A 266,752-nucleotide genomic window follows, 5' to 3' on the forward strand; every position below is an offset into this window, starting at 1 on the left:
AGACCTAAACAGACATTTCTCCAAAGAAGATATACAGATTGCCAACAAACACATGAGAGTATGCTCAACATCACTAATCATTAGAGAAATGCAAATCAAAACTACAATGAGGTAGCACCTCACACCAGTCAGAATGGCCATCATCAAAAAATCTACAAACAATAAATGCTGGAGAGGGTGTGGAGGAAAGGGAACCCTCTTGCACTGTTGGTGGGAATGTCAATTGATACAGCCACTATGGAGAACAGTATGGAGGTTCCTTTAAAAACTAAAAATAGAACTACTATACGACCCAGCAATCCCACTACTGGGCATATACCTTGAGATAACCATGATTCAAAAAGAATCATGTACCACAATGTTCACTGCAGCTCTATTTACAAAAGCCAGGACATGGAAGCAACCTAAGTGTCCATCAACAGATGAATGGATAAAGAAGATGTGGCACATATATACAATGGAATATTACTGAGCCATAAAAAGAAACGAAATTGAGTTATTTGTAGTGAGGTGGATGGACCTAGAGTCTGTCATACAGAGCGAAGTAAGTCAGAAAGAGAAAAATACTGTATGCTAACACATATATATGGAATCTAAAAAAGAAAAGAAAAGAAAATGGTTCTGAAGAACCTAGGGCCAGGACAGGAATAAAGATTCAGACATAGAGAATGGACTTGAGGACACAGGGAGGGGGAAGTGTAAGCTGGGACAAAGTGAGAGAGTGGGATGGACATATATACATTACCAAATGTAAAATAGATAGCTAGTGGGAAGCAGCCGCACAGCACAGGGAGATCAGCTCAGTGCTTTGTGACCACCTAGAGGGGTGGTATAAGGAGGATGGGACAGAGACACAAGAGGGAGGAGATATCATGATATATGTATATGTATAGCTGATTCACTTTGTTATACAACAGAAACTAACACACCACTGTAAATCAATTATACCCCAATAAAGATGTTAAAAATAAAATAAAATAAAGTAAAAATTTAATTAAATTTAAAAAAAGTAACCCAGGTTGTCTCTGAAGGGAGCAACATAAGATTTAGCAAGGATCTTCCATGATAAATACAAAAATGTATGTTCAGTGCTATACTCCCTTTTTATTTTTTGAATGTTTTTATTTTGTTATTGAAGTATAGTTGATTAACAATGTTTCACACGTACAGAAAAGTGAATCAGATATATATATATACACACACATATATATACACATATATACATATACATTTATATATATTCTTTTCCAGATTATTTTCCATTATAGGTTATTACAAGATATTGAATGTAGTTCCCTGTGCTATACAATAGGTGTAGGTCCTTATTGTTTATCTATTTCATATGTAGTAGTGTGTATCTGTTAATCCTAAATTCCCAAATTATCATCCCCCACCTTTCCTCTTTGGTAACCATAAGTTTGTTTTCTGTGTCTGTGAGTCTATTTCTGTTTTGTAAATAAGTTCATTTGTATCATTTTTTTAGATTCTACATATAAGTGGTACCATATGATATTTATCTTTCTCTGACTTACTTCAGTTAGTATGATAATCTCTAGGTCCATCCATGTAGCTACAAATGGCAATAGTTCATTCTTTTTTATGGCTGAGTAATATTCCATTGTATATATATATCACATATTCTTTATCCACTTGTAGGTCAACAGACATTTAGGTTGCTTCTGTGTCTTGGCTACTGTAAATAGTGCTGCTGTGAACCTTGGGGTAATGCTACACTCTCTTTACAATTCTATAAAAATTATCCTTAATTCCAGACTAAATCTTCAAACACTAGAAGAAAAGATAAATCTCAACTTTTCATTGCTTTTAGGAGCTGGTCTCTTATCTGACCACAGTTATCAGCTTTATCTCCATAACAGCTAACAGCAGTTTTGGGGTGTTGTTATTAAGATGGCATGGCTGTTTAGAAGAACTATTTCTTTGTTTTCAACTCCTTATCTTCTGGGCCAGAGCAACCATTGCTCTCACTTTTCTTATGCTGTCACTCACAGTGGCTAAGGCCGGTGGTTCCAGTTTTTATTTGACCTTCCTTCTCATTTTCAGGGAAGTCTCTTACCTATTTAAAGATGATTTGCTGAAACCAAATGAGCAGTCACAGAAATGTAAGAACCCACAGAACGTCCTCTGTCATTTGTAAAATCTGCATTCAAAGACAGAGGCTTTTAAAGAGAGGCTGTTATTTAAGTAAAGCAAATACATCTGTTTGTTTTCCAAGTAATATAAATCTCTCACTGGCCTATCATAATTGCAATGGATCTTCAAAATGCTAGGCAAAGGAAGAAATGGATGTCAGCAATAACCATTTGTATTAACATGTCATATTTCTTTCGATAAGTATATTAAAAACACAAAGATTAAGGGTATGGAGAAGTGGGGGAAAGTTTCATGTTAACTCTTTCCTGTGACTTCATAAAAAGAATTTTCACTTCAACAGATGTTTCTATAATCAGAGCTGAGATCTAATTTATTTTTGGAAAACAGAGAAAATGAAACTGTTATGAATAGTCTTATTTCAGGCAATCAAAGAGAGTGGAACAAGAAATCTAGTATTTGATTTGTTTTTCACAAGCATGGTTCAAAGAACATCTGTGCTTATGCCTCAAATCCTTCTGTATAGGACTCTCCCTTAGAAGTTTTAGTAAGAGCTGAGTTCATTGATCTGCAATTTGGTAAACTTGAGGTTTTTGAAGGGCAGCCAAAGTTTCACTTAGGTTTGAGAGAGTTGTTGAGAAATTGAGAACATCTATCTTGTTCCTGGAGAACTTAAGATACATTTTTATACTCCAGACATCATTGTGACTTGCAGACAAAAGCCAGGCAGTCTTATTGAGACACTGAGTTCTTTTTAAAGAAAAATTTCATTTAGTTTCTTAATGAGCATGTCTGTCTTTAGTGAAAGAAATAGGCCTAAAAATACAAGTGTTACTTCCCATGGGAATGTCTAAGTTTTAAATCTAGCTAAGGTTCAGGTCTTAGACATTCATTCATACAAGATTCACTCAAGATTTTAAAAAAATAGCTTTACAAATCCACCCAGCAATTAATCAACTGGAAAAATTAATCAACTGGAAAAATTCAGATATAATCTTGGTTATTTCAGAGTAGTTTCCAAATGTTAGAGCTTCCCATACATTTCAGATTAAATCATGATATTTTTCATAAAAGGTACATTAAATATCACATAAATGAAAGAATAGGGATAAATTAATTAGTACAAAGCCTGGCACAAAGGGCTCAATAAACACAGCTAGCAATTCAGTAGGGCAGTAGTGGTAGCAATAGCAGTAGTCATCTACCCTCTCCTCACCGAGCAGTTCATTTTACAGATGAGGCCCAGAAAAATTAAATTATTTGCCCAAGGTTACAAAGCTGGCTAGTGGCAGAGCTGAAATTGGAATGCAGGCCCCTTTACAAGTCTAATATTGTTTCCCCAAAACCTTGGGGGGAATAATTTTTTCAATTATAATGAGCTCTTTTGTCATATAAAAGATCCTTAGAGAGAAAGGCTAAACTTCATTTCTATCTTCCGGTGGCAAGCCTTCTCAGTTTCTATCCTGATTAACTTGTAATTTCAGAATGTGATGGGATTTTTCTCAGTCCTCACCTTCTTTTAACCTCTGCTATTTTTCACACCATCACTACACTGTCCTTTAGCCTGAGCCGACACCACAGTAAACCAACTCCTATCTCTCTATTTACTCCTTCTGGGTTTACTTTCTCCCTCCTTCCTCATGTACCCAAAGCATGGGAATCTCTAGAGCTGAACCCTTGAATCTGTTCTTTCTCCTTCAGAGATCACATGTATTCCCAAGGACTCTCTCTATGCAGCTAACTCTAAAACGTCTTCAGCCCTCATGTCTTCCTTGAAATCTAGCAGCAAATTTCCAGTTTCCTACTGGATGTTACTACCTAAATGTTCCAATATTATCTCAAAATTACTATGTCTGGAATCAAAATTATCATCTTCCCCCTTAAAGAAGCTCAAAATCTCCATCTTCAAAGTTTGTTAACAGTTCCATAATTCTTCCAGTCTTGAAATCATGAAGACATCGTTGAGTCTCCTCACCCTTCGGACATGATCGATCACAAATTCTATTATATCTTTTCTTTTTTCCTTCCTTTCCTTTCCCACTAATATCACATTAGTTTAGTTCCTCACCAGCAAGGCCAGAACTACTCTGAGAGCCTATTAACTGATGGCTCCGCCTTTACTCCTCACCATCTTACAAACTCCCTGAGGGTAATTTATCTTCCTGAGTCACATTCTATCATATTATTCCTCAGATCAAACCTGTCCAACCACTTCACTGCACCTACAAGATAGGATCTAAATGCTTTGGCTTTGCCATCAGAACTCTCTACCATCTTGCCCTGTTATCCACTATGTTCATTCAATTTCTCAGCAAAATACAAAGTTACATACCAAGTTTGTATGTTTAATGTTTCTCTTTGACATTACTCAGGCAATGAGAAAAGGTGTACAGTGTTCAGAATTAATGTGATGGTTTTTCTTTCTTATGAACAAAAATTAAATTTAAACAACCTAATACTTTTTTAGAATTGACGTCACTCACTATTAACATTTTCCAAATGAAGTTTACCTTCTAGAAAGGTTTTATTATCATTGTCTTCCACAGGCAATTCAGGCTAAAATACAGTCTCAATAATAGTACTAAACAAAAGCAGGAAGTCTGTTTCATTTTTCTCCAACAAAATGTTAAGGAGGTCTGTCCAAAACTTACCGCTTAGGGAACCCAGAATTTAACATTTTGCCAGCTGGGCTGTTTTTTTTTTAATTGGTGGTTACTTAAGCTTACTACAGTCAGTCTCTCTCTTTCTTCCATATTATTAACAAACATTATCTGCATTCTGACTTCTCAGGATGTTCAGGGACTAGTATCATGAATGCTCTTTTGGGAAGGCTATTAGCTAAATCCCTCTGCAAAGAAATACACCTACAATAACAATTCTTTGATTTTTCTCATATTTTGTTTCTTTTTCTTTTATGTATCCCTCGTTCTTTAAAAAAAATTATCTAAGGCAAACTGAAGCTACACTGAAACATCACTTCTTAACTAACAAATTGACACAAATCAAAAAATCTGACAACATGTTCTTTTGGCAATTTGGTAGAACAATGTGCACTTTATACAATGCTGTGTTAACAGAAAATGGTAAAACCCTAAGGAGGGAAATTTGGCAAAATTACATGTGATTTTAGCCTATAAGCCATCAATTTCACTTCTAAGAATCTATCCCAAAGTAATACTGACAACACACAAAAGCCCATTTTTGTAGCACTATTTAATAATAGCAAAGGAATGGAAATAACTTATAAATGAATTAAACAGACTCTATTTTCTCTTTTTCAACCTTTGCTTCCTTTTCTTTTTTTCCTCTTCTCTTCTTCCCTTTCCCCTTTGTTTGCTACCTCCCCTTCACCTCCACCCCTGGACCTTAACAAACTACAAGGATTCCAAAATACCTCCTTAAGAACTGCTCTGACAATTGCCAGGAGGAGATTTACACCCATGATCCCAAACATGAGGCATGAAGAACCAAAACAACCTTCAACTGTCCCAACCACAAGTTCCCCAACAGTTAAGGTGAAGAAGCAAAATGGCCAAACCACCAAGACTACTCCTCACTTCTCACACTGTGACATTCCAGGCCCAATACCACTCGAGGAATTATTTGGGTTTCAGGTACTTCCCAGTGAACATCAGCTAACTAAAGCTCATAATCTCTACCTGAATCATTTTAGCTATTATTTTCTTTGACAAACCCCAATGTCCATCTTTAGGAACTGACCAAATAAACTATATTACATCCACCAAATGAACACTATGCAAGTGTAAAAAGGGCTTAGGAATCTTTATATACTACAATGGAATGATTTCCAGAAATACTAAGTGAAAAAAAAATCAGTGGAGTACAATATGCTGCCATTTACCTAAGGGTTTAGTATATAAATATATACATGCATTTAATTATTTTTAAAAATACGTAAGAACCAAACATTTTTTAACAGTTACTTATATAGAGGGAGGGAGGGAAGTGGTTGAAGGGGACAGGGATAGAAACTAGATTTCTCTGAATATGCCTTGTGTGTTAGATACAAATATTTTACTTTTAAATTTTCAAAAGCAAGCTCTGAAAGCTAAAAGAAATATGAAACCAGTGAATCTATGTAGCATAAGCACAGAGAGAAACTATTAACTAACATTAGATGTTTTCAGTACTCATTCCTTGGTGATAGAGTTGGTATTGTCCTCCTGAGACTGCTGTGTGTATGCTGTCTGATGAAACAAATGAACAATTATATTGTTGTCATTGGTAAAAAGGCTTTCCACCATGGGATAAGACATAAAATCAAAGAAATTAAGTGAAAACTCTATAGTCCTAAACTTTAATTGGAGGTATTATGAATTTATAATAAAACATCATAAAAGTTAATATCTCCTAGTTCTGTACACCAGAAAGGCTTTGAAACAACACTCAACCCAATAGCAATGGGCAAGCCTAGTTCCCAGATCGTAGTTCTAAGTGCCATTTCCTAACAAAAAGAAGCAGGGCTTCTTGAGAAAATAGTTTATTCCAGGTTTGGAGAAGGAAAAGTATAAGACAAAGTTGAGACATCTTGTCACACTAAAAATAGGGTTGTTCAAAAACCTCATGAGAAAACTTGAAAAGGTTCTTACTGACCAAAGATAGGGCAATTTGAGCATTAATAAGTATAATATCTGCAATAGAATGAAACATATTAAATATAAGTTCATAATTATAATTTTTAAAAAGCTCAAGTCACCTTTGAAAGATGCTAAAAATATAACAATTATTTGAAAATTTGTAAATTAAAAAAAAAATCACACTTTTATCCTGCCTTTTCTACATATACCTCTGTGTGAGCAAATAGTTGAGGAGAAATTTCTCTTTATAGAAGTAGTATAGCCAATAAATTTAAAAGGAATAATTAAATTAGTAAATCACTACTTTGTAACCCTTCATAAATTAATAGATCTAGGCACTGAGCATCAGTGATATTAACATCAAGAAAGAGCGACAACCAGATATTATGTAGGTGTACAACACCATGTGTGAAGTATTCTTGCCCAAAAAATATAAATTGAATATGACCATGCTTCTAGTTTGAATTACCAACTTACCAAAAATATAGGGAACAAATAAATGGGTTAAAAACATAGCAAGGATTCAACTGGCAAATCCAGACTATAGGAAATATACTGGACAAATGACCTGATTTCTTCCACTGATAAATTACAAGGAAGAAGAATAAAAGAGATGGAGAGGGAATGCAGGTTTAAAAATATGTGAGGCATCAATCATGAATGGATGGATTGCTTTGGATCCCAATTCAAACAAACTCTATGTATATCCTGATCCAAGATATCTGTTTATATTCTTTTAAGATCCTGATCTTAGAAGTTCCCATCGCAAGAAATTCCAACACTGACTGCTGGATATTTGGTAATATTTAGGAATTAATGTTAAATTTTTAGGTGTGATGATATCATTGTGATTAATTTTTGGACATATAACACTATTAGTTAATGTGTATATCACAGTGATTTGATATATGTATATATTGTGAAATGATCACCACAATAAGATAATATCCATCATCTCACGTAGTTACATATTCTTTTTTCTTGTGATGAGAGCACTTAAGATTTACTCTCTTAGCAGCTTTCAATATACAATGCAGTCAGCATGCTATACATTACATCCCCAGAACTTACTTACCTTATAACTAGAAGTTTATACCTTTTGACTCCCTTCACCCATTTCCCCCACTCCCTCCCTCTGGCAACCACCAATCTGTTCTCTGTTTCTATACATTTGTTTTTGTTTTTGTTTTTTTTTCAAATACAAGTGAAATCATACTGCATCTGTCTTTCTCTGTCTGACTTATTTCATTTAGCATAATGCCCTTGAGGTCCATCCATGTTGTCACCAATGGCAAAATTTCATTCTTTTTTTATGGCTAAAGAATATTCCATTGTATAAATATACCACATTTTCTTTATCCATTTATCCATCAATAGACCCTTAGGTTGTTGCCATGGCTATTACAAATAATGATGCAATGAGCATGGGGTGCAGATATCTCTTTGAGATAGTGATTTCGGTTTCTTTGGATATATATCCAGAAATGGAATTGCTGGATCATATGGTAGCTCTATTCTTATTTTTTTGAGAAACCTCCATATGGTTTTCATAGTGGCTGTACCAATTTACATTCCCACCAATAGTGTACAAAGGTTCCCTTTTCTCCACATCCTTACCAACACTTATTTCTTCTCTTTCTAATGATACCCAATCTGATAATGAGGTAGTATCTCATTGAGGTTTTGACTGCATTTCTCCAATAATTAGTGATGTTGAGAACCTTTTCCTGTACCTGTTGATCACTTGTATGTCTTCTTTGGAAAAATGTCTATCCAGTTCTTCACCCATTATTTAATTGGATTGTTTGGTTTTTTACTATTGAATTGTAGGAGTTATTTATACACATACACATATATGTATATGTATGCATACATATTTATATATTTAAATACATACATTTATATGTGTATATACACATATTACATATATACATTTATATACAGCATATAATGTCTTATATACAGTATAGAACGTCTTGCATACTATAATACAATGATGAAACATTAAGGAAGACACAAATAAATGGAAAGACACTCTATGCTCATGGATCGGAAGAATTAATATTGTTTAAATGTCCATACTACCCAAAGAGGTCTACAGATTTAATGCAATCCCTATCAAAATTCCAATGGCGTTTTTCACAGAAATAGAACACACAATGCTAAAATTTGTATGGAACCACAAAAGACCCGAAGAACCAAAGCAACCTGGAGAAAGAAGAACAAAGATGGAGTCATCATGTGTCTTGATTTCAAACTATATTACAAAGCTACAGTAATCAAAACAGTTTGGTATTGACATAAAAACAGACACATAGATCAATAGAATAGAATAGAAAGCCCAGAAATATATCCATACATATACAGTCAATTAATTTATGACAAAAGAGCCAAGAATATGCAGTGAGGAAATAAATGGTGTTGGGAAAACTGGACAGCCATATACAAAAGAATGAAACTGGACCACTATCTTACACCAGACACAAAATCAACTCAAAATGAATTAAAGACCTGAACATAGGACCTGAAGCCATAAAACTTCTAGAAGAAAACACAGTGGGTAAGCTTACTGACTTCAGTCTCGACAATGAATTTTTGGGTTTGACAATTAAAGCAAAAATAAACTAGTGGCACTACATTAAATTAAAAAGCTTCTGTTTAGTTTTTTGAAAAAATAAAAAGGCAACCCATGGAACAGGAGAAAATATTTGCAAATCATATATCTGATAAAGGGTTAATATTCAAAATATATAAAAAAATTTTAATTCATTATCTTTTAGAGAAATACTGAAATATTTTCAGAAGAAATGATAGCTATCTTGGACATTCTAATCCAGGGTAGAGGAATGAATGGAGGTATAGATGAACAAAAACAGCCATAAATTGGTTTTTGTGGAAGCTGGGTGATTTGGCCAATATCATACACCTAGTAAGCAACATAACTCTTATCTTAGTTGTATGATGCCAAAGTCTGTGATCTATCTGGTCACTGAGATTCTCTCAAATGCACCACACAGATGCCTGCACATGACCATTTGTAAATTGATGACTACCTACATTACCTAGCTTTTCAGGGTTCTCCATGACTTAATTATGCATTTAGTGAGAGTTTTATAAGTGTGTACCTATTATAACAAAAAGTGAGGCCAACTAGAAGAGTGGTAAATTAGACTTAGAAAAAAAGCACAACAGATGTTTTAAACTAAGTAACAGGTCTTTTTAATTAGTGTTTTTGTTAATATATTCTATTCATAACTGATAGCACCTAAATAATAGAAATGAGTCTGAGATGCATAACAGAAACGAGTTTACAGTATAAGCACAAATCTAAAAATTCAATTAAGATTCTAAGAGAATTCCCTTATTGTATAGCTTCCAAGTTCTTTACAAGCAGCATAACTGTCTTGCTTGTCTTTTTGTGCCAGTGATTTATGAAAGGTAGAAGAGAATATTGCAGTCCCAAGGACCCTAAGGCAAGACTTAATAGCACCCTTGAGCCTAAAATAATTGATACCCTTTTTTTAAATGCCAAACAAAGGAAACTATATGTCAAAGAACAGTGTTATCATCATCATAATAGTAAGTAAAGGTACTTTTAAAGCCAAGTAAATCAGATAATAGGTCACAGCATCACACTGGGTGAGTACTTTAGACAAATCTCTTTGAGGAAAGAAATCTCCTAGTGATATAGCGAGTACAAAGATGCACCTTCTCTTGAAATGTTGCCAAAACATGAAAGAAATACTAGTTTTGAAATTTGTCCAACTTGTACATCAAGTCAGCCAGGTTCCTGAGATAGATAACTCTGCTTTTATGTTCTTCAATTTCCACATTTGCTCTACCAGAATAATGTACTTGTTTATTACTTCTGTAGTATTTACTCAATAGGGACCACCAAGAGCTATAAACCCCAACTGCAATATGGGCTTTATCAGATAGCAGACTAGTTTGGCTATTGGCCTATTGTTACAGCCCTACCCATCAACATTTTGTATCCACAATTTTTAAAAGTATGTTTATTCTTACTTTTATATTCAGGTTGCTATAGATTGATTCTTGATTGACCTCTATTTTGAAAACAATAAGTAGTTTGCATCCTAGCAACATTATATTATTCACTTTGCTATGACCCATCACACTTAAGGTATCACATGATCTCTCTGATTACACACTGTATTATTGCTGTTATGATTATTTTAGTATTAATTACTGTTATTATTGCTTTATTATTAACCATCACCTTGTTACTGATAACTGATTTGTGCAGATGAGCTATACAGTATTTGAAAAGAGAACATAAGTAAGCAAATCCTTAATACACAATTCTTCAGCTCTGCTTTGCTAAAATTTTACATTACAGAACAATTCCAGATTCTGAAATATAGTCCCTGAACTTTGATGGTATTGAAAGAAAACTACAGCTGTGACTAGAACAAAGTTTGAATGATAAGAAGAAACTTCTGCTGCATGACATTCCGTTTATAATAAATCATTGGGAACAGACACTCCCCAAAACAAGAATTTCACCAGAGGCTTCAAAGGACCTCTTTTATTCCCTTTTGGTGTGCTGCATACTGATAATACTGAGAAAGTAAGAATAAATACATTTCGGGGCTTCCCTGGTGGCGCAGTGGTTAAGAATCTGCCTGCCAATGCAGGGGACATGGGTTCAAGCCCTGATCCAGGAAAATCCCACATGCCACGGAGCAACTAAGCCCGTGCGCCACAACTACTGAGCCTGCACTCTAGAGTCCGTGAACCACAACTACTGAGCCCATGTGCCACAACTACTAAAGCCCGCGTGCCTACAGCCCGTGCTCTGCAAGAAGAGAAGCCTCCGCAATGAGAAGCCTGCAAACCACAATGAAGAGTAGCCCCCGCTCGCCCCAACTAGAGAAAGCCCATGCACAGCAACCAAGACCCAATGCAGCCAAAAATAAATAAAATTTATTTTTAAGAATAAATATATTTAATCTATTATTATATTAAGAAACTGGCTACAGATCCACACCTATTATTTTTAAAAATTCATGGAGGATTAGGAGGATAGAGTATAACTATATTGTCTCTCATATATATATATTTTTTAAACGTTACTGGAAACCTATCAGAGCAAATCATCATAAAATCTTTATCAAAAAGAAAAACAGCATAGATCATGTAGTAAGGCCATTCTTTAAAAAAGAAAACATTTCAGGGTTTCCCTGTCTGTCCAATGGTTAAGACTCCGTGCTTCCACTGCAGGGGCATGGGTTCAATCCCTCGTTAGGGACATAGGATCCTGCATGCCACATGGTATGGCCAAAAAAAAAAAAGAAAAGAAAGAAAACATTTCAGACAAATTTAACATTTTTATTTAACAAAATTATAAGTTTAGGAGATAAAAAACAAGGATGCTTTCCTTCCTTCCTCCCTCTCTCCCTTCCTTCTCCAGCAAACATTTATTAAGGGACAACAAAATGCCAGGAAATAAGCAAAGGACAGCCCCTGCCTTCAAGAATCACATAATCTAGTGTTTAAGGCAAACAAATAATTTCATCAAAATAAGGTGGAGGCATTAAGGGATGGAAATCAAAGTTGTGAGTGCTTAAAAGAGGGCCCCAATAGTTCCATCTAAATAGAAGACTCTCTTGACATGACTTCAGTGATATATTCATCAGTATACCAAAAAGTATTTCCAAGATCATGTAACTACAAGAATTCAGCAAGAAAAATGAAGCATTACAGGAATTAATCTTGGATCCAGAGTGGTTTAAATGGTTTTCCACAGCCTCCATAATGGCCCAGACAGCACGCTTCATAACACTGTGAGCAGCTATGTCAAAAGCTCTTTCAAGGCAAGGGCTGACTTCTCCCTCTTTTACTGCATATAATACTCAGAAAAAACACAGAGTAGGTGCTTAATACATATTAATTTCACACTCAAAGCTAGATGAACATGCACAGTGTTTTCATATATAAAGATGAAATTAAAATGTCAGTGACCTTGGTTAATTGAAAATAATCAACAGAAAACAAATAAAGGCTAGAGCAAGGCTTTGCCTTTGAATTCAAATAATCTGGGTCCAAATTTGAGTTCAGTCACCTAATAAGCTTAGTGGCCTTCAGCAGGGCTACTCTTTAATCTCTTTGACAATCAACTATTTAGCCATAAAATGAGGATGAGGATATCGATACTAATCCCTGGGGCCCTTAGGTCATTCTGAGGAATAAATAAACTAACATATATAAAGGTCCCTAACTCAGGGCATCGCCCAATGTAAAGTACTCAATAAATGTTAGTCTCATGTCTTCGCTACATACATGGAAAAAGTGAGGTTTCCTAACTAGAAAAGACCTTAAAGGGTCTCTTCCTCAATTTCCCTTTAAGACATTCTGAACTTAGTGAAAAAGGTGATTCCACAACCGTCCTTATCAAATGGTTTAATCTCCTTTAGGAGCAGAAGAAACTGGTCTCAGTATCAAGCATAAACTTCATCCATTCATTTATTTGACTATTATTAAGTACCTACCACACGCAATGGACTTCGTTCCAGACCAGTATTTTCTAAACCTGTGTCTGAGTTTCTGATCTAGATAACCTGGTGAATGATAAGTGTCCATAACCTCCACTATTGGAAATTCACCACTTTCTGAGACAACTTTAAGTCTTTACTCAGATTTAAATATTTGGTGACAAAGGAAAACATAGAAGAGTTTTGAGAGAGTATAGAATGAGTTCAATCGGAGACATCCAGATGGAGAGGCCTAGTATACACTGGATTTTCAGACTGAAAAATTCTTGCTATGAACCTCAGATTTGGAAATCATGAACACATTGGCACTAGTTAAGTGATCAGAGTAAATAAGATCACCATGGAAATGTAAATACATAGATGTGCCAAGGACAGAATACTAGGGAACATCATATTTCAAGGAAATACTGAGGAAGAGGAGCCAGCAAAAGAGGTTCTAAAGAATGATCATGGGACTACGACCTTCAGGATGGCGGAAGAGTAAGACGTGGAGATCACCTTCCTCCCCACAAACACATCAGAAATACATCTACATGAGGAACAACTCCTACAGAACATCCACTGAACGCTGGCAGAAGACCTCACACTTCCCAAAAGGCAAGAAACCCCCCATGTACCTGGGTGGGGCAAAAGAAAAAAGGAAAAACAGAGACAAAAGGATAGGGATGGGACCTGCACCAGTGGGAGGGAGCTGTGAAGGAGGAAAGGTTTCCACACACTAGGAAGCCCCTTCGCAGGTGGAGACGGGGGTGGGGGTAACAGGGGGAAGCTTTGGAGCCACGGAGGAGAGCGCAGCCACAGGGGTGCACAGAGGATCAGTGCCGACCAGCACTCACCAGCCCAAGAGGCTTGTCTGCTCACCCACTGGGGCGGGCGGGGCTGGGAGCTGAGGCTCGGGCTTCCGTCGGATACCAGGGAGAGGGCTGGCGGTGTGAACACAGCCTGAACCCCCGGGGGCTAGTGCGCCACAGCTAGCCGGGAGGAGTCCGGGAAAAGGTCTGGAGCTGCCGAAGAGGCAAGAGACCATTGTTTTGGGGTGTGCGAGGAGAGAGGATTCAGGGCACCGCCTAAACGAGCTCCAGAGATGGGCACGAGCCACGGCTATCAGCGCAGACCCCAGAGACGGGCATGAGATGCTAAGGCTGCTGCTGCCGCCACCAAGAAAGCTGTGTGCAAGCACAGGTCACTATCCCCACCTCCCCTCCCGGGAGCCTGTGCAGCCCGCCACTGCCAGGGTCCCATGATCCAGAGACAACCTCCCCAGGAGAACGCACGGCGCGCCTCAGGCCGGTGCAATGTCACGCCGGCCTCTGCCACCGCAGGCTCGCCCCACACTCTGTACCCCTCCCTCCCCCGGCCTGAGTGAGCCAGAGCCCCCTAATCAGCTGCTTCTTTAACCCCGTCCCGTCTGAGGTACGAACAGACACCCTAAGGCGACCTACACGCAGAGGCGGGGCCAAATCCAAAGCTGAACCCCAGGAGCTGTGCGAACAAAGAGACAGGGAAATTCCTCCCAGCAGCCTCAGGAGCAGCAGATTAAATCTCCACAATCAACTTGATGAACCCTGCACCTGCAGAATACCTGAAAAGACAATGGACCATTCCAAATTGAGCCCGTGACACTGGGAACAACGATGTATTTTTTTTTCCTTTTTCTCTTTTTGTGAGTGTGTATGTGTACGCTTCTTGGTGTGATTTGCCTGTATAGCTTTGCTTTTACCATGTCCTAGGGACAGACAGGGTTCTGTCTGTCCATTTTTTGTGTTTCTTTTTAGTATAGTTTTTAGCACTTCTTATCATTGGTGGATTTGTTTTTTAGTTTGGTTGCTCTCTTCTTTCTAACTTTTTTCTTCTTTTTTTTATTGCTTTTTATTTTTTTACCTTTAATAATTACCTTTTATTTTAATAACTTTATATTATTATATTTTATTTTATTTTTTCTTTCTTTCTCCTTTCTTCCTTTTTTTCTCCCTTTCCTTCTGAGCCGTGTGGCTGACCAGGTCTTGGTGCTCCGGCTGGGTGTTGGACCTGTGCCTCTGAGGTGGGAGAGCCAAGTTCAGGACATTGGTCCATGAGAACCTCCCAGCTCCATGAAATAGCAGACAGCAAAAGCTCTCCCACAGATCTCCACCTCAGCACTAAGACCCAGCTCCACTCAACAACCAGCAAGCTACAGAGCTGGACACCCTAAGCCAAACAACTAGCAAGACAGGAACACAACCCCACCCATTAGCAGAGAGGCTGCCAAAAATCATAATAAGGTCACAGACACCTCAAAACACACCACCAGACACAGTTCTGCCCACCAGAAAGACAAGATCCAGCCTCATCCACCAGAACACAGCTACCAGTCCCCTCCACCAGGAAGCCTACACAACCCACTGAACCTACCTTACCCACCGGGGGCAGACACCAAAAACAATGGGAACTATGAACCTGCAGCCAGCAAAAAGGAGACCCCAAATACAGTAAGTTAAGCAAAATGAGAAGACAGAGAAACACACAGCAGATGAAGAAGCAAGGGAAAAAACCCACCAGACCAAACAAATGAAGAGGAAATAGGCAGTCTACCTGGAAAAGAATTCAGAGTAATGAGAGTAAAGATGATCCAAAATCTTGTAAACAGAATGGAGAAAATACAAGAAATGTTTAACAAGGATATAGAAGAACTAAAGATCAAACAAACAATGATGAACAACACAATAAATGAAATTAAAGCTTCTCTAGAAGGAATCAATAGCACAATAACTAAGGCAGAAGAATGGATAAGTGACCTGGAAGATAAAATAGTGGAAATAACTACCACAGACCAGAATAAAGAAAAAAGAATGAAAAGAATTGAGGACAGTCTCAGAGACCTCTGGGACAACATTAAATGCACCAATATTTGAATTATAGGGGTCCCAGAAGAAGAGAAAAAGAAAAGGACTGAGAAAATATTTGAAGAGATTATGGTTGAAAACTTCCCTAATATGGGAAAGGAAATAGTTAATCAAGTGCAGGAAGCACAGAGAGTCCCATACAGGATAAATCCAAGGAGAAACACGCCAAGACACATATTAATCAAACTGTCAAAAATTAAGTACAAAGAAAAAATATTAAAAGCAGCAAGGGAAAAACAACAAATAACACACAAGAAAATCCCCATAAGCTTAACAGCTGATCTTTCAGCAGAAACTCTGTAAGCCAGAAGAAAGGAACACTCCCAAACTCATTCTACAAGGCCACCACCCTGATACCAAAACCAGACAAAGGTGTCACAAAGAAAGAAAACAACAGGCCAATATCACTGACGAACATAGATGCAAAAATACTCAGCAAAATACTAGCAAACAGAATCCAACAGCACATTAAAAGGATCATACACCTTGATCAAGTGGAGTTTATTCCAGGAACGCAAGGATTCTTCAATATATGCCAACTGATCAATGCAACACACCATATTAACAAATTGAAGGAGAAAACCCATATGATCATCTTAATAGATGCAGAGAAAGCTTTTGACAAAATTCAACACCCAGTTATGATAAAAACCCTCCAGAAAGTAGGCATAGACGGAACTTGCGTCAACATAATAAAGGCCATATATGACAAACCCACAGCAAACATCATTCTCAATGGTGAAAAACTGAAAGCATTTCATCTAAGATCAGGAACAAGACAAGGATTTCCACTCTCACCACTATTATTCAACATAGTTTTGGAATTTTTAGTTACAGCAATCAGAGAAGAAAAAGAAAGAAAACGAATCCAAATCGGAAAAGAAGTAGAGCTGTCACTGTTTGCAGATGACATGAGGCTATACATAGAGAAGCCTAAAGATGCTATCAGAAAACTACTAGAGCTAATCAGTGAATGTGGCAAAGTTGCAGGATACAAAATTAACGCACAGAAATCTCTTGCATTCCTATACACTAATGATGAAAAATCTGAAAGAGAAATTAAGGAAACACTCCCATTTACCACTGCAACAAAAAGAATAAAATACCTAGGAATAAACCTACCTAAGGCAACAGAAGACTTGTATGCAGAAAACTATAAGACACTGATGAAAGAAATTAGAGATGATACAAACAGATGGAGAGATATACCATGTTCTTGGATTGGAAGAATCAACATTGTGAAAATGGCTATACTACCCAAAGCAATCTACAGATTCACTGCAATCCCTATCAAATTACCAATGGCATGTTTTACAGAACTAGAACAAAAAATCTTAAAATTTGTATGGAGACACAAAAGACCCCAAATAGTCAAAGCAGTCTTGAGGGAAAAAAACAGAGCTGGAGGAATCAGGCCCCCAGACTTCCTACTGTACTACAAAGCTACAGTCATCAAGACAGTACGGTACTGGCACAAAAACAGAAGTATAGGTCAATGCAACAGGATAGAAAGCCAAGAGATAAACCCACACACATATGGTCACCTTATTTTTGATAAAGGATGCAAGAATATACAATGGAGAAAAGATAGCCTCTTCAGTAAGTGGTGCTGGGAAAACTGGACAGCTACATGTAAAAGAATGAAATTATAACACTCCCTAAAACCATACACAAAAATAAACTCAAAATGGATTACAGACCTAAATGTAAGTCCAGAAAGTATAAAACTCTTAGAGGAAAACATAGGCAGAACACTCTATGACATAAATCACAGCAAGATCCTTTTTGACCACCTCCTAGAGAAATGGAAATAAAAACAAAAATAAACAAATGGGACCTAATGAAACTTAAAAGCTTTTGCACAGCAAAAGAAAACATAAACAAGATGAAAAGACAACCCTCAGAATGGGAGAAAATATTTGCAAATGAAGCAACTGACAAAGGATTAATCTCCAAAATTTATAAGCAGCTCATGCAGCTCAATATCAAAAAAACAAACAACCCAATCCAAAAATGGGCAGAAGACCTAAATAGACATTCCTCCAAAGAAGATATACAGATTGCCAATAAACACATGAAAGGATGCTCAACATCACTAATCATTAGAGAAATGCAAATCAAAACTACAATGAGGTATCACCTCACACCACTCAGAATGGCCATCATCAAAAAATCTACAAACAATAAATGCTGGAGAGGGTGTGGAGAAAAGGGAACCCTCTTGCACTTTTGATGGGAATGTATATTGACACAGCCACTATGGAGAACAGTATGGAGGTTCCTTAAAAAACTAAAAATAGAACTACCATACGACCCAGCAATCCCACTACTGGGCATATACCCTGAGAAAACCATAATTCAAAAAGAGTCATGTACCACAACGTTCACTGCAGCTCTATTTACAATAGCCAGGATATGGAACCAACCTAAGTGTCCATCAACAGATGAATGGATAAAGAAGATGTGACACATATTTACAATGGAATATTACTCAGCCATAAAAAGAAACAAAATTGAGCTATCTGTAGTGAGGTGGATGGACCTAGGGTCTGTCATACAGAGTGAAGTAAGTCAGATAAAAACAAATACCATATGCTAACACATATATATGGAATCTAAAAAAGAAAACAAAAAAAATGGTTCTAAAGAACCTAGGCGCAGGACAGGAATAAAAACGCAAAAGTAGAGAATGGACTTGAGGACACGGGGAGGGGGAAGGGTAAGCTGGGACGAAGTGAGAGAGTTGCAATGACCTTATATATACCACCAAATGTAAAATAGCTAGCTAGTGGGAAGCAGCTGCATAGCACAGGGAGATCAGCTCGGTGCTTTGTGATCACCTAGAGGGGTGGGATAGGGAGGGTGGGAGGTAGACACAAGAGGGAGGAGATATGGGGATATATGCATATGCATAGCTGATTCAGTTCGTTATACAGCAGAAAATAACACACCATTGTAAAGCAATTATACTCCAATAAAGATGTTAAAAAAAAAAAGAATGATCATAGAAGTAGGAAGAGAGCCACAAATATTGTTCAATCAGCCTGTGGTGGGTGGGAAGTTGAGTTGGAAAAGAAGGTAATGGTCATCTAAATCAAATGTCAGAGAAATCAAATAAAATGAATCCTAAATAAAATCCACTGGGTCAAAAATTGAATTTTCCCATAAAGAAGTTCAAAGAAAACTAACTTAATAAAAGGTCCATCTACCATTTCAATGCCTCCAAAATAATGCTGTCCTGGAATCTGTCCAGTTGCACTTTCATGAACACCCCAATGTTAGAAATTTGCTACTTTCTAAATCTCTTAATTTTTAGACAGCTCTAAATATTACAAATTTTTTCTCCTTTTGAATCAAAATCTTCCTCCTTATATGTCTTTCCACTGATACAACACTATTTTCTAAATATTTGAAGATACAGCCTTACCCAGAATGGCAAATATATTTGTGTGTATATGTATATATATACATAACATGTTTGTGTATTGGCTATCTCTCCTACTAGATTATAAACTCCAAGAAGTAAGGAAACTCTCTGCTTTACTAAGTATCTGCAGCACATAGCACAGTGCCTGACACATAGCAGTTTAATCACATAAACAATGATTAAATGAATACCTATATTGACAAATAGTGTATTAAACTCTAGAATAAATTACTGAATGAAATTTTAGCATTCTTTTCTCTGTAGATTTTTTTCCTTAATTGGATCAAGGTTATGTGATCAATGTTCACATAACTTTCTAAATCAGTGTAAGAGAGACAGATTAGGTGCCCTCTGAAATGCCCTTTCAGAATTTTGATTCTATAAAAGCTGACAAAGATTATCTGTAGTGGAAACATAGCATTGGGAAATCAGAAAAAAGAGGTTCCAGACCTGGGTCTGCCACTATTTCTGTGCTCTTCAGCAAATCTAGCTGCTTCTCTGGTCCTTGAGAACTCATTTATATAAAGTGAGGCTTTTGGATTCTACTATATATACTCCAAGGTTTTTTCCTGATTTAAAACTATAAGATTATGGCAGGGGGAGGGGTTGAATCAGGTGTAAATGTTATAATAAAATGAGAAAATATATAAAAATAGAAAAATACTTGAAATGCCTACTCATTGCTCTGATTATATCATTTCTTTAAACTTCACATTTTTCTTCCTTTCTAAAGTTATTGTGTATCTACAATAAACTCCTTTTATACCACATTTTTTAACTTTGCCATATCCCCAGTCATTTGAAATAAAACTGCCCTGTCATCTTCAACAAAGTGGCTCTTCAAATGAAAGTACATTGTTGTTTGTTATGATTTTAAATCTTATCTTTCATGAGAGGCCTTTCTCTTAGTATAACAAAACTTTCTAGCTGGGGCTTTTTATAGTTTTAGAGTGCAATCTATAATGATACTTAAATTATTGATAATTAAGATAAATTATCACCAACTACTAATCCATTCTAGAAGCAATAATTATATCAATAATTCAGACTAAGAAACTGAAGTAAACAAAGAGCATATAAAACATTATATATATATATTCTGAATATATATATACATATATATGCTTACTTTGCATGATACCTCTCATTTAAAAAATAAAAAAGATTCAATATGTTCCCATCCCTTTCCAACACTGAGTTTTAAAGACAGATTCAAAAGAAAATATAATGTAGCTATTGCATAATACAGTACTCCTCCTTTGATTTGGTCATCATATTAAACACATCCGTAACCTTCAAGAATAGGAACCTACTATTCATATGACCGTAGAATGTCTGCTGCCTGTATTATCATATTATTAGGAAAAAAGTCCATTTACAGATATATTTTCTGTTTTACTCAAAAAGGGATTATCTGAATTCTTCCAATACAATTAATGTTTTCATGAAGCTTTGTCATTAATCAGAAATTTAGAAGAATGCATTGTTCAATACTCACCAAGCATTTAACATCTAATTAGTCTCATACTGCTGTTCTACAGAGGCAACTGAGCTCTACATCCGGGACTGCTGCATAGGCTATTTCCACCCTACCCTTAAGAAACACATTTTCTTACATAGCAAAGAGCGAAGAGAGATTTTTCTAAGATAAATATAATAGAATGTTCCAGCCTGAATTTGAATTCCAGAAAAAGACACACTTTAGCTCACATTTGTTTAGAAGTTAGAGTTTTTGTCAATTCAAAGGTACAAATATAGGAGTATGTGAATGAATTTTTCAAATTTTCTTGAATGCTAGATCTTTATCTCATTACTTAATATAATTTCTTATCAAATGGAATTAGAGAATCATAGAAGGCTACATATGGGAAATCTGAGAGATATTCAAAGAATGCTATGGACGTTACAGTGTAATTTTAATGATACTATTCTAAACTTAGAGAGGTAGAACCTACTTAGGTCGTCTAGATAGAAATAATTTGAAACAAGACAATTCTTTAACCAGCAGTCTGTTAAGCAGAATGAGTCTACTATTCTAACAAGTATGACTGAGATGCAGTACTATATGGTTAAAAACTCAGCTCTGAAGCTAGGGTGTATGATTCAAGACTTGTCTGATTCTTAAAAGCTATACAGCCTTGGTCAAGTCACTTATTTATAAAATAGGGATAACAGTAGCACCTTCTTCTGGAATTACTGTGTATACTAGATGAGAGGATTCATGTAAAGTGTTTGGCACAGTGCCTGGAACATCGTGAATGCTCAACTTTTTAATTTTTCAAATGTCTACAGATCTCCACAAAGAGTAAAGACCACAGGGGAAAGTCTCTATCCCCTCACAGTGTGCTTGTCCATGACAGCTCTGCAGGGGCACAGCCTTAATACAATGATCTCCAGGGTTAGCAGAGGGGAAAATACAAATAAGAAACGCCAGGCATCCTCCCCACTTTCCTCCATTGCTCTCTCTTCCTGCTATCATCAGCTTCTCTACACAGCAGATCATTACAGGAAAGGTTTATGAGGCCAAGTTGCAGCGAGCTGAACAAAAGCCCGAAGAGAGAACAACAGAGAGAAAGGTGAGTCTTCTTTCTGATATTAGAAAGAGCTGAGATTCTTTTATATATGTTATTGCTCCCCAGGGCTCTCTCCTTGGTGTTTATACAACAGTCTTCCTGGAGATCTCCTCTAGTTAGGTTTCAACAGCAACATGTACACTGATGACTCCCAAATCTCTATGTCTAAACCGTAATTCTGTCCTGAACACCCAACCCAAATTTACCACTACTTATTTAGATTTCCTCTCGAGTATCCCAAGGGCACCTCAAACTCAGAATACGTAAGATTAAACCAACTATCTTCATCTAAATAGACTAGAGTAGCTTTGGGGATCTCACTGTATAAACAGCACCGGTCGCCCAAGCCAGGACCTATTCTTGACCCTTTCCCTCTTCGGCACATTCCGTCTCCAGGACCAATTGGTTCCATCTCCTACCTCTAAATTGTGCCTTTTCTTCCTCCCTTCTTCCAACATTTTTTGTCAAACTCTTGCCAATTCTCACTAGCTCTCTAGCTGGTCTCCCTGGCTTCCTATTCTGGACACCACGGAAACTCCCCTCTATAGTGCCATCAAAGGATCTTTCTAAATATCAGAGGAGGATGGGTCTGAAGAGGGTCCTCAGAACTAAAAGCCTGGCAGTGTGTATAATAGGTCATTAATTTTGTTACAATTCTTCTTAGAGAGGCTATGAAAGTGGACATAAACTACATAAAGAAAAGAGACTTTCTTTAATGTAACATAAAGATGTACTGTTAAGAACTACAAAGGGTCTGAGATTTTTTATGCTACTTGGAAGCCTGCCATATTTTATGGATGCTGGCAAAAGACACAAGACTCCTGCGTCAGAGGATTTGTTACATAGCAAGAAGCACGAACATCACTTTCGAGTCAGTTCCCTTTGTCCGCAAGTCCCACAGGTGTGATACAAAGCAGCCCATATGTATGTTGCACATGCCTTGGTTTGTGGAACCTTGAGATTAGGAAATCTTTTATGATGGGCTACAAGCAGACATGCCCTTTGCCTTGGAGGGAGACATTATTTTATTATGCTGGACAGCAAGTAAATCTGCCCTGTGATTCAGAGGCAGACATTATCATCCAAGACTGATCACTTTCTAAACATCCTTAAAAAGATATTATGGAACAAAAGCGTACTTAGTGTCTTGAGAGACCCAAGGAGAAGTTTCTCCCAACAGATAGGCTTTGAATTCAAGCCAACCTCTTGGCACTCACTAGTTGTATGATTTTTACCAGTCTCTATCAGTTTCCTCACCTGAAATTGAGGATAGCACTTATCCCTAACTCATAGCCATTTTAAACATCAAATGAAATCACATGCATTAAACTGTTTTATAAACAATACAGCAGCATACAAATGTTATTATTTATGCCTCTAGGACACACCATTGTTTATTATGAAGACAAAAAATATAGTAGAACAAAATTAAAGATCAATTAATAACACACTTAGTAACCGCCTGAATATTCTAGAGTAGGCTTAGGTAGTACAAGTTGAAGAATAAAACACATTTCTAGATCAAAAATTTCACAGTCTAGGAAGGAAGCAGACAGGGCAGTGTCTAAGATATGTTCAGGGGACAGAATAGAAGCACAGAAGGATGACCTCTGGTCATCACTGACTTACAGAGCTTAGAGAGATCTAAGTAATCATTAAATCCAATCATCTTATTTACCACTGAGAAAAACTGATGACAAAAATGTTCAGTAACTTTTTTCAGGGTTGACTACATGCAGGTGAGGTCAGAACTAGGATCCATTCTTTCTGACTTTTAGTTTGGTTTAAAAAAACGAAAAAAACAAAAAACAAAAAAACCTGACAGAAATTTCTTATTCCTGGACAGAGTTTTGACAAGATCAAGAGGGCAAAATTGGTTTGGCACCATACATCTTTCCCTCCTCTGTAACTTTACTTTAGCTTGTTGCCACTTTACCTCTTTGTTCCCCAAGGATTACAATGGATGTACTCTTTGTCTTTTTCCTTCTCTCAAAGGTCAATTATTTCCTCTTTTTGTTGTATAAAAATTCTAGCTAGAACGAACCTCCCTTCTGACCCTTTTTCTTCCCTTTCACTCCGTCTGACCTCCTATCTAATACCTTTCCCCCATCATATCCTACAAAATGCTAACCCTGCCACCTTTATAATCCCTGATTGCCAGTTATTCAGTCTGCTTTTTGCTTTCCTTTCACTCCGGTCTGCCATACCATCTACCCAGTAAACTTGAAGCAGATTTCACAAAATACAAAATGAAATATTAGCCACAAACCCTGAGGCCCATTTTAAAGACTAGAGGTAATCAGCGGCTAGGAAAAGATTCTAGTCAAGGAAGACCATAGCTCACACAGTCTTCCCAGAAATATAACAGAAACTTTGCTCCAAGGTAAAGTTTCACCAATATACAATACGCTTGATTTTAATCTACTTATGGATTTTGAAAATCTTTCAGTACTATACAGTACCTAAATTTTTCATTAATCTCATATTTGAGATTGGGCTGGGAAAGAAGTATAGATCTGTCTTTTTCAATAAGTTCCACAGTGTCCGTAGCTCAATAGCCTTAGATCTTAATTATAAAAGTATGAGTGTTTTTGGACAATACAGAGAAAAATCATATCCCTTCAATTTAAACTCTGTCCTTTGACTCATTAAAAAGTTCCAAAAATATACTTTATATTTTAAAGAGTGAAGACATTATATTTAAGGGTTTTGAGCAGCTTTTTAAGTATATAGGAATGCTAATATAACCAGTTTAATGCAATCTTTTAAAATAAAGACAATGCAATAATTCAACTTTAAGTTTTCAATGATATGATGAGTTGACTTTTTTTGGTTTTATAATACACGAGTTTGCTTCATATTCAAATACAGTCAAAGAATTTTAATTTTGTGAAATTATCTATGGTGCAAGCATTTAAAAACTTTGCTTAACCCCAAAGGACTAAAATAAAATCAATACTTGAATACATACTATCTGTACTAAATAGCATTTAAAATTATAACACCAGTAATTTTCAACATCATTGAAGCCAAGAACAATGATATCACAGTCAATAGTGTTCCTGAAGGTGAAATAAGTAAATCTGGTTCATGATAAATTATGAAAATGGTAATTATGTAGATAAGAATAAATGGCTTTAAATTCCCTAATGAATGATAAGTCACTGACAAGAGTAATCAAAATATATTCCATATGTGATTAACAACACTTAAATCTGACATTGACAAATATTATTTAATTCAAACAACAGTAGAATCACAAGCATATGTAGTCTCTAAACCTCCAGGTTACAATAAATTGTAGAAAGAATGGGAATATCGGTCAGCATGCTCATTTTGTTTTTGTCCTTGCTGTTTTGCCTAGAATGTATTTATTTTTTAATGCTAATATACCTTTCAGGTTAGAGATGGAAAGTGCAGGTCAAAATAAATGCTCTCTCTCTCACACACACACACACAACAAACACGCAATTAGAATAAATGACAGTTCTTCATAGAATACTTCCTCACACACTGAAGAAACAAACAAAAAGACATTCTATCAATATGAACTATTGATCATTTTCCCATTAAATTTATTAGGTGCCAGACACTGTGCAAAGCACCAGGAATCAATAGAAACACGTTAAACATGGTTCTGCCTCACAGAGCTTACAGTCTAATGGACTCAGTAAAATCAATTCATATCATTACTCAGCTATAAGCAAAGCTATTCAATATAACAGAAACGTCTATTAAAAGCACTTAAAAGAAACTGAGTACGATTTAATAGCATTACTATTACAAACTATATTAATCATACAACTTGCAAGAAAACAAATTGCTTCACTCTCTCAGACTGACATGTCTAAATCTAATCTCAGTTTATAATTAATATACCAGAATAAGAAAACATGTAAGAATTTCCAGGGCATTGATAAAACTGGCAACAAAATTTTTTGAACTGAGCTCGTGACATGAGACCCAGGTCTTTTCTCAATAGATTAGAGTCACACATCTGAGCTACGACACTTCTGGCATTAGTAAAACTGGTTTAGTGAAAATACTATTAATAAAATATGAAGAAGTTAAACTCCCTAAATGATAAGCTATTATGTTTTCAATACTAAATTGAACACTTATGAATTCTGTGCTCAGATTAAAGAGCCTTTGAGAAAAGTGTTTAGAGCCAGTGGCCAGGTTTATGCTGCTTACTACAAGGAGAAACTTGTCTGAGAAGTAAGAATTGGAGGCTTCCAACCTTTCTGTGTGCGTGAAATGAAACTCAGTGGTAAAGAAGCTCTCTAAAGCCTTGCGACTCAAGTACCACCCGCATTAGCTTCACCCAGGAGCTTGTTAGACATGCAGAATCTCCAGGCCCCACTGCAGAACCTGCATTTTAGCAAAATTCCCCCAGATGATTAGTGTGCGTGTCAAAGTTTAAGAAGCACCGATCTAAAGGGGTAGGTTTTACTTAACTATAGAGCCATTCCAACTATCTGGCATAAACTTAAACTTCTGTATTCCCAGCACATCTCCTAAACCCTCCAAGGTACCACCAGCTTCAAGGTGAGTTCAGCAACAATGAGTCAATCAGAAGAAAAATAAAAACAGCGGTGAGATTGAACCACTCATTATTATCATTCAGCATCTCCAGCTGAGCCTTTTACTGTCAACCACCCTGGCTCCAGATGCAACTGGGGTTGGAGGATTGTGCCTACAGAGGACAGAAGGGCAGGCATACACATATCTCCCTAGCTAGCTGTCTTCACACATCCCTCTGTCAACAGTGACACAGTCACGTTGCAGGCCCTTAGCCTGCATATGGCCCACAGATATGTCTGTTGGCCCACACAGTATTTCAATTTTGAATTTAATACCATCATTTATAAATCTGAAATTTTCACATTAAAAAATCTGCACATCTAAGTTCTCTTCTACAAATCATGGCAACACCAGACCCACATTCCAGCATGGCAACAAGTGGAGCCAAGGTTCGGCTATCCCACTCAGAATACCAGACTCTCCACTATTCCCTACGGTCTCCCCAACACTGTAGCTGAGGCTATGTGTCAGTGGCCATTTGTCATCTTCCATTTGGTCTGCTTCATTCATTCACATTCCCAGCCTGACTCCTATAGGCATTTGAATTTGCAACCCCTTTAAGAGGCTCTAGGAAGCATCATGTCACTGATCTCAAGTCATTCAGCCTATCTGAATTTCTTTCTTTCAGGTACGTAACTCAGGAAAAGGAGCTATTGTTTGTGTCACCCTTAGTTTGATCATTGATCTTGTGAGCTGGAATCAATCCACTGAACTACATTATTACCTCACCTTAAATACACACTGTGATATTTTTCTTCACAACTCATTCCAACTCAGACATTTTAACTATTTTAACTCTTTTCAGAACTGTACTTCACAGTTATAAATAAGAATTAATAGTAAGAGCAGATATAACACAAATACACTGTTGAACCATTCCTCCAGATTCATTTCAAAACCTCAAGTATTATACTAAAACAGTGAATTCTGTATCTTTGTCTTTTTTGTTTACTGCAATACTCCAAGCACCTAGAGAGTGTTCAATAAATATTTATTGAATAAATGAACTTTCCCAAGGATTATAAATTCTCTAAAGTTCATATGTAGATTTTGAATGAATGTGTTTAATTATCAACAGGTATATGAAGATTATTCATTTGCTAACTAGTTCTGTTTGGGTTAATCAACCAAACCATTTTATCTCAGTGACTATGAAAACCAGCAGTAGAGAAGAGACATGTAACCTCAACAAGCCTAAGACTCATGGCCTATCGCAACTTGTTTTGCAACAAAACAGCATCATGCAAACTAGGGAAAATGGATAAACAGAATAAGAGTTAGTCTGATTCAATTTTATATCCCTACATCTATAGTCTTTAGTTATCACCATAATCATCATTAACATCATCATCCCAATCAAATAAAGCTTAACTTTTACAAATTGCTTACTGAAAAGCATTTATGGAACTTTTACTGGTGCTCCAGGAACTTTTTGTGCTAGACGTCCCTTGACTTTCTGAATAAAGGTATGTCCTGGAATACTGTTATACTTCCCATACCATGATGTTTAGTACGTCAGAATACAGGAAAAAATTACATTTTTTAATTATCTTGAAAATTTGACTGAAGAAAATATACTGCTGAGAAACTGAGGCACAGAGAAATAAATTGATTTTCTTGTGGTTACATGTTTATTTATTGGTAGAGTTAGAAAAGCATCTACAGAGCTCTCATCACTGCACCACATTGGTTTTATAATAGTCATTTTCAAAATTTATCTGCTAAACAAAATGCAAGCCAATGAATTTTAACCACTCAACAAATGATGTGATGAGCAAATATATCTTCAAACAGCAAAGTCTAAATTTTGACCCAGTTCTGGTATATTTATAAACACACAATAATCAATCTAAAAGGAGTTTGCAATAATGCTAAATATGTATCTTAGGAAACTACTATGATACAACATTTCAAGAACTAAGCCTGAAAAAAAAAAATTAGGTTAGAATTTTCCTCGAACTTAAAGCTGCCCCAAATGGGGCCTCTGGTTTCTGGAGTATGAGATTTCAATGCCCTTTCACTCTCCCCTTGGGCTTTGGATTGTCTGACTTAAAGGTGGATCATCTATCTCCTTTCTCCTTTTATACCATAAAAGAGAGCTAAAGTTAGAGCTGTTTCGCTCAATTCAACTCAACTTTCTGAAGAAAATACAAACAAAAGCAGGACCACGTCACTGCTACTGATATGTCTGACGGCCATTCTAAGGAGGAATTTCCTGAACTCTTCAGCACCAACAAATTTGAGTATGCCATCCATCATACACCTACAACAAGGAAAACTAAACTGAGAAAGAAATGGTAACAATAGCTAGGTTTTCCCACCTTAAATGAATTTGGAACTGTCGTAAACTAATATAAATTAAAAATATAAGTACATATGTTGTTTTCCTCAAATGATCTGAACTGACCACTTCTGAATTCTTCTGATCTGAACAATCACAAATTTGCTACATCGCTCCATAAAGCTCTATTATTTGAGTAGACCCAAGTTTTAGGGCTGTCAAAGGCCTGCTCTCTTGAAGAACCCATTCTAACAAAGTCTCAGTGCTCTATTAATAGGTTGAGGTTTTGTTATTAAGATTCCTATGACCACATAACCCATTTTTAGTTGCCTGCCTTTGCTTACTCCAATCCATCAAGACAAAAAATATGAAGCCAGAAAAATGCAGACTAGGACAAATAACACACCTTGCGTTTCTTATATAGATGGTCTTTTTCATAATAGAGCAGAAGAGAGAAAGCACATTTACTTCCTCCAATATTTAAGTACAATTCTCACTGGAATCTCCAAGAAGGATGTTAAAAAAAAAGGAGGAGAACAACTCAGCCGAACCAAATAAAACCATGGCACAGTTTTTACATATAAATAATAATTTTCAGTGGTCAGTTTTTTTGCACCAGAAATAATCCATTTGTATATTCATAGCCCAGGCCATTCTGCTTGAAAACTTTCATTCCAAAGCACATATACACTTTTCCAAAAATCTTCTGTCATAGTGCCTGCTGTGGATACCTTCATGAATTCACTTATAAAGAGGGACATAATCTGCCATGATCTGTTCTGTATTATTAAACTCAACAGAAAGCTCTATATGCAGCAACAGGAGGCCACAGGCAATTAACACTGCAAACTGTAAGGTTTAGAATCTTTGCATGCACATGCATGCAATTATACAGTGACTAGTTCATAGCAGCAAAAAAAAAAAAAAAAAAACTCATAAAAATATTTAGTAAAACAAACCTTTGCACTCCCCGGGCTTTAGGTGAAGAGTTAGCTTTACGTAGCACAAGGATAAAAGAGCAAAGAAGACCTGTTTGGCAGATTGTCCCCATTTTGTCAAAGTACTAAATTTAGCCTACCACCAGAATTGCTAAGAAGGCAACATTATCACATTATCCAGTCTCTCTGTAAAGAGTTTCCAAAATCTACTGTGTAGAAGGAGCATTATAAATATAAATTTAATTGATAAGTATGTTTGTGCTATTGCTAGGGGAAAGGGAGATGTACCTTTGCTAACTGGCCATTCAGGGGAAATCATAAAATAATTACAGGTACTACGGAGTAATTTAGGAGACTGAAAGAAGTGATTAAAAGGACTTTATCTAATATAAACATATAAACTATGATTCCCTAGCTATATTTCATACCCTATAGGGATAATTGTGAATAAAATGGAATACTCTCCTTATAGCTTATAGAGTCATGTCTCATCTGAATCCCAAGTTACCTGAAAGTCTTATATTTTTCAATGGTAATAATAATCAATTGCCTAAATATGCTAGATTTTCACTGATTCCAGTGACTAGGTGGCCTAGTTACAGCACAGGATGAAGTCCAACAAAGACGTGGTATACACATTGGAAGTGGGTGCATTTAGGAAATTTAACAAGTTTGGAGTATAATATCAATATGTTTCTGGAAATTTTGTAGATACCATTTGAAACCAGAATAGTATGCTCTAATGCAACACACGGTTTCTGTTTTGACTGTGGAGGCACATATTTAATAAAGACAGAATACAGATATATTCACTGTTTAAAATGTGTTGAGATTTCTAGTCATAGTGTCAATAAACACATCCCAAAGCACCCCTACACAGAGAACAAAATTGATTTTTTTTTTTTGCACTTGTAGCCTAATGAATAAAAATATCTCCGAAAAACTGAAGAGAAAAAATACTGCCTGCAACAGTGGCTCAAAGAGTAAAACTCAATTATAAATGACGTTGTTAAACCATGGTTACCCAGTTGCACTGTAGGTCAGATCATGTAAAATAGTGAAAAACTAGGTACCTTAAAAACGTAGACATTTTTTAAAAAGTCATTCCCTCCCCCTTCAATACTAAACCAGTATTTTACATGGATCCCATTAAAAGCATATGTATGTATGTATGCATGAGAGTAGATTCATATTGCAGAGAAAAGTATGTAAATACCACTTTTCTTCACATTCCAATGAAGTCTAACCATTCCTCTTAAAATTTCTGTTAAGAATTAGCAGAAGATAAGAATTGTTAGCTATATTTCACTGACAGGGCACTGAATCACTGTGCCAAATGAATAGAATCAGATTTTCTAAAAATTACCCAGTAAGTCAGTGGTCAATGACAACTAAAAACCAAAACTAATTTCTAGGTCTCTGTTTGCTAGGCCCACCTTTCCACCTCCCCTGTTTCAGACTGCACTCCAAACCCAAAGTAAAACTGTTCTCTAAAAAGACTTACAGTAACTCATTGTGAGACTATTCCTCCTCTTCCAGTGATACAGTTCCATGTGCTCTAAGTAATTCAAACTAAACCAAAGAATTTTCCAACAAAATAGCAAAGTCACCATATTACACGGCACTAAAATCAATGATTCATAAGCAAGATACAGGATGTGAAATGCTGTGCAGGTATGTGGACCAGACATGAGGTTGATTCGGCTGGCTTGGCCTTCATATCTAGCAGCAATCTGTGTTAATGCGTTTCTTCTCTTTGTTTTGGTGGAGCCCTACTAATAACAAGTTGATGAACTGCATTTGTAAATGTCAGTTATAGATCAAAGGGGGCTATGTTAGATGCTTATTTTACTTCAACTTATGGTTTTTCACCTAGAAAACAAAACTGCATTGCACAGTAAAGTTCCTTATTTTTACTTGACTCTTCAATGAACAAAACAGCTGCAGAATAATGCGATTTAATGAGGCATTCCTAATAAAATACTGGAGAAGTAAAAGCAGGGGCACTGAACTGTTTCTGGTTGTTTCATCTTCTCAAATATATTAGAAATAACTGATGACACTTGGGAACATTCCTAGTTTGGGACATGCATTAAAGAGGCAAATGCCCATTAGTTTGCTGCCACAGCTGAACTTAGACAGAATCCGACAGTACCTTTTATTAGGGCCCATGATAAAAAAAAAAAAAAAAAGTCTGGAAAATGCTGGAGAGGCACATCTTACCCTACCTGTATAGGATAATCCATAACCTGCAATTAGTGATAAATCAAACTTAAAATGCACTTTCAACATTTACGTATTCAAAAACACATTGTGAAGGATCATCATTAAAATACTAAAGATACCGAATCCAGGATGACTAAACCTTTCTGATATTATAAAAAATAACTTCCATAAAATCTTCTATCACCCCCTGAATTTCATCACTTCATAAATTTTTAAAAAGGAAAAGTGGCCGTGTCTAAAAACAGATCTTTTTACAGCTGTTGTCATCACATTTTTATAACTCGGTGGTTAGTAAATACTGTAATGCAGTCTCCAAGCAATATGTACCTTTTTTGACATAGATCCATGGGATCTCAGTGAATCTTCACTCTCCGGTTTGTCACTTAAAATAGCTAATAGTTTTCAGATTCAAAATCACACATACTCAGAAAGCTTATGTTCCTTTTTAGCACAACTTGTAGCCTTACAGGTGTTTGCTTTCACGTCGAGGTTTTTTAGTTCTTCCGTAAGAGACATATATCATAGCACTATGTATAAATATGTAAATTCAAGCATCCTAAATTACAAAACTGTATTAAAGGCAAGAATCAAGATTTCAGTCTCAAAAAATGCCTGATTTGAATAAAGCAACACACTAAAACTGTGTTCTGCCTCTTAAAAGTACTGTGTCTAAGCAGTTGGCAGTGTGACACTGCTTTCATAGTATTATGTCTATAAATAATGCAATCTAATTATTTTCATTGAAAATTAAGAAAATGCAAATAAAATGAGCTCCAGTGTGGTTCGTAATGGCCTTTCAATAGCTACAGATGGTTTTAAAAATTAGGACTCTAAAAAGGTCAGTATGCAAACAACTAAACTGACCCAGGAAGAGATCCAGAACAAAGTAGGAAAAAGGGAAGATTAAATGTGTCTGATCATTTTTAAGGATCTCAGGTGCCAAATTTGAAACTGTAAAAGATTGACCAGTCTGAGAGTACATGTGCAAACATGGGAAGGCTGGAAACAATACAAATAATCTTAACGCCCTGGTTTTTAAAGGCTTTAGAAGTGTCTTCAGAATCCTTTGCTAGTTATTGCCATTTAAGACTTTACCCAGAAATCTTAATTACTCATTTGTCTTAACTTACATTGCCTAACAGAGCAGTTTTATAGTGTTAATTGATAATAGTCTGAATGTTGATGTCTCAAACAATCTAGTTGGGGAAGACAGGAACCAGATAATTATCATGCAGTCAATGGTCATTAAAATTCATCCTGTCATGAGTAAAAGACCCTTATACACCGACTGCTTTGCGGGTACTTTTCAGAGCAAAGGTTGCACACAGGTTTGTTTGGTTTTGTTTTTTTCAAGAATGATGCTTGCAAAATTCAAGAGGGTATTTAACACTCACAAAAAGAAGATATTTTCTTTTCTGTCTTATTGCCACAAGTCAAACTCACCCAGCACCAGGTGAAAATAGGCTAGCTATCCACTGTAGTGACTACACCTGTGATTCCACACACTTCAGGCAATCGTTTAACACTTGCTCAGGAGGTGGAATACTAACTAGAAAGCATCTCGTCTACCACGGGGCTCTGCAAGCACCTACAGTTCCTCCTTTTCAAGTGGGGACTAGATAGCTCAGCCTGCAGTTCTAGGAGAAATAGGGCAATGGATCTCAAACTTTCCTTTACAAAGGCAGTTTCTGGAAATAACACGTTCCCCACTGACAAGTGAAGATCAGTGGCTTAAAGAAAACACCTCGGTGGAACCTGGCCTTTTGGAATAGAAGGGGGAAGGGACAGGAAAGCGGTGGGGCAGAAAAACCGTGTACTATAAGCAAGATTCTAGAGCCATCTATGCGGAAATAAATGAAAAACCGTTAGTTTCTCGAAGCTGTTCTTTTTCTGAACGCTGTTCCTAAAATGACCCTTGTCCTAAAGCTCTCCTGTAGTATCCTTTACTGAAGCTTTATCTCATTCAGTAGTAAAGCGTCCGGTACCAAATCTAAATAAACCTTTACACAGATGAGGCTCCAGAACTTATCAAGAAGATTCTTTATGAAAATGATTAGAGGTGGAGAAATCGATAGCCACCCTCTACAGACAGGCCCGAGAATTAACTAATCAGAAGTGGACAGAAAGTGGAGCTTTCAGAAAGGCGACCTGACATCCCATTGATCCTCCCTTGAACGCGACCCCCAACTTCTTTTTAGGAGTCCAAAATGGTTACGAACCGAGATTGGTTTGGTTGAGGGATCGAATTAAAACCCACTTCAACCTCGGCCGGGTCGCCCGTTGTGTTAAGAGAAATGGGGCACAGAAGAGTGGGAGGGCAAGGCTCTCGGAACCGTCTTTCACTTGCTCAGATCCCCTCTCGGCGTTCCTCTACCCCCGCCCATACTCTGGACGCCCAACCAGCATCCGCTATCACCTCTCGCCTTCCCCGGGCGAGCTCCCTACAGCCCCCGACCCCCGGAGAAGGGAGGGCTTCCGGGCCCCGGGTCCTCCAGCTGCCGCCCGAGTCCCCAGCGCCGGCGGCAGGCGCGGCTGGCACCTACCTGCAGCCCGGCTTCCTGGTGGCGGCAACACCTAGCGATGCTCCTGCAGCTTCCGCGGGCCCGCGCCAGCCTTATCGCTCTTGCATCGCTTCCAAGATGCCAATCCACTGTCACCGTTCTGGGGCATAGGGAACCGAATTCTGGTGGTGTGTGCTCGTGGAGGGCGTGTGAGTGTGGCCCCAAGCGTGCGTGTGTGTGCGCGCGCGCGTGTGTTTCCTCCTCCGAGAGCAAAGAGGGTTCAGGAATCTCTAGACATCCAAACTGGAATCCCCTTAAAGTGGGTGGAAGGTGGCGTGCGGGAGCCTCGTTTCTTTCCTCCTCTCGTTTTTCACAAGTCAAAGTAATCAAAAGATTTGTTTACTGGGGAAACGCCGAAGTCCCGCAGCCCTCGCCAGCGCCCACGGTCGCCAGCGGTCCTCGCCGGATGCGCGCGGTGCGCTCAGCTCCTCACAATGCGAGAATCAAGGCGGTCTTGCAGCAGTTACCGCTCTTACTCCATCTCTGATTTGTTTGCTTTGAACGCCGAGTAAAGACTTTTCCTCCTGCCACACGTCGTCTCTGCCTCTCACACATACACACACTCACGCATACTCGGTTCTTTTTCCCCCTCCCTCCCTTTTTGCTCTCTGGGGAAAGGCAATTGGACGGAACAGTTCACCTTCAGAAAAGCAGCCTCCGCCACGTACTTCTCCAGTTTCCTGCCTCTCGTAGGTCCCGGGTCTCCGTTGTGCGCGAGGTGCTGGGGAGCTTCGGGGCAGGAAGGAGGAGAGGCTCTGAGCTCGGCAGTCTTCCGCCCGCGAGACGCTGGAGTTCCTCCGTCAGGCGCCCCTGTTCCCGCTTTTAGCAGATAGGTCCCAGCTGATGCCCTCTCGGAGACTTGGCGCCAAGTCCAATTAACAGCAACTCCTAACCAGCTGCAGACCCTCAATCCCGCCTCGAAGTGCTGCGGGCCGAGCCCCACGCAGCTCAACCGCTGCCCCTCTGGGCATCGTCGGCTGGGAGGAAGGGAAACCGCCGCTGTCCTCTTGTCCCCAGTACGCTGGGCACAGTCACCGCCGAGAAGGTGCGTGTTCCAACATCGAACACAAGCGAGCAGGGGCTGCCTGTGTCCGTTCGCTAAAGGAGGGGAGGGAGATGGGGCAGGGGAGGAGGCCGGGGAAACAAATCCGATCACCAGAACAAAAAGAATTAAGCGGTTTAGTAACCGAAGCCTCCTCTCCGCCGCCCACCCTAGGGCGCTGCACTGTCAAAAAACATTAGTGGTACCTTTTAGAAAGTCACCGTAGAGGGCAGAGCCCCCTGTTCCACCCAGACCCCTTATTCCACCCAGCCTGGACGTCCAGAGAGTCCGGAGTGACTGACTTCCCTGTATAGTACAAGGAGAACGCGGGGAGGAAACAGGTGCCAACACTCCAGGTTGAGTTAAGCAGGAAAATGCGAGGGCGGGACCAGGCGGCGTTGCCTCCCTCTGTCTCTCTCCCAACAGCCACCTCTGTTAGCAGCCGCAGCTGCTTCTGAGAGGAAACTGCGGTCTCGCAGAAAAAGAAAGAGGCAGTAAAAGATGAGAGGGCGGCAATTGGTATAAAAGCTGGACTATGTCTCCCTCTAGAGGGAGGCTCGGGTTAGAAAGCTTTACTGACTACGACTCCGATCTCTCCACAAAGAAAAAGAAAACAATATCGGTTCCAGGGAATTTTGTAGTTTTACAAATTCCAACCTCTAATGGAGGTTAGAGGATTTGCACTGCAGGCTTATGTAAGCAGAGTCCTTGCTAAAGGAACCTCTCCATATTTACAGAAATTTAATAGCAAGACGCTGGAAGGTCATGTCCTTACAGGTTTGGTCAATTTGGGTGTTGGTTTAAGCAGTATGCATACGAACTCAAGTGAAGAATCTTCTTAGACTCACTTTGATCAAGTCTGGCGATGAACAATACCTTAATCTAGTGATTAGAGGATTATGCAAAAATGAATAAGTAGTAATGATGAATTTAGAAAAAGAAAAGAAAATCTAAAGCAAAGAAATAGCATGCTGATCCAGGAAGTCTTACAAGCCCCTTACATCTAGGGATATCTCAAGGATCTTGCTTTGGAGCCAATATTCATACCTCTTATTTAACTAAACTAATCATTGTCAACTAAACTAACCAGACAAGGAGTTCAGGTTTTTTGAGCATCAGCTGCTGGCGTTCCTTGTCTGGTGCCTACAATAAACATTGCACTTTCTTTCACCAAAACCTGGTGTCAGTGGATTGGCTTTACGGCACCAGGGCAAGTGGACCCAAGTTTCGTTCAGTAACAATAGTGTCACAGATGTTATAATGTTTTGTTACTTCAGTCAAGTCCAAGCTAGGTTCCATCCATAACTTTAATATTTAGATTTTGTGAACTAACTATTTGAAAGTTTTCATTCAAAATATTTCTATATGAAACAACAAACTAGTGAATATAACAAAAAAGAAGCAGACTCACAGATATAGAGGATAAACTAATGGTTATCAGTGGCAGTGGAGGAGCAATGCAGGGCTGGGGGAAAGAGAGGTACAAACTACTGGGTATAAGATAGGCTCAAGGATGTATTGTATAACACTGGGAATACAGCCAATATTTTGTAATAACTGTAAATGAAGAGTAACCTTTAAAAATTGTACAAAAATTTTAAAAATAAACAATAAAAATAATAAAACAAAAAATTCTGTATGTTTAAAAATTATAAAAAGTGTATTCAAGTTTTTATTAAACTCCTTCCCATTCCCATTCACTCTGAATTTTTGAAGTAGTCATATTTTAACTTGATAATCTAATTTAGTACAGGCTTAAAGAAAGAAAAGAATTTATAAGAAATAGCTTAGACTGATTGAAGTCATTTAAAACAAGGAGCCAAAACTAAGTCATGTAGTTTTATTATTTGGCTAATTGTACTATAGTAGATTTGAATCAGTCGAGCACATGGCAGTGAGGTACCCTCACCTGGTCTCTTTCAAAAGATTCATGTCATATGGTCAAAGATTTTTATTTCATTCCTCTTACTGTTAATGAAAGTGGGGTCTGGCTGCTCACCACTCAAAAGCCAAAAAAGAGGCAACGTTGGTGGAAAGGAAAGTTTGCTTTATTTCGGATGTCAGCAACAAGGGGGGGAGAGCGGACTCCTGTCTAAAGACCAACTTGACCCAACCACTGACAATCAGTGGGCAAGAGCTCTTATGGACAGAGGGAGGGGGCTACATGTAGAAACAGCACAGTCAGCTCTGACAGTCATCTTGAAATTGGTCATGTGGTGGTCTGACCAAAGTTATCTTGATTGTTTTAAGTACAATTAATCTTCAGTTCCAGGGTCAATTTGTTCCCATTTTCTTGAGGCCAGTTCTTGGAATTGTGGCAGCTTATGTCATGGCTACAGTCTGGTCAGCATGTGGTTAACTTCTTCCACCTGGTGGCGGTTTCAGTATCTACAAGGCAGCTCACAAGATGTGGCTCAGAATATTATCTATAGCCCTTGGGGAGGAACCAAAGGTCCTTGACTATACTTAATGACAAAACTATTATTATTTGGACTCCTTTTACTGTTTTCCTTTGTTTCTGCATTTTCTCACTTCTCTGATTAAACTTATTCTTTGGCTAAAGTTTTTGCACAGGCAAAAGGCAGGCAGAGGGCATGGTGGGAGGTGCGAAGGACCATGGGGTCCTGCTCCGTTTCATTACCTAGCAACTTATTTCCCCAGGGAGCAAAGTTGACATTTTAAAACACCTGGCGCTCTTTCATTGCCAATCTTACAGTAATTCTCAGTCTGCTATGTTAAGTAGTAGGATGGAATCCAAGCAGGAATGACTGGAAATCTGGGCTCTGTGCTGGGAGGAATAGCCATTTACAAAATTACTTTAGAATATTGGCCTTCCTTTCTTATAAGAAATATAAAGTATACTTTATAACCCTTCTAGCTTCTAATTCAAGTAGCTCTCTGTGACTATAGGAAAATCTATCATTTTATCATATTGTTAAATTTTTATTGTTAAAATATATGACATTTCATCCTTATTTTCCTAATTAAACCCATCATGTTTTTACAAAAATGTAAAGAAAAAAAGTTCGTAAAGAGAATAAATGTGTAAATTAATTACAAAATATAATAGAATTTCTTATCCAAAGTCATATGATACTTAAATTCTGTAATAACCTTTGTACTTTTTGTACAGATCCAGATAATTTCTAATGATTTTTAGATCAAGGTATTCCTATTTCCAGCACCTCCTAGACTTTTAAGTCAAATATTTTGTTTTCCTTCCAAAACAAAATGGCAAATACCTCCTTAGTTTAATAGAAATCTTGAGATGATACTTCTTATCTTCTGTTTATTTAAACTGCCTTCCTCCTCCCATATAAACAGTAAAAAATAATTACTTGGAATGCAGAACTTCACTGACAGTAACCCGGAGCATAGCTCTTCATGTTCTGAGAGCTCACTGAAACATCACTTTGGGGCACTATAAGCTTGCTGGAGGCTTTCTATATTATCTCAAATTCTTATCTCAAGTCCTCACAACATGCCATAAAGTACCTGATATAACCCCATTTTACACATGAAAAAAATTTTACACATGAAAAACATTGAGACAATTTCACCGTGATTAAGTGCAAGAGCTGGGAATCAAGCCAGATGGCTCCACCTGAATCCAAAACCAGTTTTTGGTTTGGTTTTGGCTTTGATATTTTTTTTCTACCCTCCCCAGAACCACCACTAAAATAGGCTATCTTCTATATTACAGGGAAATAAAAATCATTTGGACCTGGATATAGAAAAAACTTAGCTAAAGAATGTGGGTCCATTAATAAGAATAGAAAGAAGTTATTCATGGGAAAGAGAGAAGAAAAATTAGCACCAGCTCCCCTCAGCACTCAGCCAGGGTCTAGGATATTAAAACAAATGAACAAAAAAATTCTGATTCCTAGTGTGTAAGTGAAGAGGAGTGCCGTTCATTCTTCCTCGTCTCCTCTTGTTATGTTTATTTGGTCCTAACCACCTCATTCTACTGATATCTTTTTCAGTAATGTCTCCCTCACTCACTTTTGTTTTCATGTAATTAGGTAAACAGAAGGAAGCACAGGATCCCTTTCACATAACCTAAGGTGGCATGTGTACGTTATTAACTTGTAGAATCCCCATCACCTAGCATAGTACCTAATACACAATAAATACTCTATAAATACATTATGGTCAGTAATCAGGAAACCAAATTGGTCAAGTGAGCAGACTGAAACCATGATGATAAACCAAGAGAATTACTCCACAGAGCCATAGGAGAAAGTAACTGAGGTAGGAAAACTGCCCTATATGGAGTAGTGAGGCAAATGCAACAAATCACTCCAAAACTTAGTGGTTTAAAGAACAAGCATTGATTTAGTTCACATTTCTGTGGGATTGGCAATTACGGGTTGAGCTCAGCTAGTCAGCTGGGCAGTTCCTCTGAACTCAGCTGAGCTTACTTGTGTCCCTGTGGTCAACTGGCACTATAGTGCCTCACTATAAGCTGACTGTAAGCTGGAGTATTTGAGAGTAACTAAGCTGCTAGTCCCTTATCATCTAACAGGGTACACTAGCTGTTTACATGGTGGCAATCACAGGCTTCCAAGAGTAGCAATAGGGGAAGCCTCAATACCCAAGCACTTTCCAAGTCTCTGCTCTCGTGATGTTTGCTACAGTCTCCTTGGCTAAGCAGTTCATCAGACCAGCCCAGATTCAAGGGGTGAAGAAAGACTCCATTTCTTAATCAGTAGAGCTACAAAAACCTGGTACATTAAAGAACCTGGTATGGGGGAAAAAGTATTTGCTTTCATTTTTGCAATCTAGCATGATAGCTATCCCAGGAAGCTAGCATCTTGCACAGTATCTTAACCCATCAAGCGTTTTATGGACTGACCTGTGCACAGCAGAGTATTCCCATTATAGATTAAAGGACACCTGTCTTGGGTAAGAACAAGTTGTTTGTTCAGATTATTGAGTCCCTGGACTGTTCCCATTATCAATTTAAAAGAAATAGTCCATCCAACACCTTTCACCAATACAATGCAACATGTTTTTGTAATTCTCTGTTTCACTAGAAAGCACAAATGTTCCAACATTTAACACACTTTCCACATTAGCCATTGCATTAATCTCAGGGCTTTAATTTACAATTCAGATTTATCAACAGTATTATAAAAGTTCCACTTGTTAAGCTAGAAATCACTAGCCGCTTTTACGTGACAGTGATTATATCATCTTTCGTACACAGACCTGATAGCATCTATTTCGGTTAGAGACTTTGTTTACTTCCTGATTTTTTTATCATACTCCAAAGAATTGAGATGAGTAAAACCTACTATAACGGCTTCCCAAATGGACTTGACTGAAACCCTGGGCACCACCTCACCACATCTGCAAACAATCTCTACTTGGTTAACTCCAACTCATTCATTAAGACTCAGGACAAGGGTAATCTTCTCTAAAAAATCATCCATAATTCCCTTAATCCACTATATTAACCATTTCTCCTCTGTGCTCCCAAACACCTGAGATCCCTCTATCTTAACACTTAACACATTGTGTTGTAATTGAGTCATTTTTAATAGATTATCCTACATTAGAGTATATCCCTCTTGAAGGTCCACAGTCATGTTCATCCTTGTTTCATCTACGAAAGCTACAGACATGAATGGATGAGCAACTAATATATCTCGATTCACAAGACTGTAGAGCAATGTATGGTCACATTTATTTTATTATCCAATAATGACTTTAGGCCTCCATCTTGCTGATCACAAGCATTACATGCATCTAGACACTAGAGTCCCAAGTGGCTACGGGCACTCTTGAAGAATGCTGACATGGTTTATAAAATTAGTCTTCTTCATTACTGCACCTGCACACACACCAGAGACAGGAGCTCAGATGCACTCCTTAAGGTCTATCTTGTCCTGCTGACCTCCAGAGCTCCACCTGCCTGTTTCTATTTCTTACATTCAGCTGCTTCTATGCACATTTTCGCACTAAGCCCCACTTCAGAATAGTAACTGAAGTTCAATTTGCTCCAACAGCTGAACTGCAGTGATTCCTTGAGTACAGGGAAAGTTTCACTTCTCCACAATGTTATAGTCAGTCCAAGACCAAAGAAAAATAGCCCTAGACCGTAGAAGACCCATCTCTTGGTGAGCAACTTAAGTTAAAAGCACATAGACATTTTCCCCAAGGTGTGCCCACACTGCCAGAGTAGCTAGGTAAGAAAGAGAGCTGGTATCAGCTTCGTGCTGCATCCAGTATAAGCCCTTCCCTGTGACAACTTAGATACTAGTGTTTAGCCCAGGTCTCTAGTGTCTAGACATCCTCATTCCTTGTGAACCTGAGGTCGACCATAGGGAGGGATGAGGTGAGTTGGGTAATCTTGGTCTCACTCCTTGGCCAGATGCTTGCTGAGTTGCAGAGACCAGGGTGAAAAAGAGCCCTTAGGAGAATCTAACATTTTTTTCCCAATAGTTTGGGGGAAAATGTGAAATTAGAGAAAAGTGCCTGCTCCTTGTGTGAAAAATCTAAAGGTAGGAGGCTAGCTGAAGTGACCAAGGACAGCAGTCCAAAAAAGAGGGTCATCTGATAGTGAAGAGGCAAATCTACCATTTCATGGGCCAAAGACATACTAGTTCCATGGACCAAGTTGGTATCACAAAAGGTAGTGGCCTGAGTCATCAAAGCAATGGAAGAAAAGTAAAACTATTTATTGATTGCACTTAATTTGTACCCATTCTGTTTATTTATGGGCTAACATGGGTTCTATGAATATTGGCTTTCGGGGCATGTTAGTTCTGTAGCATAAGGTAGTAAGAAACTATTTATAGATACTACCTGTTAGTAGAAAGAAGCTATTAATATCGTGGTAGGCTGAGACCTAATGATTTCTAGAACTAAATAGGAAGCAAGTAAGTAGCTATAAAATCATTATGAACAGCTAGCATGGGGTTAGGGTTAGGCAGAGACTGACACACTCCAGATCTCTGAGAAATTAATGATCCATGTAATGAATATACCAGTCTCAGCAGTATAGGTTAGAGGGCAGGATCATCAGGATTAAGAATGTGGTCTTGGGCTTCCCTGGTGATGCAGTGGTTGAGAGTCCGCCTGCCAATGCAGGGGACGCAGGTTCGTGCCCCGGTCCGGGAAGATCCCACATGCCACGGAGCGGCTGGGCCCGTGAGCCATGGCCGCTGAGCCTGCGCGTCCACAGCCTGTGCTCCGCAACGGGAGAGGCCACAGCAGTGAGAGGTCTGCGTACCGCAAAAAAAAAAAAAAAAAGAAAAAAGAATGTGGTCTTACTAAACTGCTCCCTTCCTCCATCAGAAATTAAAATTTCCAGTGGTTTGGGGTAGGAAGTCCAGGGTCTTTAACAACTTTACCTCATTTAAGTCATTGGCTGTCTTCATTCATAAGATTTTCATAAGTTACCAAGACCTAGTTGTACTTCAGTCTCTACCTGAGGTGTGATACACAGCCTCATGACAATACTACCGGCTCCAGATTTTCTCTCTTGATTTTATCACGCTTGTAGTAATCATGGGTAATCAATGTTTGTTCTAATCCTCATTCTTCCTGCCTGGTTTATTGGATTAACTAGATTGCTTTTGGCCTCTCATTCCCTTTTTGCCCTCTTTCCTCCCCCACTTCCCCATTGCAAGGTTGTGGAAGCAGACAGACTCTCACTTTATCAGGGAACCAAAGATTCCACACAACAAGGTACATTCTGAAGGTACAAACCAAGATGAAAGTCAGTTTTAGTACCATGCTTAAGAGCCTGGTCTTCCTAGTCTTTAGCTCAAAGTCCCATTTCCCTGTATTACTTGCCAACTAGATATTAATAATCCATAGTTTTCATCCACAGAATGTAGCTAAGAATAGGGGGAAGGAGAGCAAAATCCACTGAACAAATTGACCATGCATCAAAGGTTATTTTTCACTGAAGCTAAGTAGAGGATAAGGTTTACAAGTTTTTACTCAGAAATGGGAAAGAAAAGAAACTAACACATTTCTTTCTTCTCATAATAGTTCTATAAAACAAATATTATCTCATTTTATGACTTATACACTAAGGCTCAGAGATAAAGTAAATTGCCCAAAAATTCAGTTAAAAAGTGAGAGCAGCCAGAATTACAATTAGATCTGACCCAAAAGCATTAATAAGAACTTGTCTCCTAGTTATTAGTCCATTGTTCTTTTCACTTTACATATTGTTCTGATTCAATTATTTCCACAAAGCTCAAGCGCAAACCCTGAAATTCCTGCATTCAAACTCTCTTTGGATTTCTGTACAAAATTTTCTCCTATTTTTAGTATAATATAAAATGACTTCTGTCACCCAACATGATCAAAATATTGCCTGCAAAGGTTTAAGTGTTTCAAGAAACTTCACTATGTATTTCAGCCATCCAGTGTCAAAACAGAGCAACTGCAGGCAGGTGCTGATGTTTCTACAGACAGGCGTGATAGTACATACTGTCTGCTTTCCCGCAGCAAAAATAAATCATGACAGAGGTTCTGAAGTCTTTCCATGGTAAAGATTGTACATTTAGAAGATACTCCCACAACAGAAAGAAGCACATGAAAATGAGAAGCCAATATTTTTTAAATGAAGAATTTAAATAGTATATGTGAAGATATGCCTGTTCCAAAATCCTAGAAAAAACGGAATAAAAGGAAATGAGATAATAAAATTTAATCGTATGTAAAGAAGCAGTCAAAAATAAGAGGAGGTAAATTGTTTTTAACACATTTTTAACATACTTTAATGTACAGGTTAATTAGACAGTGTAATGAGCTACAAAAAGAATTAGTGGACTTGCCAATATTGGAGGTATTCAACGAAATCTCTAGCCTGACAACCGATGGGGAACATAGATATCAAGTTCCCTCCAGTCTTAATGACAAACACAAGGAAACAACATGCAGCAAGAGATCTATGAAGACTAATGTTAGAACATCATCATCATCTAAGTGGATTTACTACACACTTAATTGTACGTAGATAGCACCTGCCCTTTCAAGAAAGTCTAAAAGAGCAAAATGATAACATCACTACAAATGAAGCTAGTAGCTCATTAATCCAATTACATGAATGGCAAAGAGGAGTGAATTTTAGAGATGGCGTATAGTTTAAATTTTAAAACTAGAAAAATAGCCATAGAACTCTGAGTAAGAAAAGGAAAGAATTGTTAATGGTAATATGTCTTATTTCATAATTATTCAGGTTTTCTGCTTGGGCTCTCTGGGTCAACCTCGGCTGTGAAATCCTAGCTCTACTAGGGTGTTGGCCCCAACACAGTGCACAAATATACAATGTTGTAGATCGGACCAGTAGCTCTCAACATTTTAATTAGTTTCCATGTGTGGGATAGAAAGCATTCTTATAAATGTATCAGGACTATTCAAAATTCTTGGCTTCTTTACTGTAAGTCCTTTCTCTCCCACTGACAAAGCATAGCTAATACAAGTGAGTAAACAGGGCAATTATAAAGGACAATCATAGGGATAACTTTTCCAGTTTACACTGCAAAGTAAATACTTCCCAAAGCTTTGTGCTTTATTAAGTCACTTTATTATTAATGACTAACTTCGCAAAAAATCACCAAATTGTATGAAGCCAGTAGTCAAGCAATAAATATTGTTAACGACCATAATTCAATTAACCCCTGTGGCTCAAGCCACCATTAGATGTTTTGCAAGTTGACAAGGTGTCAAAGCTGAGCCTATCCAAGTTCGCTGACATACATGGAGGAAAAGTCACTCTACTCCTCTCTGCTTAATAACCATTCTCTAAACGTTGATTCTTTTCTCCTTGGCAGATAGAATTGCTTTCCTTTAAAACACCTGTTAGAATAATTGAGGTTGTAATATGCTCTACCACCAAAAAAATTTCTAATAAAAATGAAATATTTGAACAATCTTTCTTCCTTATTCATTTGGCATTCTAAATTATCAAAGTTGTAATCCAGTTCTCAAGAGAAGAAAATAAGTTGCACCTGTGCTGACGCAATAGGTTTCTCAACTATTGTGTTACTTTAAGGAGAATAAAAAACACACTTAACCAACTGAGTCCAAGAGATGTAAATTCCAAGGTAAAAAAAAATATGTACAAATGATTAAAACTTTAATATCAGAGCTCCTGAAGATGCCTGAAAATAAGCCCAAACAAATGATTGAAACGTGAAGTTTTTGCCTTATATTCTAGTTCTAAAAAAAAATGCAACTATGAAATTATATAAAAGGGAAGCCTCAAGTAACATATTTTGTTCTCTTTGGTGGAAATAATTATATTAAAGGCTGTGAAATAACTGTATAAGTATAATTTATACTGGCAACCTAGGAAGTTTTGAGGCCACAAATTTTATTTTAGCCCCTGTCTCTGAATCAATTTATACCCAGAAGCCACTATAAATGTCTGTCTTCTCTTCTAGATTTACACCAGGCAACTGCTAGTATACAACACATCCCTCAATCCCTCCTCACTAGGATAAGGAGCACAGTTGGAGAAGTAGTGGAGTGTGTTAGAGCCCAGGATAGGCTGCCCTCAAATGTGCCTCAATGGCATATTGATTATATTGAATTAAAGTTACTTAAGAGCCAATGCAAGAGGGACAGTTTGACTCTCCTTTCTGTCTCCCTAAAGCAGGAAATAAACCTCTCAAATGACAGGTGCACTCCTTGCATCTGGAAGTAGGACACGCTTATCACCAGAGATAGGGAATTTGGGGCCAAGAAGCCTGCGTAAACAAACCTTGTTACTTCTTTAATTTACTACCCTAAGCCCAAACTCTGTTTAGATTCTTCACTGATTAAGCACCCAAAGGCTACGTTTCTTTGTCCTGTCCACTCTTCACAAATGTATTGTTTCTTTGTCTAAAAAGTATAAAAGCTTCCTGCTTTGGCCACTTCTTAGGTCCTATATCTATGAGACCTCCAAACACATAAATTAAAATGTGTTTCTTTTTCTCCTGTTAACCTGTCTTGTGTCCATTTTATTATTAGTCTGACCACAAGAACTCATGAGGGGTAGAGGGGCAAATTTTTCCCTCCTGGACAGTAAGTAAGCCATCAGGAGGCTAGGTGGACTCCCCACTTCCCACCCTGAGACTTCTGCAGCTGAGAGAACATGAAACGTCTGACAAAAGTGGTAAAAGGTAAGATTTCTTACAGAATGCCTGCAAGGTCTGGTGGAAGCAAAGTGGTGAGAGTCCCTTTTCTCTCTCTCTCTAATTTTAGATGAGCAGGAGAAAATATTTGTAGAGCTAGTTGGTTGGACTTAGTGACTCCTGGGGATCCTTTTCCTCCCAGATACGGTCTCTGATTTTCTTTTGTTTTAATTGAAGTATAGTTTATTTACAATGTCATGTTAGTTTCAGGTGTACAGCAAAGTGATTGTTATATATTTTTTTTTCAGATTCTTTTCTATTATAGTTTATTATAAGATACTGAATATAGTTCCCTATGCTATACATTAGGACCTTATTGTTTATCTATTTCATATATAGTAGTGTGTACTTGTTAATCCCAAGCTCCTAATTTATCCCTCTTCCCCAGCCCTTTCCCCTTTGGTAACCATAAACTTGTTTTCTAAGTCTGTAAATCTGTTTCTGTTTTGTAAATAAGTTCATCTGCATCTTTGTTTAGGTACTACATATAAGTGATATCATATGATATTTGTCTTTCTCTGTCTGACTTCACTCAGTATGATAATCTCTAGGTTCACCCATGTTGCTACAAATGGCATTATTTCATTCTTTTTTATGGCTGAGTAATATACCATTGTATATATGCACCACATCTTTTTTATCTATTCCTCTGTTGATGGACATTTACATTGCTTCAATGTCCTGGCTATTGTAAACAGTGTTGCAGTGAACACTGGGATGCATGTAAGTTTTTGAATTATGGTTTTCTCCAGATATATGCCCAGGAGTGGGATTGCTGGATCATATGGTAGCTCCATTTTAGTTTTTTAAGAAACTTCTATACTGTTCTCCATAGTGGCTATACCAGTTTACATTCCCACCAACAGTGTAGGAAGGTTGCCTTTTCTCCACACCCTCTCCAGCATTTGCTGTTTGTACATTTTCTGACGATGTCCATTCTAACTGGTGTGAGGTGATACCTCATTGTAGTTTGGATTAGCACTTCTCTAATAATTAGTGATGTTGAGCATCTTCTCATGTGCTTTTTGGCCATCTGTATGTCTTCTTTGGAGAAATGTCTATTTCCATCTTCTGCCCATTTTTTGGTTGGGTTGGGTTTTTTTTTTTGATATTGAGCTGCATATTATAAACAGCTGTCATATTAGTACTTTCAGGAGGATCAAATTGAAAGGGAAAAAAAGTATAATGGCTAGCCTTCGGGAATCCCTTATTCCGAAAAAAACACAAATTAGATTTAAAGATCCAACATAAATTCCTCTTCTTAAAAAAGAAAAGAAAAGAAATAGATTATCTGGAAGCCAATATTCAAGGGCTATTATAAACAACTGTCTTTGTCTTGCAAATCTCTACAAAATCAGAAATGCAACTCTAGAAACAAGTCAAGGCCCTCTTATCTTTACCAATCCCAAAACTTCACCTATTCCTCTCAAAATGCTTGTTGATATTATAAAAGATCAGGATATTGGAGCAAAACTGTACCGTACTTTAAAAAAATTTTTATAATAATAACTACCTTAAGCTTATAATAGACAAATATATTCCAAAACTCCTAGGAGAAAGCTTGTATTTTCTTTCTCTGTCCCTTAAAGTCATAAATCTTATCACATCTTTGAAAAGTAAACACAGTCCACATTGCCTGAGACTAAGCCAGATTAGCTCAATTGGTAGAACCTGAAACAAACAAAACAAAACAAAAGGAAAGAGGCCTTTTTAAATACAAACTGTTAAAAGGATTCTCTTGCTCAAACTCTAATAAATCACAACCTCCTTATAACTGCTTGTTAAGGGCAAATATATATCTTAAGAGTATTCTCCACAAAGGGAACACTCCTACCCTGTTGGTGGGAATGTAAGTTGGTGCAGCCACTGTGGAAAACAGTATGGACGTGCCTCAGAAAAACTAAAAAGAGAATTACCATATGATCCAGCAATCCCACTCCCGGGCATATATCCAGATAAAACTATAATTCAAAAAGATACATGCACCCCTATCTTCATAGCAGCACTATTCACAATAGCCAAGACATGGAAACAACCTATCGTTGACAGATGAATGGATAAAGAAGATGTGGTACATATATCCAATGGAATACTACTCAGCCATAAAAAAGAATGAAATAATGCCATTTGCAGCAACATGGATACAACTAGAGATTATCATATTAAGGGAAGTAAGTCAGAAAGAGAAAGACAAATACCATATAATATCACTTATATGTGGAATCTAAAATATGACACAAATGAACCTATGTATGAAACAGAAACAAAATCAGAGACATAGAGAATAGACTGATGGTTTCCAAGGGGGTGGGGGGTGGGAGAGGCTAGGAGTGGGAGTTTGGGATTAGCAGATGCAAACTGGTATATATATAGAATGGATAAACAACGAAGTTCTACTGTATAGCACAGGGAACTATATTAAATATTCTGTGATAAACCATAATGGAAACAAATATGAAAAAGAATGTATATATATGTATAGCTGAGTCACTTTGCTGTATAACAGTAATTAACACAACATTGTAATTCAACTATACTTCAATAAAAAATAAATTAAAATAAAAGTATTCTCCACAAATAATAAAAGACTTAAGCCATCTGAGTAAGTGAACTTCATTTATTCCAACTGTTATTTATAAAATAGTGAGTTTTGTATTGTACCTGATTCATGGCTAAAGTTTTAAAATGAAAACTATGAGATCTCTGGTTGTGCCTGTCTACATGTCTATATGTGTACATTGTAGATATGGTATTTTTCTACCATCAGATGATTTGACAAAATTAATTTGTAAAAGAGCTCTATTTCTTTGACCTAAACAAACAAGTGCTTTTATTAAAATTCTCAAAAGTATAATAAAGACTAACACAAATATTTTTCGAGTTCACATGATCTAGAATAATCTTTGGTGAATAAAAGTTAACTTTAAGCTTGTTGGCTTAATTAATACAGGTATGTCTTCAGAGTTATCAACATTAAATACAATGCAGATAAACAACTTTTGTTCTACCTGGGTATACTAGTCAAATGGTGTCATGTAGTCTCTGTTACAGTTTGTCAACAACAACAACAAAACTTAAGGTAATGACTAATTGCTTCAGTGTCTCATAAAATTGTCATGAGTAATCTAAGTATGACCATTAAAAACAAATGACTTAAATAGATATAAATGAGATAAGAGTTTTTAGATAAAATTTTTAACAATAATTATTTTATGATATGTCTATTTAAATTGTTTCCTAAATCTCTTTGGTAATTTATACCCTTAGAGTTTTGCAAAGTTAAATTAAATGATGGGGATTCACTGAATGTCTAGATCATTTCCAAATAAGATAAAATACTGAAACATTTATTGCTAAACAAGTCTAAGTTTACCTACTTTTGACCTCTATTACAGAGACTAAATAAGTTTGGGTTTATTAGTAAATATATCTTATGCTTTATTGAAAGACTGTACTATGAAATAGCATATGTTTCTAGAAATTATAAAATATATTTATAAGTTTGCCAAGCCACAAAATGTTAATACAGTTCACAATTGTTTACTTCTTTATTTTCACTAAAAAAATTAAGATTTCAAAGATTAAGAATTCTAATTAACACATGTGGCTAAAGCTACCAGAAACAATAAGTGAGGTAAGATGTGTTTTGGGGTAAGAAAAGCTATAAGGTATGGAGATGTTTTTGTTAAGGAAAAAGAAAGTGATTTTGTCCTAAAGCTGCTTATTTCTAAATGGGAAAGAAAACAAGTGATAAATAAAATGGACATGGAAAATTGTAAAAGGTTTGTGGGAAAAAAAGGACTCTCTCTAAAGGAATTTTATCTGTGGTAAGGACTGGCTAAGACTGAAATGAATTTAAGTAAATAAATCTTAATATCGAAAGTAAGCTGGTACAAAATTAAAATTTGATTTTTCTGTCTGTGAAAAGGACAACGTTTTCTTAGATTATTAGTTTGGTTTTAATAAAATATTGTAGACAAAGGTTTTCTTTACCTTTAATATAATCTGTCTAGAAAAACAAAAATTCTATATTTTGTCTTTAACAGGTCTTTGATTATTTAGAAGAAAAGGAAAGAAACTGAATTTTTTCAATATTAAAGGAGCTAGGGGGCTTCCCTCGTGGCGCAGTGGTTGAGAGTCCGCCTGCCGATGCAGGGGACACGGGTTTCGTGCCCCGGTCCGGGAAGATCCCACATGCCGCGGAGTGGCTGGGCCCGTGAGCCATGGCCACTGAGCCTGCGCGTCCGGAGCCTGTGCTCCGCAATGGGAGAGGCCACAACGGTGAGAGGCCCGCGTACGGCAAAAAAAAAAAAAAAAAGAGCTAGGGCTTTTTATAACTATTTAACTTCTCTATTTGCCTGTGAAGTCTTTGTCACTTTGATTAAAAGTATAACTAAGTATTGCTTCATAGTGACCTCTGATCCTACTTAACCAAGTGTTTTTAAAACTTTTGATATTTTTGACAAATTTCCCAAAAATAAATTTTCCAAAAATAAAATTCTAAATGAAGACTTAAATGACCTGGAAGTAACTTTGGGGTTTTCTAAAGGTCCCTAGAATGCCTCAAAAGATTTATTTTCTTTTCTTATAAAAGGGAGATATTAAATTAATTAGGCTTATTTGTAAAATTTCATATTTATTAAATTACATAGGAAGCATTGTCAAATAGATGATGATAAGCCTTCTTAGGTTATATTGTATGAATAAATGTTATTAATATAAATGTTCTAGAAAATATATGAAATTTCTAAGATTTGGATATGCCCTAGTATAATGTTACCAGTCATAATTCTAGTTATTATCTTAAAATGTGTGTCACAGAGATAACTAAATTTCCTCTCAATTCCATTATAATGAATCAAATCTTTAATAATAGCTATTTTTAAGCTTTTTATCGTTTACAGACAGTTATTGTCTTACTCATTTTTACAAAAGTTTCCTGCAAATGTGTTTTATCTTCAAAGAACTGCATGGAAAGGAATCTAACAAGTACTCTAGAATACAAGTTTCTGATGTCTTTCAAATAAAACCACTGAACTGGGTAAGAATTTACAGAGCCCTAATGGAGAAACTGATGCCTTCATAAAATTTCTGACAAAAGATGAAGGAGAACAAGAATTAATTACATGGGACTAAATGAACTGAGGAAGATGATTATAATTTTTTATGATTTTTTTGCGACATCACTGATTTTTTAAATGTTTTACTTCTCCAGATTTGAGGAGCAATTTTGTAAATTATACCTTTATAAGCAAAATCAAAACATTTATCTGTTTTTCTCTATTTGATTCCTCCAGAATTCAGAAACTCTCAGTGAGTATTCTTATTTTCTTGACAATATAGTTATTTGCATATGTTCAATAAGAATCTGTTGTCCTTATAACAGGACACAACTGGAACCATTGATTATATTACCAAAGCTTTGACTGGAATGTCATATTTGAGAGATACATGCCTAGACTCAGATATGACCAGACAGCTTTAAGGAACTAAGGTTGACTTTATGGAGCCAATAAAGCCCCTTGGAAAAACAGCCTGGTGCTTTGTTTACAGGGTTCCCAGCAGTCTTTCCAGGTGAGTAAGAAATTTCACTTCCTGACAGGTACAGAATCCTCAAAACATTTGGGGGACCTTGAGAAGAGAGGAATTAACCCAAATCTATACATGTTGCAAACAACGTCTGATGGCAAATATTGATATTTGGCTTGGCTTCTTAGTTTTGAGAGGCTATTAAAAGTTCAATCTGAGATTCCTTCTAAAGTTCTGACAAAGCAGATTTTTAAAAGCCTATGTGGGGCTTCCCTGGTGGCGCAGTGGTTGGGAGTCCGCCTGCCATTGCAGGGGACGCGGGTTCGTGCCCCGGTCTGGGAGGATCCCATGTGCCGCGGAGTGGCTGGGCCCGTGAGCCATGGCCACTGAGCCTGCGCGTCCGGAGCCTGTGCTCTGCGACGGGAGAGGCCACAGCGGTGAGAGGCCCGCGTACCGCAAAAAAAAAAAAAAGCCTATATGGTCCAATCACTATTCTTGCTGTAATTATATGAATAACTAGGCCAAGTTTATTGAAACTAGAGTTATTTTGCAAATAAATTAATCTTAATTTGGCTATCTTTGGTAAAAATGGGGGTAATTGTAGAGAGAAAAAGGTATGTTTCAGCAGAAATTGTAATATATACTATAGATACCAGATTCTAGTTCTGTTAACTACTGTCTTTGAGGTTTTTGTTATTTACCTGTAAACTGAACTGGATCCCGAATTATTCTAGTTTCCTCTAACATCTGACTATGACTCTCCAAACTAACATTTCCAAATTTCTCCTAACCTTTCTTCATTTGAAATCATTGAGAATTAAAACTGCCCTTTTCCCTGAAGGCCTGCAAACTGAAGCTAGGTGACTTGATATAAACTTCGGAGAAATTGTCACAATCTTCATGCCTATTGCTGCAGGCCATTCAGAAAGTTTATTGATGACATCATCAGAGACATTTCAAACTGTAAAAGATGCTTCAACCCTAATATCTAGAAATCTTTTTGACTGACTGGACTCTGGGCTCAGAAACTGGTTTATAATCTGCTCCAATCATTAATCTCTGTTTTTCTTTTGTTTCCATTGACATACTTGTTAAATACACGATTGCTTGAACCATAGGTTTAACTTTTGGAACCCACCTACTCAAATGAGTCTAAGTGAACTGGCTTATTGTCAAGACTGAGAGACTGGTTCAATGAGATGGAAAAACATACCAGCTCAACTTTTAATATGTAAAACTTCCAGGGAAGTTTCAGAGCAGGGAACTCTTGGAGCCCAGAGAAGACTGCCCCAAAATGTGCCTCAATGGCATATTAATTATTTTGAATTAAAGTTACTTAAGAAAGAGCTGATACAAGAGGGACGATTTAACCCTCCTCTCTGTCTCCCCAAGCAGAAAATAAATCTCTCATGTGAAAGGTGCACTCCCTGCATCTGGAAGTAGAAGGACACTCTTATCACCAGAGAAGGGAATTCAGGACCAAGAAGCCTGTGTAAACAAACCTTGTTACTTCTTTAACTTTCTACCCCAAGCCCAAACTCGGTTTAGAATCTTCACTAATTAAGTACCCAAAGGCTACATTTCTTTGTCCTGTCCTGTTCTTTACAAATGTATTGTTTCTTTGTCTAAAAAGAATAAAAGCTTCCCGCTTTGTCCACTTCTTAGGTCCCATTTTTATGAGACCTCCCTACACACGAATTAAAATGTGTTTCTTTTTCTCCTGTTAATCTGTCTTGTGTTCATTTTATTATTAGTCCAGCCACAAGAACTCAAGAGAGGTAGAGGGCGATATTTCCCCCTTCCCAACAAGAGAAAGAATAAAAGAGTTCTAAGTCATACTTAGAATTCAGGGGAGAAATCCCTGGTTGTAATCTGTTTATAAACAGTCTGCATAGTTTTCAGTATGAATACTTGAACAATGTAAGTTCCATTTGTTTAATAATTATTAAAAGTAAAAGTTGCTATTAGGTACTCCTTTGTGTAGTACAGGGCTTTTTAAACATACATCGTCTGGTCTTTTAGAATTTATAATCCAAGCCAGAGAATAAAAATGCTATCAGTCTCTGAAATCCTTTAAAATCAGTTATTCTTTACCTCAACTCTAGGTAGCATCAACTTACAATGGGAAGTCTTTCAAGACTTTATATGTTATTTGAAATTCAGAATGTCCCCATCCCATGGAAACAATGATTAAAATGGAAATTAGGTTCCCAGACCTGTGTACCAAAATAAAAAGTTCAGGAAAAAAAACATTAAACAAAGAGATGCTGAATCAAGTTCCCAATTGATACCACTACCAGAATGTGAACACCCTTTGGACTCTTAACACTTAGGGGAATGAATAAGAACCTGATGAAAGAACATACTTCTAAAATTTAATGAACTGTTTCAAGGAGTCTGGTGATCCCCTGAACCACCCAGGAGCCCCCGGTTAAGAAGGGCTGACTTAGACATATGAGTGACATCAACAAGGTGGTGGAAAGAAAGTCTCACCTCTTGTCCCCCTGACAGAGACATCGATAAAACAATACTTGGGCCAAAATACCTTCATAAGGCTTTCAGAATCCAATTAAGAATTTGCAACACCCCAAAAGAACACAAAATCAAGAAAATAAAGTGGTTTCACTTTATTCATGTCAGCCCCTCCCTCAAGCCACCCAGTTCAGGGCTGAGATCACTCAGCCTGCAATTTCTTCCTCAGGGGAAAGAATGAGTGACATGCCCATCCAGCATCTGCAGCCTTCCAGGGAACTGCCCAAGAGATTTACTTCTGTCTCACTTCATTCATTCAGTGTGCTGAAGCAACTACCATAGTTAGAACACCTGGGGGCAGCTAAGAACAAAGAAAAGATGGCTTCACTAGTGAATTCTACCAAACATTAAAGAAGAATTAATACCAATTCTTCTCAAAATCTTCCCAAAAAATTGAAGAGGAGGGAACACTTTAAATTCATAAGAGGCCAGCATTACCCTGATACCAAAGCCAGAAAAAGACACTACAAGAAAAGAAATTACAGGTCAATCTCCCTGATAAATATAGATGCAAAAGTCCCCAACAACAAAAAAAAAAACAAGCAAACCAAATTCAACAGCATATTAAAAGGATCATAGACCATAATCAAGGTGGATTTATCCCCGAGATGCAAGGATGGCACAACATAAGCATATCAATGAATATGATGCATCGCATTAACAGAGTACAGGATAAAAATTATAAGATCATCTCAATAGAAGCAGAAAAAGCATTTGACAAAAGTCAGCATTCTTTCATGATAAAAACTCTCAAAAAATTAGGTATAAATGGAATGTACCTCAACATAATAAAGACCATATGTGACAAGCCCACAGACAGCATCATACTCAATGGTGAAAAGTTAAAAGCCTTTAAGATCAGGAACAAGACAAGAATGTTCACTCATACCCCTTCAGCAATGCTGAGACTCACTCTCCTGATTCAAGGCAAAAAGGGGGCATGTCTAGAAAAGGAAGGAAGTTGTGGAACACATCTAAGAGAGGTTACTAAAAAGCTAAATCATTTCTGCATAAGATACCTTTGTATATTCGCATAGGACACTGAAACTTTCTAAGTATTGATGCCTTTTTTTCATAAAGTATTTATTAATAGCATGCTGATATTCAGTCACCAAAACAATCACTGTTATACCATACCTAGGTCATTCAAGTTTTCACTTCTCAGTAGTTGCCCTAACAGTGGGAATATCCTGAAGTGGAAAAAGGTTAGGATTTTTTCATTTCATTTCATAGGATACAAGAATGACAAATTTACAAACACATACCACAACCTAGGGAAGTACTGACATTTTCACCTATTCTTTTGCCTTTCAGCTTTGCTTTTCAGATACAAAGAATTATCTGAATATAATCTTGCTCTGGGTAAATTTATTGGAGCCACAGCCTCTCCAGGATGGTATTTGGCTTAAGAAAAAGAACACTTTCACAAACAAAAAAGATATTGGTACAAACATAGGTTTTGCAACTTACTGTTTGTGAGATCTAAATTCCCTGAAACTTATCTGTTGAGACAGGACACCTATATAATATCAGCTATTTTAATTACAGGGATTGTGGTGAGCCTTAAATAAACATATAATTATGAAGACTGGCAAGTTTCACCCACTGAAAGAGCGAGTCCCAAGGACCTGTATCACCACGGCAAGTGAATAGGTTAACAATTTTCTCAACCATTCTTCCCCAAAGGGACCTGACCTAAGACCATTTAGTCAACAAAGAAAATACCCAAACATTTCAAGGGCTTTTAGACACAGGGTTTGAGTTGACACAGAAACATCATTATGTTCCCCCTGTTAGAGTACCAGAATATGGGGGTGAAGTAAAAAATCCAGTCTTGTCAAATTCCTCTGCTAACAGTGGGTCCACAGAGCGCTCCAGTGCCTATTTGTCCCCTCTCCTGTTCCTAAGGGTATAATTATTATGAACATATTTGGTAATTAGCAGAACCTCCATATTGGTTCCTTGGACTGTGGGATAAGACCTATGCAGCTTCAAACCACCTTCATCAAGATTATAGTTTTTTTAAGTATTTTATCCCTGGTTGGGAGTTGAGGGGAGTAGCAGAGACTAGTGCCACCATTAAAGACCTTCAGGATGCATGGTTGCTGGTTCTCATCATATCCCCATTTCATTAACCAGCCTGGACTTTATCAAAAAAAAAAAAAAGATGTATCTTGGAGAATGACAGGAAAGTAAGACAATCTCAATTAGAAAGCAACCTCAATTGCAGTTGCTATGCCAGATGTGACCTCTTTGCTAGAACAGATTACCATGGCCTTGGGTGCATGGTATACTATCATTGATCTGATGAACATGTCATTTCCCATCCCTACTGGAAAGATGAGAAATCGTTTGAATTCAATTGAAGCAAATGTGTGTATTTATTTACAGTCTTAACCAGAACTAGATTAATTCTTTTGCCCTCTGACATAATATAGTCATAAAGATCTGAACTGGTCATTTGGCAAGACATGGCACTGGTTCACTTTATTGATGATACCTTGCTAATCAGACTGGATGAGCAAGAAGTTGCATACAAAAAAAAAAATGTTGCACACATATAATAGGCCTTGGTATAACATATGTGTTCCAAAAAGTGGGAGTTATTATACTCCAATAAAGATGTTAAAAAAAATAAATAAATTGTTTTTAAAAGTGGGAGTTAAACTATATGAAAATTCAGGAAAATTCCATATAAGTAATATGTAGGAGTCCGGTGCTCTGGGACAAGTCATGACATTCTTTCTAAACTAAGGAACAAATTATTGCATCTTGTCTCTCCCTGCACAAAGAAGGAAGCATAATGCCCTGCATTTGTCTTTTGGTTCTGGAAGTAACATATTACACATTAGTAAATACTGCTCTGATGCACTTTACAGGTGCCATGAAAGTGTGAGTGAGACTCAAAGCGGGAAAGAGACTTGCAGCAGGTCCAGGTTGAGTGCTTGGACCATATGATTTGGCAGATCCTTCAGTATTCAAGGTATCAGGGATGGGAAAAGATATCATGTGGAGTTTATGACAAGCTCCCAAATGTACATCCTTAGGGTTCTGATCAAACTATGCCATCTGTAGTAGTGAGTTATACAGCATTTTAAAAAATTATAAAAGGTCTCTGGAATGCTACTGGACCTTGGTAGAGACAGAGGCCTGACCATGGGAGATCAAGTGACCAGTGGGCCAGAACTGCTCATTATAGGTGGGTTCTGCCAGACCTCTCCTAAGTCAGTTCAAGAGAGCTATCTGGCCAAGATCAAACCTCTTTCCTGGGTTCCACCTACCTCCAATGTCTAATCCAGATACAAGGGTATAAAAGCTCAGCACTTCCTTCAAAGTAGAACACCTCTGAAGGGCCATACTAGTTCCAGAGTTCCCCTTGAGATGGCTGAGGCCATTGTCACAACTGAATCACAGCTCAACTCCTCCCTCTTGCCATTCTTACTTCCTTTGATCCCCCATGGATATCAATCTCAAGGACATCCTTCAATAAATTTCTGGCAAACAAATGTGCATCTAAGAATCTTTTTCCCCAGGAAAACTTACCTAATATACACGTACCAAAATTCTACTCAGTTAGGTGAAAGTGGGGAAGGGGAATAAAGAAGCTTTACTTCTGGATTTTTCTAAATAAATCTGAATTGAATTGATTTCTAATTTATAAAGAAAAAGAGTGGGAGAAAGGAAGAGAGGGAGGTAAAGGAAAGGTAAAAGAGACTCCCCTCCTCATGTTTGATAAACACATCTTCCCCATTCCTTGAAAAGCTATGTAGTCAGTTGTGTAGCCTTTCACTTACCAGTTACTAAAGTGGAGGATATTATCCCAGAAAAACACTACCATTTGCTATTCAGCAAAGAAACCAAACATTTTAACCCAAACTGTACTTGATCTTACCTCCTGTGAAAATTCTGAATTTTACTCATTCACTTAATAAATATTTATTTAGCACCTATAATATGTCAAGCACTGATCTATTTCTAAAATATAGTAGTATTATCTTTATGTACACTCTTAAATCTATAAGCCAAATAGATATTTCAAGTATTATTAGATATAATGTTATTCCTAGCCACTTATTTTCCTTCTCTTTTACATTTTGTTGATACCTCATTGTAAGTCACAAAGTCAATAAAGCAATAATAATCAGGGTAGATAACATCTATTTACCAAAGATATCCTGAAGGACATTTTTTTTCAAGCAGTTACACATTTACATAGGACATTCAATAATATCATACTTGCAAAGTAGCTAGACATTTTGGCATTTGGGATTTGAAATGATGAGATTAAAATGTCAGTATATGAAAACTGTGATTTGGACTACATGAGAAAAGATGAGGACAAAATAATATTTTATTAATGAATATGTCAAGGTGAGTATAGCAAAAGAAAACATGTTTATGGAAAAATATTTTTGAAAAGACCCAATTTAAAAGTCCCTCTTATTAATATTATACCTCTGTAAATCGATGAATAAAAATACGCTCCAGCTCTAAAAACAAAAACTTGGTTGATTTATAGGAGTTCAAATATAGACCTAAAAGAAATTAATTTGGTTATTTGAAGTGTGAAATGAAGAAATTAGGTTTAGTTAAAATTTAAGTGAAACCTCAGGTCACAATTTTACTTGTATTTAATAGAAAACTTGAAGACGTTGCTAACACAAGTGCTTTGGCGAATGCAAAGCATTGGTAGATACAAGAGAGGACTAGAGAATATCTACAAACAGTAACCACAAAATAAACTAAATCTACACTTAGTCTAAACCAATATAAACCTGAATTTGTGTATACCAAGGACAGAGTTGTTCTAAAATATTCAGAAGTTAGTTCTAATAGTAAAATTTTTAGGACTGTTGACTTGAAACTTTGAAAAGACATATATTTTTTATAAGAGATTTATTTGCTAACAAAAATTTTTTTCACTTAAAGTTGTAAGCAATATTTGTCATAAGGGGTTGAATTTGTTCACTAAACTTACGACAATTAAATCACTAAATATAACCTTACTGCTCTTATTATAAATGACCCACCTACCCTGTACATAAAACTGTGCCTTCTTCTATTAAATTAGAATTGTATCAGTGAGTCTTCCTCCTTGAATAACTTGCTAAATTAAATTATTCTAACATATTAACTTTAAAACACAACACAAAATCTCATTCTGTCACAGGGTTTACTCAACAAGCTAACCTATGGATTTGGGAATTTTTTTTTAACCTAGTGATCAAAGAGAATGTGAGATGGAAACAGAAAATACCTGTTAAGTTTCAGAAAGTGAAAAAATCTAAAACAAAATTATGGAGTATTATTAAACAGCTAAATTACTGAAGTGTCATTTTAAAAAACTGTTGAGAATGCCTTTACTAAAGGCAGAACCTAATGAGAGACAGAAACAAACTACTGGAACGAAAAAAAAAGTACTAGAACAAAGTATAAGTCATGGGCTTCCCTGGTGGCGCAGTGGTTGAAAGTCCGCCTGCCGACGCAGGGGACACGGGTTCGCGCCCCGGTCCGGGAAGATCCCACATGCCGCGGAGCGGCTGGGCCCGTGAGCCATGGCCGCTGAGCCTGTGCGTCCGGAGCCTGTGCTCCACAACGGGAGAGGCCACAACAGTGAGAGGCCCGTATACTGCAAGAAACAAAAACAAAAACAAAACAAAGTATAAGTCATGTGAAAGTAAGCAGTGCAAATAAACTACGAGGAAAAATATAAATACAATAAAGAAAAACACTAATAATTATTTTGAAAAGAAATTACAAAATTAAGCCAATTAGTGAAAAGGAAGAAAATACAATTTAACAAGTTGAGAAACTAAACATAAGAACCAAAAGATTTTGAAAAATATCTGATTAAAACAGCAATGAGATACTGCTACACACTTAGTAGAATGACAGGTCCAAAACACTGACACCACCAAATGCCAATGAGGATGTGAAGCAACAGGAACTCTCATTCATTGCTGGTGGGAATACGAAATGGTACAACCACTTTGGAAGACAGTCTGGCCATTTCTTATAAAACTAAATATTCTCTTAGCATGTGATCCAGCAATCATGCTTCTTGATATTTACTCAAACGAGTTGAAAACATATGTCCACACAAAAACCTGCAGATGTTTATAGTAGCTTTATTCATAACTGCCGAAATTTGGAAGAAATGAAGATATTCTTCTGTAGGTGAAAGGATAAACTGTTGTCCATCCAGATAATGGAATATTATTCAGTGCTAAAAGGAAATGAGTTACCAAGCTGTGAAAATGCATGGAAGAAGCATATTAAATGCTTAAATGCATATTATTAAGTGAAAGAAGCCAATCTGAAAAGGCCAAATACTATACGATTCCAACTATATGATATTCTGGAAAAGGCAAAACTATATAGACTGTACAAAGATCCATGGTTGCCAAGGATTCTTGGGGGGAGGGATGAATAGACAAAGCACAAAGGATTTTTTTTTTTTTTTTTTTTGCGGTATGCGGGCCTCTCATGTTGTGGCCTCTCCCCCTGTGGAGCACAGGTTCCAGACACGCAGGCTCAGCGGCCATGGCTCACGGGCCCAGCCACTCCGCGGCACACGGGATCCTCCCGGACCAGGGCACGAACCCGTGTCTCCTGCATCGGCAGGCGGACTCTCAACCACTGCGCCACCAGGGAAGCCCCAGCACAAAGGATTTTTAGGCCAGTGCTACTAGTCTGTATGATACTATAATGGTGAATACATGTCATTATACATTTGTCAAAACCCATAGAATATGCAAAACCAAGAGTGGATCTTAATTTGAACTATGAACTTTGGATGATAATGATGTGTCAGTGAAGGTTGTAACAAATGTACCACTCTGGTAAGGAATGTTGATAGTGGGGGAAGCTATGTATGTGTAGGGGTAGGGAGTACATGGGAAATCTCTGTACCTTCCATTCAATCTTGCTGTAAACCTAACACTACTCTAAAAACTAAAGTCTATTTTTTAAAAAGAAAGAGAAAGAGAGATGCCTGGAAGAAATGAAACAAAATATTTTAAAAAGTAATCATCTCTGAGTAGTTAAAATATAGGTCATTTTTATTTTCTTTATTATACTTCTCTGTATTTTCCAATTTTCTATGATATACATGTATTGCTATTATATATTATAACCAGAAGTTACCTATGCTATCTTTAAAAAGATTTGGAAATTACTGAAAATATATATATATATATATATATATATATATTTTTTTTTTTTTTTTTTTTTGCGGTACGCGGGCCTCTCGCTGTTGTGGCCTCTCCCTTTGCGGAGCACAGGCTCCAGACGCGCAGGCTCAGCGGCCATGGCTCACGGGCCCAGCCGCTCCGCGGCACACGGGATCCTCCCGGACCAGGGCACGAACCCGTGTCGCCTGCATTGGCAGGCGGACTCTCAACCACTGCGCCACCAGGGAAGCCCATGAAAATATTTTTAATAGTATAGCAAGAGGAAAGAATATATTTTCAACACATAAGCAACAAAGAGCTATTATCCAAAATATATAAAAACTCTTACAAATCCCTAAGTTGGAGACTTCCAGAGTAAAGATTCCTAAACCATGTTAAACAAAGAGTTTAAGTCCAATAAAAAGATGCAGTGGGGCTAAATAAGGGTTAAAACAAGCAAGACATATTAGGAAGTGGTCTGTGTCTGTGACAGAAGGGTGAAGAGAGACATTGCATTGTGAAAACCTCTATTCCATTGGATATACATGCCTATCTCCATTGACTGGGGAGAAGTAAAGGCTTTAAAACACACACACGCGCACACACACACACAAATTCTAGATCATAAGGAAATTCCAGCTAGCCTCAACACAGCTCTGGCTCCTTCCCAACATGAGCCACCCACACATACCTCGTCCAGCAAAAACTTACCTCCTTCAAAATGAGTAATCAATAAAGAACCAGCACAAGATCTGTACAAAGATTCTACCAGAGTAAATAAATACGGAAAGCTTATGAAGAACATTCTCCAGAAAATATTGCTGAAGGATAAGTAAAAATTGTGACCCACGCATTTCACCATGAAATTAATATATATATTCATATTTTCTCCATGAACTGAAAACAGAGGAATTCATATACACATACTGTGATTGGTTTAAAAATATTAAGAAAGAAGCTCACTTATAACAATAAAAAAGGATAAAACAGCTAAGATTTTATTAAGTAAAAAAGTATGTGACATTTATATAAAGACTTTTAAAATAATATTAAAGGACACAAAAGAAGACTTAAACAAATGAAGAAGCATACCATATCCTTCGTTAGAAAGACTCAACATTATTAAGATATAAATTCTCCTTAAATTAATGTATAAATTCAGTACAATCCCAATAAGAATATTAACAGGACAGCTATACAGAAAAGATGGCTGACAGAGGTGGGGGATGGGGAGTGGGCAAAATGAGTGAAGGGAGTCAAAGATACAAACTTTCAATTATAAAATCAATTAAGTCACGGGATGTACTGTACAACATGGTGACTATAGTTAATAATATTGTATTGCAATTTGAAAGTTCCTGAGAGAGTTAATCTTAAAAGTTCTCACTACAAGGAAAAAAATTCTGTAACTACGTATGGTTGACAAATGTTGACTAGAATTATTGTGCTGATCATTTTGTAATATATACAAATATCAAACAATTATGTTGTACATCTGAAACTAAAATAATGTTGTATGTCAATTATACCTCAATTTAAAAAAATACTAACAGGATTCTTCCATTAGCAAGCTGATTCTAAATTTTATATATAAAACATAAACAAATAATATGTGATCAAATGCTTTTTGACAAGGGTACCAAGACCATAATCAGGAAAAGACAATCTTTTCAACAAGTGGTATTGGAAGAACTGGATATCCACACACAAAAAGTTGGACTCTCACCCTACACCACATACAAAAACTAACTCAAAATGGATTAAGAGCTAAAACTATAGAATCTTTAGAAGAAAACATAGGGGGAAACCTTCATGACGTTGGATTTGACAATGATTTCTTGGATATGACACCAAAAACACAGGTAACAAAAGAAAACAAAAAGATAAAGTGGACTTCATCAAAACTGTAAAATTTGTGGAGCAAAGGACACTATCAACAGAGTGAAAAGGGAATACAAAATGATGCAGCCACTGTCAAAAACAGTATAGTTTTTCATCAAAAAACAGTATAGTTGTTCCTCAAAAAGATGAAATAGAGTTACCATCCGATTTAGTAATTCCACTACTGGGTATATACCCAACAGAGATGAAAGTGGGGACTCAGACAGGTATTTGTACACCCATGCTCATGCAGCATTATTCACAATAGCCAAAAGGTAAAAGCAACCCAAGTGTTCATCAACAGATGAATGGTACAGAAAGATAATATATGACAATAATAATGTATCATTATATATTACTCAGCCTTTTAAAAGGAAGGAAATTCTGGCACATGCTACAAAATGTTTGAATCTTAAGGGCATTATGCTAAGTGAAATAAGCCAGAAACAAAAAGTCAAATATTATATGATTCCACCTACATGTGATACTTAGAGTAGTCAAATTATAGAGACAGAAAGTAGAATCATGGTTGCCAGCAACTGAGAGAAGGGAGGAATGGAGAGTTATTGTTTAATGAGTACAAAGTTTCAGTTTGGGAAGATTCCTGGAGGTGGATGGTGTTGATGTTTGCACAACAATGGAAATGTGCTTAGCTTCACTATATTATACACTTAAAAATGGTCAGAATAGTGATTTTTATGTTATGTACAGTTTACCACAATTTTTAAACAAAAATTTAAGTTTAAAAAATAAGTAATAGCCAATACATTTCTGAAAAAGAGTATTTAAAAAAGTAACCAACTAGTTAATTAAAACAGTGTGGTATAGCATAATAATAAACCAACAGATAGAAGAAATAGACTAGAGTGTCCAGAAACAGATAAAATAAAATGAGAATTTAAACGTTTTGAGTCATGAAGGGGAGTTCCCTGGTGGTCCAGTGGTTAGGATTCGGCTCTTTTACTGCCATGGCCCAGGTTCAGTCCCTGGTCAGGGAATGAGATCCCCACAAGCCACACAGAGTGGACAAAGAAAAAAAAGGTAGATGTTTTGAGTCATTAAGAGAAAGATGATTACTTAATAAATGCTATTGGAGTAGCCTTATGGAAAATAACAAAATTTGATTCATATTTCCCATTTTAAAATAAGAAAAATTCCAGATTGATCAAAGACTCAAATAGTAATGGATTATAAAAGAGCTAGAAGAAACCATGTGAAAAAAAATTTACAATCTTGAAATAAGGAAATTCTTTCTAAGTATGCTTCCAAATGAAAAGCCATAAATGAAAAAACTAATTTGACTACAATTAGTTTTTATAAAAATTACATGGGGCTTCCCTGGTGGCGCTGTGGTTGAGAGTCCGCCTGCCGATGCAGGGGACACGGGTTCGTGCCCCGGTCCGGGAAGATCCCACATGCCGCGGAGCGGCTGGGCCCGTGAGCCATGGCCGTTTGGCCTGCGCGTCGGGAGCCTGTGCTCCGCAACGGGAGAGGCTGCAACAGTGAGCGGCCCACGTACCGGAAAAAAAAAAAAAATTACATGGAAAACCCACTAAAGTTTTTTTAAAAAGAGCAAAGCTGGAAATAACCTGCAATTTATTCATTGACAAATGATTAATTTCCCTTATATAGTAAGAGTGTCTCCAAATCAGCATTATAGAGAAAAATATGGAAATTGTGGAAAAATCTAGAGACACTTCATGGGTTCTTGGTCATATGAAAAGATGTTCCAACTTTCTCACAGGAAGAGAAACATATATAAAGATACACTGAAATATCAATTTTCCCCTATAACTTTGGCAAAGATTCAAAAGTTTAATATCACACTCTTGACAAGAGCATAGAGAAGCGGGCATTTTTATACATTACTGGTTGGTGTGTAAATGAGTTTCAAATCTGTAGAAGACAAGTTGGCAATATTTAACAAAAATTCCAAGGTTCCTGCATTTTGACCCAGCAATCCCACTTCTAACAACTGATCCTACAGGCAGTCTCATCCAACCAACATACACCCTATTCCCAAACAACATATTTAGATTTTGTTCCCTAGGCTATGCTTATTGCCTTTGAGAAGTTTATTTTGCTGGCTCTAACATATTCTAAGATAATGGTGTGCTCTCTCTGCTTCCTCCTACAACTACTTTTGCTTAATTTTTAAAGCTTTCATCATCATTTCCACCTGTCTGGGGGATTGGGGTTTTAGCTGTCTCCTGGTTTGTGTTCTTTTATTTTCTCATTCTCCTTGCTGCTTTCAGATGATTTTTAGTAAGAGAAAAGGAAAATGCCAACTACATATGACACTATCTTCAAACCAGAAGTCCTCCTGGGTCCTTGAATTCTCTAATCCCTTGGCTTCTGAAATTTGACTCCCTCTTGCTTTTCCTTTTCCTGTCTGACCTATCCTCCTCATTCACCTTCACAAATTCTTCTTCCTATGACATCCCTTAAATGTTATTGAGTTTTAGAATGCCATTCTTGGTCCACATCTTTCTCTTGACATACTCTTCTGAAGCAATCCCATCTATTCTCTGGGCCTTAGCTACCATCAGTATATTACTGCCCCCTCCTCCAAATCTTTAGCATTGACCCCCATCTTCAGACTTTTACATCAATTTACCTTGTATTATTTAAGTCCTTCAAACAATGAATATCTAAAACGCACCAGGTAAAGGCTGACAGACTCAAGCAATTTGAATTTATAAGTACTGTTGCTTTGATATATTGCACTATAATTTCCTGTTTCCTATGTTGTGTAATTTTTTAGTCAGCAAATACTACTTAATTGGCTCTCTAATTATTGGGTCTAGAAATATACAATAATTAAGGTGGCTCTCTTTTCAGAGTTGTTTTCTGACAGAAAATTAGAAATTGTAAACTTAGGTAAAACTTTAAAGATGTGTATATTACTTATCTCTGTGTTAGAAACATTATAGCTAGCCAGACTTTTAGTCCTTTAAACCATACACTCAAACATGGAAGAAATACTCATTAATCCTGACCTGTCACTGAATATGCCCTTATTTTCACATCCCACAGACTTCTAATCTCAGTTTTCTCAGTTAAAAAAAATGCACCTCATCAAAGGTGAATTATTCAATATTACAAATGTTTATTGAGTAGCCACTTATATGAAAACCCCTGTGCTAGATGCTTTGAAAGATGTAAAAATGAAGAGGCTCAATCGTTCCAGAGATTTACAGTCCAGAGATGACAAAAACAAATAACAAGTGTCATTCCTCCATGTTCAAGAATATAATATATGCCAGAAGAAGTGTACAAATAAAGAGCTACAGAGGATCACTGGAGGAAGAACTAATATCTGGATAGGGGAATGGAGGGTGAGGAGGGTCAGGAAGAGTTTGAGGTGGACCTTGAGATGACCAGAAACAATGAGTAGAGTTTGGCTACAGAAAAGCCTGAGGGCAGAAGAGAAAAGGGGTGGTGAGGACATTCCAGACCAGTGGTTTTTAATCTTAACTGCATACTAGCTCACCAGGAGGAGATTTAATTCTCAACACCTCTCCTGACACACACACAAGCCAACGTTAAGCACCATTATTTTATGAGGAGAGAATAGCATGTGTCCTGCATAACAAGAAGATATGAAAGGTAGATATATTCTGGGAAACTGAAGGACCCATTTTTGTTTAAACATGAGGTACATGTAAGAAAGTGATAAAAGATAATCTTGTAAGGTTAGATTGGGGTCAGATCATGCAGCAAACCTGCCTCACATCGGTACTTCTCCTGTAAGCACTTAAGATGGTTCAGAGATACAAATGTCTCCTATTTTCATCAGAGATAAAGTCAGAGTTTCATTTTTCTCTTCTCTTTGTTTTGAAGGAATTTTCCAAAGGAGGACTCAGAAATATCTTTGCCACCTTGAAAAGGGGCTACCCTTTCCTTTCTTTTTTTACACTCAATTTAATTCTCTAACATTAAGTCCTTATCCTGGCTGATAGATAAGCTTTATCTAGCTCTTTCAGTTAATTTCAGTCTAATTTCCCAATCTCTCAGTGGCGTTCCTAACTTGGTTCCAGCAACGGCTGCCACAATAGTTACTGGGAATGTGGAAGTCTAACTTCTGTGTCCTCGGAGGAAGCAGTATATCATAGTAGAAGGAACAGAAGACGTTTCTGACTGCTTCCCCATTTGGAAATTATCTCAAACAACAAGAAAAAGAAACAGAAATACAACATTTTTGCCTATACTGGGAGAAGCAAAGATAAGCAAGCTGCCTTAGCCCTCAGAACCCTAGAATGGCTCAAGAGTTGGAGGCAGTGATGCAGAGAAGGGGCTGAAAACACAGAGATTGCTTGTAAGACTATACAGCTTGTAATGAAACTCCCAAGTTCTCATCCTCAAAGAAGCCAGGCAACTTCCCCAATCCCTGCAGGGAAACAAGTATTTGTTCTCTGGAAATACAGAGAGGTCCCAGTTGGAAGATGACCAGGCATAGATGAAAAGGTGGTGAAAAGAGTTCATACTGAGCAGTAGGACCCTTCTCCTCTTTCCTCCTTTTGGCTCCAGAAAGAAGATAGAAGGAAAGCAAACAAAATTCCAAAAATGGTGACGAAAGAAAGTTCCAAGATAACAGTGAACATCAAAGCTGAGAATGCAACCAATTCAGATTGTCAGGACATCAGATATGTCCAATGTTGATGTTTCCAGGGGGGAAATAGAACAAATAAGTTGTCCTGAAGTTTAGGCCTGATGAAAATTATATTGAGATATATTTTATGGCAGTTTTGGAACTATGGGAAAACTTTATTCAAATTTTCAAAGAAAAATAATGAAGGAAGATAAAAAATCAAGCAATTATCAACTTCAGAAAAAAAGATAGGAAATAAAAGTATAGTCTAATGCTTGGCCCAACAGTGATCAATATTTACGTAGTCAAAAGATGCTGACACAATTAGAGATTTAATAAGCAAAAACTGAGATACAAAATTATATAGAAAAACAGAAGGAAGGAATAAGAAGCTATGAATGAGCTAAAGTCTTTATGTTCCAAAGCAAGAAGACAACAGATGTTTACAATTAATAATCAAGCGATGGCTCTACGTGTGTATTGTATATAAATGGAGGTAAATATCAGAATAAACTTTTAAAACAGTTGGAAGTGGTGGCTTCCAGGGAGAAGAATGAGAGAAGGTAGAAAAGGGGACTACAATTTTTTATGCTATACTTTTATGCTATACTCTACTCTACAATTTTTATGCTATACTCTGAATTTTTAACTATTTAGGAATAATACTTTGGCAAAAAGTAAATAAAGGACATGGAGGTTAACATGAACATACCGTAAAACTCAACATTCCTACTTCTAGATACATACTCTAGAGAAACTCTCACACATTTATAAGAGGGTACATATGCAAAATATTGACCAAAACTGAAATGTCTATCGGAAGGAAAATAACTAAAATATGGTATGTTTAAATGATAGAATATCATACAGCAAGTAAAAGCAACCCACAAATTATATATATATATATATATATACACACACACATATATATACATAATTAGTGGATTATAAAAAACAATGCTGTCAGAAAAAAAAAGCAGTTGCAGTATAATTTATACAGAATGAATTCATTTAAGTAAAGTCTAAAACATAAAACAATACTCTAAATTTTATCTGAATATATTTTTACGTGTGTAAAGGCATAAAATTTGAATGAAAAGACACATCGAGCGCTTGCTTCAGCAGCACATATATTAAAGTTGGAACAATACAGAGAAGATTAGCCTGGCTAAGTTGCTAGAGCTGTTGAAGCCACCAAATTTTTTGTGATATACAAACAAGCAGGAAGTGGGCAGATGAATTCACCTACCTGCATCCTTACCTCATTTATATCCTTAGCACTGCTTATTAACTGCTTTTGTGGTACACCAATATAAAAGCGTTGAACCAAGTCCAAGTTGTGATTTTCACCTATCTTCAAACTAAAATTAAAGCTTTGTGTTCCAGTCTAAGATACAGAGAAATAAATATAGAGAGACATTTAAAACAAGAAAGAAAGAAAAGACACATTGAATTTATAGGGAAAGGGGAAGGAAATGGGACTAGATTGGGGGGACAAAGACTCCAACTTATCCTTAATGTTTTAGTCACTATATTATAAAAAGATAAAGCAATTATGACAAAATGTTAACTATTGAGGATTCTTTATGGTCATTTTCTACTGTATGTTTTATTACTTTGTGTAATTTCCTATATTTTTAAAATATTTCAAATTTTAAAATTTAATCGCACAAATTTTAATATTTAACATCACACGCACCTAGCCTAATACATGTATAAGATTAAAAAGCAAAGTCTTCTTAGTCCAAGGAAACACAGTACTTTGATTGGAGTAAAGTTCACATAGATTGAAATTCACATACCTTATGTGAACGTAATCTGTGATAACCAACCACCTTGTAAAACTCTAATCAAAAACCTATTATTTAAAAATAAGCACATTTCTTCCCCAAAGCTAGATTCACTTAAAAGTCTTTTTAAATGAGTCACTGACCTGAAAAGTAGATAATAAATATGTTTTACATAAAATTGTGTTGAAAACTACAGGCAAAATTATTGATTTTAAGCTGTTATTAAGATTTTTAAATATTAAGATACTCAAGATATTAAGAAAATGAAAACACCCTTAGTTATGAAAGATTTACATAGTAAGAGGATATTATATAGGATATATCCAGGATATCAATTTTCTATTACGTATTCTCATATAGAGACTACATTTGAATGCCAAGCTTCTCCACTTAGTAATAACGCTGATAAAGGAAGCCTGGCAGGAAAATGCTTTAGTACTTATGATGCTGGACCTGCAATGTAGCACTAGCAAATTTGGTTTTAAGAACTGCCTAATTATATATTTATAGGTGCATATCATGTACCTTTAGGCTGGAATCGAGCCCCATAGCCGTTTCAGTTTATCAAGTAAATGAAGTAATTTTTATAAAACATTATGCAGTCGATTAAACCAAGCAACAATATATACTCATGATTATTTGTAAAGGTTATCACTTATGGACTGATTTTTTGTTTTACTGTGTGGTTAAATGCCAGGGACTTGAACCAGCAAAAACTAACTACATGGTATAAACCCAGAAAACTAAGATGATGGATCAGTAGCAATCTTCTCTTAATGATTACAGCTATTAGTTAACATTCATTGCACACTGGCATCATTCTTCTCATTTTATAAAATATCCCTGTCTTTTCAAAGGACCAGATTTTGGCTTTTTTTGATCCTTCTTTTTGTTTGTATTTTCTATTTTGTTAATTTCTGTGACTTATTCTGTTGTACTTTTTCAATATTTTAAAATGAAATTTTAGCTCACTAGTTTTCTTTTTTTTCTTATTTATGCATTTAGACCTTACATGTCACTCTCAGTTCTGTTTTACCACCAGACTATTCTCACTGTTATTCCTTTATAAATGTTATATAATTTCCAATTTGATTTATTTTAGCCATGAACCATTTAGTTTTCAAACACATAGTATTTGGGGCCATCTTTTTCTTTAGATTTCTGATTTTGTTCAGAAAAGGAGCTCTTTATGACACGGATTGTTTGATATTTTTTGAAATCTTCTTTATGGCTTTGTACTGCTTGATTTTTGTAACCGTTTTACCCATGTTTGAAATAATCTGTATTCTCTAAATGTTGGCCAGAAGAGTCTATATATGATTATTAGATCAAGCGTATTGCTTATGTTGTCCTAATATTCTCTATCTTTATTGATTTTTGCTTGATCCATCAGCTTTTTAAAAAATATTTATTTTGACTGTGCTGGGTCTTAGTTGCGGCATTTGGGATCTTTTAAAAGAGTTTCTCAATTTCTACTTACAATTCTTTTTTTTTTTTTCTACTTACAATTCTTTAGACTTTCTGCTTTATATGTTTTGAGGTCATGCCTCTAGATACGAAAAGATTGAAGATGCTACATTTTCCTTATAAACTGTTATTTTTATCATTAAATAGTGACTTTTTTCTAATAAGTTATTTTCTTTTTTGCCTCATAGTCTATATTGATAGAAATTTGATTGATAATAGATGGTAAGACAACTCAAAATAGGTTTTGATCTACCAGCAAAACCAACTTTCTTTGGTATTCTCCTGGCATATTATTTTCGATCATTTCATGTTCACCATTTCTGTATGTCTTCATGTTTTTGGTACCTCATAAATTGCTTAAGGCTGTTTTATTTTTTAAATAGGTATAAAACCTCTGGTTTTTAACAAATCCAATCACTCATATTTACTGTGATTATATTTGGCCTTATTTCTACTATCATAAATATGCTATGCTTTCTATATGCTATGCCTTCCATTGCTGCTTCTTTTAGTTTTTCCCTATTTGCTATGTTGCTGCTGTCATTGCTGTTTCCCTTCTAGTGGCTTGGCTTAATTTACTGTCTTATTTTTATTTTCCTTTTTGTAACAGTTACCCTTAAATTTTTAACATACTTTCTTAAAACGGTCTAAAGTTAATTGATACTGCTACACTTAGACCATTTATTGTATTTGTTAAAATTATTTCCTTTCAACTTTTTGTTTTAATTTTTAATTATAAAATATGCAAAACAAAATTACTGTCACAACCATTTTTAAGTGTACAGTTCAGTAGTGTTATTATATTCACATTGTTATGCACCCAAGCTCCAGAACTCTTTTCACCTTGCAAAACTGAAATTTTATACCCATTAAACAACAGCCCCCCCCATTCCTCTCTTTCCCCAGCCCTTTATAACCACCGTTACATTTTCTGTCTCTATGAATTTGACTACTCCAGGGACCTTGTGTAAATGGAATACTATAGTATTTATTTTTTGTGACTGGCTTATTTCACTCAGCATTATGTCCTCAAAAGTCATTCATACAGGGATTCCCTGGTGGCGCAGTGGTTGAGAGTCCACCTGCCAATGCAGGGGACACGGGTTCATGCCCCGGTCTGGGAAGATCCCATATGCCACGGAGCGGCTGGGCCCGTGAGCCATGGTCGCTGAGCCTGCGTGTCTGAAGCCTGTGCTCCGCAACGGGAGAGGCCACAACAGTGAGAGGCCCACATACCGCAAAAAAAAAAAAAAAAAGTCATTCATACAACAGCTTTTTTTTTTAATATTTAATTTAATTTTACTTTTGGCTGCATTGGGTCTCGTTGAGGCGTGCGGGCTTTCTCTAGTTGCGGCGAGCAGGAGCTACTCTTCGTTGTGGTGCACAAGCTTCTCCTTGTGGTGGCTTCTCTTGTTGCAGATCACAGGCTCTAGGGGCACCGGCTTCAGTAGTTGTGGCATGTGGGCTCAGTAATTGTGTCTCATGGGCTCTAGAGCACAGGCTCAGTAGTTGTGGTGCATGGGCTTAGTTGCTCCGCGGCATGTGGGATCTTCCCGGACCAGAGACCAAACCTGTGTTCCCTGGATTGGCAGGAGGATTCTTATCCACTGTACCACCGGGGAAGTCCACACAACTACTTTTTAAAACACCCCTCCTTCAAAATCAGTCTAATCAATGGTTATGTGTATTTATTTTCTCATTCATAATGGCTTCTTACATTCATTTCTAAATTCAATTTTCATCTTCCTGAAGTACATTGTGTGAGAAGCTGTGAGAAGGTCAGTATGCTGTAAACTCAATCTTTTCCTAAAAATCTCTTTCCCTTCATCTTGAATAATTTAACTGCATACAGGATTTTAAGCTGATAGTAATTTTCCCCTCAGCACTTTGAAGATATTTTGCCAAAGTCTTCTTGCATACACTGTAGCTGATGAGAAGTTTTCTACCTAAATGGCATTTCTTTAATAGGGAACTGTCTTTTCTCTTAGTATTTAAGATTTTCTCTGAGATTCATATTTTTATGCTCATGAAAATGGGTCTAGGTATTTATAGGTATGAATGTATATGTATGGATTTATTTTTCTTTTTCTTATCAAACATTTTAATTTCTGTACATATAGGTATGTGTTTGTGTATCTTTAGAGAGAGAAAGAGTGTGTGTGTGTGTGTGTGTGTGTGTGTGTGTAGAGAAAGAGAGAGTATGTGTGTGTAGAGAAAGAGAGAGTTGTTTTTGTTTAGTTTTACTTGCATCAAGTTCATTTTAATTTTTGAATCTGAAGACTTTGTTTTTTATTCTGGAAAAAAATCATAGGCATTTTCTGTTTGAATATTGCTTATTTTTTATTCTGGAACTCCTATTAGACATATGTTGTATTTTATCCATTCTCCATTAAATTATTATTCTTTCATGTTTTCCATACTTTATCTCTCTATTCTGCATTCTGGTAATACAGTAGATAGAAGATTTTTCAGCAAATGATCACTCCCTTTCCCTTGCCCCACAGGAGGAATACACTTCTCTACTACTGATGTGGGGTTGCATAGTTGGGCTTGTTTCTTGGTCTCTTGCTTTTTGCATGAGAACAGGGCTAGCTTCTGGCTTGAGGAAGATGAGATATGTGTGAAGCAGACTTAGACCCAACTTGCAGCTTAGAGACCAGTTGAGTCCTGCCAAGATCAGCCATACTCCATCCAACCCACAAATGTATAAGAAATATACGTAGATTATTGCGTGATACTAGGATTTGGAGTGTTTTGAAAGGCAGAAAAATTTGACTGATACAGAATTTGGTATTTAAAGTGCTGCTGTAACAAAAACCTAAGTTGTGCAGCACTGGTCTTGGGAATGGGCAGCAGGCAATGATGTACTTGTCATAGGAGAGTGGAAAAATGGCAGCAGTGTTATGTAGTGGAAAAACGTTTGGGAAAATTGTCACCTGCAATAACATGGAAGGCAGAACATGTACTTAATAAACTTGTGAAGTTAGGTGAGATGATTTCAAAGCAGAATGTTAAAAAGTGGGTTGCTGCTAGCTGTACTTGAAAAGGCATAATAAAGAGATGAACTCAAAAAGACCTGCCTGAATTATAGTTGAGAAAAAATATACAGTCCGGAAATTCTGAAACTTGCAGGGTTAGAAATGAAACTGTTTATCACCAAATTCCAACTTCAGAGAAAAAGCAAGTCTAGGCTACTACCAGTAATACTTGACCTCAGGGTAAAGACAAAATCAAGGGTGTAACTGCAACACACTTTGTTAAAACCTCAGAAAAGATAAAGGTGGTATTGCAGGTCAAACTGCCATGAAAGTCAGCTCTGACATGGAGATTAGCCTGCCAAGAAGTGCTCTCAGGATCAAAACCTGTGGAAGAAAGGAAGCAAGCAAGATTGAGCAGAGAAAGAAATTGGGCTATAATGCATTTACAAAAAGACTTCAATCCACTGAAACTAAATGGCTCCTCTGAGTTGTTCCAAACTGAGGCATTGAGGCCACACCTTTAAAACCCCATATCAACTAGTCATTACACACTAGATGCCCCCTAGAATGGAGCATCTCCTAGGCATGGTGGCCCGTTGTTTGATATATTATAAAAGATCCTATGCCATGAGATCAAACCCTCTGTAAGCCCTTTGATGGTGGAGATGGTGGAGATACTGCTGGCAGGAAATGAAAATTCATGCATGTAATATCAATTGTAATCAAGATGAGTCATTGCCTTTTCCAGAATCAGGGTCCAAGGTACTTAACTTGCCACCATTTGTTTCTCCTCTAGGGATGATTCCATATTACAGGCTCAGCATTGGTCTCTGTTCCCAGCAAGTTGGACATTTGGCAGCAGTAACAGCTAGCTCAGTCTTGGTAAATAGGAACTATGCTGTGGGCCCCTTGTATAACCACCATCCCTGCCCCTGTGGCTATGACATTCATGTGCTCATTGTTCCACCTCTGGGGATAGAGGCTATTTGATGCCAACTGTGGTAATCATTCAGTCAATTTGTTCAATACTTCCTCTGTGTTGTATGCTTTATGGTTGGTGCTCACATGTAATACAAAACTCTTGACAGTTTTGCCCATCTCCTTAGGTCCATCCATATAACTTTTCCTCAGGCTTCCTGGCCCTCAGTCTAACAATAGTTCTCTTTGCAGGCCCCTGAACAAACTTGTCTTTCCATGCAAAGTCGATGACCAGGTGTACCACCCAAAGTTCTGATTATTGGGAGAATTTCTCTGCTTTCTTTTAAGCCCACCCAAGAAAGGATCTGTAGTGCAGACGTGATCCTTTTCTTGGCTTTGACCCACATACTGAGCTAAGTCATTCATAAATAAACCTCAACTTTTTCCTTTTATCATCAACTAACCATTAGGTATCAATCATGCAGCCACAGAGATGAGCTTAAGTAGACAGTGTCTACTACAGATGTTATCTACTAAATCTTTTCACCTGGATAAAAGGGATCTAAAGAAATAAAGGATATGGTCCCAGAAAACCTTGATGGTACCCAAAATATCTGTAATTAAGTCTATAAAGTAGGATGACCATACCTCAAAGAGAATTGTGGAGCATTTTGGTATGTAGCATTGACTGGAATCAATATAGAAAATCCATGACTGTTTTTGAAAGCTATTCTAGCCAAAGCACCACAGGCCTGAGCTAAAAGAAACTGAGACTTTTCAAATGTAAAAAGAACTTTGGGCTCCAACTTTCTATAGGCAGGGACCAGACCATGACATCATCTTAGCTACAAAGAAAAGCCCTCTTCAGAAGTGGCTAAGGAGGATGATAAAAAAAAATAAAGATCCTTCCTCGCCACAAGAGGACAGAGCAAAGAGCCATGAAGAAGCACAGATGGGACTAGGACTAGAGACAGAACTCTAGTTCCAAGAGACGGAACTAGGACTTCATCAAGGAACATCCCAGACCCCCAAGGTGGAGGTACTTGGAAATACTTGTCTAGCAAGATTTCAAAATTGGTATGAGCCAGTGACTCCTATCTGTATCTCATTCTTCTCCTTTTCAAATGTAAGTGTCTATTATAGTTATCCTGTCCTTGTTCCACCATCATATGTTGAATGTATGAGAGCAGATACCGTATCCTTTAGGTTTCTAGGTCTTTGAATCACAAAGAGATACTCTAAAACTTATATAAATCATGTGATCCTAAACTTTAAATCTGATGTCATGACTGAATGAGACTTTTGGGGTGTCTTGAAATGGAAGTGAGTGTATTTTACATAGGGTTGGTGAATAAAAATTTGTGACTGAAAAAGTAGACTGTAGTAGATTAGATTTAAAACATTGTTCAACAAATAGTCATTCTTTTCCTTCCTCCTCTGGAGAGGAGTATATTTTGCCCCTATTTAATTTGGGGCTTGGCCATTTAATGTCCTTTGGCCAATTGAATGTTAATGGACCTGACAGGACCAGAGGCTTGCAATGTGCTTATATGACTGAGCTTTCTCTCTTGCATTCCAGCTTTTCACATCAGAAGGATATGCCTCAGGTACACTGATCTTTATGATAACAGAAATGTAGGGCATACTTGGACCCAACTTGCAGCTTAGAGCCAAGGTCAGCTGAGTCTAAACTAGATTTGTCAAGCCTTAGTAACAATAGGTGTAAGAAATAAATGAAAGCTTATATTCCCTGCATGCTACCAAGTATATGGGTAGTTGGTTGCACAGCAAAAGCCAAGTAGTATAGGGAGATTTTCTCAGATCAAGAATTTAATTTATGTAGGGAAAAAAAATTATGTAGGGGTAGGGGATTAAGAGATACAAACTACTATGTATAAAATAAATAAGCAATAAGGATATATTGTACAGCACAGGGACATATAGCCATTATTTTGTAATAACTTTAAATGGAGCATAACCTATAAAAATAGTGAATCAATATGTTGTACACCTGAAACTAATATCATATCATAAATCAACTATACTTCAATAAAAAATAAAATAAATTTTAAAAGGATTCAATTTATGAATTGTTTCTTCATTTGCATCTTAGTTGTAATTTAACCTTTTGCTATGACCAGAATGTGGTGCCCAAGCCAAAGTCATATTTTGAAGTCCTAACCCCCAGCACCATGGAATTTGGAGGTAGGTCCTTTGGAGGGCAATTAGGATTACATTAGGTTATGAGGGTGGGGTCCTCATGATTGAATTAGTGCCCTTATAAGAAGAGGAGGAAACATGAGATGGCTCTCTCTCCCTGATTAACTGCTTGAATTGAATCATCAGTCTTCACCTGTCTTTGGACTGGGACTTGCACCATCTGCACCTTCTGCAGGTTCTTGGGTCTTCAGACTCAGACTGGAATTTATATCACTGGCATTCCTAGCCCTCCAGCTTCCAGATGACAGATCATAGGACTTCTCAACTTCTATAACTGCATAAGCCAATAAAGAAATAAATAAATTTATGTATATGTATATCCTATATATATGTATATGTATATCTTATATATGTGTGTGTATCCTATTGGTTCTGTTTCTCTGAAGAATCCTAACTAATAAAGAAATTGGTATTAAGAAGTAGGATGAGGGGCTTCCCTGGTGGTGCAGTGGTTGACAGTCCGCCTGCCGATGCAGGGGACACAGGTTTGTGCCCCAGTCCGGGAAGATCCCACATGCTGCGGAGCGGCTGGGCCCGTGAGACATGGCCGCTGAGCCTGCGCGTCCGGAGCCTGTGCTCCACAACGGGAGAGGCCACAACAGTGAGAAGCCTGTGTACCGCAAAAAAAAAAAAAAAAAAAGAAGTAGGATGCTGCTGTAACAAATATCTAAAAATGTGGAAGTACCTTTGGAATTGGGTAATGGGTAGAGGATGGAAGAATTTTGAAATACATGGTAGAAAAATCTCATACTGTCATGAAGAGACTGCTAAAGGTGATGCTGGTGAGAGCTCAGAAAGAAAAGAGGAAAACTAGAGAGAAAGCCTCCACCTTCTTAGAGAATACATAAATAATCATGAACAGAATGCTGGTAGAAATGTGGACGGTAAAAGGCCATTCTGATGAGGTCTCAGATGGAAATGAGGAACAGATTATTGGAAACTGGAGGAAAGGCTATCCTCATTATACAGTGGCAGAGAATTTGGCTAACTTGTGTTTGCATTCTAGTGTGTTGTGGAAGGTAGAACTTGCAAATGATAAAACTGGGTATTCAGCTGAGGAGATTTCCAAAAAAAATGTGAAGGAGTAGCTTGGTTCCTTCTGACTGCATATAGTGAAATATAAGAAAAGAGATTTGAATTGAATACAGAATTACTGAGCAAAAAGGAACTAGAACTTAAATATTTGGAAAATTCTCAGCCCGTCCATAAAAAAAATGAGCAAGTGTGTTCAGAAGAGAATGCTAAGGGTATGGCTGACTGACCATTCAATTAGGAGTTTAACATGGGTGTGAATCACAGATCTAATCAACCATCCCAGCAGCAGCACTGCCGGTTTGAACTGAAAGTAATGGAGAGGGGACAAAATGAAGGAAGGATGTCAGACTTCTTAGACCCTACAGGACCTCAACCATAGTGCTATTAGGCTGTGAACATGTGTTATTCTTCATGATAAGGGAAGAATGGCCCTGAGGGGAAGATCAGCTCAGTGCTTTGTGACCACCTAGAGGGGTGGGATAGGGAGGGAGGGAGGGAGGGAGATGCAAGAGGGAAGAGATATGGGGACATATGTATATGTATAACTGACTCACTTTGTTATAAAGCAGAAACTAACACACCATTGTAAAGCAATTATACTCCAATAAAGATGTAAAAAAAAAAAAAAAAAAAAAAAAAGAATGGCCCTGAGGGTGATTCAGAGATCTTCAGGGCCACCACCTCACTTTCAACAGTCCAGACAGCCACGGAGGGAAGCTATGGGGTAGGACTGCCTGGAGCTGTGGGGGCATGAGGCCCACTGGAAGAACTGTGGTGTAGACTGTGTGTTCCCACTGAGCCATGGGGATGGTATTGGCCACTCCAGGAGATTTGGAGGGCAGAGCATCCAACCAGGACTATTCTCTCACCTTAAGATCCAATGAACTCCAATAAAAATTAATTTTAAAAAAACTTAATTAAACTAAAACTTAAATAAACGCTTAATTAATTTTTACACTAAAAAAAAATCCATTGGGATTTGCCTTGCTAGAGTTTAACTTGCTTGGGACCCAGCATCCATTCCTTCTCTCCCATTTCTCCCATTTAGAATGGAAATGTCTATCCTATGCCTGTTTCACATTGAATTTCGGAAGTGCAGAACTGCTTGGTTTCACATGTTCACTCACAGCTGGAGAGGAATTTTTGCCTCAAGATGAATCATCGCTCGAGTCTCACCCATATGTAATTTAGATGGACTTTAGAATTGATGCTGGAAAGAGTCAAGAGTTTTGGTGTTATTCAGGTAGAGTGAATGTATTTTACCTGTGAGAAGGATATAAATTTGGGAAAGCCAGTGGCAGAATACTATGAACTGAAATGTTTTTGTGTATCATTGGCCCCCAAATTCACATATTGAAGCTCCAATCCCCAGTGTGATGGTATTTGAAAGTAGGACCTTTAGGAAGTGATTAAAGTTATATTAGGTCATAAAGGTGGGGCCTCATGTAGGGATTAAAGCCCTTATAAAAAGAGGAGACAGGACATCTACTCCAATTTATGGAAAAGGTGGTAACTCTAACTCCCACTAACATCTCCAATTTTCAGCCACCAGAAAGGAAGAACACAAACGGGGGAGTGATAAACATGATCCTTCCTTTTAAGAGCATGAATAAGAAGTTTCACATATCACTTCTGCTCACATTCTATTGACCACAACCTAGAACATGACCACATGTATTAGCAAGGGAGATTAATAGACCATGGTGTGACACCATGTTCATAAATTGAGAGACAATTGTTAAGATGACATTACTTCCCAAACTGATCTACAGACCCCAAGCAATCTTTATCAAAATCCCAGCTGACTTCTTTACAAAAATTGAGAAGCTAATTCTAATATTATTAAGGCATTTCAAGAATCTCAGAATAGCCAAAACAATCCTGAGAGAGAAGAACAAGGTTGGTGAATTCACACTTCTCGATTTCACAGCATATTGCAAAGCTAGATTAATCAATGCCTTGTGATACTGCCATAAGGATAAATAGAGAGATGAATAAAATGGAGAGTCTTCCTAGCTATCATTAGTTAATTTTCAAAGAGGGTGCCAAGACAATTAAATGGGGGAAGGAATAGTATTTTTAACTAATAGTGCTGGAATTTCCACATACAAAAGAAATAAATTGGACCCTTACCTCACACCACATACAAAAATTAACTCAAAATGGATCAAAGACTAAATGTAAGATCCAAAGCTGTAAGACTCTGAGAAGAAAATATAGGTATAAATCTTTAGGACCTCAGATTAAGCAATGTCTTAGAACACCAAAAGAACAAGCAAAAAAAGAATAAACAGATAAAATTGGACATGAAATTTAAAACCTTTTGCTTCAAAGGACACCAACAAAAAAGTGAAAAGATAACCCACACAATGGGAGAAAATTTTTGGACATCATCTATCTGATAAAGGTCTAGGATCTAAAATATTTACAGAACACATAACTCAGTAATTAAAAAATCCAATTATAAAATGGGCAAAGAATGTGGATAGACATTTATCCAAAGAAGATATACAAAGGGCCAATAAGCAAATGAAAAGATGCTCAATATCATTAGCCATCAGGAAAATGCAAATCAAAACCACAATGAGATATCACTTTACACACACTAGGATGCCTATAGTCAAAAAGACAGATAATAACAAGGATTGCTGAGGATGTGCAGAAATTGGGACCCTCATAGACTGCTGGTGGCAATGTAAAATGCTGCAGCCACTTTGGAAAACAGTCTGATAGTTCTTCAAATGATTAGACATAGAGTGACCATTTGACCCAGCAATCCCACTCCTAGGTACATACCCAAGAGAAGTGGAAATATCCACACAAACAATTGTACGTGATGTTCACAGCAACATTATTTATAGTAGTCCAAAAATGGAAACCTATCAAATGTCCATCAACTATGAGTGGATTAAATTAAGTGTGGTATATCCATACAATGGAATTATTATTATTATTATTCAATAAAAAGAAATGATATACTGATACATGCTACATAGATGAACCTTGAAAACATTATGCAAAATCAAAGAGGCCAGTCACAAGGGAGCATATATTGTATGATTCTACTTAAATGAAATGTCGAAATAGGCAAATCTATAGAGACAGAAAATAGATTCATGGTTGCTTGGGGCTGAAGGGCTGAAGGGATTGGGGTGACAGCTACGGGATATGGGGTTTGGGGAAGGTAATGACGATATGCTAATATTGGGGAGATGGATACACAATTCTGTGAATGTACTAAAAGACATTAGATTGCACACTTTAAAGGAGTCAAATGTACGGTATGTGAATTATATCTCAAAGTGGTTTTAAAAAAGAAAAAAACATCCAGAGTGTTTGGTTGTGTAGCCATGTGTTCAGCTGAAACTTCTATTGCCATGGAAGAAAAGGAGAGTATACATTTAGAGACAGTAAGCAGTCTCTGCCATAGGGAGTACTCTGACCTTTGGCACTATTAGTACAGTTTCCAATTTAGTAGCAAATCATGTTACATTAAGAATGCCCAATATCATTAATATAGTGACTTACTGAATTAATGTGACATTATAGCAAGAGCAACGAAGTAAGAGTAAGGTTATTTGGATGCTAGTCCTGACCCTACCCTTTTACTAGCTTTATGACCTTGGTAAGTTGCACTGTTTCTAAGTATTAAACTGCTCATCCAAAAGGTAAGGATTAAATGAGATGATTGCTACGTCCATTGAGTTCTAAGGACATTTGATTTCAACTCTACAAATGGATATTTTCAGACTGTTTCCTCCCTATTTGTCATTTCAAGAGTTAAGCACTTGCTTACAGTGTTCCCAGGAGCCCCCTTCATGTATAACGACTACTGTAAATATTGTTCAAATAATATTTACTTCTCATTCTCAAATAGTTCATCTTTGATTCTCCATTCAAGAGTTTGTATTTTACTATTTGAGGCACTGAAAGTGAATGAGAGCTTTTCTCCCTAATATTTATTATAGACTTAGGGCTAAATTAGATCAGGGTAACAAATCTAAAACCCTGACTTTATTTTTTAATTTTTTTTTCTTTTTTTTCATTATTTTTATTTTTTTTTTAATTTTTTTTTTGCGGTACGCGGGCCTCTCACTGTTGTGGCCTCTCCCGCTGCGGAGCACAGGCTCTGGACGCGCAAGCTCAGCGGCCATGGCTCACGGGCCCAGCCACTCCGCGGCATGTGGGATCTTCCCGGACCAGGGCACGAACCGGTGTCCCCTGCATCGGCAGGCGCAGTCTCAACCACTGCACCACCAGGGAAGCCCAGTACAACTTTTTTAACATAAAAATAAATTACTTTTACATTGCTTACTAAAGATAGTTATCATCAATTAGATACACAATTCTTAGTTTATTGTGCTTTAACTAAAATATGATTTATCTACTAAAAAAATGAAGCCAAATGGACTATAAATGGTTAATATAGAGATATCAAAAAGAAGAAATGATTGAATATAAAATCAATCCACTGATACAACCCAGCATTTTTATTAAAGAAATTGCCATAATTTTTAGGAAGGAAAAGAATCTTAGATGAAGTGATGCCAGTTACAGTATATGACAGTTATATTAGAGTTTGTTCATTTAATTTACTGAAACTAAATATTCTTAGAGGGCTGGGGATAGAAATTCTTCTATCAAGAACTGACAATCCAGCCTTACAGCTACAATATAACTGCACTCTTATCACAAGGTCATTGCCTGAATTTCGGCAAAATTAATTCAAGAAGCTAACCTATCTCTTTACACTAATGCTTCCCAAACTTTGGAGAGCATAACAACCACCTGTGAGATTGTTAATATGCAGCATTCTAAACCGTATCCCCTAAAGATTCTGATTCACTGTGTCTGGAGTTGGGCCTAATAATCTACATTTTAAAATGCACCTTAAGTGTTTGTGATACAGCTAATTTACAGACCAGACTTTTAGAAACACTGCCTGAGTTAGTTTAGAAACACCCATTTTCCTTTTAAACCCTCCAGCCATTAACAGTCCGTTGGATAAGTAATATACCTTCAGTGGTGAAAAGGAAGAATAAATTCCAAATGAGTTCTATCATCCCTTTCTGAAGTTCATATGAAGGACTGCATTCTCTTCTTAGATTCCTTGTTACCTAATTTAAGAGTTCCTTTTTAGAGGGGGAAGCCCTAGAATTTAATCTGAGGTACCCAAGTCTATTCTTAATCAGCAAATACTATTTCTATAGCTTTTAAAGAAACACCTAATTCCTGAGTTGATTTCATCACAAATGTTCTTCCATATCATGATAGCAAACATGTAATAAAATCATTGTCAGTAGGGACTTCCCTGGTAGCGCAGTGGTTAAGAATCTGCCTGCCAATTCAGGGGACACGGGTTCGAGCCCTGGTCTGGGAAGATCCCACATGCCGCGGAGCAACTAAGCCCATGCGCCACAACTACTGAGCCTGCACTCTGGAGCCCGCGAACCACAACTACTGAATCCTGCACACCTAGAGCCGGTGCTCCAAAACAAGAGAAGCCACCGCAGTGAGAAGCCTGCACACGACAACGAAGAGTAGCCCCCGCTCACTGCAACTAGGGAAAGTCTGCGCACAGCAACAAAGATCCAATGCAGGCAAAAATAAATTAATTAATTAATTTAATTTTTAAAAAAATCATTGTCAGTAAAAATTTCCTTCCCAGTGAATTACCATTTCCCTTAGATGAGTCTTTCTATATTTTAAAAAAACTTATTTACTCTCTTTAACATAGTTTTAAAGTTCTTTCAGACAAAAAAGTATTCACATCTTTATAAATTGTTATTATTTGTTTTCTGAATTAATTTTATGCAATATGAAAATAGAAAGCTTACAAATGCAAACCATGTTAACAGTAGAAGAATTTGAAGAAAAATTCCTCTATTTTGGAAGTCTGACAGTTCTGAACTGTCTTTTAATTTCCTAGTTTCTTTTACTTCCACTTCAAGAGAAACAAAATTGAAATTCATTTTTCTCTGAAAGGGCTAAAAGAAACTTGCTGTATAGCACCATTTACACGAACTATTCAAAAGCGGTTAGAGCATTATGGAGTCTAAAGGGCATTACTTAAAACCACTCAGCTCTTGCCTATTAAAGACAGGGTACTTTCCTCCTTACCTTGATCTACTTCTGTTTTCCATTAACCACTTTAAGTAGTCAGTAGACATGGGTTTTATCCTTAGTTTTAACTTGCCTGCAAAGCCATTTCATTCAGTAAGTATATACTTATCAAAGAACCATTGTCCACATAGACCTGTGTCAAATACCTTGGGAGATCAGAAGGAAGACAGGGAAGAAGGGAAGGAGGGCGAGAAGGAGGGCAGAAGGAAGGAAGGAAACAAAGTTTTGACCACGTGTACGGATTTGTAATCTATTTTGGCTAGCAGTTATATGTATTATCCAGCTCATATGTATTTACAGCTCTACTCCTCATAAGTCATCTTGACTCAGTTTCCTCTGATTGTAGTACATGAGGTTGGCTTAACTGCTGCTCTTGCTTCCCTGAACTGTTTCAGAGTCTCTATTAGTGAGTCTTTATAGCGTTTCTCTGCATAGTATGCCAATAATTATTCTACTACAACTGGTCCAGAAGCTGTTTGTATCTACAGTCATCTATCCATGGCTTATACCTGACCCAGTGGAAATGTAATCAGCATAATTTACAAACTCCATGTCATCATTCTTGATGAATATTTATTAAAATTTGATGTTAAGAATTAGGCAACATTGCCTAAAAAGTTAAAAAGTATCTCATAATCACTGAAGACTTTAGTATAGCTATTACTTTCTATATTGTGTCAGTTTTACAGTTCATTGCTAAAAATATCTTCCATACTTTTGTGAACCAGCAGTCCAGAGAATATATCTTATTGAGCCCAATTTCTTGTTATCCACGACATAACATATCTGTGTAGTGCTACAGTAGGTGGATACAGTGGTCAATTTTAGATTTGAAAATATTTTGCCTTGTCTTAATTTCCTCAAGATAGGCTGTTCTACTACCTATCTGCATTAGCTTTCTATTGCTACTGTAACAAGTAACCACAAACTTAGTGGCTTGAAACAACACACGTTTTATCTTACATTTCTATCGGTTAGAAGTGGAATACAGATTTCACTGAGCTAAAATCAAGGCAGCCTTCCTTTCTGGAGACTTCATTTCCTTGCCTTTTCCAGCTTCTAGAAGCCATCTACATTCCTTGGCTCATGGTCCCTTTATTCCATCTTCAAAGCTGCTCCTCCGTTGTCATATCTACCTCTGACCACAGCCAGGAAAGTTTCTGGCTGTGGTCAGCGGTAGATTTGTGTGACTAGATTGGACCCAACTGGATAATGCAAGATAATCTCCCCATCTCAGGGTCCTCAACTTTAATCAAATCAACAAAGTCCCTTTTGCCATGTTGCCACATAAGGTAACATATTCACAGGTTCCAGGATTAGGACTTGGACATCTTTGGGGAGCCACTACTCTGCCTTCTGTGCTGTCAGTCTCAGTCCACAGGTAAGATGACTATAACACATGTATTTGATCTATTATGTATCTATATTTATAATTAGAGGACATTCATAATCATATGAAAATATTTTTGTATCATATTCCACTATTGGCTTCCAAGTACATTGTTTTACCCTTAAAAACACCTTCACAGAAAAGACTGTGAGTAAAGCTGGACTTTTAATATTATCCTTCTCGGCCACTTTAATGATTGGGTGTCTTTGACATAGGATACTACTAATTTTAACAGAATTGTTTATATTACTGCATACAGCTTTGTGATCTTAATGAATTTGTTTAAACATTCAAATTTAGTATCTGCCCCAGTCTAAGAGGGACAGATATTTCATAAGTAATAATTGCTACTATATATTGAGCTCTATTATGAGTTTCACATTCATTACTTCATTCTCTTTTTGACTGAATGCTATAAAAGAAGTCTATTATTCCCATTTCACAGATGAGGAAACTAAAGTTTCTTGTATCACAGAACTAGTCAGTAGCAGAGTGGGGCATTCAAATATAGGTCTTTCTAAGATATATAATTTTCCACTATATTGTGTTAAATTTCCATAAACATTAAGTAAATCAAGTTATGTGTGGAGGTATATTGTTATTTCCTGCACATATCATGAATTCCTCATGCTAAACAAATCACATCCAATGTATTACATAGTGGTCTTGGGCCACAAATAATTTTAGAAATGCACAACTGACATAGTTCAAAGGGCCTAGACAGAAGCATACTGGCTAGCAACAAAAAGTGATAGTAAATATTTTTATAAAATCACTAGACTTGTTTTACCTTCATTGTTGATGTCTTCTAACTTGACTAAACTGTCCATGTGGTCTGTAGTGCCCCTATTGCTTAGAGATACCTGGAAGACAACATCATGAAAAATTCCTCATACAATGTTTATATCACTCCCAGAACACAGATGTATTCTTTAAGAACTGCTATTATATTGCTCTAAAACTCTGTGTAAGCAGTTTAAATCCTTTCACTACCCAAGCCAAAATGAAGAGAAGGATTGTTCAAACAGAAAATCTGAATAATTCAGTCCTCTCTTGGAAGGAAACAAAGTTAATCTCTCTGGACTCTATATAGTTGAAGAATCACTGGATCATTACACAAGTCTCTACCTCACTTTGGATGTGTAGATTTTGAAGACCCATGGGCATAAAAGAAAACATTTTTAAACTCGTGCACAAAACTTATGTAAGTATGATCAAGTATATAATGTTAAGATCAATATTTTGTTTAATTTAACCTGTCCTTTAAAACAAAAGATCAGCATGTTTGAAATGATTTAGATTTCTAAAGTCCATCTATTATTATGAAGCTTGGGAAAAGGACCCAGAAGCTACTTAGCATTTCTATTTTTTCATGAAGTGGTTCTTTAGCAACCTTGAAGTCTATATATAAATATAATAACATATTCAACCTTTAACCTGTCAATACATATAAGCAACAAATAAAGAAAAAATAAAACAGGCAGATTTCCCTCCTATCAACCTTGATTTAATCTATATTACTCTTGATTGGATAGGATAACCAGAGTCTTTTCTTGGAAAAGTTTCCCACCATACAGGTACATTTCATTTTGAAATATCTAGGACCCACAGACTATACTATGTCTTAAGAATTTTTTTGCTATAATTCTAGACGTATAAGACTATTCGACTTGTTTATTGATTCAATTCAATTTAGTTCTCTGATCATTTAGTATCTACTATAGATTGACATCAGCCTTCAGAGTAGTGTCAGCTTTCACAGCATTTTGTGTATCTTCCAAAATAGAGAATAAAAAGTAGCAGCTCAGATTAATTCATTAGCAGACTTCATGCCCATGTTAAAATTAAACTTTCTACATCCTTTAGGGTAGAAGGTATAATTTTGTTTGTTCTAATTTTTTTAATTTAAGTAACTTTAGTTAGGGCAGATCATTCATTAGAGTTCCCACAACTCCTTACTGTCTTAACAGTTTTTCTTCGCCCATTTACATTAGCTATATTGAACCCTTGCAAGCATTTGAGTTTCAGCCCCAGAAGAGTCTAATCACCTTATTTTTAATTAGAAAACAAATGTTCACAGAGATTAAATAACTTGGCCAAGGTGACCCAGCTAGTTAGTGGCACTGAGCCAGAGTCAAAATCCAAGTATACTGGCCTTTTTTCTAAGGCACTGTATTCATTTCACTACTTTTTCTTTCTCTTTATCAGCACCTAACACTTATCTGAAATAAGAAGCCTCTGTGGGTTTGTTTTTTTTAAGTTTTAAAAACTGCATCGTGGCACTTACAATTTTTATTCATATCTCAAGTTTAAAAATATCATTAACAGATTAAGCACATTACTACATGCTGTTTTGGTGTTTGCACTACTCCCCCGCCTTTCCACTGCCTTTTAGCTGTCCAGAGAGCTAGTAAAGCGAAAAGAGAGTTATAAAATTACAAAAGAGAAAAGAATGAAGGGTTTAGATAGTTGAACAGGCATGGGGGGAGTGGGGCGTTATCGGAGGGAATAACTGTAGAGGAAGGACAAGGAAGAAGGAAAAAATGAAACAGTGGTTCCTGAAGACCTGAGATAGGAAGTGTTGAGAAATAAAGACAGCTAGGTCATCAATCATTGTTCCTTTAGGGGATGTGCTGATTCTAGCTGATTTTTCCTTAGGCTCATGTAGCCAGCACCAAACAAAATTGTGAAGTATGCAAAGCTCCTCTTGGAATTCTTTGTACTTTCTTGCATTCAGCTCTATTTTTTTAAAAAATGCAGTGCTTTTTCTTCTTTCTCTGATCCATCTCAGGCTGAAAACCAGCTCTCATTTAACACCTTAGTTTTAAGACTTACTCTCTCCTGGACTGTTGACATTTGAAGTCCTATCTTTTAATTGCAGGATACAAGAACCTTTCTGAAAGGGATCATTTAAACATCGGTGAGCAGAGAGGAAATTATTTGAAGATGAAGGAATCCTGCCTTTATGTAAGGTGCACTTTATTCATATCAAGCCTAATTTCTAAAGTACCCAGCATACCCCCTTTCCCTATTCAAAGCCCTAGGTTAAATTTTTAATGGACAAGAAAGGTGCAGAGTCTGAGAAGGCAATGGCAATCACCAAGTAAATACTACATTTTTATAAAATTAACTAAGGGAAGCATCAATGAAGATACTTATTCCAAACAAGCTGATGTAACCCCTGGCTTATATTCAATTATCTGTGTGATTCATGGGAAAGTTACATTTCTCATCAATTATCTACTTAGTTATTCAGTAGAGAAAATATTCAGTAGTGGACCTTAACCAATTTAGTATTTATAAACAATATCTTATTTCTCTTCATAATTGAGAGTAGAATAAGCACAAGTAAAATAAGCAGAATTTCCATAGATTAGTAAACTGAAGTCACTAGAAAGTTGATTGCTGTAATCAAGATCATGAAGGTCAGTAGAAAAACAAAAGCTTACTCAAAACTTCTAGATTCTGGAGCTAGACTGTTTGGTTTCAAATTTGGGTTCTGCCACTTGCCTCAATACCTCATCTACAGAATGGTAATAATAATAATACCTGCCTCATGCAGTTGTTATGAGGATCAAGATAATACTTCCATCAAAGTGTTTAGAACCTGGTTTGGCGCTTTATAAGTGCTTGTTAAATAAAATACTATGACTATTATTTCTTTCTTGACTCTGAAGGCAACTAGTTAGGTCTACAAAATGACCTCATAAATCTGACATATAATTCAAATTGTCATTGAACTTACACATCTATATCCAATTAACTCATTGCCTTGAACATGGTGCAAATGAAGAAAAGGTTATTTCATTTTTTGCATAGCTACAGACTTCAACATATCAAAAATGCACTTTCTTTGAAAGGAAATTGGACAGCAGAGTGTGCATGAGGCATCATTTCTCAATTATGTTATGTTTATAAAATGATGGCGAGTATGTTTGCCTTCAAAGTCCGTAACTTTTTTCCAACAGCCTTATTGAGATATAATTTACACATTATTACAATTCATCCTGTCAATAGTGAACAACATTAGTGTTTATTGATTGGCTACTATGTCCCAAGTAATAAACACATTGTTTCATTTAATCTTTATAAAAATTCTTTAACATAGGTACTGTTATTCCCAATTTAATGACTAAACTATAAGTTAAACACTTTGCAGCTAGAGGTTGAGATGAGGTTTGAACTCATGTTCATATGACTCCACTATGTTTCCCATATCATGCTGCCTTTCTCTGGAAAACTACTTAGTTCTCTTTCAGAGGTTGGGTGGGAAAGGAGGGAAACGTAACCCTTTGATGGTATTCATAGTTAAACAAACTCTAATTTTTAACTTGTCAAGAGTCAAATGTATAAGAAATAGCAGTAATTGGAAGCTGTTTCCAGAATTTCAAATCAAGGATGATACGATAATACAAAATAGTATTATTTCAAAGAAAATAAGCAGTAATAATGCTGATACACACAAATTACAATGCCAATATACACTACTCTTGGAAGGATTTAGCACTTCTTAGTAGCATATTACACCCAGTTACTGCATTCTCACCAAATGAGTTAGGGTAGAGGTTGAAAATGAGTAAACAAGAGAGATCATGCAGGAATTCTTATCCATCGTTTAGTCTTTTCACATCACGTGTTATCTTAAAGTCAAATCTCCAGACATCTTCATGCTTGGAATTACTTAAGCAGTTTTGCCACAATTCATTTATGAAACACATATTTGGGTGGTTCTTATATGTTAGGCAGCATTGTGCTAGCCGCTAGTTGTACAAAGGTTTTGGGGGGGTTGTTTTATGACTCTAGTGCAGCTCAGTTTACATTTTAATATAGGCTTTCATACGGAGTGGTAATTAGAGTACTATAGTGTATAGATAGCCAGTGGGCTTTGGAAGCTGGATTGCCTCTCCACTTACTGTGTGACGTTGGCATTTGACTTTTGAGAAACTCGATTTTCCCATTTATAACACAACTAGCTTCAAATAATAGCTGGTATTATCTACTTTCAGGTGCACACACCATGCGAAGGTGCGCCTAAGAAAATGCTACTTCCTAACATCTAGGAGAATGGGTTTCTCGCCCGTTTTTTCCCCTTTAGTACCTGGCATTATTCGATACATATTTTACACTCTGTTCACCGAGGAACTGGAACATGTTTTTCACTGCAGCTTAGCTATCTGGGTGTGCCTGGGGAGGCGTCACAAAGAACCTGTAAAAGGTCTCCATCTACAGCAGGAGTAGAAGCGCAAGAAAGAGCCCAGGCAGATCACTGCGGCTAAGCGTTCGGTTTCGTATTGTTCTCTGTTTGGCCCAATATTCACCGAGTTTAGGTTCCGCGACTCGCAACGAAAAGACTCGAGTCACGGACCTGTTAAAAATTTTCTGCCATATTTTAGGCGTCCCCACGCCCCCCGCCCCACCCTCAAGCGTGAGTGAATGCGCAAATAAGGGTTTTCAGGCGTCTGTGGGAAAGAGGGAGGGGAAGGCAGAAGTCAAGGACGGACGGGGTGGTGGCACCACTGAAGCGCGAGAGGACCGAGGCCCCACAGACAAGAGTTAAAACCAGGCGATCGCGGGCCGGAGGAGGCCGAGGCGAGCTGCTGGACGGGCGGGAGCCGATGGGGGGCAGCAGACCACCGCGGCGCACTCACTCCGCCCGGGCCCAACGCTTCTCCGGAGGCGCACCCCCCCAACCTTACGTCTCTTTTGGTTTCGACCTGCCGACTGGGCGGGGCCGCGGGACGCCATTCCCACAATGCTCTGGGGCGTGCCGCCGTCCGTCGCTGCCGCCTCCGCTACCGCTAGTGGAAGAAGATGGCGGAAGGCGGAGCGGCGGATTTGGACATCCAGCGGTCTGACATCGCGACGCTGCTCAAAACCCCGCTCCGGAAAGGGGACACCTGGTGAGGGAAAGGGGTTGAGGTGGCTGTGGTTGCCCGAGGGTGGTGGAGAACTGGGCGGGAACTGCGGTCTGGTGTCTCGGTGGTGACAGGTGCGGGCAGGTCCGGCGGCGGCCGCCTCGGGCAGCAGGATTTTGGCCGCTCCCGAAAGGTTGGAGCAAAGATTGGACCCGAAAAGAGGGCCAGGGTTCGTGGCTCGTCGGGGCATGCTAAGAGGCTTGCGGGGAGCGGCGGCGGCGCCGGCGGCTCGTGCAGTTCTCTTCGTCCTTCTTCCTCTGGTAGTGCCGCTCCCACCCCAGGCCTTCCCGAACGATAGGTTACACTCGTTGGTGTGAGTCTCTTAATGTTTGACAGGTCCTGGTCCCGCAGCTGATCAGGATCTCACTCTCTACTTCTTTAGTCATTTCTTTTCCTGGCATTGTCGGCCTCCAAGTTCCCTATTCTGATTCTCATATTCTTCCGGGAGGCCGCCTGCAGGATGTTTGCGGTTCGTACTACACAGGTGGCATGTGTCAGGGCGCCACTTAAGAGAAAGGAACCTTAGTTCCTAGTTCCTTGTCAAAAGGAGGGAGGGGAGTACGGAACCTTAGGCTTCTGAGTGGTACCACGTGGTCTTGTGCCTTGGAGGCTTGATAGACGCCGGTAGCGTTTCTCTTAGAAGTGCAGTTCTTCCCTCCTGTTTGAAGGATAACGCAGGCCTGCAAAAAGTAGATAAGTCCACTTGAGGCTTAAGTCACTTGTTAACGTTCAAACTTATAAAATACGAAAGGATATACTTAAAATACTGAAGGAAGTATTTGGAGATTTTAATATTTGTGGGCCATATCAAGTGGTATTCAGAATAACTTCAGTATGTGAATATGTAACATAAAGTGCTCTGTTTTATTAGGAAGTATAATGCGCTTCTTTATTATAATAAAAGTTATTTTCATTTCTTATCATCACCATACAGTGGTATATAATTTACAGAGTGTTTTTTCATTTACTCGATATGGCGTAGTGGAAGGAACATAAGATTTAGACCCAAATTAGACCTTTTCACCACTTAGTTTGCAGTATGACTTTGAGAAAAGTTACTTTAAATCATTGCACCTCAGCACCTTCATCTATGAAATGAACAGAATAATTTCATTATAGGGGTTTATCCTGAGTCAATGAAATATTCTAAAAGATTATTTATGAGATAACATTAAATTTTAGTTACCTTCTTATCACCGCCATTTCTGATACAATGCTGTGGTATTAGAATCATTTTCAAGTAAACTAGTAGATGGCAGACTTGGGACTTGAATTTAAGTACTTTGATCTAAGTCTTGGTACTTTTTTCCTACTTTGTTAGGCTGCATACTATGTTTATGTGATAAAAATCCCTGAGGATGTAAACATAAACTTGTTGCATTACAGCAAAAAATATTTAATAATTATTGTTCATATGGCAGCGTTCCTAAGATGTTTATTACTGTGGGGAAATTAGACATTTCCTAGGACATTTATGTTTACCTTGGCCTGTGGATTGTTAAAGATGAAATGAATCCTTGATTCTTATTGTTTGTTAAAGAACACTTTAAAATTCTTAATTTACCTTGCCTATTACCACCTCATAAAAAGATAAATGTGGATTTCCACAAAATAGAAATCTATAATTTAATATATAGGTATTTTTATATGGGTATTCTCTTTAATGTTGTTGTGGTTTTGATATACTGAGTAATAATTGGTGGTGTTGATACTACAGGATGATGGGAGCAATATGAGTATTGTGAGCACTAAATGTTAAAGTTTAGCATTTTTATTTTTTGACAGAGTTACTGTAAATCATTTTAAAAGATCTATTTAAAAGAGTAAATACTGGAAGTCTATAAATGAGTCATTTCAGTGCTTCCATTTTAAAGAAAAGGAAACTGAGGCCCAGATATTTAGGTAACAGCAGAATGTGCAAATTTTTATCCTCACAATTGATTTCCCCTCTTATTTAAAGAAAAAAATGCAGGAAAAAGATGGTACTGGGATACTGCAGAAACTATATAGTTTGGTTTATATGCGAGCCAGTTTTCTTGGAATTAGCAGGTGAAACCTGTCAAAAAAGGAATTAACAAAAGTTTGATTCAGAGTTTTAAGGAGAATAATTTCGTAAGTACAAATTTGATAATGTACTCATGAGTAAAGAATTAGTAAAGATATTTAATAATTTAGTTGTACCTTGGGCTCATGTTTTTGGAACTCATTAAAACTTGTTAAAAAGTTATTTCTCTTTTTAAGGTCTTAAAAAATCGTTGGATTAGTCATTTATGGGTATTTGGGCAAGTCCTGTTTGTTATTTTATAGCTGAAATGGGCCATATGCAAATGGAACATTGTCTTGGTATATGTATATAACTATCTTGGAAAGACTGATAAGGACTATTGAGAAAAAATGGTAGGTTTACCATGAGTTTATTCTTGAAATTTTAATACTAATGTTTGATGTTACAATGAAATGTGTGCAGATGAATAAAGTTCATTAATTAGGTTGTGAGCACTTTGCAGATAAGGACTGCCTCTTAGTACTCTGGTAATTAATGCTAACACCTGGGCAAGGATAAAAATTTGCTTCTACATGAATTTCTGTTTATTTGTAAATGGTGAATGATTTTTATCTGGAAGCTAACCTTCTAGAAATGAAAATAAGTTACACATGTCTGAGATGAGGAGAAACAAACCTTATGATATGTTTGGTATTAGACTTCATAGTGACAGTAATGTCAAAATTGATGCAAGAGAGTTGTACCTCTTAAAAAGGTTGGGTATAAAAGTAACACAGATCTGCATTAGATGGAGTAAAGCAGTGGTCTTGTATGCTGTTTCTTGATCTGTGTTTAGCTCCAAGGAGAGATTCAGAAAACCAGGAACAAGACTGTTAGAATTTAGAAACTATAGAGGAAGAATAAAGGAACTAGAACTGTTTAGCTTAGGATGAATGAAAGATAATTTAATTTTCAGATACATGGTAGTTTCTCCTGCTAAGATAAAAGGAAAATTTGTTTAAAGTTCATTGCATGTAAGTATATTACGGATGGAGGAACCTATTGAAGGGGATAATAGTTAAATGAATAAATGTACAAAGGCATGTTGTGGGTTATGGAATACTCTCTTTGGAGATTTCTTTTAAAATAGATTTATTATGAGTAAATAAAGAGATGACTACAAATCACCAAAATCACTGCTTTATTTCCCCATTTTATTAAATGTTATTCATCTACCAATCATTTTCACTAATTTTTATGTTCAAGTATGTTCAAAGCTAACTTTATAAATTAAATTTTGCATGTCATTTTTATATAAACCCTAATAAAATAACTCTAGTAGGTTTAAGGTAACTTTGGAGAGTAGCTTTAATTTGCATTTAGAGTCATTTAAAATATGTATGATGTTTTTGTCTCAATAAACTGCCAAGGAATCACATCAGTCAGGTTTTTAGATAGGAGAGACACTAATTTCAATTTCAGAGCTTTCCTTCCATTCCTACTCTTTTACCTAGAAGTCTTTGAGGCTTTATTTTGTATGGTCCCTTATGTTTTTGTGACTTAGATTTACACTAACAGAAAATAATCTTAAGTCAAAAAATCAGTTAATAATGTAAATGGACACTATTAATCAATATGAACTCCAAATTGTTTAGTGTGTACTTGTTGAGAAGTTTTTACATTACTGTTACTGTTAACTTTAGTTGTACCAAAGTGTTTACCACTGAAATAGGGTATATATTACATCATTTGCAGGAAATGAAACCAGAAAGCAAAACTGTTTTTTAGTGTTGGTACATTGATGAAAATAAGGACAGAAATAGGGACATTAAAGTGTATTTTTCACATTTTAGTTGCTTAAAATCGAGAAAAGCAATTTTTCCTAATTTAATTGTTTTCATAAGTTTTAAAATCACTTGTAAGTGGTTAGTGAAGCCAAGATTAATGTACCCTAATTGGCCAAGAAGATCCAGAGCTTTAGTCAGTGTTTTCATTTATCTACTTAGTGACATTCAGGCTTTATTTTTTCCTAAATCATACCATTTTTTTTATTAGCACATACAAGGTATTAACTAGATGTTCTTTTTAGAAAATAGTTTTGTGACAGTTATTAATCTTGCTTGCATGAAAGTATAATAAGAAAAAAATTGTCAGGCTATGACCGATCATATTACATTTAAAAACACTGTGCTAGGTATTGTTGAAGTACTTACATATGTTAACTTATTTACTCATCACCACAATTCTAGGGTACTAGAATGTGAATGTGCTCTAATTCACATTTGCCAGAATAGGAATTCACCCGGATAGGCTCAAAGAGGTGTTCACACATTGATATATCTGAGATTCGAACCCAAGCAGTCTGGGGCTTTAATTCAGGTTTTAAAATTACTGTTCTACGCTGCCTTTTATTTTAAAGATGCATTTTAAAGTGTTCCACTTTTTTAAAAAATGGACATTCTTTTCTCTTTAAATGGAGTCTATTTTATATTTAGCAGCAGAATTCTTCCATTTTATCCCACACTTGTTTCTTGTGACTGTTCAGTTTAGATATGGTAGAAAATCTTAACATCTTGCTTTTGGAAATTAAAATATGTTTAAAGATTAATAGGTTATTTACTGAATATGTAGAATAAATATTAATTTGATGCAAAAGTACATTTAAACAAAAGAAACTGGGATCGTGTATTATTTAGATTTGGGGTTTTAATTGTTTATCAGTAATCATAAGTGATTTGTTAGAGGCCATATGGCCCCTTTTCATATAGTTTTACAGAAACAGCATATCAAGCAGATAGGAAGAACTTGTAGGATATTTTGTTTTAGTACTTTGCCCATATTTTTAAAAGTGTTTGGTTTACAATAAACCACAAATACATAAGACTTTTTTTCAACTAAGAATCCATAGGAACAGCCCAACACAGAAAATGCAAATGTGAAAGTTCGATATTTTATGTTCTATGTTTACCAACTTTCTGTGAATTTTCAAAGTCAAAGCACATTTGAATTAAGACAGTGGAAGGTACATAACCATATTGATACCTCTTTAACATCTTCCTGAAAACTGACAGTCCATGTAACATCACTGCTAATAAAATCAATTTTGCCATGTTAGTCATTAGATACATTTGTTTTATTACATGAGTTTAGAGTGATTTTTCTTTTCCTCACTTTGAGAATCACTTTACAAAAAAAGCATAATTATTATAAAAGTGAATTGAAACACCATCAGATATATTGGCAGGGAGATAAAGGGAAGGTTGAGAACTACTGGTGGAGGTGTTTGCATGCATTATCTGGTTGGATTTTCAAAATAAGGATCAAAGTATGTATTTATATTCCTTTCTTGTAGATGAGAAGTCTGAACTCAGAGGAATCATTTGGTTTGCATGTGGTTCACAGGTGATAATACCACCACTAGTGAACCTTTATTGAGTGCTTACTCTGTTCCAGCCACTATTCTAAATGCTTTATACATGTGCAGCATATAATAAGAGCAAGTACTCTTATTTACCTCATTTTACGGGTGTGTGATGATTTCAGAGCTGGTTTTTTAAATACCTGGCTTATAATGATTTAAAATACTAAATCCTACCAGTATCTCCTTAGTATTAAAAATGTTTTGTGCTGTCACTACTTACATGTAATTCAAACAGTATTTCATAAGGCAGTAAACTATTTCTTCTTAGTCTCCATATAGAATTTTTCAGCGATTACTAGTTTTTCCTTCCCTGCGTAATGTCAGCCTGGTTTGTGCCTCTTATTTTCATTTCCTTAGTTACTACTGTAATTCACACTCTGTATCTTATATTTATTCCTTTGAAGTCGTTTTTCCAGATTCTTTCACCATCTATTCTTTAAAACAAAGGGAATGTAGTTCCTTTCAACTTTATCATCCAGTTTACATAGAAGCCACTACTAAAGAAACCTAGAATAAGACTGATTGGTAGTAAGTGACCTCAGTTTTGGATACAGATTAAAATGATGTATCTGAGGGAACAATCAAGAATAGCTCCTCAAAAAGAAGCAGCTCGGATTCTAATAGAAGGCAGAAAACCTCTGTAGGATTAACCTATATTTGGTTATGCCTAGAATACTGCTTCTGTCGGTAAGATTCTGCATGGCTTCTTTATAGCTCTCCAAAAAGAAAAGGAGGGTAATGACTACTTTTTCCTCTTCATGAGGAGGAGAATTAAGAATACGGTCCCTTCCACTCTCCTTTTAGTTTTGAGAAGACCCACATATTAGTGTGATAATTCCTTGTGGTTCAGGAAAATGGTTTAGCAGAAGTAGCCATAGAAAAGACTTCCTCTGTGAAAGAAGTTAAAGGCTCTCACAAGTTAAGTCCAATGTGGCTCTGAGACCAGGCTATTCTGAGTTTCAGAGAGGCAGTTTTTGTTATTTTTTTAAATTGAAATATAGTTGATTTACAATGTTGTGTTAGTTTCAGGTGTACAGCAGAGTGATTCAGTTATACCTATACATATATCCATTCTTTTTTAGATTCTTTTCCATTATAGATATTACAAGATATTGAATATGGTTCCCTGTGCTATACAGTAGGTCCTTGTTGGTTATCTGTTTTATATATAGTGTTTTGTATATTTTAATCACAAACTCTCCTAATTTACCCCCCCACCTCACCCCCAAAAACACACATACACACTCACACACTTTCCCCTTTGGTAACCATAAGTTTGTTTTCTATGTCTGTGAGTCTGTTTCTGTTTTGTAAATAGGTTCATTTGTATCCGTGTTTTTAGATTCCACATGTAAGTGATATCATCTGATATTTGTCTTTCTTTGTCTTACCGACTTCACTTAGTATAGAGAGCCAGTTAAAACCTGGGAGCATTAGAGACAAAATTAAAAAGAGCATCAAGTTCCTGTAGTAAAAAAACAAAAAGATTGAGAATGGTAGGGTGATAATTATATTTATCATGTTGTACATTACGTCTCTAGTATGTATGTATTTTCTAACTGTTAAGTTTGTACCTTTTGACTGCCTTCATCCAATTCTTCTTCCCCCCACGCCTGCCTCTGGTAACCATACTCTTTTTATATGAGTTTGTTTGGTTGGTTGTTTTTGTAGTATAATTATCCTGTATCACTATGTTACTTCCTGTTGCAGAACATAGCGATTCGATATTTCTGTACATTTCAAAATTATCACCAAAATAAGTCTAGTTATGATCTATCACCATGCAAAGATATTACATAATTATTGACTGTATTTCCGGCACTGTACATTTCATACCGGTGACTCATTTATTTTGCAGCTTGAAGTTTGTACCTCTTAATCTCATTCACCTATTTCTCTCCTCCTCCCACCTTCCTTTCCTCTAGCAACCACCTGTTTGTTCTCTGTATCTGTGACTCTTCTGTTTTGTTACGTTTGTTCATTTTTTAGATTCCACATATATGTGAAATCATACGTATTTGTCCTGTCTGAGTTATTTCATTTAGCATAATACTCTCTACATCCATTCATGTTGTTGCAAATGGCAAAATTTCATTCTTTAAGGCTGAGTAGTATTCCATTGTAGTATAATTAACAGTGCTGTATGTTATATATGAAAGTTGTTAGAGTAAATCCTTAGCGTTCTCATCATAAGGAAAAAAGTTTTTTTCTATTTAATTTTGTATTATATGAGATAATGGATGTTCACTAAACTTATTGTGGTAATCATTTCATAGTGCATATAAGTGAAATCATTATGCTGTACACCTTAAACTCATATAGTGCTGTATGTCAATTATATCTCAATAAAACTGGAGGAAAGAAAAAAAGAATGATAAGGGTTAAATGATCATGGTTAAAGAGACCTGATAATTTGGGTTGCTTTATATTTTTTAGCAATATAACAGCTTGACAAATTTTAACAGTTTAATCAAGAAATTTTTCTTTGATATAGATGGAAAATGTATTTTCGTAACTTTGGATATCAAGCAGAAGAAACTTGATTCTCAGGAGAGATGTGGCTAAGTATATGTACTGTGTAGTTGTGGCTATGATTACAAATATTACCACTCTTTTATAAGGTTAAGAGCTTTTTGCATGTATGAAATAAGTGATAGTGTTGTCATTTTACAGATTCAGAAACTGAGGTACAGAGTTAAGTGCACGTGGTAATATACTCAGTCAGTGGTAGAGCAGAGATTCTGACTTAGGCAGTCAACTCTAACGCCTGCATTTTAAACTGTACTGCCTGCCTATGAGTGATAAGCCATAGCCATTTATGGAAGCATTTTTTTGAGGGATGAATACTTGAAAGTATTAGAATCAAGAAGTGACAGCTTTGTCATATTAGTAAAACACCATATTCATCTAGTTATCCATGTGAGGAACCTCTAGAATTTTCTAGGTCTTTCTGGTTTAGCCTTCTAGTCGTAGCAGTCTCATTTCTAACTAATATAGCTCTTTGATACAGATGGTGCTTCCCGTTTCCTGCAGTCTTTACATGCTCCTACCTTATAGGACTTTACACATCATTCATATTATTTCCAGTACATTTTACTAAGCCCTGACTTTCCGTTTCTTCAAAACCAATCTCTGTAAAATCATCCGTAATAATTCCATCCAGATCTATGGCCCTTTCACTCTCTTCTTTATTTTTTTTTAAATACAAGAGCTTTATAGTGATATAATTCCCATATCATACAATTTGCCCACTTGATGCGTACAGTTCACTGGATTTGGGTATGTCCACAAAGTTGTGCAACCATCATCACAATCAATTTTGGAATATTTTTATCATCCCTAAAAGAAACCTCATACCTATTAGCAGTCTCCCCTGCCCCCTTTTCTACCCAAATCTCCCTGTTTTTGGCAGCTACTAATCTTTCTTGTTCTATAATTTTGCCTTCTGGGTATTTCATGTAAATAGAATCATATAATATGTGTGATTTTTGTGCCTGGCTTCATTCACTTAACATGTTTTTTAGGTTCATCCGTTTTGTTGTGTGTATCAGTACTTCATTTCTTTTTATTTCCAAAAAATGTTCCATTGTATAGATACACCACATTGAATTATTCCTTCATCGGTTGATGGACATTTGGGTTGTTCACAATTTTTGACTGTTACAAATAATCCTGCTATGAACATTTGTGTGCAAGTTTTTGTCTAGACACAAGTTTTCATTTCTCTTGGGTGTATACCTAGGAATGGAATTGCCGAGTCTCTATGTTTGCTTTTTAAGAACTGATAGACTCTTTTCCAAACCAGTTGCACCATTTTCCATTTCCACCAGCAGTGTATGAGGGCTCCAGTTTCTCCACATCCTTGAAGTGCTTGTTGTTGCCTGTCTTTTTGATTATAGCCATCTTGGTGGATGTGAAGTGGTATCTCATTGGGGTTTTGATTTCAGTTTTCATAGTGGCTAATGATGTTGCACATCTTTTCATATATGCTTATTGACCCTTTGTATATCTTTGGGAAAATGTCTGTCTAGATCCTTTGCCTATTTTCCAATTTGGTTATTTGGTTCTTTATTATTGAATTTTAAGAGTTCTTTATTCTGGATACAAATTCTTTATCAGATAGATGATTTGCAGAATTTTCTCTGATTCTGTGGGTTTTCTTTTCACTTTCACAATCTTAACTTGGCCTCCTTCCTGAGTTCTTTATTTGTCTCTTAGTTTAGATGTAAAAAGAGGTCATAAAAATTAGTTCTTGCCAACTGATGAATTTAATGTGCAGAGCAGAAAATAGGTTGGAAACACTTCAGATCTAAAAATTAAGATATAAAGGGATGATTATTTGGTTTATTTGATGGTTTATTTGAAAGAACTTCATAGCTTTCTTTGGTTATGTTTTACTGATGAGTTTTAGTTTGTGGTACTTAAAAAAATTCAGTGAAATATCTAGTTTATAACGATTTAAAATACTACATACGGGACTTCCCTGCCGGTCCAGTGGTTAAGACTTCGCCTTCCAATGCAGGGGATGTGGGTTCATTCCCTGGTCAGGGAGCTAAGATCCCACATGCCTTGTGGCCGGGGTTTGTGCCCCGGTCCGGGAAGATCCCACATGCTGCGGAGCGGCTGGGCCCGTGAGCCATGGCCGCTGAGCCTGTGCGTCCGGAGCCTGTGCTCCGCAACGGGAGAGGCCACAACAGTGAGAGGCCCGCGTACCAAAAAAAAAAAAAAAGGTCCACATCAAAAAAATAAATAAAATACTAGATACTATTAATATCTCTTTTAGTATTAAAAAATGGTTTATGCTATTGCAACTCATGTAATTTAAACAGTATTTTATTAAATGAGAGGATTAGTCATAGAGTGAATATCCAAAATTGTTTATGCTGTTAATTCTACGCACAATAGTTACGCATGTTGTTCTCAGATTAAGTGTGCTACATTGGATTAGGCTGAAATTTTTATGTATCTTCTTAGTTGTAAAAGAGTGACAGTATTATGTCTACTTTGAGGAGAAAAAGGTAGGATTTTTTTGAAAAAATAAACGTCATATTTATGTCAGTATTAGGCAATTAAGAAGGAACTGCTTATCTGAAAGTTGTCAGCATAAACATGTACTAATCAAAAAAAAAAAAAAAACAACACACAACTATACATTCACCAGCTCTGTGGTTTTCTAAATCCAGCTTTTGGGATTTCCCCATTTCCCTGTACTGCTTTTAAATGTCTTTGTATTTAGGACTATTTCTAAGTCATTTATTGGTCCCTTTATATCTTTCTTAAATTTGCTTCTAGTGTGTGTAAAAACACTAAACAACTTTTGAGACTCTCCTATCTTTCCCCACTATCATCCCCCCAAAACAACCCAACAACAACAAAAAACCTACAACCTGGCTTTTTTAGTTCTTACTAAAATGCAGTAGCTTTTCTGCATTTGAGGATTGTCTTAAAATTGACTTAGATTTATTTTGGGTCCTAAAATTGACCCCGCTTCTCTGGAGCCATTGAAGATTATTCTCTCTAGACCACAGTACAAATTGTCTTTCTTGATGCCATTAGAATATTTAGCACCATACAACTGAAGTACCCATAACTTTATGTAAGTTTTTGATTTATTAAACATTTCATGAGTATTTGAACCTCCCACCAATCCTGTGAGATACTGCCAGTGGTCATCATGAAATGTAAATCAGATCATATCTCTTCTAAATATTTTTCATTGGCTTTCATTGCATTTAGGATAAAATCTTTAGTTACCTTAAAGGCTCTATGTAGTCTGGCCCCAGCCTACCTTACCTAGCATCTCTTCTCCCTTTGTCAACTGCATTTAGTCAGTTCCTCCAGCATACCTAACTCCCAAAGTTGTTCTGGCCCTAGCACGTGCTTTTCCTTCAGTCTAGATAGCTTTTTATCTTATTCTTTGTGAAATAACTCCTGTCCATATGCTAAAATATTATTTTTTCAAAAAGGCTTTCCTTTATTCTAAATAGGGACCCCTTTATTATGCTTTCACAGCTCCCTATGCGTCACAGCACTTACTACAGCATTTTACTACGTCTTAATTATTTACTGCCACTTTCCTTCACTAGACTCTGAATTCCATGAACATAGGGCTCTTGGCTATTTTGCTAACAACTAATGCATACGGAATAGCATATATGTAGTAGACCTCCAATAAATATTTTTTGAATGAATGTATTTCAATTTCTAAGATGAACAATCTAAAGGTTTAGCATTGAGTAACTTCTCTAAGACCTCACAGCAAGTAATGTCAGGAAGAGAACTTTGGTCTAGTACTTCTTCTACAGTAAATTTAGAATTCACATCTACTTAAGTCTCATTTCAGGAGGTAAGAAAATTTATAAGCAAAAATAATCATGAAAACAAATTGCTATTGGGTGTGCTTTTCTGCTAAGTTCCTGATAGGCAAAGATCTAACATTTACCAAAAGGTGCCCCCACTTTGAAAATACTTATTTTGTTCATGAGTGAAAAAGAACTTGAGGACTGGCCTCGGGATGCAAATTTTCAAATCATTGGTATGAGTTACAGTATCACTGAGAGTATTAACAGTGAGAGAAGAAGAAATTTGAGAGCAGCTCTGTGGAATACTAACATTTAAGCAGAGGAAGAGAATGCTGTTAAATTACATATATATAATTATATGTAATATATATTTACTGTTATCATATTAATACAATATTAATTATATTATCATACTATTATTAGATATAATATATAATATAATATATATATTCCACCCAGAAAGGTAGAATCACAGATTATTTTTAAAAGCATTGATATAGTAATAAAATTATGGATCCTTTGGATTTGTTAGGGTGGCCATTGGTAACTTAGTGAGAACCTTTTTGAGAGCCCATTGAGGTAGGAAGATCTGTTGTGCTAGGTTGAAGAGCAGGTGAGGGCTGAGGAGAGCTTGGCTGTGGGGACAAGTCAGAAAAATGGGGGTAGATAGAAGAGGAAATGAATATGTGAGTTGGGAGGTTATGTGGGGGGAATGGGGAAAAGAGTTGGCCCCTCTTATATGCTAAGTTAAAAAGAGAGAGAAAAGATACAGGGAGAAACAAGGGGAATAGGGGCTGTTAATGACGTAAGTCTCCAAGGAGGCAGAAGGAAATTAGATCCAAAGACTAGGAACAAAAATTATTAGCCTTGGATTTAAGGAGGGTTATATCCTCCACGATATATAAGGGAATCAGGTATGATAAAGGTGTGGAACAAAAGAGTAAGAAAGTTGGGGCTTTTACTTCCTTGAAAAGTAAGCAGCAAGGCTGCCTATTCAGCCTAATGGGCTAGAGACTTAATGAAACTGGCAAATTATTGGAAATAGAGAAGGCTAAATGGAGACATGCTGGAGGATTGTGGGTCATCTTTAAAGGACTTGAGATATTGATTGAAGACCATAGATCTTTAATCTCCATGAAATTTTCTTTAGTAATTTTTGAACTCAGATAATAACATGATCAAAATATTTTCATATTGATGTACTAGTGTTTGAGAATCATCAGTTGTGACCTAGTGTGAGGCATCGTCATAAAATCCCTTGTAATCCACTGAAATAGAGGGGAATGACAGTGATTAAGCCACAGCCAGAGGCCTCAGTCAAAAGTAAAATGATCTTGAGCATATTTTGGTACATTTGCTTCATAGCTTTTTATATGGGAACAGTCAGGTGGCTCAATATTATTCAGAAATATTTCACCTTTAGTTTCATCTATAAGGTATAGACTCCTTTGTGTAAGAAACTTAGTCTGTTTATCGTAAAGCGATTAATAACTACTCTGTACTTTGGGCTATCAAGATGTTTGCACATTAGTATTTACTTGAATTTTAGATGGTTGCAAGTCTATAGTTTAATGTAATATTTGATACTAAAGCTTGATCAGCTCAAAATCAGTATTTCTGTCAGTTTTAGGATTTTTTTTATTGATTTGCTTATATTATCTTCCCAGATATCAAGGGTAATAATCTCTACGTTCTGTACTTTGTGCTTTTCTTTTCTTATGAGATGTCAGCCAGTCATTTTTTACTTTTTTGGCTTACTTACTAGGCGTTAGTTACCAAAAGGAAATATTTCTTGAAAATGAATACATTACTATATATCAGAATCATAATTTGATCAATTTGGAAATAAATAAATCATGTTTTTCTAAAGAAAATTCTTCAAAGTTTATGTAAGCTTTTTGTTCAAATCTAATGCAAATTCATCTGTTGGATTTGGAAGAGGTAATATAAAATGTAAAAGATAAATATGAGGTAATAGAAAATTATAAATTTCTTTAAAAAATAAAACTAAAGCTATGCATTTTATACATTTTGCTGTACATATTTTTTATCCTATTTTTATGCTTGAAATTTTCATTTGCTGAATCTATCAGCTTTGTTGACTGCAGCATTATTCATAGTCTGTACATTTGACTCCATTTCATTTTGTGTATATATATGAAGATATATATAAACTATTATTCTATATTAAATAGAAAACATATTAGTCATAGTAAATATTTCAGAATACAAAGAAAAATATAACAAAACACCTGTGTACACCTTTCTTAGTTTAAAAAAATAAAACATTACAGATACAGTTGAATCTCCCTGTACATATTTCCCTAATCCTAGCCCATTCCCTCCCTTGCCAGAGGGAGCCACCATCCAGAAATTGATTTTTATTATTCTCTTTGCTTATATTTTTAATATATGCATGGATTTATGAATAATATTATTTGTGGCATGTTTAAAATTTTTATATAGTTGTACTGTGTGTGCATATCTATGTTATCTTAATATGTTTGTGTTATATTACATGTAGCCTTTTGCAGCTTGTATTTTTTAATTCAACATTGCAGTTTTGAGATTTATCCATGTTAGTACATGTAGTATTTTTCATTTTAGTTTTTGGGTAGTATTTCTTGGTAGGAATGATGAATATTGGTTTTGGGTTTTTTTTCCAATTTTCCATTTGCAAATTATGCTGCGTTATGTATTCTTCAGTTGTATTCTTGTAAATATGTGCAAGAGTTTCTGCAGGGTAAAACTTAGCAATGGCAATACATGATTCTTTGGAGAATTGCCAAATTCTCCAAAATGAGGATTCTAGTTTATACCCCAGTTGGTAGTTTATGAGTTGCAGTTACTACACATCTTCTCCACACTTAATATTATTGACACATGTGCATGTGCTTGTGTTTTCACCAATTTCATGAGAATGATGTGGTATGGTGTTAATTGGTATTTTTCATACTGCTAATGAGATTGAACATCTCATATGTGTAGAGACCATTCTGATGTTCTGTGATTTGCCCTTTTTTTGCATTCTCTTTTTAAAAAATTAATTTAAAGGAGTTTTTCATGTTCTAATCCTTTGTTGGTTATAGGCAGTATAAGTATCTCTCCCAATCTGTATCTTTCTTTACTTGGTGCCTTTGTTGAACAGAAACTTTTCATTTTAACCTCGCAATTTTATCAGCTTTTACCTTTAAGATTTTTTGTTTTTTGTCTTAACTCTTCCTATATTCTGAAGTAATAAGGATTTTCTTCTGTATCTTTTAAAAAATTATATTTTTGCTTTCACATTTATGTTTTTAATCCAACTACAATGTATTTTTGTAAGTTTCTGCTGTAATGCAGCATGTGTACCTAAGAATCACTGTGCTATATGCAAAATCATGCAATAAAAACCACAGGGCACACGGGAAAAATAGGGGTGGGGCACAGAGCTTTAAAAAATTTTTCATGGACCCATTTTTTTTTAAAAAAAGATAATAAAATGGTAGCATGGTTTTACACATTTTAAATGGTTAATAAATACATTAATACTGCAGTAAATATGGTATTTTTATTTTGAAAAAGATGAGACTTGCTTGAAGTGGGATTGTGAAATGGTAGGAGGGTTATCCGAAATCTGCCAAGGAGTTGTAACACCAGATGTGGAGAGTGTGGTTCATAACACACATGGTGAATGTAGGTAGATGTTTAAAATGTATGTTTTGTGCATACCTGTGCCGCTCAGTGTAGCTGGGAAATTTTCCATATATATCTAGTGTTTGTTTCAGTTAGGACGAGGGTGAGACAAGCAAGGCACCTAGGGTGTAAAATTTAAGGAAGCACTCCCTGTTAGGGTCCCTAGGCATCTCACTTGCCTCACCCTAGTCCTCGCACTGCTTATGGGTGAAGTAGTGCTTAAGCAGGCACTGAATTTGTGTTACTGTTCCCTTGTATATCAATCATGTTGAACACATTCAGGCTTTCGTAAGAAGCTTTTTTGAATAGAACTGACTACATATGTGAGGTATAGAGCTCTTAATTAATTTTTCCCGTATATATAGCCAGATCTTTCTACACTGGTTTGTAATGATTTTAGCATGCAGCATAGTTCCACATATATTTGAGCCTGGTTCTTGTTTCTTTGTGCTATTTTCATTGGTCTTTCCACTTCTCCCTATGCTAATAACACATTTGCTTAATCACAGGTCTGGCACTAACTTTGTAACCTTGGGCAAGTTAATTTCTGTGTGCCTATGAAATTATAATAGTGCCTACCTCATTGGGTAGTTAAAGGAGTAAATGAGCCAATATATTAAAGTGCTTAGAAGTATGTGCCTGCCCCAAGAGTAAAGCTCAAATGTTAGTTATTTTGTTATTATTAAAAGTAATCCCTGTTAGTTAATAAAGAGTCTTGAGATCTAGTAGACTGAGATTGCCATCTTGTTTTTCCTTTTCCAAACTAAGAGGAAATGGGGAGAAGCTTTTGGAAGGATTCCCTGAGAAAGTGATGGTTAAACTATCTGAAAGATGATAAGAGTTAACTAGGTGTTGAGAGCAGTAGGAGAATATTTGAGGCAGAAGGAGCCATGAGGCAGAAGAAAGTGTGTCCAGGAACTAGATCTCAGCACAAAGAAAAATGGTACCAGTTAAGACTGGAGAGGTAAGTAGGAGCAGATCAGATCATGCAAGACCTATTAGGCAATGTTAAGCATTTTAGACTTCATGTTAAAATCAGTTATAACTATTTGTAAAGATTGATATTTCAAGAATAAAAGCCACGAAGTATTAATCTTTACAAATAGTTATAACTATTCAAAAGAGAAACTCAGAAGCTAAAGTTGGGTGCATCTGGACCCTAATAGCATATCAAGGATTAAGAGTGCTGTTGAGAATGTAAAATAAATTCAAGTCCTTGTTCACTTAGTGAGCTATTATTGATTTTGTTCGAGTCTTTTATGAGTTAAAATTAAGGAATCTTGTGTTTTGGGCAGATTCTTAATAGATTACAATTAGAGTTTTTACAGTACAACAAATCCGTGTAAATATCTTGAAATAATTTTTTTCATTTATTTGTCCAGTTCATCTAATTTCAAGGGTGCATCTATAACTACACATTATTGCAGTAATAGACGCTCCTGTTTTTTCTACTTCCCTCATGTTTCATGACAACATTCTACAAGTAAGTTATAGGTGCCTGTAATAGAAATATGGTGACCATTTTCAATTGAAGGTAGTGTTAAAAACAGCTGAATTTTCATCAATTGGGAGAGTTTCCTCTCATAATGGTTTCATTATACAGAGAGCACTCAGTTCAAGATCTAAAAAAGAAAGTTGAACTAGAAATGTTATGGCAGCAGATGAATTCTGCCCAATGCAACCCTGCGCTAAAACTAAAGAATTTATTAAATACTTTGGGAAGTAAAACGTCATCTTTTAGAAATATCTTTTAAGTAAATATAAATAGAACTTTGACAGTATTCCACAAATAGTTTTTAATGTAAGTTTTATAAATGACATTTTAAATTATAGTATTATTGTTAATCTATAAGTTCAGCACAATTCTAATCAAAATCTTAATAGGGATTTTTGTGGAACTTGATTAACTGATTCTAAAATTCATAGGGAATAGCAAATGGCCAAAGATAGTTAAGACAGTTTGCAACAAGAAGAAGCTGGGGGAACGTGCCCTAAATAATATCAATATAAAAGTAATTAAGGCAATTAAATTGGCACAATGATAGAAAAATAGATGAATGGAGTAGGGGAAAGATCGCTTAGTATGACGTTTATTTGCAAAGAAAGCAAATGAAATGTCTGAATATCTTGTTTAAATTGCAAGGGAGAAAGAGTCTAAAAAAATTTTAGTGGGTGATATACAATTAAGTATAATTTTCTTTATTATCAATTTAACATATAAATTCATTGCTAGTCTAATCTATTTTATTTATCTTAGAAACAGGGTTTTCTTAAAACTTAGTTTTTCAACTCTTATTTTCTCATAAATATCAAAATCTACAATTTGGGGGCTTTCCATTGTGTAACCCTGATAGTGGGTTTGTAATACTCATGTATAGATAATTCTGCCTTACCCACTTTTAGGGAATTAAACTGCTGATGAATATTATTTAAGAATTGTGGGGTTTTGCTATGTTGGTGCCTTTGCTTCAAACATAACTGTAGTGTTTCACTCCTATAGTGCTATATGTATAGTGCTATAAGCACAGAAATATTAGAATGATGTTCTTCTAAAAAACTTGGTTATACATGTGGGCTTTAAACATCTTGTTAATCTCTACTTTTGCTTTTGTTTGTGATTGAACCTGGTTAAGTGTGGGGAAGGTATTTCTGGAAAAAAATTTAAAATAATTATGAACCAGTGGCAAAGCATAGTAGGTATAATATAAATCAATTCGTAAAGTTTTTCAGATTTATAATTTTTTATGCTTTCTTTGCTAAAGAACCATTATTTTATTTTTTCTGTCACTGGTCATCTGATGAGAAACTAATTTAGGTATTTGAAAGTAAGATGAATATAGTTTCAGTAATGCTTATTATAGTGCTTGGTATCACACTTTTGAAATCAATTAAAAACCAGTCCTTCTTGCCCCAGCAGATTTTACTAATGTATGAGAAACAATTGGAGACAGTATTGTTGTTATTAACTTTTGTTCGCAAAGAAGCTAATTATTTTTAAAGTTTCTTTTAAGCTTTGATTATAATTACTAAAATCAATCTTGGAAACCTTTAATAATTGCTTTCCTTACCCCATAAAAGATACAGTTAAATATATAAAATTAACATACTGTAAGTTTTTTACAAAAGAACCATTTTCCATATTTATATTTTACCATGTTGCATTTAAAATTTTATTTTGACTGATTCTTATAATTACCATTTGAATTTTTGTTCAGTTGGTAAATATTCTGTTGAATAGCTATTTCATTTTTTTTAAATGCTGTTAAGGATTTTTTTTAATGTATATGTTTTTTGTTTTTTTTGCGGTACGTGGGCCTCTCACTGCCGCAGACTCTCCCGCCGCGGAGCACAGGCTCTGGACGCGCAGGCCCAGTGGCCATGGCCCACGGTCCCAGCCGCTCCGCGGCACGTGGGATCCTCTCAGACCGGGACACGAACCCACGCCCCCTGCATCGGCAGGCGGACCCCCAACCACTGCGCCACCAGGGAAGCCCTGTATGTGTTAATAGTTGTCTTTAGTAGATACTTTACAGAACAATAGAAATAATACTTTACACAAGCGAAATATTATAGTTATTCTCAGTAATCCTTGGAAGTAGACATGTACTTTGATATAAAATAAAATATAAAAAGTAGGCAGATTTTCTGCTATTCCTGTAGTTCCTGGTATTTTCCTTTACCGATTTCTCTTCTTTTTTAGGTACCTAGTCGATAGTCGCTGGTTTAAACAGTGGAAAAAATATGTTGGCTTTGACAGTTGGGACAAATACCAGATGGGAGATCAAAATGTATATCCTGGACCCATTGATAACTCTGGGCTTCTTAAAGGTATTATTTCCTTCTTTCAGTCAGGTTGTAAATGTGTTCGTTTCAGTATGTTATAATAATATGGAAAATGTTAATGTAAATAAATTGGTAAATTAGAAATTTCTTTGTGTAGTCATCCCCCAGTGTCCATGCGGGGATTGATTCCAAGACCCCTTTCAGATACCAAAATCTATGGATGGTCAAGCCCCTTATATAAAATGGCATAATATTTGCATATGATCTGTGTATCCTCCCATATACTTTAAATTATTTGTAGGTTATCTATAATACCTAATAAAATATAAATGCTATGCAAATAGTTGCTGGTACACGGAAAATTCAAGTTTTTCTTTTTGGAACTTTCTGAAATTTTTTTTTGCCTCAAATATTTTCTGTCCAGGGTTGGTTGAATCTGCAGATACAGGACCCATGGATACAGAGGGCCGACTGTATTATAGATTTGACCTAATGAATTCAGATTATTTTGTTATAATTAGTCATATTCTGTATCATGACAAATCCTGTTTGTCATTTCTGATTAGTAAGGGTTTATTATCGTTTAGACCTAGAATGTAAATTAGAAAGCACTATCTTATTGTTTGGGGGAAATGCTGTATTGTGTATTATTTTGCTAATGGGCACATGACTTTTCTCTTTAAGTTGGGGATCAGTGGTATATGGTTACATTCTTGGATTTTTTCATTAATCTTCTACAACCTTTACTACTTGCCAGCTCTTCTAAAACTCTCATAACATTTAAAGAAAATAAAACATAAGTACCAGAACTTCCATTTCTGGCCAGGATGGAATAACAGGGACTAGACTTATCCTTCCACTTGAATGAACTAAAACCCTGACAAAAAACATGAAACAGTGGTTCTCAAAACATTGGACATCAGGCAACAAAGAACAGTGATCCCTGAGAAGTATGAAACAAATGAAGTGAACCCTATGATTTCCTCAGCTTACTGCACTGAGTTTCCAAGACACGGCACAGAAGGAGAAACTCACGCAAAGCCTGGCAACCTCCATTAGTTGAGGAAAGAGTTTGGAGTCCACGGAGACCAAGGCAGCCAGAGTTCTCAGGGCAGAGTACCAGAGAGGAATGAGCAGCACACAAGGAGAGAGAGAGACCTAGAGATCTATAGAAGCTCTCTTATAAGTCTAGAGCTGACTGTTGACCAGTGCATGTATGTGAGGAAGCTACCCAAGGCCAAGGAAAGAACCATCCAAAAGAATTAGAAGGGGGCTTCCCTGGTGGCGCAGTGGTTGAGAGTCTGCCTGCTGATGCAGGGGACACGGGTTCGTGCCCCGGTCCGGGAAGATCCCACATGCCACGGAGCGGCTAGGCCCGTGAGCCATGGCCGTTGAGCCTGCTCCTCCAGAGCCTGTGCTCCGCAACGGGAGAGGCCACAACAGTGAGAGGCCCACATAACACACACACACACACACAAAAAAGCATTAGAAGGAACAATCGTTTAGGTTCATGTTACCAAATCAGGTTCATTTGCCAGATGCACAGCAAGCCAAATTCTGAGATACCAAGGTTTGCAGCAGAGAAAGGGTTTATTCATAAGGCAACCAAGTGAGGAGTCGGGAGAACAAATCTCAAATCTGCCTCCCTGATGGCAAGAGGCTCAGGGTATTTATGGGAACAAAGAAGCAGGGTGGTATGAGGTGTGGGGAACGTGGGAAAAGGTAATTGGTGATAAGGAAAGAGTGAGGTAATAGTCGTTCTGTGCAGGTGCAACTAAGCTACTTGCTTCTCTGTGGGATGCATGTTCAGAAAATGGAGGCATTAGCAAGTGCTGAGGGTGGAGTTTTTGCCCCTTTCATGTCAAAAGGTCACCAAGTGGACACTCACACAAGCCCAGTTGGACAGTCGGTGGTCTTAACCAGTCTTAGCTCCACCTAGAACTGAACACAGCTGATTTCAAGTTCCTGAAAAACAACTCAGGCAACTATCTTATTGTTTAGGTTATGCGAAGCTTGGAGGACATGCAAGTTTTTATAAAAGCAATTAAAGTGTGCTTGATCAGTAAAGGCAGGTTACAGTTATAGTTTAATGGATCTAACTGATGAGTATCCTCCGTTTCACTCATAAAGGTCCAGGAATAATGTGTTCACAGTAGCCAGAGTGGAGAACCTTATAAATCACGGGGTAGACTGCAGAGAATGGGTTTGCCTCTATAGAAGGGCAAAATTTATCCTTCTAAGTTGAAAGTATCAAACTATTTCCAAGTAACTTAATTGCATCTCAGAACAGAACACAAGAGTATTTGTAGGAATACAAAAAATATCCAGCATCCAACAAGATAAAATTTGTAATTTCTTGGATACCAAATATTACCTGGAATGCAAAGAAACAGAAAAATACAATGCATACTAAGGAGAAATAGCAATGTTTAAAAAAATATTTTTTAAGCGGAAAAGAACGAAGAACAGATGAAACATACAAAACGAATAGTAAGATGGTAGATTTAAACCCAGCTCTATGAACAGTCGTATTTAATGTAAATATCCCAATTTGAAGTAGAGACTGTAAGATTGCATTAAAAAAAAAAGACCCAACTGTATACTACTAGAAACCCACCTTAAATATAAAGGTACAAATAGATTAAGAGATTGAAAAATTGTAAGACTGACCTCCAGTGACCCTCCTCTTACATAATCATCTCCTTTTTGAGTGTGAGTGGAACCTGAGAATAGGATATCATTCCTGTGATTATTTATATTATATGACAAAAGGGAGATTATCCCAGTGAGCTTTATCTAATCGTGCATGCCCTTTAAAAGCAGAGTTTTCTCTGGCTGGTAGCTGCAGAAGTGAGGATTCAAAGCATGATAAGCACTCATTGCTGGTTTGAAAATGGAGGGGACTACGTGAGAAGGAAGACAGGCATCCTCTAGGAACAAAGAGAGTCATTGGGCCCACAGCTAGCAAGGAAACAGGGACCTCATACCTGTAGCCATGAGGAACTGAATTCTGCCAACAGTCTGAATGGACTTGGAAGTAGATTCTTCCCCAGAGCCTTCAGATAGGAGACCAGCCTGGTGACATCTTGATTTCTTCCTTGTAAGGCCCTAAGTAGAAAACCCAGTTGAGCCCATCTGAACTTCTGACCCATAAAACTGTGAGATAATAAATGGGTGTTGTTTTAAACTACTATGGTTATTTGTTATGTAGCAATAGAAAACTAATACACATACTAACACTAATCAAAAGAAAGCTGGAATGGCCATATTAATGTTAGACGTTAAGTTTTAGAATGGAGAACATTACCAGGGATAAAAGTTCATTTCATGATCATAAATGGGCCAGGACAATTTGTTAAGAAAACATAATAATCCTAAATATATACCCAGCTAATGGCATAACTTGAAAATATATGAAGCAAAAACTGATAGAACTGCAAGGAGAAATAGAAAAATATCCACAATTATATAATGGATATTTCAATATTCTTCTCTCCATAAGTGATAGAAAATGTGTAGACAGAAAAGTAGTAATGAAACAAATCAACCTACCTGTCCTAATTGACATTTATAGAATATTCCACTGAATAACAGCAGAATGAAAATTCTTTTTAGGTGTACACATGAAGCATTTAGATAGACTATATTCTGGGCCATAAAACCTGTCTCAATAAAGTTAGAAGGGGGCTTCCCTGGTGGTGCAGTGGTTAGGAATCCGCCTGCCAATGCAGGGGACACGGGTTTGAGCCCTGGTCCAGGAAGATCCCACATGCCACGGAGCAACTAAGCCCATGCACCACAACTACTGAGCCTGTGGTCTAGAGCCTGTGAGCCACAACTACTGAAGCCTGTGTGCCACAACTACTGAAACCCACGCGCCTAGAGCCCGTGCTCCACAACAGGAGAAGCCACCGCAATGAGAAGCCCGTGCACTGCAACGAAGAGTAGCCCCAGCTCACTGCAACTAGAGAAAGCCCACGTGCAGCAACGAAGACCCAACGCAGCCAAAAATAAATAAATAAAGTTACAAGGAGTTAAATCATATGAAATATGTTTTCTTACTACAGTGGAATAAATAAGAAGTTAATAACAGACAGTTGGAACATCTTCAGATGTTTGGAGACTAACATACTTCTGCATAAGCCATGGGTCAAAAAGAACTCAAAGGGGAAATTAGCAAGTATTTTTACCTAAATGAAAGTGAAAACAAAACATATCAAAATTTGTGGAAGGTAGCTAAATAGTATGTGGGGGGGTAATTTATAGCCCTTAACATCTATAAAGAAAAGAAAGGTCTGAAATCTTTGACCTTGGTTTCTGACTCAAACTAAAAGTAAGAACAAATTAAACCTAAATCAAGCAGAAGAAAGGAACTACTAATAAGTTCTGAACAGAAATTAAAGAGAAAATAGAAAAATAGAGAAAATCAATGAAACCAAAAACTGGTTCTTTGTGAAGATAATAAAATTTATAAATACCTAGTTTGATCACCAGAAAAAGGGAAAAGATACAACTACCAATATCAGGAACAAGAGAGGTAACATCAATACAGAAATCTACAAACAGCAAAAGGAGAATAAAAGAATATTATGAACTTTATGCCATTAAATTCAACAAATGAGATGAAAAAGACAAATTTCTTGAACGATGAAAACTACCAAAGCTCATTCCAAAAGAATGGATTCTCTGAATAGCCCTGAATAACAAAAGCTCTTTTAGAAAATTGGGAGAGAATACATCCCAATACATGCTATGAAACCGTCATTACCTTGATACCAAAATCTGGCAGAGACATTTCAAGAGAAAAAATTCTAGACCATTATCCCTCATGAGCATAGATAAATCAATTATTAACAAAATTTTAGTAAATCAAGTCCAACAATAAAGAGGATATATAGAGAAATAAACATTAAGTATAAATAGAGAAATAAATATTACAAAGATAATATATCATATAAAACAAAAGAGTAAAATACAAGGAAACTCCCTCAACCTCATAATGGACATCTGTGGAAAACCTACAGAAGACATACTCAACAGTGAAAGACTGAGTCCTCTCCCTCTAAAATCAGGAAAAAGCAAGGATGTCTACTCTCAGCTCTTCAAGCCAAGATTGTACTGGAGGGCCTAGGCAGTGTAATAAGGCAAGAAGAAGAGTTAAAAGGCATACAGCTTGTATCAGAAGAAGCAATAAATCTTCCTTTATTCACATACACCTATGTCTATGTAGAAAATTTAATGGAATCTATAAAAAGAAAACTTCTAGAACTAATAAATGAGATTAGCCTTTAGAATACAAGATCATTATTCAAAAACCAATTGTATTTTTGTACCCTAAAAATGAACTAACATGAATTGAAATTTTAAAAGTACATTTTATAGTGGCACCAAAAATATAAAATACAGATAAATCTAATAACATGTGCAAGACATGTAAACTAAAAACTATAAGACATTGCTGAGATAAATAAAACCTAAATAAAGACAGAAATTATGTTAGTGGATCAGAAAACTCAATATTGTTAAATTCCCCCACTCAATCTACAGATTCAACACAATTCCAAATCACATTCCTAGTAGGTTTTTTTCTCTCATTTAAAAATGAGACAGAATTTACATACCATAGAATTCATCCTTTTAAATTCTGTGATTCACTGTTTTTTAGTATATTCACAAAGTTTTACAACCATCACCACCGTCTAATTCCACAAAATTTTCGTAACCCCAGAAAGAAACTTCGTATCCATGAGCAGACACTCTCCATCCCCACTCAAGACCCACCCATAGGCAATCACTAGTATACTTCTGTCTCTATGGATTCGCCTTTTAGGGACATTTCATCTAAATGGAATCATACAATATGTGGCCTTACCGTTTGACCTCTTTCCCTTAGCACAAAGTTTTAAAGTGTCTTCATGTAGCATGAATCAGTACTTCATTTCTTTTTATGGATGAGTAATTTTCCATTGTATGGAGATAAGCCACATTTAATTTGTCCATTCATCAATTGATGGACATTTGGATTGTTTTCACTTTCTGGCTATTATGAATTATGTTGCTCTGAGCATTCACATACAAATATTTGTGTAGATTTATATTTTAATTTCTCATGGATCTATACCTAAGCATGGGATTACTAGGTCATATAGTAACTCTGTGTTTAACTATTTGAAGAATTGCTAGACTTTTCCAAAATAGTTGCACCATTTTACATTCCCACCAGCAAGAAGTAGGGTACCAGTTTCTCCACATCATGCCAACGCTTGTCATTGTTCGTTTATTGTAGCCGTAATGCGTATGAAGTGGTATCTATTGTTATTTTGATTTGTATTTCCCTAGTGATTAATGATGTTAAGTATCTTGTCTGTGCTGCTTATATCTTTTTTGGAGAAATGTCTATTCAGATCCTGTGCCCATTTTTTAATTGGGTTATTTGTCTACTTATTATGTTCTAGGAGTTGTTTATGTATTCTGAATACTAGTCCCTTATCAGACATATGATTTCCAAAAATTGTCTCTTAACCTGTGGATTGTCTTTTACTTTCTTGATGGTGCCTCTAAAGCGCAAATTAATTTTGATGAAGTCCAATTTATCTGTTTTTTTCATTTGGTTGCTTGTGATTTGGGTGTCAGAAAGCATCACCTAATCCAAGATCAGAAAAAACTTATGTTTTTTTCTAAGAGTTTTATAGTTTTGGCTGTTATATTTATGTCTTTGATCAATTTTAAGTTAATATTTGTATATGGTGTGAGGTAAGAATCAGTTGAACAGATTAGAGAATCCAGAAGTAGATCCACACATATATATGGCCAATTGATTTTACAGAAAGTTGTAAGGAGAATTCAGTGGAGAGAAGATAGTCTTTTAAACAAATGCTGCTTGAGCATTATCTATTTGCCAGAAACAGGTGAACTTTGATCTATACCTGGCACCATATACAAAATTAACTCAAAACAGACCGTAGAGCTATATGTAAAAACCAAAACTATAAAAAAAATAGAAAAATTTTGTGACACTGTGTTAGGCAAAGTTTTCTTAAATATGAATTTAAAAAGCACAGTTGATAAAAGAAAAAAATTGTTGGCTTGTATTTCATCATTAACAAACGCTTCAAATGACACTGTTCAGAGAATGAAACAATAAAGCACAATGTGGGAGAAAATATTTGCAAATCACCTAGCTGATAAAATATTTATATGCAGAATAAGCAATTCCATAAAGCCCAGTGGAAAAAGTAGACAAAAGGTTTGAACAGATGCCTCACCAAAGAAGATAGTGTTTTCAAAAAGCACATGTGGGACTTCCCTGGTGGCGCAGTGGATAAGAATCTGCCTGCCAATGCAGGTGACACAGGTTCGATTCCTGGTCCAGGAAGATCCCACATGCCATGGAGCAACTAAACCCGTGTGCCACAACTACTGAGCTTGCACTCTAGAGCCCGCAAGCTGCAACTGCTGAGCCTGTGTGCCACAACTACTGAAGCCTGCACACCTAGAGCCCGTGCTCCACAACAAGAGAAGCCACCGCAATGAGAAGCCCACACACCACAATGAAGAGTAGCCCCGGCTCGCCACAACTAGAGAAAGCCCACGCACAGCCAAAAATAAATAAAAATTTAAAGGAAAAAAAGCACGTGTAAATATACTCAACATCAATTGTCATTAGAAAAATGAAGATTAAAACCACAATGAGGTCCTACTATACATGTGTTAAAATGATTAAAATTTAAAAGATGAGCCCATACCAAGTATTGACAAGGATGTGGAGCAAGTAGAACTTTCATACACTGTTTTTGGGAATGAAGTAGTCTTGTAATTTCTTAAAAAGCTAAACATACATTTACCATAGGAACCAACCATTCTACATATGAAAACTTGTACATGAGTGATCACATCACTGTTATTTGTAGTAGAGAAAATTAGAAACAATCCAAAATGCCCATCAACAGCTGAATGGATAAACAAATTATAGAATACCCATATAATGAAATCCTACTCAGCAATAAAAAGGAATGAACTATTGATACATAAAAACATGGACGGATTTCAAGATAATGATGCAGCATAAATGAAGCCAAACAAAGCAGTACATACTATTTTTTATATAGTATTGTAGAAAATGCAAATTAGTCTACACTTGCAAAGTACAGATAATTGGTTTTCAGGGGACAGGACAGTAGACCTGGATGGACAAGAAGAGATTACAAAAAAGCGCTACAGGGAAACCTTTGGTGTGGGGGGGGATACTGATAGATCTCTTCATCGTTTTGGTGATGATGGTTACACACTTGTAGTGATATGTCAGAACTTATCAAATTTTACACCTTAAATCTGCAACAGTTTGTTGTATATCAATTTTATATCAATAAGCACAGAAGTAACAAAAATTAGGGGTTCTGTGTTTAGGGGTGTTCTCCTCCTAAAAAAATGATCCAAAAATTGATCATTTTATTTTATCCACTAGATATAAATTACTATTTGGATTCTGTTACATAATAAAATCATTTACTCAAAATCTTGAATTATTGTGGAGAATAGCATAGAAATCTTAATTTTTGAACTTTTTTTCTTTTCCTAAATTTACTTCAAAGTAGTCTGTTATAGTGGAAAGAAAATGGATATTAGCATAAACAGATACATGTTTGAGTCCAGTCTCTACAGTTTTCTATATGTGAACTTGGGCAAGTTAATCAATATCTGAATCTATTTACTAAGTAAAATGTAGCTATCTACTTCATAATATTGTTCTGAAAATCAACTGAGATAAAAGGGTTTTCCATAATAATACCTTTCATAGTACCTGCAATTTTCTGAATGATTTGGGGCAAGTTACTCAATTTCCTTGAATATATTTTTTGATCTAAAATAGATATCTATCTCTGGCCTGTCCTATACTACATTTCTAGTTCAACTGGAATTTTGAAAATGGATCATAGAATTAGAACCATATCTGAACAACTACCTCTACTTTAGATCTGTGGAGGAATCTAGATCATGGGCCCTCTGGAGTAATGAGATGCCCTTTTGTAATTTCCGTCATGGTTCCCAGCCCATGTGCTTTGGCATTATTGTTAAAGGTTATTGATTTGCTTCTGAATTTTCTTCATCAGCTAATGCTAGAACGATCACTATTACCATGTGAGGAATCTCTGATACTTAAAATATTTGGGAAACAGTCTTCATTCAGATCCTTTGGCTAACAGTTACACTTTAGTATTTTTTTTAAGAGCCCAATAAAAGAAAAATTATTTTTTTTAACACTGTTGGTTGCCTGGTACACATTGAAACTTTGTAAAGCAACAGTTTATTTTGGAATATGTAGACTTAGATGTGAACCTCTTCAGAGCTTTCTTCAAAACTCATTATTTAAATACCTGAGTTAGTCTCCATGAATTTAAGTAATTTTTAATGTGTACAACCAAAGTATTTAGAGTTATGTAGTATTGTTTCTTTTTATGTATTGAGTTTATTTTTCCTTTTGTAGATGGTGATGCCCAGTCACTTAAGGAGCATCTTATTGATGAATTGGATTACATACTGTTGCCAACTGAGGGCTGGAATAAACTTGTCAGCTGGTACACATTGATGGAAGGTCAGGAACCAATAGCACGGAAGGTACATATTAAGAATAACTGAATAGAAATATTTTTCTTAGTTCACATTTTCTTGTTAATTTCAGTGACTAATGAAGCCTCCTCAATTATCTTGGAGAAAAAGACCATCAGAATGTTACTGTACACTAACACACATAGAGGGTTTACTATATGCTAGCCACTGTTATAAGCACATCATATACATTATTAACTAGTTTAATCCTCATAAAAAATTCTGAGGTAAGTATTATCCCCATTTTATAGATGAGGAAATGAGGACAGAGGTAGAGAGGTGCAGGGTCTTTCAGAAAGCCACATGAGTTTACGTACTTAAGTAGCCTGACTGACTTTTTTTTCTGATTAAAAAGAAAAAATTTTTTTAAATAATGAAGAAACTAAAAGTAGAAGAAATATTTTACAGCATACAATTTTCTTAAAACTTGAAAATGCAGATATTTTTCTTATCCCTATTTTAAGTTTTACACTTACAGTCTAGAAAAATTAAAAATGACCCACTTTTTAAATTCTTTGATTAACTAAAAATTCATTTATGAAAGTATCAGTATCACCATAGTAGAATAATACCAACTGCTTAAAGTAGATCTGTCAGCCTTACACAAGTATTTGATAGTGTATTTGGGTGGAGCAGAATTATTTATCTGATTTTTTATTTCTACATAAAAACGATTAAAAACCCGAATTATGTAACACAAGGGTATAAACCTCTGATAGTCCAAACCATATTTGGATTTATTTGCAACTGATCCTACAAAGTTAATATATTAACAGTTTATATTTGTGTATCTATGGTTTAGGTATAGAATTGAATTTCGTTTTCTAAATAGAATGTGAATGTGCCTTTGATTTAGTTTAGTGTAGTTTAATTCTGTTCCTTAACTTCACTCAGTCTTTCCTTATAGCCATTTCAAAGTTAAGATTCATGTCTTCTAAGAATGCTAGCCATAAATTATATATATTTATATATATATGTAATGGCCTATCATTTCTCTCTATAATTGCTGGAGAATTGAGTGTTTTGACGATTTGAAGGATAAACTACTCAGCTGTAAAACTATGTAGAAGAAGACCTTCATTCCTGGGATAAAGGAAAATCTGTAATATGTCTGGAGTATCTTCAAATGTGTCAAACTGTATTAATTCAACCTGAATGACATACTTTTTTTTTTCTTAATAAGTGTAGCATATCATATAGTACAGTAAACAGGTCAACTGTGGACTCCATTTGCATTTCTTCTTGAAAGAGGGCTTACTGGCATTTCTTGAAATCTGTGTCTGATAAGCAAGTTAAAGAAGATAAAGAATCATGAAGAATTCATACAGGGAGAAAAAAAAAGTTTAAGAAGTCTGTTAGGAGACTATATATTTATTTTTAATAAGATAGTTAGAATTGACTCAACTTGTAAAATAATTTGCAAACTTTAGTGTGGTTTCTTCCCTCTTTGTTTCCTGGTGCGCGAGGAGAGGGGATTAAGAGCGCTGCTTAAAGGAGCTCCAGAGACGGGCGCAAGCCGCGGCTAACAGCGCGGACCCCAGAGACGGGCATGAGACGCTAAGGCTGCTGCTGCCGCCACCAAGAAGCCTATGTGTGAGCACAGGTCACTATCCCCACCTCCCTTCCGGGGAGCCTGTGCAGCCCGCCACTGCCACAACTTCCCCGGGAGAACACACGGCGCGCCTCAGGCTGGTGCAACGTCACACTGTCCTCTGCCGCCGCAGGCTCGCCCCACACTCCATACCCCTCCCTCCCCCCAGCCTGAGTGAGCCGGAGCCCCCGAATCAGCGGCTCCTTTAACCTCGTCCTTTATCAGCGAACATCAGACGCCCTCAGGTGACTTACACACAGAGGCAGGGCCAAATCCAAAGCTGAGCCCCGGGAGCTGTGCGAGCAAAGAAGAGAAAGGGAAATCTCTCCCAGCAGCCTCAGGAGCAGAGGGTTAAATATCCACAATCAACTTGGTGTACGCTGCATCTGTGGAATACATGAACAGACAACGAATCATCCCAAATTGAGGAGGTGGATGTTGAGAGCAAGATTTATGATTTTTTTCCTCTTTTCCTCTTTTTGTGAGTGTGTATGTGTATGCTTCTGTGTGAGATTTTGTCTGTATAGCTTTGCTTTCACCATTTGTCCTAGGGTTCTATCCATCCGTGTTTTGTTTTTTTTACTTTTTAAAAACATTTTTTCTTAATAATTTTTTATTTTAATAACTTTATATTATTTTACCTTACTTTACTTTATTTTATTTTATCCTCTTTCTTTCTTTCTTACTTTCTACTTTTTCTCCCTTTTATTCTGACCCGTGTGGATGAAAGGCTCTTGGTGCTGCAGCCAGGAGTCAGTGCTGTGCCTCTGAGGTGGGAGAGCCAACTTCAGGACACTGGTCCACAAGAGACCTCCCAGCTCCACGTAATATCAAACGGCGAAAATTTCCCAGAGATCTCCATCTCAACACCAACACCCAGCTTCACTCAACGACCAGCAAGCTACAGTGCTGGACACCCTATAGCAAACAATTAGCAAGGCAGGAACACAACCCCACCCATTAGCAGAGAGGCTGCCTAAAATCATAATAAGGCCACAGCCACCCCAAAACACACCACCAGATGTGGACCTGCCCACCAGAAAGACAAGATCCAGTCTTATCCACCAGAACACAGGCACTAGTCCCCTCCACCAGGAAGCCAACACAACCCACTGAACCAACTTTAGCCACTGGGGACAGACACCAAAAACAACGGGAACTACGAACCTGCAGCCTGCTAAAAGGAGACCCCAAACACAGTAAGAGAAGCAAAGTGAGAAGACAGGAAATCACACAGCAGATGAAGGAGCAAGATAAAAACACACCAGACCTAACAAAGAAATAGACAGTCTACCTGAAAAAGAATTCAGAATAATGATAGTAAAGATGATCCAAAATCTTGGAAATACAACAGACAAAATGCAAGAAATGTTTAACAAGGACCTAGAAGAACTAAAGATGAAACAAGCAACGATGAACAACACAATAAATGAAATTAAAAATACTCTAGAAGGGATCAGTAGCAGAATAACTGAGGCAGAAGAACGGATAAGTGACCTGGAAGATAAAATAGTGGAAATAACTACTGCAGAGCAGAATAAAGAAAAAAGAATGAAAAGAACTGAGGACAGTCTCAGAGACCTCTGGGACAACATCAAATGCACCAACATTCGAATTATAGGGGTTCCAGAAGAAGAGAAAAAGAAAGGGACTGAGAAAATATTTGAAGAGATTATAGTTGAAAACTTCCCTAATATGGGAAAGGAAATAGTTAATCAAGTCCAGGAAGCACAGAGAGTCCTATACAGGATAAACCCAAGGAGAAACACACCAAGACACATATTAATCAAACTGTCAAAAATTAAATACAAAGAAAACATATTAAAAACAGCAAGCGAAAAACAACAAATAACACAGAAGGGAATCCCCATAAGGTTAACAGCTGATCTTTCAGCAGAAACTCCAAGCCAGAAGGGACTGGCAGGCCATATTTAAAGTGATGAAGGAGAAAAACATACAACCAAGATTACTCTACCCAGCAAGAATGTCATTCAGATTTGATGGAGAAATTAAAAACTTTACAGACAAGCAAAAGCTGAGAGAGTTCTGCACCACCAACCCAGCTTTAAAACAAATGCTAAAGGAACTTCTCTAGGCAAGAAACACAAGAGAAGGAAAAGACCTACAATAACAAACCAAAAACAGTTAAGAAAAATGGGAATAGGAACATACATATCGACAATTACCTTAAATGTAAATGGATTAAATGCTCCCACCAAAAGACACAGAGTGGCTGAATGGATACAAAAACAAGACCCATACATATGCTGTCTACAAGAGACCCACTTCAGACCTAGAGACACATACAGACTGAAAGTGAGGGGATGGAAAAAGATATTCCATGGAAATGGAAACCAAAAGAAAGCTGGAGTAGCAATTCTTATATCAGACAAAATAGACTTTAAAACAAAGACTATTAGAAGAGACAAAGAAGGACACTACATAATGATCCAGGGATCGATCCAAGAAGAAGATATAACAATTGTAAATATTTATGCACCCAACATAGGAGCACCTCAAACCATGAGGCAAATACTAACAGCCATAAAAGGGGAAATCAACAGTAACACATTCACAGTAGGGGACTTTAACACCGCACTTTCGCCAATGCACAGATCATCCAAAATGAAAATAAATAAGGAAATACAAGCTTTAAATGATACATTAAACAAGATGGACTTAATTGATATTTATAGGACATTACATCAAAAACAACAGAATACACATTTTCTCAAGTGCTCATGGAACATTCTCCAGGATAGATCATATCCTGGGTCACAAATCAAGCCTTGGTAAATTTAAGAAAATTGAAATTGTATCAAGTATCTTTTCCGACCACAATGCTATGAGACTAGATATCAATTACAGGAAAAGATTTGTAAAAAATACAAACACGTGGAAGGTAAACAATACACCACTTAATAACGAAGTAATCACTAAAGAAATCAAAGAGGAAATTAAAAAATACCTAGAAACAAATGACAATGCAGACATGATGACCCAAAACCTATGGGATACAGCAAAGGCAGTTCTAAGAGGGAAGTTTATAGCAATACAATCCTACCTTAATAAACAGGAAACATCTCGAATAAACAACCTAATCTTGCACCTAAACCAATTACAGAAAGAAGAAAAAAAAACCCCAAAGTTAGCAGAAGGAAAGAAATGATAAAGATCAGAAATGAAAGAAATGATAGCAAAGATCAATAAAACTAAAAGCTGGTTCTTATGAGAAGATAAACAAAATTGATAAACCATTAGCCAGACTCATCAAGAAAAAAAGGGAGAAGACTCAGATCAATAGAATAAGAAGTAAAAAAGAAGTAACAACTGACACTGCAGAAATAAGAAAGACCATGAGAGATTACTACAAGCAACTCTATGCCAATAAAATGGGCAACCTGGAATAAATGGACAAATTCTTAGAAATGTACAACCTGCCAAGACAAAATCAGGAAGAAATAGATAATATGAAAAGACCAATCGCAAGCACTGAAATTGAAACTGTGGTTAAAAATCTTCCAACAAACAAAAGCCCAGGACCATATGGCTTCAAGGCGAATTCTATCAAACATTCACAGAAGAGCTAACACCTATCCTTCGCAAGCTCTTCCAAAATATAGCAGAGGAAGAAACACGCCCAAACTCATTCTACGAGGCCACCATCACCCTGATACCAAAACCAGACAAGGATGTCACAAAGAAAGAAAACTACAGGCCAATATCACTGATGAACATAGATGCAAAAATGCTCAACAAAATACTAACAAACAGAATCCAACAGCACATTAAAAGGATCATACAACATGGTCAAGTGGGGTTTATTCCAGGAATGCAAGGATTCTTCAATATACACAAATCAATCAATGTGATACACCATTTTAACAAATTGAAGGAGAAAAACCATATGGTCATCTCAATAGATGCAGAGAAAGCTTTTGACAAAATTCAACACCCATTTGTGATAAAAACCTGCAGAAAGTAGGCATAGAGGGAACTTTCCTCAACATAATAAAGGCCATATATGACAAACCCACAGCCAACATCATCCTCAATGGTGAAAAACTGAAAGCATTTCCACTAAGATCAGGAAGAAGACAAAGTTGCCCACTCTCACCACTCTTATTCAACATAGTTTTGGAAGTTTTGGCCACAGCAATCAGAGAAGAAAAGGAAATAAAAGGAATCCAAATCGGAAAAGAAGAAGTAAAGTTGTCACTGTTTACAGATGACATGATACTATACATAGAGAATCCTAAAGATGCTACTAGAAAACTACTAGAACTAATCAATGAATTTGGTAAAGTAGCAGGATACAAAATAAATGCACAGAAATCTCTGGCATTCCTATACACTAATGATGAAAAATCTGAAAGTGAAATCAAGAAAGCACTCCCATTTACCATTGCAACAAAAAGAATAAAATATCTAGGAATAAACCTACCTAAGGAGACAAAAGACCTGTATGCAGAAAAGTATAAGACACTGCTGAAAGAAATTAAAGGTGATACAAATAGATGGAGAGATATACCATGTTCTTGGATTGGAAGAATCAACATTGTGAAAATGACTCTACTACCCAAAGCAATCTACAGATTCAATGCAATCCCTATCAAACTACCACTGGCATTTTTCACAGATCTAGAACAAAAAATTTCACAATTTGTATGGAAACACAAAAGACTCCTAATAGCCAAAGCAATCTTGAGAACGAAAAACGGAGCTGGAGGAATCAGGCTCCCTGACTTCAGACTATACTACAAAGCTACAGTAATCAAGACAGTATGGTACTGGCACAAAAACAGAAAGATAGATCAATGGAACAGGATAGAAAGCCCAGAGATAAACCCACACACATATGGTCACCTTATCTTCGATAAAGGAGGCAGGAATGTACAGTGGAGAAAGGACAGCGTCTTCAATAAGTGGTGCTGGGAAAACTGGACACCTACATGTAAAAGTATGAGATTAGATCACTCCCTACACCATACACAAAAATAAGCTCAAAATGGATTAAAGACCTAAATGTAAGGCCAGAAACTATCAAACTCTTAGAGGAAAGCATAGGCAGAACACTCTATGACATAAATCACAGCAAGATCCTTTCTGACCCACCTCCTAGAGAAATGGAAATAAAACCAAATAATAATGGGACAAACAATGGGACAAACAAACAATAAATGGGACCTAATGAAACTTCAAAGCTTTTGCACAGCAAAGGAAACCATAAACAAGACCAAAAGGCAACCCTCAGAATGGGAGAAAATATTTGCAAATGCAGCAGGTGACCAAGGATTAATCTCCAAAATTTACAAGCAGCTCATCCAGCTCAATAACAAAAAAAAACCCAATCCAAAAATGGGCAGAAGACCTAAATAGACATTTCTCCAAAGTAGATATACAGACTGCCAACAAACACATGAAAGAATGCTCAACATCATTAATCATTAGAGAAATGCAAATCAAAACTATAGTGAGATATCATCTCACACCAGTCAGAATGGCCATCATCAAAAAATCTAGAAGCAATAAATGCTGGACAGGGTGTGGAGAAAAGGGAACACTCTTGCATTGCTGGTGGGAATGTGAATTGGTACAGCCACTATGGAGAACAGTATGGAGGTTCCTTAAAAAACTACAAATAGAACTACCACATGACCCAGCAATCCCACTACTGGGCATATACCCTGAGAAAACCATAATTCAGAAAGATTCATGTACCAAAATGTTCATTGCAGCTCTATTTACAATAGCCAGGAGATGGAAGCCACCTGAGTGTCCATCATTGGATGAATGGATAAAGAAGATGTGGCACATATATACAATGGAATATCACTCAGCCATAAAAAGAAACGAAATTGAGCTATTTGTAATGAGGTGGATGGACCTAGAGTCTGTCATACAGAGAGAAGTAAGTCAGAAAGAGAAAGACAAATACCATATGCTAACACATATATATGGAATCTAAAAAAAAAAATGTCAAGAAGAACCTAGGGGCAAGACAGGAATAAAGACACAGACCTACTAGAGAATGGACTTGAGGATATGGGGAGGGGGAAGGGTAAGCTGTGACAAAGTGAGAGAGTGGCATGGACATATATACACTACCAACCATAAAATAGATAGCTAGTGGGAAGCAGCCACATAGCACAGGGAGATCAGCTCGGTGCTTTGTGACCACCTAGAGGGGTGGGATTGGGAGAGTGGGAATGAGAGAGACGCAAGAAGTAAGAGATATAGTAACATATGTATATGTATAACTGATTCACTTTGTTATAAAGCAGAAACTAACACAGCATTGTAAAGCAATTATACGCCAATAAAGATGTAAAAAGGAAAAAAACTTTAGTGTGTATAAAATTACCTAGAGTACTTATTAAAAAGTGTCTTCCTCCAAAATTAAATCAGTAAGTCTGGGAATTTCCATGTTTGATATATTTCTGATGCCTGTGAACTCAAAGAACAGACTCTTATGCCAGTGGAACTTACTTAAAAGAATAGACTGGTTTTTAGAGTCTGAAGCCCAGCTTTGTTTTTTTTTTTGTTTTTTTGCAGTACATGGGCTTTCCTCTGTTGCAGTCTCACCCGTTGCGGAGCACAGGCTCCGGACACGCAGGCTCAGCGGCCATGGCTCACGGGCGCAGCCGCTTCTCGGCATGTTGGATCTCCCTGGACCGGGGCATGAACCCGTGTCCCCTGCATTGGCAGGCGAACTGTCAACCACTGCGCCACCAGGGAAGCCCCAGCTTTGAATTTTACTAATCTCTGATTGCATTGAGGAATCTGGAATTGGTAGTGCTCCTACTGTCATGTAGAAACAAAGTTAACCATCTCCCTGGACCTAAAATCATCACTAAACTGTCTCACCTAAAATGTCAGGCATTCAATTTAAAACAGAAACAAAACAGGTAAATGAGGAGGAAGTACAATGGGACCAAAATCCAAGAGAAACTATAGGTAATAGAAACAGACACGTGAGGAATCCAGATAATGGAATTATCAGACAGAAACCTTAAAACCCTGTGCTTGTTATGTTCAAAAAAATAAAAGATAGTTGAAAAGAATCAAATATAATTTTAAAACTGAACAATAATATGAAAATATTAAGGACATATTATTTGAGTGAAATACTAGGCTAAAAATAAAGAGAGAATGTGTAAACTAAATGACAACATCAATAGAAAATATATTGACCAAAGCTTAAAGACACTGAAGAATGGAAAATAAAGAAAAAAGCAGACGGGCACATGGAATACAGTGAATAAGATTAGCATACAAGTGGACTCCTCAAAGAAAAGGAAAGACAAAATGGGGTAGAGGTAATACTGGAAGTAATAGCTGAGAATTTTCCAAAAATGGTGAAAGGTATCATGCTACACATTAAAGAAATGCTGTGAATCCCAAGCTGAAAAAAATGCAAACAAAACTATACACAGTAAAACTGTTGAGAAACAAAGATATTCCTGATAGTAGCCAGAAGAAAAGATATATTACCTTCAAAGTAAGGGTAAGACAAAGAAGTGATTTCTCAAGAGAAATGAATGCCAAGAAAATAATAGTGTATCTTCAAGATGCTGAAAGAAAATAACTGCTAACCTTGAATTCTATGACCAAGGAAAAGATCCTTCAGAATAATGGTGACAAAAGCTGTTTTCAGATAAACAAATTGATAGGATTTGTTACCAGCAGACTTGCACTAAAGGAAATACGAAACAGTCTTCAGAATGAAAAATTACTCCGTATGGAATCTTGGAGACACAGGAAAAAATGTTGACTGACAAAAGCACATATTGTGAATAGATGTTAAGGCGTGCTGTTTAAAATAGTAATAATTCCTTATGACGGTGAAAATATGTATAAAATTAAAGTGTATAAGAATATTAGAATATACGTTAAGATAGTTGCCCCCAAGACAACCCCCATTATCTCTACCTCCTCATGTCCACAGCCTTGGATAGTCCCCATCCACTTTGTACCAGCATCTTGGTATTGTACTGGTCTTTGTGCCCAGTGACATATAGCAGAAGTAATGGTAAAGTATATCACTTTCAAGATTAAGTTTTAGGTCAAAAGGATAAACTTACAGTTATAAAGTAAATAAGTTATGGGGATGTATTGTACAGCATGGTGACTATAGTTAAAATATTATATTGTATATTTGAAAATTGCTAAGAGTTCTAGAAGATCTTAAAAGTTGTCATCACAGGAAAAAAAAGTGTAACTATGTAGGGTGATGGATGTTAACTAGACTTACTGTGGTGATCATTTCACCATATATACAAATATTGAATAGTTGTGTTATACACCTGAAACTAATGTAATGTTATATGTCAGTTGTACCTTATTAAAAAAGAAAAGATTAGATTATAAAAGACACCTTGGCTTACATCTTGGGTGCACACGCCCTCTTGCTCTCTCTCATTTCTCAGTCTGGGAAATTCAGCTGCACATTCAGGCAGACTATGGAGGGGCTCACATGTTAAGGAATTGAGATCTCTGGCCAATAGAGAGGAATGGAGGCCTGCTAACAACGATGTGAGAGAGCTTGGAAGTGAATCCTACAGTCTCATTTGAGCTTCCAGATAATTGAAGTCCCAGTCCACAGCTTGACAACAACCTCGTGAGAGACCCCACGCCGGAACAGTCCAGCTAAGCTGCTCCAGATTCTTGACCCTCAGAAACTATGTGAGATAATGTTTGCTTTGTTAAGCTGATCAACTTGGGGTAATTTATTATGCAGTAGTAGGTAGCTAATACTGATTTTGGTTCCTGGAAGTTGCATGCAACCGTAACAAAAACTTGAGATGTGGTGGTGACTTTGGAGCTGGGCAGTGGATAGAAGCTGTAAGAATTTTAAGAGTATTAATGAAAGCCTAACGTGCCTTGAATAAATTGGTAGTAGAATTTTAGACTTTGAGGAGGCTGCCAGTGAGATCTTAAAGGAAAGTGAGGAAAATCTTATTGGAACCCAGTGATTTTTGTTATAAGGTGGCAGAAAGTTTAACAACGTGTCAATCTGCAGTAAACTGAAAGATAAAAAATATATTTATGAACTAAACAATCTGCCAAAATGTTGAAAGTACTGCTGGGTTTCTTCTTGTGCTGCCTTTAGTCAGATACGAGAAAAGAGAAGCTAAAGAAAGAACTGTTAAATAAAAAAGAGCCAAGACTTGCTAGTCTTGAAAATTAGCCTCTCCAGATGACAAACAACACTAAAACTAAGAAATATTTCCAAGCAAAGATCAAACTCGAGGCACTCTCAAGAAAGCAGTTCTAAAGTTGAAGCCAAGGTTGTGACTGTAAAATTTCTTTGTTAAGACCTCAGAAAAGTTGAAGGTGGTGCCTCACAATACTCTTCAGAAAAAAGGGCCCTTTAAAGGATTTCAGGGTGTACTTTATACCATCTTTCAATATGTGGCTTCTAGGAACAGTAGGGCTTCTAAGAAGCTTTAGGGCAATGTCCCTGAGCCTTCTCAGTATAAACCCAAGGTAGAAAGGACTTAGCTAGAGGACATTTGTGGTTGTGACTTTTGCCTACTAGGTTGAACTCCAGTGGGATCCACTGGAGACGCACAGTGTTTTCAAGACCCACTGCCATCTTGGACTGCAGAGACAGTATAAAATTAAAGAGGCCTTTGCCCTTGCAGACTGCTACAAGCAGGAATCAGACTAAGAATTTACTCAACTGCAAACATGTGCTAACTTACATGAAAAAAAGGATGACTCAGAAAACAAAAGCAAATGTTATGAAGAGTCATTTTCATGTCAAGGCAAAAGTGAGCCCTAACCAAGGAACTTTCAGTATTTATCTTTTATTTCACAGGCCTGTAGATCAAGAGGAACTATACCCGAGATGCTTAAGGAACTATGCCCAAGGATCCTCATCTGTACCTTAGTCAGATATAAATGACAAGTTTCTGAACTTTGAATTGATGCTGTAATAGGATGAGACTAGTGGGGGCCTTTGTGGGGGGTGGAGTGTATTTTGCATGTTGGTGGGAGGGTCTGTGACTTATTGGGTACCAGAGGTTTTACTGTGGTAGACAACCTCACAGATGCTCCCAAGTTATCGCCACCTCCTGTTATTCACACTCTTATGTAATCTACATCATACCAGAGTCGGTCTCTGTGACCAGTAAAATATGGCAGAAGTGATAGTATGTTGTTTCTGAGTTTGTGAAAGATACTGGAGTGCTCTCTGGCTCTCTCTTGGATCAGTCACTCTGAGTGAAGCCATATGCCATGCAGGCAGCCTATGGAAAGACTCACATGATGAGGAACTAAAAGTCTCTGCCAACAGCTGGAGAGGAACGGAGGCCTGCCAACAACACACGAATGAACTTGGAAGCAGATTTGAACAACATGATTAACCACCATGACCTAATTGACATGCGTTGCACTTAGTCAATGCAGAATACAAAAATTTTGTAACTGGAAGTTTTACCAAAATTAACCACATGCTGGGCCATCAAGCAAATTCCAATATATTTCTAATGATAGAAATTATTCAGTGTATTTTCTGTCCTCAGGGGAATTTACAAGTCTGTAACAGAAAGACAACTAGATGGTCTCTCAGCTACCTAGAAATGGAACAATATACTCCTAAGTAATCCTTAGGTCAAAGAAGATATAAAAAGTAAAGTTAGACATATTTTGAACTGAGTAATAATGATGCATCATAAAAGAATGACTAAAGTCATTCTTAGAAGGAACTTTATAGCTTAAATGTAAATACTGGAAAAAGAAGAAAGACTGTTCTCAAGAAGAGAAGAAAAGGAAATTAAGCCTAATCAAGAAATAATAGGGCTTCCCTGGTGGCGCAGTGGTTGAGAGTCGGCCTGCCGATGCAGGGGACACAGGTTCATGCCCTGGTCCGGGAGGATCCCGCATGCCGTGGAGCGGCTGGGCCCGTGAGCCATGACCGCTGAGCCTGCACGTCCGGAGCCTGTGCTCTGCAACAGGAGAGGCCACAACAGTGAGAGGCCCGCATACCACACACACACACAAAAAGAAAGAATAATATGAAGTAGACATTAATAAAATAGAAAAAAATTTTTTACATTAAATGAACAAAGTTGGCTCATCATAAAGAATGTTCGAATTAGATCAGTAAAATAAAGATGAGTCCTGGCAAGATTGATCAGGAATAAAAGGAAAGTAGGCCCAAATCACCTATATTAGGAATGAAAAAGGGGACATCATAGCAGAGTCTAAAGACTTTTTTAAAAGATTAATTTTGAATAATTTTATGTAATTTAAAAATTTAGGTGAAGTGGACAGATTTCTAGAAAAATACAAGTGTTGAAATAAATAGAAAATCTCAATTGCCCTGTCTGAATAAAGAAATTAAATCATTAAATAAAAATCTTTTCACAAAGAAAACTGTAGCTCCAGAAGGCATCACCAGTAAATATTCAACCAAATATTTAGTAACACAATACCAAATAATTTATACAATATTAGCAAGCCAAACCCAGCAGTATGCAAAAAAGGAGTTAAAAAATGGCCAGGCTGGATTTTTTCAAATGCAATTTTGGTTTTACTTTGAAAATCACTTATTATAATTTTTGTATTATCTGAGTAAAGTAGAAAAACCATCTCAGTAGATGCAGAAAAAGCATTTGATAAAACTCAATATCTATGTATGACTTTTTTAAGAAAAGCTAGAAATAGAAACCTATTTCAGACATACTTATTGGTAAAATATTCAAAGCTCTTCCTCTCCAATCAGGGACAAGACAAGGATAACTATATTAGAGGTCTTAGCCAGTGTGGTAATGCAGGGAAAATAACTCAAAGAATAAGGATTGAAAATAAAGAAATTGTAATGTTCTAGAAGACATGATTTTATATGTTGAAAATTCCAAAAGTTGTACTAACAAACCATTAAAATCAATAATTAAGTTTCACAAGGTGGTTAGATATAAGGTAAATATAGAAAAACCAGTTATTTATCAGCAACAAATAAAGTTGAATTTTAAAATAATGTTTACAACAGATCAAAGTACATAGAAATAAACCTTACAAAATTACTTCTCTACAATGAAAATTATGAAACATTACTGAGCAGAATTAAGACCTAATGAGTTGATGGTTAGGGGGTCACCAAACTTTTTCTGTAAAAAGCCAGATAGCAAATATTTTCAGCTTTGTGGGCCAAAATGGTCACTGTGGAACTACTCATCTCTGCTGTTTTGGGTGCAAAAACAGCCATAGGTGACACATAAATGAATGGGAATAACTGTGTTCCAGTAAAATGTTATTTACAAAAATAGATGATGAGCGAGATTTAGCCTGTGGATCATAGTTAGCCCACTGCTGATCTAGGTGCTGGTTAATTAATGTCTACCAACATCATAAAAAGAGGGGCAACTAGACATTATTTGCATCTTGTTTAGAATATATCTCACAATCCCTATGAACTAGTCTTACTAAAAATTGCAAGAATAAAAAGATTGATGGTGAACTTTTCAGTTAAAAGACACTTGAGACTTATCAGTCATTTGCAGTGTATGGGTTTTATTTGGATCTATATTAAAAATGATTTTAATTAATTTAATTTTAATGTAATGAATATTCGATATTAAGGGATTAGTTTTAATATTTTAGGTGTGATAATGTTTTTATGGTTATGTTTGAGTCCTTGTTTCTGAAGAAATATATCTTGAAATATTTGTATAAAACATCACAAGTAGGATTTGTTTGTTATACGTTAACACCTGTGATTTCATAGTTGTGTTATATTTTCTCTACTAGTCTCTCTGTCTTTACCACTGGGTGTTCTCACCCTGATTCCAGGGACTGGGTCTAATTCACCTGTGTATTTCTAGCGCTAAGCATAGATGCTCAGTAAGTGCTGCCAAAGTGAATGTAGCTAACTCCTCAGAAATAGTAAATGTGTCTTTTAGGCCCAGTGTTATCAAATTGTTTTAAAGTACTAGATTTCTTTAGAAATTACTTTCTGTTTCCAAGGGGGGAGCAGTCATATGCCAATATAAAGAGTAGACTACGTTAGCTTTATCAGGTATATTTCATAGCTTTAGTCAAAATGCTGTCTAATATTCACAGCAAAATGAACAAATGGAAATTATATTTATTTTAATTTAGCATAAACATATTTCCCTAACTAACTTAGTAAAAAAACTTGACCTTCATTGTGGCCATGAATTAATAGAATCCAAGCACAGATTTCAACAACATTATATTCACTTAGGAAAAAAACACTTTAGCTGTCACCTCTAATTCTGAAACATAACTGTTATTTCTGAATATTCACCTTCCTGTCTTATTTCAAATGTATATCTTAATAGTTATAATAACTAGGTAAAACTTTGTATCCTGTTTTTTCTAAGCCTATTTCTTCCTGTTACAGTCTTAATAGCCATCATTTTAAATGATTATTTTCAACACAAACATTTTTAATGAAGGTAGGATACTTTATATAAACAAATATAAAGGAGTTGCTATATATGAACAAGTAATATACATATGATTATGACACATACATAAATATGCTAATTATTTTTCTCTGCTGTGATGCTGTTGTATTCAAGCTTTAATCATTCATACAGTCTGGTTCTTTCAAATAAAAATTGTTTGAGAACAAACTCATATCTTCCTTAAAAGAACTGCTTTTTAATACACTACTTTTGGAAACAGTAAAATATCTTATAAATACAGTAGTAGTATTCTGAGTAATGTTAATGAGGGTTTTAGCAATGTAAGATACTGTTGGAGAAAAGAGGAAAAATGAGAAATATTCTGAATCCCAATAAAGAATGAGTTTTGAAATAATCTTGATTTTTTTAAAATTTTATTGGAGTATAGTTGATTTACAGTGTTGTGTTAGTTTCGGGTGTACATTAAAGTGATTCAGTTACACCTATACATATATCCATTCTTTTTTAGATTCTTTTATCGTATAGGTTATCACAGAATATTGAGTAGAGTGCCCTTGTTTTAGGTCCTTGTTAGTTATCTGTCTTACATACAATAGTGAAATAGTGAACTGATGTTTTGTTTTCATTGTTGACAGTGAGTTTCTGACAGTTAAATCACCAGATTCTTTCCAGGAAAATATCTATTAGTTTTATGAAGATTCTCATTTTTTAAAAAACTATGCTTACTTAGAAAATATATACCTCAATATAAATCATAATGAGGGATTTTCTTATTTTTTGTTATTTTATCCTGTTTCTTTATCCCATTACCTGCTGTATTGTTAGTCATTCCCCCCCCCACCCGCCCCCCCCCCAGCCAATAAAAAGAGACCTGTAGGTACCTCAGTTTTGGCAACCTACCGATGATTAGTAACTAACTTGATATATTATTTTAGGATTCTTACTCACATATTGACTCCCAGAGCAGAAATTTCTGATTAATAAGAATATTTGATTCCTAGCTTTACAGCTTCAAGTAATCTTAGAAATGATGTAATATCCTTTGCTTCCTTTGTAACTTCAAATAAGCATAAAGCAAAATCCTTCAAATAAAGTATAAAACAAATTTAATTAGTTCAGGGTTAAACAGTTGTATATTAGTTTGTAAAATGGGTTAAGTTAACATGGGAAGTGCATGCTGTTGGTTGTTTTAGAAATGTGAATGTAACAAGTATAATTAGGAGAATATATGTGACAAAATATCATAAAAATTAGCATTGGATTGGATATTTTAAATACTAGACAAACTACATTTGAACTTTTTGAGCTAAAACAATTCCCTGCAAGTGAAAGACAAATTTATGAGTCCCTTATTGAATTGATGCAAAGCGTGTGAGTACAACAGTCATTTGGAGCCTCCCTTTTGCCATATTTGTCTAATGTATCACATATCAGGCCGATTACTATTTTCAGAAACAGTGTTCATGGCTGAAATCCTACAGTTAACCTTTAGAAGATCAAAAGGAAATATACTTATTAATAAGGTGAACCTAATGTATACATATTTTCTCTTTTTCTGCCTTATTGCTTGCATGTTTAGCAGCTTTTTTTTTTTTTCATTTGTTGCACAGAATTACTGAGTATGTATTTAAAGGTCAAACAAAGTCATCTTAGGATGGAAAACTAACGTATCAGTTACAGGGCATAGCTGGATATTTTGGCAACAGTAATTTGTAGTTATTATTTTAAAAGATTTATTTTAACGTATAGAATGATATTATAGCTGTTGCTAACTGAAATTGTATAAAACTTACAATTTTTAAAGGTTTTCTGCTTGAGATCAAGTACTAAAAGCTGAAAGTATGTCTGTATCTTTAATCAGAGCTGTATTTACACTTTGCATTCACTTTCTCATCATAAATACTAAATGTATTCATTATTTATAGTATACCAAAGTATCTTCATAGAGTAGTAGAATGCCTTTCTAAACTGTCCGTTAATGTTTGTGTCATGATTATTCACATTCTGTTAAATATTAAAATTTCCAAAAATGTTCCTTTCTTTTTCAGCTATCCAATATCTATTATTTTTTACTGATGGGTTTTAATAGTTACTAGTTTCTCACTGGAGATCTGTAGGTTTTTTCTAAAGCCTCTTTAGAGAAATGTATTGTTATTCAAAACAGTGAAATATATCAAGCTATAGCTGAACCAATTTGTTTTGTTTTTTAGGTGGTTGAACAGGGTATGTTTGTAAAGCACTGCAAAGTAGAAGTATATCTCACAGAATTGAAGCTCTGTGAAAATGGAAACATGAACAATGTTGTAACTCGAAGATTTAGCAAAGCTGACACAATAGGTAATGCAAGATCCTGTTTCTTTGTTAAACCATTGCTATTAGAAATTTATTTAAAATTCTATTAGTTATATGCTACGAAGATGATAACCATTTTAAGTGTTTATCCTTAGACATTACAGGTTTCCAAGCATCATTCAATATGTCTTAGCTTAGAGTTGAATTATTTATCATTTCTAGGTCTACTTTACATTATTAAATGAGTTTAATATTTGTGCCATTTTACTTTTAAAAAAAAATCAAATAATTGTTTTAATTTAGCATTTGAAAATACATATCATGTTTGTAACATGACTATAAATTGAAGTAGAACTTTAAATAAAAACTTGCTTAGGTAAAACTTTGTCGGGTAATGTAATATATATATCAATAATAATAATGATAATTTACCATTCTTAGCATGAAAAATGACCATTTATTTTCTTTTTTTCTCACAGTTTATTCTTTGGACTCTATAAATACAAAATTAAGTAGCTACTTACAGCAGCGGGCTTAGCATTAATATGACTCACTGATTTTTTTTTAATAATGAGTAGGTTACAGTGTTATATATCAAATATAAGTGTGCCTAACTCCTTCTATGTATTTATATATCTTTATATATTTACCTATCTACACATATAAATGTATATTTAAATACATGTAAATTTATAATTCTGTTTAAAAGCCACATGTTAATTTAAGATCAAGAATGTATTGAATAACAAAATAAAACTCATAGATTCAGAGAACAGATTGGTGGCTGCCAGATGGGAGGGGCTTGGAGGTTGGGTGAAATAGGGTGAAGGGGATTAAGAGGTATAAACTTCCAGTAAGTCATGAGGATATAATGTACAGCATGGTGACTATGGTCAATAATATTGAATTGCAAATTTGAAAGTTGCTAAGAAAGTAAATCTTAAAAGTTCTCATCACAAGGAAAAAGTTTTTCTAACTTTGTATGGTGACAGATGGTCACTTATTGTGGTGATCACTTAGTGATGTATACAAATGTTGAACCATTCTGTCATACACCTAAAACTAATACAATGTTGTATGTCAATTGTACTTCAATTTAAAAAAAGAATATATTGAATAAAATGTTTTTTAAATAAATGATTATGTATTTAATAACAGAATTGCAGTACTTTTTGATAAGACACAACTCAAAATAAAAATTATAAAAGGTTGTTATTTTCAAATAAAGTTTTTGGAACAGAAGATTAATGGCAATAACATTGATCTTGTTGGAAAGTGCAAATGGACACTGGAGAAGGACATAACACTTAATGTAGAACTTAGAAAGAAAAATTAGAAAATTTATGAATTATAGCACCATATAGCTTTTCTTGTTGGAACCAGTCATTAAGTACACTTTATTAAAAGTAAATAAAAATATTTCTGAATTTCTTAAGTACATTTGACTTTCACCACATAGCCATTTCACTGCAGAAAAATGCTTTTAACTCATAATTTTCATGAAATAGTACCATTCTTCAATTTCTAATGCTTGGTTAATCCTAATGTTTTTGCCAGACATTATGTATGGATTTTTTATTTTCCCTCTCTTTATTTACCTAGAGCATTTGTAAGTTGAGATGCAATTTCAATAAACTCACACAGTCATCTTTCTAAAATGAATGCTTAAAATGTTAGGAACTCCATATAAATGTCATTTCATTACATTATTATGGATAAAGTATTATTATGGATAAAGTACTTAACGTTTTCAGTTCTAGATTTTTGGAACATATTCAGGAAAGTAAAACATTTCTATATCCTAAGAACTGAAAGTTTTAAATGTATAGAATTACATTAATCATGATATTTAAGAATCTTTAAGAATCTGTAAGTCTGTCCAACAAAGATGACCTATTAAAATTAATTCAGAGACTAACTTCTGAAATGTTCAGCCAATTGGAATATAAATAAGCTACCTCTTAAATGCTTGATGTAGGTAATGTTTTCTAGTTATTTTAAAGTTTGGTATTTTCTAGTTAAAGTTTGGTATTAAACTTTTGGTATTAAAGTTTCTTTGTTTCTTACCTCATTTCTATAGGAAAATTTTTTATATATATATATATAAAAGTTATATGAGACAATAAGAAACTTATTTTAGAACATTAGTTCACTGAAAAATATTTTAAAACTCGTTATATGAAGATCTAAGGTTTAATTTCTGAACTGAAAACAAGCATTTTGGAGTTTTTACGTTAAGTACTAGGTAAGAATTATCAAGGAGATGATTTGTAAAGAATCTCTGCTTCAAAAAGTTTATGATTTATATAGATGTTGATTAGCATAGCTTAAATTTACTAATACTTTAAAATGCTACCTACATTGGCTATATGCCTTAAAATTGTATATGAATAAATTTTTTCATATAGCTAACATTTCTTACTAGAACAGTTTTTTCAAACTGTGTTGTCTGTACTTTCGTGGTCATTAAGCAGTTTGTGGAGTAAAGAGAATGGAATGGAAAATATCAGAATAGAAAATATCAACATATATGTGTATAGTGGGACACAATTCCTTACTGTAGTTTTAAAAGTTTGAAAATGTATGTTAGAGCAAGTTTGCTTTTTAAGCAAAAAGTTTTGCAAAAATTAATCAAGCCAGGAATTTTAGAAACTTCATTGTTATTGTTATAATAGTTAGCAGTTATTGAATACTTACTATGCTTTAGGCACTTTACAGGAAATTTCTTATTTAAACCTCAACATTACTGTACCCTCATCTTCAAGGTGATAAAGCCTAGGCTAAGAAGGGTTAAGTAACCTACATAGGTTCACCCTGGTACCAAATGATAGAGCCAGTATTTTAACTCCTTAACCCAGCCTCTTATACCAGAGTCTCACTTCTTAATTTGCTGCCTTATACAATCTGTGCAAATGTTAATTGGGTTGATTTTGTGTTTCTTTAGGAAGTGAGTTTTGAAACAAAGAATTTGATAAGAAAGGAAATACGAGATGTATATTTTTCCCTGTGTGTTTTTTCAATCTTGATTAAAAAGGATCAAAATAGCTATGTACATGAAATACAGTATACAAATTTTGTAAATGGAATTAAGAAATATAAGCACCTGTTTTCTGTTTTTACCAAATAATAAAATGTTCTATTTTCAGCTAGTAATGCCTACATTGATTTATAATAAAAATGATAGTAGCCATAGGTAGGATCTAAATAATTTACCATGTTCAGAGCCAAAATACTTTGCCTTTTTAATATTTTTCTCCCTAAATTGATATATTTGGGTATTGAACATGTGTCAATAAGGAAGATAAAACTTGTTCTTATTTTTTCTTTAAAGATACCACTGAAAAATAATTTTATTATAAAATTTGAAAAATGCTTTATGTTTATAAAATTTATTAATAGAACTGCTTAACTTTCTTATTAAATGTTCCTACTAGAAATGTTTGTCACAATAATTTTATTTCTGTTATCTGTGTTAATATATTTTTATCTCTTTATGCTTTTCATTAACTGCCTAATAGAGTCGGATTAATATACAGAAAAATATGCACATGTTCTCAATACCTTGACATTCTCAACTCCAGTGATCTTGATCTGCATCCAGCCTCAACCACCAGTTCCCATAGATATACCCTAGGCTGTCATTATCTACAACTGCACTTGCCAAATTTCAGTTTAAGCAAACTGCTTTCTGGCTACCACTTCCTCTGCTCCCGTTCTCTCTTGAACCCACTAAATCAGACCAACCACTTCCTTGGTTCTGCTTCTGTGATGGTCTCTAATTCTACATTGATACATCCAGTGGTCGAAGTCTTCCATTTCTTAATGTGCCAGCAAAAATTAACATACTTACTGACTTTTCCATCTAGAAATATTTTCTCTTCACATGGCTGCCAGGGTACAAGTTCTCACTGGCTGCATCTTCTCAGAGTCCTTTGTAAGATCCTCTTCATATTTCTGACCTCAGAACATCAGTGTGATATGCTCAGTCCTTGGATCTTCTTTCTTTTCCTTGATGACTTCCTCTAGTCCCCTGGCTTTAAATACTTTTCTGTATATTGATGTCTTATATCTCCTACCCAGACTCTCCCTTAATTCCAGTTTCAACCATTCCATATCTTCACATGTGTCTGATGAGAATCTAAAGATAACATATATGAAACTAAACTCTCTCCCTTCCCCCTAAAAGCTACTACTCTGTCATTTTTCCTCATCTGAGTAATCGTCACTTGCACTCTTCTAATTGCTTAGGCCAAAACCCTTGGTATCATTCTGATTCTTTTCTGTTTCTCACCCTGCATATAATTTAGCAATGTATCTTCTAAGCAGTGCCTTCAGAATCTATTCCCAGTCTGACCACTTAACATTGCTTCCACAATTACCACCTTGGTTTGGATTTCTGTAGTAGCCTAGTCTCTCACCCTTGACATCCTGCAGTTTGTTTTCACTAGCAGCAAAAGTGAACATTTGAAGTGTCAATTGGATCATACCACTTCTCTGCTCAAAACTCCTAAATGACTTCTCTTCTTAATCAGATAAAATAGAATACTTTCATAACTGCCTCAATTCTGTATGATCCTACATGTGTACCTTTATGGTCTTATTTCCACCTTGCTCATTCCACTTTAGCCACATTGGTGCACCGTTCTCTTCTAAAACATGCCAAATACATTCCCATCTCAGGGTCTTTGCATTACCCTTTTCAAAACTCAATAAAGGGGGCATTTCCATATGTGTTGGTATATATTATATTATGTATATAAATATGTATGTATTAATAGAAAAAATGCCTGGAAGAAGTATCAAAATGTTAACAGTGGTTATTTCTAGGTGGACATTTTATTTCTACTTGTATTTTCTGAATTTTTGCAATGAGCAAGATTTATTTCTTCAATCAGGAAAGAAGTATTCATTTTTATAGAAAGACTAAAATGACCTCCCTTCCTTGGCTTCTTCCTCTGTCGTCCTTCCTACGTTATTTTCTGTTTCTTGATCTGGGTACTGCTTACACGGGTGTATCCACTATGGAAATTTATCATTATATACTGATGATTTGTGCATTTTTCTGTATACATTTACAGTTCAATAAAAAAAATCAATGCCGCCAAAATAGAAAGCAGTACTTACAGTATATTTATATTTCTTTAATGTAATTTTTTAAATGTTCTGGCTAGTTTGCATTAGGTTTTGAAATACACTATAGTATTTACTACTTATTTAATGCCTTAATCAAACTGTCATTGACTGTAAGACTATTAAAGAACATTAGCTGCTAAGTAGAACATAAACAGTGTTATTGGACTAAGTTTAATTATGTAGGATAGATGTGGGTTTTTATATTTTTTAAGAGAACATGTATTTTTAGGTTTAGTATTTTACAAATAATGGTTTTTCCAAAATTAATCAAGTATTCTAAAATTTAGAAGTATTTCATATTTCTTTATATGCCATAAAATATATTAAGTGTAATTTTCTTGAGTCTAAGTTAGGTAAGTTATTGACCATAATTTGATAGATATAGTAATATTTTCTAATATCTCTTTCTAATGTTTATGTACTTTAAAAGATTCATCTAAATATGGTACCGAAACTTAATTATTCTCAAACATGTAGACACTCCTATATCTTATTTTACAGCAGATTAAACTGCTCCAGTTTTTTAAAAGAAAGACTTCTTCCGTTCAGATAATTGGCTTAGAAATAAAGAAAATATATGGCTTTACCTTGGAAATAAGAAATTTTGACCAATTCAGACCTCTCTTCAAAGAAGGCACTTTTCTTTGTGTCCCTATATTCTATTTAATTTTAGATAGCTATTTAAACTGTAAATTGTATTCAACTTAATATAAATTATTCTTAAATTGGTTATAACTTAAAATATTTTTTATCTGTGGCATCTCTGAGTCATACTTTAATTTCTAACTCCAACATATCATTAGAAAATATATGGATTTTATAATGTGTAAAAAGTTAAAGTTCATCCTGTATAACATAAATTATATTTTAGTGTTATATGATTGAACTCTTACCTTTTGAGGTCTTAATTTCCCAAAGTAATCATCTGAGTTATAATTACCATTTTGTTCCTAAAAAGTATACCTGGTCTTAAAATTTTTCTTTATTGTTTTTATGTATTTCCTACATATTTGTTCATCTATTCTTGCTATTATATCAGTAATTTAAATTTAGGATTTTTATGTTAGTGAGCACTTAACTCTCTGTGGTATATTTTTAAATATTATATTTACATATCTTTCCTCCTTAAATCTAGATACAATTGAAAAGGAAATAAGAAAAATCTTCAATATTCCAGATGAAAAGGAGACCAGATTGTGGAACAAATACATGAGTAATACATTTGAACCACTGAATAAACCAGACAGCACCATTCAGGATGCTGGTTTATACCAAGGACAGGTATTTTTTAGCAATACTGTTTATTTTAAGCATATTATACATGAAGTTTTTGGGAGTCACAAACTTTATGGCTATCCTGACAATCTATAATGGATTCTACTGTTTCTGGTTTCCTCTTTCTAACTCTTCTCTATCCCTGCTGGTTACTAATTATAACTTTTGCTTCTCTCCTTGAGCTTGAGAATAACCTACTTTTTAAAAAGAAATTATTTTCCATTGAAAAATAGCTAATAAGGGGTCAGCAAACTTTTTGTAAAGGATCAAATAAATATTTTTGGCTCAGTGGTCTGTAAGGTCTCTGTCACGACTACAACTTTGCCATTGTAGTAGCAAGAAAGTAGCCATAAACAATATGTAAAAAATGGATATGGCTATGTTCCAACAAACTTTATTTACAAAAGCAGTCAGTGAGCTAAGTGAACTTAGTTTGCCAACCCCCGCTAGAAGGTATCAACCCCCAGTTTGGTCTTTCTTTATGACAGAATCTAAAGAAATGAATGTGTTGAGAAATGAAGACTTTTAGACACAATCAGCAAGTTCTACTGCTTCCACCTTCTAAATATCTCTTTAATTAATCTTTGTATCCCATTCTCACCCCTTATCTTTCCATAATCTCTTAACAAATCCCTCTGCTTCCAGTCTTTTGCATGTTCGTTCTCAGTCTTCCATATTTCTGTCAGAATACTCTTCCTAAAATGTAAACCTTATTATTTCCTTTTCATAAACCTTTCCTGCCTCCTTAACAATTGTAGAATAAAGTCCAGGCACCTTAACACAGCATGCAAGTCATGGTTTATCCTTTTGCCTAGTCTTCCAGCATCTTTCGATTATCCTTGCCTTTAGATCTACACTCTAATAATACCAAACTGAACTACTTATAGTTCCCTAAGCCTGCTATGCTTTTCCATACTCCTGTGCTTTCATATATGTTGTTCCATCTGCCTGTTGCCCCAGTCCCTGCATTCATCCAGAAAAAGTCCTTTTAAACATCCAAATATTGAAATTAAGCATCCCATCCTTTCATATAATCTAACCAGATCAGATTATTCATCCTTCAAATTCCAATTCAAAATTTGTCACATCATTTCTTGAGCCTTTCCTGATCTATTTATCTCAGTATCTAGTTGAGGTATAGGATTTGTTTTACTTTGGAGAAGAAATTTCTCCCTTAACTTCCATAGTGATTTACATATGTGTCTTGTATCATTCATTAAGTTAGTTATATATTAAGCTCCCCAACTAGACTGTGAGGTCCTGTTTTTAGTTGGACTTTGTGTCCTATTTATTTTTATTTTAGTACCTAACCCAGAGCCTGCCACTCTAGTATATGGAAGTTTTTTGTTTTGTTTTGTTCTGTTTTATTTAAAATTGATACTGATACATGATGTAAGTTATTAAACTCAGAGGAACAGAAGGAAATTAATTTTTTAGCAAATGCCTACTATATATCAAGTATTGTACTCGGCTATAAAACAGTGATTTTCAGACTTATTTTAGCCATTATATTCTTACGTGAAATCTTATGGAATCTAATAATATGTATTACAATTAAAAGGAGTTACCCAGGGCTTTCCTGGTGGCGCAGTGGTTGAGAGTCCGCCTGCCGCCTGGGGTTCGTGCCCCAGTCCGGGAAGATCCCACATACCGCGGAGCGGCTAGGCCCGTGAGCCGTGGCCGCTGAGCCTGTGCGTCCGGAGCCTGTGCTCCGCAACGGCAGAGGCCACAACAGTGAGAGGCCTGCGTACCGCAAAAAAAAAAAAAAAAAAAAGGAGTTACCCAGTTGAAGCTGAGTGTGTGAGACATTTGGAACTCTACTGGTTAGTCAACACTCCCCTCCTTAGCCAGCCAACTTCCTCTTTCTGTCTTCCAAATAGACATACACTTCTCTCCTTGGTTACCATCCATCAGGCCTTGAGGTAGCTCCAGGAGTACAATTTAAAATATATAGGATTATTTCTTTAAATCTTTTCAGTAATTGATTCTGAGTAATGGCTATTATTCTACTCATCATGTACATTAGAAAACCAAGGCTTAGAGAATTTAATTTGTTATTCTTGATAGGAATGCATTTATCAGAATGAAGATGACAATAAATTATTTTAATAAGAAGATTAACTATCTTATTAAATATATTATTCTTATAAAATATCTTTAGGGACATTTGATCTTTTGAAATAGGAATGGTTCAAAGAACATGGATTAAATTTTCTAGGTTTTGTACCAGTTATTTTCTGACTGATGATAGATGAACTAAACACTATCTTAGACTTAAAAGAAGTTTGGTTTTTTTTGTTTTGTTTTTTTACTGAAATAAAAGTATCCTCATTAGAAAGTGAAACGAAGATACATTATTGAAGAGTTTATCTCCCAAAATGGGTGGTCTTTATCTCTCTCCCTTGTATGTGTGTGTTCAATTTAATTAAATCTTAAAATCTTTTAAAAAATAATTTCATTTTGAGTTAAAGTTTTAACCATGAGCAAAATTTTATTCAGAAAATGATACATTTGAATAAACGAGTGAGTTTTAACATTTCTGGTGGCATTCAACATTAATATCTGTGACTGTAAAGACAAAAAGAATTTGGGGCTTCCCTGGTGGCGCAGTGGTTGAGAGTCCGCCTGCCGATGTAGGGGACATGGGTTCGTGCCCCGGTCCGGGAAGATAAAAAAGACAAAAAATTTAAAGTACAAATACTGCTAGGAATTAAAGGTTACCGTTGAACTTTAAATATTTACTTGATTCTTCAGCTTTAAGACCTTCCTTTAAAAAACAAGCCATAAATAATTATATTAAATGCATAACTTTGAAATTTTCTGTAGGTAAAATCTTTTGTTTTATAACTGGTTTAAGTCCTCCTAGAGACAAAGTTTGTATGTATGTATATATCTTCTTTTATATAATATAATTTCTATGTAGATGTCTGTAGAGTTATAAGTTGTAGCAAAGGAAAACCTTTCTTCAGAAGTTAAAAACTACTCACTAAATTCAGTTTTATAAATATGTAAATATATATCAGAATGATGCCAGTTGAGCATAATGGTTAATTGTCTGTGGTAGGTAAGGAGAGAAATATGATCAGGGAGGGATCAGGATGGCAGGTATACAGTGCACTTATTCACTATATGTTACATATACTTCATGTGTGTGTGTTTTTTTGTTTGTTTTTTTGGCCACACCATGTGGCATGCAGAAATCTTAGTTCCCTGACCAGGGATTGAACCCGTGCCCCCTGCACTGGGGGTGCAGAGTCTTAACCACTGGACCACCAGGGACGTCCCTCATGTGTGTTTTTTGAATGTAGGAAATAACTTTTTCTTTTAAAAGACAACTTTAGTATTTTAATTAGCATACTCTTTCAACAGCAAGATTCCATGAATTTTTTAAATCGCTATTTCGTTGGTATATGTGTTCTGAATCAGGCTTACATTTTACATTGTTAAGATCCAAATACCAGCTTATAAATTGCCTGAAACATATACTCAAAAGTATATTACTAAGAGTATACAGAACAGGTTACAAAATTGCAATTTTAAGAAACAAGAGTTAAACTGAATATGTAGAATATATACAAATTTTTAATGCCTTGAGTTTACTTCAAGGCATGTTTTCTATATTATAGTTTTCCTGTGGAAATTTAGATATTAACTTGTTGAGATGATCACATATTTCTTTTGTTAACTTAATTATTTTGGTTAGTTTTTCTTCTTTGCACAGACTTGCCCCTAGTAAAAACTAGAAGAAAGCCTTCTTTTTTAGACTGAAACATATGAAAAAAGATTCTGAGATGTTTTAAAATAAAGTGTAGCTCACCTTAGCCTGTACTTTTCATTTATTAGAGGTGTTTTTGGTCTACCCTGACCATGCTGCAGTAGGGAACTTAGTCTGATTCTCACACACATGGCTCTATCGTTTCTATGTTAAAAGATTTTATAATTTTATAATGTAAATAAAGACAAATTTCAAAGCCCCAAACAAATTATGTGTAATTATGTATACTCTGTAATTTGGGATTATCTTTGCCACTGTTCCTCAGTATTTGCATAATAATAGCTGACTGAGATCATACATCAGTATGTTTAACAACAACTATAACCATTTATTCAGCATCTGTTTTTTGCACAGTACTTTTACAAGCTACAAATAGAAAAGAAATAGAAAGTGTGCCCTAAACTCAAGGAACTTATATTGCATCTAGTTTTTTATACTTAAAGTCATAGAACCAATGATTTTCCTTGTAGTGTTTTACCTTCTTTCTTTCTGACCGTCATTGCTGACTTCTTATATTTAAGGTCTCTTTATCTCCCTTGGCCAGCTTTGGAATCAAAATGCAAATACCTCTTCACCTTGTCTACTGTGTCCTTTAAGTCATCGCAGAGTTACTTTAGTTTCTTAGCATATACAGCTAATCTTCTAAAGCTATTTTAACTTCAGGGTTAAGGAAAAACACTCTTTTATTGTGTCTTATTTGCAGGTGTTAGTGATAGAACAGAAGAATGAAGACGGAACATGGCCAAGGGGTCCTTCTACTCCTAAGTAAGTGCTCCCACTTTTTATGACTCAGTGCATGATGTTGAAGCTTTGATTTCAGATAATAAAATCCAGAATGATAGAAGAACCTAATTGTGTATTGCAATTGTAAATATATATAACTTCTTTATATTTTAATATTTTATTCTCGTATAGAAGTTATCTAAGTTTGCACTTAAATGAATATGCTGTAATTTAAAAGCCTTCCAATTCTAATCTCTTTCAGAATAAGGTACAGTATAAATACGTTATAAATGTAATGGTGCATTGTCTAATACAATCAAATCACTATTAAACATTTTATTTAATATTTTTCAAGCATTTTGTGGTGTTTTTAAAAGTGTCTGTTAAAAGAATGCTCTTTATGAAAATGAATCTGATGTGAAAGCAACATTTTAAATCTAATCGTGAAAGCAATATTTTATTTATTTAGATAGGTGTTTTAGAATATAACAGCACAAGTAGAGATAAAGGAGTATAAGAATTGCTTTTGATGGTAAATGAGTGATTAGAAACCTTTTTAACTTTTTTTTTAATTGTGGTAAGAAAACATAACTGATATCTGCCCTGTTAACAAAGTTTTAAATGTGTGCACTTACAGTATTGTTAACTGTAGGCACATTGTTGTACAGCAAATCTCTAGAATTTATTCATCTTGTATAACAAACTTTATTCCTGTTTAAGAGTAATTCCTCACTTCTCCCTTCCCCCAGCCCCTGGGAACCACCGTTCTACTCTCTGTTTCTATGAGTTTGACTAGTTTACATAGCCTCATATAAGTGGAATCATACAGTATTTGTCTGTGATTGGCTTACTTTACCAAACATACTGTCCCTTAGGTTCATCAGTGTTATCACATGTGGCATGATTTCCTTGCTTTTTTAAGGCTGAATAAAATTCCATTGTATGTATATACCATATTTTCTTTATCCATTTATCTGTCAATAGACATTTAGGTTGTTTTCATTATCTGGGCTATTGTAAATCATACTGCAGTGAACTTGAGAGTGCAGATGTCTCTTCAAGATACTGATTTCATTTCCTTTGGATATATACCCAGAAATGAGATTTCTGAATCATATGCTAGTTCTATTTCTAATTTTTTGAGGAATTTCCATACTGTTTTTCATAGCAGCTGCACCATCTTACATTTCCACCGACAGTATGCAAGGATTCCAATTTCCCCACATTCTTGCTAGTACTTATTATCTTTTGTTCTTTTGATAATAGACATCCTAACAGGTGTAAGGTGGTATCTCATTGTGGTTTGATTTGCATTTCCCCAATGATTTCTGATGTTGAACATCTTTTTAATATACCTATTACCTGTCTGTATGCCTTCTTTAGAGAAGTGTCTATTCAAAGAAGTCTCAGGCCCATTTTTTAATCTGGTTATTTGGGGGTTTTGCTGTTGAATTGTAATGAGTTTCTTATATATTTGGATATTAACCCCTTACCAGATATGTGGTTTAAAGATTTAAAAATAAGACCTGATACGGGGAGGGGGAAGGGTAAGCTGGGACGAAGTGAGAGAGTAGCATGGACATATATACACTACCAAATGTAAAACAGATAGCTAGTGGGAAGCAGCCGCATAGCACAGGGAGATCAACTCGGTGCTTTGTGACCACCTAGAGGGGTGGGATGGGGGGATGGGATAGGGAGGGTGGGAGCGAGGGAGATGCAAGAGGGAAGAGATAATGTGGACATATGTATACGTGTAACTGATTCACCCTGTTATAAAGCAGAAACTAACACACCACTGTAAAGCAATTATACTCCAATAAAGATGTTAAAAAAAAAAAAAAACCTGTATCTGTACATCTAGAAGAAATCTTAGGGGAAAAGCTTCATGACATTGGTCTAGGCAGCGATTTCATGAATATGACACCAAAAGCACAAGCAACAAAAGCAATTATAGACAAAAGGGACTACATCAGGCTAAAAAGTTTCCACACAGTAAAGGAAGCAATCAACAGAGTGAAAAGGCAACATGCCGAATGGGAGGAAATATTTTTAAGGGTTTTAGGATTATCAGAAACACTTAGGGCTAGTTGTATTTCAATATTTGGACTTTCTAAACCTCTGAGAAGTAATATGGTACGTGTGCCACCTGTTATTTTACTATTTTTGTAGAGTCCAGGGGGACTCTTATAGTTAAGCACATTAATATTCAGTAAGTATCCACACTAAGTAAGATAAAGAAGGAGTGTAAATAGCATCATTTCAGTTCAGATTAGATTGCCCTGAAGTGAATTATGAAAAATTTTTTAAGTTTTCAGAAACTTTGGAATTTCAGATTTTCTGATAAGAGGTTGTGAATTTGTGTTTTGAAACCTTAAAATAATGACTCTTAAATAAATAAATAAATAATTTAGTCATTGCTAACCTAGCTAATAAACTAAATTGCCAAGTGATAGTTCATTAGAATACAAAAAAAAATTTTAATCAGTATCTAGTGTATGAAAAGACTCTCAAAAAACTAAGAATAAAAGGGAATTCTCCTAACTTGTTAAAGCCTATAAACCCAAAATCTGTAGCAAACATTTAATTGAGAAATTTTGAACACAAACCAAATAAGATTAGAATTTTACAAAGAAATAAAATTCACTATTTACATATGATGCAATCAACATAAAATCCAAAACCAATCAGCAGACTACTAGAACTAAGAGAATTCAGCAACATTATCTAATACAAGATTAATTTGTAAAAATTAATAGGTGTTTTCCATACCCATAGGTCAGCGTTCTTTTTTATGAAGAACCAGATAAGTGTTTTTAGCTTTATGGGCCATAGGGTCTCTGACTCAACTATAACTACTGATACAGCAGTAGGCAGGGGACAGGTTCGAGCCCTCATCCAGGAAGATTCCACATGCCGCGGAGCAGCTAAGCCTGTGCACCACAACTACTGAATCTGTGCTCTAGAGCCCGTGAGCCACAGCTACTGAGCCCACGTGCCACAACTACTGAAGCCCTCATGCCTAGAGCCTGTGCTCCGCAACAAGAGAAGCCACTGCAGTGAGAAGCTTGCGCACCGCAATGAAGAGTATCCCCCGCTCGCCACAACTACAGAAAACCTGCACGCAGCAACGAAGACTCATAGCAGCCAAAAGGAAATAAAATAAATTTTAAAACACAGAAACAAAATTCTATCCTGACCTTTTTTTTTCCCCTCTGTTTGTGTGTGTGAGAAACTTCAGAAACTCATTCTAAAATTAACATATTCCAGTAAAGATCCAGGATTAGCTAAGTCAGTTTTGACAAAGAGGAGGAAGGGAAGTGTTTACCTACTAGATAGTAAGGATTACTGCAAAGCTATGGTAATAAAAACACTATGACACTAGCAAAAGAAAGGCAAATAGACTGGAATAAACTAGTGAGCTAAGAAAAACTCCTGTATGTATGGTAAGTGGCACTGCTCGGCAGTGAAAAACAGGTTGCTTAAAGCAGATAGGTGCTTAGATTTTATTAGGAGTACTATTTGGAGAAAAGAAAGCAGAATCACTGCCTTACACATTACATACAAAGACTCCAGAAGGACGAAAGACTCAAATAAGAAATGTAAAGCTTTAAAGCTAATAAGATATTTTGGAAAATATCTGTGACTTAGGGATCACAGAACATAGTGCGAAAATTAATGTTTGATTGCATTAAATTAAGTATTTCTGTTAAAGAAACCATATACAAAGTTAAAAGTCAAATGTCGGTTTTAGAAAATCTAAAACCTACAAGAGAATAATACCCACAGTGTACAAAGAACTGCTGTGAATTAACAGAAACAAAGCAAACAAGCTTTTAAAAAATAAAAGATATAAATAGTTTAAAGAAGGGGAAGCCCAAGTGCTGACAGGTAGCTGAGGAGATACACAAACTCACTAGTAATCAGAAAAATTAAAGCATGAGATACAATCTAATAGCCATCAGAATGACAAAAACTTAAAAGGATGCTAATAAAAAGTGTTTGGAGTGTTGTAGGAGAAGTCTTAGTACTGATGGTGGGAGTACAAACTACTACCATGCTATATATCAGTGTTTAATTAAATCAGGAATGCTTAATCCCTCTGACCCATCACTCAGTGGAATTTTTCACACAGGTCCCTGAATATACAATCTTTGTAGCTGCGTTGTTTGTGGTAGTGGGGATTTGAAGACAGCCTAGCTAAGTGTCTGTCTCTGGTAGAGTGAATAAGAAAAATGATGGTGATATACTGTGGAATGCCAGTGCAGCAGATAGAAGTAACAGTGGTGAGATCTTTGAAACTGGATAAACTTTAAAACATAGAGTTGAGAGAAAAAATAAAAACAAAATGAGATTTCACTCAGTACCATTTAGGTAAACTTAGAACATACTGTGTAAAATTATAATATTCAAGAACATTGAGAAAACACCTGTAGTGGAGGAAAATAGTATAGATAAAAAAAGTGAGGAATTAACATTTATTTATATGTATATAATTGAAGTAAGGATGCAAATTCTTTTTTTGGGTAAATGGCAACTTTAAAAGAAAAGTAGAATTCTGTGTGTGTTCATTGAAGTTACGTTACAAGCAGATGTAACTTAGACAAATTCAACTCCAGCAGAAGGCATGTAATTTTAAGTTCCTCAAGAAAGAAACTTCAAGTTATTAAGATACAGAACAGCCTGTTTTATATGCTTATAATTGTCATCATATCTGTCAGGAGACAACCCCTCGTCCTCAACATGGTATGAAGATGCTAGTTCTAATAAACATCACTAACCTGGGGTCTGTCCAGTGCTCATACTGCTTAGCACATAACCGTTTCCTACCTAGAGTGTCAAAAGCCAAGGAAAAATCATTAAAAGCTATAATATGGTGATAGAACGAAGACTCACCTGTTCAGTTTGTTAAAACACTGTTTCCTCAGCCCCATCCCCTGAATTTCTGTTTCAGTAGATCTGGGTAGGGCTCATGAATTTGCATTGCTACTAAGCTCACAGGTGATGCTAAGCTCACAGGTGGCACAGTGGTTGAGAGTCCGCCTGCCGATGCAGGGGACACGGGTTCGTGCCCCGGTCCGGGAAGATCCCACATGCCGTGGAGCAGCTGGGCCCGTGAGCCATGGCCGCTGAGCCTGCGCGTCCGGAGCCTGTGCTCCACAACACTGCAAAAACAAAACAAAACATGTAGTCCTATTTATAAAAATGTATATACCCTAAGACAATCCAAAATCTATATTAGAAACCTAAGAACCTACCTAAAAATTTTTCAAAAGTTTTCCATCTGGATTTTTCTGCTAGCTATCAATTTATAATTTGAATTTTTCATCTTTATATTCATGCTGTATTTTTAAAATATTAAAATGCTTAGTTTTTTTCAGAACGTGCATTTCTAATCTAGTTTTTAAGCATCTGATTTCTTAAAACCTCTCAAAAACGTGATATTTTCTAATGATACCTTAGAAAAGCTTAAACCAGTCTATTTTTCTATTCTGTTAATCAGAACGTACATTTCTTTTTTTTTTTTTTTTTTTTTTTGCGGTACGTGGGCCTCTCACTGTTGTGGCCTCTCCCGTTGCGGAGCACAGGCTCCGGACGCGCAGGCTCAGCGGCCATGGCTCACGGGCCCAGCCGCTCCACGGCATGTGGGATCTTCCCGGACCGGGGCACGAACCCGTCTCCCCTGTATCGGCAGGTGGACTCTCAACCACTGCGCCACCAGGGAAAACCAAGAACGTGCATTTCTAATCTAGTTCTTAAGCATCTCATTTCTTAAAACCTCTCAAAAACGTGGTATTTTCTAATGATACCTTAGAAAAGCTTAAACCACTCTTTTTTTCTATTCTGTTAAATTTGACTATTTTCCAAAGATGTTGGCATTGGATGGGTAGTCTGATTATTAAGTTGGAGATGTGTGGCTAGTTACATCTTGTTTTTGTGTGTGTGTTTGGTTTTTTTTGCGTTACGCGGACCTCTCACTGTTGTGGCCTCTCCTGTTGCGGAGCACAGGCTCCGGACGCACAGGCTTAGCGGCCATGGCTCACGGGCGCAGCCGCTCCGCGGCATATGGGATCTTCCCGGACCGGGGCACGAACCCGTGTCCCCTGCATCGGCAGGAGGACTCTTAACCACTGTGCCACCAGGGAAGCCCACATCCTGTATTTTTTTTTTAATTATTTTAAATAGAATAATTGTAGAATCCTGGGTGTTCCTGAAGAGAGGAGAAACCTAATCAATAGATTATCCCTTACTTTCCAGAAAATTTTTTTAATGTTAACACCTTATTCCTCAGTTAGAAGCAGTACAACTTCATTAATTGACTAAATTGTACTATTAATTTTTTTCTGTATGGTTTCATTTAGGTATAACTATCTCAAAGAATGCCTTTGAGATTACTAACATTATGGAAATAAAAAGGTCCAAATTTTGCTGTTTTCCTGAAATAAGTAAAAATTCTTGTGAGGGTAACATGAGAAGTTGATTTAATTCAGACGTTTTCATTAGTTGCTCAAAAATATTGACGAAACATGTGAGTAGAAATCTGGTGGTGGAAGATAAGCGTCATTGATAACTGAAGAGGCAGTTTTCATGGGCTAGAAAATATTCAGAGAAGAATCCAAAATCAACAAGGTAAGGCATGAGAGGCTAAAAAAAAATCAAATAGAAAACTAAGCCAGTAGTTCTTAACTCATATGTTGTCCCCCTGCCGTCTGTGGTGTTCTGATTAACAGAATTCCAAATTAGTGACTGAAGCACTAAGTGTAAACTTAATCTAGTGGCATATTAGTATTTTTACAGCACTCTGTCTCTGAGTGCTGTTCTTGGAGAGAGGAAGCACTTTATAAATAAAACCATTGCATACTATTTTTCAGTTAGGATAAATAATAAACATCTAGGTGACTCTGCAGTATTGTTTTTATTTTTTTTACACCAGCTGTTATGCTATTGTACCTGTTTAAATACACGTAGAAAAACTTAGCATATACTTTAGAATTTTTTAAAGAGTTATTAAGCCCAATTTGCATATATAGTAATTGCACAGTTAACTGTATAAATGGATTCAGAAATGGTGGATAGACCTATTAGATTGAAAATTCATATTAGGAAACTCTTGTCAGATAAAGTGTTTTCATTTTAACAATAAACTGTACAGAGACTTTTTAAGTATTTATAAGCATGATAGTCTCTGCTTACTTGAAAGATTAGATTTGGTTATGACAGTTTTATTTTGGTACTAAAAGAACAGGTTATTATAGTTCACAGAAAGTGCATTCTTAAAGTTTCTATGAAAGTATACAAATTTATTACCAATTTTAACCTTGTTCAAATACTGGAAATGGGGGATTGAGTGATTTTGGATGTAGCGGTCGAGAGGATGGCTCAAGAGCCAGTTTTTCATTTCTTGTCCTTCATGCATATTCATATATTTTAAGTTAATAACATGTGTTCATTTTGAAATGCAGCCTGTGAGCCATAAATCTAGGGTAACATTCTAAAACCTGCAATTTCTTGTCATTTTTAAAGATATTTTGAGTCTTTATAAATTTTCTTTCATGCTTCATCTCATTTTATCTTATTCTTATTATTGGTCTCATTAAGAAAAAGACATAGAACACGACATTGTAAATCAACTATACTCCAAAAAAAATTTTTTTAAAGAAAAAGACATAGAATGACTTTTTCTGAGACTTTATAAAGTTTGAGGTAATGGAACAGCCAAACAGAACTGCCTAGGATGAAGTTAAATATAGGGAGCCAAAGCTTGGAGAGTAATGAGAACTGCAGGTATGGAGTTATATTCCTAGAAGTGAGAAATATAAGGTGTATGTGAATTATCTAATTAAAAATGTAAAGAACTGTACACTAAACCTTAAAGGGTATCCCTAAGTAATGATATAAAACAAAGATCAAATAGGTAATCGTGTAGATTAAGGAAAACTTGGATTCTGTTTTATCATAGAGGCCAAAGGAAAAAAGAGCTTCTAGAAGAAAGGGAATGGTAAGCAGTGCTAAACGATGCAGAAATTGGGGGGAGACAGAAGAGATTCGGTGTATTTGACAAATGATGTCAGCATGATGAGAATGACAAATAGTAGGAAAAGAGGGGATGAATACCTAGTCAGAAAATGGAACACCTGGTATAGATCATTCATCATGTAATGTACTGAAAGAAGAAAGATAACTAAGGTGTAGTTGGTTGGAAAGGCAGGATTCCTGGAGAGAAAAAGAAACTGTATGTAAATCTGTTATTTATATATACACATCCTTTCCTGGGTGTTTGTCACCTAACGATGAAGGCAGCATAATGGTAGAATGAAGTTCTTGTGTACTGTATTTACCGATAAACTGGTTTTTTCTGGTTATTTTATTTTGGTGGTCCAAACTCCAAATCTTTGGAAAAGCTTGTGCTTGTACATAAACACACACTTCACGTAACTCTGTACTTTGAGGTTCCTCAATTTAATATTCATTAAGATCTTGAGTGTGTATGCAGATTTTCCTTTGAAATGCTGAAAATGCACATTGATTAAATAAATCTTTCCTTCATGTAAACACTGTTACCTACTTTCTGTTGTGATAAGATAATGTATAACCTAGTACTGTGTCTCCAAGTTTTACCAAAGATAGCATGGTCACAGTCAAGCTTCTTAGTTAGTGTTAGCTTCAATATTTAAAAGCCATATCCAAATTTAATTGAAATTAAGACATTTACATAGTATATTTCATGCATAAATGAATGTAACTTAAGTATTCAGTTCTCATATAGATGCTTGATTCAGAGGTACTCACAAATAATTATTGGTTATTTTATTTCTTCCTTTCTCCCCTAGTTTGTTCTAAAAAAGATTTGAGCAATTTACAGTAACACATGTAAGTCAAAGTTAACTATATGAATAGATACAAAAGTCAGGACAAATGGAAAATAAACAATTGTCATAGTAAGATGAAACCGGAGAAGTTAGCTGGTAGGGAGCAGTAAGGGCTTTTGAAGTTACTAAAATTAATCTGCATATGTATGAACTTATTTTGGATCCTGATTCAAACTACCCAGTTTTTGAGACAACTGGGGAAAAAATGTGAACATGAACTGACTATTAGATTGGGATGGACAATAGTATCAAAAAAAGATTTCTTACCTGCTAGGGATGCATACTGTAGTGTTTACAGGTGAAATTATAAATGTCTGGGATTTGCTTTAAAATTGTCCAGCAAAAACATGAAGGAATGTGGAGGCCAAGGAGATTATAAATAAACCAAGAGTGGTAGAATGTTAATTTTTGAAGCTGAATGACTGATATTGGGTACATGAGGACTTGTGTATGTTTGGAGATATCTGTAATAACAGCAAAAATAAAAATGGGTTGCAGTTTTGGTGTTGAGATTGATAATGGCTAAAGAAGAGTAACTGTAATTTTATTTTTTTTAAGTGGAATGTTTTGTCAAATACCATATAGAGCAGTCAAAACGAGGAACAAAAATCAGGTTATGAGAAACACTTTATATATAAATTTCCTTAAATTGTCTTTTGTTTAAGTATTTAACACCCTGCCTGACACAGAGGAGACACATAGCAAATGCTTGTTGAACTGAACTGATCTATATCTCACAAGAGTAAAAGTGCTTAATTTTTCAAGAGATTTAAATTTCTCTTTTTCTCTAAGAACTTACCCTAGGATGATTGTTAGAAATGGGGAAAGTTTAAGGTTGGCCTTGTTTTTCTTAATAAGATAGTTTTTGTTTTATAATGTCAAAATTTACAAATTCGGGTTGTTTTATATCAGGTTTGAAAATAACTATAAAAAGTTTTAAATAACTATTTTTGCTATGTCAGCCTTCAGACTTAATTTCTCTATGGTATTAGATTTCCATGTATGTTGACTATGTAGGTAACTTACAAAGAATAAGCTGTATTTTTCTGTTCAAGTAAGAAGTTCAGCTTAGCCTTGAATTGCAGGCTTTTAGTTGAAACATTGGGAATAGGGAAATTAAAGTACTGCATTCAGTTGTCAGGGATGAAGTTTAATTTTCTCTCTTCATGAAATCATTTCAGCTAAACTCATGTTTTACCTTCTGTCTTGTTAAGAGACGATTCACTGCCTTATATTACACTTAGCCCAAACTAGCCAAAATTACTTTAACACTAGATAAATGGCTTAATATCTAGTTTATGTATAATATTCTAAGCATTTTCTTCACTCGTCTCTTCAGAAAGCTACTAGTGCGAAGTTGCTAATAAACAGTGTAATTTCCAAGTTATATCAAAGAAAGAGAGTTAAAGAACTAAGGTTATAATCCACAAATTGACTAGTCAACCCCTGCACTAACTCCACAAATGTTAGCTAGGTTGGGCTGTGGGTAATCTCGGTCAGAAGTTGGAATCACAATAGATAAGTGATCTAACTATTAACCATAATGTCTGTAACAGGAGGTAAAAAGTGTTATCATACTTTTATTTAGCTGTGGATCACCACATCCATCCTGCTCTCTCTGATCTCCATGCTCTTTAAGAACAATCTCTCTACCAATAGTATTTATCTCAATGTTTCCTAGACCTCGTTTTTCCTTCGTTATCTCCTCTCTCCTATACATATAAATGCCTAGCATACTGCCACATGTATAGTAGACACTCAGTTAACATTAGTTCGTGCTTTTGTTTCTTTTCCAGTATCATCTTCCTTGCTAACCTATAGATATAAACAGATCTCTCCCATCTTTTAAAACAAGACCATCAGCTTCTTCTGAATACCACTTAGTTTTTCTTCTAATAGCCAACTTCTTTAAAAAGGCAGTGCTTACCATTCCTTACCAAATATTCAGAATTTAACGAAGTCCTTATTTAACTTTTTTTAAACCTAGTTTATTTGACCTCTCTTTAATACTTCTTTTTGATAACTATCTCCTAAAGAAATTCTCTTATTTTGAATCTCTTATTTTGAATCCACAGTTTTTCACGGCTACCTCCTTGGCACTTATGCAGTTTTACCTGCCGTTGTTTTTGTATAGTGAAGGAGGTCAGATAATAAATAACACGTCTGTGTTTTTATGAAAATAGTTTTGATCATGGACAGCTACCCTGAAAGGATCTTGTATCCCCCTCAGTGTCCATGGACTGTACTTTGAGAACTGCTTCCTAAACCTCCAAGACATGTTGCCCTTGCCCACTCCACTGTCCTAGTCCCAGCCTTTATTACTTCTCACCTTTGTTGTTTTTATAGTCTCCTAAATTCTCTTCCAATCTTCAGTCTCTTTCTCTTCCTCAAAAGTTACCTTTTTAGAATACAAATCTGATTATGTTGATACTCTTAAAATCTTTCAACATGCCACAGCACAATTGGATAAAATCCAAATTCCTTCAGAGAACATAAAAAGGTTCTTCATTATCATACTTACCTTACTAACCTCTGTGCCTATCACTACACCCTACCCTTTCAGCCAATTCATTGGTAATTCCCTAAACATCATGCTATCTATAGTCCCACACATTTTCACATGCTATTCTTTCCACCTGGAGTACTCTCACTTTCCAGTTTCCAACTACCCCTCCAACTGTGCACATCGTTTTAAAATCACTTCATGTTACTACCCACAAAATTTGATTTTTTGTGTGTGTGTGTGTGTGTGCGGTACGCGGGCCTCTCACTGTTGTGGCCTCTCCCTTTGCGGAGCACAGGCTCCGGATGCGCAGGCTTAGTGGCCATGGCTCACTGGCCTAGCCGCTCGGCGGCATGTGGTACCTTCCAGGACCGGGGCACGAACCCGTGTCCCCTGCATCGGCAGGCAGACTCTCAACCACTGCACCACCAGGGAAGCCCTTTTTGTTATAATTTTAAAATTTGTTTTAGGACTTATACTGTTTTATAGTTATTTTGCTTGTATCATTTTCCCCTATTAGAGTATGAGCTATTTGAGATCAGGAACTCTCTCTTTGTACTCCTAGTACTTAACAAGGGCAAGGCATAATGTAATCATTTAATAAATGAGTGTTTTAATGAATTTCATAGAAAATTCTAATACTGTTCTGGGATAGAGTTGCTAATGAATAGTAAAAAGGCCACAGATGGGCAGAAAAAGGGAAAAAATATATATATATATGCCTCAGCCGTATATAATATGTAATAAATATAATACATATTATAAATAAAATAATCTTTATTTTCATAATTTTTACTATAAGTAAAATTCAAGAGAATATTTCAGTTTCTATCTGTATACCTGAAAAGTTGTAGTGAATTGAATTAAATAGTAGTCAGATGGATACATTTTGAAAAATTAACCTCCTTCATTGATTATAAGTCAGTCTCGGTGTTTTTAGATTGTTTTCCTAAGTTAGCATTCTTAATGTGAAGGCAGAAAATGCCAGAATACTTCTATATTAATATTAATTCTATTAATATCTTAAAATTAGTACCTTAAAATATTAGTATATTAAAATTACCTGTTAAATTTGTTTTCGACATTGTTTTATATTAAAACTTCGTTGCTTGTATTTTTGGATTTGAGGGTAGTACAGTTAAATAAAATCTTGTAAGGGTCTTCCATCAGAAAGGCAGCTAAATAGAAGTCCCACTTAATGTAATCTACCTGTATATAACTTGCATCAACAACAACAAAAAAACTCTCCTTTAAAATGAAGGAAAAAATTTTACCAATATTTCATAATATATAAAACTTCAAAAGTTAAATAAAATTTTATATGTAAGAAATTTTATTACCCACCACTTAATTTAGCAAAATCCAAATTACCTAAAAGCAAATTTTGTAGGTTACACTTTCCTGCCCAATGACCATTTTGCTGTTCATTAGCACCTTAGTAGAGGAAATAAAATAATTTTTAAACAGTAATCACTTTGGGCCTCACTAATTTAGAATTTATGATGACTGAGATACTGGACTGAAAGTATTAGCCTCTTACAGCCCGTGACCTAGATGTTGCCTAGTAAATTAAAATTGTATACAAAATTACAAGGGAAATTAAATCTTTTAGAGACTTTTAAGTACTACTTTAAAATAATCATTCCTATGTAATGGATTTGTTTACTATAAATCATACCTATAAAGCATATTTGTTGATTAAAAGCCATTAGTAATTTAGATTTCTCCAAAAACATTCTGAATTAGTGAGGTGTGTAATAGATAGTGAGATTTATATCTGTTCAGTTTTTGCAGGGATAACCTTGGCCAAAAATTACTTCTCAGGATTATGTTTGGAATTCTCTTTGCTATTTCATCCCTCTTGCCTTACAGTTTTAAAAATTGGTAAAATCTATGATATCTGTGTCTGTGTTGTATATAATTGGAATGCCATAGTACCTACTGAGACACAGAGTGGATTTCTTTTACATGCTTCCTTTAAAAATTAATATTTTAATTCCATTGATTTAAGGAAATTATTTAATAATGGTTACCTGAACTCAGAACTGGGTGTATTGCATTAGTAGATTTATAAGAATAATATCAAGTTTTATATTTAATTTGATAAATTTCCTTTGAAAATAGTTCCCTTATATACTATTACTTTTTATATGAACAAATACATTGGAAATTGAAAACCAAAGGGTATATGGTGATTTTGCTCATAAATCTGTTTTCCAGAATTCATTTACTACATACATTGTCATCTGTGGTTCTTTTCTTTATTTCATAATTAATTTCAAAATTCAGCATTTTTTATCTAATTTAACATTTTCATATTTTTAAAGGTCCCCAGGTGCATCCAATTTTTCAACTTTACCAAAGATCTCTCCTTCATCTCTATCAAATAATTATAACAACATCAACAACAGAAAGTAAGCACTGAATCTTAAAAACTCTTTGTTTAATTGATCGCCCTATTGTGGTTGCAAAAAATCTCTTGTATCTAAAATTTAGGATAAAAGTCTTAATGCATTAAAATTGATTTTCTTTTAAATCACTGGTCAGTTCTTCAAGGAGTAACTTCACAAGAAAGCAAGCAGAGGTATAAACTTCTTGATTTAATATATATACTACAATAATTTACTAAAAGAGAAATAAAGCACTTTCAGAATTTCATATTCTAAACACTAATTATTGAAATATATATACAAGTCTGTTAGAATTCAAATTTTTAGGAACAGTGTAAATTTCAGATGTCATTTTAGAACTAGACATGTAATCACAGACAATACATAGTGTTTTTTAAAAGTGTTTATCAGTGATTCTCAACTGGAAGACATACAAATTTTTATGTTTATCAAAAAGGCAATTACTTTTTCTGAAAAAGTTTGGAGAAACAATTCCCTTGCTCCATCAGGAATAGTATTCAGATTCTTAGGATTTACAAAAGTTACATGAAAATGTGTGCCATATTGCTATAAGAAAAAGGATTCAAAGTCACTTGGAATTCACTATAACGTCTGACATGGATGTATTACCTTGAAAATTGGCATGGTTTTATATAAAAGGATAAAAAGAAAACTCTATTTATAATTAGTCCATTCAATTATGGGAAGAATTTTAATCCAGAGATGATTATTGTCCTTTTACTTCTTGGAGATATACATTGTAGTTTATGTATTAGGTTTACAGGATTTATGTAGTTAAATATTTACTTGTCCAGTTCATAAATGGCATCTGATTATTCCAAAGGGTAAATTCAAAAGGACTGAAACTATTCGTGAAATAATCTTTTAAAAAGCACCATTAATTGAATTTATAGGTTTAATTAGTGTTCCCTTAAAATTCATATGGAGAGGTGGGGCTTGACAAAATGATTCTAATTTTAACATACATTTGGATTATAAATATATAATAGCCAAAATAACTTTGGAAAGGAAAAACAATGAGAAAGGATTAATCCTACTAAATATCACAACCTGTTATAAAGATATAAGAATTCAAACAGCATAGTACTGACCCAAGAATATACCTCCAGATCAGTGGAATAGAAAAGAGAGCCCAGAAACAGACCTTTATATATAAAAGAATGTAATGTGATCAGAAAGTATCCTAGACTAATGGAGAATGGGCAGATTATCCAGGAAATGCTATTGGAAAAATTGGATTGCTATTTCTCTTTAAAACTTTAAATTAAATTAAAATTTTAATTGTCAGGCATATTAAAAATTAAACAGCAAATAAATGGAAAATATTCTTGCTACAAATGACAAAGGAAGGGCAGATATTCTTAGTATATCAAGCTCATAAAAATCAGTGAGAAATTTTTTAAGACAACTTGAAAAGTAGTTAAATGATGCAGCTGGGCAATGAAAATAAGAGAATTAAAACAAACATTTTAAATGTTCAAGTTCACTACTAACTAGAGATATGTAAATTAAAAACATAAACAACTCCATCCACTTTCCCCCACCTCAGTCTCATTGGGAAAAGTTAAGTGATGGTATCTGTTATTGTAAGGATTCTGTTTGAGTGGTTGGAGTATTAGTCCAACTTTCGTAGAAAAGAGTTTGCTATATATATCAAGAAGATTTAAAACACTAATTCCTTACTTCAGTAGTAACAAGATACGTGCACTGTAGTATAATGGTGAAATATTGAAGACACTGGAGATCCAAAATTGCAGTGTAGTGTGTTCTCTTCTATTTAAAAATGTATATCCACAGGCAAAAGAGTAAAGGGAAATATCCTCCTGTAATCTGGTTTGTATTTTACATGGTATCTTTTAATGTAATTCATCAAGTCATTTTCTCATATGAGATAAAATATTATCTGTGTTTCTACTAATTGCAGATGGCTCCCACATTTACTATAAAAGAATTTGGTTCCAGGTATAACATGTATTTATAGTTAGTTATTCTTTGGAGAGATTTTTTAGCATTGTATATAGACTGTATTGACCATAGGCTGTATTTTGACCAGAGTTGCCATATTAGTATATGTGATCTGGTGCTTCTGCTTTTGTCTTATTTCCCTCTCACAGTAAAAATATGACAGTACAATTTGATCTCAAAACCTCTGACTGCAGAAAATATTAAGAGAGGAATTAGAGTGTTGTCTTAAAAGTTTAGAACATGATTAATTAATGATTCTACTCCTATGACTAGGTTATATTGTTAGCTATTTATATTTGTCTATTTTAGACACTAAAATAGTCCTTTCATATTAGGAAATTTTAACAGCAAACAGCTACTGGTACCACCTTACTTAAAAGTAAAACTTAACCTTTCTTAGTAAGGAACAAAATTTAAACATTTACAAAATGGGGAGTTTTTTTTTACTTTAAAAAACTTGAATTAATGTTATAACAATTATTTCACATAAAATTTATTTCTTGACTTTCTTTTCGACTTCTGGAAATAAGTAGCTGCTTAAGACTTCAGATGGAAATAGCATAGTTTCTTTAAAAGTATGTAAAATGGGTAATGACCTTTTAAGATTAAATACGTTTATGAAACTTCATATATGTGGAGTAATACTCCAAGTGTAAACTGCATATTAAAATCAGTAGTTGTGACACAACGTTTATATGGCATTTATTTACAAATTCAAGACTTAAACTGATGCATTATTAAGATATAAAGTTTTCATTTCCAGAAATAAGAATATTTGTTATAAAAGTAATAACAAAGTGTACTTGGAATTATTTCACTGAAGTTTAATAAAGTTTAAGTTTTTATTAAAGACTAACATTATGAAGAATCAGATGCCAGAATATTGTTCATTCACCGTGTGTAGTAGTTTTACTTGTTAATCCGTACAGTATTAATTCTTGCCTCAGTTATAATTTAAGTACATTTTTAATATGTACCAAAATCTTTCCACTCTCCGCATTTTTCTTCTGTCTTGCTGCATTTGCTTTACTATAATACTTCCTCTGAAAAAATCTCTTTAATGTATTTATTGTCTCAACTCTTGGCATTCCACATCGGGGCACATTCTATTTTTCTGTTAATTCATTTAAAGCTCTTTTATTTGAAATGGAAATGACTCCCTGTAAGAGATTAAGCGATGAAAAGGAACTGGATTTTGGAGACTGCCAGAGACTAGCCATCTGGCTTTTGACAAGTTAGTTGCTGAAAGTATCATTTCATTAACTGCAAAGTGAGCATAATTACAGTTATGAGGATTAAATTATAGATTTATAGTGTTTATAATGTTAAATATAAATGCTAATTGAAAAGTCAGTTTCAGCCACCATCACCCTGATACCAAAACCAGACAGAGATGCTACAAAAAAAGAAAATTACAGACCAGTATTACTGATGAATATAGATGCAAAAATCCTCAATAAAATACTAGCAAACAATCCAACAACACATTAAAAGTATCATACACCAAGATCAAGTGGGATTTATCCCAGGGATGCAAGGATTCTTCAATATACATAAATCAATCAATGTGATACACCATATTAACAAATTGAAGAATAAAAACCATATGTTCATGTTAATAGATGCAGAAAAAGCTTTTGACAAAATTCAACACCATTTATGATAAAAACTCTCCAGAAAGTGGGCATAGAGGGAACCTGCCTCAACAAGATAAAGGCTATATATGACAAACCCACAGCAAACATCATTCTCAATGGTGAAAAACTAAAAGCATTTCCTCTAAGGTCAGGAAGAAGACAAGGATGTCCACTCTCGCCACTGTTATTCAACATAGTTTTGAAAGTCCTAGCCATGGCAATCAGAGAATAAAAAGAAATAAAAGGAATCCATACTGGAAAAGAAGAGGTAAAACTGTCACTGTTTGCAGATGACATGATACTATACATAGAGAATCCTAAACATGCCACCAGAAAACTAGAAAACTACTGTAGAAAACTACTAGAGTTAATCAGTGAATTTGGTAAAGTTGCAGGATACAGAATTAATGCACAGAAATCTTGCATTCCTATACACTAACAACGAAAGATCAGAAAGAAAAATTAAGGAAACACTCCCATTCACGATTGCAACAAAAAGAATAAAATACCTAGGAATAAACCTACCTATGGAGGTAAAAGACCTGTACTCAGAAAACTATAAGACACTGCTGAAAGAAATCAAAGATGACACAAACATATGGAGAGATATACCATGTTCTTGGCTTAGAAGAATCAGTGTTGTGAAAATCACTATACTACCCACAGCAATCTACAGATTCATTGCAATCCCTATCAAACTACCAATGGCATTTTTTACAGAACTAGAACAAAAGATCTTAAAATTTGTATGGAGACACAAAAGACCTCGAATAGCCAAAGCAGTCCTGAGGGAAAAAAACAGAGCTGGAGGAATCAGAGTTCCTGACTTCAGACTATACTACAAATCTACAGTAATCAAGACAATATGGTACTGGCACAGAAACGGAAATATTGATCAGTGGAACAGGATAGAAAGCCCAGAGATAAACCCATGTATATATGGTCACCTTATCTTTGATAAAGGAGGCAAGAATATACAATGGAGAAAAGACAGCCTCTTCAATAAGTGGTGCTGGGAAAACTGGACAGCTACATGTAAAAGAATGAAATTAGAACCTCCCTAATACCATACACAAAAATAAACTCAAAATGGATTAAAGACCTAAATGTGAGCTCAGACACTATAAAACTCTTAGAGGAAAACATAGGAGGAACACTCTTTGACATAAATCACAGCAAGATCTATTTTGAGCCACCTCCTAGAGTAATGGAAATAAAAACAAAAATAAACAAATGGGACCTAATGAAACTTAAAAGCTTTTTGCACGGCAAAGGGAACTATAAGCAAGATGAAAAGACAACCCTCAGAATGGGAGAAAATATTTGCAAGCAAATCAAAGAACAACAGATTAAGCTCCAAAATATACAACAGTTCATGCAGCTCAATATCAAAAAAACAAACAACCCAATCAAGAAAATGGGCAGAAGACCTAAATAGACATCTCTCCAAAGAAGGCATTCACATGGCCAAGAGGCACATGAAAAGCTGCTCAACATCACTAATTATTAGAGAAATGCAAATCAAAACTACAATGAGGTATCACCTCACACCAGTTAGAATGGGCATCATCAGAAAATCTACAAACAGTAAGTGCTGGAGAGGGTATGGGGAAAAGGGAACCCTCTTGCACTGTTGGGAATGTAAATTGATCCAGCCACTATGGAGAACAGTATGGAGGTTCCTTAAAAAACTAAAAATAGAATTACCATATGACCCAGCAATCCCACTACTGGCCATATACCCTGAGAAAACCATAATTCAAAAAGACACGTGCACCCCAGTGTTCATTGCAGCACTATTTACAATAGCCAGGTCATGAAAGCAACCTAAATGCCCATCGACAGATGAGTGGATAAAGAAGATGTGGTACATCTATACAATGGAGTATTACTCAGTCATAAAAAGGAACGAAATTGGGTCATTTGTAGAGATGTGGATGGACCTAGAGACTGTCATACAGAGCGAAGTAAGTCAGAAAGAAAAAAACAAGTATCATATATTAACGCATATGTGTGGAATCTAGAAAAAGGGTACAGGTGAACCAGTTTGCAAGGCAGAAATAGAGACACAGAAGTAGAGAACAAATGTATGGACAACAAGGGGGGAAAGTGGAGAGGAGGGTGGGATGAATTGGGAGATTGGGATTGACATATATACAGTAATATGTATAAAATAGATAACTAATAATGTGCTGTATAAAAATACATAAAATTAAATTTTAAAAAGTCAGTTTCAAATATTTATAGAAAGATAAGGGCTCGGTTTTGCTATAAAATGTTATATTTTTAAATGTATATTCATTTAAAATGAATTAATCTAGCATAGCATTAAAATTCCCATTAAGATTACTGGCAAATTTATTTGTTTTTGCAAAGTAACATAACCTTATGGGATAAGGACTAGCTTACAACCTTTAGAAGAAAAAATAGCAGCAGTAGTCATGAAAGATACAGAGGCTGTCTTTTGGGTTTAGGTTTACATGTACTTTGTCGAAGTGTTTAAAGAGCCGTTGGTTTTGATATTTTCCACGACAGACTTTATTTGATTTAAAGAACACATAAGATGTGGATTATAAGTGACCAATGAAGATAGTATTAAAATATTTTTAATTTGTTAGTTTTCTGTATTATCATTTAGCATGTAGACTGCCATCTTACTCTTTGGCCAAGGTTTATACTTATCCTGTCACTTAAACTAAAATGTAGATATCCTTTAAGGATTCGGATCACTTGCATGGGTGTTGGTGTGGGTGTGGGTGTATGCATGAGCATATATTTGGGCATACTTTCCCTCTGTACTCTGACTTAAGTTTTATTATAATTTTACAGCTGATATATATGGGTTTTTTTTAACATGTTGAAAATGTGTAGGCCTTGCATTTTTGTAATATATAGCAGACCTTGATTTTAAGCACTTCTTTTTTTTTAACTTTTTTTTTTTTAATTATTATTTATTTATTTTTGGCTGCGTTGGGTCTTCGTTTCTGTGCAAGGGCTTTCTCTAGTTGCGGCAAGCGGGGGCCACTCTTCATCGCGATGCGCGGGCCTCTCTCTATCGCGGCCTCTCTTGTTGCGGAGCACAGGCTCCAGACGCGCAGGCTCAGTAGTTGTGGCTCACGGGCCCAGTTGCTCCGCGGCATGTGGGATCCTCCCAGACCAGGGCTCTAACCCGTGTCCCTGCATTGGCAGGCAGACTCTCAACCACTGCGCCACCAGGGAAGCCCCCTAAGCACTTCTTAAAGGGGTAAAAGGAAAACCAGGATTCGGTTTCTTGTTACATGTCCTCAAAGTTAGATTCAAGAATCCAGTCACTGAGTGACTATATATGGAATTGCTGATAGGTGCCTTGAACTTTGTTACTGCTAATCTAAAATAAAATATGAGTTATAAGGCTAGTGATCTGCAAAATCCAAAAGATGCTTGAACCCTTTTTTTTTTTTCTTTAAGTTTAAAACAAGTAAATAGCTACAAGTCTATGAATTGCTCAAGGTTGCACTTCTTTGGAGCCTGCTCTTTTTGTTTAACTTTGCGATAGCTTGGTTTTTCAGTCTGAGTTGATCTTTTATTTGTGATGAAGGGGGGTGTTTTCTTAAAAATACAAAAATATTAGTGGGATAGCATTGTGTGCGTAAATTTTGGTTGATATGGTTTCGTGTGTTTTACCTGTTGTTTGTTAGGGTGTGTATGTTTACTAAAGGCTTTGTTAGAACAAGCAGTAGTACAGTTCATTTTAACTGTTATAAAGTGAGAGTATAGAAGCTACAATAGGAAGTATTTGAAATTATAAGTAAAAACTTAAAAAAAAATAATACCAGGGATAAATTATAGCCAATTGAGATTGTCAGAGTTACTGATTTACTATGTTTATTTGTAACACTGTATTCATTTATTTACATCATTATTTGCTTTTAGCAAATAACCTTGATTCTTGTTCAGGTTTGTTCTAGTGAATAAAAAAAATAATGATTGAAAGTATGCTTTTGAATTATATCCAAAGCATCCATCATAAATATAAGATAACCTATTAAAAATTAAGGAAGAATCTATCCTTTTCCACAAAATTTTTTTTAGTTACATGTAAAAAGAAAGAGGGATCTAACTTATTGACTTCTCTTAGTTCTTTGTAAAATTACCCTGATTCTCTAAGGTTGAATATTATGTAGGGTTTTTTTTAAGATTAATATTTATTATACTCGTAGTACAAATTATCCTGAGGTTGTATTTACCTAGTTAAATAAACTGCATTAATCTGACAAACTAGAAGATTCTTTCCATAATAATAATAATACTGAAGTGTGTACTCGCTTCGAATCATTTCATTTTTGCATTGCTGATCACCCCAGGCTGTTTTCTGCATTTGAATACCAGATTTTGCTGGTCTAGCGTAGAATACTATAAATAGAATCTTCAATGCATCAGAACAGTGATGTCACAAAGGCCCTGGAAATCTCTGCTCTCACCTGTAACTAAAGCACAACTCTTCCTGCTTCTACTGTTCTCACTCTATTACAGTAGCAGGATGTAAAAGGGACATCAGTGAGATGATTTATTGCTGCGGGTGGTGTTTAAAATCTGAATGTTTTACATATGATGGAGCAATGAAGAATGGAGCAAGCTGTGAAGCTGCTCCAGTTAATCAAGGGTAGAAAGACATAATGTGGTTTGTATTGGTTGGTGTGGTATATGATGCCGTGATTTTCTTGATTGAATGAGGAGTATATTAATTAAGGGGGTTATTTTGATTTAGGTTCATGTTAAAAGTACCTGAGTTAAGTGCTTTATAAAAAAATTAATGACTGACCACGTATCTCAAATAGGTTTAAAGTACTCTGTTCATTATAACTATATGATGATAATTGGCTGAATTATGAAAAAGATTTTTTGTTTTCTTCCAGTGTGAAAAACTCAAATTATTGTCTCCCATCATATACTGCTTATAAGAACTATGATTATTCAGAACCTGGAAGAAACAATGAACAGCCCGGCCTCTGTGGCCTAAGTAACTTGGGAAATACGTGTTTCATGAACTCAGCTATTCAGGTAGGTCTTTCCAAACAAAGTGAAACTCATATGTTTTATGGTAATCAATAATACAAGAGGAATAGAGTTGGGTTTTACTTGTCAGAATATGAGTATTATATGTGTTTGGAGAGTTTGTGTTTTCATGGAAGATTTAAGCATACACATTTGAATCATTCATTCTAAGAATATCTTATCATGATTCTCGGTTAGGTGGCATGTGATTGATTGTCATATAGTAGAAGATTAAATATAAGTTCATACAAAAAATATAATTCCAAACAGAAAACCTAGGCTCTCTGAGAAGAAAATAAAGCTAGTGAGATCTCTCCTTTATATGAAGTCTCTTGCTTTCTTTAGACATTGGTGGGAGTTTCAGAGAATGATTATTTTATGGTCACCAGTGTTCTAACTCTAAATAAAATTAATTTTAAATCTTTTTTTTACCTTAATGTGAAATTAAGATTTGTAAAAATTAGAAAATTTTATGAACCTTTTGTACACATATTTTTAACAAATCACTTTCCCTTAATACTCTTTCAATTTGGGGATATAACAGATCACTGCCCTTCTTTTCCCTTTGTCTCTCCATAGAGCTTCCCTTTTCTTCCTGCTGTCTGTACCTTCTTCCAGTTTTACTTGTGAAATATTTATGTCTTTGATTGATTGTGAAGTAACAAGATCCATGTATACTTTAATATCACTGTTACTGTGCATAAAATTAGAGCTGGTTATTTTATTCCCCTTTTACAAATAAAATTCTGTATTTCAAAAAGCCCAAAATAATGGTATACTATTTTGATATTTGAATTTTAACCTTCTTTTGGAAGTCTTTTTTTTCTTTCTTTCCTTTTTTTTTGTGTGTGTGTGCAATTCTGAATTTCTATTTTTAAATCTGCAGTATTCTGTTCTCTGTATTTTAATACTGAATCTCCTGTGCCCAGGAGGCACCCTCCAAAGATATAAATTAAATACAGCTATGGATTGATAACGACATTATTGCAAATCTTGACTATCTGAGAAAAGTATAGGACTCTTTATCATCCAAAATTCAAAATAAATCCTTTGTACATAGTCATTAATCCAGTTGTTTCCTAAATGAACCATTGTCTTTATAGCATTCTTGAAAAACTAGAAATTTAACTGTCGTAACTCTTGACCCAGGAGTTGGCAACTTTTCTTAGACATGCACTGGGATGTATAATTGATTAATTCCTGATATCTTGGTTTAGAGTTGAGCCACTCAGGAAATAGCCTATCTGCTGAAGCAGATACTGTATAGGTTAATAAACTATTCCTTTATAAACTTTCTTTGATGAGTAATATTGCTTATACTTTAATGTGAATTACTTTATCCAAAATTTTTTTCTAGGATCCTAGCACTAGTTAGACAATTAAATTTTAAAATATTTTATCTTTATTTTCCGGAAGAGGAGAAAGGGAACTCATCTGAGAAGAGCAAGCCAAAACATACTGTTATCCTGGCAGTTATTTAGATAACAAAGTAAAATGCATGGGTGCTGAGCTTTCAGAGTAGGAACAGGGCAGACATATTGTAATTTTGTTTGTATATCTGTTGGACTACCCTGCCTAATCACTGAAAAATCATCTTCAGCACCACCTCTGAAAAATGTTTTATATAATCGGTGGTTACATCAGTATCAGAAAACCCTTTCTCATATCACCAATCATATTAATTGTTATACAGCTGCTTATCCTTGCACTACCAAAATTACTTTGGTTCTGGAGGCTTGATATTCTTGAGGTCTTTTGGGTTTTGTTTTTTTTTTTTTAACATTGTAGTATGGAAAACCGGTCTTGGTGCTTTTTCATAAGGATTAAGACTAGGATTTTCAAAAAGTTTTAATAGCATAAGCATAAAAAATTTGAGTCTATTAGAACAAGAGTTAGTGTTCTTGCTAATCATTCATGGTAGTCTCTAGCTTACATTCAAACTAAATTCCTTCTAGGGCAATATTACATTCTCGTTTCCTGTGCCTTTGTTATCGTCTATTTAGTGTTGTCTCCTTATGATTAACTCAATTTCTCAAAAACAAGTATTAAAATGAAATCTTCTAATCAGCTATGTTGAGCTAGATTTGGCATTTGTTGAACTTTTTTGTGTATGTTTAAGGTGTAAGAAACTTCATTTATTAGTTTTTGCTTCTGTTCAAAGCAATTTTATTACAATAGGTATGTCTAATGCTGACCTTCTCTCTTAATATATTTCATCTTTACATGTTTCATTTCAACTGAGATATAGCCATGAGGGTGAGGTTTGTTAGGGCTGATAATATCATAAAGTAAGAAAAAACTTTCATGAAAATTTTAGCAAAATATTTTAAGCAGTGGATATTATTTTATGTCTGTGTCTTGTTGGAAACTGTACTTTTTCTAAAATAAAACTCTTCAATCAAGTTGGAGAAGAGAAAAAATTAGTTTCAATTTTTGCTGCTTTTGACTTTTAATCCAAATCCAGAATTAGAAAAGCTAGTACTTCAGTTTTATTTTCTGAAAGCATCTGTGATTTTTAATTGCTTTAGATGTCAGCTCTCAAGTTGAAAATTCACCATAGGAGGGAATATAAAATGGTGGCAGTAGCCTATGTTATTCTGTTTCATGAACACCATGTAAGTTCTTAGGTCCACAGATGAAAAGGGTAAAAGATAGTTAATAGAGTAGATTTTTTAAAATAATGTTTTTAGATACTGTTTCCTCAGTTATGCTGTTTTTTCAAGTGACTTCTGTGACTTCTGTGAAACTGAAGATAATTCATGAACTTCAGAAAATATTATTTTAAAAAATCTGATAATTTGTATTTTAATATAATTCCTTTTATTAATTCAATAATTCTAGAAATATGAGTGGTCCTTAGTACATCAGGCAGTGTAATTATTGATATATTGTTAACAATATGGATATGAAAACATACCTATTTTTTCTTTGTGAGAATGGGTTATGCTTAACCCATCAGTAGCCTTAAGATGATGAAATTGTTTGATAGCTTGTGATTAAAAACTTAAGAAGCATCAATCTGAGTGTGATTTAATATCATTATTGTTATTATTCAATTTAATTATATTGATATTCAAGATTTTCTCTGATTTAATGGTACAACTGAGTATTAAATTTTTCCGATGAGCACAGTACTGCCATACAGTTTCAATTTATCAAGTTAATATTTACTGAATGGCAAACATGTGAGATACTTTTAGACATAGATCCTGACTTATGAAGAGTATAGTCTTGATACTGTGATTTTTCACGTTTTACTTTTAGCATGAAAATTTTTTTTTAATTATTACTTTGAAAAGTTTAATTGTATCCTCAATATTTAAACAGATGTAGTGAAGTTGCTTTGGTTGGGTGAAGTGCCCGGAGTCCCATCTGCTTTCTTCTACTTAGTGGCCCTAGAAGCATTCTCATGGGATCCCAGGGCTCTGAGGAACAGTTTAAAAACCATATTCTGGCTAGAGAAAAGACAACAACACATTAAAAATTAGCAATAAAAGTTAGAAGCACAGACTATGGAGTTACACTATCTGGATTGATACTGATCACCTGTGCTGCCCTGTATAAGTTGTTTCTATAACTCATTTTTCTCCTCAGGTGAGGAAAATAATAGTACCCATATCTTAGGAGTTTTGTGGGGATTAAGTGAGTTGATGAATATAAAGCTCTTAGGATAGTGATTGGCACATTGTAAACGAATAGGTATTAGATTTCATATTATTTTATCTTTTTAAATTGAAGGAGTCAAGCAGAATGACTTCGGGAAAATTCTACCATCCATAGTTCCTGTATTTATTTGTTCTCCTTTCCTACAAGTCTTATTCCACTTTGTCAGGACCTAGTGAATGAAGAAAGACTTGAATGTACTTCTAATTTTTTTTGGCTTAGTAGTATTACAATAATGGTATTTATCATTATAAATCAGTATTATCCATTTCTGAGCTGTGTTAATTCAGCTCTCCTAGGCATACTGATAGGCAAGGGATATAACAACATAGAACTGTTCATGAATAAGCAATCTGCAGGAAATTTAAGATTCTTGAGTTCAGGTTATCTCTGGCCTCAGCCTCCTGAGTAGTTATGATTACAGGCATATACCACCGTGTCCCAGTGGTACAAATAAGTTAACAAAGTAGTCTTCTAGGGCCCTAAATGTATTATTCCATTGAGAGAATGTCTAGTTTTTGAAATTTGCATTATTGGAGGTAATTTTAATTAGCATTAGTTGAGTAGATTTCAGGAGCACTCCAACCCTTGTCTTTTTCATTGTCAAGGCCTAGGAGGCTCATGATTGGCCTCCTGAAAGAAGCAACTCTTCAGATGGATTTGAAGCAGGGGAGTGATATATGGTCCTTTTCACTGGAAAGCTGCATGGCATGAGATAGTTGTTTTCAAACTCTTTACTTGGAAGTAATAGGTCTCCTTAAATAGACTCTAGGAATTCACTGAAAAAACTGATAGTAATCAAGGACCTGTTCATTATCCCTGTCACACAATGCAAAGTCAGTTGAAATTCCAGGCATTTTTAAGGTCAGCTTCTTCCTGTGATCTGTTGGGTTAGGGAAAAAATCTTTCTGTAAATTCAGAAGAATATTGAAAGTTTTTTTATAAGACTTAATTAAAGAGAATGAGTGATACTACACAGAAATAATATTCTTTTAGGAAACTAGATTCTCATTATAATGTAAAACAGTAAAAAAGTCACTACTAAAGCTATTATTTCTGTGTTCTAGTACTTCATAGCTTTGAATGTGACTAAGTGTAATGCTTTTCTACACTTACCTGAGACTCATTTTGCATTTATTGGAACAAATTCTTGGAAACACACTTTAACATGAAGCTTTGTAATTTTATTCAAATTAACCAAACTTACAGCTGAACAAGTGAACATAGTTTCAATCACAAAAAGAAACACCTAACCCCTGAGACGTAAGAATTTTAAAAAACAGTTTAGGATTTTAAAGAAAATGACTTCTGATAAAACTGAGAATGTGGCTGATTAAAAGTTCAAATAATATTCCTAGGGCAGATTTTTATCTATCCAAGCAATTAAACTCAATTATTTGAGTTTCTTCCATACCATGTGCCAAAAATTACATGGCAAACTAGCATCAAAAATATGTTTAATTATCAAATGACAACTCAATCAGATCTTTCCAATTTGATAAAGGTAAAGAAATGCAAACAGCCTTACTTGTATTAGAACCATTCACTTTCCCATCACAGATACCAATGTTTCTACTTCTCCCTTGTTTGCAGGGAAAGGGAGAAGTATCCCTTCCCTTTAGAAAAAGAAAAGGGGCTGGGAAAAGAGAACCTGAATTCTCAGGCAGCTTATTTGTGGAAAGAGTATATATAGCAAAGTTCTGTAAGTATTTAGTTTTCATAACTGGAGTAGAAACGGTATCTCTGAAAGAATGCCTTGTACCTGTGTAACTTGGGTAAAATGATTTCTAGTCATGAAAATATATGCCTTTCTTAACCAACAGTCTTACTTGTCTGTTCTTCACATTCTTCCAAATTAATATACAAATTTCTCTAGGATTAATGCTTCTATTTCTGTTAATAAAAACTTTCTAATGTTTTGTCAGTCCCTAATTCTATAATAGGAAATGACAAGAGTACAGGTTACAGGGGAAAGGCTTATTTCAAGGAGTTGTAAATAATTATATCTAATTTTAATACAGAATTGTTTTACATTATATTCACTAGGTAGAATTACTTGCAGTGCTAACATTTATGGCAGCAGTTTTTAATATAATCACACTGAAGTATCTTGTATTGATTTTAATAACTACTCAAAGTATCTGTAATTGAAAACATAAGAAATGTTAATCTTTAATATATAATGGTAACTACAAACTTGACCCCTCTAACAAAAGAAAAGAAAAGAAAAAGCGGTTCCAGATTTACTTCTGTTACCTAAAAATCAAAAACAGTTCATTTTCTTGATGTCAAAATCTTTTCTAAAATACATTTTCTTCCTTTAATAAAGTTATGCATATCATTCAACACATTATGATTGGAATATTCTTAAGTATATCAGGGTTATGTTCTAAATTTTATAAATTGGTATTATTGAATAGTGTCACTAGAAAATATAAGATATTGGACTGATAGAGCCTTTCAAAGGAGAAAGACATGCTAAATTTCTCTTAAAGCCTTGTTTGTTGTCTTTTGCCTATTTGTTCTAACGTATACATTTAAATTCTGGTCAGTTGCGGCTATGCTGTTTTAATTACTGAAAGACCCTTGTCTGTTAGATTTTTTGCTTCTAATATCACACTTAAGATCATCTTTCTATATTAGTTTGTGAGTAAAAATAGTTTGTGGTGATGCATGTTACCAATGATCAACTTCATTAGTGTTTTCACTTTGCCAATAATGGATGCTTAGTTCAGTATTTTTTTTTTAGTAGTGTATATATGGAAACCAATTGCTAAGTGTTACCAATCACCTCTTTACAGTAATTTGTAAACTATACTATACTGGGAGAGTGTCAGTGAGTTGGTTACTGAAAACCATTGCTTAATTAATAATAACATTTAAAATAAATTACTAATTCTCATAAATTCATGTTAAAATATTAATAGCCCAGTAATGAACTTGCAGTATCTGATAGTAACAGTATCCTTCTTTGCATAGTAAAGGTTGTTTTTCCTATCATTGTCACTTTCTTAATTTCCTCTTCACAGAGACCCCTGGGTTAGGGCATCTGTTATCCTTATTTCACTGATGAGGAAATTGAGGCAAGGAAAGTTTAAGTGACTTGTCATTCACTAAGACAAGTTAATAAATGAGTTAAAACTGGGCTGTTATTCAGATATCCTGAGATAATGTATCTTTCATAATTATACTAGTCAGCTTGTAAGAAATGCTTTTAAAATGTTTCATTTTATTGTCACATATACATAACATAACATTTACCGTTTTAACTATTTTTAACTTCAGTGGTATTAAGTATATTCACATTGTTGTGCAACCATTAAAAATGTTTTTATGTTTATGCCAAATATATGGCCCCCATAATACAAGATGTTCCCATAAGGTGTTCCCATAACTGTTTGCATGATTCAAACAGTTTCCCTGGGAGGTTATTTACACACTTACTCATTTGATGGTGTGTTCGAAATATTTTAAGAACTCCTTTTGGAATTGCTTTCATTCTTCTAAATTTCACTGATGGATATTTCTCTTCCTTTGATGACAAAGTTGATTTTTCAAAAACCTGATGTTATTCAGAGCATTATCTGCAGAATATTATAGGTGATCAAGCTAGATAATTTTTTTCAAATAATAAATATACTTGTGCAGTCATCCATTCATTTACTCAGCAAATATTCATCAAGGGCCCACTAAGTGCCTTTCACTCTGATAGGCAATAACTATACCATGGTGAACAAAACCAGTACTATTTCCATGGATCGTAGTCTAGTAGGGGAGATAAACGTTAAATAAATTGTGAATATTTTAAGCATCATGAAAAGAAAAAATCATGGAGAGTGCTCTGAGTATAGCAAGAGCTGGGAGAGCACCTAATATAGATTGGATACCATGTTCCCCAGAAGTAACCTTTGAGCTATGACCAAAAAATAGGTGTTAGTTGGGCAGGTGAGAGTTGAAGTCAGATGGAGCAACAGCATGTGCAGAGCCCCTAAGGTGGGCAAGTTTGAGGAACCAAAGATGAGTAACCTGTGAGATAATATTTAAATGGGGGTGGGATAAAATGAGTTCAGAGAAATAGGCAAAAGCCAGATCATGTGGGGGAATATGGATTGTAATGTATTAAAAGGCATTGAAGGTTCCAGGCTGCTATCATCTCATCTGGTTTATTGCATTTATCTTCTAGCTGATTTCTCTGCTTATACCCTTAACTCCTATGGTCTGTCCTCACAAGAACAGCCAGAGCGATGTTTTTAAACTTAAGGCACCTGTCACCCTTTGTCCATATCACTAAATGCCTTCTTATTTCACTCAACAGAAGCTAGAGTTCTTAAAAGAGAATATAAGGCATATAAGGCCGTGTATGATCTGGCTTCTGTCTTATTTTCTACCACTTTCCTCCATGCTCACTCTGCTCCATCCTCAGTGGCCCCCCCTCACATATTGCACGAATGTTCCTGCCTTGGGGTCTCTGAACTTATAATTTCCTATACTTGGAATGTTCTTTCTCCAAATGTTTATATCCTTTCTTTCTCACTTCCTTTAGGTCTCTATTAATCAGTCAGATCCTTCCCGACTCACTGTATACGATGGTAACTGCCCTCTCCCATTCCATGACCACCTGATATATGCTGTATATATATATTTGAGTTTTTTGTTTATCTGTTTGCCTCCCTCTACTCCCAACTCATGCTCCATGAGCACAGGAGTTTTGTTTTAGTCACTGCTTTAGCCCCATTACCTCAAACAGTGTCTGGCATGTATTGTAGAAGGCATTCAAATTAATGAAAAGTGAAGGAAATCACAAGTGTGTGTCTGGTTTTTGGCTTGTACGTCATAATGAGAACATAATGGTAACAGTGGGAGGAGAGACACAGGAGAAGTAGGTTTGGGGTAAGGAGAAGATTATGAGTTAATTTTAGTCATGTTCAGTTTGTCATACCAATGAAACATCCAAGTGGATATATCATAGGCAGTTGGATATTCTAGTATGGAATATAGACCAGAGGCCTAGGTTAGAAATAAAAATATGACTGTAGATGGTATTTAAAATCAGGGAAATGATTGCATCTGTGAAGTGAGGCCATCTGTGAAAAAGACATCCCAGGACTAAGCCTTACAATATAACATTTGAATATAACATTTGAATCTAACATTTGAATCTAACATTTGAAAGGAGGAAAGACACTACTGTTGCAACAGGAAAAAAAGAAATGGATTATGGACGCAAGTAGTTTCTAGATTTTGTAATGACTTCCATTATCTTAAAAGTACGAGACCAGATCATAATCTAAGAATGAAAGAATAAGATTGCTCAGCAATGTTGAGATCTCATTGTTTGAGATCTTAATGTTTAGCTACATGGTGCATAAAATAGATGGGTTCATACATGAAAATGATTGGGTTCATCTAGGGCTGTAGAGAGAAAAGGTCAAAGGAATTAAGAGCAACTAGACGAATTTTCTTATTTAGCTAATCCAGTAAACATCCACTGAGACCTGCTCCATGCCAAGCGTTGTTCTAGACACTGGTGGTACAGAGTTGAACAAGACTGTGCCTATCCTCTTGAATGTCGTGCTGTGGTGAATGAGATAGCCATATAAATAAATAAGATGTAATATGTGACATGATAGAAAGCATGATCAGCCAAATGTTTTGAAAGCAAGGAAAAGAGAGCCATTGGGAAATAAGTGAGGCTTCACCAAGGAGGTGACGCTTGAGTTGGGTCTTGATTTCGTTTGATTGAGTATATTATTCATTATGACTTATGTTTGGTTCATCTGGTCATAAAAATAGCAGTGACTTACCAGAGGTACAACTATAACATTATAGCTCATGCTTGTTACCACATTTTTCCACCACAAAAATCCCTACGTCAGAGGGAGGAACACTCCCAAACTCATTCTACGAAGCCACCATCACCCTGATACCAAAACCAGACAAAGATGTTACAAAGAAAGAAAACTAGAGGCCAATATCACTATGAACATAGATGCAAAAATCCTCAACAAAATACTAGCAAGCAGAATCCAACAGCACATTAAAAGGATCATACACCATGATCAAGTGGGGTTTATCCCAGGAATGCAAGGATTCTTCAGTATACGCAAATCAATCAATGTGATACACCATATTAACAAATTGAAGGAGAAAAACCATATGACCATCTCAATAGATGCACAGAAAGCTTTCGACAAAATTAAATACCCATTTATGATAAAAACCCTCCAGAAAATAGGCATGGAGGGAACTTACCTCAACATAATAAAGGCCATATATGACAAACCCACAGCCAACATCGCCCTCAATGGTGAAAAACTGAAACCATTTCCACTAAGATCAGGAAGAAGACAAGGTTTCCCACTCTCACCACTATGAATCAACATTGTCTTGGAAGTTTTAGCCACAGCCATCAGAGGAGAAGAAGAAAGAAAAGGAATCCAAATCGGAAAAGAAGTAAAGCTGTCACTGTTGGCAGATGACATGATACTATACATAGAGAATCCTAAAGATACTACCAGAAAACTACTAGAGCTAATCAATGAATTTGGTAAAGTAGCAGGATACAAAATTAATGCACAGAAATCTCTTGCATTCCTATACACTAGTGATGAAAAATGTGAAAGTGAAATTAAGGAAACACTCCCATTTACCATTGCAACAAAAAGAATAAAATACCTAGGAATAAACCTACCTAAGGAGACAAAAGACCTGTATGCAGAAACCTATAAGACACTGATGAAAGAAATTAAAGATGATACAAACAGATGGAGAGATATGCCATGTTCTTGGATTGGAAGACTCAGTGTTGTGAAAATGACTATACTACCCAAAGCAATCCACAGATTCAGTGCAATCCCTATCAAACTGCCAAGGGCATTTTTCACAGAACTAGAACAAAAAATTTCACAATTTGTATGGAAACACAAAAGACCTCGAATAGCCAAAGCAATTTTGAGAAAGAAAACCAGAGCTGGAGGAATCAGGCTCCCTGGCATAAGACTATACTACAAAGCTACAGTAATCAAGACAGTATGGTTCTGGCACAAAAACAGAAATATAGATCAATGGAACAGGATAGAAAGCCCAGAGATAAACCCACGCACATATGGTCACCTTATTTTTGATGAAGGAGGCAAGAATATACAGTGCAGAAAAGGCAGTCTCTTCAATAAGTGGTGCTGGGAAATGGGACAGCTACATGTAAAAGAATGAAATTAGAACACTGCCTAACACCATACCCAAAAATAAACTCAAAATGGATTAAAGACCTAAATGTAAGGTCAGACACTATCAAACTCTTAGAGGAAAACATAGGCAGAACACTGTATGACATAAATCACAGCAAGATCCTTTTTGACCCACCTCCTAGAGAAATGGAAATAAAAACAAAAATAAACAAATAGGACCTAATGAAACTTAAAAGTTTTGCACAGCAAAGGAAACCATAAACAAGACGAAAAGACAACCCTCAGAATGGGAGAAAATATTTGCAAATGAAGCAACTGACAAAAGGATGAATCTCATGCAGCTCAATATCAAAAAAACAAACCACCCAATCCAAAAATGGGCAGAAGACCTAAATAGACATCTCTGCAAAGAAGATATACAGATTGGCAACAAACACATGAAAGGATGCTCAACATTATTAATCATTAGAGAAATGCAAATCAAAACTACAGTGAGTTATCACCTCACACCGGTCAGAATGGCCATCATCACAAAATCTACAAACAATAAGTGCTGGAGAGGGTGTGGAGAAAAGGGAACCCTCTTGCACTGTTGGGAATGTAAATTAATACAGCCACTATGGAGAACAGTATGGAGGTTTCTTAAAAAACTAAAACTAGAACTACCGTATGACCCAGCAATCCCACTGCTGGGCATATACCCTGAGAAAACCATAATTCAAAAAGAGTCATGTACCACAGTGTTCATTGCAGCTCTATTTACTATAACCAGGACATGGAAGCAACCTAAGTGTCCATCAATAGATGAATGGGTAAAGAAGATGTGGCACATGTATACAATGGAATATTTCGCAGCCATAAAAAGAAACGAAATTGAGTTGTTTGTAGTGAGGTGGTTGGTCCTATATACGCTACCAAATGTAAAACCGATAGCTAGTGGGAAGCAGCCGCACAGCACAGGGAGATCAGCTCAGTGCTCACGTACAGGGGTGGGATTGGGAGGGTGGGAGGGAGGGAGACAAGAGGGAAGAGATATGGAGATATGTATATGTGTGTTGCTGATTCACTTTGTTATAGAGCAAAAACTAAAACACCATTGTAAAGCAATTATACTCCAATAAAAATATTTTTAAAAAATCATATTTTACCATAGTAAAAACCACATTGTTCATACACTCAATAAACACATACACCTCCTGGGTGCTAGACAGCAATGCTTTTTCATACGTCTGCCAACTCTAAAAAGAGAAGTACCTAAATATTTTGAGCAGTGACAATATCAATGAAACAAACATATAGTCTCCTAAAGTAATTAAGTCAAAAATGATGTTCATATGAATTTGAAGTGTTTACTGGAAAAATCACTCTTTGCTTTATAATCAAGTCCCATGTATAATTAAAAATATGTCTTCATTTAGATTTTTTTAATATATAAATTTATTTATTTTTGGCTGCTTTAGGTCTTCATTGCTGTGTGCAGGCCTTCTCTAGTTGTGGCGAGGTGGGGGCTACTCTTCGTTGCGATGTGCGGGCTTCTCATTGCCGTGGCTTCTGTTGTTGCAGAGCGTGGTCTGTAGGTGCTTAGGCTTCTGTAGTTGCAGCACAGGGACTCAGTAGTTGTGGCGCACGGGCTTAGTTGCTCCACAGCATGTGGATCTCCCCAGATTAGGGCTCGAACCCATGTCCCCTGCATTGGCAGGCAGATTCTTAACCACTGTGCCACCAGGGAAGTCCTATTTAGAGAGGTTTTGTTTTGAATATAAACTCAATCATTGACTGACACACACACACCAATATACATACACACGTACATATTTATTATGCATATATGAATGAATACATATATTTTTAAATAGTTTTGGTATATGATTAAGGTATTTTGTGTAATTCTTCAGTAATTGCCCAGGGCTTTTCTAAGCCTTATGTACCTTGCCCAAGAGAAAGCTTTCAGTAACTGTTTTTAAAAGAAATTAAAAACAAGTTCTTGACCAAAATATTACTAACTGTTCATAAGGAAATTCTTAATACCAAGATATAATATACTTTATGATTCCTCTTACATTTATTGAATACCATACCAAAAGTATCTATATCATCATAATTACGCCACCATCTTCCTGAGACCTCTCTTACCTTCCCTGAGACTTGTTCCATTAATTGTCTCTTCTTTGTTCTATATCTTTAACCTCACCTCTTCACTGTCTTCTTCTCCTCGTATATGCATGGTCAACTCTTTTTTTTTTAATGGGGTGGGAGGGAGATGGAGTGAGGAGTACCCTTGACCTTGAAGAGGGTGGTCTGTCCTCCCTACTTTCTCATGTCCCATTCAGTAGCCCTCATGTCTGCAGCTCAGCACAGTAGTTAAAGCTTAGATTTTGCAACTTGACTGCTTGGATTCAAATCCTAGTTCTGTTACTTGTAAGTTGTGTGACCTTGGATAAGAAACTTTTTAGTTTATCTGTTAAATGGAGATAACATGCTTAAGTACTTGGCACATAACAAACAATGTGCAAGTATCAACTGCTGTTATATCATCACTGTGACCATCATACCACCCCACAGAAATTGTTTTTGGTAAGGTCGTTCTTGACTCCGTTTCCTAGGCTCTTTGTAGCCCCTTTACCTTTGAGAAGTTGACATCTGCTTAAAAGTGACAAATCCCAGGTCTGTCTCCACCATACTTCTCCCTCCTGAGTTTTCCTCCAAAATATAACTATTAGATGGACATTTCTGCCTAAACAATATTAAAGATAACTCAAACTCAGCATGTGTATGACTAAACGTATTTCCTAGAAACCCGATGCTTTTATTTATTATACTCCCTTATAGATGCAACCATTAATTAACCCAAGTCAAAACCTGAGACTTACCACGAGTTGTATTCATTCTACTACCTCTTAAGTGTCACTTGTATCTATCTTTTCCTTTCCTGTCAGTACAGTATTTTAACACTTGAGTATCTTTTAAGTGAACTTTTGAAAAATTCATCTAACTCATCTCTTTGTTCCATCATTTATCCTCTTCTAATCCATTTAGTACACTCCTCCCAGAGTCAGTTTTTAAAAGCAAATACCTCCTTGCTTAAAACTCATTTCCAGGACTTCCTTGGTGGTACAGTGGTTAAGAATCCGCCTGCCAATACAGGGGACACGGGTTCGAGCCCTGGTCCAGGAAGATCCCACATGCCACAGAGCAGCTAAGCCCATGCACCACAACTACTGAGCCTGCACTCTAGAGCCTGCGTGCCACAACTACTGATGCCTGCTCGCCTGGAGCCCCCTCACCCCCACTGGGAAAGCCCACACAGCAACGAAGACCCAACGCAGACAAAAATTAATTAATTTTTTTAAAAAAACCTCATTTCCTATCACCTAAAGGATAAAATCCAAACCGGACCCTACCTAGCTCTTTAACCAAAACTAAAAGTTCTTGGAATTCATTGAGTTTCAAATCTCTTTATATATAAAATGTTACCTCTTCCCTAGTTGCCTTTCACACACACACATGCATGCATGCACACACACATACAAACACACACACACCCCTTTTCCTCTATCTCTTCTGGACAAATACCTACTACACAGTAAGAATCATGAAATTAGAGGTTATCTTTGGTTTTCTTTTATATCCCCAATGTTTGGTATAATGCCACATAATAGTAACTACATTAGAACAGTGTTTCTCACAGTGTTTGGATGAGGCAGTGCAGGTCAACAATAAAATAACTATAGAAATTAAGCATAAGTGAGTGATCCAGAACTTTTATAGCAGTTAGGTTAGTTTCATATCTATTAAATCTAATAATTTTAAAATGGGTCTTTCTTTTCTGTATGTTATTTCTTCATTTTTCTAGTGGTTCATTTTTATTTTCTAAAAACTTTATAGAAGTATCAGTCTGTGACAGTTTGAAAATTTAAAAAGATACTAGTCCTTCCACATAGATGATTTGAGAAGCACTGCATTAGGAAAATTTACCTGAAATATTTAGTACTTGACCTGTACCAGATTAATGATATTTCTGGAGCTGTCTGAATGTCAAAGAGCACAATAATTTTTAAAAGAATTATAGCTTTTAATATATATATTTACTTCTTGCAAAGACCTACCAATTTATATAAAGTCTAATAAACACTACAGCTTATGTTCTGCCGATGTAGCCAGTCTGATAGTACTTGAATTGGGCTGCCATGTTAATCACAGCTTGGCAGAACATACCCTACTACTCTGCAAATTGTTTCTTGAACGATTTCACAGTGAATGGCATGAAAACATTTTAGAACAGTATTTCTGTATTTCTAGTCTCTTAACATAATGGTCTTCTGTTCTTAATATTTGTTGAGTGATTAATCAAATAAATTTAAAGTTCTCTTTTATTATGAAAATAATTAGAAACCTTCATAGTTATGTTATCACATAGTCCTTAAATTTCTGTTTCAACTCAGCCTTGTCAATTATGGGCCTAGTGTAATGAAATGATGCAGAGAAGTATATGACTTGGTAGTTCTTTCAAAGAATGTAGTAAGTCAGTTAAACTTTCTAAAAAAATTCTGCTGTCCCTTTCTTTATGCCTTAGCAGGATAACTAAAAGATGAACAAATCACATAATTCTTAATACTAATTTATTCGAAAATGTTTCTTTACTGAATATTATGTTCAGGGGACTGAACAAAACTTTAAAACACTTGTTTTTTCTTAAAACCTTTCACTATCTTGCTTGCTTAAAATATTGGCATTTATTTCATTGTGAGCCAGTTTTAAATTATTAATAGGGTAATTAATAGGTAATTAATAAGCTACTAAACATTAAAATTGAACTAATAAGCTTTAGTTCTTTAAAATAAATATAACTTATGCTAATATTTATTAATGTTATTAGAACCATTTAGCTTAAGCATGCTTCCCATAAACTGAATATCTAAACATAAAAATCATTCAATAAATAGCCTGTTACTTAAAAAAAAAAAATTAAACAATTGCTGTTACAATCTAGTAGTTTTAAAGCATCATACAACTACCTAAGCTTACCTTAGCATCAATTGTTGATCTAATCATTATCCCAGAAACTTTCAAATTTCTCTCTATTGCAAGTGGATCTTCTATCCAGTTTCTACTCTTAGCTTTTAATATGAAAAAATCACTGGTCTTTATATAATCATGTTTTTTTAAGCGTGACATCTCTAGTTATAGGACTTACTCACTGCAAGTAACAGGGTAGTCCTTTTGACAAAATTTTCCTTCCTCAATCCCATAGATGAGGAGGGGATAGGCATTGACATTTCTTTGCTAGCCAAAAGGTTTCCCATTAGTTCTCATACTTCCCAAGCTTTCATAATAATTCTTAATTAAATTCAAGTAGCGTGTGAAGAGAGATTAAATAGAATTTGAAGAAGGGGTGACAGCAGGGACTTTAAATGAAGTTTAATTTTATTCATGTGCAAAGCATAGTGACCAGATTAATGATAAACATGAAAATGTTACAACATCTTTGTCCAATTCAAAAATACTGCCTTTAGAACTACTTTATGTAAAATTTCAATATTTTAAGTCAAGTGTATGGCAGTTCTCTCTTCACTAACTAGGTGGGAGAGGGAAGAAAACAAAGTTTTTAAAACTAAATAAATAAAAAGAAAGTTATATCCACTTATATTTTACTTACACAAATTTGTTCTTTAAAGAAAGCTTGAAGAGAGAATGGAAATGTAAAGCAAAATAGAGCTATAGTTGTATTTGTTTTCCTAAAATATATGGAGAAACTTCAGAACTGATCTCAAATATAATGAGATTTGCCTTTCCTAGGAAAAAAAAATAAAACATGAAGTGTCTTAAAAATATCTCATTTTCCAAACCTCCGTGGTGAGGGGCCAGGCTTATATTTGTAGTTCTTCATTGTAAAAGTCTACGTCATAGTTTTCTGTCTTATCCACTACTTTTTTACAGAATTTGAGCCAGTATCCCAGTTTTAATAAAATGCTTTGGAGTTATACAGTACCTTTTTAAAACGTTTATACTCTTGTCATGACGAATTGAAAAATAACATGACAAATTCGAAAATTCTTTATCCATCTAATCTTAAAATCCAAAATAAGATATTTGGGGGAATTCTAAGATTACTTTAACCATGGATTACTTTAGGTTTTATTTTTTAAATCATAAGAAAATAAAATGGTTTCCTCATTTTAGATTGGGTTTTTAGTATTGGTCAGTTTGAAAGTGTAGCTACTTTAAGAGTTGTGAGTGGCGTTACATTTTGATCAGTTACAGAATGAGTTACACAACTCAAAGGCTTTAGGTAATCAAAAATTAAGTTTGTTTTCTTTCCTGTTCTAGTTACCGGTTTACTAAAATAGTGAGCATACATGATCACTTGAAAATTGGGCTTCTGGAGCACCTGAACAGAAAGGGAGTGGTTCATATTCAGCATTACAAAAGACAACTTTCTCTTTTTGAAGGGGATTACTTTGACTATTTTCCAGGTACTGGGGAAATTCCAGATTCATTACAAGTTATTGGGATGGCTATTAATTATTCATTTCCTAAAATATGTTGATTATAGACTTGAGATTTGGTTATATAGTAGAACTTTATTTCAATTCATCAATTTTTAAAAAATATATAGAAGTTTATAGTGAAATACAAAATTGAGACTCTTACATGAGTCACTCTTTCAAAGAACTCGAGAAACATCAGTCTTACTGATCAGAACATATTTAATGGAAGAACTTTTTGAAAGTAATGTAAGAGGAATAGGATTTTTGCATGTGTATGTAAGGAAAAGTTATGTACAAAACATTGTAGTCTTTCCTGGAATGAGAGAGAATCATACTTCACATAATACTCCAATTTTAGGATGTTGGGTTAAGGGCAGAAATTTATAACCAGAGAGTTTTTCATAGATAATTAATACTTTATAAAATAATCCAATGGTATATGCATTCTTTTTAAAAAAGTTCTTCATGGTGACAGTGATTAAAGGTCTTTATACATTGAGCCATATAGAATGTCCACTGGATAAGATACTTGATTATTTAGAAGAATTTTTTTAAGAATTGTGGTGTCTAGTTCCAGGTTGATTTGGGAAAAAGAGTCTTCATGAAAATATATTACCAAATATTTTTCTTTCACATATCGTTTACTTATATGGATTTATCTTGACAGTTATTTTTTGGAGTATTCACAATAGTTATTTTTCCTTCATTAGGAAAGCCTCTTTAGGCATTATTTGGACTTTATTTTTGAATTTGTAGGACTTTAAACAGGTTATAGTTATATAACAGGGTGCAATTCAGATCTTAGTCAAGTGTTTTCCCAGTGTTCTCAGTCTCTAAGGACTGATTTACTGTATAAGTTTTTATTCATTTATCACACCTTTATTACGGTATGTGCCAGGCATTGTGCTAGATGCTAAGTTACAAAGGTGAATAAGACATGGACTCTGCTCTCAAGATAAGGACAGTCTAAGTGAGTTCAAGGTACAGCATTAGTCCAGAAGAAGGAATGTTAGTTCTTCCTTGAGGTGCTGAGATGTTAAGATGAGTTTTAAAGAATAAATAGGAATTTCTTACAGGGGAAGAATGTTCTAAGAAGGGGAGGAGTACATGCTAAGGCTCAGTCTTAATAGGTTAAACTAAGGAATATATCTTAAGACCCCTTATTCAAATTCACATTCAAGAATACTCTTACTTGCAATTTCCATTTTAAATGCATATGTGAGCACAAGTAGAGAACTACAAAGCCATTTTGAGGAACAGATACATTTGCTCACAAAACGATTGGCTTGCACATAATACACCATTCTCATCATTCCTCATGGATCAACATCTTTTCATGCTAGCTTATATCCTCAACCTTCCAGTTAGCCAGCTGTGAAGATGCTGTATCACAAAGGCTAAATTAATGAATGCCAAAAGTCTACCATACACTAAATATGAAATTTTAGTATTCCATATTACCGTATACTAAACTTGAAATTTAGTTTTTTAATCCTTAGATCTTCAAATGCTCTTGTCAGTTTTGCACACTATTAACTTGCCTAAGGATCATAAAAATCATTTAAATAAATAATTTGCCTAGTTAACAAGTGCATTTGCCTGTTGATTAATGTAGCTTTTTTACTTTTTCTCTCTTGCATCAAGAATTGAAACTACTAGTACAGAATCTTTTTCTTCAGTCTGATTATTGCTTTATTTTTAACATGGTATTTGACAGAATTCTACCCAATATTAGGACCAACTCTAGACACAATTGTCATACAAACAGAATGTGGCTTGAGATACGTGTTTTATGATCAGTCACATTACTTCATATATGGACCTCATTTTTTTGGTGATGACTTGTAAGAGGTAGTTCTTAAACTATGAAAGTGTTGGCATTTGTCAGTGTCAGGCAGTTGAAATCAAATGAATTAACAGGTGAAGCTCAAAATAGCCTGTGACTATTAGAATGTCACAAAACTCATAAGTAGCTATAAAAATAATATACTAACATGGTTTATATAATCCTTTTTGCTTTTATCATACATTCATATATATTCTCAGGTTTTGTGGGGGGGGTTTTATTCTCAGTTTTTGCTAAGAAAACCATGTATGTTAAGGATGAGGGGTTTTTTTTTTTTTTTTTTTTGCAGTTCAGGAAACATTGAGAATAAGAGATATATCCACATAGGCACAACATATGTTGTATGATTTCTAGTCCATATTACATTACTGGAGTAAAGTATCATGAGTTAAAAAGGACATTTCCTATGTCTACATATGTAGGACTTCTAATATATATATATATGCCTTAAGAAAGGAATTGTTCTGGAACAGTCCCAATCAGATAGGAAAGTGATGTTTTTATAATAGAAGAATCTTTGAGAGAAATGCTTCAGAACTCTGGTTATAGTTTTTATTATTGAACTAATGAAAGTTATCTTTATTCTTTAAAACATTGTATTTAATGGCAGCCAGTCCAGGTATCCAATTTTCTTGTAATTGTCGAAGATGTTCATGTTTCTAAGATAGCCTCATGTTAAAAGATTGAATAATGAGTTGCATAAATTAAAAATCAAGCTGTATTATGACCAAATTTAAGAAATGGGCTTCTTTCTTCTACCAGAATGATGGCATTGAATACTGATGTCACCTGGAGGAAATATTTTAGTTGTTTGAGCTTTATTACAATAGTTCCTTGAAATTTATACCAAAAGAGAACTTTTAATGTTTAACTGGTTTTCATATTATTTCAAGAATATAGTGACTCCTATAATAACATTATATTCAAGGTGAAGGAGAAAATTGTGGTATTTTCAAGATGAGGAAAAAAAGTCTAACATCAGTTTAGTTTTTAAACTATTATGATCTATGTAGTAGAACAGTTAAACTGGCTATTGAATTTCTGTATTTGTGTTTCAGAAAATTTTTAGAAAAATTAAGGTTGTGAGTTCCTTAAAACGTTATGTTCAGCAAATAAGATGCTTTGGGGGACCATTTAGGATTTAATAGTTTACATTTAAATATAAAGTTTATCTCAAAATATATTGGTTATGATATCTTGACAGGAAATACAGGCAGTTACTTACTAAGACTATTTGTGCTTTGTTGTTTAGTTTGTTATCAGTGAATTATAATCAGCTTCAAACTGGCATGAGTCACTATGAAAATAAGCACTGGTCTCTGTGTCATTGACTTTTTAAAAATCCAAGTAGAGGCCCACTACAAAGCAGATGGTAGATTAAATGAAAGTCAAACAAAAGGGGACCAGGGAGTTTTTAATAGGTGCTGTCTTTTTGGATTTAGTATTCAGGTAGAAGTGCTTGAAGAAACTTTTGAAATTATTCATTACAAGCAAAAATATTTTTGCCTTACTTTGTGATATATCATTCAACAAAATTTGAGTACTCTGTGCCAAACATTGAAAGAAAAGAGTTAAAAAAAAGAAGAAGAAGAAATGGAGGATAAATACATTAGTAAATATAGGCAAAAAATATTTTAACTAAGCATGCATTTATTGTATACATGCTAAATGCCAAGGGACATTGTGCTCAGTGCTAGAGACATGAATTTAAAGGATATCATGATTCCTGCTCTCGTGGAAGTCTCAGTCTATTTGGCAAGACAGACAACCTAAAAATTAAAGTTACACTATATTATAAAATAAATGCTGTAATAAAAGTAAGCACTAAGCAATAAGAAAACATACAGGAGGAAACGCTATAAGGGAACCTGGGAATCCTTCCCAGACAGGATACCTGAATGGTTTAGTAGAAGTTAGTAAGGCAAAGAAGGTATATTTCATATAGGTAGAGTAATGAGAACTTAAAAAGTGAGAGAATGCATGGAGGTCAAAGAACCACAAGTAATCAAATAAGGCTGGGATGGAAGTTTTTTTGTTTTTTGTTTTTTTGAAGGTATTTTATTGACAAGGGATGAGGCTAAATAGATGGGCAAAAGACAGACCCTTCTAAAGATTTGAAATTTTAATCTGAAATTGCTATTAAAGGATTTGTAGCAAGGAAGTGACATAATTAAGTCATAAATTTTAGTGACAAATTTTAGAAAGATCACTCTGGATGCTATGGAAAGCTAAAAAGATTTTCAATTATATTTGGAAGCTCTTTGCAAGATAAGGATAAACATGAATAATTAGGTAAACTAATTAATAATTGTTGTAAATGCTGTCTGACCTCCAGTTTGCCTCATTGACTATTTAGTGTTGGTCCTTTTTGTACTAAATGAGATGATACTGCTAAGTGATGGCATTTATGCCCTATGTAGTCATGGTGTATTCTAGGTTGCCTGGCCCTACCTCCAGTGCTGGGTTTATAATTAAAATGACATATATTACAAAAAGAAAAGAGAAAATGAAACTCAGAAGGCCTGTAAGATTATGAAAGTTTGAGATATAAAAGGAATTAAGAGGAAAGGTAGAAAAAAAGTCCCTTCCCTAATTACTTCCTACACTGTAGCTTACCTCTTGTTCACATAAAATATTTTACCGTTGAAAAAGACATGTAAATAACTTTACAGGCTGTATAGCCCACCTCAAACATTTTTTAACTGTTGATAATATTTTTATTGCCTAAGAATAATACAATAACAAGTTCCATGATATTATAAAGGGTTCTCCCTTTTACCTTGAGGTAGGGGCCAGACTACCAGTTTGGACAGTATTATTTTTATTAGAAAATTCCAAAATAGATATCATAGTTACATGAGTACACATAAATTGATTTATAATTGAAACCACAAAATATAATGCCGTAATCTATTTTTAAGAATTGAATATGCTTAATTTTGGAGTTTTAGCCAAACAGTATATGACATATAGTCATAGTTTATAGCATCCAAGTTATCAGCATGAACTCAGCAGGCTGAACCTTTCATAGTTACCAAAACTATTTAACTTATTCCATATGAGTGGTAAGCAAGCTTTGAAAAACTTTTATTTCCATTAATATAAGTCTGAACTGTCATAAGAACAGGTTTCTACTACTCTATGTGCAAGCAACTAGCTTCACTTAAGGCACTTTGTCACTTTACTCCAAGACAAATATCTTCCTGCAGCCAAAAAAAAGTTAACCTATATGACCGTATGTCTGTGTCAGTCATTACATGTTCTAATTAATGGCTCTAGACATCTACTTGATAAAGTAATATTCGGTTCAAAATGAAGTCACATTTTATGGTATTATCAACTTAAAAAATTACTTCATCTTGAGATAAAATATTGTGGAAAAACTACCTCCGCCGTCTATTTTATTTTAAATCCTAAATTATTTAATTCAAAATGGAACAGAGCTGGAGAATTAATTTATTCATAATTTTAATCTTGCCATAAAGGAAAGTTGGATTGTTGTGTTATTAAAGAAGAGCTAGAAGAAGTAAGAACACAGCCAGAGTTCACATAAAAGTTTGTTTTCTGAGGTTCAGCTGATCTGTACTCTCCCTTCTAAAAATGGTTGATCCAAAAGGAAAGTTTAGAAGGCTGCACTTTCATGATAAGGAACTGACAATGGAAGCAGTAAATACCTCTTTAAAGTTCATTTCTTGCTTGCCCTCTGTCTCAGTTTTTACCTACTCAGGCTAATTTGCAGATGCCTGGGATGATTAGACAATCCATAATTTCTACCAGTCAAGTAAAAGAAGGAAAGAAAATTCTGAGCTTCTCTCCCAGTTAACCAGTAGTTTGCTGTGGTTAAAATTAATGCAGATTTTACAGCAACAAATATTAGCGTTTTCATTTACTATAAGTAATTGACTTGAAATTTGGGAAATGAATAGTTGAGTACATCATTTGAGTGCTTATTTGATCAGTTACTTATTAGTGCAAGAGGCCATCATGTAAATTTTTTGCTGTATATTATCACTTTGTTTCTCTCTACATTTTAACATGTTTAATGTGTGGTTTCTTTTACTTGAAAATATATTTTATTCTTTGCAGTGTTTGAGCAATACACCTCCACTTACTGAATATTTCCTGAATGATAAGTATCAAGAAGAACTGAATTTTGACAATCCCTTAGGAATGAGAGGTGAAATAGCTAAATCTTATGCTGAATTGATCAAGCAAATGTGGTCTGGAAAATTTAGCTACGTCACACCAAGAGCCTTTAAGGTTAGTATGGTGAATACATTTTCAACAAGGCCTATATCACACCCAAGAGGACAAAAATCTTTGGGAAAGGGGTAAAAAATCATAGCTTACAATGGTTTGTGGCCCTCCAAAGGGACTCAGCACATAAATACATACACAGCATATATGGTATTAAATTTTCAGGGTGGGGCACATAATAGATGATTAATTTAAACTGTCCAAAAAGAGTTCTGGAGGTTGGTAAAGGAAATAATGAAATAAAGTTTGAGAAACACTGGTATGGTTCAAAATGACTACAGACAGCAGTTAGCATTTGCAGATTGTTTTAGAATACAGCACATCTCTAAGAAACCTATATAAATATTTTATACAAATGTAAAGACTAAATTTGGGCATGTCATTAAACTCTAAGAACTCTATTTTGCGAGTCATTATTGGTTTGAAAAATTATTGAAATGAAACTGGTCTGCAAAGTGAGCACTAAATATTAATTAAATATATTTTCAATATAATTCTTAAACTTCTATGTTTTTTCTTATTTGTGAGGTAGTTAATTCTTAGAATCAAAATCTCAAGTAATTTAGTTTGTCATTCAAATAAGAATTGAACTGAAATTTAGCTTTATATTGTTGAAGTTTTCCTAATTAATTATATGGGTGAGATTTATGAGATTTTAAACGTTTGAAGAAAATAAGCAGTTTTCAACCGTTTTTTTGTTTGTTTTTTTTTTTGTGGTACGCGGGCCTCTCACTGTTGTGTCCTCTCTCGTTGCGGAGCACAGGCTCCAGACGCGCAGGCTCAGTGGCCATGGCTCAAGGGCCCAGCCGCCCCGCGGCATGTGGGATCTTCCCTAACCGGGGCACGAACCCATGTCCCCTGCATCGGCAGGCGGACTCTCAACCACTGTGGCACCAGGGAAGCCCTCAACCGTTTTTTATACAACTTAAATGATGTTCATATAGAACATGGACTGGGCCACATTTTATTAACTATGTACTAGTTCTTAAAAAATAAAAGACAAATCAAAAGAAGTCCTGCATTTATCTTCCTTAACTTTCCAAACTTAGGACAAACTAGTTCAGACAAGTCATTTCTCAACCCTTATCCGTGATTCCAATTAGTTTCATTTTACAAGATGTTCTCAATTATGTGTAAATAGGTCCTTGATATCTGACTTTTTTCTTTTGCATTTCTTTTCAGTCTCATCAAAAAAATACTTAGCACTGCAAAGACTAGGAAAATTATATATGAACATGAATATTCTTTTTATCTCTATGAGATTTATCCTCTCTTTACACACAAAATTTAAATGAGAGCATTGTACTTTTTTTTTTTTGCATTGTACTTTTTTCAAGTGACCCAGAAATGTTACTGAATTTTAAGTCTTTAGTGTTTCCCAATCTTTCGTACAAAACTATACCATATTTTCTCAATGTTCTCTCCTTAGGTCAGCATTTCTTTTCTATTTTACAGATTAGTTATCATTATTAAAATATTTTTAGATATGTAATTCTTTACATGTATTTATCCATATGTAATTATCATATCTGCATATGACTGCAAAAGCGCCACAAGTTGATTTGAGTGTTACACATAAATTTTAGGAAGTAGGTGAATTCACAAATATGGAATCTGTGAATAATGAAAATTGACTATGTATTTTTTAAATCAATCTTGTCCCTAGAACTGATTTTATAGTTTTGCTTCTCTTACAGACACAGGTAGGACGTTTTGCACCTCAGTTCTCTGGATACCAGCAACAAGACTGTCAAGAACTATTAGCTTTCCTATTAGATGGACTACATGAGGATTTGAATAGAATTAGGAAAAAACCATATATACAGTTAAAAGATGCTGATGGAAGACCAGATAAGGTAAATTTAACCATATTATTGTCACCATTGTTATAATAATGTGGTATCTCTTTGTAATATGTGTCTGTTTTCCTTACAGGTAGTTGCTGAAGAAGCCTGGGAAAACCATTTAAAAAGAAATGATTCTATCATAGTAGATATATTTCATGGCCTTTTTAAATCAACTTTAGTTTGTCCTGAATGTGCTAAGATTTCAGTAACATTTGATCCTTTTTGTTACTTGACACTTCCATTGCCCATGAAAAAGGAACGTACCTTGGAAGTTTATTTAGTTAGAATGGATCCACTTACGAAACCTATGCAGGTAGGAAGTGATTAATTTTTTTGCATTTGTTATTTTTATAAAAGATTAGTGTTGAGTCCTTATGCCTCAAGTACAATTCGATAATAAGCTGTTTTGCATAAGAGATTTTTATACACTAATTAGTACAACTTTTCAGAACCTTGAAAGGGTGAGGGATGTGTAAAGTACCATTATTTGTCATGTAAAAACAAAATTCTCAAAGACTTTTTCTTATCAAAGAAAAATGAGAGGTGGTTTGATTTTACCATATTGGTATGAATATTAGCTTACAAAGATTAATAACATAGTAATTTCCCAGTTTTCCAACTTGAACTTTCTTTAATGTTCATTGTAATATTTTTCCTACTGGCTGTTGGAAGAGAAACTAATACTTGCTATACATTTTGATTCATATAATGATAAGATAATGGTATATTTATTTTTTTAACATCTTTATTGGAGTATAATTGCTTCACAATGTTGTGTTAGTTTCTGCTGTATAACAAAGTGAATCAGTTATATGTATACATATATCCCCATATCCCCTCTGTCTTGCATCTCATTCCCACCCTGCCTATCCCACCCCTCTAGGTGGTCACAAAGCACCAAGCTGATCTCCCTGTGCGATGCAGCTGCTTCCCACTAGCTATCTATTTTACATTTGGTAGTGTATATATGTCAGTGCTACTCTCTCACTTCATCCCAGCTTACCCTTTGCCCTCCCTGTGTCCTCAGGTCCATTCTGTACATCTGCATCTTTATTCCTGTCCTGCCCCTGCCTTTTTTTTTTTTTTTGATTCCATATATATGTGTTAGCATACAGAATTTGTTTTTCTCTTTCTGACTTACTTCGCTCTGTATGACAGACTCTAGGACCATCCACCTCACTACAAATAACTCAATTTCATTTCTTTTTATGGCTGAGTAATATTCCATTGTATATATGCGCCACATCTTCTTTATCCATTCACCTGTCGATGGACACTTAGGTTGCTTCCATGTCCTGGCTATTGTAAATAGTGCTGCAGTGAATATTGTGGTACATGACTTTTTGAATTATGGTTTTCTCAGGGTATATGCCCAGTAGTGGGATTGCTGGGTTGTACTGTAGTTCTATTTTTAGTTTTTTAAGGAACCTCCATAGTGGCTGTATCAATTTACATTCCCACCAAGAGTGCAAGAGAGTTCCCTTTTCTCCACACCCTCTGAGGCATTTATTGTTTGTAGATTTTTTGATGATGGCCATTCTGACTGGTGTGAGGTGATACCTCATTGTAGTTTTGATTTGCATTTCTCTAATGATTAGTGATGTTGAGCATTCTTTCATGTGTTTGTTGGCAATCTGTATATCTTCTTTGGAGAAATGTCTATTTAGATCTTCTGTCCATTTTTGGATTGGGTTGTTTGTTTTTTTGTATTGAGCTGCCTGAGCTGCTTGTATATTTTGGAGATTAATCCTTTGTCATTTGCTTCATTTGCAAATATTTCTCCCATTCTGAGGATTGTCTTTTTGTCTTGTTTATGATTTCCTTTGCTATGCAAAAGCTTTAAAGTTTCATTTGGTCCCATTTGTTTATTTTTGTTTTTATTTCCATTTCTCTAGGAGGTGGGTCAAAAGGATCTTGCTGTGATTTATGTCATAGAGTGTTCTGCCTGTGTTTTCCTCTAAGAGTTTGATAGTGTCTGACCTTACATTTAGGTCTTTAATCCATTTTGAGTTTATTTTTGGGTATGGTAGTAGGGAGTGTTCTAACTTCATTCTTTTACATGTAGCTGTCCAGTTTTCCCAGCACCACTTATTGAAGAGGCTGTCTTTTCTCCATGTATACTCTTGCCTCCTTTATCAAAGATAAGGTGACCATATGTGGGTGGGTTTATCTCTGGGCTTTCTATCCTGTTCCATTGATCTGTATTGCTGTTTTTGTGCCAGAACCATACTGTCTTGATTACTGTAGCTTTGTAATATAGTCTGAAGTCAGGGAGCCTGATTCCTCCAGCTCCGTTTTTCTTTCTCAAGATTGCTTTTGGCTATTCAGGGTCTTTTGTGTTTCCATACAAATTGTGAAATTTTTTGTTCTAGTTCTGTGAAAAATGCCCTTGGTAGTTTGTTAGGGATTGCACTGAATCTGTAGATTGCTTTAGATAGTAGAGTCATTTTCACCATGTTGATTCTTCCCATCCAAGAACATGGTATATCTCTCCATCTGTTTGTATCATCTTTAATTTCTTTTCATCAGTGTCTTATAGTCTTCTGCATATAGGTCTTTTGCCTCCTTAGACAGGTTTATTCCTAGGTATTTTATTCTTTTTGTTGCAGTGATAAATGGGAGTGTTTCCTTAATTGCTCTTTCAGATTTTTCATTATTAGTGTATAGGAATGCAAGAGATTTCTGTGCATTAATTTTGTATCCTGCTACTTTACCAAATTCATTGATAAGCTCTAGTAGTTTTCTGGTAGCATCTTTAGGACTCTTTGTATAGTTTCATGTCATCTTCAAATAGTGACAGTTTTACTTCTTCTTTTCCAATTTGGATTCCTTTTATTTCTTTGTCTTTGTTTGTTTGCTGTGGCTAAAACTTCCAAAACTATGTTGAATAATAGTGGCGAGAGTGGGCAACCTTGCCTTGTTCCTGATCTTAGAGGAAATGGTTTCGATAATGGTATATTCAAATACCTGTAATTTTTAGGCATCTTAAGAACCTGGAAAAGAAGTGGAAATTTAGTTAGGCTAAAAATACTTGTTTCAATAATGTTCTAATCTTTTAACAGTTTAGGTTATCAAATAACACTTAGTCTATGCAAGAGCCCTGTCTTAGACCTTAATATCAGTTGTCTGCCTGATTCCATTGCCTAGTGTTATAATTGGATTATTTTATATTTTATGGAGCAAAACACTATATTTTCTCCCTTTATTAATCAGTTAATCGTTTTCTGATGCTTGACCCTCCCTAATAAAAGTATTTCGTTCCTTTTCTTCCTTCTGTTACCCTAATTTCTATTATAGCACTTACCAAATTTTATTATGACCTTTGGTTTACTTTAACTTTTGTCCCCAGACCATGAATTCTTTGAGGAAAGGGACTTTGTATATCTTTGTATTTCCAACCCTCATGACTTAGAAGTGTTCAAAAATTTTATTCATTCAAATGGGCACCTACTGACTGTAAAGCTCTGGTAAACAAAACAGACATAGTTCCAACTTTAGAAGATTCTTTACTAAAGATCTTAGTTTAGGGTTCCAGCCAGAAGTGCAGTTTGTTAGAGCCTGTTAGTCGTATTAGTCTGCTCGGGCTGTCATAACAAAATACCATAGACTGAAGGACTTAAGCAACAGAAATTTATTTCCCCACAGTTCTGGAGGCTAGAAGTCTAAGACAAGAGAGCCAGCCTGGTGGTTTCTAGTGCAGACTCTTCCTCACTTACAGATGGCTGCCTCCTCTGCTGTGTCCTCACAGGGCAGGGAGAGAGACTGGGAGCACAAGCTTTCTGGTGTCTCTTCTTACAAGGATGCTAGTCACATCATGAGGCCCCCACCTTCATGATCTTATCTAAATCTCTCAAAGGTTCCATCTCCAAATACCATCACATTGGTTGTCAGGGCTTCACATAGGAATTTTGAGATGACAGAATTCAGTCCATAGCAGTGTTCATGAAATCTTTATGAAAAGTATGCTTTGAACAAAATTGTCATCGTGCCATTCATTTAGTGGAAGTGTTTGGGTTTACTGTCAACAGGGCACAGAATATGAAGTATTCATAAAAATATAGTACTTTCATCCAAAATAATTAAAGTTGGTAGAGACTAGTCATGTACTCAGTTATGCAAATTTCACCCATTTCTTTTGCTATTTATCTATTTGCTTCATGAACTCATTGAACCTGGTATCTTCATGTCAGTATTTCATCCAGCAGTGCTGAGAATATTTTAGAGAATAAGAGAGACATGGCACTTGCCCTTATCCATGAGCAAGGTTAATAAATACCTGCTTTTATTTTTGGCCAGGGGCATATATGTTCACATGTCTAAAATCACATCCTTTAGATACTCACTTATTCACTTGTTTGGAAGTATAGGATTTTTAACATTCTTTTCAATGGAGAGAAGGTATAGCAATACTAAACTACATCCTTAACTTCTCTAGTTTGTAACTTTACAAATATATGCCAGTGAGTATAATGGAATAAGAGAGGAGTATAAAAAATGAGTAAAAATTTATTGCAACATAAAATAAATGTACTCTATTTCTCTATACTCATTTGTTAAAGATAGTACTTTCCCATGCCAATAATATAACATCTATTATGTAGAAGCAAATTGAAATCAAATTACAGATTAACCTGGAAAGTATGTGTTGAATGGTCTTCTGTAATTTGGGTTATAAATTATTTTTCCAGCAATGTGAATTTCACTAATTTACCTGTTTTCTCACTTGGTGACCAGAAACATAAATTTGTGGAGGTTAGAGCCGTGATCAGCACAGAGGAATTGTGATTTTTTTTTCCTCTTGGAGACAGTAACAACTCAAATACAAAATGATCACCTCATTAACACTGTGCTTTAACCAGCTCTAGAGGAAAAGGAAATTAGCTAGGTTAGCCCACTTGATGAGTTTTCCCATCACTGAAGGTGATTTGAGTCATGGAAGTTTATTTGTAATTGTGTTGAACACATGTGTTATGTATTGGACTCACATACTGTGCAAGATGCTGGAAGTACAAGGGTGTTCCTAGTCATTGTTCTCAAGAAGCTTTTCATACAGTGTGAAAAGTGCTCTGACAGGGTGCTGTAGGGATATACAGAAGGAATAACCTACCCAAAGTGGTGATGATGCCTTTGCTGAATCCTGAAGGGTGATTAGGTTTTAAAATTAATCACATGAAAGTTGGGAATAAAGTATTATATAGAACAACAGAGTGACACGTACAAAGGGCTGAAGGCAAAAGAGAATGTGGCCCACTTCTGGAAACTACAAGCAGATAATATGGTAAGCAGAAGCTAGATCACAAAGAACGTTGATGCTTTCATAGGAAGTTTGGACTTCATCCTAAAAGACTAAAGGAGCCATTAAAGTGTATTAAGTATAAAGAGATTGTGTGGTCAGATTTGTATTTCAGAAAGAACATTCTGGCTAGTGCAGAGATTGGATTGGATGGGCTTAGATCAGATGTACTAAGACCAGGTAGGAGGTTTTTGCAGTGAGGAGATGACAGAGGACAAGGGCTTGAACTCTTAAGCTAAGTGTCAGGATGGCAGTCAGATAGAAGAACCAGTTGAATATAGGAGTTGAAAATGTATTAAGAGTATTCAAGTTTATTGAATTGGAAAACTGAGAGAGAATGGTACTATTTGTTTTAATGGGAGATATAGGAAGAAAGGTTTAAGAAGAAACCTATTTTAGTATTGGATATGTTGGCCTAACATGACCTAAATCTGTGTTTAGTATTGGACAAGTTGAGATTCATGAGGAAAATTTAGGAGAGATATCAATAAGCCTTGACTTTATGTATGTAGACTAGAGGAGAGAGGTCTGTGCTTGAGATATAAATTGGGTGGTGAGCTCTATGAAGATGGTAGTGAATGTCTTAGAAGGATGAGATCACCCAAATGATCATCTAAATCAGAACTGTTTTAAAAAAAAAAGGGCCATATTAATAATTATACCAGGACATCAGGCTAAGCTAGGACTCGCCAAAGCAAACTGGGATATATTGTCACCTAGTCTAAGGAAAGCATATAGAATCAAGAAGGCTGAGGATAAAACTCTGAAGGATAATGCTAGAGGATAGTTCTTTACTCAAAAGAAGGTGTGACCAGGACATTAAAGAATAAGAAGTGTAGTGTCAGAGGGAGAGGAAAATTTTGAAGGAGGCAGTGGTCAGCAGTAATGCTGCAGAGAGTTCAGTAAATTTGGTTAAATGATAGTATTGACAGCCTTGGTAACAGGTTAAATAAAGAGGTGAAGGCAAAAGCCAGGAGTGGATAAATAAGTGAATGAGAGATAAAGAAGTTACGATAGTCAGTGTAGACATTACTTTACAAGGTTATTTATAAAGCAGAGGAGAAAGGGAGATAATTAGTGGGAAATTATTAGAAAACAGTGAGAGACTGTTTTGTTTTTTGAGACTTGTATACAGTTCAGTGCTTTTATAAGTCAAGATAAAATGAAATAAAGGATAATTGCTGGGCTTATGTTCTAGAGCAGCGGTCCCCAGCCTTTTTAGCACCAGGGACCGGTTTCATGGAAGACAGGTTTTCCACGGAATGGAGGCAAGGGTGGGATGGGGTGGGGGATGGCTCAGGCAGTAATGTGAGCGATGGGGAGTGATGGGGAGCGATGGGGAGCGGCAGAGGAAGCTTCGCTCGCTCACCTCCTGCTGTGCAGCCTGGTTCCTAACAGGCTGCGGAACAGTACTGGTCTGCGGCCCGGGGGTTGGGGACCCCTGTTCTAGAGGAGGCAGAAAAGGATAGATACCAGTGTTAGCCTTGAATGGGGAAGAGTAACACCTGATTCTCTTTCCTTGTGTCAAAAGAGACAGAGAAAAGGACCTTTTAGACTCAAGTTTGTAAGGGGAACAGTAAGTTGGAGATTTTCCTATCCAGTAGCCTATATTTTTCTCAGTGAAATAGGTATTCTGCTGATAGTGAGGGGAGAAGTGGTAAAATTAAAAGCCTAAGAAATGGTGAAGATTTTAAATAGTTATTGAGAAAAATAAGAGAATAAGCGAATAAAGGCTACACAGAAGACTTTCTGGCTGGTGTTGAAGGATCAGCTGAGATTGAGCACTGTGAGTCTGTAGTACACCAGTCTCTGAAGTTGAGCAGTTTACTCCAGCAGTCTGAACAACTCTGAGAAAGTATAGCAGGAGTAAAACTGAATAACAAAGTAAAGTTTTTGCAATGAGTGGTTAAAGGGATGAATCATGGGGGTGGAAGGGCATGGACATAGTAGGGAGCTGATAAACTAGGAGAAAATTGAGAATTAGAAGGACTAGATATCTCAGTGCAAGCCAAGAATAGGAAAGAATGAGTTTCCAGGAAAAGTAAATAGTGATTAAACAGTTAAGAGTCTAAGATGTCAGAAGTGGTGCAGGAGATGGCAAGGTCCAGGAAGTGAACTACAGCTGAAGCAAGTGTAGGTCTTTGAATTGAGGAGTGAGGGAACAATAAGATAAACCATCCATGTGGACTTTGTCACCCAGGATGATGCCAAGATTGGAGACAAGACACAGTGAGCCAGGTGCCACCGTGAATGTGAGGAAGCAACCAAAAGGTCCATCTCACCTAGTGAATATTTTCCAAAGTAATAAATGTATTAATTTTTTTTTGTTTTTTAGTACAAAGTGGTTGTCCCCAAAATTGGAAACATACTTGATCTTTGTACAGCGTTGTCTGCTTTGTCAGGAGTACCTGCAGATAAGGTAGGATGTTCCTGGGTTTAAAGTATGTAAGTTGGAATTTAGTTTTTCACTGTTGTAAAACCAGCTTAATAGAAATTTATTTCCTTTTAGATGATAGTTACTGATATATACAATCATAGATTTCACAGAATATTTGCAATGGATGAAAACCTTAGTAGTATTATGGAACGGGATGATATTTATGTGTAAGTATGAAATCTATTGTGCAAATATTACTTGAGAAAAAATTGAAAAGAAATATCATAAAATTTTCAGAGTTTATAGTCAATTTTATCCTTGTAGGTTTGAGATTAACATCAATAGAACAGAAGATACAGAGCATGTGATTATTCCTGTTTGCCTGAGAGAAAAATTTAGACACTCAAGTTACACCCACCATACTGGTTCTTCACTTTTTGGTCAGCCTTTTCTTATGGCTGTACCACGAAACAACACTGAAGATAAACTCTATAATCTTCTGCTTGTGAGAATGTGGTAAGTGCCAAACAAGTCTACATTAACAAAATAAAATACTAAATAGCTAATAAAGGTAAACATGCAAGGTACTATCAGAATATAATTAGTTGTCTGTATTATTTCAGCTTTGTTTAGATGGGTAGCAACGTAAGAAATCACATTATAGTCTAATCCAGTTTCTTGATCATGTAAACCACATTACTGAGGTAATTTTAAACCCAGGAAGCATAAATTCTTTTAGTTGTTTTACACCAAAAGTTTACAGTTGGAAGAAAATAGGAATTTATCATGTTTGCACTCTGAAATCATAACAAATGTCATGTGCTTCATTTCTTTATACACCGTGCTCATACTGATAACAAGAACTCATACTAATAAATATTTTTATTTAAAAGGATAAACTTTCATGGTTGATCCTTTTGCAAGGCAACACCTTTTTGTTTTCCTAAAACCTTGATTTGAATTATAACGTAATCAAGAATGCCATTTGCTCCCTTTCTTTTATCCTTTATAGCTAACATATTTAGTTTTCTTTCTTGCATACCTATTTTAATATTGTAGTCCCATAAACCATACATAAAGATGACATTATAAACTATAAGTGGTCTTAGCAATAATATATATATATCATCTAAATGAGGATCTTTATAAAATAATTTTATGTCAAGAAATTATTTGCCACAAACTTTTAACATATAAAAGAAAGATGTTAAAACCCTAAAAGTAACAAATTAACTTATTTTTATAAAGACAGCCAAACACAAATGATTACAGTATCATATCTTGAGTTTGAATTTATCATTGAATCCACTAATGACCACTGTTAATTGTATTTAGAGATTTTGTTTTATTAAAAGAATGAAAAACTTTTTTTTAAGTTTTTGCCTTTATAGAACTGAACTTGTTTGATTTCTGATTTTATTTAAGCCGATATGTCAAAATATCTACTGACTCTGAAGAAACCGAAGGATCCCTACACTGCTGTAAGGACCAAAATATTAATGGGAATGGCCCAAATGGCATACATGAAGAAGGCTCACCAAGTAAGACTTCCCTATTAAATTGTAAAAACTTTTCACTTGGGTTATTGCTGCAGAGAAAAATTAAGAGGATGGGGATTAAGGAACTAAACAATATTTGCAAGCCTGGGAAAAATAGTGTTAGTATTAATAAGTTTTAAATGTAACATTGGGTTTATTTAAAGATTTCTAATATCTAATTTTAGGTGAAATGGAAACAGATGAGCCAGATGATGAATCCAGCCAGGATCAAGAACTTCCCTCTGAGAATGAAAACAGTCAGTCTGAAGATTCAGTTGGAGGAGATAATGATTCTGAAAATGGATTATGTACTGAGGAAACTTGCAAAGGTCAACTCATGGGACACAAAAAACGATTGTTTACATTCCAGTTCAACAACTTAGGCAATACTGATATCAACTACATCAAAGATGATACCAGGCATATAAGATTTGATGATAGGCAGCTTAGGCTAGATGGTAAGTATTTGTGGAAAATGGCTTAAACACTAAACTTGAGCGCGTGTTACTTTTTTTAGGTGAAACCATGAAATTCAACACTATCATGAAAAATAACATTTATGTATCTATCTACATTTTTAAATGAAAAGCCTTCATTTCTAAGTATACTAAAACACATGTCGGTGTTTATTAAATGAAGGTTGGACTTATGCTTAAGTTTTTTTTAGCTCTAAAGTATCTTAATGGCTTGGAAACAGCTATTTGCCCTGATCACCTAGTGCAAGTAGAAGAGACTGCTATTTGTTTATTCTGGTATATATCTTAACATTAAAATATATTCGTTTTTAACATTAAGGCATATTAAATCTTAAAGAAAAAATATGTTTTCCACCTTAGAAAGATCTTTTCTTGCTTTGGATTGGGATCCTGATTTGAAAAAAAGATATTTTGATGAAAATGCTGCTGAGGTAAGTCATCAATCATTCCTTCTTTATCTTTCCCTGTTGATCACACTGTTTTGTTACACTCTTTTGCTTCTACCAGCTATGTTTATTTTGCAGTAAAAAATTGGTTATGTGCTAAAAGAGAAAAGGCTTGTTGGTTTTGAAACTGCTTTCTGTTTAAACTTCCTGGTTGTCCATATAGGTGTGTATACAGGAATTATTAGAAGTGTAGTGTAAATCTCAGCTGAAATATGCTTTGATTTTTTTTTTAGAACATTTAGGAGTTTTTCATTACTATTCATAGTAATATGGTATCACTAAAATGAGTTTTGTTTCATTTGTTTTCTTAACTCAAGAAATACTTCTCTTTAGGATTTTGAAAAACATGAAAGTGTGGAATACAAACCTCCTAAAAAACCCTTTGTGAAATTAAAAGATTGCATTGAGCTTTTTACAACAAAAGAAAAGCTGGGTGCTGAAGATCCCTGGTAAGAGAAAATATTAAATAATTGTTTCTAATTATTTTTTAAGGATTTTTACTGAGGTATGTGGTACATCAAATTGAAAAAGTGATAATTAAATTCCCTTTGATATTTTTAACAATAAGCATTTCTTTATCTGCTAATAATGTATTAAGAGGGATGAAAATGTCTTTAAAAGTATTATTATAATGTTAAGCTTTAATTTTGTTACTATATTTTCCATAATAGCCATTTTACTGTGAATAATTAATTTTAGTTACATTTTCCCAAGAACTTTTAGCTGTGCAGCTATTTCAAGAGAAGCTTTTTTAGGAAAATCACAATATGTTTTGTGGTATTACTAATTCCATTAGAGTCCAGAAGTTTTGAGATTTTTCTAATGCCTGTATCTCAGCACAGTTTTATAATACATCCATGTCTTTTTAGCATACTGTAATGTAAATAATCTAGCCCTCATTATTTCTTTGAATACTTATTTACATATTCATTTTTAATAGTTAAATCTATTTGGAAAATCTATTGATGATAAAAATAGAAGTTCCTATCTGTTATATATTAGGCATTACCTAATATTACCTCTAACATTATCTCTAACAAGCTTTAAATATTTCTCTTTATTTTTAGGTATTGTCCAAATTGTAAAGAACATCAGCAAGCCACAAAGAAATTAGATTTATGGTCCCTGCCTCCAGTACTTGTGGTACATCTCAAGCGATTTTCTTACAGTCGATACATGAGAGACAAGTTGGATACCTTAGTTGATTTTCCTATCAAGTAAGTTCTGATTGTGCTTCATAAACATTGGGCACCTCTAGCTTTTTTTTTAGACATTAGGTAACTTTGCACACAAATCTTAGGGGGTTTTTTTTTTTTTGTCTATTTACTTTTACATATAGTTGACTTTAAATATTATATTGGTTTCATGTGTACAGCATAGTGATTTGATGTTTTTATACCTTACACAGCATACAAAATTATTATAATACTACTGACTATATTTTCTGTGCTACATACTAAGTCTCTTTGACTTATTTTATAACTAGTAGTTTGTACCTCTTAATCCCCTTCACCTTTTTCACCCATCCCCCCACCTTCTTCCCTCTGGCAACCACCAGTTTGTTCTCTGTATCTGTGAGTCTGTTTCTGTTTTGTTATATTTGCTCGTTTGTTTTTTTAGCGTCCAATCTCAGTTTTTGAGTGTATTTTTGGGTACTTCTGACAATTTGTATGGATCGGTAACAATTTTTATTCCTTCTTAAGAGATCTTTCAAAGATCAAAGAGAAAATATATTTTTTAAAAAAACAGAGTAAGACTCTTTCTATGTTACATTATCTTATGAGTTCACTGGCCCTGTTTATAAATCTAAGATACTTCATGGGATCTTAGTGATTTTCTTTTTCCCAGGACTTATTTCATCATTAATCCTCAATTATTTCTAAATGATTTTTTAAAAAGACTAATGTAAAAACAGAATAATGGAATTGCTTAGAAGGAGGATGATGCAGTAGTGTAGTAAGTCATCCCTATTGTCATCCTTCAGTATTCTTATTGCAGCATCCAGAGTATGACATCCTATTTGTAAAAATGTGTAAAGAAGTCTGGAGACAGCATCTTGGTAGCCTTTTTTGTTTTTCTTTTAAGCTTTCACTAAACATAATTGAGAATTCAGAAGGACAAAAAGGGAATAGTGTATCTTCATTCATGGAGTCCAGGACTTTATCACACGCTATCTTGTGACAAGAACATGCTACTCTCCCATTTCGCTAAAAAAAAATTGGTAGTATTCTTTCATATTTCATGATATTTGTGCACCAAATTTACTTAATACAGTTAGTAAGTAAACAAATACTGAAGGCAGGTGTGTGTGCATGCAGAGGTGATTAGAAGGAAATAGGTGATGTAATATTGAAAACATTCTTTGGATTGCTTATTCTAATTGGTGTTTATAAATTTAAAATTGAAAACGTTTTGCAATTATAGAACAAAAAATGCTAATTTTCTCTTTAACAAAACAAAATTATGAGCCATCAAAGTTTTCAAGAATACAGCATTTTGAAAATGTGAGTACAAGATGAAACAAAAGTAATGATAAGCTAGGACCTTTTAGAGCTGTATTTGAAATTTAGAATCATAATTGCTTTTTAATTATGTAAATACAAGAAGAATAACCAGAAATAATGATAAGCTATAAAATGGTCATATTCCAGTTTCATGCATGCTAGATTATATAAACAGTGGGTTGTATTGCAGAGAATGTTACCCGTTTAGGTTACAGAGGTCATCAAAACCTGAAAAATATAGAATAGATATTGGGGTTATATTTAAATATATACTTATATTTAAATTATGATAAAATTTCTAAAAAAGTTGTTTTTCACTGTCCCTTTATTCTTCCTTAAATAAATCATTTCTGAAAATGACTTTAAAAAATAAAAGAACCCAAATGGTAAATGGTGATGTCTGTATTTCCTCATATACTAAGAGAGAAATGTATTAGCATGAAAACATTAATCTGAATAACAACAATCATTGGAGAATTTTTAAATTCTCAATCCCTAAGAAAATTTTTGCCAAAACATTCAAATCTCAAGGGTATTTATATAATTTGTTTTATAAAGTTATTTGGCTCTTAGTAATTTCTTTAGTGAGATAGATAGATGGGAATACACTTAAATGAGAGTCAAACAACACTGACAAAGGAGAGTAGAATTCATTACATTTAGGGAAAAACATAAAACTAACTTGATCTCTTTTTTAAACAGTGATTTGGATATGTCGGAATTCCTAATTAACCCAAATGCAGGTCCTTGCCGCTATAATTTGATTGCTGTTTCCAACCACTATGGAGGGATGGGAGGAGGACACTGTAAGTTGATAGTTTACCGTTTCACTAAAATCATGGTGTTTGATAACTCCAGACTTTTTTCCTTAAGGTATTTATTACTTCTTAAAGGGAAAATGTGAGATGTGTCTTACATATAGTAGTCATTCAATAGATATTGATTAATGAATGAATCAGCTTTTGAACCTTTTTTTTTTTAACATCAAGAGTAGAGGATTGAGTTAATCATACTCCATAGTTCAAAGCACAGGAAATCACTGGTCCATTCAGAGCTCCTGTCCTTCCCCATTCTCCTTCCCCTTCCGTTTCTAACTTGTTTGATGTATGAGCTCTCCTGAATCGTGCATCATTGTTAATTTACATGATTGTTACTCTGCTGTGGATCTTACTTTTCTCTCTTGACACTTAAGACTTCTCCATATTACTTTGTGTCAATTTAATTCATTGCTTCTAACCACTCATGATTTATATATCTACCATATTTTATTTCTCTATTCGCTTCATGGTGGACATCCAAATTACCTTTAACTTTCTACCACCACAAGAGCAATAAACATCATTATGGTCTCCTACGTGAGAATTTCATTGAGCTACATACCCAGATGTAAGACTGCTGGGTTATAGAGTAAAGTACTGTGAGATGGCTCTCCAGGACGGTTATACCAGTCTGTGCTCTCCAATTGATAGGTTTTTCTGTTGAACCAGCATTGCATTCTGGGATAAATCCTAGTCTTGAAGTATTTTTTAGTATACCCAGTTGGATTTGGTTAGCTGATTTTATTTAGGATTGTTAAAATTTAATTCATAAATGAAATGATACTGCAATTTTTTTATATTGTTCTTACTTTGGAATCAAGATTACAGTCTAGCCTAATGAAACAGGCTGGGATACTTTACACTTTTTCTATTTCCTGGGGCAGCTAGTATAATATAGGAATTAACTATTCATGAAAGTCTAGTAGAATTCACCTGTAAAACTATCTGGGCTTTACAGTCATAAATTTTTCTATTTATGTCATGCTTACTGAAGTATATTCAGTTTTCTTTTTCCAAAATGTGTACATTTTGGCATTCTCCATTTTTCTAAAAATATATGTTTTCCAATATATTTGAGAGTAGTTGTTTGTAATACTCTTGTGCTGTATTTTTTTTTTTTTTTTTTTTTTTTTTGCGTTACGCGGGCCTTTCACTGTTGTGGCCTCTCCCGTTGCGGAGCACAGGCTCCGGACGCACAGGCTCAGCGGCCATGGGTCACAGGCCCAGCCGCTCCGCGGCATGTGGGATCTTCCCGGACCGGGGCACGAACCTGTGTCCCCTGCATTGGCAGGCAGACTCTCAACCACTGTGCCACCAGGGAAGCCCTTGTGCTGTATTTTTGTCCCTTTTTTGTTCTTTTCTGTCTTGTCAAAGAATTAGCTTTCTATTTTATTACATTTTTCTTATTGTTATACATGTATGTATTCTATCTCATTGATTTCTTCTCTTCCCTTTGATATATTTTTCTTCTTGTTAATTTGGGTTTGCTCTGTTTCTCTTTTTCCAGCTTCTTGTGTTGAATGCTTATTAACTTTTTGTTTTCCTTTTGTTCCCCTCTATTGAAGGCTATAATTAAAGCTGTAGATTTCCCTTTAAATATTCCTTTATCACTATTCCGTAAATATTGAAATGTAGTATTCATTGTCTTTCAATTCTATATATGTCTTTAGTTTCCTTTATAATTTTCTGATTATCCCAAGATTATCTCATCATATGCTTTTTCAAATATATGGTTTTATAAAGCTGTCCTTTGTTTCTTAATTTTAATTTTATTTCATAGCATTTAGGGGCATTATCTATATTATATTAATCCTAGGAGTTTATTAGGGCTTCCATGGGGCTTAATATATGGTCTGTTCCTTAAATGTTTGTGTACTTGAAAAGCATACATATTCCCCATTTAAGCATAGAGTTCTATATTTCCGTTACAGTTAATCTGATCAGTTGTATGCAAATCATTACTATCTCTGGTTATTTTTGATGTTCATTCTTTTTCTGAGAGGAATTTGTCAGGACTCCTACTGAAGTGTTGATTTATCTGTTTCTTCTAACAGTTTTATTAATTCTTTTGCATTATTAGTTGCATTTATGTTTAAAATGGGTAGCTCTTCTTTCTCTATTGTTCCTTTTACCAGAATTTGATATTCATTTTTCGTTTTGTCTTTTTCTCAGAATTACAAATATTAATTTAGCTTTCTTTTGATACCATGATTTCATTTGCAAACTCTGTGTGCCTTTTTGTTAGATTTGTCTCTTATAAATCTATATTATTGTTAAATCTTATCTTTTTATTTTCAGACTTATTGGTCTGAAAATATGTTTCTTTAAATTTGGGAGTGTGGTGGTCTTGATTTCAGATTGACAAATTTATAATCCATATTGGGCTCCACCCAAAAGAACAATAATTTTGTTTAAGAGGGGTAGAACTATTTAGAAGACAAAGCCTATAAAGTCACTTTTTAGAAACTATGACAGCAAATAATTGTTTTGAGTACATTTTGCAACTTTGTTTCCTCAGTTACTGGATAGTTTATACAAAGTATGGATGGGAGCAGTGGGCATTTTTTTTTTTAACTTAAAGATAAAGTAGATCTTTAAAATTTGTGCAGATCAATTGATCGTTTTTTACCTTTCCTTTGCTCTGTACTTTTGTTAAAGACTGGAAAAGATTCTGGTGTAAAAACCTCTACAAATCAATGAGATAATATTGTTGGAAAAATATTAGTCATAGAAAATTTAAATTTTGGTTGAAAATTCAAACTTTGGAATCAGAAACAGGCCTGAGTTTAAATCCTGACTCTGCTACCTAACCGCTATACTGTTGGACAAATTAAACTTCTCTTGATGCCTCCCTTTCCCCATCTCTAAAATCAGAAGAATAGTAATCATAGTACCTTCTTTTGAGATAATACATGTAAAGTGCATAGCACTGTGCCTGATACACCAGAAGCACTACATAAATGTTAATCACAAGTTATTGTCATTAGTATTGTTATTCTGTGAATTAAAAAATAATAAATCTGTCCTGTTTGTGCCTGGGATGAAAAAAGTCACATATTTCAACTTATATGAAAGTATTGTAGGCTTCTAGTTTGTAGGAAATTATTCTAAAAACCTTTAATCATTGGAATCAGTTAAATACATGATAGACAGGTCTTATATAGATGATTATCATGTAATTTTAATAGGTATTCCCTATATTAGATGGTTTTAAAGTTTTGAGGGTTCCCTCCCAGGAAACCACAGCTCATTTAAGTCACAGAAGCGATTATATTTTTTCATTAGATACTGCTTTCGCAAAAAATAAAGATGATGGAAAATGGTACTACTTTGATGACAGTAGTGTCTCAACTGCATCTGAAGACCAGATTGTGGTAAGTGTGTCTTTTATTCCTGAAAATCAAGGAATCTACTGTTTTAAAAGGGGCCCATGGAACACTATAGTCTATATTCTAGCAATTCTAATAGGTGAGAGACTTGCTCTGCTTTAAAGAAATGTAAAATTGTCCTCTAAGTGGAAATCTGTCTACTAAATTTGCCCACTAACAGAAGCATAAGTTGAAACATGAAAATTTTTCTGGTTTTCAACATGAAAACTGGAGAGTTCTAATGAAAATATTACATTTTCCCCTGAAAAATAGGCTCAGACATTCTAGACATTGACTGCTTAAAGTCAGAATGCTAAAGTAGAAAAAAAAACAAATCTTTAAGGGCCTTACCATACCTCAGATTTTTAAAGTCTTATCCTTTCTGACAATTACATATTCAAACTCAAAATGATATAGTTATATAAAACAAATTACAGATTTTAAAAAAATTAATGCTGTGTATTTGTTACTTTGATGTTTTCTGAATAGTAGAAAAATTAGGAAGTTAACATCTATTCACACGTGCATCAGTTTATCAGCCACAGCTGGAGCCAAAATACTGGCATTTGTTTTGTTTCCCATCAGAGCACATTTTTATTATCAGATATGGATTGATGAACAGACAACTGGTATGTTCTAAGAAGAAAACTAAGAATTGCTTGATAAGAATTTATTATTCTATAAATTTTGCCTTTCTGTATATTTTACTTATTGATGACAGTATTACAAAGTATGAGAATTAAGGTATTTGCTTATGTGATGATATTTCCTATACAGAGGTTTTCTGGTGATGTTGGGGGAGCACTGACTGCTTTACTTTATTTCATGATTCAAATTATATATTCTTTGAGGGCAGATACTAGTTTTTTACTTTTTTAGTTTATAATGCTTTAAAGGTCTTCAACTAAAATTGTTCAATTTAATAAATTAATAAATTTCTGAGCCCAATTACTGGCATAGTTTTAATTGGTCATTGGATGAACAGATATGAAATTATTTTGAATTGTTTCTCTGTAGATGTTTCATATTTTTATCTATATATGTGTATATAATTTATATATATTTATATATTAAATTATGTACCGTTGCTTATCTCCCTACAGCTGTAACAAAGAACAAAAAGACTTTTGAACTCTTAATATTTTAATATTTTTTAAAATGTGTATATGCCTAAGTTAACTACATTTTCAGTTTATATTTAGACTTCTAATTTCATATCATATCCCTCACTTTTCAATTCTGTTCTCCTTTTTAATCTACCAACACAAAACATCCTGAAGTTGCCTACATTGTCCTTCAAAGTCTATTTGACAACACTGCCCTAATCTTGCTTTCAAATAAATAATATATCTTGTTTATATACAGTAAGTGAATTTGATGTTACCTTACATTTTAACAATGACAATTCTTCATTTAGTCAACAGGTACTTGAGTACCTTCTATATATAGCGCTTTATTCTAAACAAGGTTAAAAGACAGCTATCTGTGATTTCAAGAGGCTTACAATCTAAAGGTGATGAGAAATGAATTGACAATTGTATATAATAATTACTATTAAGTATCTTGGCTGTATAGGTTGGAGGCATCTGTCTCAACTGATTTGGGGTTTAAGGAGACAGGGCCAATGCAGGGAAGTTTGCATAGAGAAAGTGGTGTTTGACCTGAGTTACAGATACAAATAGTAGTAAATGAGACAAAAGATGCAAAGGTATTCTAGGCAAAAAGAACAGTACCTACAAAAGCAAGGAGGCATGACAGAATATAGCATTTAGGGGAACAGCAAATAATTTGGTGTTACTGAAAGGAAAGACTCTTGTTGGGGATATGGAGCAGAAATTAGGCTGGGGCTAAACCTAGCACTCAGATCAAGAAAGATGACATTTTTCGTTGTTTAGACCTTTTTTTTTTTTTTTTTTTTTTTTTTTGCGGTATGCGGGCCTCTCACTGTTGTGGCCTCTCCCGTTGCGGAGCACAGGCTCAGCGGCCATGGGTCACAGGCCCAGCCGCTCCGCGGCATGTGGGATCTTCCCGGACCGGGACACGAACCCGTGTCCCCTGCATCGGCAGGCGGACTCTCAACCACTGCACCACTGGGGAAGCCCTAGACCTTATCTTAAAGTTTGTAAGAAATATTGGATGGTTGTTAAGTAATAGAAGAACATTATTAAATTTGCATCTTAACATGTCTTACAAACACTTTAGAAGACAGGTTGGAGGGCACTGAGTAAAGAAGCAGAAAGGTCATTATTGTCTCCAGAGGAAAGGAGGCTGTCATGTAAGTTAAGCAACAAGAGCTTCTAAATTTAAAGTAGTGGTAGTAAGTATATAGACAAAGGGAGAATGGATTTGTGAGCTACTTAATGGATAGAAATAATAGAACTTGATTAAGATTAGATATAAAGATGTAGAGAGGGAGAAGATGAAGATGACTCGTCAACATTCACTAAGGTAGTAAACGTAGGAAGAAAATTTGCTGTGAAGTTTGAGATACATGTATAATAGCTATGTGGAAATTTCCATTTGGAAATGGGACTAATAGAACTAGGGTGAGTTAACTCAAGGGTGAGATCTGGCTTCAGTTATAAATCTGAATTGTCTGTCTTAGGTAGCAGTTAAAACCATAGTTTCGAATGAGTCACCTATGGGAAGATACAGATTGAGAAAGAGCAGTAGGCTGAGGACAGAACATGATTTTTTTTGAAGGTCAGCATTTAAAGAGCCCACAGAAAAGTAGAAGAAACTGTAGAGATGGAAGATCTAAGGAAAAGTGGTGTAACAGAAGCCAAAAATGCTTTTATGCAGGAAAGAGGAGTAATAAAGCATTAAATGCTACAGAAAGATTAGCTAAAAAAGGCATCCATTTAATTTGTTAATAGGAGGTTTTTGAGCCTAGTGAAAGCCATTTCATTAGAATGGTTGCGGCAGTCACATTGAATTGAGGAGTGTACGTGAGAGTGAATGATGAATATTAGATTTTCTGTCTCCAGCCTGGCTGTGAGGAAGAGGAAGAGGTATATGGCAGCTAGAAGAAGAGGTAGAATGGAGAGGGATTTATGATGGGAAAAGACTTAAGTATTTTTTATGCCCAAAAGTCCAGTAGATAAGAACTCATTAAAGATAGTGATGATTGATGGAGCAATATCCTTAAGATGGTAAGAAAAGTTAGAATCTAGAGCAAATACAGAATGAAGTTATTACTATTAGAAAGAAGCTTACCTTTTTCTTAGAGACAGAAGGGAAGAAAGCATAGAATTCTATTTCATTTTAGAGTAAATAGGTTAATCTGTGATACAGTTGGATTTATTTATCTATCCAACTAACTTAGAAGAGAATAAAAAATGTTAAATCCAGTGACCATTTTTCCTTTATATATAGAAGTCATCTTATATTTACTCAGTTTTAGTAACCCCCATTTGACCATGTGTGGTTTTCTTGATTTATGTCCTGTCACCAAAATTGGTTACCAGCTAAAAATTCATACTGTATTTAATGTTACCTTTAAGAATCATAACCATTTTAACATTCTTTTTTTTGTTTGTTTTAACAGTCCAAAGCAGCATATGTACTCTTCTACCAGAGGCAAGACACTTTCAGTGGAACTGGCTTTTTTCCTCTTGACCGAGAAACTAAAGGTGCTTCAGCTGCCACAGGCATCCCATTAGAAAGTGATGAAGATAGCAATGATAATGACAATGATATAGAAAACGAAAACTGTATGCACACTAACTAATGAAAGTCCTAGAAGCCATAAAAGAGAGACTTTCCTGCTGGTGGTATCAAAATGATGAAGTTACCCACCACATTAAACAAAAGTCTGAGATGGGGAGTTTCAGATAACTGAATGTAAATCCTTTATCAGATTTTAACTTGTGCAGTACTTGAAGTGAAACACAATGAAAACTTTAACAGAAATTGTCTCTTAATACATTTACAGTCTTGTATTTACAAGCTAAATATATATAGGAAATCACAAATAAATCCCTTTTAAGTTTGCTGCTGTTTTGATGAATTATGTTTTCTTTAATTTTTTGGATGTGAGTTAATTGATGACAAACGTTAAATTTGTGGATGTTGGTCATTTATTTTGCTCAAATAATACTGCAAGAAAACTGGCTGAACTTAGTTTTTGGATAATTAATTCATGTGCATTAAGCTGCCACATATACTACTATGATATTTAGCTGCGGTATCCATGTGGCATAAATACTGCAGTAGTATTCTTGGAAAACCAAATTTTCAAATCTTTACCTGGTAGTCAATGTGGGCCTGTTATAAAACCAAATCATGATACAAGAAATAATCTTGAAAAAGTTATTTCCTTTTGTAGTATCATAAAAAATCCAGAATGTTATGTTCATCTTATTACTACTGTGGAAACAGGTTCTAGATTTCACACTTCATCGAAAGTCACTTTTCAGTTAAATGTAAGTATTTTTTACTGCTATTGGGATCTATCCCTAGATATTCAAATTCTTTTTGACTTGCTTTAAAATGCATATCTTTAATCTGGTGTTGGTCCAAAATTAAAATTTTGGCTGTCTGTTTTTCTCTACCCCATTTTTTGGTAATTTGGCAACTTTCAGCTCTCCCAAGTATTGTAATATAAGGACAAACTTAATAGTATTCTGTATCCATAGTAATAATTACATCAAGCTTAGATGAGAATTTTTTTTCATATACTGGCCTTTAAATCACTAATGGACAATTGGCTTTACAGGTAGGTCTGTTAACTTTCTTTGTGTGTTCCTGATGGAATTCACCATAGCCTTACAGCTTTTCTCAGAAGGTAACTTGTTACAAGAGAATTGGCATTTGCATGTTCCAGAGTCAGAACCTGTACAGTATATAAAGTATACAAACCTTGAATTTTATTTTAGTTCACCACATTCAAGGATCCAGGATGCCAAAAATATGTGTGAACATTTGAAACATTTTTCATTTGCTGCTTTTTCCCTTTGATCTAGTTGAAAGAATGTATTGTCAGTTGGCATACAATACTGCCTTTAATAGAAAATAAATGCTGGGGCACATTTCACATATCGACTACCTGAGAAATTGCTTTGTGTCCCACTGTTATTAAAGCAAAAAGTATAATGTTCTTCACTTGAACTAATCAAATACAATAGATTATAAATTGTGTATTGTAAATAAAAGTTCACTCTGTGAGTGCACATTTTGGTAAATTATTTATTTATGTTAGCATTTAAAAGTGAAAGAGAAATGCATTTGACCAGGATAAATGAGGTATGTTGATCATGGCTTTGCTTTATACCGTGATATTAAAGCTGGTTTTTCATCCTGGTATTTTTAAAGCTGCTTTGGGTTTTTCCTTTTTTCTCTTCTTTTCTTTTCTTTTCTTTTTTTCTTTCTTTTTTTTTTTTTTAATGTAAACTAACCTCCTGCATGACAGAGGTTAAAATTTTGTCTGCACTTGAGTTCACTTGCGTTTACATTTGAAATGTGCATGTTTATTTATACAGATTTCAATAAAGCTATTCAAGGCCTTATTTAGTCTTTTATTTCTTACTCTGAATCTTTTAATAAAAATCCTCTATTTTATGGTAGGTGACCATAGACGTTTTAGTTATACCGTTAAAAATAGAAAGAAAAGCATGTCATAGCTAAGTAAATCCTACTGTTAAGGACATGTTTTAAAGTTGACGTTTTCAGTTTAAATATTTAGTCATTGAGCAAATGTTTGTTTGTATACCTACTAATCTAGAGTCTTGAGATTTAGCAGTAATCAAATATTCCTGTGCTCACAGAGTTTGCAGTCTTTCTGCTACCTACCAACTAGCAAACTTTATTTCCATTTTTCTGAGGTTTAAAGAAAAGACAAAATTTTTTCTAGCTCTAGATTGTAGTCTCTACCCTAGTTGTCCATAGGTACCATTCCTTTTTCCTGTGATTAACTTATATTCCCACTGAAAGAAAAGAAAATGATGTTAATAATACCATTGAATTTGTCAAACTCAAATGGCATTTTCAGCTGCAAAAAAGAAAACTGTAAAAATAGTGCAAAGGCTAATCCATACTCTAATTAAAAGTAGATATTCATAGATAGTACAGGGTAGTAGGAATATATCCAGTCTAGAATTCTGCTTCTAGCTTTGCTACTCAGTAATCACATGACTTTGAATTTAATCTCTCCTGGTCTGTTTCCTGGCCGGTAAAATAATAATAATAATAGGAGCATTTATTGAGCATTTTCATGGACCAGGTACTATATTAAAGTGTTACATGTATTACCTCATATAATTCCACAATAGCTACGAGGTAGGAACATTCATCATCCCCATTTCTCATACGGAGAAACCAAGGTACAAAGCAGCCAATATTCCCAAGTTCACACAATTGCTATGTGGTGGCCAATATTCTATCCTCAGGTACATGTGCTACTTCCCACTAGTTATAGTGTCTGACTCACAGGATTGTTTGGAGCTCAAACAAGATAATGCATTTTATGGCAAGGTGCTTTGTAAGCTATGTGGTATACTCATTACTGACTTTTTCAGTCTGAATACAAAGTCATCTTGAAGTCTAATAACTTTGCTCCCAAAAGTAACTTCAGGTGAATATCTGAGTACTGAATAAGAAAAATACCAGCTGAAACATTGACTAACCATTCCCTTTTAAAACTAACTTCATTCAACTTGCATACATTTATTACAATTTTAATTAAATTTTAAATGTGACATTTTTTTCCTTGTTCATCTAACTCAACTGTGCCCTTCTTTACATTTCCCCAAATGCAACCCTGATTTTCAGGACTTTTTTTCTTCATCTATGATTTAGTTTTAATTAATCTATATGAAAAAGCTGCAGCCTAATGTTTTATTTAAATATCCTGCTTTCTCTTATAATCTGTATTCGTTTAGTCCTATATTTGTCCTTGCTTTTCTGGCAGCTAGATATAAAGCCACACAAAACAGTGGTTTGGGTATGAAGAAAATTAGTTAAGTGTCAAAGCCATTGCTACAGTATAAAGACAGTGCTTGTTCATCAACTAATTTCATTGAGGTGAGGACATCTTATGAGAAATAAGCCAGGAGACTATGAGATAAAATGAGTAGAGTCTCCTTCAGTGGCTTATGAAAGGGAGTTGGGGGGAGGGGGCATGGTTTGCGGGGGTGGGGAGCATGCCAGTAGGAACCTTTCACCCCAGAGAAGAATGTACTGTCTCTGACACTATCACTGGTACATGGTGATAACAAAAAGTAAGCCAACTTTTAGTCTGTTTTATTATCTTTAAGTACTTTACAAACAATACATTTCATTACTGCCTGCTTCCCATCCTCCCTACTTGTAGCTATGGTTCTGATCTTTGCTTGTGCAGTATAGATGAGCACATTCTCTCCAGTTTAGTTTGTAAGGTAGAAATGTGGAGAATTCTTGTATACAGAGGAAGGAACCAAAAGTCTTTAAAATCTCAGAGGAGTGAGAAGGAAAGGAAAATAAATTTTATTTCTGAAGCCAAAGAAGAATAGTGGAAATCTTTGGTCATATTTTTTGCTCTACAATAAAGTAATTTTTTAAATTTTTATTTGAAACAGCTTCTCTTGAAAAGGTAACTATGTTGATAACTCACAAATACTTTTTTTTAAGTGCCAGAGGTTAGAGAAAGGGGGAAGGAGAGTGTATTTATATTCTTGCTGACATATATTAAGTTGTAGAGCTATATAGTCTATTGTTTCATTATCAGAGTTTTTTAATGAGAAACATGTATAATTTTTCTTATAAGCATTATTCTAGGTTGGGCATTTCAATTCTATATAATTTTTCATGTGTTTAATTCATATTTACCATATATTAAAGCAAAAGAATTTCAAAATAGCTCAGATAACACTTTCATTTAAAACTGGATTAGGTATATTCAAATTTTTAATCAGCATAGAATAGGTTTTTAAATATCAGAATCAGGAAGATAAAATATACATGTAAAACGTACATAGTAAAAATTCAAATATTGATCAAGCCTTATTTGCACTAATGATGGGGTAAAGAATTTTTAAATGGATAATATAAAACAGACAGTACAAAAATTATTTTTGGCAAATATATGCATTGGGAAATATACACTACATCATACCATGGTCTAATTATAATCAGCTCTATCTTTGGAAGCCTGGAAATTGCCAGGATAGTGAAAGGGAAGAGACTCTGAGTTATTAAGAGAATCCAGAAAGTGGATAAACCATTCAGGGAAAATCAAGAGTTGACATAATATTGTGGACTAGAGTCTCAAAGGACAGAGAGAAAAATCAGTCAAATGGGTTTTGATGTCATTTTTTTTCTAGAAATGCCTATTAAATCTTATACAAAGCAGCTAAAAATACAGCTATCCCTTTGGAAATCGTTCTTTTAAATGGAAATGCTGTAAAAATAAGACTGCACATTTTCAGTATGCACAAAATCAAATATTTTAAATGTTTAAATTGTTTTGGTAATTAACTATGTTCTACTGTAGAAAATCATGGTTGAAGTTGGTGCTCATTTTGCTCAAAGTTTTCCCTCATATCAGGAACTTGTAGTTTGTTCTATATAGTTTGATGAAACAAAAAAAAATAGTTTTATTTGCTGTGACCTTCAAATCCGTTGCTGGGAGTTAAATCTACATACATACAAGTAAAACAATAAATACGGAAACATCCCAACAGTCTTTTCCCATAATGTGTATTCTTACATTTTTCTCAGTAATGACAAATTCTTTACATTTCCCAAACTGTTTTAAACCTTAAGTATTACCTTGCTTTTTAATTCTTAGTTAAAATCTTTCAGGATTCTTAAACTTTGTAATATCTCAAACCAAGTTTTCTCATTAACACTTATTTTGTTTTTCTTTTAAACTTTATGAAAGAATATTGTAGGTTAACAGGCATTGTAACTCCTTATTCCTCCTCTATTCATTGATTCTTAGGTATGCTAGGTTTTGAATAGTTTAGACTCACGTATTAAAGTGTTCTTCTTAGTCTGGCCTTACATGTGTGCCTTCACTCTTTCATCTGGCCTGCTTTTCTTCTGACCTTGAGTTATCCCTATAAGTAGTGAAAGTATTTCACTTTCTCTATACTGAAAACAATCTTTTGATTATATGAAGTGGGCAATTTTAAAATTCTCTTGAGTTCGTCAGAATTAATCACATCATGACTTTTTAAGTCATTTCCCAAAGAAGTTCCAGACGTCCAGATCATTGTTCATCCCCTGAGCTCCCTAACTCCTGTAGTGAATTATCAGTGTCCTGAAAACTACTTAAGACAGAGCAACCTCCAAGCATATATGAATTATTTTAGAATTGCCCTCACTTAAGAAAACCAAAAAATAAACTAAATATGGAGAAATTATTGATAGTACATCTTTTTATTCCTGTAGGACTCATACTGAGTGACTTCAGTAAGATAAAACTCGATTTATAAAACAATTTCAATTTTGTGCCATGTATCTATTGTGTGAGTTGTAATATTGCAAATTCAAACAGTAAACATCAATAATCACAAATACTTGGGTAAGATGTTTGTTGGGAGACAGTGAGATAGGGTAGGAAACATTCTGTATTTAAAACCATTTTACCACAGCTAGCTCTTAAGTCATTGGCTTCTGAATTTTAGTTTTCTCAACCATAAAATACCAGTTTCTTGTGAGGATTAAGAGTTAATGGATATAGAGGTATAAACTTCGAGGTTTTGCAAAATAAGGCATATTTCCTATTATGGAAAACTAGAGTGCTCTATCATTGCTGATGAAAGACTTCTTCAATTGAAGGCTCAAATTCAGCTTTTAAAGTTATTGTTAAGTATATATTTTTAGCAGAAGAATAACCAGTAGGATGGATCAAATTAATATTTGCTTTTTCATTTTTTTTTTTTAAGATGTTCTCCTAGCTCCTCTAAAAGACTTGGAGCAGAAGTCTTAATGTGATGGTAAGCTTGAAAATTAAAATTTCATCACGGATACTAGAATCCAGTTCCATACTAACAGATTTGTTTTTTTAAAGCTATTTATGAGCATAACTAAACATTTTACACTTAAAACCCTTTTCTCTGCCTTCAGCAATCATGGATTATGTTTTCTTTTTCCCCCAATTTTATTTCTCAGTATCTAAAATCATTTGAGTAAAGTAAAATCCAAACTTCAGAGGTTACGACTTTTATTGTTGGGATAGAATTAGTAAAAGTCAGATTCTATTCCTCTCTTTAGCTTAAAGTCCTCCTCCAGACCCTCCATGAATAAAAGAGTGGTTCAGAACATAGGCTTAGAACTTTAACCACCTGAGTTCTGGGCCTACCACTTTTCTGTAAGTCTTGTTACCTCTCTGATTCCCAATTTGCAAACTAGAGCAGCTCCAGAATTTCCATCTAGGAGGGCTTGGGGTGAACAGTCCGAGTAGAAAGAAGTGTGAGACTCTTAAAACTGCATGTTTGCTCAGCAAGCACATGGTTTTTCTTGAAATGTACAGTTTACTTGTTGTAGAGGGCTATTAATAGATATTTGTGAGGAAACCAAACTCCCCATCTACCTAAGCCATCCACTCCTGGCACTATTACCCTACCTTTTAGAATAATTGTGAGGTATAAATTGTGTCCTGATCATTATGAAGAACGCAGCAGGTATTATTACTAACAAGTACACCCAATTGTGGGAATGATTGTTCTCTCTTTACAAATGAGACTAATTATCATTATTCAATATCATTCACACTCAAGTTCCAATAAGCTTTCTTCAGCAAGAGAACAAAGAATAGGGTAACGATTATTCCACCCAGATTGCCTGTTCAACTGGTGCTTGAGGGAAAAGATTGAGAACTAGCCCTTATCCAACTCCTCACCTTCCCTCAAACATATACAATTTGACAACTCTGGGCTTTCCCACATACTATTCTGTTTAATGGTCTGCCTTATCTCCTACCAGGCAGACTCCTACACACATTCTTCAGGACCAATCCCAACATACACTGGCTTGCTCTTCCTGACACATCAGTTGTCACCTTGGGCTATGCATATCTCTCATCCCCCATTAGACTGAATTAATCTGATGGAAGAGTCTTGTTCATAGATGCTAAGATGGTGTTGGGTATAGTATGTGTTCCTAATGTGATAATTAAATGAAGGATTTGCCTCAATATCTGAAGCATCACTGTATTACTGTGATTTTGTTTTATCCCTGATGTATTACTGAGTAAGTATTTTTAAAGCTTTCAAAGTAAATTTACCTTATGAATGTGCATTAAAAATAGATACGTTTAAAATACAGTAACATTCTAAATTCAGTATTATTAAGAATAATAAATTCAGTATTATTTATGGAATATAGAATATTCAAGATTAAATGTAAAGAATAGCAACATTTCATTTATATTTTCTAAAGACATTTTTATTGCAAAGAAATCTGTCTTCCAACCCAGTTTTTGTCTGGTTTCCATGGCAAAGTGACCATTCTGTGACTAGGCTCATAGCCTCCTTATCTAGTATCACATATACAACATTCTGAAGTCTACCTTCCCTTAATATTGTCCATTTTTCTTGAGTCCAAGGTTTTCCAGGAGAATTAACAACTATCAAAAGTTAGGTCTAGGGCTTCCCTGGTGGCGCAGTGGTTGAGAGTCCACCTGCCGATGCAGGGGACACGGGTTCGTGCCCCGGTCCGGGAAGATCCCACATGCCGCGGAGCGGCTGGGCCCGTGAGCCATGGCCGCTGAGCCTGCGCGTCCGGAGCCTGTGCTCCGCAATGGGAGAGGCCACAACAGTGAGAGGCCCGCGTACCGCAAAAAAAAAAAAAAAAAAAAAAAAGTTAGATCTAGATCCTTTATGCCTCTGCATTGACCAACAATGTAGTCACCAAGTTTGTCTTCATACATCTTCTGAGAAGGGTCTCAGAGTTATTAAATACTAATGAGAGTACCTACTGATTGCTTCCAAGCAACCTGTATAGTGATACTATTTTTAAACAAATACTGCCTTGAGACCCCATCCCCATGAGAGCCCACAATTTGTATAGTATTAATAAGCCTGGATGAGTTGTTACTGCTGTCCCAAAATAGAAGTCCCTAAATCACCCTCAAGCGCATTGAAATAGTAAAAATACTATATAATATTTGGTTGGAATATACAAAGATAGGTGTACAAATTACTAATTTGGGAAGTGAAACAGTCCATAGTTTTCAGACTTGAATTCCCATTTTAAAAAGACATCATTTTTCAGTTTTACTCTGATAAGAAATAAAAATTAAACAAGAAGTAATGTGGGGGAAAAAAAAGAAACCTCACTTTTGAGGCAAAAAAAGAGTCTTGTTGATGGCCAAGGGTAAGACTCAGTTTCCCAACAGGGTAAATTAATTTTGAAAACAAAAGGAGCCAAATGTTAAGGAAAGAGAAGATAGTCAAGTTTGATTGGAAAGGAGAGATTTTCTGTGTTTTTTTTCTTTCGTGGGTGGTTTAAGCTCTAAAGAAAATACTTTCTTGGACAGATCCCTCAAAATTCCCTTTAAACAACTAGGTAGACTGGGAACATCCTGGATCTTCCCACTTTTCTTAAAAACGGCACACAAAAGATGAACTATATAATGACACCAATTGTGATTGTGTAAAAATAAAATAGCCCAACTGGAATTATTTGTACACAATCCATTAACAAGATTTTTAAACCCCCAATGATAGACCCAGAAGGAAAATTAAATTGCTTAGCTTGTTCAAAATCTGCTTTTTGAAACACATGGCAAACCATCTAATTGATACATACTCTAGAAATAAGTAGTATAGTACAGAAGTATTTGTGTAATTTTATTTTTATTTTTTTTTTTGCTATCCGCGGGCCTCTCACTGCTGTGGCCTCTCCCGTTGCGGAGCACAGGCTCCGGACACACAGGCTCAGCAGCCATGGCTCACGGGCCCAGCCGCTCCGCGGCATGTGGGATCTTCCCAGAACCGGGGCACGAACCCATGTCCCTTGCATCGGCAGGCGGACTCTCAACAACTGCGCCACCAGGGAAGCCCTATTTGTGTAATTTTAATATGTGTGAGGCTCACAATGAGTGGTGCTAAGACCAGGTGTTTTCTTTGGTGCTAGCGAAATTGGTGTAACTCTGGAAACCACTTTCATACTACAGTTATTAGCAAATACAGAATTTAGCTTCAGAGTTCAGTGAGTCCTAACAGCCTGCCCTCAAAGTGTGAGACAACCTAAAACCAGGGCAGAGAGAAGACAGCTCCTTGTCTTAGATGCTAGCTATATCTCCCTCTCCTGTCACTGGACCCACACATACTCTTTCCAGATTCTGGGTCACTTCTATTTACTTCAAGTTTTTAAGGCCTATTTGTTTCTACCCTTACATTTAGCTGGTATTTAGCTGGTAAACTTGAATTTTTACCTAGTCATCCTTCTGTTACTGTTGTCTGTTTCCACAGCTACATTGGATTTCCAAGGGCATGGCTTATCTGTTCAGACTCTGATGTTCGCTCGTATTCCGCAGTTTTGGTTTGGTTTTTCAAAATGTAATGTTGGGATTCACCCCTAAAATCAAGGTTACTGTTTTGTCTTCTCTGTCTTTGCCTAAGGTATATTTTCTTGGACTCTGTAAATCTGCCCATAGGAAACCCATAGGAAAACTGTAATAGACTACACGCCCTGTAACTAGACTGTTAACTTCAAGGATCAGGGATGTTATTCTATAGTAAATATTTTGTGGATGTATTTCCACAACTGTCACGTTGTTGTTGTTTTCTTCATGTAATTTCAAATATAGTAAAACCAAGTTCTTGGAGAAAAAAGGTCAGGATCCAAATAATTCAATGAAAATTAGTATATCATTAAAAAAATGAGAAATACATTCCAGGGATATTCATTAAAATGTTCATTTCAGTTGCCTTGATGAGGCATTGATATCGTACATTGCCTCCATATGTCGTAAAATAGAAAATAACATGTATCATTCACAATTCCTAGAAATATAAAGAAACAGGAAATGTAAACCCATGGTAAATGGAAACAGATCCAAAGATAATCCAGATGTTAGAATTGGTAAACAAGGACTTTAAAATGACTATAATAAATACATTAAAGAATCCACAGGAAAAGATGGAATGAGTAAGAAATAGGGAATTTCAGGAAATACATGTGAAAACTATAAGAAATAACCAAATGTAAATATTAAAACTAAATATAACTGAAATCAAAAATCTATTAATTGGATGGGATTAATGCAGAACACAACTTAAAAATAAGTCTAGAAATTATCCAAAATAAGGCATAGAGATTTTTTTCCCCCTAAATTAACAGGAACACAAAGACTTGTGAGAGAGAACCAAACAGGAGAAGAATGAAGTAGAAAAAAATAATTGAAAACAGATGGCTGAAGTTTTCCCGAATTTGACTGAAAATATCAACTTAAGCCAGCATACCCCAAGCAGGATAAGAAGAAAAGAAGACCACATCCATACCCTTAAATAGTCAATAAAAATCCAAGATAAAAATTAATTCTCAAAAGCAGCCATGGGGGAAAAAAGTCACATTACTAGCAAATAATGTGACAGCTGACATTTCATTAGAAACAACAAAGGCCAGGAGAAAATGGAATGGCGTCTCTGAGGTGCTAAGGTGGGGGAAGGGGGAGGGAAACCTGTCAAATTTAGAATTAATACACAAGAAAATATCCTTCTAAAATGAAGGCAAATTAAACATTTTCAGATTAAAAATAATTTGTCCGTCAGTAACCCATAATACAGAAGTGTTTATGGAAATGCTCAAAGAATTTCCAGATGGAAATTTCAGATCTACAGGAAGGAATAAAACCTATGGAAATGGTGAGTAGAGTATGTAGATAAATAGAAAATTTTTTCTTTCTTAGATAAAAATCAAATGGTTGTTCAAAACAAAATGAATGAAAATGTACTGTGGGATTTGTAACGTGTGAATAAAATATATGACATCAGACAAAGGAGAGTGGTTTATGTGAAATTATACTGTTATAAAATTCTTATATGTGAATTAATGTAATATGATTGCAAAAGATCATGATATATTAAGAATGTATACTATAGGGACTTCCCTGGTGGTCTAGTGGTTAAGGCTTCGCCTTCCAATGCAGGGGGTGTGGGTTCAATCTCTGGTCAGGGAGCTAAGATCCCACATGCCTTGTGGCCAAAAATCCAAAACATAAAACAAGCAATATTGTAAAAAATTCAATAAAGACTTTAAAAATGGTCCACATCAAAAAAATCTTAAAGAAAAAAAAAAGTATACTATAAACCCTAGAGCAACCACACACAAAAAAGAAAAAGAACAAGAGGCATAACTAAAAGCCAGTAAAACAGATAAAATGTAATAATAAATAATACTCATGTCACCCCCTCCCCCACACACAAAAAAAGTAAAGGTAGAAAAGGAGGGAAAAAGAACAAAGAACAAATGGTAAACAAAAGATGATGGTAGATTTAAATCCAACCATATTAATAATTAAATGTAATGGACTAAACTCTGAATAAGGCAGGAGAAAGAAAGATCCAACCATATGCTTTTTCCGAGAGACACTTTATAAAGACCAAACAAGTTATAAGTAAAAAATGGAAAATGATACACCTAGCATAGGGAATTTAGTGTGGCCATATTAATATAAGGTGATTGACACTTATAGAACACTGCGCACAGCAAATGCACATGGAATAGTCTCTAAGACAAAATGCTGGTCCATAATTAAGTTTCAGTATATTGCAAAGGATCGATGTCCTATAGAATATGCTCTCGCACGACCAAATAATTAAATCAGAAATACAGTCAGCCCCCTCGGTGTCTGCGGGTTCCACATTGGTGGATTCAGCCAGCCTAGGATCCAAAATATTTGAAAAATATTTCCAGAAAGTTCCAAAAAGCAAAACTTGAATTTGCTGCATACCAGCAAGTATTTATATAGCATTTACATTGGATTAGGTATTATAAGTAATCTAGAGATGATTTAAAGTATACAGGAGGATGTGCAAAGGCTGTATGCAAATACTACACCATTTTATAATAAGGGACTTGAGCATCCATGGATTTTGATTTCTGTGTATGTGGGGGGGGGTCCTGAAACCAATCCCCAGCAGATACAAGATACCTAGAAAATTAACATGGGTCAGAGAAGAAAACTGCATGAAAATTTGTGGGGTGAAGCTAACACATCTTATAAAAATTATGTTTACACTATTCTGTAGTCTATTAAGTGTGCTATTTAGCATTATGTCTAAAAAAAGCAATGTGTATACCTTAATTTAAAAATACTTATATTGCTAAAAAATGTTAACCATCATCTGAGCCTTCAGCAAGTCCTAATCTTTTTGCAATAGTAACATTCAAAGATCACTGATCACAGATCACCATAACGAATACAATAATAATGTAAAAAGTTTGAAATATTGTGAGAATTACCAAAATGTTGACACAGACACGAAGTGAGCAAATGCTGTTGGAAAAATGGTGCCAGTAAACTTGCTCAATGAATGATTATCACAAACCTTCAATTTGTAAAAAAAGGAATATCTGCAAAGTGCAATAAAATGTGGTATGCCTGCAGTAAATTAGCAAGATCGATTGCATTAGTTTGCTAGGGCTTCCATAACAAAATAGCACAGAGTAAGTGGCTTAAACAACAGAAATTTATTTTCTTATGGTCCTGGAGACTGGAAGTACAAGATCAAGGTGCTGGCAGAGTTGGGTTTCTTCTGAGGCCTCTCTCCTTGGCTTGCAGATGGCCACTTTCTTGCCTTTTCTTCACATGGTCATCATGCAGTGTACCCTTGGTGTCTCTCTGTGTGTTCTAGCCTTATAAGGACACCAGTCATAATTGGATTAGGACCCTCTAATGCTCTCATTTTAACTTAATTACCTCTTCAAAATACAGTCCAAATACAGTCAATTTTGAGGTACTAAGGGGTAAGCCTTCAACTTGAGGGGAACACAGTTCAGCCCATAACACTGATACAATAAATTATCAATATCAGGAATGAAAGCAAGGACATGACTAGATTTTACAAAGATTAAAAGGATAATAAAAGATTATGAACAACTGACAATAAATTCAATTAAATGGACAGTTTCCTTAAAGAGAACGACTTAACAAAAATACCACTTATCACAATTGACACAGGAGACATAGAAACTCTGAAAAGCTCTACATCTTAAACACACTGAATTTGTATCTAAAAACCTTCCCAGAGAGATAAAAGGAAGATTTTGGTTCCATTGGGACACTGAAGTCCACTACAGCTTATCTCTTTTTGAATTACAACTAAAATCTCTTGAGAATATTCATAAGCAACTACCTGAGCATTCTGAAAAGTAAACAAAAAATTGTGGAAGGAAGTCAGCAGTTGGAAAAGCAATCCATAAAGGAGTAAATTTTCTGAGTTTCTGTTTTATAGCTATGCCCCCAAGGGCAGGCTCAGTTGTAGAAATGTGTGATCATGTAGATGGCTAGCCTCCAATAGAACCTTGTTTTCCTGTCCAAAGGAACCACAAAAAGGGAAACTTGCAGGTCAGAAAGTGTAACAAGAATTCTGGATTTGGGGAAGGGGATTACCTAATCTGTTGTAACAGGCTCACCCCTGGGTTGTGCATGGACAGGACAAATCTAAAACATCATAACACTTAACATTTTGACCATTGCTCAAGACTCATACTAACCCCTGAAAAGCACATGTGCAGGTCGGACCCAAAACAGTATGGCAAATGCTTTATGACCTGAACTATGATTTAAACCAGGGCCCAAATCTCAGACTAATCCTGGGTGATGGTTGTATGGCAAGACAGAACTTTTGGTCTGAGTCTAAACTGAGTTGATAGACTGGCTAAAAAAAAATTAACATCCTCCATAAGATTATAAGAGAACCCACAGTCTACACAGTATTGCAGTCACAATTTCCAGGATATAATTCAAAGTTAATTAGCATATAAAGTATGAGTAAAGTGACTAATTAACCAGGCAAAGGCAACCAACAGATTTCAAGACATACAGCTGTAGTAATCAAGATGGTGGTATTGGCAGAGGAATAAACACACAGATCAATGGAACAGAAGGGAGAGCTCCAAAATAGCATCATCACACAAGTATGGCCAACTGATATTTGACAAAGTTGCAAAAGCATTTTGATGGAGAGAGGACACTCTTTTCAACAATGGTGTGGAGTAATTAAATATCCATAAGCAAAAGAATAAGCCTAGACCTAAAACTCACACCTTATACAAAAATTAACTCAAAGTGAATCATAGATTTAAAAGCAAAGTATAAAACTATAAAGCTAAAAGAAGATAACACAAGAGAAAAAAGCATGGTGACAATTCCAAATGCTGATGAAGATACAGAAAAACAGTCTTGTACATTGCTGATGGGAATATAGAATAGTACAGCCACTCTGGTAAATAATTTTGCATTTTCTCTAAAGACATTTATCATACAACCCAGCAATCACTGTTGATATTTATTCTAGAGAAATGAATACATAAGTCTTCATTAAAACCTGAACATGATTGTTCATAGCTCTATTTGTAATAGCCCAAAATTGAAACAACCAAAATATCTCTCAGTAGGTGAATAGTTAAACTGATATATGCAGACTATGGAATTCTACTCAGCAGTAAAAAGGAAAAAAACTATCTCTTCATATAACAACTTCACTGAATCTCAAGAGCATTGTACTGTGTGAAAAAAAAAATCCAATTCCAAAAACTCATACTGTATAATTCCATATATATATATATGGTTCTCAAAATGAAAAAATTACAGAAATGGAAAGATTAGTGGTTGGTGAAGGTAGGGGTGTAATTATAAAACAATAGCACCAGAGAGGTTTTTGTGGTGATGGAATAGTTTGGTATCTTGACTGCAGTAGTCATTACACAAATCTATACATGTGATTAAATGATATTAAACTATATATACACACCATATTAATGTCATTTCCTGACAATGTCATTTGATATTGTACTATAATTGTATAAGATGTAACCATTGAGGTAAACAGGATGAAGGATGCATAGTGCCTTTCTGTATTACCTTTGAAACTTTTTATTCTATAATTATTTCAAATTAAAACATTCTCAAAAATTAAAGATATAATCACTCAATGAACCTGAAGAGTGATAAACAGAAGTTATAGAATCTGAAGGACAGAAGCAGGGAAAGATTTTTAAAAGAAAGAGAAAAGAAAGAGCATAGCATCACGGGTCTATGGAACAATATTTTAAAAATCTAACATACTTGCCCCTGGAGTTTCAGAAAGAGAGGATAAAGAGATTGGGGCCACAAAAATTATTTGAAGAAATAATGCCCCAAACATCACAAATTTAATGAGACATACATTTACAGAGGCAAAAAGTTTGATGCACCCCAAACAAGATAAAATAATACTTAGACACCTTTTAATGAAACTACTGAAGACTTTTGTAAAAAGATTTTTAAAAATCTTAACAGAACTAGAGAAAAATGAAACATTACATATGGGGCAACAATGATTGGGATGCTCTTGGATTTCTCATCAGAAGCCATGAAACCCAGACAATGGAAGAACATCTTTAAAGTGCTCAAAGAGAAGAGTGGTCAACACAGGATTCTATGTCCAGCAAAAATATCCATCAGAATAAATAAAGATATTCTGAGATGAAAGAAAATTATGAGAATTCATCAGCAGCAGATTGATTCGAGAAGAATACTTAAAGGAAATGATTCAGGCTAAAGAGGAATACCAAAGAGAAACTTAGACGTTGAAAAATGAAGGAAAAGCAACACAAATGGTAAAGATCTGAGTAAATTTAACAGTCTATTTTTCTCCTATTAGATTCTTTAAAATATGCATAACTGATGAAAGCAAAAAATGATTGGGACATAGTCAATGGGTCTCTCTAACTCTGACACATGTTGCTAAGCGTGTAAAGGATTGCAAGACCCTGACAACTCTTTTATCCAGGTCATTTCTCAGGATTGTTTTTGCAGCTGGAAAGTATGAAAGGTGAGGTAATATCTTCCATCACATAAAAAGCTGATCTGCTTACTGATTGCCATAAAAGTGGTAGACCCCTTAAAGCTCCTTTGCTGTGGCCCAAGAATCCACTAATTTTGCAGGCTTCATCAGGCCTTCTGCATTGCCTTGTAGGTCTTGTGGCTCAGGTAATCAGCATAAAAATACTCTTGCCTCTGCTGTCACCGTAAGTTTCAGAGTCTAGTGTGCATGTCTACTGTACACAGTCTAGTGTACCTTACCTAGGATTCTAGTGTGTTCAGTATCCATGAAATGGTTGCATGCTAACTTAATAGCTTGAAAGTCGATTAAAATAAATCCCCTCTCAAAACTGTAACACTGCCTGGTAGGAATATCAATATATATAGATATATATGACAACTATAACATAAAGAGGGCAGGGTAAAGCAACCTACATGGTTGTAAGGCTTCTACATTTCACTTGAGGTGGTAAAATATTAACCTGGATATAGTGGGAAAGGTTGAGTATGTGTAATTTAATCTATAGAGAAACCATTAAGACAAAGAACCCAAAAGATTGCCAAAAAGCCAATAAATGAAAATGGAATATGAGAGTATTCAAATAATAGAAATGGAGGTAAGAAAGAAGATCAAAATACAGAGGAGACAGCCAGTAAACAAAGTAGAAGACTTAAACCAACTATATCAATAATTACATTAATATAAATGATCTAAACATACCAATTAAAAGATAGAGATTGTTAGATTAGACGGTGTTTTAGTTTTCTGGGGCTGCTGTTAAAAAAGTACCACCACCTGAGTGGCTCAAACAGAAATTTTCTTACAGTTTTGGAGGTTAAAAGTCTGAGATCAAGGTGTGAGCAGGGTTGAGCCTCCTGAGGGCTGTGAGGAAGAATCTGCTCCCCTTCTAGCTCCTAGTGGTTAGCTGGCAATCTTTGGTGTTCCTTGGCTTGTCTGCATCACCCCAATCTGCCTCCATATTCACATGACATTGTCCCTGTATGTGTGTCTTTCTCCATCAACCCACTTTATAACGACACCAGCCATACTGGATTAGGTGCTTAACCCTACACCAGCATGGTCTCATCTTAACTAATTATATCCACAAAGACCTTATTTCCAAATAAGGTCACATTCTGAGGTACTAGTTAGGATGTCAACATGTGAATCTGGGGGACACACAATTCAACCCATAAACGATAAACTCATAGATGATAAATTCAAGTCCTAAATATATGCTGCCTATGAGAAACTTGCATTAAATATAAAGACACAGGGCTTCCCTGGTGGCGCAGTGGTTGGGAGTCCGCCTGCCGATGCAGGGGATGCGGGTTCGTGCCCGGATCCGGGAGGATCCCACATGCCGCGGAGCGGCTGGGCCCGTGACCCATGGCCGCTGAGCCTGCGCGTCTGGAGCCTGTGCTCCGCAACAGAAGAGGCCGCGGAGGTGAGAGGCCCGCGTACCGCAAAAAATAATAATAATAATAATAAATAAAGACAGGTGAAATGTAAATGAAAAGGAAAAGATGTGCTGTGCTAACACCAATCAAAAGAAAACTGGAGTAACTATATTAATTTCAAAGTGGACAAATCTACAATTATAACTAAAGGTACCATCACCCCTAACTGGTAGAGCAAGTAGACCGAAAATCAAAAGGGATATAGTAGCCATGAATAGTGCTACCAACCAAACTGACCTAATTGACCTTTATGGAATACTCCACCTAACAACACCCAAATACACTCTTTGCAAGTATACATGGAACATTTGCCAGGATAGACCATATTCTGGGCCATTAAACAACCTTAAGGGCATTTTAAAAATTTAAATCATACGAAGTATGTTTTGTAAACATAACAGAATTAAAACTAGAAATCAATCTTTTTTATCTGGAAAAAACTTAAATATTTAGAAATTTTATAACCTACTTCTAAATAACCTAAGGGTCCAAGAGGCAGTTACAGGGGAAATTAGAAAATATTTTGAATTGAATGGAAGTGAAAAAGCATAACATACCAAAATGTGTGTGATGCAGCTTAAGCAGTGCTTTGGGGAAATTTAGAACATTAAATGTTTACTAAAGAAGAATAGTGTCAAGTCATCTAAGCCTCTATCTAGAGACTATAAAAAAAGAGCAAATTAAACCCAAAGCAAGCAGAAGAAAAGAAATAATGATAAGAGCAGAGATTAGTAAAATGAATAACAGAAAAACAATTGAGAAAATAAAACCGTAGGGCTAATTCTTTGAAAAGATCAATAAAGTTGATAAACTCTAACCATAATGATGAAGAAAAATAGAGAGAAAACCAAAATGACCAATTTCAGAAATGAGAGATGAGATCACTACAGAGTATACAGATATTAAAAGAATAAGAGAATATTAACAAACAACTTTATACCCATAAATTTGACTTCAGGTAAAAAGAACAGATTACTTGAAAAAGAAAAACTAAAAGGGCTAACTGAAGGCAAAATGGATAACCTGAACAGTCCTATAGCTACTAGAAGAATTGAATTAGTATATAAAACTCTTCCAAAAAGAACTCAGGTCCAAATGACTCCACTGGTGAGTTCTACCAAACACTTAAGGAAGAAGTAATACTAATTACACACAAACTTTTTCAAAAAATAGAAGAGAAAATATCCTAAATCACATAGCCAGCATTATCCTGACACCAAAAACAGAAAAATAAGAATACAAGAAAACCACAGACAAATATCTTTTATGAACCTAGACACAAATATCCTCAATAAAATATTAGCAAATTGAATCTAACAATATATAAAGATGTATTATCACACACCATGAGCAAGTGGGATTTATTCTGGGAATGCAAGGCTAGTCTAACGTTCAAAAACCAATCAATATAATTCACCATTTTAACTAATTTGAAAAGAAAAATTATATTGCCATCTCAGTAAATGCAGAAAAGGCATTTGACAAAATTCAGCACGCATTCATGAGTTTAAAATCCTTAACACTAGTAACAGAAGGGAACCTCCTCAATTTTGCAAAGGACATCTACAAAAAGTCTACAGTCATTATCATACTTAACGATCAAAGATTCCACGGTTTCCCCCTAGGACTAACAAGGCAAATGTTGGGAAAGGCAGTCTAATGTGCACTGCCTGTTGACCCCCCTCCATCTAGTTTCAGAAGAACAGGGCTTGGGCCTGGAATACTTCTTTACCAAGAGATAAGGAACCCATATAGTCAGTGCCAGATTTATCACCTTGTATGGGAATATCTTCTTTTTCAGACTCAATGTGTATTCCTTTGTTCTGCCTAAGTATTTATACTCAATGCGTCAATGACTCTCAGGCACTCTCCAGCCTTCGTTTATTTCAGACTCCACGGAGGAGGAAGAGGTGTCCTTCTGCTACAGCACAAGAGGGGTGCATGCAGGCTAATTGCCCTGTGTTGGCTGCCTGGTGGGACCCACTGGCCACAGGGAACCAATGCACACAATTGGAGCTGATCTTTCTCTGTCTCTTCTCCATGTAAGTAAAATTGTTGTTCCACCTAGTGTTTGACTGTGTTATGTTTTCCTTGGCAACTCCATTACCAAGTATAGTGGAGTGAAAGTGAGTGGAAGTATTTGGACTTCTATTCCTGGTGATTTTCATAGTAATGATCTTTGCTATCCTCCATGTTGTTGGAGACCTCCCCTGACATTGGTAACCAGTGTTCAGTGTTCTGCCTGACATCAAGGATGTCTCCTCTCAATGTGCCCACATGTTGGAGGGTCTAGCCAGTGTAATAAATTATGAAAAAGAAATAAAAGACACATAGATTGGAAAAGAAGAAATAACACTGTATTCAAAGAGAGCATAATTGTTTACATATAAAATCCCAAAGAATATCAAAAAATAGTACTATACATAGTTTAACAAGATTGCAAGATTCACTATAAAACATCAGTTGTATTTCTCTATATAAGGAATGAAAATTGGAAACCATTTTTAAAAGTACCATTTGTAAAAGTATCAAGTATAAATTCAAGAGTAAATCTCAGAGAAATGTGCTGAAACTGTATGGTGAAAACTATAAAACACTGATGATCTGTGACCCAATTAAATAAAAGAATATATCATATTTATGGATATGTTAATATTGTTAAGCTGTCAATTTTACCTAAGAGATCTATAGAATCTACACAATCTCAATCAAAATCCCAGCAAAACTTTTTATAGAAATTGACAAGATCATTATAAAATTTATATAGAAAATCAAAAGAAATAGCCTAAGAATTTTGAATAAGAACAAAGTTGGAGGGGACTTCCCTGGTGGCACAGTAGTTAAGAATCTGCCTGCCAATGCAGGGGACATGGATTCGATCCCTGGTCCAGGAAGATCCCACATTCCACAGAGCAGCTAAGCCCTTGCGCCACAACTATGGAGCCTGTGCTCTAGAGCCCATGAGCCACAACTACTGAGCCTCCGTGCCACAACTACTGAAGCTTGCACACCCTAGAATCCATGCACCACAACTGCTAAGCCTACATGCTGCAACTACTGAAGCCCACATGCTCTAGGGCCTACGTGCCACAACTACTGAGCCTGCGTGCTGCAACTGCTGAAGCCTGTGCACCTAGAGCCCATGCTCTACAACAAGGGAAGCCACTGCAATGAGAAGCCCCTGCACTACAATGAAGACTAGCCACTGCTCGCCGAAACTAGAGAAAGCCCACACACAGCAACAAAGACCCAACGAGGCCAAAAAGAAAAAAAGAAAAAGAACAAAGTTGGAGGGCTCACACAACCTGATTGTAAAACTTACTATAAAACTATAATCAGGGCTTCCCTGGTGGCGCAGTGGTTGAGAGTCTGCCTGCCGATGCAGAGGACACGGGTTCATGCCCTGGTCCGGGAAGATCCCACATGCCACAGAGCGGCTGGGCCCGTGAGCCATGGCCGCTGGGCCTGCGCGTCCGGAGCCTGTGCTCCTCAACGGGAGAGGCCACAACAGTGAGAGCCCCGCGTACCAAAAAAAAAAACAACAAAAAAACCCCCTATAATCAGACAGTGCAGTATTGGTAAAAGATGGACACAAAGATCAATGGAACAGAATAGAGTCCAGAAATAGATCAATTGATTGATCAATTGATTTTTTACATAAGTTTAATAGCAATTCAATGGAGAACAGATAGTCATTTTAACAAACAGTGCTGGAACAATGGAACATTCCTATGCAAAATAGCAAACCCCACCCCATAACTTACACCTTATGCTAAAATTAACTCAAAATGGATCACAGATCAAAAGGTAAAAATCTAAAACTATAAACTTTGGGGAAAAATGAAGAGAAAATCTTTTTGACTATGGGTCAGGCAAAGATATCATAGTTATGACAGCTAATGCATAATATGAAATGAAAAAATTTGATAAATTAGACTTTACAAAAATTGTAAAACTTCTGTTCTGCAGAAGACACTGTTAAAGAATGAAAAGGCAGTCCACAGACTGGGAGGAAAATCTTTTTGACTATGGGTCAGGCAAAGATATCATAGTTATGACAGCTAATGCATAATATGAAATGAAAAAATTTGATAAATTAGACTTTACAAAAATTGTAAAACTTCTGTTCTGCAGAAGACACTGTTAAAGAATGAAAAGGCAGTCCACAGACTGGGAGGAAAATCTTTGCAACTGATATATCTGGTAAAAAAAAAAAAACTTGTACCCAAATATAAAAAAGAACTCTCAAAACTCAACAGTAAGGAAGGAAACAACTCAATTTTTTTAAAAAGGGCAAGAGATTTGAATAGCTATTCCACTAAAGAAGATATATTGATGGCCTATAAACAGATGAAAAGATGCTCAATATAAATCATTAGAGAAATGCAAATTAAACCACAGTGTGATACTACTATAGACCTATTAGAATGGCTAAAGTAAATACCAAGTGTTAGTGAGGATGTGGAGCAGGTGGAACACACCACTACTAGTGGGAATGCAAAATGGTATAGCCGTTTTATACAGTAATCAAAACAATGTGGTACTGGCACAAAAACAGACATACAGATCAATGGAACAGAATAAAGAGCCCAGAAAAAACCCACATGCTTACGGTCAATTAATCTTTGACAAAAGAGGCAAGAATATAAAATGGGAAAAGGTCTCCTCAGCAAGTGGTGCTGGGAAAGTTGGACAGCTGCATGTAAATCAATGAAGTTAGAACACATCTTTACACCATGCACAACAATAAACTCAAAATGGCTTAAAGACTTAAACATAATATATGACACCATAAAACTCCTAGAAGAGATCATAGGCAAAACATTCTCTGACATAAATTGTACCAATGTTTTCTTAGGTCAGTCTCCCATGGCAATAGAAATAAAAACAAAAATCAACAAATGGGACCTAATCAAACTTACAAGCTTTTGCACAGCAAAGGAAACCATAAACAGAATGAAAAGACAATCTACAGAATGTGAGAAAATATTGGCAAACGATGCAAGCAACAAGGGCTTAATTTCCAAAATATAGTAACAGCTCATACAACTCAACAACAAAAAAACAACCCAATCGAAAAATGGGCAGAAGACCTAAATAGACATTTCTCCAAAGAAGATATACAGATGGCCAATAGGCACATGAAAAGATGCTCAACATTGCTAATTATTAGAGAAATGCAAATCAAAACTACGATGAGGTATCCCCTCACACCAGTCAGAATGGCCATCACTAAAAAGTCTACAAATAACAAATGCTGGAGAGGGAGTGGAGACAAAGGAACCCTCTTATACTGTTGATGGGAATGAAATTCGTACAGCCACTATGGAAAACAGTATGGAGTTTCCTCAAAAAACTAAAAATAGAGTTGCTATATGATCCAGCAATCCCACTCCTGGGCACATACCCAGACAAAACTATAATTTGAAAAGATCCATGCACCCCTATGTTCATAGCAGCACTGTTTACCATAGCCAAGACATGGAATCAACCTAAATGTCCATCAACAGATAAATGGATAAAGAAGATATGGTACATATATACAGTGGAATATTACTCAGTCATCAAAAAGAATGAAATAATGCCATTTTCAGCAACATGGATGGACCTAGAGATTATCATACTAAAAAGTAAGTCAGAAAGAGAAACACACCATATGATATCACTTATATGTGGAATCTAAAATATGACACAAATGAATATATCTACAAAACAGAAACAGACTCACAGACATAGAGAACAGACTTGTGGTTGCCAAGGGGGAGGGAAGGATTGGAAGTTTGGGATTAGTAGAGGCAAACTATTACATATAGGATGGATAAATAACAAGGTCCTACTGTATAGCACAGGGAACTGTATTCAATATCCTGTGACAAACCATAATGGAAAAGAATATGAAAAAGAATATATATGTATAACTGAGTCAGTACAGAAGAAACCAGCACAACATTGTAAATCAACTATACTTCAATAAAATTTTTTTTAAAAAAGAATAAATTGAACACAGCAGAAAAAATGGTATAGCCATTTTGGAAAACAGTCTGACAGTTTCTTATAAAGTTAACCATACAACCCAACAATCCCATTTCCAAGTATTTACTTGGGAGAAATGAAAACTAATTTAATTAATAGGTTCATAGAATTCACAGTTGTATACACACAAAAAGTTACTTTTACTGTATATAAATTATACCTAACTATAAAAAAATTTCTTTTAACTGACCAGAAAAACAAACAAACAAACAAAAGGCTTGAAGTTTCACTTTTGAATTCTGTCTATCACACACTTAAGGAAGAAATAACACTAATCTTACACAAACTCTTCCAGAAAATAAAGGGAACACCCTCCAATTCATTTTATAAGGCCACTTGATACTAAAACCTGTCAAACCCAATAAACATAAATGCAGAAATACACACACACACACACACACACACACACACACACACTAAGTTAGCATAGGACTACAGCAATTTACAAAAATAATTGTACATCATAACCAAGTAGGGTTTATCCCAGAAATGCAAGGTTATTTTAAAAATCAATGAGTTGTTGCTCAGTGTATATGGAATTTCTGTTTTCCAAAATGAAAAATTTCCTAGAGATCTGTTACAGAACAATACACTTCACATATTTTGATGGTCTCTCATAAAGTGTGTAAATATTTAAAATTGTTATAACTTCTTGCTGTATTAAACTTTTATTAATGCATGATGTCTTTTCTTGTCTCTTGTAGCCTTTTTTGATTTAAGTCCATTTTGTCTGGTATCAGCATAACAGGAGTGGTTCTTTTGGTTACTATTTGCATGGAATATCTTTTTCCATCCTTTCACTTGAAACCTGTTTGTATCTTTGGATCTCAAGTGAATCTCTCACGGACAGCATATAGTTGGATCATGTGTATTTATCCATCTGGCATAATACCATCCTGGCAATCTCTGTCCTTTTCATTGGAGAGTAATCCATTTACATTTAAAATTATTACTGATAAGGAAGGACTTACTTCTGTCATTATGCTATATACTAATTAAATCTCCTCACTAGTAATCAGTCTGTTCAGATTGTTTGTTTCTTCCTGATTCAAGCTTGGTAGGATGTATGTTTCTAGGAATTTATCCATTTCTTCAAGGTTTTTAATTTGTTGGCATATAATTGTTCATAGTAGTTTCTTACAATCTTTAGTATTTCTGTGCTATCACTTGTAAGGTCTCTTTCATTTCTGATTTATTTATTTCAGTACTCTCTTTTTTTCTTGGTGAATCTAGTTAAAGTTTGTCAATTTTGTTTATCTTTTCAGAGAACCAGCTCTTAGTTTCACCGATCTTTTCTATTGTCTTTTTAGTCTCTGTTTCAGTTATTTCCATTCTGATCCTTATTTCCTTCCTTCTAGCTTTGGGCTTAGTTTGTTCTTTTTTTTAGTTCCTTGAGGTATAAAGTTAGGCTGTTTATTTGAGATCTTTCATTTTTCTTAATGAAGGCATTTACTACTATAAACTTCCCTCTTAGAACTGCTTTTGCTACATTCCTTAAGTTTTAGTATGTTGTTTCCATTTTCATCTGTCTCAAGATATTTTTTGGTTTTCCCTTTGATTTCTTCTTTGACCCATTGGTTTTAGGAGCTTGTTGTTTAATCTCCACATATTTGTGATTTTCCCAGTTTTCCACTTATAATTAATTTCTAGTTTCATACCATCATGGTCAGAAAACATACTTGATATGATTTCAATCTTCTTAAACTTATTAAGACTTGTTTTGTGGTCTAACATGTGATCTATCCTAAAGAATGTTCCACATGTGCTTGAGAAGAAGATTCTGCTGCAGTTGAATGGAATTTCCTGTAAATGTCTGTTAGGTCCATCTGACCTAAAATGTAGTTTAAGTCCAACATTTCCTTATTGATTTTCTGTCTGGATAAACTATCTGTTGTTGAAAGTTGAAAGATTTAATGAATTTTTAGGCTATAATAGAAAACTAACAAGAAATTTCTCCCCTGAGACTGTTTCGGGTCCTTTAAACCACTCTGATCCACCTCTGCTATTAGTTCTCCTTTAGTGATCAAGCGTAAGAAGCACTGGATTGAAGAAGTTGGTTCTCTGCTATAGTTATGTCATCTCTGATAAAATTATTCTCCAGCAGGCAGACGACTTACATGGAAGGATTGGTACAATACTCCCAACGATAGATTTTTCCTCTATCTCTGCTCTGCCCTCTTCACATCCTTTGAAGAGGCACCTTGCTGCTGGTTAAAAGCGTGAACTGTGGAGTCAAACTTCCTAGGTTGAAATCCCAGCCCCACCACTTAGTAGCCTCGGGAAATTTAACTTAACCTCTTCCTGCCTGCGGCTTCTCATCTCTAAAGTGGATATAATAGTGTTTATTTTATAGGATTATTATAAGGAAAATATAAGAATAATAGTAAAAGGCTTAGGTCAATGCCTGTGTGTGCCAACTTAATTGAGTTCCTATTTCCTATGTCTGCAATGTACTGTGATGTTAGTATTTCTGATATAAATTTGTCTCTCAAATAGAGGTGGGAGGAGTCCTCGAAAGAATAGGTCTTGTCTCTCTTCTTCCTCTCTCTCAATCCCTCTGCAACTTTTTCTCTGGCTCCCTCTCATTCTCTCAACAAATATCTACTGAGCACCTTCTGCGTACCAGGCACTATTTTAGGCTGATGATTATATTTTGAACCAGAAAAGCATTTTCCCTCCCTTTTTACAATATAATGAAACAAATCAGTACTTGAGCAGGCTATTGCAGTGCAATAAGGTAGAAAGAGGGAGGGGAAGGCAGGAACACAAGGTATTCTGTGTCTATCTATTCTTTGTGTTTCTGTCTCTCTTTTTCCGTCTGACTCTGTCCCTCTCTTCCTCTGTCTCTGTGTGTATGCCTCTTGAAGGAAATTAAGAGATTTCCCAAAGTACAGGAAGAACTTACTGTATGAGTACAGTTAACCTGGGATAGTCTGGTTGTAGCCAATTCTAGCCAGCAGGGGGCAGGAGTGACCAGCTGAATAAATCAGTGCAGTTACTCAAATGTTTTTCTAAGACCTACTTTTAAAAAGTGCTTTTTTAAAAAAAATTTTATTAGAGTATAGTTGATTTACAATGTTGTGTTAGTTTCGGGTGTACAGCAAAGTGAATCAGTTATACATATACGTATATCCACTCTTTTTTAGATCCTTTTCCCATATAGGCCATTACAGACTATTGAGTAGACTTCCCTGTGCTCTACAGTAGGTCCTTATTAGTTATCTACTTTATACATAATAGTGTGTATATGTCAATCCAAATATCCCAGTTTATCCCTCCTCCCCTTACCCCCTGGTAACCATAAGTTAGTTTAAAAAAAAAAAAGTTCTTTTAATTTGTTCTGTGGAATTCTTTCAATTTTTAAGCTGTATAATTGTTACATAGCAAAAATGACTATTGGTATTGTCATGTTAAAACAATTCCAATTTGGCAAATTGGAATAAGTTTCTACTGATCATGAATGTTGATTTTGTTTTCACACAAGGATTTAGCCTCTCCTTAGATGTCCAAATAACAAAATTTTCTGCCTTTTTATATTCAGCAGATAATTTCAACTGGAGACAGGGATGGATGGAAAAACTTACACTCCCAAGACATCAGGCCTCACCAGCAATCTTGGGCTTCTCATTTAAATTCCCTGAGTTTTTACTGAAGAAGTTTGCAAAGACCAGGGTGGAGGCTATATTGGACTGCCCAGGGAACCACACTCTTCAGGGACTGTGGACATTAGGAAGACATGTCCAGTTGACAGTGAACGGCTAAGCCAAGGGTATGGCCTTGCTTTCTAATCTCTTGGCTTTCTGCACTCACAGCTGTCACAACAGGGGCCTTCCCAAAAGTCAGACCCACCTCAACTGTGTTAAAAAGTTGGGGTTCTTGAATGTTTCCAAGGAACTTACCTTTTATCCCTTTGTTTGATACTTGTTTTACAAAAGATATGTTTTGAGTTTCTATTCAACATGGAAATTATCCTCTAGCACTCAAGGTGCTTTCTATAATCTTTACTGGTGCTTTCTAAACATTCCTTAAAACAAACAGATTTCGTACAGAGACGAATACTCTTCAATTTCCTTGTTTTTGTTATATAGTTTCTTCCTAATTCTAAGTATTTTATTTTTAATATTTAACAATAGTACATGTTATATATTAAAAATTTGAAAAATACAAGATTGAAAGCAAAAATTGTCCAACATTCTACCAACCAGTGATAACCAGCACTCATATTTTGCTCTACAACTTTCTGGTCTGGCTGTCTCTGTCTTTAAGAAAAGTAGAATCACACTGGATGTGACAGAGACTAAGAGTTGTCTCCCAGGATTTGTTCTCCTTTTCTTTCTATATAGTAAGATCTCAAGCTTTTAGCTCAGCATATGACCTCAACTTGCAGCCTGGTGTGGCCATACAAATTAAGTTCTAGCCAATGGGCTACAAGTGCAATGATGAAAAGTTCTAGCAGATTTTTGTGAAGCGGGGACATACCCTTCCATCTCCTTCTCTTCCTTTCCCGTAGTTAGAATGCAAACATAATGATTAGAGCTGGAGTAGCCAGCTTAGACTGCAAGAAGCCCCGTGCTGAAGGTTACAGAACAATCACATGCAAGGAGCCTGTGTCTCTGATTACCCTGGAACAACTGTCCCAAGCTGGAATTCTGTTTACATGAGGGCAAAGTAAACCTCAATCTTGTTAAAGTCACTTTTTTTGTGTATTTTTGTAACTCACAGCCACACTTCATTCAAACTAGTATGCTAGATCTATATGTAGTTCTATAATTACATTCAAATATCCAGTCTCTTTTCTTACTATATATATATATATATATATAGTACAATAAGTATCATCCTACCACATAGCTTTATTGCTTAAAATAGGGGAGCAGTGCCCATGTAAATAGCTTTGAAAATATGGTTTTTAATGGCTGCATAATATTCTATTGTGTCATAGTTTAACCATTCCTCTATTTCCCCCAATGTATTACTCTTATTTCTAATGAGGAAGAGGGAATCTCCTTGTATATAAACCCTTGTGCACATTGCTAATTATTTTAGGAAATAGTCCTACATGTGATTAGTTTTTATATTTTCACTTTTATCTACTGTTGGGATTTTATTGTTATTTTTAGGAAAAAGTATGTAGTGTTTGATACTTATAAAAGAATATTTATATAATGACTATGTAAGTTTAAAGAAGAAGAAGAAAATAAACACCATGGAACCCTTTATCCAATCTCAGAACTCAACCACTATCAATATTTGGAGTTGCATGTGGGATCCTCCCTAGTCTTAACCCCTACTAACCTCCAGAGAAAAATACTGCACTCAAGTTTGTTGCTGTCATCTCTCCCTTTTTTGTTGTTATTTGTCTTACCACATATATATCACTCAGTTCCTGAAGCCAAAAGTATTGGAGTCACTCTTGAATTCTTATTAGTCTTACCCCTCCCATCCAATCTGTCAGCAAATCCTGCTGGCTCTGCCTTTAAAAACATATCCAGAATTCACCACCACAGCAACATTCTATTTCAAGCCACCGTCTCTCACCTGCATTACCAATGTAGCCCCCTAACTTGGTTCCCTGTTTCCATCCATGCCCCCTTCCAGTCCACTTTCAATACAGCAGCCCGAGTAATTCTGTTTAAACCTAAGTCAGATGGTGCATGAAGTCAGATCTTTGCATAATAGCTCTCTATCTCAGAGAAAAACCCTACAATATCACATGGTTGGTCCCACCCCTCTCTCTCAACCTTGCTTCTCTGAACATACTCAGACCTTGGGGCTTTTGTATTTGCTGTGTCTCCTGTCTGGAAGGCGCTCTCCCCAAATCTCTGCACAGCTAACTCCTCGCTTCGTTCAAGTCTTCCCTCAAATATGTCTTCTCAGAGAGGCCTTCCCTGGCCACCCTATCTAATTAATCTCCCTACCACTTCCTAGCCCCTTCCTTTAAGATTCACTTTCTACTTTGTTACATGTTTAATTTACTTATCTTGTTTGTTGCCTGTTCCATCACTTGAAAGTAAGCACCATGAGGGCAGGTTTTTTGTCTTTTGTGTTTACTGCTGCCTCTATCTTCGGTGTCTAGAACTCTGCTTGGAATATAGTAGTTACTCAAAACACATTTGTTGAATCAAAATTGAATTGAGTGTATATATTCTCATACCATATATTGTTTAGCTTTGTGGCTTCTGAGTTTTATGAAAATGGTATCCTCCTCTATATGTATGTCTTGCTTTATCTACCCAATGTTTGTTTTACACATTTTTAAAATTAATTTATTTATTTAATTAATTTTTTGCTGTGTTGGGTCTTCATTGCTGCATGCGGGCTTTAGTTGCGGCGAGCAGGAGCTTCTCTTCCTTGCGGTGCGCAGGCTTCTCATTGCCGTGGCTTCTCTTGTTGCAGAGCATGGGCTCTAGGCGCACGGGCTTCAGTAGTTGTGGCTCACGGGCTCTAGAGCACAGGCTCAGTAGTTGCAGGCACGGGCTTAGTTGCTCCACGGCATGTGGGATTTCCTGGACCAGGGATTGAACCCGTGTCCCCTGCATTGGCAGGTGGATTCTTAACCACTGCACCTCCAGGGAAGTCCCTCTACTCAATATTATATGTCTGGGGCTTCCCTGGTGGCTCAGTGGTTGACAGTCTGCCTGCCGATGCAGGGGACGTGGGTCTGTGCCCCGGTCCGGGAAGATCCCAGATGCCGCGGAGCGGCTGGGCCCGTGAGCCATGGCCGCTGAGCCTGCGCGTCCGGAGCCTATGCTCCGCAACGGGAGAGGCCACAACAGTGACAGGCCCGCGTACCGCAAAAAAAAAAAAAAAATTGTATGTCTGGTTTACCCATGTTTGTCTGTATGACTGTAATTAATTCATTTTCACCACAGTTTGATATTTTGCTGTCTATGTCATTATTTAATTAGCCATTCTTCTCTTGATGGACATTTAGGTTGTTTCCTTGTTGAGTTATATATACTTATGCACAAATGTGTATATAAACATTTATATACATTTACACATATGCCTCTGGGAACTTGTTAGCATGTCTGTAGGATAAAGTTTTACAAACGGAATTTTTGGAGTAAAGGATATTCCTGTTTTCTTGATTTAAAAAAATTATTTTTAACTGTTATATAAAAATAAACATTAGATAAAACATACCACCTTAACCATTGTAAAGTATACAGTTAAGTAATATTAAATATATTCACAGTGTTGTAAAACAGCTCTCCAGAAGTTGTTCATCTCGCAGAGCTGAAAGCCTATGCCAGTTAAACAACAACCCTGCACTTCCCCCTCCCTCCAGCCTCTGGCAACCCCTACTGGGATCTTCTCTTTCTGTAAATTTGACTAGTTTAGATATGTCATAAGTGGAATCACACAGTGTTTGTCTGTTTGTGACTGGCTTATTTCATTTAGCATAATGCCCTCGAGTTTCATCCATGTGATAAATACGCATCTTCTTTTGTACTATGTTGTCCTTTTTGTTCCACTTCCTGAGAGATTTCTCCACTTGATTTTCTATTTTTCTCATAAATTATTCTTCACTATACAGTTTCTTTTTACTTAACAATGTGAGCATAAAAACGAAATAATATCATAATTATGAAAACAGTATACTTAGCAGGAATTAATTCAGTAAATACAGGGAATTCCCTGATGGTCTAGTGGTTAGGACTCGGCTCTTTCACTGCTGGGGCCCAGGTTCAATCCCTGGTCTGCAAACTGAGATCTTACAAACCACGTAGTGTGGCCAAAATTAAATTAAATACAAACATAAAATCTTGTATTTTTTGGCCACCTTTAAATATTTTAAAATTAATTTTATTGAAATATAATTTACATATAAAATTAACAAATTTCAGGCGTTCAATTCAATTTCCTTTGACAAACGTATACAGTTCCATAACCATCACCACAATCATAATGTAACATCTCACCCCAGAAACTTTCCCCATGCCCTTTTTTAGACAATTCTCTCCTCTTGCCCTTGGCCCTCGGGCACCACTGCATGGGAGGGCATGGGAGCATATTCTGAAATTATCTTTACAATTTTTCTGTAGAGCTAAAATTATTTCAAATACAGGCAGGCATACCATGTTTTGTTGTGCTTGGCAGGTATTGCTGGGGTTTTGTTTGTTTGTTTGTTTTTTTACAAATAAGGTTTTGTGGCAACGCTGCATTGAGCGAGTCTATAGGCAACATTTTTCCTATAGCATTTGCTCACTACATGTTTCTGTGTCACATTTTGGTAATTCTTGAAATATTTCAGACTTTTTCATTATCATTATATTTGTTGCGGTGATCTATGATCAGTGATTTCTGATGTTACTATTATAATTGTTTTGGGGCACCAGAAACTGCACCCATTTAAGACAGTGAGCTTAATCGGTAAATGTTGTGTGTATTCTGACTGCTCCACCAATTAACCATTCCCCCGTCTCTCTCCCTCTCCTCAGGCCTCCCTATTCCCTGAAGCACAACAATATTGAAATTGGGCCAATTAATAACCCTACGATGGCCTCCAAGTGTTCAGGTAAGAGTTGCCCGTCTCTCACTTTAAATCAAAAGTTAGAAATGACTAAGCTTAGTGAGGAAAGCATGTTAAAAGATGAGATGGGTCAAAACTAGGCTTCTTGTGCCAATTAGCCAAGTTGTGAATGCAAAGGAAAAGGTATTGAAGGAAATTAAAAGTGTTACTCCAGTGAACACAGGACTGATAAGAAAGCAAAACACCCTAATTGCTGATATGGAGAAAGTTGTAGTGGTCTGAACAGAATATCAAACCGGCCACAACATTTCCTTAAGCCTAATCCTGAACAATATCCTAACTCTCTTCAATTCTATGTAGGCTGAGAGAGGCAAGGAAGCTGCAGGAGAATAGTTTGAAGCTAGTAGAGGTTGGTTTTTGAGGTTAAAGGAAAGAAGCCATCTCCATAACATAAAAGTGCGAGGTGAAGCCACAAGTGCTGAGGTAGAAGCTGCAGTGAGTTATCCAGAATATTTAGCTAAGATAATGAATGCTGGTGGCTACACCAAACAACGGATTTTCAATGTAGACAAAACAGCCTTATATTGGAAGAAGATGCAATCTAGGACTTTCATTGTTAAAGAGGAGAAGGCAAGGCCTGGCCTCAAAGCTTCAAAGGACAGGCTGACACTCCTGTTAGGGGCTAAAGCAGCTGGTGACTTCGAGTTGAAGTCAACCATCATTTACCATTCTGAAAATCCTAGGGCCTTTAGGAATTATGCTAATTCTAGTCCACCTGTGCTCTGTAAGTGAAACAACAAAGCTGGATGATAGTACATCTGTTTACAACATGGTTTACTGAGTATTTTAGGCCCACTGTTGACACCTACTACTACTCAGAAAAGAAGATTCCTTTCAAATAGTACTGCCCATTGACCACACCTGGTCACCCAGGGGCTCTGATGGAGATGTACAATGAGATTCATATTGTTTCCATGCCTGATAATACAACACCCATTCTGCAGCCTGTGGATCAAGGAGCAATTTCAACGTTCAAATCTTATTATTTAAGAAATACATTTCATAAGGCTATAGCTGCCATAGATAGTGATTCCTCTGATGGATCTGGGCAAAGTCAATTGAAAAACTTCTGAAAAGGATTCATCGTTCTAGATGCCATTAAGAACATTCACAATTCATGGAAAGGAGTAAAAATATCAACATGAACAGGAATTTGGAAGAAGTTGATTCCAACCCTCATGGATGACTTTGAGGGGTTCAAGATTTTAGTGGAGGAAGTAACTACAGATGTGGTAGAAATAGCAAGAAAAATACAATTAGAAGTAGAGACTGAAGATGTGACTGAATTGTTATAAGCTCTGATAAAACTTTCATAGAGGAGGAGTTGCTTCTTATGGATAAGTAAAAAAAAGCAGTTTCTTGAAATGGAATCTACTCCTGGTGAAGATGCTATGAAAATTGTTTAAATGACAACAAAGGATTTAGAATATTATGTAAACGTGGTTGATAAAGCAGCAGCAAGTTTTGGGAGGATTGATTCCAACTTTCAAAGAAGTTCTACTCTGGGTAAAATGCTATCAAACGGCATTGCATGCTACAGATAAATCATTTGTGAAAAAAGAGTCAATTGATGTGGCCGACTTCATTGTTGTCTTATTTTAAGAAATTACCAGTCACCCCAGCCTTCAGAAACCGCCACCATGATCAGTCAGCAGCCATCAACATCTAGGCAAGACCCTCCACCAGCAAGAATATTATGACTTGTTGAAGGCTCAGATGATGGTTAGCATGTTTTAGCAATAAAGCTTTTTTTATTTTTTAAATTAATTTTTATTGGAGTATAGGTGCTTTACAATGCTGTGTTAGTAAAGCATTTTTAAATTAAGGTATGTGTACATTGTTTTTTAGACATAATGCTATCACACACTTAATAGACTACAGTATAGTGTAAACATAACTTTTTTATGCATTGGGAACATAACATATAGTGTAAACATAACTTTTTTATGCATTGGGAAACCAAAAAGTTCATATGACTGACCTTATTGCGATGTTTGCTTCACTGTGGTGGTCTAGAACCGAACTTGCAATACCTTTGAGGTGTGCTGGTACAAAGTTTAGTTAAAAGAGTGAAAGAGTGACTACAAGACCTGTACTCACGTGTTATTCATTTTGCTGTCCTGGAACCACTTCATTCCATTATTTATCACCCAGTGATAAGGTGGCACCAGTATTAATTTCCTATTGCTGCTGTAACACAATTACAACAAATGTAATTGCTTAAAATAAGAGAAATTTATGATTTTAAAATTCTGGAAATACGAAGTCAGAAATGGGTCTTATGGGCTGAAGTCAAGATTTTAGCAGAGCTATGTTCCTTCTGGAGATTCTAGGGGAGAATTTGTTTCCTTGTCTTTTTCAGCTTCTAAAAGTCATCTACATTCCTTGGCTTATGGTCCCTTTCTCCATCTGTAGGGCCAGCAACACAACATCTTCAAATTTTTCTCTCTCCCTTGCAGTCACATACCTATACTCCTGTTGCCACATCTCCTTCTGTGACTCTGACCCTGCTACGTCTCCCTTAAAACCCTTGTGATTATATTGGGGCCACCTGGATAATCCAGGATACTCTTCCCAGCTGAAGATCCTTAAGTAACTCAATCACATCTACAACATTCCTTTTGCTGTGGAGGGAGTTAGCACAGGTTAGGCTATGGACATCTTTGGGGGAACATTTTTCTGTTTACCACGTACACCTGTGAAATTCTAGGAACGTTGGTTACATCCTAGGGTGGTCATGTAGTTGGGAGGTACCAGGATACCAATATGGCCCTACTTACTGTGTGAGATTTGTGAACTAAGTTTCTATCATACTTTGATCTGTGGGGAATGACTACAAGAGACAGGGATGCAAAGCTGAGGAGAATTGCCTAGTTTAATCTGATGCTTTGGCAGAGCGGGGGTTTGAATTTGCGATCCGATCCAAGGAACTGTATTGGAACGATCCAGGCAAGAGTGAGACTTATTAATATGGATACTCCTAGTCTGTGACCAGAAACCTAGACAGAACCCAAGATGGACAGATCACCCTCTGTAGCAATTGGAACCATCTGATACAATGACAACCTGCAGCGGCAGGTAGGTGAGGGAAATACATTGATTACTTAGTCCTGGGGAATGCCTAATTTCCATAAGCTTTCCCAACGATACTGTAGCAGTCAAGTTCGATGTTAGAAAGATGATGCTTTGGTTCAGTTATAAGAAGGCGATGTTAAAGGCCCTTACTATCCTAAGTAAAGAATAAAGAATACTGTTAATTCTGTCACTGGCTACCAGTGTCTGCTGACCTAGGGGCTGAAGGGGAAAAGTACGTTAGGTACGTGTGCAGTCAGTAAATGGGTGGATTGTGGTTAAAACACATTCTTAATTAAGGGGGGGCATCATGCTACCTACAACTACTGCTGAGAACAGGTGGATCCCATAGATTGTAGACAGAGGTACTGAGTGTGCTAAAGTGTAGGGGTTCCAGGTAGAGATGCTGATGGGTAGTAGACACCCTGATGACAATAATCAGGGTCACATACAGTTGGCTTTCAGGAATTTATCAGTTTGGGGCTTGGGCAATGGCAGAAAAGAGTTTTCTAGAAAAAAGAGTTACAGATTGCATAACTGACCAGTATATTATTACCGCTTGTACTGGATATTTTCCTTTTTGTCTTCTAAGTCCCCTCTCCACTGTTTCCTCCCTTCTCAGTAATCTTGGAAATTGAATTTAATAGACTGCATCAATAAGATTCCATACTCTCAGGTTTCCTGCTGGGCTTGAGAGGCACTGGCAGGAGGGCAGAAGGAGGGAAGAGGGTCATGGCCAGGCATTATTCCTCAGCCCCCTGCCTGCAGGCTCACTGCGGGTTAGCTGTCTATACACAGGCCACAACTCCTACAATTACAACTACTGTCATCAGCTTCCAATGATTGGCCTTCTCCTTGTCTCTTCAAGGGGGAAGCAGGGGACAGGTTTGGGGGTGGATAAGAGCTCCTAATGGATTTTAGTCCAGGGTGTTTCACCTTCCCTTTTAAGGATTCTTTTAAGCCTGCCCAAACCTCTGTAAATAGCCAATTTATTAAGCAATCCTCAAATACTCCTCTTAAGAGTGCCATCTGTCTCTTGCTTGTCTCCTGACTCATACATCACTCAAACTAAGGAATAGATCCTCCACCATGTGAATTCCTTATAAGCCTGAGCAGTTCAGGGGTGGCTTGGGGTATTGAGGGGTGCTTCTGAATAATAAAAGTTAGTTTTCTGATTTAAAGGAATGCAGCAACCCCTATGACGGGGAGATGTCTGTTTAACACCTTGGAATTCGTTTATTCAATAAATAATTATTGAGCATACGTTATGTGCCAGGTACTGGTGATACAGCAGTGAAGAAAACAAACACCACTGCGCTTGTGGGCCTCTATGCAGTTGGGGGAGACAGACGATGAGCAGAATACATAAATAAAATCCATACCGTATGTTAGATGCTACGAAGGAAAAATAAAGGCAGGGAAGAAAGATGGGGGACTTGGAAGATGCGCAATTTTAAATTGGATGCTCAGTGAGAGCTTCAGTGAGGAAGTAACATTTGAGTGATGACTTCAAAGAGAGTTGGCAAAATAGTTGCTGGGATGTACAAATAGGATTCAGGATACGAAGTAGGTGCCTGAAACCTTACATATCAGATATTTGCAGGCTGAGAGATTTTGCTGTTTCTGTGACATTACATGAAACAAGCTATTTTCCAAGGATACTCCAGCCAAATTTTCATTATAGCAGCTGTCAGCCATAGCGCTGATGGTGCTGAGAATGAGCTGAAGGAATGTGGCCATGCTTGGCATCATTTACAAAATTAGGCTGCAAAATCACCCTCTCCCTATCTAATCCTCAGGACTAGTATATTACAGTATAAGAAAACTATCCTCTTCCCGTGTTATTCCTCACCCATTCCTCCTTCATCTATTCCAACCTTAAAGACACTCATACCTGCCTCCTTTTCCTCTCCTTATCCATCTGCTCCTTCAGACTCCTTCTTTTCTCTCTCTCCACCACGTCCTGACCTTCCTTGTATCTACCCACCCCACCCCCCTGCCAGACCTGGTCCACTTTGCTGTCTCCCCACTACCCTATAGTTACTCACGACTTTGGCCCTACTTTTCTGGTACTTGGACTTCAAGAAAGGAAAGTTGAAGGACTTCAATTGCCCCTTCTCAAGAAGTCTTTTTTTTTGGCCCCACTGCATGGTAGGATCTTAGTTCCCCGACCAGAGATGGAACCTGGGGCCCCAGCAGTGGAAGCGCAGAGTCCTAACAACTGGACCGCCAAGGGATTCCCGACAAGTTATTTTTAAGCATTGGTCTCAATCTGCCTTAAATGAGATAAGAAAGGACTTTCCTGAACCATGAAAAAGCAGAAAATTTCTACATAATTTGGATTAGTTTTAGAGGCATATTCTCCAGGGCTTCCAGACCTTTATCAATTAGCCAAACTTCTTGTGGGTCCTGGAGATGCCAGGATCCACTTATAGTCTGAAAAAGCCAAAGACTCATAATTAAATCAAAATATAACCTAGGTCAATCATAGGGCTAAGGAGAGTGGAGAATAACTCAGATTTCATCCCTACAGAATCGACTGGTCAAAGATTCAAGGGTATAGATACTAAAGAGGCAAATGAGTCTCTAATTATAGGCATATCTAATTATATTATTAGGAAACATCTGGAAGGATTATTCAGGCCTAACCCTGATGACCACACGGTATGTGCTTTAGATACCGGTTTGTTAACGGGCTCTGTGCAGAACTTAGGCTGTTCAGAAACATATTAATTGGTAGAATGCTCCTCTCTCCAAAATCCATGCATAGGCTGATAAAATTAAATCCACAAAATGCAAGCTCCTGACTCTTCAACTTAAACAACCTGAAGAAAATTGGAGGTTGGACAGGACTACAAAAAGCACAATCCTGAAGATGAAGAAATGATGAGAAAAAAATGATGAAGACTCTTGCTCTAGGACCTGGATAAAACGTTTGACTTTATCAAAATTAAGGATTTCTTTTCGATGAAGGACATTGTGAACAAAGTTCATAAACATCCAAAAAATTAGGAGAAAGCATTAGTATTGTCTAATACCGATGAGGTATTGGTATGTAGAATATATGAGAAATGCCTCCAAGTCAACATTGACAAGGAAGCCCAATGGAAACGGGCAGACTCTCAGACAAGGAACCCCAAGTGTCTGACATGCACATGAAAAGATATACAAAGCCATTAGTAAGTACATAAATACAAATTAAATCAGTGAGATAAGACTTTCTATCCATCAGATTAGCAAAAAGTAAATAGTCTATTAATGTGAAATGTTAGTGGGAAGGTGGAGATACAGGAACCCTCGTGTGCTGCTGGTGACAAATTAGGTTTGTTCGTCCATTCTGTAAAGATATCTGGCAGTCCATGGTCTAAATATACGTATTCATACATATATGAATATATAGGCTAAATATATATGTAAATTGCATTTACATAGTTATATATATATGTATATATAGTATGTATATAATTTATATACACATATATTTGCATATATGTGTATATAAATAGATTATAGATATTTAGACTATAGTTATATGTTCAAGAGAGAGATTCCTAAGTTTGTTCATTTGCCTTTCCATGTTTTCAAAAACTACCTTCCTTTAGCTGCGCTTTTGCCCTGAGAGAGCTCTGAGTCAGGCGAACAAAAGGCAGTGTGTTGTGTCAGTCCTTCAGAGAACCCGCAGACAGATGATAGCAGACAAACACAATTCCCTGGGAACAAGACCCCCACTCCTTCCCTCCAGAACCAGGTATCCACACCAGGAACGTGAGCTGCCGGCCAGAAGACCCGCTGCTCTGTGGGGAGGGGGTGGGGCAAGGCTAAGTTAAAACACTTTAGACACTTTTTTCTTGATTCAGTGTTCTCTTGGTTGCTATAAATCTTTGACCACATTCCAGAGTTCTGACAAAGTTGATTCTGGCAGTTTTTGTTCATTTTTTTGGTGTTTCTATGAAAGGACAGGTCCTTCAGGTTACCTACTCTACCATTTTGACTGACATCTGGCCTCACCAAGAATTTTTAAAAAATAAAGCCAATGGCCCCTAAATGCCTTACAATGAAAATATATACTATTCAGTGCATAAAAGTAGTGAGGAAAATACATTCGCTGACTATTCTAGGTTTTGTATTAAGAGGACATGGAGCGCATACTTTTTGAGTACCGGTCATGCTGCAAGCGCAGTGCTAGAAATCTTATATTTATTAAATCATCACTGACTAGCTTGGGTCATCTGCGGCCTCTGTAAAACAAGAGGGTTAGATGATCTCTAATGTCCTTTCTAGCTCTAATCCTGTATGACTCTAAAAAGATCTTGCTTTGTATTTTGAAAAGAACCAGAGTATACTTACTGTTGAAATGGAAACATGTTAGAAAAAAGAAAAGATCAGTTGCTGAGAAATAAATGCAGTGCTGTACCTGATGTAATACTGATGACTGAAGATGGGGCTTCTAGATGTCGGTCTGGCTAATGGTAGAGTCAGGCAAAGAGCAGGTAACCGGGAAACAGGATGGTTGGGGGAAGGGAACAAAAAAATAAATAAATTCCTGTTTTTAAAATCTTGTCTTTTTTTTTCCTGTTGCTCGTCTTTTTGGCTGCAGAAAAGATAACATGCTCTGGGGTATTGAGGGCTGGAGATGGGAAAACTGGGAGAAGATGGAAAGAGAAGGGAGTTAGAACTGCCAGGGGAAAGTGCAGGTGGTAGACTGAGACAAAGAGCTTCTTAAATGTATTTATGGATTCAAGAGCTGTTGAATTACCCCATCTCTTCCCTTTTTTTGTAGTCTGAAATTAAATGAAAAGAGACAAGTGAGAAAAATGAATAAAAAGCTACAAAACTGAAACTAGAGTGATTTAATAACTCTAGGACCAAACAACATGAACTTCAGATCCTAGTCTAGGGAACAAGTGACTTTCTCAGCAAACAGATAATGTTTATTATCAAAAGGACACAAAGTGGGGACTTCCCTGGTGGTCCAGTGGCTAAGACTCCATGCTCCCAATGCAGGGGCCCCCGGTTCGATCCCTGGTCAGGGAACTAGAGCCCACATGCCGCAACTAAGAGTTCATATGCCACAACAAAGATTCCGTGTGCCACAACTAAGACCCAGTGCAGGCAAATGAATAAATAAATATTTAAAAAGAAAAGTACACAAAGTGTTCCTCTGTTCACCTATCTGGCACTCTGACAGGCAATGTGTAAAAATTAGGCATAAACGTAGACAGGAACTATAAAGAAACAAGAAAAATGAAGACGAAAAAATTTAATCAGATGGTGGGAATGTGAGTGGACTGGTTTGTTTTTGTATTCCTGCTATGGTGTGATTTTAATTCTTGTAAAACTGATTTTAAAAATGTAAAGTCACTAATCCTGTAACACAGTAATTTATAAAAGAAAAGATTTATCAAATGTCAGATATATTACCAGAGTCTTGAAAGTCATCTTTGACTGCCTGCAGAGTAACCAAACCTCGATCAAGAATCTACATTGTTTTCACTGATCTCAAGAAGAAATCTTGGTTGTTACTCAAGTTTTATTTCAAAGATTTGAAACATTTATGTCTGGCACACACCATATGCCACATACAGTTGTTTCCACAATGACCAGATATTTTTTACAGTTCAGGTCTTAAAATTTGAAGAAAGAAATTTCATCCTAGGAGCAGCATTCATTTGTTCAGTCAATCACTCATTCACTCACTAATGCAACGAGTATCGATGTTTCTTAAGGGAAGGAAACAGCTATGTGGGAAAAGACGCAGAGTGGCAGGTACATGGCAGCCCTCACTTCCAAAATTTATCCCAGTTCTCTCTGTGGGATCAGATTGCCTAGTGTGTATACCCTATCCCTTATTTTGTTGTCCTTTGCTTGAATTCTTGTCTTGATAACTTTCTCAGTATCTTTGTTCCTATTTGATAGAGGAAAAGAATCCACGTAACCAAAATGAATGTTTATTGAAGCCAGGTATATATTTGCCAGTTGCCAGGCGTATAGCAATGAATAATACAAGGACCTTTCCATTGAAGAACTTGTAGTATAGCGGGGAGACAGGAAAATAAGCTTATAGTTAAATGGAACGTATGTTATTCTCCACAGGGAAATGTACTGAGTGTTATGACAAACCTAAAGTTTTTTCTTTTTAAACAAATAATCAATCTGAAAGGAATAATCAACAAAATCTTCAGGAAATAGATTAAGGGGGGAAACGCCTCAAGCTTTACCAGATTTTCATGGGACAACATGTCATTTCTGAAATACAGCTGAAGTAGGAGCGCAAATTTTATAGTCAAAAAACCTGAGTTGAGGGACTTCCCTGGTGGTCCAGATGTTAAGACTCTGCCCTTCTAATGCAGGGGGCGCGGGTTCGATCCCTGGTTGGGGAACTAAGATCCCACACGCCGTGGAGTGTGGCAAAAAACCCACAAAAAACAAACAAAAAATCCCTGACTGGGAATCCTGACTCACAACTTTCTATTTAGAGGACTTTTAGTAAGTGAATTAATCTCTTTGAGTCTGAGCTTCCTCATCTGTAAAACAGAAACAGTAATTCTTAATTCACAGGATTCTTTTGCAAATGTTAAATTAAATGAGATAGTAAATACATTTATGTTTTTTTGCAAGTTAGACTTATTATTACTGACCTGAGAGATTTAATTCTCTCGTCAGTTTATATTCACATCATAAAACATAAATTAATTTCATTGTTTCCATTTATTTTGTTGTTTTGGGGGCAGGATATGCATATCATGCAGTGTGTTAGACCACACAGCCAATTTATTGCTGCTGAGTCCTTTAAAAATTTCAAGAGGGATTTTTTTTAATTTGATATTAAACTAAGCAAAAAAAATTAGTGGGTCTAAAAGTAAATGCATTTATTATAGAGATCCCCACACAGTTGCTCTAGAAGTGGGAACTGTTCTCTCTTCAGACTTAGAGGACTTACAAGACAAACCTAGCCTAGATGCTGCTTTGCATGGACACCTCTTTCCTGATTTTCCCAGTTAGGAAATATTAAGCTAAACCAATGCGATCTCCTAGCTCTCTATGGGACACATCTTCTAACTCTAAAATACATTTTGGGGCGTCTAGTCAAGCAGCTGGACACAGATGTATTAACTACAGTGAGGCTGGGCTAACCAGGAAGGATGGGAGTGTGAAACTGTGTGTGCCCATTTGATGAAAGAGCAGTACGGTGAAAAGTGGGAAGAATCGGCCAGAGGAGAATAAATGAAACTGAGGCCATAGGAAGAAGTCTAGACAGGGAGGTGGCATTTGATACCCAAGAACAGATTAACAAACACAGATGATATTAATATTCAGGGAGGATAACTGACTTCAAGAAGTTCCAGCTAGAGGAACTGCTTGTTCACCCGTGTGGTCAGACAAAGCTCCTAGATACAGGGACCTAGAAGCAGGCAATATTCTGACATGCAGGCAGGTGGACATGACATGAGGCTGGGGCTCAGGGACTGACTCTCAGTTTGAGAAGGAGTCTGGGGATTCATGAGAATCATTCTAGAGAATCGGGGTACCAGGCAGGTCACAAGCCAGGTTTTCAAACACTGGAGAACAAAGCAGTGATCTAACTTCCGAAACTGATGCTAGATGCAAGGTTTCTCAACCTTGGCACCACTGACATTTTGGACTGGATAACTCTTTGTTAGGGGGGCCTGCCCTGGGCATTGTAAAATGTTTGGCATCAGCTCTGGCCTCTACCCACCAGATGCAATTAGTATCCCCTCCTCAAGTTGTGACAATCTAAAATGTCTCCAGACATTGCCCAATGTCCCAGGGCAGGGTGGATGGGAGCAGGGGAAAAGTCGCTCCTAATTGAGAACCACTGCGCTGGCATATGCCTGGTGGGAGAGCACTGCTCCAACAGTGGAGGCTGGGGTAAGAGGGTCTCAGGGATGGTTTGATCTAGAGGACGGAATGACTGACAGTGGCCCAGTAAGACAGTGTAGTGAAGCGTTCTGCCAGATCTGTCGCTTTCATCATTTCTGTGCAGCCTGTGCTGTTTTCTCTACTCCCCTTTCAGTGTGCTTTTGCGTCTTGAGCTGCCCTTGGGCTTCTGGTTTCTTTGCCTCCTACACACGGAGAGCCAGAAGACCTGGGAGAGCCTTTGGCCAACGGCTGATGTGGCTGATGTACATGAGACAGATCCCTTGCCTAGAGGCTTCCCTAACGTTCCCCTGCCCTCCTTGGGGCTTTGCCTGATTGGTCTCTTCCATTTCCCTGCTTCCCCTACTCTCTACTGGCTTCTTCTGGGAACATGTCCTTAATAAATTACTTGCACACAAATCTCTCCTTAGGGTCTGCGCCCAGGGAACCCAGCTTAATATAGACAGGAAGGCGGGGGTCAAAGGACAGAGTCAGGTTTGAGAAACAAGCTCAGAATGAAGGTTATGAAGGATAAGCTGGCCTGAAGCCCCCATCATATGGGTTTCCAGTGTGAGCCCTGCAATGAGAGAACTGACTGAAAGGAGCTGGGGTCAACCAGACAGTGTGGTCTTGGCCTCAGGAACAAGATTGAAAGAAAGAATAAAGGACAAGGCTTTAAGATGCTATAGAAATAACAACTATTAGAAGAAATATCTCTAAAATGATTTCTTGTTAATATTAAATGTCTCTAGAGAATTCATCATCACAGGATGAAAGAGTCTAATCCACTGGACCCTGAAAACGGTGCAGTGGAGCATTTCAATCTCTGTAATATAGAAACAACCCGGCAAATCTATATACTGCCACTCCTGCCTCGGCTGGTTAAAACGTTCAGTGAACTGCTAGGAGTGGAGGACATCTATCAGAGGTGACTGTTCCTTCTTCTTTCTCAAAGCAGAACTACTTCTGCACCATTTTCACTCTGGTAGCTGATGGATACAATGATTTTGGGAAGGACCAACTAAGAGCAGTTTTGCAGTGAAGATGGCTATCTTGTTAAAAAACTTGCTCCTTCATTGTTACTTCATTGTTACTGCCATTCCACACAACAGGGACCAAATTCTGATGGGCCATATGTAAGAATCATTTTATGTTCGTAAAGAGGTTACAATAAAGACAGAAAATAAAATGTTTAAAAAATCATTTTGGAAAGTAAGCATAAGTAATATATAAACAACTTATTGTTTACATTTAGAAACATGATGTTTGAAATAGTAGGTTATAGGTTCTCTATTCACAATTTGTCTTTCATAATCATTTTCTTATTGTGTAAAGAAATCATCTGTGTTCTTCAGGTAGTATGTAATTTAGACCAGCCAGCAAGTTATAATTTTTAATTCTGAAAATTAAAGCTTAAGGGATTCTTTGAGAATATTCTTTAAGAAGTACACAGACAGTATGTGCCAAGAGGCATTAAAGACCATTTCTGGACTAAGTAAAATTCTTTGAAAAAGAAAACTGTGGAAATGAATTGATTTCAGGAAAAATAATTCAGAGAGAATTAATGATGACAAAGGAAAAATAATAGAGTGAGACTAAAATAAAACTAAAATTAAATTCACAATAGCTATTAATTATGAGTTTAACATAGTTTTAATCTCCAAATGCTTTAGATTATAAACAATAATTAAAATATAATTATTGATAAAAAGTGAATAAGAAAGCACTTACAAACACATTTGCAAATAAAATTTCTTATTAATTCATTCAACTAACAGATCTCTGATACATTTTCTTCAGCACAGATGCCCATGTTCTGTACCACATGAGACCCTTCCCCTGACCACATAGATCCATCACCCTTGACCACAGCTGTTTGAACCAGGTGTGTCCCCTGCTCCAAAAACAGTTAATCTGTAATCTTTCTGGACCTATGAGGTGGTCCAGAAAAAGGCACAGCAAAATAGGAATATACCATATATATGTGATTTGCAGAACTACTTAGATTCTTTCTCTTTAGAAATATGAATGTGACACATAAAGAGAACATATGTAGTTGGTAGGGTAGTGAGACAGAAGCTAAACAGACACAGAGAAATAAGAAAAGCAGCAAAGACCATGAGGTAGCAAAAGACACGGGGAAGCAGAAGCCATAAGAAAACAGAATCTCACTGATGCGTAGAATTGGAGTGAGGTAACTGGTTGGAAGAGGCAGGAGAAATATTAGTAGAAACATGGAGTAGCTGTGTCTTGGTAATACTTGAGCATTCTAGGGAGAAGGAAGCAAAATGCATCTGCTGCTAAGATCAATCAAGCAGTATGGACACCAAAGGTTTTTCTAGTTTTCAAACTACATTCTAGGCTCTTTGAAGCCAAGCTTTTCCTATATTCCCATGGGGCCTGGCTTTATGGTTGAAACTCCTTTCTCTCTCATGCACTATTCTTTGAACCCCTACTGCCTGAGGTATCTAAAAATAATCTAACTAGTACACCATGAAAAGGAGTTTGGAGTTCAATCTGAAAACAATAATTATAAAAGGGATTCACATTTTCATTTCAGAAAGAAGACCCTGGGACCAATGTGGAAATAAGTTGAAAATGGACTAGAGGTAGAGATTATACTTTGGAATCTGTTTTAAATCAGCGAGAGATGGTGATGGATGATCGATGAATTGGATTACGAAGAGGGATGAATGAACAGAATTTGATTCAGCTTAGATGTAGTCAGTGAGGGAGAAGGAAGAATCAAGTCTGATTCCTAGTTTCCTCGTCTGGGCAACCAGATGGATGGTGATGCCTTTCATTGAGAAATGTGACGTATGAAGAGGACCGACTCCTTTATGGGGAGGAGTGGCAGGTGCCGGTGAAACTTCCAGGTAAAGAAGTCCAGTAGGCAGTGGAATGTTCATATCTGGATCTCACACAAGGGCTCTGGAGTTATAATCTTGTGTATAAGGGCTTGATATCATGAATTTCAGAGATATCTGAATAACAATTTCTTGTTTTATTTCCCTAGCACTAACTTTAGGGATGCTCTTGGACTAGGCTGTGTTAGCCTAGGGAAGCTGAGAATATAGGATTTGTTCATGTCTGAATATCCTCTGTACTGCACCTTAGCTATCACACTGTACATTGTATAACTCTGAGATTGATGAGTTACCTTGCCTAGGTGAGGCAGTCTCTTCAGAAGGCTATGTATAGGACCGGTTTAGCTTTACGTATATAAGGCTAGGACTGAAGGGGAAGTAAAGTTTCCAGAAGGTCTGATGTTATATATTCCAGAAGGTCTGAGTATTTGGAAGGTCTAGAAGCTTGCACTTTCATATCTTGGCTGATATTACAACTATATTCCTTTCTGTATCCCTTAGATATGTAAATCCAAGTGTTATCCCTATTGTGGTATTTCTGTTAATCTGGACATTCTATTGGTATTTGTCAAAATGGAGGTTATATAGGGGATATCAATGGATTGGTAGGAATTGAAGTCATGGTGTGTATAAGATCACTTGGGAGGATAAATTAAGAAAAGAGAGCTGGGAACAGAGTCCTGGGAAATACTAATATTTATGGAGTAGGTGAAAGAGAGAAAAGTCCAAGAGGAGAATAAATGAATGATGATGAAATCTCAGGGATTGAACAACTAGCAAGGTAGATTGAGTAATATTTGTATGTCATTCTTAAACTGAGATAGATGTTTCAGAATGATATTAGATGTTTTCTTGTTACACATGAATACATGCTCATTGTTAGATTAACTTTCTAAAAGATTCATAACAAAGGCTCAGAAAAAGATGGGTTTCCTAATTTTCAACTAGAAAGTTAAAACTTGTTGATAATTAAGTCTATTTAGAAGTTAATAAAAGACTTAGCATGAGTAATGACCTCAAAAGTTACCTTTTTCTATTTAAAACATTTACTCAACACTTAATGTGTGCTAGGTATTGTGCTTTACCTGCAATATCTCATTTAGATATTAGAACTACCTCATGAGATGGCACTTGTATTTTCTTCTTTTAAAGAAGTAGAAGGCACCCCAATGTTCATTGCAGCACTGTTTACATTAGCCAGGTCATGGAAGCTACCTAAATGCCCATCGACAGACGAATGGATAAAGAAGATGTGGTACATATATACAATGGAATATTACTCAGCCATAAAAAGGAACGATATTGGGTCATTTGTTGAGACGTGGATGGATCTAGAGACTGTCATACAGTGTGAAGTAAGTCAGAAAAACAAATATCATATATTAACGCATATATGTGGAACCTAGAAAAATGGTACAGATGAACCGGTTTGCAGCACAGAAGTTGAGACACAGATGTAGAGAACAAACATATGGACACCAAGGGGGCAAAGCCGCAGCGGGGTGGGGATGTGGTGTGATGAACTGGGCAATTGGGATTGACATGTATACACTGATGTGTATAAAATTGATGACTAATAAGAATCTTCTGTATAAAAAAATAAATAAAATAAAATTTAAAAATTAAAAATAAATAAAGAAGTGGAAACTGAAAATTTGAGAGGTTAAATAATTTGCTGGAGTCACCCAGATAGTAACTAACAGGGCAGAGATTCAAATGGAGGGCTTTTTGACTTGAGAGCCTGAGGCTTAGCTACTATTTGATAATGCTGTAAAAGCATTACTTATGGTAATAAAAGGTTAGATTTATCAGGCATTTATTAGTGTGATTTTCAATGAAGACAGATTCTGTAGGCACATTACACTCATACCAACATTTATAGGTGTGCTACAATTTTAAAAGTACTTCCTGATATACCTGAAAACAATAATACATATTTGAAAAATTTGTTTTGGGTACTAAAAGAGAAATGATTCTGTTTTCAGAATGCTAACTCCTGAGTTTATCTGATTTCTTAACTTGTGAAACCAAAAATTGTTTTTACCTTTGCTAACTTGCTTGGTTTTGGAATAAAGTCATGCATTGTTCCTGGGGCAATACAGCCTCTCTGGGCATATGTAAGTGGAAAACTATTTGTTTTTATTTTTTTAAAGAAATTTACAGAATACTAGATATAGGTAATTGTTACACATTAAGAAAATTTTGGCGTTTCAAATCATTTTGTGTCACTTTTAATTAATGAATTCCAACTGCATTCCCTCAACTATATATAATAGAGATGTAAAAGACTCTAGGAAGATTGATTATGAGTAAATCATGCCAAAGTTACTAATAATGAAAACAAATAGGGCTTCCCTGGTGGCGCAGTGGTTAAGAATCCACCTGCAATGCAGGGGACACGGGTTTGAGCCCTGGTCCGGGAAGATCCCACATGCCACGGAGCAACTAAGCCCATGCACCACAACTGCTGAGCCTGCAAGCCACAACTACTGAGCCCACGTGCCACAACTACTGAAGTCCGAGTGCCTAGAGCCTGTGCTCCGCGACAAGAGAAGCCACTGCAATGAGAAGCCTGTGCACTGCAACCACGAGTAGCCCCCGCTCGCCACAATTGGAGAAAGCCCACGCACAGCAACGAAGACCCATAGCAGCCAAAAATAAATAAATAAAATAAATAAATTTATTAAAAAAACAAATAAATTTCAATAGAAAAATTGGCTACATAGGAAAAGGCACTAGATGGGATCTCAATCCTAGAGCAGCGGTCCCCAAACTTTTCGGCACCAGGGACTGGTTTCGTAGAAGACAGTTTTTCCACGGATGGGGTGGGGGAATGGTTCAGGTGGTAATGTGAGCAATGGGGAGCGATGGGGAGTGGCAGATGAAGCTTTGCTCGCTGGCCGCTCACCTCCTGCCGTGCGGCCAGGTTCCTAACAGGCTGTGGACCAGTATCGGTCCATGGCCTGGGGAGTTGGGGACACTTGTCATAGATTACTAGGCCAGTTATTAGAGGCTCATTTTTAAAAAGCTCCCTGGGAC

At 35.7% G+C, this 266,752-nt stretch overlaps 1 protein-coding gene across 4 annotated transcripts; it reads left to right on the top strand.

Moving 5' to 3' along the window:
• Positions 1 to 92,282: 92,282 nt before the first annotated feature.
• Positions 92,283 to 219,384, top strand: USP15 (ubiquitin specific peptidase 15). 4 transcript variants are annotated; one of them, XM_082665047.1, is made up of 22 exons: positions 92,283 to 92,406; positions 111,504 to 111,631; positions 121,071 to 121,201; positions 138,394 to 138,520; positions 144,744 to 144,889; positions 149,362 to 149,423; positions 163,082 to 163,168; positions 171,663 to 171,807; positions 195,072 to 195,245; positions 196,940 to 197,098; positions 197,178 to 197,402; positions 204,718 to 204,801; positions 204,892 to 204,986; positions 205,084 to 205,275; positions 206,185 to 206,300; positions 206,483 to 206,755; positions 207,134 to 207,204; positions 207,553 to 207,668; positions 208,287 to 208,436; positions 210,426 to 210,529; positions 213,827 to 213,915; positions 217,457 to 219,384. In XM_082665047.1, exons 1-22 carry the CDS (start codon positions 92,318 to 92,320, stop codon positions 217,637 to 217,639), a joined length of 2,946 nt encoding a protein of 981 aa, XP_082521173.1. In that variant the 5' UTR covers positions 92,283 to 92,317; the 3' UTR covers positions 217,640 to 219,384. The 4 variants fall into 4 exon arrangements, with proteins under 4 accessions (XP_082521173.1, XP_082521174.1, XP_082521175.1 ...); XM_082665048.1 differs by lacking the exon at positions 163,082 to 163,168; XM_082665049.1 differs by lacking the exons at positions 92,283 to 92,406; positions 111,504 to 111,631; positions 121,071 to 121,201 and adding an exon at positions 137,645 to 137,706.
• The last annotated feature ends 47,368 nt before the right edge of the window (positions 219,385 to 266,752 follow it).

Source organism: Grampus griseus, assembly GCF_964374135.1.
Source record: "Grampus griseus genome assembly, chromosome: 11".
NCBI lineage: Eukaryota > Metazoa > Chordata > Mammalia > Artiodactyla > Delphinidae > Grampus > Grampus griseus.

What these genes read in the sequence shown, in the direction of transcription:
- USP15 (XM_082665047.1), top strand. Translation starts at nt 92,318, where the DNA reads ATGGCGGAAGGCGGAGCGGCGGATTTGGACATCCAGCGGTCTGACATC. An exon ending in CTGATGGAAGACCAGATAAG is followed by an intron (nt 197,099 to 197,177) that starts GTAAATTTAACC and finishes TTTTCCTTACAG; the next exon opens with GTAGTTGCTGAAGAAGCCTG. An exon ending in TTGATGAAAATGCTGCTGAG is followed by an intron (nt 207,205 to 207,552) that starts GTAAGTCATCAA and finishes ACTTCTCTTTAG; the next exon opens with GATTTTGAAAAACATGAAAG.